The 288,358-nt window shown below is 44.8% G+C and overlaps 5 protein-coding genes, 1 long non-coding RNA gene and 2 pseudogenes across 10 annotated transcripts; 5 read left to right on the top strand and 3 right to left on the bottom strand.

Moving 5' to 3' along the window:
- The first annotated feature begins 12,490 nt into the window (after positions 1–12,490).
- On the top strand, positions 12,491–14,070 carry LOC122684896 (annotated as a pseudogene). The gene has a single exon (XR_006338188.1). The product of XR_006338188.1 is annotated as an elongation factor 1-alpha 1-like (transcript).
- A 12,853-nt stretch (positions 14,071–26,923) lies between these two features.
- On the top strand, positions 26,924–31,854 carry LOC122684897. The gene is made up of 3 exons (XR_006338189.1): positions 26,924–27,170; positions 27,432–27,606; positions 31,718–31,854. It is a non-coding gene; the product is annotated as an uncharacterized LOC122684897 (long non-coding RNA).
- An 8,608-nt stretch (positions 31,855–40,462) lies between these two features.
- MC2R (melanocortin 2 receptor) lies at positions 40,463–41,967 on the top strand. The gene has a single exon (XM_043889421.1). It carries the CDS (start codon positions 40,559–40,561, stop codon positions 41,450–41,452), a length of 894 nt encoding a protein of 297 aa, XP_043745356.1. The 5' UTR covers positions 40,463–40,558; the 3' UTR covers positions 41,453–41,967.
- Positions 41,968–61,772: 19,805 nt separating this feature from the next.
- On the bottom strand, positions 61,773–70,821 carry MC5R (melanocortin 5 receptor). The gene is made up of 2 exons (XM_043888915.1): positions 66,034–70,821; positions 61,773–65,084 (listed from the first exon to the last, which is right to left on the bottom strand). The coding sequence occupies exon 2, from the start codon at positions 65,057–65,059 to the stop codon at positions 64,082–64,084; it is 978 nt and encodes a 325-aa protein (XP_043744850.1). The 5' UTR covers positions 65,060–65,084; positions 66,034–70,821; the 3' UTR covers positions 61,773–64,081.
- Positions 70,822–79,159: 8,338 nt separating this feature from the next.
- RNMT (RNA guanine-7 methyltransferase) lies at positions 79,160–109,350 on the bottom strand. Of its 3 annotated transcripts, none has more exons than XM_043888913.1 (11): positions 109,220–109,350; positions 98,017–98,468; positions 95,733–95,868; positions 92,983–93,108; positions 90,324–90,439; positions 89,084–89,265; positions 88,440–88,604; positions 84,929–85,046; positions 83,609–83,710; positions 82,549–82,582; positions 79,160–79,484 (listed from the first exon to the last, which is right to left on the bottom strand). In XM_043888913.1, the coding sequence occupies exons 2-11, from the start codon at positions 98,425–98,427 to the stop codon at positions 79,447–79,449; spliced, it is 1,428 nt and encodes a 475-aa protein (XP_043744848.1). In that variant the 5' UTR covers positions 98,428–98,468; positions 109,220–109,350; the 3' UTR covers positions 79,160–79,446. The 3 variants fall into 3 exon arrangements, with proteins under 3 accessions (XP_043744848.1, XP_043744847.1, XP_043744849.1); XM_043888912.1 differs by lacking the exon at positions 109,220–109,350 and adding an exon at positions 103,156–103,320; XM_043888914.1 differs by lacking the exon at positions 109,220–109,350 and adding an exon at positions 102,401–102,456.
- FAM210A (family with sequence similarity 210 member A) lies at positions 103,323–117,314 on the top strand. Of its 2 annotated transcripts, XR_006338126.1 has the most exons (5): positions 103,323–103,472; positions 109,004–109,520; positions 113,083–113,194; positions 115,278–115,575; positions 117,136–117,314. XR_006338126.1 is itself a non-coding variant. In XM_043888918.1 (4 exons), exons 2-4 carry the CDS (start codon positions 109,045–109,047, stop codon positions 115,509–115,511), a joined length of 822 nt encoding a protein of 273 aa, XP_043744853.1. In that variant the 5' UTR covers positions 103,323–103,472; positions 109,004–109,044; the 3' UTR covers positions 115,512–117,314. The 2 variants fall into 2 exon arrangements, 1 of the variants encoding a protein (XP_043744853.1); XM_043888918.1 differs by having other exon boundaries at positions 115,278–117,314.
- A 2,669-nt stretch (positions 117,315–119,983) lies between these two features.
- On the bottom strand, positions 119,984–282,684 carry LDLRAD4 (low density lipoprotein receptor class A domain containing 4). The gene is given in 8 exon segments (XM_043888917.1): positions 119,984–125,731; positions 125,734–126,202; positions 127,519–127,569; positions 139,429–139,583; positions 173,960–174,100; positions 183,068–183,518; positions 248,656–248,753; positions 282,443–282,684. Coding segments are annotated over 6 exon segments (915 nt in total). The 5' UTR covers positions 183,108–183,518; positions 248,656–248,753; positions 282,443–282,684; the 3' UTR covers positions 119,984–125,672.
- LOC122684694 lies at positions 144,143–144,841 on the top strand (annotated as a pseudogene).
- Positions 282,685–288,358: the final 5,674 nt, after the last annotated feature.

Here is a 288,358-nt window from a genome sequence, read left to right as displayed (position 1 = left end):
CCAGACTCAGTCCACCCTGCCCGGAGCCCTGCTGGTGGCTATGGCAACCAGCCCTGCTCACCAGCAGCCTCAGAACCAGCCCCAAACCTACGCTTATCAGCAACCCCTTCCAGTCAGGATGCAATGAGCCCTGCGGATGTGTGGGTGGGGGAGGGGGAATCCCCGCTCCCAGCTCGGCACCTCAGGACATGACCTCTGCTCCTGTTCACACTGGCTCGTCTGCACTGCCTCCAAGGCTCAGCCAAGACAACACTGAAACCCTAAGCCAAGTACACTTCCAGGAAGGGAGAAGCCTGCTACCACACGCCACGGTTGGTTTTAAAGGTGACTGCTGTAAATATAGCTTGTCAGAGGAGACCCTGAACCCCAGGACATGGTCCTGAGAAGCCCAGTGAGGCTGGAACTGTCCTGGGGTGTGACCGCCCACCAAGAGGGCCACCCCATCCTCCTCAGATGGAGAGCGGCTGCAAGATCAAGTCCCAGATTTCACGTGGTTCCTCCAAAGGAGACACAATGAAGAGGGAAAAGCTTAGGTCAGGCTGGGAGACGGGTAAGGTGTTCCAGCTGAGCACATCCAAAGTGTCCCTGAGAAAGCAGAGGAAGCATCACTGGGGAGAAACCGTGGAGCTGTGGGCTGTGGGACAGCCCCACAGAGCAGTCCTGGAAGGCTCTTAGACATGGACAGTGGCCTCGGGGCTACCCCTCTAGGAGGTACAACCTAGACAGTCCTGAAAATAGGAAAACTGCCTTCCCCTCCATCTCAAGATACAAAAACTACTCATTTCTCAATCAATAAGTAAATTTTAAGTAGCTTCTGTGTGCATTACACTGAGTTTATTATTTAATAAATGTGTATTACATGTGATATTGAATATACATACGCATGCGTACTAAGTCACTCCAGTCGTGTCCAACTCTTTGCAACCCTATGAACCGTAGCCAGCCAGGCTCCTCTGTCCATGGGATTCTCCAGGCAAGAATACTGGAGTAGATAGACTATCCCTTCTCCAGAGGATCTTCCCAACCCAAGGATCAAACCCAGGTGTCCTGCATTGAAGGCGGATTCTGTACCAGTTGACCTACCAGGGAAGCCTAACTCTTTTTGAATTCTAATTCCCTAAAATTGCCACAGGCTTATAGTATATGGTACCTTTCTGTTACTTATTGTATCTAGATAATTATAATATTAATATATTGCATTCCCTTAAACCTCTAGACCTCTGAGACATGATTTTTAGGGCTGCTCACATTAGCACAGTATTTATCTATTACTAGAATGGAGGGTCTCCAGAAAATATAATCACCTATGGATGCAACTTACTCTGATCATGCTTCCTGAAAATCTGTCAACATTTTAGTTGCCTTCTAAGTAACATGTTACAGTTCTAGAGCTCACATTCCAGAGCTTTCTCCTTCTCCAGGCCAACCATCAGAAAGTAGCCAGGGTAAAGCAGAGACTAACAAACCACAGCACCCAGTGCTGGACAATGGAAACCCGTGTACAGCAGTGGAACCTCTCATCCCATGGTCCGGTATTGCATCCCTTCAGAAGCAGACACTACAGTCCGGGTGGGAGATGATGACAGTCATCTAGAACCTGGGCAGCACGTGAGTTCTAGCTCTGCCTTCACCAGCTCTGAGACTGAGGGCTTCTCACTCTAAGTTCTTTGAAGCTTATAAATGAAATGGTTGAACTTTTCTAGAGACTTCATGATTTAAGGTGCTATAGTTTCTAAATTGATATCTTTTATTCTAAATTGTCTTTTTAAAATATTTCAATTTTCCACCAAACTTCCCTATTTTACCAAAGTTTTCCTTGTTGCCTCCTATATTTTTCTTGCACATCTAAAAGGGTGAACATCTGTGCTCGCTTTGGCAGCACATATACTAAAAGGGTGAACATCCATGGGTTGCTTACAACAGACACCGTTGCAAAGCCTTCACACGACCTGTTTTCTTCAGTCCTCACAACATCCCTAGGAGATCTATTATTATCATTTAATAATAAGACTATTATTATTGTTTCCATGTTATAGGTGAGAAAACTGAGGCTTAGAGAAGGAAGTAATTTGTCCGAGTTCTCACAAACATTTAGTTGCACAAATATATTTTTAAACCAATTAGCATCACTCCAAACCCCAAAATTCACCATCATGTGTGCCCCCACACTCCATCACTCCATATTGCCTCCTTCAAGTCATCCCATAAACACACAAGGAGTACCTTGGGGAATTATTTGTCTGTTATTTTAATACACAAGAAGAGGAAACAAGAAAAATGGAAAATTTAAGTAGAAAGTCTCTTACATGGCTGGAGGGAGATAGAGTAAGAAAAGATGATTAATGACAATAGGATAATCAATCCTCAAGCTCTAAAAACAACATTCAGGTAGCAACCAGTATTTTTTGCTCATGGCCTTCATTTTATCAAATATTTATATACATTTAAACATCATTCTTACTACACGTGGAAAAAACTGATGTATTTATAACTCATCTGACAGTGAACACTTGAGGGCAGAGAACAATTGCGCGCTGGCACTGAGCACAGTCTCTGGTACACAGACCCCAGTGAGCGCTGGTTTGGTGAATGACTCTTTAACCACATCTGCACCTGAAAATAGGGAGACTGTGCATAACTACGCCTTCTGCCACACCCTTCTTATCCCCAGTCTCCAGGGTCTCCAGACCCGCAGCTAGCCTGGGAACTTTTCCATCTATGAAAGAATTTACCAAATGTTCATCACTGTCACTGTCACGAGCCTGTTGCCAAGGCCAGAGTTGCCCCACACTTTTGGTGAATGGTCCCTAAATTTGGTTGCAATTGACAATTAAGATTTATGTTAGTTCCCATATTCACTCCTCATTCTGTTTTTTACTATTAAAAAAAATAATTGAAAATTTCATAACTACAAGTCTTTAGGGTACATAATGAGAGGTTGTTGCTAAACCATGAAAGATGCCGGGATTCTTGGCCTCCAAAGGAGAGGAATTCAATCCGGGGCCAGTGACAAGGCTTGATCACTCAGAGTTTTTGTGTAATCAAGTTTTATTAAAGTATAAAAGAGACAGAGAAAGCTTCTGACATAGACATCAGAAGGGGGCAGAAAGAGTGCCCCCCTGCTAGTCTTTAGCCAGATGTTATATAGCTACTAGCAGTCTGCTAATTAGAGAAAGAAAATGTTTCAAAACTCAGAGACTGGCATCAGGCCCCTCACCAACAACATGCATTTAAAGATAACATTGGCACCAGGTGAGTTGTCCAAGGCCATAAAATGATAGATAGGAATCTTAAAGAAAGGCGGGTTTCCAAGCAAATACAGTCTCATTAACATAGCTTAAGAGAACATTTGCATGAGTAAACATACTGGTTTGTCAAGTTGGTTCTGAGTCTTAGGCGGAACCTACTTGAAGACAGAGATTAGGGTAAATAAATAGTTCATTAACATAGCTTAAGACAAACATTTCTATAAGAAAAATGCATTGATTAGCTCAAGGTTTGAGAAAAGTTAACTTCAGGTGGAACTAGGGGTCATCAAGGCAACACAGAATTTTTAAAGAAACCTCTTTTTAAATTTGTACCATAATGTCTTCCTTTTCAAGTTGCTTTAGGTGTAGAGTTAGGTTATTTATTTGACTTTTTTCTTGTTTCTTGAGGTAAGCCTGTATTGCTATGAACCTTCCCTTTAGCACTGCTTTTACAGTGTCCCATAGGTTTTGGGTTGTTCTGTTTCCATTTTCATTCATTTCTATGCATATTTTTATTTCTTTTTTTATTTCTTTGGTAATTTGTTGGTTATTCAGCACCATGTTGTTCAGCCTCCATATGTTGGAATTTTTAATAGTTTTTCTCCTGTAATTGACATCTAATCTTACTGCATTGTGGTCAGAAAAAATGCTTGGAATGATTTCAATTTTTTGAATTTACCAAGGCTAGATTTATGGCCCAGGATGTGATCTATCCTGGAGAAGGTTCCATGTGCGCTTGAGAAAAAGGTGAAATTCATTGTTTGGGGGTGAAATGTCCTATAGACATCAATTAGGTCTAACTGGTCTATTGTATCATATAAAGTTTGTGTTTCCTTGTTAATATTCTGTTGAGTTGATCTATCCATAGGTGTGAGTGGAGTATTAAAGTCTCCCACTATTACTGTGTTATAGTTAATTTCTCTTTTCATACTTGTTAGCATTTGTCTTACATATTGTGGTGCTCCTATGTTGGGTGCATATATATTTGTGATTGTTATATCTTCTTCTTGGATTGATCCTTTGATCATTATGTAGTGTCCAACTTTGTCTCTTTTCACAGCCTTTGTTTTAAAGTCTATTTTATCTGATATGAGTATTGCTACTCCTGTTTTCCTTTGGTCTCTATTTGCATGGAATATCTTTTTCCAACCCTTCACTTTCCAACAGTATTTTTCAGAGAACTAGAACAAATAATTTCACAATTTGTATGAAAATACAAAAGACCTCGAATAGCCAAAGCAATCTTGAGAAAGAAGAATGGAACTGGAGGAATCAACCTGCCTGACTTCAGGCTCTACTACAAAGCCACAGTCATCAAGACAGTGTGTTACTGGCACAAAGACAGAAATGTAGATCAATGGAACAAAATAGAAAGCCCAGAGATAAATCCACACACCTATGGACACCTTGTCTTTGACAAAGGAGGCAAGGATATACAATGGAGAGAAGACAATCTCTTTAACAAGTGGTGCTGGGAAAACTGGTCAACCACGTGTAAAAGAATGAAACTAGAACACTTTCTAACACCATACACAAAAATAAACTCAAAATGGATTAAAGATCTAAATGTAAGGCCAGAAACTATAAAACTCCTAGAGGAGAACATAGGCAAAACACTCTCTGACATAAACCACAGCAGGATCCTCTATGACCCACCTCCCAGAATATTGGAAATAAAAGCAAAAATAAACAAATGGGACCTAATTAAAATTAAAAGCTTCTGCACAACAAAGGAAACTATAAGCAAGGTGAAAAGACAGCCTTCAGAATGGGAGAAAATAATAGCAAATGAAGCAATGGACAAAGAATTAATCTCAAAAATATACAAGCAACTCCTGCAGCTCAATTCCAGAAAAATAAATGACCCAATCAAAAAGTAGGCCAAAGAACTAAACAGACATTTCTCCAAAGAAGACATACAGATGGCTAACAAACACATGAAAAGATGCTCAACATCACTCATTATCAGAGAAATGCAAATCAAAACCACAATGAGGTACCATTACACGCCAGTCAGGACGGCTGCTATCCAAAAGTCTACAAGCAATAAATGCTGGAGAGGGTGTGGAGAAAAGGGAACCCTCTTATGCTGTTGCTGAGAATGCAAACTCGTACAGCCACTATGGAGAACAGTGTGGAGATTCCTTAAAAAACTGGAAATAGAACTGCCATATGACCCAGCAATCCCACTGCTGGGCATACACACTGAGGAAACCAGAATTGAAAGAGACACGTGCACCCCAATGTTCATTGCAGCACTGTTTATAATAGCCAGGACATGGAAGCAACCTAGATGCCCATCAGCAGATGAATGAATAAGGAAGCTGTGGTACATATACACCATGGAATATTACTCAGCCATTAAAAAGAATTCATTTGAATCAGTTCTAATAAGGTGGATGAAACTGGAGCCCATTATACAGAGTGAAGTAAGCCAGAAAGAAAAACACCAATACAGTATACTAACGCATATGTATGGAATTTAGAAAGATGGTAATGATAACCCTATATGCAAAACAGAAAAAGAGACACAGATGTACAGAACAGACTTTTGGACTCTGTGGGAGAAGGCGAGGGTGGGATGCTTTGAGAGAACAGCATGTATATTATCTATAGTGAAACAGATCACCAGCCCAGGCTGGATGCATGAGACAAGTGCTCCGGCCTGGTGCACTGGGAAGACCCAGAGGAATCGGGTGGAGAGGGAGGTGGGAGGGGGGGATCGGGATGGAGAATACATGTAACTCCGTGGCTGATTCATGTCAATGTATGACAAAACCCACTGCAATGTTGTGAAGTAATTAGCCTCCAACTAATAAAAATAAATGAAAAAGAAATAAAAATAAAAAAAAGAAAGAAAGATGGTAACAATAACCCTGTATGCGAGACAGCAAGAGAGACACAGATGTATTGAACAGTCTTTTGGTCTGTGGGAGAGGGCAAGGGTGGGATGATATGGGAGAATGGCATTGAAACATGTAAATTATCATATGTGAAATGAATTGCCAGTCCAGGTTCGATGCATGATACAGGGTGCTTGGGGCTGATACACTGGGATCATTCAGAGGGATGGGATGGGGAGAGAGGTGGGAGGCGGGGTTCAGGATGGGGAACACATGTACACCCATGGCGGAGTCAAGTCAATGTATGGCAAAACCAATACAATGTTGTAAAGTAAAATTAATTAATTAATTAATTAATTAATTTAAAAAGAAAAGGGTCTAATCTGGCCATACTGCTACCCTGATCTTGTACCTCTAGCTTCCAGAACTGTGAGAAATAAATTTCTGTTGCTCACAAGCAAAAAATATATAAATAAATAAATAAATTTGTATCAGTTCAGTTGTGCAGTAGTGTTCGACTCTTTGCCACCCCATGGACTGTAGCACACCAGGCTTCCCTGTCTATCACCAACTCCTGGAGCTTGCTCAAACTCATGTCCATTGGGTCGGTGATGCCATCCAATCATCTCATCCTCTGTCATCCCCTTCTCCTCCTGCTTTCAACCTTTCCCAGCATCAGGGTCTTTACCAATGAGTCAGCTCTTTGCATCAGATGGCCAAAGTATTGGAGCTTCAGCTTCAACATCAGTCTTTGCAAGGGATATTCAGAACTGATTTCCTTTAGGATGGACTGGTTGGATCTCCTTGCAGTCCAAGGGACTCTCAAGAGTCTTCTCCAACACCACAGTTCAAAAGCATCAATTCTTAAGTGCTCAGCTTTCTTTATAGTCCAACCCTCACATCCATACATGACTACCGGAAAAACCATAGCCTTGACTAGATGGACCTTTGTTGGCAAAGTAATATCTCTGCTTTTTAATATGCTGTCTAGGTTGGTCAGAGTTTTTCTTCCAAGGAGCAAGTGTGTTGTAATTTCATGGCTGCAGTCACCTTGTGCAGTGATTCTGGAGCCCCCCCAAAATAAAGTCTGTCACTGTTTCCACTGTTTCCCCATCTGTTTGCCATGAAGTGATGGGGCCAGATGCCATGATCTTCGTTTTCCTAATCTTAAGTTTTAACCCAACTTTTTCACTCTCCTCTTTCAGTTTTATCAAGAGGCTCTTTAGTTCTTCTCTTTCTTCCATAAGGGTGGTGTCATCTACATATCTGAGGATATTGATATTTCTCCCAGCAATCTTGATTCCAGCTTGTGCTTCATCTAGCCCAGCACTTCTCATGATGTACTCTGTATAAGTTAAATAAGCAGGGTGACATTATACAGCCTTGACATATTCCTTTCTCTATTTGGAACCAGGAAATGGTTTGAGCAACCATTTGTAACTTAAAAGCCTTCATGCAACTAGAAACAAATCCAGCTACACAGTTACAGAGGCAGGAAACAAACAGCAAAAACAGAACAATAAGGAAAGTTGAAAGTCACATTATGTCCATAGTTAAAGTACAAATTGTTGTACCAGTCCATTTTAGGATTTTTAGATGCCATCAGATTAATAAGAGGCATCACATATGATTGTTGTTATTGAAGGTAGCCACAGACTTGAAGAAAGTCCTTTCTCTAAAGTGGAGATGCGCACCACAGGAAGTCTTCCACTGATGAAGAAGGGAGTGGTCCACAGACCCAACAGTTAGACCAATTGTGGAATGCAGCATAGGAGTGAGCCCAGGACAGGAAGGCATTGTCTTCAGGATCAAATGGCAGACTCAGGATTTTTGGAGTCAGCAGAAGCAGGCCCACATAGATTATCAGGCCCATCTGAAAAGTACAAAGTTAGAGCATAGAAAGTAAAGACATAAAATGACGTCACTGAGTCCCAGTAAGGGTACCACCTCTTCACTCGAGTGTGGTGCACCCACGAATCAATCCCTGGCACCTTGACAGTGGTGGGAGAAGAAAGATAACCTGTAAGGGCCTTCAGAGGGGCTCGAGGGATTGACCCCCAGATCCCAATGTTTTTATCAGGACCTTGGTTCCTGGCTCAACTAGAGGCTTGCTTGACTCAGAGGCTGGGTCAGGAGTCACCTCCTGGAGTTCCTTTAATGCCTGTTGAAGAGTTGAGAGCTGAGTTACATAATTAGTTAATTCCAAGGCTTTAGGAAGACTTTTTCATTGAGCATTTTCAGGAATTATTAATTGTCCATCCCCAGACTGTAACCATCCTTTATCAGTAATCTTTGTTCCTCTTTTCTCATATCTTTCTAATTCTTCCTCAGTATATTGTAGTTTTTCCTGTTCCACAGGACCTGTCCAAATCAAAGCCGTCTGCAGTAAAGAGGTTGGTAAAGTGCTGCTTTTCTGGCTTGACAGTCAGCCAGCTGATTACCTTCAGCTACTTTACTCCCATCCCTGCTGTGCCCTTTGCAATGCATAAAGCTACTTCTTTAGGACAATTTATAGCAGTTAAAAGTCTCTCAATCTCTCAGAAATGCTTAATAGGTTCTCCCGTTGCCATTTGAAGCTATCTTTCTTTCCATATTGAAGCATGAGCATGTAAAGTCAAATAAGCATACTTAGAATCAGTGTAGATATTTACTTGCTGCCCTTTGCTTAACTCTAGAGCTCGGGTCTGAGCTACGAGCTCTGCTAGCTGAGCACTTGTTCCCTGGGGGAGAGATTTTGCTTCTAAAGCCTGTTCAGCTATCACCACGGCATAACCTGCTTACTCTTCCCATCCCGAACAAAAGAACTGCCATCTGTAAATACTTCCATGTCAGGATTGTCTAATGGGGTATCCATCAGATCTTCTGGAGCTACATAGTTTGAAGTTAGAAATTGGGAACAACCACGATCTGATATTTCATTTTCCTTTTCAGGAAGGAAAGTGGCAGGACGTAAATTTCCACAAACTTTAAGCTTAGTTATTGGTCTTTCTAATAACAATGACTGATTTTTAAGAATCCTACTGTCTGTCATCCAAATATTAACCTTAGAGTTTAAGATTCCACTCCTATAGGCTTCTGGTGAGGCCCTCTGGCTTGTGTCAAAACTCTCACGGCCGTACCTTTTCTTTCAGTGACAAATTAAATTCTGACCCTGTGGGCAAGCTCAAAGTGGGAGCTTGCAGGAAAGCAGTCTGAAGAGCCTTAAAAGCCTTTTGACTATCTGGAGACCAAACCAGTTTGTTGGTTGGGCTTATTGAGTTTCAGATATAAGTTTATATAAAGGCTGGGCAAGTTCCCCATAACCCAGAATCCAAATGCTGCAGTAGCCTATGATACCCCAAAATCCTCTCAACTGTCTCAAAGTCATAGGTAGGGGATGATTTAATACAGGTTTAATTCTAGAAAGCATACTGAAAAGTATTTGGCTCATTTAGGAATTTCAGACAATGGATCTTGCTCAGTATATCCCTCCCCAAAAGGGTGAGGGAGACTCTGGCACAATCAGAAACTTGTGTGAAAATAGCACAGAGCCCCAGTTGAGGCTTAGAGGACGATTGAAATAATAACATTTGGCTAGTCAAAACAATCCCATTATAGAAGCGGATCAGGGAGAAAGTGGGCCAGGGACTTCAGTAAGCACAGAGTAAGTTGCCCCAGTGTCCAAAAAGAAATTGATGGATTGGCCCCCCACAGTTATTAATACCCAGGGTTCCTCAGGTGTAATTAGGATGGGAGCTTGTGTGGGGACCCCTGGGCTCCTTCAGTCCTGATTGTCTTGAGAGTCCAACCCCTGAAACCTACTCCTCTGGGGGCAGTCTTTCCTCCAGTGTGGTCCCTTGCAGACCAGACATGGAACCCAGGGTGGCTTAGATTGTCTGAGAGCAATCCCACTTGAGGTGCCCCTCCATTCCACAGTAATAGCAAGCCCATCCCTTTTCACCTGGGTCCCTCTGGGCATTTTTCTCAGGCTGTTTAACAACAGTCTGACAGCCATTACAAGGGCTTCCATCTGTTCTTTGTCTTTCTCTGCCTTTCTTTCTTTTCTTCATATTCCCTACCGTAGACTGTCTGAGCCAGTTGCAACAGATTATCTAAAGACTGATTTGGTCCATAGGCCTATTTTAATAGCTTACGGCGGATATCTGGAGCCAACTGAGTGAGAAGTATATCTTTTAAGATCACTCTTCCTTCTTCACTTTCAGGATCAATCTCAGTGAATCTGGAAGGGCTTCTCTCGGTCTATCTAGGAATTTACCAGGAGGTTCCTTCTCTTCCTGTTCTATGTTGGCCAATGTGGCATAGTTTAAACTCTTAGCACGCACTTGCCTGAGTCCTTCAAGTATACATCTGACAAAATGACTCTGATCCCATCTTCCTTTAGCCATGTTTTCATCCCAATCTTGTTCTATAGTTGGGACCATCTGATTCCCAGTGGGGAGGGTGGCTATCTCATCCTCCTTCTTCCCTACTGATTCATTACCAAGCCATTCATCTCCATAGGCAACCACTTTCCCCAAAACTTGAGCTCTTGAGTCAGGAGATAGCATCTGTCCCGGGACATACATCTTTGCAGGTAATGTCATAAAGTAAAGTTAGTCCCATAAAGACTTCTATCTAGATAGATAGATATAGTCTTGACCACAGTTGGGGCTGTTTGAAATCAATCCCTCCTAGAAGGGTTGATTCTCAGCCTATTCAGCTGGAAGTCCCAGATACAGGGGCAAGTAAGAGGACAGGAAGGGGCTGAAGGTTTCACACCCAAATCTGCACCCTTAGGACACAAGTCTGGCATGTCTCGCAGAGAGATAAAGGGAAACACATATGCTACTTCTACCCATTTCCCTTTTTTTCTACATAACCTGTTTAATTGTAAAACAGTATTATAATTAAGAGACCCTCCAACCAGCCACCATTCACCATCCTCCAATGGACACCGTAGCCATGCAGTATCACATAGGAAGATCAGGAGTTTCTTCTCTAAGTTCTGGGGATCAAATCTATCCCAGTTTTCTAGGATACAGTTCAAAGGAGTGAAGCTGGAATTGTTAGCTCCCTTCTGTAAGAGAGAAAAAAAGCGACCAGCACCATCTTTCTACCGGAGGCGTCCCTCCCTGCTCTAGATAGGGATGTAGACAGACTTTACACCAGAGCTTTCCTTCCCTGGTCGGACTTAGTCTGTCCCTTACCGATACAGGTGCCATATTCGTCCCTCCCAGTTCTACAACCAAGGTGGGGTGGAGATGCAGCAGGGGTAGACTTCATTTCATCCCAGACTAGTGTCCAGTTCCTCACCATTAAAATCTTGCTTGCCTCTGATGCCACCTGGGGTTCAATCAGAGTAATGTTCCAGAATGCCTCCCAAGCTAAGACTGCTGAGGGAAACATTTGTCTCCTGAGTGCCTGTGCACAACCCTGAGTATATTCCTGACCACAATAAGACCAGTATGAACATAAAACCAAGATGTTTGTTCCTTCCGAGCATCACCACACCAGTATAAGTGATAGAAAAAGAGATGGTGAAGGGCTGGCCAGTGAAGAATAAGTGATTTTTGTCCTCAAGTTATTAGGGCCAGTCCTTCCAGTTCATTCCCACAGATTCCACAGAAAGAATACCTGAGGAATTGGGACAAAAGCCACTGAAGAGCCTCCTCTGGTCCACTAAGAGATGTTACCAAAGGAAGGAGCCCATGTACTTCCTATCTGAGTAACCTTTAACCTGAGAGGTGCTCTTAGAGCTAGAGCTCCATCTAGCTTGTGACCTCTGACTCCTAGCAGGGCTGGGTGCTTCCTGACTACCAATCTAAGTTTGGGACCTAAGTAACAGTACACAGTAACAGTCCCTTGAAAAGTCTATGATTTGACAGATTAGGTTAGTAGTTCTAATCCCCAAGAAGTTATAGAAATGGTCAGAGAGACTGGAAAGTTTGACCAAGAAATGAGAGTTCGCTCCACATGCTCTGCCCATTTCTGGCTGCTCCCCTCTCAGGGAGGTTGGGTGTCTCTTGGCATTGGCAGGTCAGTATAACCCCCCAACAGGGTTTCTGCCATAAGCCATATGAGGTCACCACAGAACCGCAGAGCAGGGCTCCTTACTTGCTTTGAGAGGGGCGTGTCATTCATTCACACAAGCACACCATAGAGTTAGTAAAGTACAGCAGAAAATGTCTTTGCTAGGAGAACAAAGAACTAGAGCTCCAAGCATCCTTACCTTGTCCTAAAGCATCTCGGACAAGCCCCCAAGATGAAAGATTGTTGCTGAACCACCAAAGATGCTGGGATTCTTGGCCTTCGGAGGAGAGGAATTCATTCCGGGGCCAGTGACGAGGCTTGATCGCTCAGAGCTTTTGTGTAATAAAGTTTTATTAAAATATAAAAGAGAGCTTTTTCGCAACGGGTTTGCCACCAGGACACAGGTGTCGTGAAAACCACCATTAAACCTAAGCCAAAATGGGAAACAAGAAGACCCACATCAACATCATTGTCATTGGGCACATAGATTCAGGGAAGTCTACCACGACTGGCCATCTGATCTACAAATGTGGCGGGATCGACAAGAGAACAATTGAGAAGTTCGAGAAGGAGGCTGCCGAGATGGGAAAGGGCTCCTTCAAATATGCCTGGGTCTTGGACAAACTGAAAGCTGAACATGAGCATGGTATCACCATTGATATCTCCCTGTGGAAATTTGAGACCAGCAAGTACTATGTTACCATCATTGATGCGCCAGGACACAGAGACTTCATCAAAAACATGATTACAGGCACACCCCAGGCTGAGGTGTGTGCTGTCCTGATTGTTTCTGCTGGTGTTGGTGAATTTGAAGCAGGTATCTCCAAGAACAGGCAGACCTGTGAGCATGCCCTACTGGCTTACACTCTGGGTGTGAAACAACTAATTGTTGGCGTTAACAAAATGGATTCCACTGAGCCACCCTATAGCCAGAAGAGATATGAGGAAATTGTTAAGGAAGTCAGCACCTACATTAAGAAAATTGGCTAGAACCCTGACACAGTAGCATTTGTGCCAATTTCTGGCTGGAATGGTGACAACATGCTGGAGCCAAGTGCTAACATGCCATGGTTCAAGGGATGGAAAGTCACCCATAAGGACGGCAATGGCAGTGGAACCACCCTGCTTGAAGCTCTGGATTGCATCCTGCCACCAACTCACCCAACTGACAAACCCTTGCGTTTGCCTCTCAAGGATGTCTATAAAATTGGTGGTATTGGTACTGTCCCTGTGGGTCGTGTGGAGACTGGTTTTCTCAAACCTGGCATGGTGGCCACCTTTGCTCCAGTCAATGTAACAACTGAAGTGAAGTCTGTAGAAATGCACCATGAAGCATTGAGTGAAGCCCTTCCTGGGGACAATGTGGGCTTCAATGTCAAGAACGTGTCTGTCAAAGATGTCCGTCGTGGCAATGTGGCTGGTGACAGCAAAAATGATCCACCCATGGAAGCTGCTGGCTTCACAGCTCAGGTGATTATTTTGAACCATCCAGGCCAAATCAGTGCTGGATATGCACCTGTGCTGGATTGTCACACAGCTCACATCGCTTGCAAGTTTGCTGAGCTGAAGGAGAAGATTGATCGTCGTTCTGGGAAAAAGCTGGAAGATGGCCCTAAATTCTTGAAATCTGGTGATGCTGCCATTGTTGATATGGTTCCTGGCAAGCCCATGTGTGTTGAGAGCTTCTCTGATTATCCTCCCCTGGGCCGTTTTGCTGTGCATGACATGAGACAGACAGTCGCTGTGGGTATCATCAAGGCAGTTGACAAGAAGGCAGCTGGAGCTGGCAAGGTCACCAAGTCTGCCCAGAAAGCTCAGAAGGCTAAATGAATATTATCCCCAATACCTGCCACCCCAGCCTTAATCAGTGGTGGAAGAACGGTCTCAGAACTGTTTGTCTCAATTGGCCATTTAAGTTTAATAGTAAAAGACTGGTTAATGATAACAATGCATCGTAAAACCTTCAGAAAGAAAGGAGAATGTTTTTGTGGACCATATGTTTTGTGTGTGGCAGTTTAAGTTATTAGTTTTTAAAATCAGTACTTTTTAATGAAAACAACTTGACCAAAAATCTGTCACAGAATTTGAGACCCATTAAAAAAAGTTTAATGAGAAAAAAAAAAAAAAAAAAATATATATATATATATATATATATATATACAAAAGAGAGACAAAGCTTCTGACATAGACATCAGAAGGGGGCATAAAGAGTGCCCCCCTGCTAGTCTTCAGCTGTGTGTTATATAGCTACTAGCAGTCTGCTAATTAGAGAAAGGAAATGTCTCAAAACTCAGAGACTGGCACCAGGCCCTCACCCACAACATGCATTTTGAGTTAACATTGGCACAAGGTGAGTTGTCCATAAAATGGCCATAAAATGATAGACATGGATCTTAAAGAAAGGCAGGTTTCCAAGCAAATGCAGTCTCTTTAACATAGCTTTAGAGAATACTTGCATGAGTAAAACATACTGGTTCTGAGTCTTAGGTGGAACCTACTTGAAGACCAGTTCAGTTCAGTTCAGGTCGCTCAGTTGTGTCCGACTCTTTGCAATCCCATGGACTGCAGCACACCAGGCCTCCCTGTCCATCACCAACTCCTGGAGTCCACCCAAACCCTTGTCCATTGAGTCGGTGATGCCATCCAACCATCTCATCCTCTGTCGTCCCCTTCTCCTCTTGCCTTCAATCTTCCCCAGCATCAGGGTCTTTTCAAATGAGTCAGTTCTTCGCATCAGGTGTCCAAAGTATTGGAGTTTCAGCTTCAGCATCAGTTCTTCCAATAAACATTCTGGACTGATTTCCTTTAGGATGGACTGGTTGGATCTCTTTGTGGTCCAAGGGACTCTCAAGAGTCTTCTCCAGCACCACAGTTCAAAACCATCAATTGTTCAGTGCTCAGCTTTCTTTATAGTCCAACCCTCACATCCATACATGACTACTGGAAAAACCATAGCCTACTAGATGGACCTTTGTTGGCAAAGTAATGTCTCTGCTTTTTAATATGCTGTCTAGGTTGGTCATAACTTTCCTTCCAAGGAGTAATTATCTTTTAATTTCATGGCTGCAGTCACCATCTACAGTGATTTTGGAGCCCAAAAAAATAAAGTCTGTAGCTGTTTCCACATCTATTTGCCATGAAGTGATGGGACCAGATGCCGTGATCTTAGCTTTCTGACTGTTGAACTTTAAGCCAACTTTTTCACTCTCCTCTTTCACTTTCATCAATAGGCTCTTTAGTTCTTCTTCACTTTTTGCCATAAGGATGGTGTCATCTGCATATCTGAGGTTATTGATATTTTCCCTCGCAATCTTGATTCCAGCTTGTGATTCATCCAGCTCAGCGTTTCTCATGATATACTCTGCATATAAGTTAAATAAGTAGGGTGACAATATACAGCCTTGACGTACTCCTTTTCCTATTTGGAACCAGTCTATTGTTCCATGTCCAGATCTAACTGTTGCTTCATGACCTGCATACAGATTTCTCAAGAGGCAGGTCAGGTGGTCTGGTATTCCCATCTCTTTCAGAAATTTCCACAGTTTATTGTGATCCATATAGTCAAAGGCTTTGGCATAGTCAATAAAGCAGAAATAAATGTTTTTCTGGAACTCTCATGCTTTTTCGATGATCCAGCAGATGTTGGCAATTTGATCTCTGGTTCCTCTGCCTTTTCTAAATCCAGCTTGAACATCTGGAAGTTCACTGTTTACATACAGTTGAAGCCTGGTTTGGAGAATTTTGAGCATTACTTTGCTAGTATGTGAGATGAGTGCAATTGTGCAGTAGTTTGAACATTCTTTGGCATTGCCTTTCTTTGGGATTGGAATAAAAACTGACCTTTTCCAGCCCTGTGGCCACTGCTGAGTTTTCCAAATTTGCTGGCATATTGAGTGCAGCACTTTCACAGCATCAACTTTTAGGATTTGAAATAGCTCAACTGGAATTCCATCACCTCCACTAGCTTTGTTCGTAGTGATGCTTCCTAAGGCCTGCTTGACTTCACATTCCAGGATGTCCAGCTCTAGGTGAGTGATCACACTATTGTGATTATCTGGGTTGTGAAGATCTTTTTTGTATGGTTCTTCTGTGTATTCTTGCCACCTCTTCTTAATATCTTCTGCTTCTGTTAGGTCTATACCATTTCTATCCATTATTGAGCCCATCTTTGCATGAAATGTTCTCTTGAAGACAGAGTCTAGGGTAAATACATAGTTCATCAACATAGCTTAAGACAAACATTTCCATAAGAAAAACGTATTGGTTAGTTCAAGGTTTGAGAAAAGTTAACTACAGGTGGAACCAGGTGACATGGCAACACAGAATTTTAAAAGAAACCTCTTTTTAAATTTGTATAGAGAAGGGGAGAAAATATAACACCAGTAGTTTGTTTCCTCCTGCCACTTAAGAGAAAGAGAAAAAATGTCTGACACGTTCAGCCTGTTTCCTCAGTTTGGAGACCCCTGGCCTTCCTGCCTGTTCCCCTCTCACATGATATATAAATAGGCATAGTTCTTGCCAAAATTAATATTCTAAATCCTCAGTACAGAGTCCAGGAGAGAAGACAAGCTTTAATCAGAAACGTTTGAGGCAGGTGCCCAGGTGAGTAGGGTGGACAGTTCGCTGCTGTGTGAGAGTGCATGGCCTCCCACATACTGGCTGCCCCTACAGACGCTCCCCTCTCAGCTCTCAAATTGGCAGGCAGTGCCTGTTTGTGAAATCAGGGACAAAGATCATGTCTACATAAGACAATGATTCTCAGCAATTCTTAATTACACCAAATTATTGGTGAATTATTGGGCACTGTCTGAAGAAATTAGAAGGGGAGAATAAGACAAGAAGGAAATTGGTCATTCCAAGAGTTACTTTGCTGCCCTGGTAGTTCAGTTGGTAAAGAATCCGCCTGCAATGCAGGAGGCCCCCAGTTTGATTCCTGGGTCAGGAAGATCTGCTGGAGAAGGGATAGGCTACCCACTTCAGTATTCTTGGACTTCCCTGGAGGCTCAGCTGATAAAGAATCCTCTTGCAATGCGGGAGATCTGGGTTTGATCCCTTGGTTGGAAAGATCCCCTGGAGAAGGGAAAGGCTACCCACTCCAGGAAGTTGACCAGGAGAATTCCATAGACTGTAGTAGAGTCCATGGGGTCACAAAGAGTTGGACACAACTGAGCGACTTTATTAAAAAAAAAAAAAAAATTCCTAGAGTTTCATCTGGAGAATGTCACTCATACAAAACCAGAATAAATGTTTCACAATGAAGTCATGAAAGGCAGCACCTCCTCACCTCAATGATACGTGTGTGTCAGTTTCCTGCCAAAATGTTCACATTCTTCTGGGCCTGGCCTGGGTGCAGAAGTGTGAGATGAATCCTCACACATCTTAGTTTCTATGCAGCAGGGATGCTGCATTCACCTTCTACTTAATCCAAATGTATAAAATTAAAAGAGATCCCTGTACCCATAGTTCAACACTTGGTTGATTCAGCATCATTTCAGAATCAAGTACAAGCATAACCAAAATGAACAGATTTTGCTTTGATAAGATTCCAGTTTGAACTAGCACAGAACATGCACTAAAATAAAATAAATTCTCTCGGTTCTGGATCCAAGTCTCTTCCATCCTCTGGGTTTGTGTTTCATACTCAGTCAGGACATTATATTTTCAATGTGTTTTCTCTCAAATGATAGCATACTTTTCCATACTTTTCAAAGATTTTTCCTTTAAAATCAGTCACATCTCAAATTTATCAAATTTATATTTTATGATTTTTTTATATTCAACACCAGGGCTACCCTGGTGGCCCAGATGGTAAAGAATCTGTCTGCAATACTGGAGACCAGGTTCAATCCCTGGGTTGGGAAGACCTCCTGGAGAAGAGAATGGCAACCCACTCCAGTATTCTTGCCTGGAGAATCCCATGGACAGAGGAGCCTGGTGGGCTACAATCCATGGGGTCACAGAGTCGGACCCAACTGAGTGACTAAATACACAACACATATTTAACATTTAAGAGCTCCAAAACATATAATTATTCTGTCCTAGTAACATACTCAAATATGTCTCTACCAGCCTCCATTCTCTAGTTGTTTTTAAATCTAGGTTTTGTTTGCATTTCCCTCTTAGTCATCAATGCTTTCCATTTTTAAATCATTGTTGAGAATTTCTGACAGTAAGTGAAATTCTCAGAGAAGAAAATTACCTCTAGTGTAGGTTATCCATTGCTATGTCACAAACCATTGCCAAAATTCAGAGAAAACAAAAGGAGCCCTTTATTTACTCATTATTTTGCAACACAAGCAGGTGTAGTGGGGACTCACCCTAGCTATTTGCTCTTCTGGCATCACAGCCACTAAACAGGGGCTATGGCAACTTCAGACTTGGCGCATTCCTACAGCTGGAGGGTCAGGGCTGGCCATGGAGGAGTCAGCGAGGCCCAGCAAGCAGCCTCACTTTTCCTTCATGTTGGCCTCTTAGACTTGCTCATACTCTTTAAATATTAACTCCAAAGTTCTGAAACTCCATTCTTCCATAATTTTATTGGTCAAAGCAGTCACAGATCCACACCAGATTGCAGTACAGAGACATAAGCTCCTCATGAGAGAAGCACTGTGTACCCACAGGTTAGAAAGGACTTTTTAAGGTTATTTTTGGACACTAGCTCCCTGTAGTCACAACAATCCAAGTCCTTTCCATACAAAAAACACAATAACCTGTCTACTAGAAAAAGACGCACAACGTGAGAGCTGCAAGTCAGGTGTTACTTGGGGCAACATGAGGACTGCAACTGGGAGACAGCATCTCAGATCGCTCTGAGAGACTGTTCCACAGAGACAGTCGAGGAAGGTCAATAAATAAGGTTTCCATAAAGGTGAAGTTCAATGCAATCAATCAAAACCTCTTTACAAGAGGTTTTCTGCTAGTCATGAGGGTCTGATATCATCATGAAGGGAATTAGTGCTTTTCTAGATATGAGGAGATGCAAGAACTGGGATCATAGAATCTGTTCCAGAAAATACCCACCTGTCTTAAGACCTGCCTCGCAGAGCACAGAGTGCCCTGGAGCACAGAGCGCCTCACTGCAGCCTCAACTCCCTCAGAGGGTGTCGAAGGTCAACAGCTGCAGCAGCACAGGTTTCAATCTCCACAGAGGCGGACAGCAAATGCCCTTGTTGTTCAGTCATTGGCAATGCTCTTGGCAAGTGCCAACTTAGAGATGGCAAACCCCTCCCAAGACTCCAGGAGTCTTGCTCTCATGAAGCATGCATTCCAACTCCAGGGTCTTGTGATCCAAACCACAAGTCGCCATCATTGTGGTTCTTTGGATGCAAGTTCTTCGATAGTTTGTCTCAATTTGAAAACCTTCCAACTAAGGAGACAAACTGTCAACTTCCTGTCATGGAAAAGGTAGAGAGTGTCCCATTTGGGAGGGGGCAGGGTGATTTCAGATATGTATAGCAGTAGGTAGCAGCATGTAGCAAGCAGCAGGGAGTGGTAGCTGGAAGTAGGGTCTTAGTTTCCCAGACTGTGAGTCCCAACCACTGGATAACAGGAGCCAGCAATTAGGGCTAAGGTCCCTAGTACTGCCTGACTAGTCAAGAACAAATTCAGGCAAGGAGACAGTAGATAAGTCGCTCAGTGCTGTTTGACTCTTTGCAACCCCATGGACTGCAGCCTGCCAGGCTCCTCCGTCCATGGGATTCTCCAGGCAAGAATACTGGAGTGGGTTGCCATGCCCTTCTCCAGGGGATCTTCCCAACCCAGGGATCAAACCTGGGTCTCTTATGTCTTCTGCATTGACAAACAGGTTCTTTACCACTAGTGCCACCTGGGAAGCCTTATTGAAAAGAAAAGTACAAGCAGAAAGGCACAAGGGTGAGCTCAGAGAGAGTCATGCCTTTGGGAAGTTTAAATCCTTTATAAAGGAGCTTCATGAAGGATTTCCCATCACTTCACGACAAATAGATGGGAAAACAATGGAAACAATGACAGACTTTATTTGGGGGGGGCTCCAAAATCACTGCAGATGGTGACTGCAGCCATGAAATTAAAAGACTCTTGCTCCTTGGAAGAAATACTATGACCAATCTAGACAACATATTAAAAAGCAGAGACATTACTTTGCCAAGAAAAGTCCTTCTAGTCAAAGCTATGGTTTTTCCAATAGTTTTGGTTTTTCCAGTAGTATGGTTTTTCCATGGACTGCAGCACACCAGGCTTCCCTGTCCATCACCAACTCCCAGAGCTTGCTCAAACTCATGTCCATCGAGTCGGTGATGCCATCCAACCATTTCATCCTCTGTCATTCCTTTCTCCTCCTGCCTTCAATCTTTCCCAGCATCAGAGTCTTTTCAAATGAGTCAGTTCTTCACATCAGGTGGCCAAAATATTGGAGTTTCAGCTTCAGCATCAGCCCTTCCAATGCATATTCAGGACTGATTTCCTTCAGGATTGACTGTTTGGATCTCCTTGCAGTCCAAGAGTCTTCTCCAATACCACAGTTCAAAAACATCAATTCATTGGCACTCAGCTTTCTTTATGGCCCAATTCTCACATCCATACACGACTACTGGAAAAACCATAGTTTTGACTCAACTAGAGGACCTTTGCCAACAAAGGTCCTCTTCCAAGGAGGAAGAAAAGAGGAGGAGGCTGATTGTAAATGCCCAACCTGGAGCCTGGATAAGACTGTAAATGTCCAACCTGTCCAACCTGCTGTCTAGGTTGGTCATAGCTTTTCTTCCAAGGAGGAAGAAGAGAGGAGGCTGGCTGATGGTAAATGTCCAACCTGGAGCTGGTCTATCTCCTACCTCAAGGGGAGGGAGGAAGCACATGGTCCAAAGTAGCCCTGAAATCCAGCTGGACTCAGGGCCCAGAGCTGCTCATGGTGGACCTCGGTCATTCCTGGCTCCTCCTCTGAGTCAGTTCAGTTGAGTTCACTCACTCAGTTGTGTCCAACTCTTTGTGACCCCATGGACTGCAGCACACCAGGCCTCCCTGTCCATCACCAACTCCTGGAGCTTGCTCAAAGTCATGTCCATCGAGTCAGTGATGCCATCCAGCCATCTCATCCTCTGTTGTCCCTTTCTTCTCCCACCTTCAATCTTTCCCAGCATCAGGGTCTTTTCAAATGAGTCAGTTCTTTGCATCAGGTGTCCAAAGTATTCAGCTTTGGAGTTTCAGCTTCAGCATCAGTCCTTCCAATAAATATTCAGGACTCATTTCCTTTAGGATTGACTGGTTTGATCTCCTTGCAGTCCAAGCGACTCTCAAGGGTCTTCTCCAATACCACAGTTCAAAAGAATCAATTCTCATCCTTCTTTGGCCATGAGAAATGGCCCATGCTTGTAGCTGAGAAATTTTGCAGTCTGCCTCCTACTAATAGGGACTTAAGGGCCCAGAGTCCCCTTTTTATTATAACCTGTCTTTTCCCCTTTCAGTCGAAGATGATAAAATTTCTTCAAAACATTTGCACATTTCTTATGTATAAAATTAGAAATCACAAAAACACTTCATTAGACAGAGGCCATGCCACATTTTTTGCTGAGAAAGCTGTTTTTCTACCTTGAGCTCCATGTAAGACCAATATAGGAAAATAACCTTGAGATCTTAGAAGACCAATTGTCTAGCTGACGGCTGCACAAGCCATACCCTCAATATTCTTAGAACTTTTGTGTCGCTTAAAGGCACCACCTTCATTCAGTCTTCTGAGTCTGATCCAAGGCTACTTTACCCTAAAGATATGTTATGCTGGAGGTGCTCTGGATTTTATCTCTTCCTTTAGAAATGTATTACTTTCAGAATATCTTACTCTCTAGAGAGGCTGAGCATGAGAAACTGTTTTATTTCCAATACAGTAAACCCTGGCTCCTCTAAACTCTGCTTGAAAAATATATAGTTGCCTCTGCACATCCAGGTGTCCCCGTACTTTATTACAAACACCTGATGGGAGCCATCAGCATTTTCAAACTCCTCCTTAGTCACATCCATGAGTTCATTCACTATCTACTCTAACTTCCTTGTTGCTGAGGCCCACAGTTTTAGGTGGCGCTAGTGGTAAAAAATCTGCCGGCACTGCAGGAGACCCGGGCTGGATTGCTGGGTCAAGAAGATCCCCTGGAGAAGCAAATGGGAACCCACTCCAGTATTCTTGCCTGGAGAATCCCATGGACAGAGGAGCCTGAAGGGCTACAGTCAATAGGGTCACAAAGAATTGGGCACGACTGAAGTGACTTAGCACACATGCACAGTTTCAGCCAATGATCCACCACCATATAGCATGGGTCTTCTTTCCCATTTTTCTTATAAAAATTTCCTCCCTGTCCTTAATAGTCTCTTTGAAAACTTTCTCTGTCCACCACTCAGACCCAACAAAGTTACATTTTTTAGGCTTCTGTTACATGAGCACTCATTTTCAGCTACCAAATTCTTCAATCAGAGATGGAAAGCCATTATGAGTATTATGCAGTATTATGAAATAAGAGATGCATTGTAAAAAGAGACTATAGAATTGCAGAAAAAACTGCAGAAGTAGGCATCTGAAGGGCCGTCAAAGATCGGAACGAAGTCGCAAGTAGCCCTCCTGAGGGCTGCCAGGGCGGGTCACCAAAGGGGGCAGGCAGGGAGTCTAGCTGATGGCAAGCTTGGCTTCTACAGCTAGCCTGACCGTGCGCCTGGGTCACTGGAGGAGAGCCAGACCAGCAGCTAGGAAGAGGACCTGACCCCACATGGAAGAGACGAGCCAAAATGACCTTCAGAACATTACAGCCCTGCCTGCTTCTGCCCACTCAGTTCCATGCTGCTTTCTCTGTTAGAAAAAAAGCTCTGACCTGGAAACACACAGTAATTAGGGTTCTGTAGAACACAGTTCCAACTCAGCCAGCTCTATAATACAAAAGCACCACACTTCACTTTTAAAACCAAGAAGATCTGGGTCTATGTCAAGGTTTTAAAATGTTTTCTGAACTATTGCATATCAAAAGTGTTCACAGTAGTAACCAGCTTGCTTCTGTTTTTCACTTTCACAGTGTGGTGATCCTTGAGAAAAAAGCCATCTTGACCAGCAGATGAGAAACACAAAATGTCAGACGTGCTGAAATGTGTGTAGAAAGCTGCACTTCTTGAAATTTTGTCACTGCCATAAACTAAGGATGACTTAACATTTTCATATGATGATCTGTGAGGCCAACTTTTGTTTTTGTGGTCCAGTTTTTGTATTATACAGCACTGTTACCAAAGAAGACTACAGTGAAGTAGGGTGACAAGACAGGAATGGTGCTAGTTGTGTTTTTGTTTTAAAATGCAAGTAGAATCACAACACTCTCTCATCAAGTCTTTCAGTGACCACTTTTGCCATCCAAGCTCTGTCCAGCCTCAACCCTTCGCCCAGGTGTGCAGCTCAGAGACACTGGACCCTCCGTGTGATCCAGGCCTGTGTTCTGTCCCCACTCCTTCCTCTCCCTCGTGGCTCTTTCCATCCTCTGCAATACCCCCCATTTATTCAGTGCACCCCTCTTTCTGCCTGTGGCATCTCTCACACACCCCATGTGTGTACTATGCACATTCAGATGTGTGTCTTGAGCGCAAACATAAGCAAACCGCGTGTACTGCTACTGGCTGCTCCTTGCTGGTGGCCCTTCTTCCAGATCCTTCTCTCCACACCCGTTCAGCCTCCTTCCCAGTCACCTCCTGTGAAAACCATACTGTGTCCCCTGATGTTCACTTCTCTCAGGACACAAGTAATGACAGCAAACTGCAAACACTCCCATGGGGTGAGCCACACTCATCACGCCTTGGAAGAAATATGCCACTGATCTAAGACACCATCTCATTACCTCAGAGATCCGAGGTTGTCCAGTAACTGCATACATATGTAAGGAACATGTATGTGTGCATACTAAGTCACTTCAGTCATGTCCGATTCTTTGCAGTCCTATAAACTATAGCCCACCAGGCTCCTTTGTCATTCAAAAATGATTATATTACTTATGGGATTCTCTAGGCAAGAATACTAGAGTGGGTTGCCATGCCCTCCGCCATGGGATCTTCCCAGCCCAGGGACTGAACCTGTGTCTCTTGCATATCCTGCATTAGCAAGTGGATTCTTTACCACTAGTGCCACCTGGGAAGCCCCGTCACTTATATTCAGGAATGTCTAAATACTATGCAATTTGATATCTACCTTGATAGCCATTTTCAAAAATACACAAACGGCATGTTCCTAAAAGTAAGAAATTTTACAATTTCTTTCTTTTTTTCTCCCTTGCACTTACTGAGAGTAATTTTTCTTCTCTGGGAAGCACTTCAGTGGTTCCCTTGGTTACTTAATGAGAAGCCCAGGCCTGGGAGGGACACACGGAGGAGACAGGTGGGATTAAGCAGCTCTGCAGCTGAGGTTCTGGAAGCTTCAGGACCAGCTAGAGGGATTGGGAAACTCACGTGGCCAGATCCCTGCATCCTGGACATATTTCCAGGTCATGTTTGACAAAACCAAGCAAAGAGGGGTTTTCTTGGGCAGATTATTATTAGTTGTTCAAGGAGATTGTCTACTTTTCTCTGACTCACTGAGAATAAAAGAAATGTAGGAGGCCAAGGGTCCAGCTGCAGAGATTGTAACATAAAGGAGTATACCCTGAGGGCCACTCCCACCCCAAGTGGTGTCAGGCAGGAGGGAGAGACAGCATAGTCTTCCCTGTAAAGACAACCAGCCCTGGAGCAGAAACTCCACAAAGGGGGCCACTGTGTGCGTTCATCGCGAACTGCCAGCACTGGCAACATTGCCAAGCACATAGGAGGTGCTCAACAAATGAATGAGTAAACAGTGCACCTTGGCTGATGAATCGAGCTTTCCTGCTTCCATTCTGCTCTTCCCAAGCTTTGTTTCCTGCCACAGGAGCCTTGCGCTGGTTGGGTGAGGCCTCTCTGTGTGCCCTCTGCTCCCGGAGGAGCAGGAGAGTTTGGCTCAGGCCTGACAGACAGGCCGAGGCAAAGGTGAGATGCTGGGGGCAGCAGCTCAGAGCCCGCGGAGGCTGGCAGCAATCCTGGGAACACGGGTTACGAAACCCCAGCAGGAACTGGGTCTGGAAGGAGCCAGACCTCCAAACAGTATTGCAGAATGGTAGCTGTATAGTTTACTTTTAGTAGTTGATACTATTTAATATTTCACATTTGGGCCTCTGATCAAACACGTGTTAGGTATGAAAGACAGCCGGCCTAACAAAAGGACTCTAGAAGAGCATTTCACCTCCCCCGGGCCTTGGTTTCCTCATCCGCAAATCAACGTTTCTAAACTAAAGGGCCCCTGGGTCCCCTTCCAGCCCTGAGGTCTGGGATCTGCAAGAGGTTTTTTATTAAAAGCCGTAGCGACTAGCCCTAGGCACCTGGACTTGCTCTAAGCAAAGCCAAATACCTACATTTTCCTTTTTGGCTCTTGCCAAAACTGAAAGCAACTGACAGATGCCCACACCAGAGCCAGGCTTTCCCCAACAGTTCCCTGTGTCCTTAAGTTTGGGGAACCATATTGTTCTTCACTGTAAAGAATAGTACAGGTAGGCTGTGCTTTCTGGTACGAATGATTTCTCCCAGGCAAAAATACAGGTAGCGCTAAGAGAAGCATTTCAGACACGTGCAAAGGGAGCACCCAACACTCCCCAAATGTCCTTCAGGAGCAGAAAGCACCCTGGCCCCAGCTGCAGACCTCTCAGGTGACCTCTGTGATGTTAAGCTACAGGACTGCAGCACATTCTTGCTACAGAACCGCCGCCTGCTGTGTGATGAAAGCAAGAGAGGCAGACACACTGAGGGAAAGCGGCACCGAAAAGAGACAAGTGAGCCCCGGGCCGGGCTGAGATGCAGGGGCAGTGCTGGGAGGCCAGCCCGTCTGGCGAGGGCACACATCTGACCCCTCTGCAAACTGCCCTGCTCGGTCCCCACGGAGCAGATCAGGGAGGAATGGGGAGGACCGGCGTGCTCCCAGCTCCTCCCGCGGGGTCACCCTCTGGGGGTGGGGTCACCACGCCCTCTGCCCGGCCCTCAGACCTGGGGCTGAGGCAGGCATGCCTGTCGCTAGGTCCTGTGCTTCCCCACGGTTTCCTACACACGCTGTAAACAGTCCTTTCACTCAGCTCTTCTCACTCAGTCCGTTTGACAGAGACTCCATTCCAAGACCCTGGCTGTCTCCCTAAGGGAAGGAAGCTCTGGAATCTGGGAGGGATGTGGGAATGCCAGAAGAGTTCTGGAGAGGAGCATGAGGGGCAGGAGCGTGGAGGGCTCCTTGCAGAAGAGAAAGTGGGGAGACAGCCGGCAGGCCCCCAGCTTTCCCAACTAGTTCATCAGATCTTTGGCAAAGGTCTGAGGGTTGAGGACAGGTGTCTCTTCTTTCCTAGGTGGTTTTGGACGCGCTGCCCTGCTTTTACATACTGTTCAACTGTGTGGCTCTGGTGGGAAAGAGGCCCTCAGAACAGCCTCCTGTGGGCCCCAGGGTCTATCGTGGGGCCCACGACTGTCCACAAACATGCCTAGACTGGACTGGAGTGACCCTGGTGCTGGCAGCACTCAGGAGAACATGCTTCGCCTCAGGGACAGAAGAGGAAAGGCAGTTTATAAAAATGTTTCCCCAGTTGGGAAATCAAACTCCGTCCTCTGTCCTCAGTCTTCCCCAGACCACCCACATGGGGACACTGTTCAGCTTGAAGCTAGAGCTGATATTTTCAGAAACAGCCACTAATTTGGACTCAGCCCCAAAGCTCCAGGTCCACCCAGACTTGGCCCCACCCACACTGCATTTAAACACTTAGGTCCACAGGGCCTGGGAGCAACAGTAGTCCTCCCCTGCAGGGACTGGCAAATAGAAAGCCAACAACATTGTATCTAAAACTAAACAGTTTTGCTGAGAATAATGGGGCTCTGGACTGCGGCTTCTGTGAAGCTTAATGACAGAATTGGCAGCACAGGAGGTTTTCTTCTTGTGGCGGCCCATGCTCCTCGGGCCTTGGGCACACTGCCTGGCTCCCTGTTCGATCTTGTGAAACTCGGATGATGGGTTACTTCCCCTCTTCTTAATAAGATTAACGAGGTAAGTGCAAGACGTTTTGAGTAGTTTGCTGAAATTTTTAAAACAAATTCTTCCAAAACCATTTCCTCAAAATCCAACTTTACTGAATTCCTTGGTTGAAAACTAACCCAAAATGATGTTAAAAATGAGCAAGGTCACAGTTCTGCCATCTGCCATAAACCTTGTCGTGAACATTGGAAGCACCCTTATCCAGCTGAGCCCATGGAAATTGTGTCTTAGTCTAACCGTTTCTTTCCATTTCTCCCAACTTCACATTACCAGAAGTATGCAGTGCCTTTCGAATGACATTTATCCAAGGTTATGATAACAAACAACTGTCCCTCCAGTGATGCATTTGTTCCGCACCTCCCAGCCCAAGGCCCTGCTCTTGCTTTTCTTTCAAATCTCATTTAGTCTCAGTCATCTCGGCCAGAAAGTTCCTGCTTCAGAGCAGAAGGTGAGTACATTTTTTACTAATTTCTCAGGTTCTTGAGTGCTTTGGGCTCATAAATAGAGCAGTTAAGGAAAAACCTTGAGAAAAGATTATATTCAGAATTCGTAGTAGCTCATCTTTCAAATTATGGTCTTTCATCCTCATGTGGAGTACATTATTTTCTAATTAAACTGTAACAACAAAATCTTCTCTGTGTGTATCAAACTAAACCAAATATCCCTCCTGATGAATTTATTCTAAAGTTTTAGTTTTAAATCATCATCTAGCTCTAGTTAAGGACGATAGGCAGGTTTTTCTAATGGGATTATGAGTGGGAAAAGTCATGCTTCTTGTGGGAAAAGTCATGCTTCATGTGGGAAAAGTCATGCTTCTCTTACCCCCGGAGAGTCACCCTTTTACCTGATTAACCTTCTGTTTTCACTCTGGCACTAGTGCCTAAACATCTCTGCCATCGACATTAACATGTGGACTTTCTGTGATCTGGGGCAATTAACACTCTGCCTTTCTCATCTGTTGAATAGTCCTCTGCCTTCCTCGGCAAAGATATAGGGTGTAGGATAAATAAGCGGAGAAGGCAATGGCACCCCACTCCAGTACTCTTGCCTGGAAAATCCCATGGACAGAGGAGCCTGGTGGGCTGCAGTCCATGGGGTCACTAAGAGTCGGACACAACTGAGCGACTTCACTTTCACTTCTCACTTTGATGCATTGGAGAAGGAAATGGCAACCCACTCCAGTGTTCTTGCCTGGAGAATCCCAGGGACGGGGGAGCCTGGTGGGCTGCCGTCTATGGGGTCGCACAGAGTCAGACACGACTGAAGTGACTTAGCAGCAGCAGCAGCAGCAGAATAAACAAGAATTAAAAGCACATTCCTGGTCCCGTTCTCCTCCAAAGCCCTAATCACTTGGAGAGCCATGCACCCACTACAGACTTGAGACGTTTTGCTCAGTTGGCTCCGTCACGGGGGAAAAGCATTCTCCAGAAAGGATGGCCAAGTCTTTTTACAAAAACAGCAAGTCACCCTATTTTTATTTCTGTAAACTGCCTTGAGATAATCCTACTATTCATCCTCCTCCTAAACACACACACTTACACACACATGTACATGCAGGCATCTCATTCCTCACTGGTGGGAATGCAAAATGATACAATCGCTTTGGAAGACACTGTGGTGGTGGTTGATACAAAACTAAACAGACTCTTCCCATATCCAACAACTGGGGTCCTTGGTATTTACCCAAATGAGTTGAAAACTCATGTTCATCCCAAATACCTTGACATGGATATTTATAGCAGCTTCATTCATAATTGCCAAAATCTGGAAACAACCAAGAAGTCCTTAAACTATCTTTTAGCTATCAAGCCTAAAAAAGACAGGGGTGAAACTCAAATGCATACTAAGTGACATAGCCAGTCTGAAAAAGCCAGCTGCTGTATGATTCTGATTATATGATGTTCTAGGAAAAGGAAAACATCAAGACAGTAAATAGATAAGATGTTACCAGTGGTTTGGAGAGGGACTGAGGGCTGTGAATAGATGTAGTACAAGAGGATTTTTGTACCACAGAATAGTGAAACTATTCCGTAAGATACTATGATAGTGAATATATGACACCATGCATTTGTCAAAACCTATAGAAATTTATGGCATAAAGTGTGAATCTTATGTTTTCAAAATTTTTTTTTAAAAAGTCATTTTGGAGGTTAGACTGTCTCAGGATGCAATGTAAGCAAAGAATCTGATTGTACCATCATAAATACATGAAAAAATCTCAATGCACGGGGTGGGGGGGAGGTGCTGATGTAAGTGACCTTGAAAATGAGCGAAAACAGTAAGACACAGATAATCTGCTCTCTAGACGACACAGTTCACCACAGGGATGTGGGCTATTGATCCTGAAACCACTGCAACTATTTCTGTGGTACACCTGCAAGTGTGCACCTGGACCCAACAATTAAAAATGCCCTGCATGTGGCAGGAGCTGGTTCTTCGCTGCTGGAACAGGAGGTTACATATAAGTAAGGAGAGGAGGCTGGAAGGAGCCACATGGCAACAGACTGGAGGCTGGAAACTTCAGGATGAGCTCATGCTTGTCTTCATATAGATATGGATGGAGAGAGAAGTATTTGTAGGGTTGTCTGCACCCATGGCTAGTGTACACACATATGTCTCCTTGCTCTGTTAGTGAAAAGGGCTTAGGAGCAACAGCATGCAAGAAACAACATGCACTTTACCCCTCAGATCTTGGTTTTTAACACCATTTTCCAATAAAAGGAGTCAGTGATCCTCTCAGAACAATGGCTGATTTCATGATGATGGCACAAAATAACAAAAGTGAGCTGGGAACAATGTGCAGTGCAAAAGATAAACAACTGTCCCAAAAAAATTACAGTGGTAAGGGTTATGTTCAAAGGACATGTGCCAACTTCAAGAAGTTGGAATGATACAAGCAACAAAATAAGTAAAATAATACTAGATTATAACCTAAAATATAAAATAAATATCCATGTATCCATGGATGACCAGCCCATCTTGGGTGGCCCTGTGTGGCATGGCTCATAGCTTCACTGAGTTATACAAGGCTGGGATCCATGTGATCATTTTGGTTAGTTTTCCTCTGATTGTGATTTTTACTCTGGAGGCTGTGGGATGGTAGTTCTTGCTTGTTCTGTCTGCCCTCTGAAGGATGAGGATAAGAGGCTTGTGCAAGCTCCCTGATGGGAGGGACTGGCTGTGGAGAAAACTGGGTCTTTCTCTGGTGGGTAAATTTTTAATCCAATTGTCTGCTGATGGGTGGGGCTGTGCTCCTTCCCTATTAGTTGTTTGACCTGTGGCAACCCAGTCCTGGAGTCTAAGGGCTCTATGGTAGGGCTACTGGTGACCCCTCGGAGGACCTATGCCAACACATGGCTCCCAGGACCGCCCTGTCCTCACAGCAGGCCACTGCCGGCACACATTTCCACAGAAGACCCTCAAACACTCACAGGCAGGTCTGCCTCAGTGTCCTCTGAGGTCAGAGCTCCTTTCCCCTGGGCTGTGGTGCACACAAAGTTTTGTGTGTGTCCTCCAAGAGTCTCTGTTTCCCCCAATCCTGTGGAAGTTCCGTAATCAAATCCCACTGGCCTTCAGAGTCAGATTCCCTGGGGATTCCCAGTCCCTTTGTCAGGTCCCCAGGTTGGGAAGTCTGATGTGGGGCCTCACATGGGAAACTGGGTATGCTGTGTATGGGAACTCACTATACTATCTTTGTAACTTTTCCATGAATACAAAATTGTTCTAAAATAAAAGGCTTATTTTTTAAAGAATGTCCAAGTTCCATCACCCAGATAAAAATCTGAAACATTTTTTGGGGACTTTTCGATGCTTTTGCATCAGTATATATATTCTGTACCACTGAACCATGATTTTAACCACAGAAGAGGGCTCTACCTTATGGGACTGCCAGAATTTATTTAACCAATTATTCATATGGTTATAATTGGTTTATAATTATTTATAAGGTCACCAGTTATTTACATGGTTTTCAGTTTTCCACTGAAAAATATGTATATACTGTGAGCATCATTGTATGTACATCTTTGTTCTTATCATTGACAATATGTTCAGAGCCACTGAGTCAGATTGGTCAGGTTGGCAGATCCTAAAGGCAGAGCGTCATAGTGGAACTGTATCAGTCACCTTCTATTGGGTTAGGGTGTGTGACTAGGATCCTTAGAATTTTAGTGATAACACACTTTCTAATTAAGGGTCAGTACCTAAATTTTGAACAATTTATATTTATTGAAACAAATAAATCAGCTATGATCATGATCTTTCACAACACCTTCATTTCTTTTTTTATTAATTTATTTTAATTGGAGGCTAAATACAATATTGCAGTGGTTTTTGCCATACATTGACATGAATCAGCCATGGGTTTACATGTGTCCCCCATCCTGAACCTCCCCTCCCACCTCCCTCCCCAAACACCTTCATTTCTAACTATTTTTTTCATCTTTTCACTTGTCTCAAGTGTCATTAGTCAGTTAGGCTCCAATGTTAATAGAAAACTGTTTGCTTTAACCATGTATTTCTCTTTTCCCCCTCCAACTTTCACCCCAACCCAATATCAGTATCTTCTCCTATATGAAAAGGAGTACCAAGTACTCAAGTGAAGACGGACTGACCTGTTTCCAGGAGAAGCCTTTCTCAACTCACCAGACCACCTTTTGATTTGCACCAAATGGAAACCTGGGGATCTGAAATTACAATGATTACAATGGGCTTACACTTTTTTTTGTCTTTTTCTTTCTATTTTTATTTGTTTGTTCGTTTTCTGTGGGGAGGGGGGCTTACACTTTTTGATCAGGGTATATTTCCTAAGTTTTACTCATTAGAATGATCAGTGCTTTTATCCTGAATATCTCAAAGTCATGTCTTCATATGAACCTCATATAACCAGTATGGGTTGCGCCACAAAGTCATGGTAGAAATAGTCACATGTCTTAATATTCAGATTATATGTTCAAGCATCAACCTGCTATGTAGGAGAAAAAGGCCAGTGTCTTCCTCTGGGCTGTCTCCTACCCTGGATGTTCTGTAATCCCAGGGTTTATGGACTCGAGAACTGAGCCAGGAGTCTGGCATGCGTCCATCTAGTGCTGTCTGGACTCCTCACTGCCACCTGGTGCCGATATTGGGAACTGCTCCACTGTTTATGGGGGAGCTAGCCCAGATGGGCGTAGCTCTGAGCACAACCAGGGCACAGCCTGCCTCAAGGGACTGCCAGACCATGACCTGTAGTCCTGAGCACTTTTAACCCCATCACAGCCACCCCAGGGTACTAGCCACCTTGGAGTTCTGGGACAAAACTGGATTTGACGTTCACTTCTCTCTTCCAAAAGAAGGACTGTCCACGGTCTCTTTCCCTTACTGAGAGCAGACATTCTCAGAGGTTGGGCAATTCTTCCTTCCTGACATTCAAATAAGAGGTCTGATTTCAACTCCTTTCTACTGACAAAGGCTACTCACTTTCCCCTTCTAAGAAAAAGCCTCTTCCTTTCTGTCCTGCACCAAAGGTCTCATTATTTCCTGCTTTTACTGCCTAGGAGAACTCTAGCCCTTCACGTGCTCCTGCAGATAAAGCCATGTTCCTGGACTCCAGGGAACTGGGTCCCTTGCCCTTCCTAAGGGGAGAATGAGGCTGCTCATTTTACAGGCACTACTTCAAATAAAAATACATCAAGAAATTAATCTTTAGCAGAAGTGCTCATTTTCCCACAAATTCTAACTGAAATTTTGTCTGCCAGTGAAAAAATAAAACCACTAACCACTAACTCTTGTTTCTTGCACATTTTATATATCTCTCCCAAACATATCTTTCTAGAAATACAAACTGTTGATTATTCGATTGATGACATTCACATTCTAACACATCAAAAATAGTTCCTGGACATCTCAGTGAGTCACGAGAGTGGATCAGAGAGGAGGAAGGAGAATCTGCCAGCCCCCCAAAGAGCTACCTGCTGCTCAGGAGACATAACATAAACACCGGAAGCTGACCTTTCACATGGGCAGAGGGTACCACACGCCAAATGCAAGAATAAAACACACTTCAGGACATGAGAGCCGAGCGGTCACATGGGTCGGGGGCGAGAGACACTCAAGATGTTTGGTCTTGACTTAGGGCTAAAACAAAAGCAGGATTTAGACACAGGAGAGATTGGGGAATTCTAGCAGGAAAACAGTAGTAAAAATGTGGAAGGCAAAAATGTGCTAAACTTCCTGGAGACAATAAGAAACCTGGGCTGGCTGGAATGTGGATTCTACATAGAATACTGGGGAATATGACAAGAAAACATTAGCCTGGAGCAGAGTGTAGATAGCCTGAAATGCCAAGTACCTTAATAATGGGATTTTATCCTGTAGACAATGAGAGCTCCTTGATGGAGCCCACACTGCATGATGGCTCTGAGTTGGGTTATTTGCACATAATGTCATGTATGACCCAAACCTAATGCAAGAACTTTAAACTAAGTAGTCTTGTTCCCATGTGCTTGTGTAGGAACTGAACAGGATAAGGTTTAAGGACATCTATATCTTTGATGCTTTTTCTTGACTTTGATGATTATTTCTCTTAGACTAAAACAAAATTAACTTTCACAAAATGTTTATATTTTTAGGACAAACCAGATATAGTAGAACCAAGGAGGTCACTTGTCTCTAATTAAAATCAAAACTTAGTTTGATCTTAATATATCATTTCTACCCCCTGCCCACCCCCCCCACACACACACACCACTATTTCTCAGATTTCCCTTCCAAGAATATTGGAAATTTTCAAAGAACATTAAAAATTGTTTTAAAGAGAAAGATAAATTAGCAAAAACACAAAGATATATCATCACTGAAACCCTGAACTCCTCCAGAAGTCAAGCACCCAGTCACAATCAGATTTAACACTTTCCAGGCAATCCTTCTAGTGAGCATCCTCAACTGTACTCTTATGAACATATCCAGCTCTCTCGCCAGAAAAGTGTACCACTTCTGTGGAATATTGTTAAACAAGGTGGCAGACTTAAATGTCCTACAGGCTCAGCCTTTCCACTTCAGGGACTGTGTCTTTTAATCTTTATTTGCATTGTATTATATAATTTGAGAAAAAAATCAATACTCATTTAGTTATGTATATAAAACTCAAAATCTCCTACTTTGTTAGTAATTTAATTGAGTTTTCCTTGGCCAGTGAGACAGCATGTTTATATCAAACTCCAAAGTAAATAAAAATGGTAAGGACAGCCAAATGACAGTTGAGACTAGGTGAGATTATTGCTACCTCAAAGGAGGAAGGGGAAGCAAAAGCTATGAAATTAATATAAAGACCTTTCTTCCCAATTGATGGGGAAAACCACCAAAAAAAAAAAAAACTCGGTAAAAACATTCTCAGCAGCACACCTAACAAGTTTAGGTGTCTCCAAGGCCTTTCTGCCTCAGCAACTCAGTTCTGCTGCTCCCTGTAAATACTGATTGGGCTCCAGAGTTCAGTTCAGTTCAGTTCATGTCCGACTCTTTACAACCCCATGGACTGCAGTACACCAGGCTTCCCTGTCCATCACCAACTCCCAGAGCTTGCTCAGACTCATGTCCATTGAGTCGGTGATGCCATCCAACCATCTCATCCTCTGTTGTCCCCTTCTCCTGCCTTTAATCTTTCCCAGCATCAGGGTCTTTTCCAATGAGTCAGTTCTTCACACCAGGTGGCCAAAGTATTAGAGCTTCAGCTTCAGCATCAGTCCTTCCAATGAATATTCAGGACTGATTTCCTTTTAGGATTGACTACTTGGATCTCCTTGCAGTCCAAGGGACTCTCAAGAGTCTTCTCCAACACCACAGTTCAAAAGCATCAATTCTTCAGCACTCAGCTTTCTTTATGGTCCAACTCTCACATCCATACATGACTACTGGAAAAACCATAGCTTTGACTAGATGAACCTTTGTTGACAAAATAATGTCTCTGCTTTTTAATTTACTGTCTAGTTTGGTCATAGCTTTTCTTCCAAGGAGCAGGCCACTTGTCTTTTAATTTCATGGCTGCAGTCACCATCTGCAGTGATTTTAGAGCCCAAGTAAATAAAGTTTCACTGTTTCCATTGTTTCCTCATCTGTTTTCCATGAAGTGATGGGACCAGATGCCATGATCTTCATTTTTTGAATGTGAGTTTTAAGCCAGCTTTTTCACTCTCCTCTTTCACTTTCATCAACAGGCTCTTTGGTTAATCTTCGCTTTCTGCCATAAGAGTGGTATCATCTGCATATCTGAGGTTATGAATGTATCTCCCTGAAATCTTTATTCCAGCTTGTGCTTCATCTAGTCTGGCATTTCACATGATGTACTCTGCATAAGTTAAATAAGCAAGGTGACAACATACAGCCTTGATGTACTCCTTTCCCAATGTGGAACTAGTCTGTTGCTCTAGAGCTAGCAATTTCAAATTGAAAGTTCTCTGTGCTTCAGGTGATTCTACAAGAAGCAATGGCACAGTGGGAGAGAAAACTTCTCTGATTTTAGTATCAGTCTTAATTAATGAATTCCATTAATTCCAGAAGGTTGCAAATAAGAAAGCAGGCAAAGCCTTCACAAACCAGTCCACAGCAATTAACAGTCCTTGTGTCTTAAAAGCACCAGCTCAGGGCCCATGGTGGACAAAGGTATACAGTGGGAGACACCAGGGAGAGGGATCCCAGCCACACAGACTGCAGAGTTCCATCACTTACAATGTCCCTCACAACAAGCAGATCTTTTCAGTTCGTTCACTTGTTCAATTTTATAAGAAGTCCTCCAAAGTGCTCTACCCTATTCAAGTCAAATTTCTGGGATTGAAGGTATGAACTGGCAGGCACTCAGCTCCTCAAGGTGACTGGGGAACTGCCATGGCAAGATAGCTGACTGGTTACACATACTCCTTCTGACTGCCACATGGACTTCTGCCAGGAGTTGCCAGTGCTCAGTGGAGTTGGGTGCAGGCAGAAGGGAAGGTTGTTGAGCCTTCCCCTGGGGAGATGGAAGCTCCCAGACCAACCCGCATGCTCCACCCTGCCCCATTCCCACACCACACCCTCCTTTTGGCTACTTTTAATTTATGTAAAACCTAGCCTACATGTTGGTTTTTAAGATTTTACTGTTGTTTCCAATTTTTCATCTCTTCTTTTTTTACTGGGTCATCTTTAGCTTGCCTTACTACTGTTTTTCCACTCTTTTTCTTCTTATTGAATTTACGACCAAGAAATAGAAATACAAATAAGGATAGTTTGTACCCAAGAAGAATTGACTATTTTGAACTGCGGTGTTGGAGAAGACTCTTGAGAGTCCCTTGGACTGCAAGGAGATCCAAGCAGTCCATCCTAAAGGAAATCAGTCCTGAATATGCATTGGAAGGACCGATGTTGAAGCTGAAGCTCCAATACTTTGGCCACCTGATGGAAAGAACTGACTCATTGCGAAAGACCCTGAGGCTGGGAAAGATTGAAGGCAGGAGGAGAAGGGGACGACAGAGGATGAGATGGTTGGGTGGCATCACCAACTCAATGGATATGAGTTTGAGCAAGCTCTGGGAGTTGGTGATGGACAGGGAAGCCTGGCATGCTGCAGTCCATAGGGTCACAAAGAGTCAGACAGGACTGAGCGACTGAACTGAACTATACCCAAGGAGGAAATGGTGGGTGTCTCTCTCAGCAACATTATCAGGGGAAGGTAGGTCCGTGTGTTTGTGGGCCCCGGGGCAGAAGTAGGAAGCTAAGACCAGAAGGCCCAAGCATCCTGAGAGCACAGAAACAGTAGGGAACCTGCCCAAGCTGGGATGTCAGAGTAACACAGAGGGAGGAGATGCCACACGTGCAAGTATGTAGGCCAAAACCTACCAGCTGTTCCACTGGCAATAATCCTCCTTCATTAAGGAGGCTACATGGGGCAGCACACCGCTAGTGAGGATATAAACTGGTACAACCCTCCAGGAAGGCAGTTTGACATTATCTTTGCATGTATGGATGCATGTTCACTTTCACTCAACAATTCCTTTTCTGTGAACTTATCCAACTCACTAGGCACATGAAATCTTATACTTATATGATTATTCATTATAGCACTCTTTATACAGCAAAATGTTTGAAACCACCCAAGTGGCTATCAATACACAGATTAAATAACTCAGGACATATCCACCCAATGGAATACCTTGTAGTAAACTTTTTAAAAAATGGAAAAATGAAGAGCAGAAAGAATAGGAAAGTGATCCACCTACTTTGTGGAAAGTGTCCAAGATGAAACAAGGTACAAAACAGTACGTATAATACACCGACCACTGAACACACAGGGCAGCAGGTATCGTGCTGGCCACAGAAATGGGGTGACTGGTGTCCAGTGTTACTGAGACCAAGCTCAGTCTGCTCACCACACCATAGACCAATGAATCTGAGAGATGAGGGGTTGAGGCAAGGGAGAGATTTAATCAGGGAGCCGGCAGACTGAGAAGGTGGCAGGCTAGTGCCTCAAAATAGGCATCTTACTGGGGTCTGGATGTCAGGTTCTTTTATAGTTCAGAAGCAATGAGGAACTAAAGTCAAAAGGCAGAATAGAGAGGGAGATGCAATGGGGAAGTAAAGTGAAAGACTTAAATTCAGTCTGACAAAACATCTCCAAGGGAATGGCCAGTCTTTAGAAGGGGTGTGTTCATCTCTTCTATTCGCAGGTGGGCAGGGACAAACTATCTCTCCACAAACTGAACAAAGGCACTTTTGTTTACAGTCCGGCAGAGGGACAGGGTCCTCCAGGCAAGCCATTGAGTATGATTATAATAAAAGCGATGAAAAGCAAGTAAAAGAAAGAGTTTCTAACATGGAGCCAGAATTGGTTTTCTCCCTGCAACACAGTGCTCCGTGTCTGGGTCCCCAGCATGTTTCCTTCTGGCTGCCCCCAGTCCATGACTGGGCTCAGTCTACTTTTGCAGGAGCTAGGACTCCTCTAATTGGCAACTGACTCAACGACTTTCCACTGACCAGCTCAACACTTTCCAGAGCTGTGCTGTGGTCAGAGACTTTGCCTACTCAGCCCCTCTTTCTTCCTCTTCTTTGCCCCCAAGAGTCAGACCTGCCTTACAGCCTGAAGACTCCCTTGCTGCTCTTGCTGCCTCTCCCTTTCACCCTAACTACTGGGAGAAGACGTATACACTCCTATTGTTTTATGGGCATAAAGAGACTCCAGAAGACTGGCCACTTCTTTGAGGAGTAGTAATGGGAAACACAAGAGGAAGGGAAGGGAGAGAGACTATTATTTCCATGTATCTACACATACACACAAGTACACATATATAAATATATATGACAGTAATCCCTATTCAAAAATTAAATCAAAATGTTACATGCATCTAGTAAAAACAGGGAGAGAGGGCTTCACTGAGCTGGGATGTAGGCAGGAGCCCTGCGGCATTGTGGCACTGTGATTTATAAGAAGACACATATGTGGTCTGCCTCCTCTTGTCTGGCACAGAGTTCACAAGATCGCTGGAACTCTCTAAGTGGGGAGAACAACCAAGTTGTCTCTTGTTATGTTAACGAGGTGACTTTTGGAAAGCCACTGCTAAAATCTCAAGAGGAGGGGGCCATTTGGGAACCCAGACCTCAGTTCCTCACTGGCTCTTTCTGAAGCCTGGATTCTAAAACTCCATCAACTGGAAAAGCCATATGGTACAAACCACTCATTCACTCAGCAGAAAAATAAGCCTTGTTACCCTCCTCCCCAGCCGTTCTCCCCAGAAGCCATACAACAACCCCAAAGCAGAGAGAGCGCCATGCGGGCTGCTGACTGTCTCCAGGACGCCTGCAGCCCTTTTACTCAAGGCCTCGTGCCATCTCCCTCCCTCCTCAACTGAAGGAGGGGATTGTGGAGCCACACTCTCCTCTGAATTTCTTTAATATAATCTTCTAGAGAGAGTTGGGAAAACAACTTGGTCAGTTTTTTCTGACTTGGTCAGATACACAGGTTTTTAACTTAAAATTTCATTTTCATTTCTACTAAAGCCAATAAAATTTATTTATCAGATGAATATTTACAGAAGCACTAAGATAAGTGATTTATTTTAGCAGATATTCATCTTTGGAGCCAAAGAGACCTTGATTGAAATCCTACCTCCCAGTATCTTGGCCTTTCCACCCCAATTCCTTAGATGCAATTTGGGGACAATAGGACTACCTTATATTGTTGACAAGAGGATTAAAATGAGATGCCACACATAGCACATGGCATAGTACCGGATGGCACGTAAGGGGAATTTCACAAATAATAAAGCTTTTTCCTTTCTCTCAGAGCCCTGCAAAAATATGAAAATTAGACCTTTACATTTTCTGGCCAAAGACAATAATCAGTATAAAAAAACCTCATTTTACAGTTGCCCATGTTCCCTTTTCTTTTGCAAAAAGCATCTGCCAGTTACCCCACATAACTGTTGTTACAGCCACAATCACTTGCTACACTGTTGGTGGCAGCTGGGGGTTCCTTAAAAAACTAAAAATAGAGTTGCTATATGATCCAGCAGTCCCACTCCCAGGCATATGTCTGGAAAAGATGAAAACTCTCATTTAAAAAGAAATACACACCCTAATCCTCATAGCAGTACTATTTACAACAGCTAAGACATGGAAGCAACCTAAGTGTCCATCGACAGATAAATGGATACAAAAGATGTGTTATACACACACACACACACACACACATAGAAAGAAAGAATATTATGCAGCCATAAAAAAGAATGAAATAATGTCATTTGCAGCAACATGGATGGACATAGAGACTGTCATACTAAGTGAACTAAGTTAGAAAGAGCAATAAATATATCACTTATATGTGGAATCTAAAAAAAAAAATGAAACAAGTGAACTTATTTACAAAATGGAAACAGGCTCACAGACATAGAAAACAAAGTTATGGTGACCAAAGAGGAAAGAAAGGAAAGGATAAAAGGAGTTTGGGATTAACAGCTATATGTTAACTGTGCATAAAATAAACAATAAAGATATACTTCATAGCACAGGGAACTATATTCAAGAATCTGACAAAAATATATGTATACACACATATGTATAGCTGAATCATTTTCCTGTACACCTTAAACTGACACATTTTAAATCAACTATACTTCCATTTTAAAAATATATATTTAGGAAGGATTTTTTAAAAGATGAGGGTCCAATAAATTATTTTATTTAAATATTCCACCATTGTATTTTGCAGAGGCAACAGAGCTTCCTCAAAGGTATCATGGCTTGTTTTTATTTTGTGATCTATTTTGTAACTAATGTTCCTACATATACTTTTTAACCTCAGGTCTTCAGCAAGAACTACAAAGAAGAAAAGATTCTGGAGAATCAATCAAGTTTCCTGTCAAGTTCCAGTAACGTTTCTGTCTTACCTGCACACAGGAAAGATGAAACACATTCTCAGTCTGTATGAAAACATCAACAGTACAGCAAGAAATAACTCGGACTGTCCTGCTGTGATTTTGCCAGAAGAGATATTTTTCACAGTATCCATTGTCGGAGTTTTGGAGAACCTGATGGTCCTTCTGGCTGTGGCCAAGAATAAGAGTCTTCAGTCACCCATGTACTTTTTCATCTGCAGCTTGGCTATTTCTGATATGCTGGGCAGCCTGTACAAGATTTTGGAAAATGTTCTGATCACGTTCAGAAACATGGGTTACCTCGAGCCTCGAGGCAGTTTTGAAAGCACAGCAGATGATGTGGTGGACTCCCTGTTCATCCTCTCCCTCCTCGGCTCCATCTGCAGCCTGTCTGTGATCGCTGCTGACCGCTACATCACAATCTTCCACGCTCTGCAGTACCACCGCATCGTGACCCCGCATCGCGCCCTCATCGTCCTGACAGTCCTCTGGGCAGGCTGCACGGGCAGTGGCATCACCATCGTGACCTTCTCCCATCACGTCCCCACGGTGATCGTCTTCACAGCGCTGTTCCCGCTGATGCTGGCCTTCATCCTGTGCCTCTACGTGCACATGTTCCTGCTGGCCCGCTCCCACGCCAGGAGGACCTCCTCCCTTCCCAGAGCCAACATGAGAGGGGCCGTCACACTGACTGTCCTGCTCGGAGTCTTCATTTTCTGTTGGGCACCCTTTGTCCTTCACGTCCTCTTGATGACATTCTGCCCGGCTGACCCCTACTGTGCCTGCTATATGTCCCTCTTCCAGGTGAATGGTGTGTTGATCATGTGTAACGCCGTCATCGACCCCTTCATATATGCCTTTCGGAGCCCAGAGCTCAGGGTCGCATTCAAAAAGATGGTTATCTGCAACTGGTACCAGTAGAATGATTGGTCCCTGATTTTAGGAGCCACGGGGATATACTGTCAGGGACAGAGCAGCGTGACAGACCAACAGCACTAGGACTCCAACTGTCCTTCCCTTCCCTTCCCTAGCACACATGAGGATAATTCCACCAACTCTTGTCGTAATAGCCCAATTCCACGTGAACAGCCTTGCTATAGGTACAACTTCTATAGCTTAAAGAGGCAAAATAATTACCGAAAAGGCCAGAATACAAAGCACATACAGCAATACACATGTGAGAACTCTGAGCTAAGGAAAAGTTTGTTCTTCTATAGATAACTAGCTAGCCTATCACGGGGTGGCCTCTCCTAAGTGCTACGACAAGCACTCGAGGTATGGACTACAGGGTTTTTGTAAGCCAAAGGTGCCAATAAGTTGCTGCAGCTGCACTGCCACAGAGGGCCCCTGCCCGCCATCCGCTCTCCTTTCTGCCCACCTGCTTTGCTGCGCATCATCTCCAGTCTTTCTACAAGCAGGCAGGATGCATCTTATAGTCAAATAACCAGCTTTGAGTTTCCAATAATAAAGGAAGCTTCTCCGTTAGTCTTCTTGACTAACTCAGCATCCCACTGGCCTTAAGTATTTTCCTGGTTAAAACTCCTTATGCTTTAGGAGCATAAATTTCAAAGGAGGAAATAAATATTTAATCCATTTGGTTCCTATGTAGGAATAAATAAAGGCCAGAAGAAAACTGCAGCAAAATGAAGAAGGTATACCCAACCCTTGTGAACCTGTCCGGTGCGTGTGTGCTGGGTCACTCAGTGGTTTCCAACTCTTTGAGACCCCATGGACTGCAGACCACCAGGCTCCTCTGACTGTGGGAATTCCCAGGCAAGAATACTGGAGGGGGTTGCCATTTCCTCCCCCAGGGGATCTTCCCGACCCAGGGATAGAACCTGCATCTCTTGTGCCTCCTGTATTGGCAGGCAGATTCTTTACCACTGCACCACATAGGAAGCCCATACCTGTCCAAACATAGAAGTAAACAAAAAAAGTCGACATGTCCCAAAATGCATTTTATGGACTAAGTAGAGAATGTGTGTGTTCACCAGGTTTTTGGACTATGAGGGAAACCAAGACCAAAACAACATTTCAAGACAGAGCTGTTACTGAGATCCAAGCCAGAGACTGGTGAAAAACATTTAACATCATTCCACAGATGAGTCTGAGGCAGACAGCATCAGTGAAGAACTTCCTCCTACTAGAGCCACAAGAAAGATACCAGATACTGACAAGTGGCATCCACAGCAGGATAAAAGAAATACAAATTGTAGTAGGTTCATCTGTTTTTAAAGACAAAGCTTAAAGAAGAAGCAAATTCTGATCCTAAGTCTTTGCTGAGTCACAGATTAATTTCCAGGGATGAGCGATGGAAGAGACAAAGAGGCCAGATCTGCAGGTACACAGAGCTGAGCAGTTCAAGAGCCAGCAAGAGGGACAGTGTCTTGGGAAGAGGCACTTCTTGGCCCCCAGAGTTTCCCTGAGCTGCTGAGAGAAGCCAGCCACAAACACGACCGCTGGTCAGGTGATGGGTAGAGTATTCGGTGTGGAGAGGGCAGGAGCTTAAGAAGCAGAAGAGAAACACAGAGTTAAAGGGGAAGCTGCTGGGGTAGGTATCCAAAAGGTCAAGAATTCACTTGAAGGCGAAACCCAGTGTCTTCTGCACCTCCCTCCTCCAGAAATCCTTCCTCGGTCCTTCCCCCTCATCAGATAAATGACAATACCCCTTTCTCCTCTTATTTCTCTTGAGAGAACATCCAGGACAAAGGTGAAAAGAAGCAAAGACTGAGGAATTTCTTATACTTTTCTTCATTTTAACAGATAAAATTTCACTAATATGTTTACTTTTTGAAAATTAACTTTTATCAAATTAAAAATGTTCTTTTCCTGCCTACTTTCCTAATAGTATTTTTATCATTGATCAATATTGAATTTTATTTAATGCTTTTTCAGATGATCATTTTTTCCTCCTTTAATTTATTAATGTGGTACCTCAGATTAGTAAATTTTTAATAATTGGGCTATCTTTGCAAACTTCAAATGAAGATCAATATGTATTATAGCAACCATGGACATATTTACAAAACTAAAATATGTTGTTTTAGAACAGATTTATTTTGATTTATATTTTTACATACTTGAAATTACCTGTAAAGGTATAATTTAATTTATGTTTCATGAATAACTTTTAGTGAATTTTATGAGAAATGAGAACAGTACCAAAAAATAAAAACTCAAGGCACATGCTTTCCAGGGAATTCCCTGTCAGTCCAGGGGGTTAGGACTGGGTACTTTTACTGCTGGGGCCCAGGTTCAATCCCTGGTCTGAGATCATGCAAGCTGCATGGTGCAGCAACAACAAAAGGTATGTGCATTCTATAAATATTCTTTTTAAAATAAAGGAAAAGAAATTCTACGTGGGCTATTTAGTTAGCTACTCCTCTATGTATTTTAGTGATTTTTAAAACCTATTTTGTGCAGATCCATATTACTACACTTGCAACAGTTTGTAGCTAGCAATTCTCACAATCAGGGTGACAATATCCCACTGACATTACAACATGATTATTAAAGAAACAGCAAACAACTGTTATTTATTTTACTGACATGTATATTTAAGATTTATTATTTGCAAAATATTGCTGAGAAACTAATCCAGTTATTCCTCTTTGCAAGTCTACATGTATGTTTCTTTATCCATATAAGTGCAGTTTGTACTGTAATTAAAAGTTCTGATAGTATGTTAAGAGACTCTAAACACATGTATATTCTTGTTCAGTAAAAGTACATCTTTCTTCACATCCCCTAATATCTCAGGTTAGACTTTGATCAAGTTCCCCAGAACTCTGTGAAAATAAGGAGGGCAGAGGGCAGGAGGACCTACAAAGATTAAGTAGACTCCAGAACAGTGTCTCTTGCTTCCATTGGGATATTAATAAATGTACCTAATTTAATTCCTTAAGAAAGTTTTATGTTAGTAGAAGCTATATGATATCTGAGGTAACAAATCCCATGAGCTTTAAATCTGTTAAAAGTCTTCATTTTATCTGTCCCTATTTAATCCTTTACTGTTTTCTGCAGGTTTTAGCAGTCTGGAGTTTGTTGGATAAGACTATGATGTCACATAGACTTTAAGCAGGATGTCTTGCAGCACTTGCTGAAGAGTGCCAAAACTCCTCTTGGGGTCCCTTCCTCCTGCCTTTTTGATGATATCCAACCCAGGAGTGCTGGGATCACTGAAAATTGTCCCAATACTAACAAAGCTAAAACACTGATCAAATAAATTCATAGAATATGTCTAGAAGTGGCAAGAACTTCCTTTTACAGATAGAAAACCACTGTTACGAGAGGTGAGAGTGATTCAAAATCCACATCACTGAGTCCCAATCCCAGCTCCATGTGTACTATTTATATAACCTTGAATGAGATATTTAACTTCAGTAAGATTTCATCATTCCACCAGTTATATAGGGACCACAGTACTACCTGTCTCAGAGAATTTTGTGAGAAATAAATTAAAAAATACAAGTTTAGTACTATGCGTGGAGCATGCTAAATGCTTGATAAAAATTAGTGTCTACTGTCATTGTCATTGCTATTACTATTATTATCATGGGCCTTGGTAAAGAATCTGCCTGAAATGCAGGAGACACGAATTCGATCCCTGGGTCGGGAAGATCCCCTGGAGGAGGAAATGGCAATCCACTCCAGTATTCTTGCCATGGAAAACCCCATGGACAGAAGAACCTGAAGAGCTACAGTCCATGGGGTCACAAAGAGTCAGACACGACTAAGTGACTGAACATACACACATTGTTGTTATTACTCCAGTGTCAGACAAGTGGGCAGAGCCTTCTGACCACAGTGTAGAAATGCTGCTGCTTAACTTAGTGCTTGGGCTTCCCAGGTAGCTCTGCTGGTAAAGAATCCGCCTGTGATTCAGGAGACCCTGGTTCAATTCCTGGGTTGGGAAGTTTCCCCTGGCAAAGGGATAGGCTACCCACTCCAGTATTCTTGGGCTTCCCTGGTGGCTCAGATGGTAGAGCATCCACCCACAATGCAGAGACCTGGGTTCGATCCCTAGGTTGGGAAGATCCCCTGGAGGAGGGCATGGCAACCCACTCCAGTATTCTTTCCTGGAGAATCCCCAAGGACAGAGGAGCCTAGTAGGCTACACCATGGGGTTGCAAAGAGTCAGACACAACTGAGTGAGTAAGCACAGAACAACTTAATGCTTCCTCTTCTGATTCTCTCACTATAAAGGGCCTGCCCACATCCCCTATTCTCTTAGTCTCTAATTTCAAATACTTAAATATATTCATAATCAAAAAGGCCATCTCCAAACTTATCATAACAATTAGCAAGAATTGAGGTCTAAAAACCATGCTTTCAAGCATACACATAACCATGGCAAAGGAAAATGTCTAGTTCTAGGAATCCTGAGTGCTTTCCTGGTAACTATTTGCATCCTTCTAAGTATTTCCATGACACATTGTCACTACAGCTCTATATTTACAGGTTATTTTGTATGGCTTTCACTAGTTTCTACTCCTAAAAATTGTCCTAGCAGGCACATTGATTACTGCTTAAAAGTTAAGTTTCTGGAGTCGGAAAGAGCTGGATTCATGCCTGGGGAAAATACTGAAGGTCGTCAAAGCCCTTTCTCTCATCTATAAACTGGGCTATGACTTCACCTCTGTAAGGGTACACCAAGTCTATAGAGTGATCTAGTGAGGACTTGATGAGATAATGCATTTAAAGCACTTACCATACATGATAACACATTTGTTGAAGAGTAGACAGTTAAATGACAGCATGTTATTTTTTGTTATTATTTCTAACATTCAAATAATTAAACAGGGATCTGAGAGTTTAAGCTACCAATTCTTAATCTTAGGTTGTGACCAAACTCATTGCAGAGATAAATATTTCTATCTCTGCAATAAATGAATTTAAAATAGTTATTTTTATTAATTTTATTTATTTATAAAAATAAAAAATATTTCAAACATCCGAAGACATATTTTAAATAAAGCCTTGACTTCCACAGGTATGCTGGAGCAGGCTCATAGAAACCAACCCTTTAGCAGTATAAATTCTGGACACAATTTTAAATACTCAGTGCTCTAAAAAGTAAACAAAAGCAGGGAAGTTTTAGAGAAGAGTTACATCTTAAAGGAAGGGACAGACATAGATGAGTCTCTATTTTTTTAGTTTTGAGCTGAAAGGGGAGAGCCTCAGTGCAGTGCAAGGTGATTAAAATTCTCTGATAAAGTCCACCATCTTTCTTGCCTGAGGTACAAGGCCACCAAAGCTGCCAGAAAATGAAGGGAGGTGTCTTGGAAAGGATAAGCCAGAAAAAAGGAGGCATTAATCTTGTGGACAAACATTGCCCAAGTTTCTGGCTGACTCCGGAACCAAGCATGCAGACAGCAGACTCAACACAGCTTGCATTAAGGTTTAAAGAACTAAATTGGCATTTGAGCTCTCAGCATTATAGGTGATAAAGGGTTTGTAAGTCAATTGCATACTACACAAAACCATCAAAATTCTTAGAGGCATATAAAAAAAATCAGAGTTTCTACAACATAATACTTAAAATTTCTAGAATTGAATTCAAAATTAATCAATATATATACTAGGAAAGTTTATCCTCACTCAAGGAAAAATTCAACCAACAGAAGCAAACCCTGATGACTCAGATGTTGTCAATATCAACAAAAACATTATAACTGCTACTGAAACAATGTTCAATGAGGTAAGGGAAAATATATATGCACAATGAATGAATGAAAAGGTAGAAAATATCATTAGAGAAATAGCAATTTTAAAAATAAAAATGAAGTTTCAGAAATGAAACATACAAAATCTAAAGTGAAACATTCACTGGATGGGCTCAGCAGTAGAGTGGAGATGACAGCAGAAGAGCTTATAAACTTGAAACGATGTCAGGACTTCCCTGGTCGTCCAGCAGTTAAGAATCCACTCGCCAATGCAGGTGACATGGGTTTGATCCCTGATCTGGGAAGATTCCACATGCTTTGGGGCAACTAAACCCATGTGCTGCAACTACTGAGCCTACATTCTAGAGTCCATGAGTCACAACTACTGAGTCCACATGCTGCAACTACTGAAGCCTGCATGCTCACTCTAGAGCCTTGCTCCGAAACAAGAGAAGCCACCACAGTAAGAAGCCCATGCACCACAAGTGTGATAGAGTAGCCCCAACTCATATAGCAAATAGTGAAAACACATGCACAGCAACAAAGACCCAGCATAGTCACAAACAAATTAATTATTTCAGGAAAAAACAACTGTGTCAATAGAAATCATCCAATTTAGAAAGAGAAAGAAAAAAAATGTTTGTAAAACCATGAATAGAGCTTTAGGAACCTGTTATACAACATCCAAAGGTCTAGAATAGGTAATTCAAATACCACAAGAGGAGGAAAGAGAACTGGGTAGACAAAAAAAAAAAAAAAAACCTGAATAATAGCCAAAAACTTTTCAAAGTTGGAGAAAGGCATCAATTTAAATGTCCAAGAGGCTCAGCACACCCAAACAAGAGATATTAAGAAAACCATATCTAGTTGCATCCTAGTCACACTGTTGAAAAGTAAAGATGAAGAGACAACTCTCCAAAGGAGACAGAGTAAAAGAACACATTACACAGAGAGGAACAATGAGTCAAATAACAATACACTCACCATCAGAAACAACAAAAGCAGGAAGACAGCTGCACAACGTCCTATAACTGCCGAAAGAAAAACCTGCCAATGCAGTAGTGTATATCCAGTAAAAATATTCTTTAAGAATGAAGGGGACTTCCCTGGTGGTACAGTGGATAAGAATTGGCCTGCCAGGCTTGTGCACACAGCGGGGGAAGGAGAGGGTGGGACAAATTGAGGGAGTAGCATAGAGACATATACATTACCATATGTAAAGTTAGATAGCCAGTGGAAATTTACTGTGTGATGCGGGGAGCTCAACCCAGTGTTCTGTGACAACCTAGAGATGGGATGGGAGATGGGAGGGAGGTTCAAGAGGAAGGGAGCATATATATACCTGTGGCTGATTCGTGTTGATGAATGGCAGAAACCAACACAACATTGCAAAGCAATTATCCTCCAATTAAAGTTCAAAAATTAAAAAAAAAGAATCTATCTGTCAATGCAGGGAACATGGGTCCAGGGATTGGCCCGGGAAGATTCCAGATGCCAAGGAGCAACTAAACCCATGCTTCACAACAAGAGAAGCCACTGCAGTGAGAAGCCCGCACACCACATCCAAGAGTAGCTCCCTCTCACCGCAACCAGAGAAATCCTGCACGCAGCACCAAAGATTCAGCACAGCCAAAAATAAAATAAAAGTAAATAATTTCTTTTAAAAATGAAGGAAATGTAAAGTAATTAGCCTCCAACTAATAAAAATAAATGAAAAAATAAATAAATAAATGTGGGACTGCAAATTAAAAAAAATAAAAATAAAAAATAAAGTCTGACACAGTTTCAAAAAAAAAAAAATGAAGGAAAAACACAGACATTTTCAAGTAAAACAAACTTTAGAGAATTTTTCAACAACAGAAATGCACTATAAGAATTGCCAAAAGAAATTCTTCAGAGTACAGGGAAATTATATCAGAGAGAGTACATTGCTTCAAGAAGGAATGAAGAACATTTGCAATTGTAAATGTGTGAGTCAATATAAATAACAACTTTCTCTTAGTTTCCTTAATATATACATGACTGTTTAGAGGAAAACTTACATAACATTTTCTCTGCCAGACTTATATATGAATAGAATACATAGGATAGCTATGACATAAAGGATTGGGGTGGTAGATGGACTTCTACAGTTGCAAGGCTGCTACATTTCTCTAAAATGATACTACATTAGCTCTGCTGCTGCTGCTGCTAAGTCGCTTCAGTCGTGTCCGACTCTGTGCGACCCCATAGATGGCAGCCCACCAGGCTCCCCCGCCCCTGGGATTCTCCAGGCAAGAACACTGGAGTGGGTTGCCATTTCCTTCTCCAATGCAGGAAAGTGAAAAGTGAAAGTGAAGTCGCTCAGTCGTGTCCGACTCTTCACGACCCCATGGACTGCAGCCCACCAGGCTCCTCTGTCCATGGGATTTTCCAGGCAAGAGTACTGGAGTTGGTTGCCATTGCCTTCTCCGACATTAGCTCTAAATATATTGTTAGAAGCTAAAGACGTGTATTTAATTCCTAAGTCAACTACTGAAAAAATAATGCAAATAGAGCTAAAAAGTGAATAAAGAAATTAAAATGAAATTCATTTAAAAATACTCAATATTCCAAAAGAAGATGCAAAAGGAAGAGCAGTGGAAGAAAACAAAAAGAATGAATATAAAATCTTTAAATGGTAATATTGATTAAAAACATTTCAGTAATTATACTAAATATTAATGAACTAGCCATATCAATTAAAAGGCAGAGGTGATCAGAACATACAAAAAGTAAAACACAATTATAGTCTAATAAGAAGAGAATCTCTTTAATTTACAAATACATGTATGTTAAAAGAAGATGGATAGAAACATACCATGTAAAGAATAAGCATAGAAAGGAGCAATCAAACTATAAAAACAAACCATAAGAAAAAATATTACAAGATAAAAAGTGAGATGCCATAGAAATGAGCATGCTGTAGAGTTCTCATTCTGGGAAGATAGAGTAGATGTACTTTTCCTCATTCCTTCTGCTAACTACAACTAAAACCACTAGAAGTGAGGCATGATACAAACATACAATTCTGAAAGATGGTGAGAAAACAAATCAACTAGATATTGTTGGGACCCAATGAACAGCACAATGATGGGTTCCCAGGTCGTTCTCTCTGCCCTGAAATTCCCAGATGTGAGCTGAAGCTAGCAACTTGAAAGTTCCAGTGGTCACAGGACCAACATACACATACATATCCACAAAGGCCTGATCTCTCTAGTCAAAGGACAAGGAAGAGGACAGGTTAGCATGAAGGGAAATTTAGGTAATATCTGGTCTACTCAAGCAAAAAAACAGAAAAAAAAAAACGTATGAGTCAGAGATTTTATCCCTACCAGGCAATAAAGACCCTCCGTCCTCTCCCCTGTGATCACACAGGCATCCTGGACTACTCCTCATCAAGCATCAGGAAAGTGGCGTCAGAGTAGGCCTACTGTAGACATTCACCACTGCCCATCAGTAATGAGGCAACCTCCCCCATAACCTGGTATTCTCAGATACCACGTAAGGGGCACTAATGAGACACTCTACACATACATCCCAGGGTGGCATCATTTGAATCAAAACTCTTACCCACACCCAGAATAAATAGAAGGCTCTCCTTAGGTCAGGGGAAGCTAAGTGAAGAACCTGGAATTCTACCATCACCTGGAGGCAGGGCCTCTCCTCTTTCCTTGGTGGCAGCGTTAGAGAAAACCAGATATTCAAGCTCAATACTTATTTACGCCAGAAGGTTTACATAAAATTTTAAAAATCACATAAAATAATACCCAAAATATCCAGGTTTCAATTCCAATCACTCATCATCCCAAGAACCATGAAACCTCAATTTGAGTGAAAAAAGGTAATCAACAGATGTTAAGAGATGTTAGCATTATTTTTAAAATATATTAAAGCAGTCATAAAAATACTTCAATAATGAATTGCAAATACATTTGAAACAAATGAAAAAAAATTCCACACACACACAAAAAAATACGTAAAGAATCATATGAAATTTTTAGAACTGAAAAGTAAAATAACCAAATTTTTTAAAAGCGCAACATGATGAATCCAACAGTAGACTCTAAGAGATAGGAGAAACAACCTGATAACTTTAATATAGAAAAATAGAAATTACCCAATCTGAACAAGAGAGAAAAATAGACTGAAAATAAGTGAACAGAGCCTCAGAGACTTGTGGGACCATAGTTAAAGATCTAAAATTCATGTCAAAGAACTGGAAAAGGAGGAAAAAAGGGGGGGCTGAGAAGTGCTTGAAAAATAATGGATGAAAACTCCCTATGTAACAAAACACATAAGCCAACAGATTCAAGAAGTAGAGCAAATCCCAAACAAGATAAACCTAAAGAAACCCACACCAAGACAAATCACAGTCAATCTTCTATAAAACTAAAAGCGGAAGGAAGGGAGGGAAGGAGGAGGGAAGGAGACGGAAGGAAGGAAGAAGAAAAGAAAAAGAGGAAGGTCTTGAAAGCAGCAAGGGAGAAATATTTCACCTATTAGGAAAAAAACCAATTTGAGTGATAAGAATTACTAACCAGAAAAAGTTAGAGGTCAAAAGGAACAGCACAATAATTTTTAACTGTTGGGGTTGGGGGAGGGAGGGGAGAAACTCTCAGCCCAGAACCCTACATCCAGCAAAAATATCCTTTAGGAATGAAGGCAAAATCAACACAGTCTCCGTCTAAGGAAAACTAAGACAATTTGTAAATCTGGCATAATGGCTGAAGTGCTCTAAACAGAAGGAAATGATAAAATAGGGAATCCTGGAAATCTAGAAGGAAGAAAAATGGAAGGAGTAAAAATAGGGATATATACAATAGATTTTCCTTCTCCTCTAGAGTTTTCTGCCTCATGGATCCAGTATTTCACAGTTATATTTCACAATGCTCAGATGTCGAAATTATAATTTTATTTTTTTAACTAACTTTAATGTCTAATTGCATGATTACCATGCGTACTGTCTAATATACCCAGTGTAACCATTTAATCTGGTTCTTTGCAGACAAATTTGTTTCAATTCACTGCTTTATCCATCATTGCACCATCAGACCCTTTGGGTTCATGCCTGGGCCCTGCCTCCTCCCAGCAGGTTTCAGGGAATCATGGAGGAGGGCATCTGCCCACCGAGCTTAGCTAGAGCCAACTGACATCCTGGGCCCTCTGGTCTGTGTCCCTGTGGCTTGCCCACAACTTCAGTTGTCAGTCCCTGCAGGACACCTGCGTCTGATTCTGTTCCCTGCTCAGCCCCTGGCAACCTACTTCACTCTCACTGAGAATCAGCCATCATTTCCCAGAAGCCTCAGCAGAGTGACCCAAAGGGGCTTGGGATCCCGCCTCTGCCAGGAAGCCGTGATGGTGTTCCCCTCCCTTGCCACCTGTGAGGCCAGAGGACAGGCACCCAGGCCCACATCGAAGCCACAACACCCCTTCATCAACCTCTGGGTCTCAAGGCCTCCCATTCAAACAAGACAGGCAAGCCACTTCTGGCAATGCAATCCCTTCTCATTCCTTTCAAAAGCCATTATTACCACCACTATTGATCTGATAGAATTTTCTGGCTGACATTTACAGCAAAGGTCATCCAGTGAGCAGGCTGTCTTCCTTACCTCGTCTCTTCGGCTTTGCCCCTTGGATGACTCACCTAAACACCAGCTGCAATTATCCCTTATCCCTAGACCCTGTGTGAGGCCCACTGCAGACGCTCTTCCCTCCCCAGGCTGCTTGCTCTGCTCTCTGCAGGGAAAGCAGCCGGTCACAATCACCAATTCATCCCACCCACTCACTACACTGGACCCAGGAGGAGAAATGTCTGCTTAAAACCCACAGACTGCTCAGAACTGGGAAGAAAGCCACTGGCTTTCCCTGGGACACACATTGTCTGTCTGTCCCTGCCTTCCTGCTCCCTGAATGCCAAACCTTGGCTAACTGGACCTCACCAGATCATTTGCTGATGAACAGCTGTGTCTGGAATCCTTGCTATAATATCCATCACTTCAGAGTTTTCTATGTAACAAATTCTTTCAGGTTTTACTGTATTTACACACCTACACTGACAGAAGGAGAAGGCAATGGCACCCCACTCCAGTACTCTTGCCTGGAAAATCCCATGGATGGAGAAGCCTGGTGGGCTGCAGTCCATGGGGTAGCTAATAAGAGTCTGACATGACTGAGCAACTTCAGTTTCACTTTTCACTTTCATGCACTGGAGAAGGAAATGGCAACCCACTCCAGTGTTCTTGCCTGGAGAATCCCAGGGACGGGGGAGCCTGGTGGGCTGCCGTCTATGGGGTCACATAGAGTCGGACACGACTGAAGCGACTTAGCAGCAGCAGCAGCAGCACACTGACAGAGGAGAAACTATTTTACAGCGTAAGAAACTGCATTTACCTTACAGATGAGAATATTGAAGCTCAGGGAACCGTTGCTGAGCAAATGAGGGCTTAGGGTTGGTGGGCGACAGGTGTGGAGTCCTGTCGTCCAGCCCGGGTCTCCTCTCAGCGGCATTTGGACCCCAGGGAGACCAGCTTTCTCTGGATTGCTTTTTTGCTATTGTTTTTTTTTTCCTATAAATTCAAGGGAGTATATTCAATTTTTGACCTTCTTTGTCACATTTTAAAAAACTGTGTTCTCCTCACCCAGGAACTTGGCATAGGGGAGGGGGACAGGCAGGAATACTACTCTCCTGGTCTGGTGTATTGACTTCTCACTTATTTCCTGTGAAAGAAAGGTTTCTACCACTTTAAGGACGAGGTGGGGGTGGGGGGAAGGCAGGGATAGTCGGCGTGAAAGAAAACAGGTGATTCAGGATCTTCTTAATCAATGTTCTACCTTCAAAGTCTGAGGAGAAGGAGAAGGAGGAGTAGTTTAGTCTAAGTCGTTTCCGACTCTTGCGACCCCACAGACTGTAGCCCGCCAGGCTCCTCTGTCCATGGGATTCTCCAGGCAAGAATACGGGAGTGGCTTGTCATTTCCTCCGCCAGGGCATCTTGCCGACCCCGGAATCGAACCCGGTTCTCCTGCATTGCAGGCAGATTCTTTACCCACTATAAGCTAGAAGTCTGAGAGTGAACCAATAATAATAACAAAGAGTTGCCTAAAAATCAGTGCTTTGGCACCTCTCTCTCGTTCTCCATTTTCAGCTCTAGCAGAGAACATAGAAAGCAAGAAACAAGCGGAGCAGAGAAGCAAGCGCTCAGTACGTAGCTGGTGAGTCACAGCGATGAAAACAGCTTAGTTCATCCGCACTGGTAGAAAGTTCCCAGCCGCTTCATCTTACCTTCAGGTGTCCAAACATATCAAGCATGTTTCCGGATGAAACCAACCCAGAAGTCTTTAAGTAAACATAAAAAAACCAGAAAATAGTAGTTCTCTGAGTATCTCCGGGCTCTTCCGGGAACAACCGGCTGCTTGTCCGGCGAGTGGGAGGCCCCTCCGGGGGCCCGGCCACGCGCTGGCGCTTGATCACCTGGGTCCAGGCGCGCCGGTCCGCACCCGCAACCAGGGTGTCTGCGCTGGGCCCAGGTCCCAAGAACAGGGTGCGTGGCTTTGGTTGGCCGGCCGCTCTGCCGCCTCCTTTCCCTGCGGCACTGGCACCAGCTAGGGAGGTAGACTGGGAGGCCGCGGGAAGAGACACCAGCCGCGCTAGCAGCATCTCTGTCCCTTGACGCCTCCACCATCCTTCACGTCTGTGGAGCAACTCGGGGGCGGTTTTCTACACAGAGGAGCCTCAGAACTTCACGTCAGAGCCACGTGGGGAACAGACACGTGCACACCCCCCTCAACTCACCTGCCGCACCCAAGCAGGTCATTCTAGAACCCAGCCTTCCAATCCAGTGGCTCCATCACACCCTGGGACTTGGAGTCCTTCCCTGGTTCCTCAGCGTTTGGCATCTGAGAAGAGAAGAAAGAGGTTCTGAGAAGAGAAGAAAGAGGTTCTGAGAAGTAAGCTTGTAGGTAACCTGCCCACATGTCACTGGCTATACAGGACACATGGCTGCTTCCACATGCAGAGGAAGCTAGAAAAGTGTGTCCAACAGGGAATGGGGGCAGCTTGGGCAGCACCTACTAGTTCTACAAAGAGGTGTGGACAGCAGTGTGGGTGCTGATGTGAGTGTAGATGGGGGTGCGGGAAGGGATGTGGATGTAGGTGTGGTACAGGCCAGATGGCTGGGACATGCCTGTGTAGTGTGGGAACAATGTAGGTGCAGGCATGAATATGCTTACGGGGGTGTGTAAGGTAGATTCTTCCCATAAAAAATGATTCATAGCCTTCATTCCTTTTTATCTAAAATATCTTGAGAGTTTTTCTAAGTCATTAAATGCTTCAGAAAGCAAATACTGTAATAACATGTAGTGAAAACATGTACAGAGTCTCCCTCTTAAATAGGAAAGGGAAAAGTGCTAGTCTGTTAGTCCCCTCTGGCTCTTTGCGACCCTATGGACTATAGCCCACCAGGCTCCTCTGTCCATGGGATTCTCCAGGCGAGTGGAATGGGTAGCTGTTCCCTTCTTCAGGGGATCTTCCCAACCCAGAGATTGAACCTGGGTCTCCATCATTGCAGGCAGATTCTTTACCTCCTGAGCCACCAGGAAACAGGAGAAGATCCTACTTGTTCAAGGCCTAAGGTTCCCCCTACCTGGCCTGCCCAACCCAGGGATCACGATGGTGGCACTAATGTTGGTGAGGTCCTCCTGGGCCACAGATTTAATCGACCTGACTCAGAATTTATGAGGTCAGCAAGAAGATTGGGGCTTCCCAATCTTCAGTGGTAAAGAATCTGCCTGCCAATGCAGGAGATGCAGGAGAGGTAGGTTCGATCCCTGGGTCTGGAAAATCCCCTGGAGAAGGAAATGGCAACCCACTCCAGGATTTTTGCCTGGAAAATCCCATGGGCTACAGCCCATGGGGTCACGAAGAGTCGGACACAACTGAGCATTCAAGTACAAGATTAGTTTAACAGAAAATAATCCTAGGAAACACTGAGGATGTACAGGTCTCCACCAGGCAGAGAGGGTGGAACGTGGATCTCCCAAGGAATCAAAAGCCTGGAGGCCAGGGACAGAAAGCGCAATTCCAGCCCAGGACCAAGAGCCCAAAGTCCAGGGACAGAGGGACATGACCGAGGGGGGAGAGGTAGCACCATGAACTGCCACGGAATCCGGGTGAGGATTTCTGGGGTACATGGGAAGGTTTCTGGGACCTGCTGGTGTGCTCCTGTGGGGTGAGCCGTTTGGAGGCAGGAAAGCAAGAAATGTCAGAGCCAGTTTGTTACCAGTGGGGTGAACGAGGAGTGGAAGAATATCCTGGACCACTATCTCTGCAAAACATGAGGCCGCAGCCTGACTCCCCGCTGCAGCCAGCCAGTCCCCTGCGTCCAGTTGGTGGGTGGCTGTGAATTTCCCGAAGCGCCCCCCCCCAACCCCAAGTATCCCCAAGGGGGCCACCAGGACGCGCACCACGGACCCCCTCTCCCACACTCAGCCTCAAGCTCTAAGGAAGAAGGAGGAGAGACACAAGTGCAAGAGAAGAGGGCAAGCATTTGTCAGAGGAGACCAGGAGCTCCTTCGTCAGCTTCCAACCCAGGGTCCCAGGGCAGCCCTCCCCCTTCCTAGCGTACCTGCTGCCTGGCTCTGCCCTTGGCCGTCACCTATCCCACTCCTGCTTCAGCTTTTATATCTCTCTCTGGGCTTCTGCCTCCTTTTGGGTAAGAATGGTAATGTTTAACTCTTATTTAAGGTGATTGGGGATTTAAAAAAAGACAATCCTTTAAAATACAAACAGCACTGCCATTTGCACTCAAAGTATTTTTGAGCATCTTTGGAGCACTGAGGCCTCCAAAGAACTCCGCTGGGGTTTACTTTAGCTCCTTGACCGGCTGGTCAGAGGGTGGGATGGAAAGTGGAACTGTAATTCTGAGACATGTTCACTGCCACCTGCTGGCAGAAAGAAAAGTCTGACTTTCGAAGGGCCACTAACCGCTGAACCTATGTGAGGGGGGACACCTCAGGGACCCTGCCCTCTCCTCTGCCCTGGGCTATGGTCTTTGAACTGACCATGGTTTTGCTCACTCTAGTCAGGAGTAAAGACAAGAAAAAGACAGTAAAAACAGAACCATGATCAAGGTGCCAGGGTGAGGCAAGGTTCCTGCCCCCCTTCATGGTGGCAAAACTCTCATCCAGGGAATGGCCATGCGCTTGTGCTAGAATCACAGTTGGGCAATGTCATGCCTTTCTGCTTTGCACAGGAAGCTAGTCCTGCTAGCCCCAAATGCAGCTCGAATCAATTTCTCATTCAAGTATCTATCTCCATTTCTTCCTGAAAATCCATGGAAATGACCACCAAAAGTATAGAGGGGAAGGAATTCACAAAGGTACTGAGAACCGGTTGGGAGAGGATGTTTCTGTAAGGTCTGCTTTCTACCCTGTCATTTCCAGTGATTGTGTCCAGCTCTGCCCACGTGGTCAGGGCTGCTGTAGAGTGAAGCAAAGAAGCCCCTTGTGGACAAGGCTCCCTCCATGAATCACACCCTCCACTTCAATGCACACATGACTACCAAGGACAAAGCCCACATGTGGGAAACACAGTTGTCTTTTCCTTTTAACTAGAAAGTTCATTTGTTCTCCAAGTGAGCCCAGGATGCAAGGAAAAAAGGAAGGGAGGGTGAATAAGAAGGGAAGGGACAGATGCAGGACGCTGGAATCTGAAAGGTCTCCGGAAAAGGACAGTTAAGAGTTGCTCCCACTCAGAGGCCAGACAGTGAAAGTCGCTCAGTCGTGTCCAACTCTTTCTAAGCCCATGGGCTATACAGTCCATGGAATTCTCCAGGCCAGAATACTGGAGTGGGTAGCCGTTCCCTTCTCCAGGGGATCTTCCAAACTAGTGATCAAACCCAGGTCTCCTGCACTGCAGGTGGATTCTTTACTGTCTGAGCCCCCAGGGAAGCCCAGAAGCCATAAACCTTGCCAAAATCTCAAGGAACCTATGGTGGGCAATAGGAGCAATAATGGCAAACTGGAATTCGATGTATGTATTCGATGTATGGAACTCTATGTAAATCTTGGTAGTTAGTTGGTAGACAAAGAGCCCCCTCCTTCAGCCTGACTTCCTGCTCACACCTAGTTCAGGCCCTCGGGCCTGCACCCACCCAACTGTGACAGCCTCCTCCCCTCCGCCCCGCTGCCCCTGGCTGTCACTTGAATTTGCCGTCAAACTCATTGACAAGCCATGTGTTTTTAAAGAGAGAAAAGAAAGAACAACTTTCAGTGTCTCCCTAGGAAGACAAGTGTAAAACAGATTCTTCCTGGTCCTCAAGCCCCACATAATCCCCCCTCTATAATTTCCAGCACACTTGAGTGGCTTTCCACTTCTACCCCAACTTATTCCCTCGGCTCTTTTTTCTTCTTCTTAGTCGCTCAGTGGTGTCCGACTCTTTTCAACCCCATGGATTGTAAGCCATCAGGCTCCTCTGTCCATGGGATTTCCCAGGCAAGAATACTGGAGTGGGTTGCCATTTCCTTCTCCATAGGATCTTCCCAACAGGGATCGAACCTGGGTCTCCCGCATGGCAGGCAGACTCTTTATCACCTGAGCCACCAGGGAAGCCCCTCGGCTCTAGTCAGGCTGTTTCACCACAAACCCAAGTAGCTCCCGATCCCTTGTCCCCTCTCCTCCACAGCGGTGCAGACCCGCCCCATCCTGCAAGGCCTTACAGAACATGCCTGCGCACAGATCACCTCCCCTGACTTTACCAGCTCTCGTGTTTCCTCCCTCAATTGTTACACAACAGAAGGTGGAAGGACGCTAACCCTCGGGGGCTCTTCCAGCCTCGGCCCTCGCGTGCCCGGAGGCCCCACACCTACCTGTGGGAGTCAGTCCTGCCAAGAGGAGAGCACAGCCTGGCCCCACAGACGGATGTGTTTCCACACAGCACCCTGCGGATCCCGGGTGCCAGCCCACTTCTGACACAACAGGCCTGGGGGCAGCCTCTGAGCCGAGATGGCACCCCTCCCGTGTCACACACTAGCTGGAACTCCAGCTGTCCTTTCTAGAAAGTCACACAGAACTCAGACACATTTTACATACTAGAGTGTGCACTTACGACTCAGGAGCAGCAGCTGGAAGAGATGAGGAGGGCAAGGTGTGTGGGAGGCGGGTGGAGCTCCCATGCCCTCCAGGTGCCGCCAGGTCTCCAGGTGTTCTCCATCCCAGAAGCTCTCGGAACCCTGTCCGTTAGGGGGCTTATAGAGGCTCCCGACACAGGAGTGACTGATTTAAACCTTGGCCCTCAGCCGCTGATTTCCCCTCCCTGACGGTGGGAGAGGGGGTAGGGATGGGACTGAAAGTCCTAACTTCTAACCTGTGACTGATTCCTCTTAAGTGATTCCAGCTCCTTTAGAGGGCATTTCAAAGGTCCCCCATCAACATAACAAAAGACACCTTAATTGATCTCAAGGCTTAGTAAATTCCGAGAGTTCCAAGAGCCCTGTGCCTGGGATGGTGACAAAAAACCAGATACATATTTCCTGTTATACATCACAGTGTAACTTTGTGCTACACAAGTTCATTTGTAGTTACACAGAGTGCACTTGCCCTCGCAAGTGCCTGTTAGAGTGGTTCTTGCCCTGTCAGCTTCTGGAGGACAAGGCACTGATCAGCCACACTCCTGGCCTCATGAGAAGTACCGCTTACCTCCGTTCAGCTCACCCCTTCCAGGGCCATAGTAGGGTTGATTTCTCCAGCTCACTTTGATGTTGGGTCATGGTGAACATGTGATCGGAAATAGGAACTCACATGTGTGTATCAGGATGGGGCTTCTATCGGTCCTGTGTCCCAAGAAGCTAGGAGACTCCTTGCTAATTTGTGCTTAATACATGACATGATGAAAATTAAACCTTTGTTAAGATGCTGAGACTTGGGAGTTGTTTCTTCTACAGAATAACCTTGGTTCTCTAAGTGGGAATCTTTGACCAACAGCATCTAAGAGGTTATTCAAAAGGTGAAATCTCAGTTCCTGCTCCAGGCCCACCAGATAAGTATGGAAATTGTTACTTCAAAGTAGCTGAATGAAAACCAAAAATGGATGCTCAGAGAGCATGGAGGACAGTACCTGTGATGTAGAAGAAGAGAGCTTGGCTGATGGATAATCTACTACAGTTGGCTGCATTTGATGAGATCCTCCAAGGAAATGAGCTATGGAGACAGTGACCTGAATACCAGCAGGAGTGAAAGGGACTCAAGATGGGAGCACAACAATGTGATTGCACCTAACATCCCATAACTGCCGACCTAAAAATAGTTAAGATGATAGGTTTTATGTCATGTGTATTTTACCACAAGTGTATAAATAAACAAATATGACTCATCAATGATGCATCTAAAACCATCTTTAAAAAATTTTTTTTCATGAGAATCTGGAGTCAGGGGCTTGAGAATGGGGAGATAAAGCTCTTTGGAGATAAAAGTCTTTGGACTCAATAAGTAAAAGTAAGCAAGTTGAATAAGTAGATCAGTTAAATCTCAGATATGGCACAGGATTAAATCAAGGGGGTGGCTTTCACCACCATCACAAATCCTCTGAGTGGTTCCAAGGAAGCTGTCAGTGTAAAGTCCTCAGAGTTTGTCAGAAAGATCCAGTAAGTCTTTCAGCTGGGCAAAATGGTTCAGGAAAAAGAAATTAAAAGCATGACTCCCTCTGAGTCGGAGAGACTCAAGCATACATATTTAAGATGAGAGCAAGAACAAGTCTTGGGAGCAAAAAGGAGAGATGTACAGCAAGCCTGGGAAATAAACAGGCCAAGGTGGGTCCTGAACAACAGGGTTGCACTGGCCACAGGCTGCCGCTGAGCCCTGGGTGGGTGAGGCCAAGTCTCCTACTCACTGCTCCTGGAAGGGGTTCATGTCTGTGTGGCCCCTCTGCCACCATCATTACATTGGGAAAAATATCAGATAAGGTGGCCTTTCAGTTTATTGGTCTCCAGATCAAGAGGAGCCACATCTGAGCCTGATGTAGAGACTACCTACTGGAAATTCCAGGGAGATTCCCTCCCTGGAAGTCTCAACACACACCCGCTACCCACCTGTGAGAACTCAGCCACAGCCCTCGTTCCACAGCGCACACAATCCATGCCTCCTGAATTCACATTTAGTTGTAGGTAGCACCTTGGGCTTTGCACACTTCTTCCACACGTCTTGAGATAAGTCATGTCCCCCAAACTGTAATGGCAGAGATCCCTGAATGGCACTTTCTCTACCCCCCTACTGAGAACAGATAATAACACCAAAATACTTCCTGAAAGACAGAATTCTGGACAGCATATAATGTCACGTGTACAATTTTTTTTCTTTTTTTTTTTTACGTGTACAATTTTATTACCAGCAGTTAAATCATTTTGAACTGATAAATGACCATCCTATAGGTGATAAATACCATCAAGAAAATACCATCACACCTCATCAGTGAACGTCCCTCCTCATTTTGCAGCAGCTGCTGACAAACAGAAGACCCAAAACCCTCTGATTATCAGAAGTTAGAATGGCCAGTTAAAATGGGTGGTCTGGTCCTTCTGTTTTATTAACCTTTTTTTGAACACATGTTTTTACACCAAAAAAATTGCTACAAAGGCAGAAATAGTTAATATACAATAGCGTACAACAGTTCTGTGGATTTTTTTTTTGGTCTGGGGGCTGTGGGCTGGGATTCCAGGCTCATTTACAGATATTTACTGAGTCTCTGCATTCCGGTTACTTCTTCCAAGTGAAGACTCATCAGAACATTCGGCTATTTCTGCACTACTTATACAGAGATTATAAGACCTTTGAGCATTTCCTCAAGGACCTTTGTAGAGAAGATCAGACCTTGTCTGCAGCCAGTATCCACCCAGAGCAGTAAATCAGCCTGATGAGAGTGAGTCCCCAGAAGAGCCACAGGGTAAACCACGAGGGCTGAAGTGTGATCTGCCTATGGGATCGCGGCCCTGATGACCTCGGTTAGCACTCCGAGAGTGCTGGCGGGCAGCGGGCTAAGTACACATTTGGTTAGCAACGACGACAAACAACAGCTGAGCACCAGAAACTGCTGTGGCAACAGGGCCCCCGAGGCGAGTTGGGCAGCGAGAAGCCCATGCTCCTGGAGCCAGGGATCCTGACACGACCCACATAACTCGGACTGGTGGTTCCCAGCACAGTCATGTAGAACTCACTCATGCCCATGGGTACACATGGGAATGTCAGCTAAAAGGACAGGATGCATTTGAAGGGTTAGTTGCCTCCTCAAACCTCAACTGTCAATAACCTGCTAATTTGCCCTTTCCAGAAGATTTGTATGTTTTATGCACTTTCCTGCTTGAGCCAGCACCATTTTTCTCTGGACTCGGAGCTGCTGAGTGGGGGTCATGTCTATAGGTTTTGCTTGTGCCTGGCGCCCAGGGAGGTCTTCTGGTCAATAGACCCTCACACTCACCATCTAGTGACCCTAGTGGGCCACTGCTTGTTTACATATATTCCTTCATTAGGGGCAGTCTAGACATGAATATTCACAACAAAAGAGAAGCTATTAACATCAAAGACAAGAGAATGGAATTCAGAGCCATAAGAACCAAGCCCTTCAGATGAGAGCCCTGGGACACAGAGGTTAGAGCCATGCCCAAGGCCCATACCTGCTCCATGGCCAGGCAGGCCTCCTGGCTTCCACGCCACTGCTTTGACAGCCCTCTGCATCCTCTCCTAGCACCACCCATCTGCAACCTTCCTTTAAAATAAATAGACAATCTCTAGGGTGCTTTCCAAGTTTCAAGTGTTCTCATGCTTTCCCATGCCTTGCCCTGTGGGGTCAGCACAGACGCAACCTGAAATGAGATGATTAAGGAAACACTGCCCATTAGGGGAAGAGTTAGGACTGAACTCTACTTTCCCAGTCCATTCTGCACTGGAAAAGATTTGACTCAGGGGGCTAGCGCTGGGTACCTTGACTTCTGGAGTCAGACTGCAAACTGCAGACTGTACAGTGACAGAGCTTCAGACTCCAAGACAGACCCCGTCAGAGAAGGTCAAAGATAGCTTGCCTGCAGGTTGTGTTCATGGCAGGTACTTGGGGGGCCCCCCATGCCCCCAAAACGCTCACTTGGAAACTCTGGACCGAGTCAGAATAAGACAGTAAGAAACAGTCACAAAGATGTTCATGCCATGTAAGGGAAAGTTTGTGGCAAGAGGTTTTCTGTCCAGACAGAAATGTTTTGCATTAGTGCAAAAACATGACTGACAGAAATATAATTAAAGAAATGTCATCCCTGTACAATCATGGACACAAGCCATGAAACCAGGAGTTCAGGAAAGGAGAGCTGTGGAAAATTCCCATAGCAAATAGACAGGAGATTTCAAATGGAAAGAATCTAATCGCTCTACTCTGCCCCAAAAAGCATGCCAAACTCCCAGGGGCATCACAGAAAGTTAGGGAACTGCTTCTGGGGCAGAAAGTGATCACGCACTGTGGTGTGTTCACAGCTTTTCTCCCAGGTCCAGCCACGCTCATCATGCTTAGACTTGCTCACTGAGTGTCACCTCCCCTGAGCACACACTCAGAAGATGGAGGGTGCTGGGGACCCCAGAACTGGGTGGGAGCGGGAGAAAATGCAGGAGGAAAGCAGTCAGTAAGAAACTGTCATGGGCATTCTCAAGGCAGAGAAATGGCACGTGCACCTTTGACCCATCAACTGCCGGTCGGGGAAAAGCTGCCTCTTAGACACAGATTCGAGGTGGAGAAAAGATGAAGGGAATGCATGGCGTAATTTCCAGTTCTGACTCTTCCTAACCCACCTTGTCATAAGAGCGATGGAGAGAAGAGCTGCAGAGAGAAGGACTTTTAGTTTAGTACCTACTCGGGAACCTACAGGGGGTTCTGAAGCCCTGAAAACAAATAATCTCCTTAAAGGTCTTCCGCATCTCTTGGCTGCGGAAGGCATATATCAGAGGGTCAATCACAGAGTTGCACATGATGAGGATGAGGTACATGTTGAAGTGAGACATGAAGCAAGAGCAGTAGAGGTTCTGAGGACACGAAATCATCAGGATGAGGTGGAGGAAGAAGGGGGCCCAGCACACGATGAAGACGCCCAGCAGCATGGCCAGGGTGACGGCGCCCTTCACGCCAGTCCTCTGCCGCACGGAGCTGTGCCCTGGCAGGGCGGCGATGCGCCGGACGTGGGTTCGAGCCAGGAGGAACATGTGGGTGTACAGAGACGCCATGAGGAGCAGCATAGTGAGGAACATGGCGATGAGGCAGATGACCACATACGTGGACTCGTAGTACACGATGAAGATGGTGCCGCAGCTGGTGCAGAAGGCCCAGATGCCAGCGATGATGGCCCCCGAGCGCCGCCCCGTCATGATGCGCTGGTAGCGCAGGGCGTAGAAGATGGTGACATAGCGGTCCACAGCGATCGCCAGCAGGCTGCACATGGAGGCCACCACGGAGATGCAGATCATGGAGTCGAACACGTTGTCCAGGTGCCGCACAGAGGCATCGGCCATCACCAGATGCTTGTTGGTGAGCAGATAGATGGTGATGGTCTCCCAGGAGTTGGACAAACTCACCAGCATGTCGGCCACTGCCAAACTGCCCACGAAGAAGTACATGGGGGTATGCAGGTTCCGGTTCCTCACGATGGCCCCAATGACCAGGATGTTCTCCAGCAGGCTGATGAGGCCCAGGGCCAGGAACACCTCCACCGCGATGCCCATGTCCTCACATGGTGAGGATGCATTCCGGACACTCAGTCCTGAGAGGTTGCCTTCCGTGGCATTCAGCCCAAGATCCAAGAAGTGCAGGTGGAATGAGGAGTTCATCGCTCCTCTTCTGAGCAGCAGATCACTGTAAAACAGGTTTTAATTCATGATCCAGAGGGGTTAGCAGTCTATAGAAGTACATGCGTGTGGAGAGCAACCACACTGTGAGCAACGTGCCCTGTGTGCCTGGGTCCTGGATCCCGGAATAGAGTTCCTCTGATGTGAAGGCCCCTCTGCCCTTCTCCCCTCCTTCCACAGACCTCCTAGCACAGTCATCAGACACCTCAGCATGCACAAGACACTTTCAGTCTTATTCTTGTCATCTTGGTGTCCATGCTTACTCTCAAAAGTGCCCCAGCTCACAACCTGCAGAACCTCTCCAGTCTCCTGGTTCCATACACATGGTGACTGCCCCACTTTTCCTGAGTGGACTCTGAGTCCCGAAGGACCTGCAGGTCTCAAGAGAGGGAGACAGGTACCTTCTGTTCATCCTGAAGCCCCAAGGATTCATCCCTACAGTTGTCACTAAGATTGTAACCAAGGTGATCGACTAACTTGAGCATAATCACAAATAAAACTTATCGCCTTCAATTCATAAGTTTAGGTTTCACATACACACTAAAATTGAAGCCCTCAATTAAAATTTCCCTAAATTCTATGTTTGAAATTCCATGGAGTCAGATTAACAGACAGTTGTATAAGTTTCACAGAAATGAAGTACAAACAAATGAGGCATTTAGATTTACCAAGAACTAGAGCAAGATACTTTCCTCCTCTGTTGCCCAATTCCTCTCCCGTGATTTATGTTCAAAACTCTCTTTGCCCTCAAACTCAGAGCATATTTAGGGAGAGGGTCACAATTTCTGTCATCACCTCCATCGTCAAGAGTCACTGTGTGTGATTTGTCTAGTTCGGTTTCAGGGATAACGGCCACCACACTGACATCCCCAGCCAGCTCTTTTCCACACGCAGGTCAGGCACAGTTTGCATCCATTCAAGCCAACTTGAAGCGAATAGAAAGCGTGGCTATTTACCCGTCTCCCTTGTCGCCCTGGCGCGGCTCCTCTTGCACAGCAGCTGTCAGGCTGCACTCGGGACCGGAGCTTGGCCTGGGCACCTGGGGGAAGTGCCATCCCCGCAGGATGAGGACTGGGTGGCAGAGGCGCTGCAGCCTCCCTGCGGCTCGTCCTTTATGCAGCTTCGCAGGACCGCCTCCTGCCCGCCGCCACTCCTTCTGTCCCCGCTCTCCAGTCACGGCCTGAGGTACCACCTAGTGGTCAGAGCAGGGCCCTTCCTCTCCTGGCCGACACCTGCACCTTCTGTTTGTAGAAAATCCTTCCCCCAAAGTGTGTTCAAACGTATTCTCCAGCAGGTTGTTCTTTCTGACTCTGCTTCTTGTCTCTTCCTCTTTGAACTATGGAAATACTATGGGATCCTGTGACAGCCCAGGACACCAGTCACTGGTTCCCTGATGGCTGTTCTCTGGAACTGACGGTGGAGACCCTCAGCTGTGAGCCTGATCCACCCCTTGTGGGACCGATTAGCCCTTTGGCAAGGACTCTGCCAGGTCAGGTCCAAGACAACAAATGTAATTTTGTTGTTGTTCAGTCACCAAGTTGTGACCGACTCTTCACAACCCCATGGACTGTAGCACACCAGGCTTCCCTGTTCCTCACCATATCCTGAAGTTTGCCCAAGTTCATGTCCATTGCATTGGTGACACCATCCAACCATCTCATCCTCTTTGTTACTCAAGTAAAAAGGGAAAAGAGAGTTTCCTTTGGCTGAACACCCTGGCCTTGGGCAAGAACTTCTGGATCTCCCATTTCTCTGGGACTTAGAACACTGACCTGCAGCCCTGCTGGACCAGGCCTGATAGAAATACCCAGGGCTGCTTTGCTGTCAGAGATGTGACCAGATGGCCTTTCCAACCAAGTCATTGGAACCAACACACTGGTGTCCTAGGGCTGTGCCAAGGGTTGCAGGATGGAATGGTAAGAATGGTGCTATGTACACACAAAGGGACGGTTGACAGAAAACGGATGATTCAAACCTCCCTTACATGCTCCATCAGCTTGGGCTCTACAGGAGAATCTGGTTTCCCAGTAAAGTGGTAAAAGTGGAGACTTCTGTTAAAGATCATTAACCATCCAGATGACACAGCACAGCCGCCATGGGTGCAGCCCTCCCAGCTTGCAGGCTGGTGACTCTGTGTGTGCTGTACATGAATTGGCTTCCCCGATGTCTCAGGGGGTAAAGAGTCTGCCTGCAATGCAGGAAACACAGGAGATGTGGGTTTGATCCCTGGGTTGGGAAGATCCCCTGGAGAAGGAAATGGCAACCCATTTCAGTATTCTTGCCTGGAAAATCCCATGGACAGAGGATCCTGGCAGGCTACAGTCCATAGGTCACAATGGGTCAGACATGACTGAGCAAATAACACACATACATGAATTACCTTCATCATAACAGGAGCCTTAGGAAGTGGGTGCTCCCATCACCCCATTTCACAAAGCAGCAAACCCAAGGTCCCAGGGCTGGAAAGGAGCACAGTTGGGGCTCAAACTGACTGGGCATGAAACTGCCACCAGAGGGGCCCTTGTAGTCATGGGACTCACTCTGCACCAGCCCCAGTGGTCACTGGTTTCCTACTGTTTTAATGCTGCTAAATTTGGTATGTGGCATTCTTGTTTTGTTCCGTCTTTATCAGGTTTCGGTATTCAGGTTACCCTGGCTTGGTTAAGTAAACTGGGAACAGATTTCAATTATTTCCTATTCTGAGCCAGTTTGAATGAGGTGGGACTTATCATTTTCTTGCAGGAGAGAGATCCCATCGATGCCAACAGGGCTGAGGGTGGCTGTTGTTTACAACACTGTACTGTATACTTGAAAGTTGTTAAGAGGATAAGATCTTCAGTGTTATCAAAAGGCAATTAAATGACTTGATGGATGTGTTAATATTTCTATGGTCATCATTTTGCAATATCTACACGTATCAAATCATCACCTTGTATGCTTTAAGTCTACGTAAGTCATGTGACAATATTTCAGTAAAGCTGGGGAAGCAAAGACTGATGCTGAGAGCCATGAAGATGGATGCATGCTGCCTAGACCCCTTCAAGGGAGGCCATGCTGCCCAGCTGCAGGGGTGGTCAACAGCCTGTGCTGTGTCGTTCCCTCCATTGTGCCTGCCAGACCTCATACCTCCCTGGGGCGGGGGGAGGCTTCTGATGACCCCTCCAGGCAGAGCAGAAAGGCTGTCTCACTCACCTCTCAGAGCTCTGAGTAGGGTTGACTGAGCTGTGGGTCCGCTCTGTTGCCCACCTGCCCCAGTGCTCCCATTCCCCCAGGTTCTGAGCCCAGGTGCTTCCTGATGGACCCTGTGGAGTAAACCCCCTGAGTCAGCATCTGGTAACCAGCTGTGCAGCGGGGGGTCCAGCAGGTCCCACCCTTGGGCCTCACGGACCACCCAAGCGTCTCCCCTGTGCCTTTGAATTGACAGTTGTTGCGTCGTCCCTGCTTGGGCAACAAAACAGAAGGACACAGGATCCTTCACAGAGGAGCTCCCCCCACCCAGGTGGAGTTGGTGCTCTCGGGGTGCCCTGTCTGTGGTCTGTATGCTGTTATGAGGGAGGAGCCAGGAGGCAAGAGCTTAGTCTACATTCCTTCCAGTGAATATTCAGGTTTGATTTCCTTTAGAATTGACTGATTTGATATCCTTGCAGTCCAAGGGACTCTCAGGAGGCTTCAGCACCACAGTTCGCAAGCTGGATCAGATGGTAGTTCTGTTTTTCAATATTTTGAGGAATCTCCATTGTTTTCCCCAATGGCTACCTCAATTTATATTCCCACCAAGTGTGAACAAAGGGTTCCTTTTCTCCACACCCTTGCCAGCATTTATCTTCTTTTTGATGACAGTCACCCTAACAGGTGTGAAGGGATAGCTCACTGTGGGTTTGATTTTCAGCAAACTCTTCTTCGTGCCATCTCTGTGCTGAGGCTCCCTAGATGCCATTGTGGGTCCAGCCATAGAGGCAGCTTACCTGGGTGAGAAACAAGAGACAGCAGCATGTATTCACAGAAGTTTGGTTACAGATTTTTTTTTTTAACTCCAAGGTGTATAAAACATTTTCGTATATCAACTCACCTGATCCTCCCAGCAGCCCTGGGAAACAGTTTGTGTGTCACCCTCTCTGCAAGATGCAGACTTGGAGGCTCCGAGAAGCTGAGTGGATTTTCTGACACTGCTGGGCTGAGAAGTGATGCCACCAGTTGTTAAGCCCAGATCTTCTTATTCTGAAGTCCAGGTTTATAAATACATACAAGCCCTGTACACTAGGTCTGAGCACTAGACAGTGGAGTCCTAAACAAGCACCAAATCGCCTATGAACATTTGTTGAGAGCCTACAATGCCTGCGACTGGTCCACAGGTCTAGAATCTCAGCAAATCCTCCAGCAACATATAGAGTCAAAACCTTTAGCACAGGCTTCCATACAACAAAACCGAGGCTCAGAGGAGACTGTGACTTAGTTATTGATGAAAGCAGGACCCGAATTCAGGCTTTTCGCCGCATCTATGCTTCATACAGAGTCTGGTGTCTTCTCGTGACTCAGTCACATGCCATAGGTGGAAACTGGGGTGCGACAGAACTGCAGAGGCCATGGGAGAGGAGCAGGGAGAACATGAAGCCAAGGGGCAGAGGGGGCACTGAGGGCGGGGGGCAGGGCCCAGCCATGGGGCCATGGGGGAACCCTTGGCTGGGGTGCTAAGGTCTGCAGGCTGTTACTTGAGGGGTGATCCCCAGCCCCAGGGCCAGCATGGGCCAGTCACAACATGCCCTGTGGTTGGCTGGAAGGTTTGGGCCTGGTTCTAAGAGCAGTGGGAAGGCCTGCAGGGTTTAAGCAGAAGATGGAAGCAGCCGCAGTGAGGAAATAGGAGTCAGGAGGTGAGAGCGCTGCGAGTTGACAGCAGTGCCTCATGGTGAGGTGTTTAAATCCCTGGGCGGAATTTGTTTTATCACCCAGGATCCTGTGATCTGGTTGATTCATGCTCAAGCTCCCCTGAATATCAAGCCTGAAGACCAAGGCAGCCCTGAGCCAACAGCTTACAAAGCCCAGACACTTAAAATGCCACACCCACCCATGTGTGTCCACAGTTAAGAAAGGGATAGCTTGGGGCTCAGGGATTCAACATGGGGCTGGGGTTGGGGGGTAATTTTATTTGTTGTGTCTCAGGTTTGTTTGGGCTGCCAGGACAGGGTCTGTGAGTTCTCACATTCCGCGTGTGAGTCGAGGTTCTGTTAGTTCTTGGGAAGCTTATTTTTCAAATCCTATGCACTTTTCTTCTTTGAAAAGGACTCAATAATCATCCTTTGATTCAGTATAAAGCTAAGAATCTTAGCAGAAATCTGAATTGAGACAGTCCTTTCCTTCTAGAAGTGTATAAAGCCTCATAAGCAGGTTGAACTCACTGTGTTCCTATCAGAGGCATTAGTTACATCTCTCCAATATTCTCAGCCTGGCACTTGGATGATTGTTGGGACATTAGCCACAAGCTCTAGGAGGGGGTCTCTGCAGGTTTTAAATCTTGCCTTCCTGTTCATGTGGTTGCCCCACCAGCTTTGTTCAGGAAGGTCTTCTTCACTGCCTGCTACTTCAGGTTTCACAATAGGATTACTGTTTCATTAACACGAAATTTGGGGTTCCCTCTACTTTGCCAACAAAGGTCCATCTGGTTAAGGCTATGGTTTTTCCAGTGGTCATGTATGGATGTGAGAGTTGGACTGTGAAGAAAGCTGAGCACCGAAAAATTGATGCTTTTGAACTGTGGTGTTGGAGAACACTCTTGAGAGTCCCTTGGACTGCAAGGAGATCCAACCAGTCCATCCTAAAGGAGATCAGTCTTGGGTGTTCATTGGAAGGACTGATGCTGAAGCTGAAACTCCAGTACTTTGACCACCTCATGCGAAAAGTTGACTCATTCGCAAAGACCCTGATGCTGGGAGGGATTGGGGGCAAGAGGAGAAGGGGACGACAAAGGATGAGATGTCTGGATGGCATCACCGACTCAATGGACATGAGGTTGAGTAAACTCCGGGAGTTGGTGATGGACAGGAAGGCCTGGCATGCTGCGATTCATGGGGTCGCAGAGTCGGAACAGGACTGAGCGACTGAACTGAACTACCCCAAATTCCTCCCTTTTCTCCTCCTGTGGCCACTGAACTCTTATTCATCCGTTTAGATGCAGGCAACAGTATTGGAGTAGGAGGGCATGGCAACCCACTCTAGTACTGTTGCCTGGAGAATTCCATTGACAGAGGAGCCTGGCAGGCTACAGTCCATAGGGTCACACAGTCAGACACGACTGAAGCAACTAAGCAGCAGCTACCCCAAATTCCTCCCTTCTCTCCTCCATGGCCACTCAACGCCTATTCATCCTTTTAGATCCAGGCCAGCACCTCTTGCTGGGAACCTTTGGGACCAGGTGCTGTGCCCTCCAACCTATGTGATGTCTGCCTGACACTTTCCTGGTTGACTGTGAACTGCCTGGCGCAGGTATCCCCTGTGGGCCATGAGTACTTCAGAATCCTGCTCAATCACTAATAAGAAGCTAATTCTTTAAATGTTTCATAGTAATCTCTGCCATTGTGTAAGTTCCTTCTCAGAAAAGTCCAGTTTCAGAAAATGAGGTCTGAAATCAGCTGCCAAATAAAAGTAGTAAAATCCTCCTATTTATAACCTGGATGCTGAAGACACCATGCTGACATTTCTTCCTTATCCCCTTTCTAAACCTGAAGAAATTTAGTTAAGGATGTAGGGAGGGAAATGAAAATTTTTTATATATAAAGAAACAGTCCTTAGAAATAGGATATGATGAGGGCACAGGGTAGGGAGTCTAGCCAAGTGGAGAAGAGGAGTTGAAGACTTATTATTCAAGGAACTTAGGATCTACAACAGAATTTCTAAAGAGCAGTCTATGAACCATCGGCATCAGATTTACCATGGAGTTTCTTATGGACAGGTTGCAGGCACCTGAATCAGAACTTCTGGGAGAAGGATTTTGTAGTTTTAATTAGCTTCTAGCCTTAGGCTGTCAAATTTGGGAATAACTGTGCATTGAATGCATGTTATTTGCCATGTATGTGTTCTTATGTGTAATATCTGTAAGACAGGTGTTACCTCATTTTACAGGTGTGGAAGCTGAGGTTCAGTATGATCCACTCATAGGCCAAGGTCACACAACTAGCAAGTGGTGGCACTAGAATTCTCGAAGTCTAACTCCAAAGTCGCTTATGGAAGAAACTCGGTTCTAGTAACGAAAAGGTAAATGGGATGAACTGAGATCTTCCTTCTCTCCTTCAAATGTTTTATTTATGCTATTCTGAACAATCTGTTTTCAATGGAATTCCGTGTTTCTAAGAAGCAGAGGCAGCGACCTCTGTGTATAAATAGCTTCTAATTCATGTGAATGGGATTTAAAATGACAGCCCTTCTCCACTGAAATGAAGTGACTGAGCCTTTAGTGGAGTAAAATGACCTTGAGATAAAACAATTAAACAAGGAAGCATCTTGACATGAATTTCTATTTTCAGAAAATAGAGATGAAGTGGAGGAAAGAAGAAAAGCATAACATTTAGCAAACGTTCCCTCATGTTAAAACCTCTGCATCCCTGGAGTAGAGTATGTCTCATGGGCGATCCATAAAAGTACAGACATCTATGTCTTATCCTCTATTTCAAGATCTTCACTTTCTCAGCAAATGGGAGGTCCTGCCCAAAGCCTGGTGCTGGGCTGTAGGAGGGGCAGAGGGATGAGGAAGCCCCACCACGTCCCTGGGGAGTGTGAGTCAGGCTCGTGGGATTCTTCTGTGTTGCACACTGCAAACCCCGGGCCCCACAAGAGGCATCATTGCAGGGTGGAGGCTGCAGGAGTCTGGGCTGCAGGCTGGGGAGACTAGGGGTTAGGGCTAGGGCTTTCCTGGTAGCTCAGATGGTAAAGAATCTGCCTACAATGCAGATCTGGGTTTGGTCCCTAAAATGGCAACCTATTCCAGTATTCATGCCTGGAGAATCCCATGGACAGAGGAGCAGGTTGGGTACAGTTCATGGGGTTGCAAAGAGTTGGTTACAACTGAAGTGACTTGGTACAAGCATGCTAGGGGAGGTGCCCTTGAGGCAACTCAGGGCCTAGCCAACTCCTTGGAGCACCAGAGTCAGCCTCCTGGAAATGTGGCACCCACACTTAGTTGCAGCTCATGAGCTCAAGAGCTGTGGCTCATGGGCTAAGTTGCTCCATGGCATGTGGAATCTTCCTGGCCCATGTCCCCTGCATCAGCAGGCAGATTCTTATCCACTGTGCCACCAGCAAACTCCTATCCTGTTATTAAGACCATTATAAAGATATAAACTGACCAGTGAAACAGAAGAGAGTCCAAAAACAAACTCACACATATATGATCACCTATTACATAAAAAAGGTGGAAAACTGGTGTCATAAGGATGGTTTTTCTCAATCAATGATGCTGGGTCAGCCAGAAATCTGAGAGAAAACTTATACTCTAAATCCTAATTCACACTATTAGCAAAAATCAACTCAATAAGATTTCTGATTTAAAAGTGAAAGGTAAAACAAAAAAGACTAGGTGAAAACACAGAACATCATGGAGTAGACATCTTCACCATCTTGGAGGAGACAAAGATTTCTTAAAAGATGCCAACTATAAAGAACATCAGTAAATTGTATATTAAAACTCAGAGCTTTTCACTTGGAATATACAGGCTCTGCGGTGGGGTTAATGGCGACCTCCAGGGCTTACTTGCCAAGGGGTGTCTCCCAGGACTGCTTCTGCCAGTGGCACTGTCCCTGTGTTGAGCCACCGCCGATTCACACCCCCACATGAGACCTTCCAACACGAGCAGATCCACTCAGCCCCTGCTCCAGCTGCTCTATCAGGAGGTAGACACGTGTGAATCACACTGATGGGCTCTCATGCACTTGGACTGCTAGTTAGTTTGGTCAGTGGGAGGCACCAGCAGAAGTGGAAGTAGCATCCACAAGCGAGATCAAGGAATGTCATGGGGAGCGTGAAGCTGGCCTGAGTGTCCACTCCATGCAAGCAGTGATGGTCTACCTTAATCTGTGCTGCACCTCCAGCCCCTTGCCTGTAACCTGGATAGTGAAAGAATACACATAAAATAGACAAATGAACAATTATGAAATGGATGAATAAAATGAAATACTACATGAGCTCTGAAAGTGGTGTTCGATGTAAAGGTATATATCACAATTCAAAAACAAAAAATATTTTCGCCAAATATGTTCTCACAATACACTCAACAAATAACTTGTATCCAGAATATACAAAAAGACAGTCCACCCAAGAGAAAAACAGGCAAAACTTGAACAGACATTTCACAAGAGGACAAAGGCCAATAAGCATATGAAAAGTGCTCAGTCTCATTGAGTGTGTGGTGTGAGTGATAGTCGCTCAGCTGTGTCCAACTCTTTGTGACTCCATGGACTGTAGCCTGCCAGGCTCCTCTGTCCATGAAGTTTTCCAGCCAAGAATACTGGAGTCGGTTGCCATTTCCTTCACCAGGGGATCCTCCCAACACAGGGATCGAACACAGGTCTCCTGTATTGCAGGCAGATTCTTTACCATTTGAGCCACCAGGGAAGCTTATTAAAACAGACATTTCTAAGTATAAAGACAGGTCGACTTAAGAAAGTATCAGCAGATACATGCTTGACTTTATCTTAGCTGATCTATAGATCTACCTTTTGCTTGATCTATAGACAATACATTAGAATATGTAATGAATCCATACACAATCTCATTAAGAAGCATTAAAATGAAACCTAAAGCCAGTAACATACCACTATGTGCCTGCCAGAATAAAATGAAAAAGACTGACACTACTGAGTGTTGGTGAAAAAGTGGAACAACTGGAACTCAGAAAACCTGCTGGGGCAAGTCCAATAAAGCTGAGCACAATGTCTGTACAGTGACCCTGCAATTCCACTCCGAGGCAACGAAGAGTACCCATGCTCTAAAGTTCACAGACTAGAATACCTGAAGCAGTACTATTAACACATTAATGACCAGAACTTATTAATATGTCTTTTGTTACCCGAACATTATTGACCCAGAGCTTTTCACTTGGACGTATCAGTAAGTTTTTAAGACAATGATACAATTAACATCACCATGCAAAGTTTCAGAGCTCAAAATTGATCAAGGGTTCATCATACAACTTATGATTGTCATTATCATTCACATTTTGCTCCATCAGGTTTTTGTTTCAACCTTGTACTATAAATGTAAGTTTATTACCGGGAAAATTTTAAAAAATGACATGTGGCTAAATTTTGAGTGAAGAATTTTTTGGTGAAGTTTATGCAGATACTTTGCTTGATTATTCAAGAGACATATACACTGGTATCTCAGAAGATAACAGTTCTTCAGAATATAGTTCTGACTTACATGATGTGATTATTATACCAACATGATGTGATTATTATACCAACAAAAAGACAAAAAACCTTAGTGACTGACTCTGATACAGAAAGTGGAAAAAAAAAAACTCACCATACTGGAGAAGGCTTTACAGGTACGTCAGGCTTAACTATTGAATGTGATAACCCATAAAGTGTTAGTCAAATAACAGAATTAATTTTTGGCCAGCCATAGGCATTAGCTTCTGCAAAAATCCCCCAGTCAATAATGAGTTAATAGTATTTCCAAACTGGGAATGAACCAAATGAACCAAACATCCATTAGATAAATAACATGTGGTTTATTCACATGACGGAATACTACGCAGTCATGAAAACCAACCATGTACAAATACATGCAACAAATACATGTGAGAAATCTCACATACTGTTGAGCAAGTAAGCCAATACAAAGGAAAACATATTGTTTGATTCTATTCATAAAATGTCCCAAAACAGACAAAACTATCCCATGCTCTTGGAAGTCCAGACAGTGGTTACCCATGGGAGGCAGCAACTAAAAGGGAGAAAGAGGGACTTCTGGGGTGCTGGGAACATTGTTTGATATGGGTCCTGACTGTATGCATGTTTTCAATCTGGGGCTTGCCAGGCCAGCTTGGGAGAGTACTGCTGGGTGCCCCATACTTGTTCAGTAGTGCAGTGAGAAGCAGGCACACATGCCCCAGGCTAAACGGGAACAGAGATGGATTTGAGGTGAAGAGCTGGCTGTTACCCAGCTCCAGTCCCGTGTATATCTGCTGAAATAAGTCTATCACTAAATAAATGAGTGCAGCAGCCACTGTATCAGCTACCTTCAAAGAATCAGGAATAATGTTGTCAGAGGGCGGGAAACGAAGAAGCTTCCTATCAGATGTGCAGCATTTGATGTTGACCAGGGAGGTAGTGATATTATACACCCATGCTTCCTGTTTGATCAAAGGGCCAGTAGGTGTCACAAGCATTATGGTACTGTGATTACAGGGCCATGGTCCCTGGGTCTGGCCTCAGGTGGAGGTAGACAACAGAAAGTCAGTTCATAAAAGTCATGTTCAGTAGCTTGAATATTTACACTGGCAGTTCTTCCCCATGCAAAGATTTGCACAGGAAGCCAAATACTCATTAGAAGGATACTTGGAAGACTTACCAAACAACACAATGACAATGAGCTAAGACAGGCCGAATCAGTTCCCAGAAGAGCTAAAGGGACTGCAGAGCTGGTCAGCCAACAATGCTCCTGTGATCTCTCCTGTGCTGACCCGTTATCACACCCCTGCCTCCAGGCCCTTCTCACTTGTATCTCTTTGTTCGGATGCTCTAAAAACACCATTAACATGAACGTAGATGGCAATCGTACTTCTCAGAATTCCAAGTTTGGTGAGGGGTGAGTAGGAAACCCTGCACTGACAATCTACCTCTCAAGAGTCATCATAGCCTCTAATCAATTCTTCTCTCCCTGGATGCAGATTTCTCTGGGGAGTCACACTGGAGTGGAGGCCTGGTGGCCTCAGGGCATAGTTGCCACCTGTAGGCTGCTGCGGCCGGCAGGTCAGGACACTTTCCTTTCGGTGCAGTGGGAAATGGCCAGTTTCTCCCCCTAAACACCGGCCATGCAGTGCCCTTGCTTTACTAAGATTCCAGGCCCAAAGAATTCCATTTGATTGCTCTTAGTTACACACAAACAGCCAGGTTCCCAGCCCACTCCTCCCAACTTTTTCCCACAGAGGCTGTATCTGATCCTCATTTCTACTTCCATTCTCAGGGGACAAACTTAATGGCAGGTCTGAAAGTGCCCTTCAGTCACTCCCATGAGCGCCTGACATCACTGGCCTGATAATGAAAAGCCCACTCTCCTTAAGTCTCCCCAGGTCTTGGATGGAAAATCATCAAATATTTAGACTGCAGATGTGTGTGGGAGGTCCCATCAGCTTTTACCCTGGTGATGGGAGTTCTTGAGTCACTGCCCACCACTAGCTGCAGCAGGAGACGTCAGGGAGGAAGAGCAGGGAAGGCAACAACGTCATAAATGTGCAAAGTGCAACGTACAGGACGCCACACCTTCCGGGGAGGCTCTGAGCACCTCCGAGCACACATCAGCTCACTCAGATCCTAGAGCCCACCCAGCTCTCTCTGCTCCTTTTTATCCTCCTTTTCCACTTGGCTTTGCCACCACAAATTATTCCACCCAAATTTTCCATGGAGTGGAAAGAGCAGGAGGAGGCTAACAATATGTCTTATTACTTGCTTGGAATATATACACTAAGATCACTACATGAGAACAGTGATAACATAGAAGCTTTGCATTCTATACCAAACTATCACAGTACTTCCTAGCACTTTCCCCCAGAACTGATGTAATACTAAGAGCTCACAAGCCCACCTCCCAGCACCGTCACCAAACCTCAGCTGGCGAATGGCAGCCACCAGTCAGAAGTGCTATTATTTATTTCCTCTAACAACTTATGGTGGATCACCACATTTTTATAAACTGGTAACAGCTGGAGATGCACAGATTGTGGAAGGAACAGAAATTAGGTAATCTGTGTTACCTAATAGCTGAAATGTCTGCTATTCTAACACAATGAACAATCAACACATGTAAACAAACTAAGAGACAACAGTTTCTTAACAAGTACTCTGGATAATTACAGAAAGAAATGTCTTTTAAAACCATGCATGAAAGAAATGATTTTTAAGAGTATGTATAAATTCTCTGCTTTGCTCTTTAAATTTTTTTCTATATATCAAAACTGGTTAGTTTTGTAAATGGTGATAAATCAAGGACAACAGTTCACTTTGGTGTCAGTTTCAGAAGAGTCATGCAAGAAGCCAGGGCCGACAACTCTTAAGGGTTCTGAAATGGCAAATGAAAACTCCAAGTGGGGATGAGACACCAGATCCTACTGCGTCAAGCACAACGCTGTGATGAAGGAACATGTACTGGTTCTTTCTGGGCCAAAGAGGGGAACAGATCGACAGAATGGAGCACCGCAGCCCAGACCTCCATCAGGTGGATCCCTCAAGCCTCTCTGTCAGCTCCCTTCACAGCCACACACTGCCCACTGGCCCACCCCCATACCTCCACCCCTGCGGATCCTTGCCCCTGCCCCGCCATCCACTCCCCCCCAACCCGGTTCCTTATATAAATCTGAGGAAAATGTGCAAACAGGTTCACATGGGAGACATCCACTAAATCTTGAGAAAAATACCCACGGCATTTTGGTTCAGTAGAGAAATTAATTACATCCTTGATAACTAGAAACATTAACTGCTATCAACGGGAACTCCTATGAGAAAGCCCCCCAAATGCAAAACAATTTTATGCTGGAATCTGAAATGTTCTGTCCAGTTCTAGAACTCAGTCATGTTAGCAAATGAACTAGTTGCTATTTAAAATGAAATTTAATAACTGGCTATAATCCTAAGTTAAAGTTAATTAACTTTTATCACCATGTAAATTTTAGTTTTAAACTTATACTGAACACTGACATTCAGCTGTACAGACAGCAATTATTTTAATCCTGAAAAACACTAACAAAACTTTGGAAATGAGCACACATCCCTGTGAATTAGTACACTCCCACCAATTCTACAACTGCAAAAGTTTAATACTGTAAATAAACACTGGACGAAGCAGAGCACTGGTGAAAGAACTCAGGCTTTAACACGTCATTTTATAATTTTTATGAGCTACGGGAGTGGAAGCAAATGGAATTCTTAGAACGTTAAAAATAGATTTTTAAAGACAAAGGTCCCATCTCATTCTTATATACACACACAAAGTTCATCTGTCACAGACAGCAAAAGTTCCATTTATACACTGACGTTTCCAGCAGCATCCTGCCCACTGAGAATAGTTACATTTAATAAGGGTGTCAGATCTATGGAAGGTAGACCGTTCAAATCTGTATAAGACAGAACACAGTTGTTTTGGTGCCACTGCACGTGTGATGTGCTCATTGCTGCTTCTCAAATGCAAAAACCAAGTAAATACCTAAAAAGAAAACAAATAAAATTAGAGGTTGGTTTCTCATATCCTCAGGGCAACAGTCTTGGTCTCATTCATAATTTGGTGAAAATTCTCAAGCAGCTTTTGAAAGAAAGTTCCATTATTTATTTCTAAGAGTTCTTCAATAATTGTGAGTCATAGTTAGGTAGATACAAGATCATATCTATTTATGTGAAAACAAATATCCACCTACTGTAATACTCTGACATCAAAGCCATGGAGTAATCCAACTTAACAGCTCTAAAATCCCTACTGACAGTTTGAGGAGAAAAAAGTATAAAATGAAAACTGGAAACTTTATGATTTAATTATTTTTACCTGGAATAACTACACTACTGTGAGTGCAGGGGTACTCTTAAGTTTGCTACTTGGGGGTAGGTGAACCCTAAAAAAAACTGTAAAGGAATATAACGTGTACATTGAAGTTCATCCAATTACTCAGCTGCAGTGCTAAGGGCATGGTAAAAAAAAGTGGGCCAAGGCTACCTGATGACTCACGACCCGTGAAGAGACACACCCAGCCTCAAGAGCATGCTCCCTGAAACCAGGCCTCCTGCTCCACATGCGTTCACTCAGACATCCAAATGCACCTGTAGCTCCTCATCCTGAATCACTGAGGTTCAAACGTATCTTCTTCTAAGAGACTGACAGACGTTACAGTTATGAAAACAACAGAGATGACAAAGTCTCGATATCACAAGAATGTTCAGGATGTTCACTAGGACATTCAACCAGCAAGTCAAGATAAGAAGCCATGTGACAAGGAAGCCTTGCCCCTTGGGTCAACTGTGGAACAGGTGACAGATGAAGGATGGCAGACCAAGTAAGGGCCTCCCAATCCTCAAGCTCTCTGCCCCCCAATCCAGTCTGCACAGAAGCACCAATGCAGTCTCCCATAACAGTCTCTCTGACCCATGCTGCTCTTTACTCCTCATCTACTACCTCCCGAGCCTTTTAGGAGAAATGAAAGATGGCTGGCAGCAAAGCAGACAGACTGGCAGAAAACAGGCAGAGTGATCATCAACACTGTAAATTCCTCTAGAGGGTCAGATAGCGGAGCAACCTAAAGCTCTCACGAGCAAGTCCTGAGGCTCAGGACAGTTCAGCATCAGAGCCTGCCCTGCACTCCAAGTGTTCTCTCTACAACCAACCCTGCCAAACCCAGCCCAAACACTTCTGCACCTACTGCAGGTAATCTGGCAGTCCTGAGCTGCTCTGACGTAGGGTCACTGAAAACTAATGCCCGATTTCAGATCAGCAATGAGTAACTTTCTCTCTTTTCTAACTCAAAAATTCTGGAAGTCTCACTAATTATATATAAAATGCCTTCTGTGCCAGCATTTCAATTGGGATTTAAACAAACAAAACCTGAACCACTTCTGATTTGTCAGCAACACATTTAAAGCATCTTCTAGAGGAATAGCAAGCTCTGGAAATACGAGCTCAATGATTAGATCAGTAGGAGTTTAAAATACAGCTTCTCAGACTGTGGCACAACCCAAAGCCCTCTAGGTTGTAAGAGTGTAACTCGTTACAGACAGGACGGCCCTGACACGCTGATCCTGGCTGCCCTGTGGCCACTGCTCCTTTCTTATTGCTCTTCTCATCTCTAACCCCCATCTTCTTCAACTGTCTGGAGGCATCTAATTCATCTGCATAGTATCACTAAAGTCCACATTTAGTATAAAAAAACAGTCCTGATCTGCAGCCAGCACCACCACCACGACCTTTGCCCAAGGTTATCCTGCTGTACCGCCCTTTGGCAGTGACAGGCCAGCTAAGGCAGCTGCGAATCTGCACTCCAGGGAAGCCAAAGAAATGTGTCCGTTTCTGCACACATTCCCACATTCAACAGAGATGATGTCTCTAATGTCTTCCAATCCCATTTCTACTACAGGAAACAATATTCTGAGACAAACAAGCTCAAAGTGTTAGCCCTTGTCTTCCCTTTTCCTTTCTTTCCATTCAGCAAGTCTCAACACTCTTCCTTTCACGTGGGCTTCTGTGAGGCGAAGGCTGCGAGTGTGAAGCACCTGGATTAGCTCTCTGACCTTAGCCAAGCTATCTGCCTGATTATCTGTGAAAAGAAGACATGATTAACAGTAGTCTACTCATGAAGCTGTGAGGATGGAATGAGGCATAACACATGAAAGCTTCCAACAGCGACCAGGCCCAGGCTAAACATTCCATAACACCATCTGTTATTATTTTCCAATTTCTATAGTTTTCACTGAGCACTCCTTCATCTGTTTTCCTCATTATAGGAACTTCAGTGTGTGGAACAATTTGCCTAGAAGTCACTTATTTATGTTTCTTCCACTGTGCAGCAGAGAGGTAGTAATTTTTTTTGTATCCCCCAAAGCCCTTTCATAGATCTTTATGTAACTCAATATTCAAAGTATTCATCTCTGATTACCTCTGATTTTCTCTTCAATATAATCAACAAATACATAAGCGAAGAATGGGAACTACCTTCTAAGTCCTCAGGGTGACCATATGCAGCACCACCATCACTCCGGCAGGGAGGCTCTGGGACCTTGAGAACTGGCTGGGCTCTAACTGCTCATCCAGAGACGAGTGCCTCACTCCAGAATGCCTCCACATCATGGTTGTTCCCAACCGCACATCCTCCGAGACATCCTGCTCAGTGCTGCTTAACTGAACATCTTAGCATTTACTAAGCCTTCACTGTCAACATCAGAGAGGCCACAAAAAAGTGAAACACAAGGAAGTGGTCCATAAGCCAAAATTCCCAACAGAAATGTGAGGTAAAGATGTAAAATACAGATGGCTTTGCAGTAACGAGCAGACAATGGAAATATTTAAGAACGCTCAAAGTTTACGTTAAGGAACACCCTGCATATGCTTTCTTTTGGCACTGAACAGCCTTGCAAGACAAGGGGAACTAAACATTTATAGGAATTTTGTGTGAACACAATCATCCCCTCACAATCTGTGTCAGAAAAATTTCTAAAGTCTTCCAATTTTAACAATCACTTTGAAGCAATCTTTGCAAATGTCAGTAAATCTACACTGACGATATACTCACTTGTAGCTTCCCATTCTGATTTACTTAAGGTCCCCTAAAATTTAAAAAAATAAGGAAGAAAATTTCAGATTGAATATAGAAGTACACGTCTACTTATTTTTCAATAATGGTCAGAGGTGCCCCAAAACCCTAACTTCATTATAAATATACATACAATTTACTGTTAATATTTCTGTGATCTGAATATAAAATAAATCAATGAGATTAACTCTTAATGCCATCTTCTTATCACTTTTGTGCTCCTGCCAATTCTCTAAACCACTGATTCTCAATCAAAGGGTGAATCTGCATAAACAGGGTATTCATTTGTAACTGGAAAAAGTACTGAGCTTACATTTTTAACTTGGGAGATAAAAGGCCTATCTTGAAACATCAAATAATACTGCAGGAGGGAATAGGACTTTTGTGTTTTTACAAAGGAAATCACAAAGTATCTACCATACAAAGGAAATAAACTGCATTTAGTAACATACTTGCTATTTTGCAAAGACACTGAGTAACAAGATACAGTGACAAGTCTAATAACTAAGGAAATGAAGAAGTGATAAATATTGAAGAAGTGATAAATAAACATCAATACTATAAGATGTCAGCAAAAATGTGTTACACAAATATCTATAATTTCTATTGATAACAAAGTCACAGCTACAACTAGTAATACCACTATGGTTGTGGAGCATTCATAATTAAGGAAAATGTGAACTTCCACATAGAAGTCTGTGAAGATGTAATTTTTCCCCATCTAAGTTCAAGCCCCTGAATTATATCTATGGAACACTGCTAGTCAGAAGTGTCCAGGCTAAGATACAATGATACAGCAAGAGAACTCTCAAGCCAAGCCAAGAACATTCCTCCCATCCTTACTCTCTCAAATACTGCACCACATTTCTCAGCATTAAAGTACATTTTATTCAGTATTCTACAATTATAAAGTCATAACTTAGGAGAAACAGGCTAAAGTATATCTGATTTATAAGTCAGTGAACCCAAGTATTGTAAACCAGTGAAATAATTTAAGTTTCCATTTTTCTATAAGACTTGTTAAAGAATGAAACCTTACCAAAGGTAGCTTCACTTGACCGTTCTTCATGTACTTCACGGCATGTTCATAGTCACCCACCTTCTCAGAGGCAAGTCTGGAATTCTCGTTTGCAGGATATGGCTAAGGAATCAAGGGAAATTCCTAGTTGAGTCGTTACATTGAAATTTATAATTCAGAATGATACACCCTAAATCACTGAAATGAGATAATAATCTTTAAGTATTACTTCAGAAATAAAAACTACACATACTTTTGAAATATAAAAAAAAGGAATGGAGGGAATCCTCTCTGAACAAAGCAGCTGCTGTGGTCAACAACGAGCACGGCCGGAGCACCTACAATTACAGAGTGTCACAGAGGGACTGAATGTGTCCTGAACTGCCACCAAGACCACTTGGCAGCAAACACCTGTATCTCCGTGACTCCCGGGCAAAGGTTTTTCCTGCCACAACTCAACTCTGAAGGAAGTTATCAACAGAAGAGTTAAACATTCATCTGAATGTTACAGTGACTTAACTGCCACGGAAGTACGAACGGCAACTGGAAATAATACAAATAAAATGTTCAGTCAACAGAACCTTGGGAGTTTCAGAAGAGAAGGAAAACATCTAGCCTCCAATATAGATCGTCTCCACAATTACAAAGAATATGGAGAAGGGTCTCAAAAAAATGCTGTGTTTTTAAAGATATGGTGACCAAATTTCTGATATTCAAATTACTTCAAGCATTATTTTTAATCCATTTTAAGTATTAGGTTGGTGCAAACGTAATTGCAGTTTCAGACCGTGAATTTTAAATCATTATAACTAGGCTCAAACACATCTTTATTAATCAAAAAACCATTTTGGAACCATTACAATCAACACATTTTTGCCAATGAAAAATAAATTTGCTTATTCCTGTAGTGTAAAAATTCATGCTTCATGAGACAAGTGCTCGGGCCTGGTGCACTGGGAAGACCCAGAGGAATCGGGTGGAGAGGGAGGTGGGAGGGGGGATCGGGATGGGGAATACGTGTAAATCTATGGCTGATTCATATCAATGTATGACAAAACCCACTGAAATGTTGTGAAGTAATTAGCCTCCAACTAATAAAAAAAAAAATAAAAAATAAAAAAAAAAATTCATGCTTCAGATACAGAGCAGCCCCAAATGCCGACAGTCCTGACAGCCAGTGTTAAAGCTCTGTCCTAGGTGCTGAACAGTCTAGCACTGGCACCAGTTATCTGTGCAATTTATATAAATACTGAGTGTGTCCATGGCCTTGAAAGGAATCTCAGAAACAACCAAACAAGTCTGTGATAACCTGCGATTTTTATACAATTTCTAAATACTCACCTCCAGGGCCTGCATTCGTTTTAACAGCATTTTATTTTCATTGTTCTTAATCTTTTCCTCATAGAACTCCAGAAATGTTTTTTTGTAGACTAATTTCATATTGTACTTCTTTGCCATTCTGTCCAAAAAAGATTCTTTCATGAAAAGGCTTCCAAAATATTTGTAATTCTTTACGCAACAGTAACATCTTCTGGGCTTAACTAAAAACCTTACAAATTCACAAGAGGACCATGCAAAATAAGTGAAGGGCAACACCCTAGTGACCTGAAGGAAACATGCAGTTAGATCTCCCTGGGTCACAGGGAACTCCAGTAACCTAACAAACAGGCCAGGAAGTGAAATGAAAATATTCCCTTTCATCTACTGGATTCCCTGGCAAGACAAACTATTAATTTTTATCCTACATCTTGAACTGCGTCTCCACAGTATGTTTTCTACAGGTCTCTTCCCAAATTCTGGATGTCACGGTTCTGAAGACAGTGGCCCAGATCCCTGCTCAATGTCACTCCCTGATGTACACAGCTTGCCAGCAGCGGTGGCAGCTCAGTCCTGGCTTTTGTCACATTCACTCCATGTTCTCTAGAAATCTCCACCAGGATGATCCCAGGCGTGCAGGGCTGAATCCCACCAGCCTGTTCTCCTGCCAGTCTTTGCTATTTCAGTAAACCATCTAATGCTCCTTGCCAGCCCACCCTGTGCCCAGCGTTCAGCACGCCACTGCATCCTCTCCATTAACCTGCAAAACGTACTTGGAACAGGCCCACTTCCAGTCCCGACACTGGCCACCAGCCTGCTCTTTCACCACCACCATTCAATGTGGTACCACTTCGTTTGCTTGTTTCCCTGCTTTTATTCTTACTCTCCCTCAACCAATTTTCCAACTGCAGTCAGATGATGCTTCATAAGCGCACAGGTCATGTCCTTTTAAAACCCTCGATGGCTCCCCAGCACACTTAGGGCAAAACTGGCCAACTAGACACCCTTTAGATGTTGAGTTAGATATCACTTTCTCCCTTAGATGTCACTTTCTCCCAGTGGCTTCCTCAAGTCTAATTAGGTCTATCTTTCCCACCTCAATTGCCAAAGCAGATTACTACACATCTGTAGACAACAAAAGGGAACCTGAGGATGATTTCAAGCAGCAGATAAAAGAGGACAGGAGGAAGAGGAAAAACCCTGAAAGGGGACCCCTGAGGTGACGGATGAGGGGACAGAGTGAAGGGAACATCAGAGGGCTGTTCAGCTTTGCACGCAAGGGCCGCGTGTACAGCAGGAGTCCCTGCCACTTGCATCAGACCCCTTGAGAAGACAACACAAGTCAATATAAAGCCTCTTCTATTCCAGGCATTCATTTTCTATCAAAAAATATCCAAAATAAACCTTTACAAGGGAAACCGAGCTTTACATCTACAAATATAATTACAAAGAACAGAGACTCAATCTGACCGATTTGAATAGGTCTGCATATGAAAGCTAACAAGACAGCAAAGGCAGCTTGGATCCCTATGCATTTTCAGATCATCTCTCTGAACGAATACCTATCTCAATAAATAATTTATAAAAATTTGAAAATTAAAGTGACAATTTACTACTTGATATGTTTATCATCATTAACAATACAAACAGAAAAGATTGCTAATGTTTGCTTAGCCATTTAAAAAAAAAACAAACACTTTTGTTTCATTCTTTATCTTTTGGGGTATACTCAAATCACCAACTGTCAACCAAAAGCACCAAGCTAACATACCAAACATATAAAATAACATACTAAAAACGTTTTAATTTCCCCAAAGTTTGCTAATTATAAGGAAAATGTGATACAAATTTTTTAACTTTCATTTTATAAATTGTGCATACTATTTTCCATGTTTAATCACATGCTACTTCATTTTCTTATTTTCTTTCATTTTCTTCATTTTCATTTTCTTTAAAAGTTTTATACACTGTAGAACTCCTGAAACTCCTACACCCATAATTTTACAAGCTGACTGAGACACAATTCAAATAAATAATCACCATCTAAAAATAAGCAAAAGAATAAAGCTCATCCTTTTCCTCAGTTAATGAAGGCTTTGTTTTAAAAAGAAGAAAAAATAAAAAGAAGGAAATACACTTTGGTCAGCTGTGACATGGCCCACATATAACTTGACTCTTCCATACCTCCTCTCCGGGAAACCCCCAAGACCAAGGTGTCTCATTATGCCTTGGTGCCCTACCTGTATAGCCTGAAACCTCAGCTTTCCCTGGGCCTATGGTTTGCCAGGACTCCCAGGAATTCAGGTTCATGAATACATTCCTGAATCAGGATTTTACTATCACCACTGCCATGAGTCATAGTTTCATAAGCTATAGTGAAATATAAAACAACTTTTAATATACCTATTCGTGTCAAAAGGGGGATCCCTACTTTGAGACGACTAATTTCAGTTACCCAAGTACCAGTAGTTACTTAAAAACAAATCTTTGTGGAGAAGGAAATGGCAACCCACTCCAGTATTCTTGCCTGGAAAAGTCGATGGACAGAGGAGCCTGGCGGGCTGCAGTCCATGGGGTTACATGACTGAGCATGTGTACACAAGGGTGGAGGGAGATGGGTTGGTAGCAATAAAGTGGTAGAACTAAAAAAAAAAGGGAAAAAAAAATGCTATTTTAATCATGCTAGCTAAAACTACATAGTAATTAATAAGTGCCAGGCTCCATTCTAAACACTTTTCACACAGTAATTCGTTTAGTCCTCATAGAATGTAATGAGGTAGGTAGTATGATCATTTCACGGTCCAGATGAGGAGACTGAGGCACAAGCGGTTATGTAACCTGCCTAAGTCACATCACTTAGGAACATTTCAGAGTCTTGATTCTGACCCAGACGTCTGACTCCAAGTACATGCTCTTAAGCATTTTACTATTTCTTATCACAAAATACCAAAAACAAGTCTGCCCAGTTGAGGCCCTTGGGAAGAAGCTGAGTATAAAAACAAAAAAAAAACAAATCTTTGCTATTTCTAGTTGTCAGTTATTTCATGCCACAAGTTGTACGCAACAGGCCCCTTTTCTTGCCTACAGGATAAAACAGTTTCAGGAATAAAAGAAACTAAATGAATAAGCCTGTAAGTGACCTATGGCACCAACCGTTGAGTCTTAGTTTTGTCATTATTCAGGCTATACTTCTTAAGATCCCACTTAAAATAAGAGACAAATAGAAATACTGATTTTTCCCCCTTTACCTTCATTCTTACGCAAAAAGAGAATGTGCTATGTGCTAACTCACTTCAGTCGTGTCTGACTCTTTGTGACCCCATGGACTGTAGTCTGCCAGGCTCCTCTGTCCATGGGATTCTCCAGGCAAGAACACTGGAGTAGCTTACCATGCTCTCTTCCAGGGGAATCTTCCTGACCCAGAGATCAAACCCTCAACTTTAACATCTACTGCATTGGCAGGTGAGTTCTTTACCACTAGACCCACCTGGGAAGCCCCCAAATGAGAATAGTAACAGATGAATGACATTCTTACTCATTTAGCAATGGAAAATAGACCAAGAATTCAGGGACATCCACAACACCTTCCAAGTTGAAGTCATATTTGCAGCCAAATAAAGGATAATCTCCTTTCTTCTGAAATTTCACAGTATATATTTCATTTCCAAATGATTCTGTTTCTGAAGCTTCAAGGCGTCTTCTGTAAGTTATCCCCCCCCCCAAAAAAAGTCAAATCTATTATTAGGTCAAATTTATTTTGATCAGATTAAATATGGGGAGGAATACACATGATGCAATTTGTAGCTGTGAAGTGGGTCTGAGCTACTTTTAAGAAGCAATATGCTAAAATATCATTAACAATATCACTAACAAAATTATGCTAGAAGTAGGCTTCATTATCATGACAGCTGGTTAAGTCTCATCTGATCTGGAGTTTATCTAGCAATACCACCTCTGGCTTTTTGGCTCAATGCAACATCACTCCCCAACTAATACACAAAAATGTTTTAAAGGTTCATCTGTAAGTTTGAGTTTTTAACTTAAAACCAAATTAACTACACAAATACATCATCAAAGTGCTCAGCCCTTCTATGAACTCTATTTCTGATAAACATCTGCTGCTCTAAAATAAGCTTAATTTTTAATATTTTATAAACCACAATATATGAAAGTACTTACATCAATTCAAAGCTATTGGGAGTGGTACCAATAAAATAGCCTCCAGGGCTCAGTCTTTCACACGCATTTCTGAGCATGACGTCAGCCTGCTCATAGGACTCAAATGAGTAATGACAGACAAACTGACAACTGCAGATGTCAAAGCACATTTCTCGGTCACGAAACTTATCAGTCAGGAGTTCCTGAGACAAATTATAATGGGTCAAGATTTTGAAGTTGGCTGCAACATAATTAGTGAATTTCTAATATTAGGATCCCTAAAATAAAAGTTGACATGCCCTCCAACCAACCTGTCCTCTATCATTATGTATCTTAAGGATCATAATAAAAATGTTCTTTCTGGTTCAAGAGAATTTGATTCCCACTTTCAGAGTAATTTCAAAAACTAGAGATTCTGGAATCATACTAAAAATACATCAAACAAACATGACATTTAAAGGAATTGATTCTTTAATTGGCTTTACTGGAAAACTAAAGTAAAATGATGTTGACCTATATACTTGGGTTTATGAAAAACACAAAGCCAGCCTTTGAGACATTTTTTTATTTTTTAGGTTTTGCCATGCAGCTAACAGGCTCTTAATTCCCCAATCAGGGATTGAACCTGGGCTACAGCAGTGAAAGTGCCAAATCCTAATCACCGGACTGCCAGAGAACTCCCTGGGAAATTCTGAAAAATGCAAAATGTTTTTTAAAGGTTTCTAACTTTCTAGCAGTATACTATTACCTCTTTCCACCTTCACAACTGCCAACAAAATGTGTAGTTAAAGGTATCTATAATAATTTAAAGAGCTAACAAGTCAGAAAAGAGAGATAAAGTTCAAGGGGGAGATTTTCAGCATTTCAAGTGCCTCTGTAGTCTTGAACTTCAGCTGTCAAAGAGATCCAGAAATAGGTGTCACCAGACTGTGACATGCTGAGAAGCTGGCCAAACAAATTACAGGGTAAACAAAACCTAAGCGCAGATCTATTTCAAAATATGAGAAAACAGTGTCCAAACAGAAAAGCAACAAACTATTTCCAAAGTAAAAGTATTAAAAGCTAAAAATTACCAGAAGAATTTTCGGTGGGTCATTTAAGGAAATGTATCATTAATGGAATTTCTAGCTGAAATAAAAAATGCATGTCCTAAGAATTTTAATGTTTCAAAGCACATTTTTAAAAAATGAGCTGATTTTTAAAACAAATCACTTATTAAAACTAAAAATATAAAAAGACATACTTCTAAAAAAACACATACCTTTGAACAATCAGCAGTTATAAATTCTGCACTGAAAATATACTCATTATCACGACAACGATTTTTCATGTCCTCATACCGCTGCTGACACTGTCTGACAGAAACATCAGCGATATCTGGAAGGGGAAGGGGCATCAGTGACGTCAGCAGAGGTCCACAGAGTTACATAAGAAACACAAAACTGGCACAATTTAGATTTCATCTCAACTGTTAAACTCTGGCAAGAAATCTAGCCTTAGAAAAGCAAAAAGGTTCTATTTCCTTCAAAACAAGGGAGAAGAAAGTCTTCTGTACCAATGCAAATGACCACTATTTTTCAGAATGAATTAAACACTTTCTCAATAAGTACTGACAACAGAGAAGTTCTATCACGATTTTTAAATGCTTATTCAAAGTTTAAAGCAGAAAGTTTAGATTCCAATTTGAATTATAAAACCTAACTCTGTACACTCAGCTCTTTATATTTTCCTAATTCAATGCTATTTCTTTTTTTCCGTGTTGAGACTTGCACTGCAGGTACAGAAGCACCAGTGGATGCTGCTGTTCAGTCGCTCAGTCCTGTCTGTTTGCGACCCCATGGACTGCAACACACCAGGCTTCCCTGTCCTTCACCATCTCCTGGAGTTTGCTCAAATTCATATCCACTGAGTCAGTGATGCTATCCAACCATCTCATCCTCTGTCGCCCCCTTCCCCTCTTGCCCTCAATCTTTCCCAGCATCAGAGTCTTTTCCAATGAGTCAGCTCTTTGCATCAGGTGGCCAAAATGTTGGAGCTTCAGCTTCAGCATCAGTCCTTCCAATGAATATTCAGGGTTGACTTCCTTTAGAATTCACTGGTTTGATCTCCTTGCAGTCTAAGTACTAGTCTGGTGGTTCAGTGGTAAAGAATCTGGCTACAGTGCAGGAGACCCAGATTCAAACCCTGGGTCAGGAAGATCCCCTGGAGAAGAGAATAGTTACCCACTCCCATATTCTTGTCTGGAGAATTCCATGGAAAGAGGGGTCTGGTGGGGTGCAATCCATGGAGTTGCAGAGTCGGACATGACTGAGTGACTAACACAAAGAAATAACAGTTGATACCGTGTCATGAATATAAGGTAGGAGCACCAATGATACTGGTAATTCTTGATATATTTTTCACTGCTATAAACCAGCTCAGAAAGAAAAAAAGGGGAAAGGGGGAAGCCAATTTCATTTAGGAATGTTCGTGATAAAGCAGTAAAAATTAATCTTATAAAATCTTCAAAACATTTCTGCTACATAACGAAGTCTATCTGAACAGGACTGGTGTGACTGTTTGCGAGCTGTACTGGCCAATTGTTTCATACAAAAATTGTTTTCACTTGAAGAACCACAGAGAGACAAACTGGTTATTCAGACCTGGTAATCTGGCAGACCTTTTCTTCAAAATGAAAAAAGTGAAAACCACAGATGGTATTTCTTACCAATGATAAACCTGAGCTTTCAACTGAAAACTACAGCTCTGAAAAGACTGCTTCTATCACGATGGGCTGGGTATTGTCCCAATATTAAAAACTTTTCTGATTGATGGTGATATTAAACCAATGTGATTTCTTGATGCCAACTTTTAGAAGATTTGCATAATTTTAGTGAACAAAACCTCACAGGGCAAAGTGCAAGATAGATTTAATGGAGCTTCCCATCAAATAATTCCATTTCACTGCTCATCAAATAACACATCACAACATACTGATGCAGAAACAGGGGTGCAAATTCAGCTGTCTTTTATTATTACAGACTTTAAAAGAAATTGCAAAAATATTTTTAAAATGCTAGTTTTCTCACTAAATTTTATTTGTAATAAATTAAAGCTATTTTTTAAATTGTTGGTTTTAATTTCCATAATCAATAGCTTTAACTACATGCACAAAAGCTTTCTGAGGTCCTTAATCATTTTTAAGAGTGTACTGAGGTCATAAACCAGAAACTGTGAGAAGTGCCGATTTAGGCAACATGACTCCACAGGCAGTGCCATGCGTGTCCATGACTCCAGACGGGAAGGAACATGTCGTCTGCCTGCCCCTCATCCGGGTTAAGACTGACTGGGAGGTTCAGATGCTTGATTAATCCAGTTAAGTTCCTTTCATCTTTTCTCCTAATAGCTTCAGCTATTAATGACTGCAGCTTAGAGCCATTATTTCATCAAGGGTGGAAAAATTTATTCATCATGATTTTTCAATAAACAGGAATTGGTCTTTTCAACCATTTGGTTATGCATGGTTCATATAGGGTTAGAAAAGATAAATACCCTCTGCCTTTGTTTATACATTTCAGAATAACTGAGTAAGTTTCCTTGCTCCCTCCAAGTCTGAACAATGAGATTTTTCCCTTTTATTTCATGTGTTTCAATCCACTATAATTACTGTTTTTTTAATTTAAGAAACTGTCCTATCTGTGACCAGTGAAGCCTTTCCAAGTTTGTGCTTCAAACATGGAGTCCAACATGACTTCAATCATCTGTGGTCTTAACACCATCAGTGAATTCGCATTCCTCGTTTAAAAAACACCTGTCTCATGTGCAGCCCCCAGACATCTCGTGGCACGGTATTTCAGTGTTATGCCCATAATAGATCTTTCTCATTTCCATTTACCTGGATGACCACAAAGCATTCTTTCCCATGTCATTATCTCTCTTACCAGTACAAACTAGCTTGTCAATTCTTCCTTTTTTCCACTTGAGCAAATCTCCACCTTTACCACATCCTAGGTCCAAAACAGTGATGTCACGTTTCTTTTTCTGTCTCACCTTTTCTAAAAATTCCCCTAAAAGAGAGAAATAAGTTATAATTAATGCTCTTCTCCATTTTCACTAAAGCATAAACTGTTACCCTTAATAATCTACTAACTTCTGCATGATGTGTAATATAAACACATTCATTTACGTAATTAATTCATAACCTTTGGGAAATATTTCAAATTTGACTAAGAATTAACTTGACTCTTCTTCAGCATTAAAGAAGAAAGAATATGTCTCTGTTATGTTAGAAACTAAGACAGGTTTTTGAAGGTTATTTTCAGAATTTGATTCAACATTATATAGCAAACATTTTGTCTCTCTCATTTGATTAAACAGAAGTTTAACAGTATAGAAAAGCTGCATGATCTTGGCAGGTCGATAGCAAACATTTTAAATTCTAATTAATACAAGAATACCCAACACTTGTTCCCGGTAAGAGAAAAATTAATTCATAATTTGTTGTAGTTCTCTTTCCAAAGCTAAGTGTTTGGCTTCTTATACACTTAATAAGATGAAAATAATTATGGGATCATGAGAGCGTGACTTTGATAAAAGATGCCAAGCTTACCTCCAAAAGAAACACAAGAACTAGTCAAAAAACTATATAAACCTCTTTACTGTCATCAGAATTCTTAAAACTCTGAAGTAAAAATGGAATCTTTTATCTCAATCTACCAAATCACATTAATAATCAATGGATGATATTAGTAGGTCCCCTACATCAATAGCCAAATGGTTCAAATATCAGTTAAAGGCATATTAATATTCTTAAGACAATGAAATATTCAGCAATTCTAACACTGGATAAAATACTGAATCCTAGATCTACTCTATCTTTAACATTCTGAGCTTAATGCTTTTTACTTCCTATGTAATATTTTGCCTGCTAGAATATTCTATATAAATACTTCTGCTTTCACCGTCCATGGGATTTTTAAGTGATTTCAACAGATGTACAAGTGTTCAATATTTACCTATCTGCTCTGAATCTTAAAAAAAAAAGCATAATATGTAATATGCAAACAGTAGAAAACAGCAAGAATGATAAAACCTCTTTATTTCCACAAAATAAGATTAATGAGGGGAAATCTTCATGAAACATTATTTAAGTTACCTTTATCACATTCAAGCATCACACTCAACTATCACTAGCTATAAACAGCAAGGAAGAGAAAATGAATGGCAAAAAATGGGTGCTGAGAAGACCAAAAAAAAAAGACAGCAAAGGAATCTGGCATAGAGCACATCGATTACAGCAAGACCAGAAAGACAGGTACAGACAGCAAAGCGCCCATTGAGAAAGCTGCTGGAATAGCTGAAGAAGAAACCACCATCAGGAATATGCTGAGAGATACATTTTTGCCTGACATAGTGTTTTTATAATAAAAACTACCTATTTCCCTGTTTATAAAAATAATACAACTAATGATGTGAAAAATACGACTGAATGTTAAAATATTTATTCAATGAATAAATAATGAGTAAGTGACACCTAAGGAAAAATACTCAATAAGTCATCTACATTACTAAGGATGATGAAGAAAGGAAGAAAAAAATTGAGAAATTAGGAATAGGGTCCAAAGATTACTTAATGAGTACAGATTTTAAAATGCCATAATAGTAACCCTAAAAAAAATCTTTTTTTAAAGAGTTTATTCATTTACCCTAGATGACAAGTAACACAGTCAAATAAGCCTTATTTCTGTAATAAAACACGAACATTAAAAACAAAAGTGAGAAAGAAGAATATTAAAATGTATCTGAAATGAGTCTAGTTCCCATTCCTAACACTTTTCAGGATGGAGAATTTATTTTTTAAAATTACTAAAATATTGTCAAAACGAGTAGAAAGTAGTCATAAACGGCACTTTACTCTTTTCAGTTTAACTATGAAAGCATTCTCACTTTTTCTGAGGCTGGCTTTTAAAAAAACAAAACAGAAACCAAAACTGAAAAAGCTTTTTGGGAAAAACTTCAACATTTACTGGCTTTTATAAATCCTCTAATCTCAGGTAAGTGGCTCACTAATATATTTGATACAGAAAGCAATAAATATTTTCAGAATTAAATTTCCTCTACTGACTTCCATTTTAAATTCAAAAATGAGTTTTCATAGACAAAAATGATGTCCAAAAAGCTGAATGTCTTCATCAATCCTCAAAATAAACTTTATTTCTCCCCAGAAGAAAAGAACAAGTTCAATGGACAATCAATACAAATGATGACCTTTACCAACTCATTAAAGGCCCAGAGATAAAATATCATGCCACTGCCCATCTTCTTAACTTAATGGAACCCAAATGTTTCATTCAATAATATAGGATTGCTCCAAAACTACTACAGTAAAACAGATTATTTAATAGCACTAGGTAACCTTAATTCTAAATATAAAAGCACACTGCCTTCTGAAAACCTAAATAACTCAAAATTAATATCTTATATAGTCAACCATTAGTAAATATGAAAACAATTTATCTCAAAGGCCTAATTTCAGTTTTGGCTCCAGTTTTATAAAGCCAAGGTTTGATGATTAAATGAACAGTAACTAAAGACTTTGTCACTTTGTGTATGATTAATCACTTAGGGAGAAAAAAATGAAACATAAGCTGAAATTAAAAATTCAAAACTGTAAATCAAAAAACAAACACACCAATCAGGACACTTTTCATCCAATTATTAAAATTTCTTAGGTAAAAAATTCTACTTTGGCTACGCTTCTCCAAACCAACTTCCTGGAGTTCATTGTAGTGAGCAGCCACTGCTGAGCTGTGTCCTTCTTCCAAGTTCTGAAAATATAAGAATGGCACAAAATTAAGAAGCTGAACATGAAACAAATAAATCTAAAAGAGCATCTGACCTATATATGGATAAAATACTACTGAGATTGGTATATTTCATTAAGCTGGAGTAGAATCACAGAAATTCCACTAATTATAATCACATGAAAGATTTTCCCCTGCTCCCTATTTTAAAAAACATCTCTTAAGAAATTTTCATCTATAGAATTTTGGTGTTAATGTGTTAATAAAACCAGTATATTTCCAGAGTTCTGATTTATTCAGTTCAGTAAATGTCAGTAGTGAATGAAGTTCCTACAAGAAAATAGAATGGAAATAATGTACTTACTATATTATTATAAAATTATTGTGGGCATTACATGAACTAATATTCACAGAGAGATGGGAACGCAACAGTCTACGTTTGGTGTCAGTGATTTCTATTATCTGCTATTAACCTAACTCAAATTTCAACTTGTACTCTCTAAGACCTTAAGCATTCTGCAAAAATGCCAGATAAGTAAAGGGCCTCAGATCCCCCCACTTGCTGTTCAACCAAAGTGTTTCATCTGGTATGTAAAATAGGTAAAAGGTTGAAGATTTTCCTTTGAAAAAAGGTTTCCACTGCTAGTAAAAGTTTGAAAACTATGTTTGTAAGTTTCCATTACAAAGGTTTGCAATCCACCAATGACAAACACCTGGCTTATCTGCCACTTTCTTCCTGAGGAGTGATAACAGAATTTTACTCATTCATTGTGTAGTGCAGACTCCATCTCAGGTCCCATCACAAAATAGTATTCCCAGATGAAAATGATTTGCTATCCCTTGCTTTATAATACTCTTGTTAAATACCAGGCTTTACGTAACTACCCTAATAAGAAGCGGAAAAAACACAGTTTAAGGAATTACATTAAGAAAGAAATGTAAAACTGGGTATCATCTAGAAATTTATCATTTTAAGTGATAATCTCAAATACTTCAGACACAAAAAAGAGATAAACACCTAGTTAAAAAGGAAAAAGGTAAATCATCTGAAACTTACACTGGTCTTTTTGAAAACACCAAGAAAAAAGCAAACTATAAAAACTCTCTTTCTAGTGTTTAGTCAAGATTTCCAAAATAAGAAAATTATCTCATTAGCAGAAGTTTTATCTAAATAAAAGAGAAATGAAAATCAAAAGTACAATGAGGTATCACCTCACACAGGTCAAAATGGCCATTATCAAAAAGTCTACAAATATAAATGCTGGAGAGGGTGTGGCGAAAAGGGAACCCTGTACATTGTTGGTGGGAGTGTGAACTGGTACAACCACTGTGGAGAACAGTATGGAGGTTCCTTAAAAAACTAAAAATAGAGCTCCTATATGATCCAGCAATCCCACTCCTGGGCATGTATCAGAAGAAAACCAGAATTCGAAAAGATACATGATCCCCAATGTTCACTGCAGCACTCTTTACAATAGTAAAGATGGGGAAGCAACCTAAATGTCTACTGACACAAGAATGGGTCAAGAAGATGTACACAATGGAATATTATGCAGCCACAAAAAGACTGAATAATGCCATCTACAGTAATGTGGATGGAGCTAGAGATTATTATACTAAGAGAAATCAGTCAGAGAAAGACAAACATATGATATCACTTAAAGGTGGAATCTAAAAAAAATGATACAACTGAACTCATTTACAACACAGACACAAACTCATAGACTTTGAAAACAAACTTATGGTTACCAAAGGGGAAAGGTAGGGGAAAGGCGGGGGAAGTGGTAAATTAGGACTCTGGGATTAACATATACACACTACTGTATATAAAATAGTCAATCAACAAGGACCTTGCAAGTTCCCTGCTATACAGGGGACTCTACTCAACATTCTGCAATAACCTATACGGGAAAAGAATAGATATATGTATAACTGAATCACGCTGCTGTACACCTGAAACACAATATTGCAAATCAACAATACCCCAATATAAAATAAAAATTAAAAATTTTTTATTTTAAATTAAAAATAAAAAATTTTATTTTTTAAATAAAAATTTAAAAAACAGAACCCTTATTAAAATTATGTTTTTAAAAAAAGGTATTTCATAACTGCTCCACATTTCAATCTGACATATTCTATTATGAATCTTAAAAAATGCATTCAAAATACCTTTTGCTTTTCAGGAACATCTTCAAGTTCTATTTTTCTCCTTTTCTGAGTGCCATCTCCAGTAGGTTCATCTTTTGGAAAACCATCAGTTTCTATTCTTCTTCTCCTTGAAATGCCTTCATCATCACCAGAACCTTTTTCCTCTGGGGCAATTTCAACATCAAGTTTTCTTTTCTTGGGTGGAGTGTCTTCCCCACAACTAGAACTTTCCTTTACAAGATCATCCTCAAACTCCATTTTTCTCTTTTTTGGTGTGTTTACTTGCCCACAAGTAGAAGCCTTTGCAGAAAGATCAGTCCCAGGAGAGGTTGTATTTTCATCAATAATGAATGACTCTGTTTCTGAATCTAATGTTTGTACGTCTTTATGAAAGATTTTTTCATGTTCTTCTGCTTTTGCAGAATTTTCCATTTTTGATTACTTAAATGATGGTCAAACTTCATGAACTGACACTGGAATGGTAAAAATTTGATATTACTTGTAAACATAATGTTGAGACTTTAAAAGCAATTTAAATCAGAAGTTGGCCATTTAATTTCAGTGATCAACTAAGAATTTTAAAAAACTCATTAGAGAATACTGAAAGCAATACTGATATATATTGCATATGAATTTCTAAAAATGCTAATGAAGTACTAATTATAATCCCCAACACTTCCACAATCTAATCCATAAAAGTCACCACTGACATTAAAGCTGACGTAAGTCGTCACAGTAAATGAAGTCAGTTCCATTTCTATCCTGACCCTTACTCTACAGCCTTGGGTCCCAAAATGTGTGCTGGACACGATAACAAATTCATATGGGCACAGCAGGGTATTTTAAAGTTTAATGAAAACCTAGTGATACCTGACACCTGGAAGATAAACCTAGTGATACCTGACACCTGGAAGATATCACAGATACACCATCAAGTAGAGCACAGTTTTAACTGAGTAGCTTGCACTATATTTTTCTTTAAATGACAACAGAACCTTGTGAAGCTAAGACTTTGGTGGTACCACAGAAAATCAATGTAAAACAAGAAATGCAGTTGGTGTCAAATCTAATCTCAAGGCTTGAGAAGTCCAGTACTCAACAGATGTACACATTGCACTACTATGCATTTGTGGTAACTAAGAACTAAACCCTATTTCTTTCAATCTGTGTATTATTTTTTAAAATAAAGTTGTTAGGACACACTTAAATTGTTTGGACTAAACCACTTAGGGAAACTGTTAGGTATTTCTTTTGGCCTAGGGACACTGAAAACCAAGAGCAGGAAAAGTCTGGGACTAGTAAAATCCTTAGTTTGCAATGGATGTTAGAATCAGGCAGAAAGTGAAGAGAGTAGAAAGAAGTTTCAAGACCCAGCCTGCTACCTAAAGACCATTTTTGCTGTTCAGTCGCTAAGTCGTGTCCAACTCTGCAACCCCATGGACAGGCTTCCCTGTCCTTCACCATCTTCCAGAGTTCAAACTCATGTTCATTGAGTAGATGATGCCATCCAACCATCTCATTCTCTGTCATCTCCTTCTCCTCCTGCATCTTTCCCAGCATCAGGGTCTTTTCCAATGAGTGGGCTCTTCACATTAGGTGGTCAAAGTATCGGAGCTTCAGCATCAGTCCTTTCAATGAATATTCAGGGTTGATTTCCTTTAGAAATGACTGGTTTGATTTCCTTGCTGTCCAAGGAACTCTCCAGAGTCTTCTGCAGCACCACAGTTTGAAAGCATCAATTCTTCGCCACTCAGCCTTCTTTATGGTCCAACTTTCACATCTATACACGACTACTGGAAAAATCATAGCTTTGACCAGACGAACCTTTGTCAGCAGAGTGATGTGTCTGCTTTTTAATATGCTGTCTAGGTTTGTTATAGCTTTTCTTCCAAGGAGCAAGTGTCTTTTATTTTTTATTTCCATTTATTTTTATTAGTTGGAGGCTAATTACAATATTGTAGTGGTTTTTGTCAAACATTGACATGAATCAGCCATGGATTTACATGTATTCCCCATCCCGATCCCCCCTCCCACCTCCCTCTCCACCGATTCCTCTGGGTCTTCCCAGTGCACCAGGCCCGAGCACTTGTCTCATGCATCCAGCCTGGGCTGATGATCTGTTTCACCCTAGATAATATACATGTTTCGATGCTGTTCTCTCAAAACATCCCACTCTCGCTTTCTCCCACAGAGTCCAAAATTCTGTTCTGTACATCTGTGTCTCTTTTTCTGTTTTGCATATAGGGTTATCGTTACCATCTTTCTAAATTCCATATATATGCGTTAGTATACTGTATTGGTCTTTATCTTTCTGGTGTGTCTTTTAATTTCATGGCTGCAGTCACCATCTGCAATGATTTTGGAGCCTAAGAAAATAAAGTCTGTCACTGTTTCCATTTTTTCCCCACTTGCCATGAAGTGATGGGACCAGATGTCATGATCTTGGTTTTTTTAATGTTTAGTTTTAAGCCAGCTTTTTCATTCCCCTCTTTCACCTTCATCAAAAGGCTTTTTAGCTTCTCTTTGCTTTCTGCCATTATCAGGGTATCATCTGCATATCTGAGGTTGTTGATATTTCTCCTGGCAATCTTGATTCCAGCTTGTGAGTCACCTAGTCTGGCATTTTGCTTGAGGTACACTGCATAGCAGTTAAATTAGGGTGACAATACAGCCTTGACGTACTCATGTTCCAATTTTGACCCAGTCCATTGTTCATGTCCAGTTTTAACTGTTGCTTCTTGACCTGCACACAGGTTTCTTGAAAGGCAGGTAAGGTAGCCTGGTATTCCCATCTCTTTAAGAATTTTCCAGTTTGTTTCGATCCACACAGTCAAAGGCTTTAACCTAGTCAATAAAGCAGAAGTAGGTATTTTTCCAGAATTCTCTTGCTTTTTTCTATGATCCAATGGATGTTGGCAATTTGATCTCTGGCTCCTTTGCCTTTTCAATTCAGCTTGTACATCTGGAAGTTCTCGGTTCACAAACTGTTGAAGCCTAGCCTGAAGGACTTTGAGTACTACTTTGCTAGCATGTGAGTAGCAACTGAGCAGTAGTTTGAACATTCTTTCACATTGCCATTCTTTGGGACTGGAATGAAAACTGACCTTTTTCAGTCCTGTGGCCACTGCTGAGTTTTCCAAATTTGCTGGCATATTGAGGGCAACACTTTAACAGCATCATCTTTTAAAGAGCTCAGCTGGAATTCCATCACCTCCACTAGCTTTGTCCCTAGTAATGCTTCCCTAAGGCCTATCTGACTTCATGCTCCAGGATGTCTGGCTTTAGGTTAGTAACCACATCACTGTGGTTATCTGAGTCATTAACATCTTTTTTATACAGTTCTGTGTATTCTTGCCACTTCTTTTTAATTAGGTGCCTCTGCTACGTCCTTACCGTTTCTGTCCTTTACTGTGCCCATCTTTCCATGAAGTGTTCCCTTGGAATCTCTAATTTTCTTGAAGAGATCTCTAGTCTTTCCCATTCTATTGTCTTCCTCTATTTCTTTGTTCACTTCCGAAGGTTTTCTTATCTCTCCTTACTATTGTTTGGGACACTGTATTCAGTTAGGTACATCTTTCCCTTTCTCCTTTGCTTTTCGCTTCTCTTCTTTTTTCAGCTATTTGTAAGGCCTCTGTTTAGTCTCTTTCAAACGTTCTCACGCTTGTGTATGAAACAGGAGGGGAAAAAATAAATGAGCTATTTACTGGACAAGAATTTATTAAGCCACTCAACAAGTTCAGTGAAGTACTACAGAGAAGCTCAATAAGGCACTGTGTGAATTAGTCCTCAAGAAGTTGTTTCCCCCAGGACCCCTGGCTTTTTTTTTTTTTTTTGCAGGGAGTAGGGGCTACTCTCTAGTTGTGGTTGACCGGCTTCTCATTGCAGTGGCTTCTCTTGTTGTGGAGCATGGGCTTCTGGGTGCCCAGGCTTCAGTAGCTGAGGCATATGGGCTCATCAGTTTTGGTTCCCTGGCTCCAGAGTACAGGCTCAATAGTTGTGGCACAGGGGCTTAGCCACTTTATGGTATGACAGATATTCCCAGATCAGGGATGGAACTCATGTCTCCTGCATTGGCAAGCGAATTCTTTACCACTGAGCCACCAGGGAAGGCCAGTCTTCAAGAAGTTTACAATTGACACAACACTTAACATGTTAGGCTGAATTAGTCAAACCAGAAAAGAAAAAGTCGGAAAATTAGTGAGATTCCGCAAATTCAGAACCTGAAAGTTACGAAGTGTTCCATATAAAGAAACAGAATAAGAAATAAATTTGTTTAATGGAATGGGTAAAAACAAGACACTCTAAATCAGGAAGGGTTTCAAAGGCTATTAACTTTCACTATCCAAAGTAACAAAATATCAGTAACTGTCAAAATAAGAATTGAATCAAAGAGGAAAAAACTTACCCAGAAATGCAGTTTTCTAAATAACTGTTTAAAATGATTATCGAGTAATCATTTTCCTAATAAGGAAATAAAATTGGCTTTAATTTCAAATAAAACGATGTAACTTTTCCCTAGCTAATGTAATATCTAAATTCACCATTGAGAATAAAAGTTAATTTATATTTATCTGAGACATTTCCACCAATGAAACGTCCCACAGACAATTCGGTCAGAATAAATGACAGATTTCCAAACGACCCCACAGATGGATAAGACTGAGCGTGAGAGTCCAAGCTGAGTAATGAGTTAGGTCCCGACACAAGAGGGTTGCCTCTCGGAACCCTCAGGGAAGGACTGGGCCGACAGGTACAAGAAGGCGCATAAACGACCAAACCTGCATCTTGGTGATCTGCGAAGCAGTCACACCCGAGGTTTCTCAGGAATCACCCGGCCGAGGGCTGGAACTCAAGCAGGTGAGCTCCACGCCGGACCCACCGGTGGGGCGGTGGTGTCCTCGGGCCCGAGGACGCACTGAGCCGCCCCGGCGCGGCCCGGCTGAGGTTCCGGTCCACCACGCAAAGCAGGCGGCCGGCCGCTCTGACAGACGGCCGGGCCTGAAGCGGCTCTCGGACCTCTAGAACCCGGGCTGGCTCCGAGCAGAGGCGCGTCAGCACCCGCCGAAGCGGCACAGCCAGTGGTTGGAATGCCCATTCCACCCCAGCAGCCACGGCTACACACAAAGAAGACGGAGCCCAGCGCTGCGACCCCACACTTACCTTCCAGCCATCCGCGACTCTGTTTGCGGAAGCGGCGCCACGCCACGCGCGCGCTATGACGCCACTTCCGGAGAGCGCGGGTCGCTTGGCCCGGAATCCCGAGTCCCGGCGTGCCGCGCGCGGCGTGCGGAGGGCGACGGCTCGAAGGGACGCAAGAACCTGGTTGGAGGGACGGCGTGGCGGGCGGGTGGGAGGCTGGTCGCCTGAGCCCACGGCTTCCGGCGGCCAGACCCACGTTCTGCTGGTCGCTCTGAGGAGTGACGCGGAGGGGTCTCCGAGCGGCTCCTCCGGGCTGCACGGCGGCCTCAGGTCCTGAGGTAACAGGGGTCGAGGCCTCTGGGGGCGGGGCGGTCGGCGGGGCCTCTTCAGCGTGATGCGCGGCGCGAGCGCCCCTGGGCGGACAGAGGTCACCCCGCCCTTCGCAGTGGCCCGGTGTCCTGCTAACCCTGTCCGTGGGGCGGTTTTCCAGCCTTTGGTCTGCCCTTCCTTGGATGCCGGCTGGGAGGGGCCGGGAGCCCCCGAGCTCGGACTTGCCTCGGAAGCGCGCGGCGTCCTGCTTCTCGCTACCTCGCGGGTCGCTCCGTTCCGCCGCACTTGGAAGTTCTGGCCAGACCTCCCTCGAGAGGGCCGTGCTCGGTCAGCCTCTGGAGGAGCGGGACAGCCCATACAATTTTTTGAGAAACGCTTCAGTGACAGTATCTGTTGGCTGGACTTTGGTATGGGGTGGCTGGGGAGTCAGCTCTTTTGGTTCATCCTCTCCCCCCAAATTTCCACCGGAGTGTCGCACGTTCCTGCTTTCCAACCCCTACGCTAGGGTCAAAACTGTGCCTGTGAACTAAGATGGTTGACGCGTTGCGCCTCAGCACCTTCCACCGAGATGGTGTAAAGACGTGATCAGAAATATGTCTTCTATTCTTCGTTACCAAACTTGAACCCTTTAAAAGCAGCTGTGGAAATAGGTGTGCTAGCCTGCATACCTGTCAGTAGGCGCAGTTACAGCAGCCGGTAGACTTCGCTTGGGGGAAAGCAAGCAGTGTCTGCAGCATGTACTTTAGAATCCAGTCACTTCTAAATTGTGGGCTTTAACCTTTCTGAGGTTGTTGACTTTATAAACTTTGGCCCAAGAACGAAGCCTGTTTTTAACAAATGAGGATGAGCCATCAATTTCCGATGACTGTACTTGTATTTTTTTTATTATTATATGCAGTGAGCGAAGTTGAAAATTAACTTCAGTTCATTTTTTTTTCGAAGTTGTTTTTATTACTGTAGTGATGCATGCACCTTTTAGATCATTACTGTCCTTATATCACAAGGTTACTTTGAGTATGTTTTTTAATACTCCATGCATAAAAAATACAGTGATCCTTCCAAGAGTTTAAGCATCAAACCTAAAAATTCAACTAAACATCTTGCTTATTTTTCTAAACATAAATTAATGGCCTGCCACCGCTGACATCTGTAAAAAATCACTATGACAAACAAAATGTGTCTTTTGTTGCCTGGAGAACTCCGTGGACAGAGGAGTCTGGCCTACACTCAAAGGAGTCACAAAGAATCCGACATGACTGAGCAAATAACACTTTCACTTTTTCACTTAAACTGTGATTTAAAAAGTACTTGTTACTTTGCACAACACATTGGGGAAATAGGTTTTTCCACATGGCGTATTCTTACTTTGATCCTTATTTTTTTGATCCTTATTTTTATAGTAGATTTTTTGCTCTCCACCTAAAGTTCATTTGCTCTCCACCTAAAGCAAAGGTATAGTGCTGGAGATTGTGCTATCTACATATTCATGCATTTAGAACTGTGTAATTACATATCCATATTTGCGGGTTCTGATGCTAAAGTTTCTTAAGAGAATTGCTACTGTAATTTTACAGAAAATGAGTCTAATTTTGACTTAAGAAATTTTCTCATTAGATTAAAAGCCTCCTAACTATATTATCTAGACTTTACAACACAATCTAGAATTGTTGTGCATAAGATATATAGGGGCCTACCTGGTGGCTCAGACAATAAAGAATCTGCCTGCAGTGCAGGAGACCTGGGTTCAATTCCTGGGTTGGGAAGATCCCCCTGGAGAAGGCAATGGCTCCCACTCCAGTATTCCTGCCTGGAGAATTCCATGGACAGAGGAGCCTGGCAGGCTACAGTTAATGGGGTCGAAGAGTTGGACACAACTGAGCGACTTTAACTTTTCACCGTGAGGTGAAGGGCTCCGGGTGTTTATAGGATAAAGAATAAAGAAGTAGGGCACTCTGAGATGGCAGGGGGAGTGTAGAGAAAGGTGACTGGAAAGTGGTGTAAGGCAGGTTATAGGTGAAATGAATTTAACGATTACCCATTGGTTTCAAGAACAGGAAGAACTCTTGAGGATAGTAGAGATGGAGGGAGTAAATTATTGTTTAGTCACTTAGTCATGTCTGACTCTTTTGTGACCCCATGGATTGCAGCCCACCAGGCTTCTCTATCCATGGGATTTCCCAGGCAAGAATACTGGAATGAGCTGGCATTTCCTACTCCAGGGAAGGAGTAAATGAGCTAGATTAAAAAAAAGTTACCATTGATGTTATTTTTCCCTACTATTGCCTGAGTAATAACTGCTTTTCTGGAAATTGAATTAAAATAGTAATAGCTGATAGTCTAGTAGTACCTTTTAGTACTTTTATATATTTGCATTCATTTTTAACTTGTACATGATCCAGTGGGATAGTTGTTATGATTATTTTGTTTTATATATGAGTGGTAAGTAACTTGCCCAAGGTCATGCAGCTGGGAAGTAGTAGTGGGCTAGGTTTTGGATCCAAGCAGCCTGACTCCAGAGACCATGGTCTGTGCATGCTCAGTCATGTTCCACTCTTTGCGACACTTGGACTGAAACCCACCAGGCTCCTCTGTTCATGGGATTCTCCAGGCAAGAATACTGGAGTGGATTGGATTGCCCTTTCCTTTTCCAGGGGATCTTCCAGACCCAGGGGTGGAACCAGGGTCTCTTGCAACTCCTACCTTGGCAGGCAGATTCTTTTATCACTGAGCCACGTGGAAAGCCCAGAGACTGTACTGTGCTAATAATGAAACAGTGCCTATTTAAGGCCAGACTCAGAACTGGAAGTTACCTGGCACATAGTAGATTTTCAGAAAATGTTTTGATACTTCTTACTGCTTGGGTTATTATGTTCAGAGAGAAAATAGCTGGATAGATGTTGTCTTGCTAGCATGTGAACTCTAGCAAAACAGGGATCATCATTTTGTTCAGTGATTTAACCCAGGTGCCTTGAACAGTGCCTGGCACATAGTGGGATGGCTATGGATGTATGAATCACCTAGAAAGATTTTTCAAAATCTCATTTTTTTTTTGAAAGGACATACAGGATTTATTTCAACCCATTTATAACATTTCTTTATGTGCTGTTTTGATTATTTGGTCCATTCACCCAGACTGGTTTGGAGTTCTCCTGTTTTGTATTAGACTTTTGTCCGCTGACTCTTTGTGAACCCATGGACTGAATTCTCTAGGCCAGAATACTGGAGTGGGTAGCTTTTCCCTTCTCCAGGGGATCTTCCCAACCCGGGGATCGAACCCAGGTCTCCCACATTGCAGGGGGATTCTTTACCACCTGAACCACAAGGGATGCCCACGGGAAGATCCTCTGGAGAAGGAAATGGAAGCCCACTCCAGTACTCTTGCCTGGAAAATCCCATGGACAGAGGAGCTTGGTAGGCTACAGTCCATGGGGTCGCAAAGAGTCAGACACGACTGAGTGGCTTCACTTTCACTTTTTCTGATGAGAGAAAAATGTAGTGGTAACTTGTAAGTTTTCTGGTCAAAGGCAAGCAACAAATTCCGTAGATACCATCCCTTAAAGTGAGAGCACTCAGAGGTGTGTAATTTTAAGGTGTCATTTCTATTGTAGGGTTGAAGATCACATTTTTTTAAACATAAAAATTGTTTTTAAAATGTAGATACAATGTTACAGTTTCCCAGGAATGATACTATTCTTGGGGTAGGAAAAAGAGGTGGTTGTGGAAGGTGTGTTTCTCTAAACAGTTTTGGAAGAACTGTTCATTCCTCCAGTTCACTCAACCAAAGTGTCCCTACTGAAATTTTATTGCCTTTTTTTGAGCACATAAGATATCATTGTTTAAAAGGTTTTTACTATAGTAGAAAGTAAAGATTTGGTTGAGAAATCTATAAGCTTGTATGTGTGATGAGTAGCTTTGTCAACTAGACCTGGCTATGGATGGCTTCCCTGGTGGTTCATTAGTAAAGAATCTGCCTGCCAAGGCAGGTAGACGTGGCTTTGATCCCTGGAGTTTCAGCTTCAGCATCAGTCCTTCTAATGAATATTCAGGACTGATTTCCTTTAGGATTGACTGGTTGGATCTCCTTGCAGTCCAAGGGATTCTAAGAATCTTCTCTAAGACCACAGTTCAAAAGCATAGTTATTTAATCAAACACTAATATAGGTGTTATTTTGATGGTATTTTGAAAATCTGTTAACAACTAATCAACTGTCTTTAAGTAAAGGAGATTACCCTCCATAATGTGGGTGGGCCTCATTCAGTCTAAATTTCAAACTGAGGCATCTCAAGAAGAAAAAATGTCTCAAGACTGTGGCATCAGTTCCTGTCCGAGTTTCCAGCCTGCAAATCTACCTGACACACATCAAATGTGTAGCCCCACAATTGTGTGAGCCAGTTCCTTAACATAAACATGTATCTATTTAAACAACCTTATAATAGATACCCAATAGATAGAAATATCTATCTAGATAGAGATAAGCCAAGAGATAGGTGCATGCCTGTTAAGTCGCTTCAGTCATGTCTCTGTGTGACCCTATGGACTGAAGCCTACCAGGTTTCTCTGTCCGTGGGATTCTCCAGGCAAGAATACTGGACTGGGTTGCCATTTCCTCCTTCAGGGGACCTTCCCAACCCAGGGATCGAACCTACATCTCTATGTCTCCTGCATTGGCAGGCAGGTTCTTTACCACTAGCGCCACCTGGGAAGCCCTATAGAGATAGGTAGATAAACATCTGTGTTTTTTTCCTGTTGCTTCAATATCTCTGGAGAACCCTTCTGATTCAAATTTTGGTACTAAGAGTGGTTCTAAAGGAACAGAATTGTAAGGATGAATTTTCTGAATTGGTAATGGTGTTCATGGAATTGGTGCTCTAATCTGATTAGACTTAAAAGCACTCTTCACTGTTTTCAGTGGTAAAGAGGGCACTGTAGCTTATGATGTGATGTGACAATAGAGATATGCAAGATATCACCACTGGATACCACTACTCAGATATTTAACAAAAGACCAGGTTCTGGATGACCATGTATTTGAAGATTTAAAGCATTTTTGCCAAATAAACAAGTATAATGAGACTGATTGGTTCTTCTGTTTTCAGAGAAGGGGGATGTGGAGAGTGATGAATTCAGGTCTTGAAATTCCCATCTCAAGTCCAGTCTAAGAGATAATTGCACAGAATTATGACCCCAAAACATTACAGCCCAGCTCTTTTACTTCCAGATATTATTGTCCCGTTATATTACACTACTTCTTTGTAGAATGAGAGAAGCCCTACAGATACCCCTTTTGTAGCAATAAAACAGCCCTGAAACCTTACTCTTCATGATGTCTGCTGCAGTGGTTTACTGTATCATATTTAAATGATGTGTTTTAATGAAATTTAAAAATTGTGATATATTAGAACTATATACGTTAAAATTAATTTCTATGGATTTGGTAATAGTGTCTGTCTTTTAACTTCCTAAGAGTTAACAATTTATGTTTAAGTGGATTGGTTTACAATGGAAATCTATGTATAATCTATTTTTTTTTTAATCTAGTGTCTATAGAAGCTGAGGTCCATCAATCTCCATTCTTCAAAATGCAATGGAATGTACCAAAGACTGTATTCCGACTGGCACATAGGACGTGCATGGAACCACATAAAGCCGGTCTTTTGGGACACTGTCAAAACATAAAGGGACCATTACTTTTGTATACCCCGGAATCCAGAGTGGTTGTGGTACAGGGCCCTCAGAAACGGTGGCTGCACTTACCCACTGCCCAGTGTGTTGCAAAAGAAAGGAAGCCATTCATTACTGTTCCATCCCAACCAGGGGTCTTTCACCATAAACAGTGGGAGCAGGATATCTTATCCAAGAGAGTTCTGTCATCCAGTGCCACATCCTCAGGACATCCCTCTGAAAAAAAGGAAGAACCTGATCCGTTACAAGACAGATCTATTAGTCTTTATCAACGATTTAAGAAAACATTTAGACAGTATGGAAAAGTTTTGATTCCAGTGCATCTAGTAACTTCTGCTGTTTGGTTTGGAACATTTTACTATGCAGCCATAAAGTAAGTTTTTGCTTGATTGAGCATGTTTTGTCAGAATGTTAATTATACTAATGAAAACCTTTAAATAGGTTTTTAAATGCTTTAATATCTTCAACTGATAAGGGGATGCTTGTTTTTCATAGCTGTTTTCCACATTTTAATAACAATAGCTAACATTTGCTTACTATGTACAGCAGATATTATACAAAAATTTTTGTAACTGTATCATCTTAATTCTCATAGCAACCATATGAAGTAGGTAATGTAATTATTCCTCTTATTAAGGAGAGAGCAGATTAAACAAGAATAAGTCAAAATACCGTAGTTTTTCCCCAAAGTAATTCAGTCTGATTTCAAATCTTAATCACTGTGCTTGTGACACATCAGCATCTAGGATAGCACAGAAATAAAATAACCGATTCCAGAAATTTGACAGCACCATAAGTTAGCTTTGTACTTAAATAAGATATTGCTAAAAGTGCTAATCACTGTGAAAAGAACTTATTTTGCCACGTGTATGATTTTGGTTGGAAATTAGTAAGATTTTTACGAAGCTTGACTTGTATCTGTCATAGACACAAAAAATGAACAAGTTATAGACTTATACCTTAATGTTACATCTGATGAATGTCAAGGTAAGGTCTTTTGTTCTGATCAGAAGTTGATTTGTTGTGCACTTAAAATATAGAATTTCTAAATATACCTTTCTTGATAAATACCTTTCCTTTCTTTTAAAGTGAGTTGTGATATTCACACTGTTTTAGGAGCAGGAGTTTCACGTACAACCAGATTCCCTATGATTTCCAGTTTGTATCTGCCACCAGCAGAACTGGGTGTGCCAATGTATGCCTGTTCCCTGAGTGCTGTGTGGCTTTTCTTGCTGTGGCCTGGGTGTGACCAAGCGGGCAGGATGCTCATCATCCTGCAGGTGACGAGATGCACAGTGAAGACCATTTTGATGTTTTCGTGAACTCCCCTAGTGGGTTTAGAATTATTCTATACTTTCCAAAAGACTGCTGATTTTTCAGTTTTGGGTTATAGTTAATGTTTGATAGGTATTAAGTATTATAATATAAAGCTCACTTGTTGGAAAGAGCTTATACTTTACTAAATTAAAAGATGATGGAATGGAGACTATTCTTAGGAAACACAAGTCTAGAAATGTTTCTTTGCCAGTGTTCTAAAAAGGATTATTTTTAACCTGTGTGATTGATGCTGTTTTGTTTCTTTTCCTATCTTTCTCTGCATTCTGTTCTTGTTACTCAGTTACTTCCTTCATTATGTATCATTTTCTTTAAGAATTGTTCCTTTCTTTGCAGAGGTTTTGTATGTGCATTTTATGGAGTTACGTTTTTTGTTTATTAATGACATTTTCTGGACATGTGTAATATAGAAATCTTAAGAACTGCTGTTAGTTTTTTAATGGAGCCTAAAATTGTGTACCATTTTACATAAAAATTTCATAGACATTCATTTCTTCTATTTAATGAATGGCTTTCTACATACCAAATTTTCTTTTTGGAGCCATTGAGGATTTTTCTGATTTGGTTTTGTGACTGATAATGAGTTTCTTCCTTGTTTCTTTTGCCTTCCCTAGGTTGTTTTCAGTAAGCATGCAGCCTCCTGACCTGAGGGGGAGAAAGTTCAATTTTTAATTAATTGAATATGAGATTCTTATTTGGACTATTAAGAGTACTTTTTTTCCATTTATTTTTCCTTGCCTTCTGTAACGGAGTTCTGTAACCAAAAAATTAGACCCTCAAATAATCTAGTGTTGTTAATTAATTAGGCTTTAAAGTCCTATGCCTTATCCACCACCACCTACCTTTGGCTTTCTGTCAGCATGGAAATTTGGTTGCCAGACCCAGCTCTATTGCCCAGCCATGACTGCTGGTCCAGTTCTGTTACAGCATCACATAGCTCAGTTATATTAGGTAGGATATGTTGCTTTCCAGAACAGTCCCTAATGTTTTTGTTAGATCCTTAACACTTGAGAAATTAAAAGTCAGTTTGTTCTAAGGGAAGTCATACTTAGAAAATATTAGTGTATGTTGGAATGGCAGTAAATCTTACTATGTAATCTTTGACTGTGAGATGATTTTATTGTAATGTTGGAGTTGTGTTAAATATAAGTTTTCAATTCAATCAACTAGATGCTGGGTTTATCTGATTTGATTATAGCTGGGAAAAGTTCTCTGATCTCCTAGTATTATATAGTGAGATCAGAGAGGGACAACTTCCCAGTTAATCAAATTAATGTTTAATGTTAAAAATAAACTAGGAGATTATAACCACTATAACAATAATGAATCCAGGCTATTCCCTTTCTTTACTATAAAGAGCAAGAGTACTTGTACAGAGGAGTAACCTGTGGACCAGACCTTAACCACAAGTCAGACTCACATCAGTGATGGGACTGACTGATCCTAGGGCTCCTGCTGTGATGCTCTGATGGCACAGAATCAGCTCTGCAGCTTTCTTGTCAGGAAACATTTACTCCAAATCTAATCATGAGGAAACAATCAGGAAAATTCAAGTGGAAGGGGCTGTTGTACCACACAACTGGCCCAGGAGCTTCAAAAGTCTCAGCGTCAAAAAAAGACATCCTGCCTTCCTCCTCAACAGAATATGCTGGGTAGCACTTCTGGTGAAAAACTGGAAAACATGGAGAAGATAGTGACAAGGGACATGGGACAATACAGGGAATTTTAACATTAAATAACGTACTGTTGTATTAACTATATACTATCCTATATGTTAAGTTTCTTGTGATGATTGTGCTTATGAAGGAGAAGCACAGAATGAGAATCTTGTGATTTAGGGGTGAAAGCGAAACTGTTGGGTTGACCGGAAAGTTCATTTGGGTTTTTCTGCAATGTTTTGGAAACATTTGGCCAACCCAGTATGGATAGTGAGGGAGAGAGCAGGAGAGCACAAATATGTCAGCGTGGCAGACTCCACACTCAGGGAAACTAAAAAGCAGTTAGGGTTTACCAGCTAGATGAGAGACTGTATCTGCCTTCTCTGCCTCCCTTCAAAAATTTCTTGCAGTTCATGGCAATTGCTTCTTCAGGTGTCTTTTGAGCCTGATAGCAGAAGCATCTTTTTAGAATCATTGAAGTTTTATCAAATCCATAGAATCATTTATTCTTTGCCTAATAACACAGTAAGTGATGTTATAATATCCCTTGCTTTTATGGTAATAGTATCATCTGACATGTAATTTTAGAGATAAAAATATTAGGTCTTAAAAGTTGGATCATTCTAAGGAACTAAAGATTCCAAAATCAGGTGAATTATTCTGATCCTTTTTCCTCATGTTACCTAGTGCTATTAATGTTGCTCTGATAAATGATTCTACTTTTCTCAGTGTGCTAATGAGGGATGTCCCTGAGCAGAAGCTGTGGGCAGTGGGATGCTGGTCTTCATGCACGTTGTTCCTTAGAGTGAAGTTAGTGTGTGCTTGGTGATGCAGAACTGACTTTTAAACAAAATTTGGTTTTGGTGTTTTCAGGTAATCTTTTGAAAATAATTACCCCCAAAAGTTTATATACATATAAATCACTTTCTGTTTCTTTCTTAGAGGAGTGAATGTCGTTCCTTTTCTAGAACTTATTGGGTTACCTGACAGTATAGTGAACATTCTGAAAAATTCCCAGAGTGGAAATGCACTAACAGCATATGCCCTGTTTAAGGTAGGTACTGCTGTGGGTGGATGGCTCCTCACACTGAACCTCCGTAACACTCCCTGCCTGTTCCCAGGCTTACCTTTATAACCTAGTGTATTTCATCTCTTACATGTCTAATGACTAAAAGTAAAGTATACATTTTTTAAGGGTAAATAAAATGGCTTAAGAAGAAGTGCCCTAAGAATAGGTAGGTTGTTCATAGCCTGCTCTGCTGAGACACATGTGAGACTTCTGAGTTTCTAGCAAGCAGGTCATCTCTGACATTTCTCCTATTGACAGTACATTAATTTTCCTTATTCAGAGATCCATATGCCACCTGACATATTAGTGAAATTTAGCATTTATTTTACTGTTTATAATAGTTCATCTTCCTAAAAAGTAAAATAGTAAAGTTTAAATCAAACTGATTTATGTGATAAACCTTAGACTTAGTTGTTGATGTTACATATATTTCATTTGTTCATTATCTTTACAACTGTTGTCTAGATTCAGACAATGACATCTTTGTAAATAGATAGTTTTTATACTTGTGGTTATTTTGGAAGACTCATTGTAAATTGTGGAGTTTAGCTATATTAATCTAATTTTTCTCAATTGACAAAAAATTATGAGGTTTTTTCAGAGCTTTATTCTAGGAAACCAGGTAGAAAACATTGGGAAACTAGATGTTAATTTATCTTTGTTATAAAAAATACCTAGAATTATGGGTTTATAGTAGTACTTTAATCCTCATTAAAGTCCTCTGAAATACTAGATTTCTTATATGATAATTTTGACTAGAGGCCTAAAGCGTAATTGCTGAGTTTTTCAACATTAAAACTTACTAAATTCGTATGAATTTGCAGTTTGTGTAGTTTAACCTTAATAAATGCAGCTGTCCTGATGGTTTAAACCATTTCCCTAATTACAACTCTTTCTTATCCCATACTCTAGTATCACAGTCTGTTTATTTCTTCTTTTCTGAATGTCTGTTGTTTTTGCTCATGAGTGCCTAGGAATTCAGAGTTCTGTCTTCTTCCTCTGCATTTCCACTGTGCTAGTGCTGTGCTCTGAAGGAACATCAGTGCTCAGTGCCTGTTGGTCTGCTTAGAATTGAAACACGAGGCTGGCACGCAGGTGGGCTGATGTCAGCAATGGCTCTACTCACGTTCCTCTGGGAGGAGGGAGGTGTCAATTGTCTACTTGGGTGTTTCCTGTAACCTGACTTCTCAGGTAGAACATCAGATAGGGAGGTTCCTTGCCTCAGAATGTGATGCAGCCTCTGCTGTTACAGTTCTCCCTTTGAGCCAATTAGTCTACTAGTTAGTTCGGGACTAACTAACCTCTGGTCAGTTGACCTGTACCTGTCTCCTACATGTGTGCCATTTTACCATTTGTTCGCCTCACGAAGTTCCTGGTTGGGATTCCAGACTCAGTGTGGACTGTAATGATAAAGTATCATAAAGCCTGGAAAAGTTAAAGAAAAGAGATTTACAAGTGAAACTAAACCCCGTGAAGAACAAACATTTGGCTCGTGATTGCCCCTCAGTTTGGTATAGTGTGTGCAGGTTGACAGGGTTCCTGAGACTGGAAGTGCATATGCCTTTGTTGTCGGAGGGTCCTGAGCCCTCACTGATTTTCAGGGCTCCTGTCCCCCAGGTTCATTAACATGTGAGTACAAACTTCGGTGCTGCTACTATGTACGTTCTCTGATCCTGGGTCAGTGTCTAGGTGACAAATACTTATGGAATGTTAGGGAAAACCGTATAGCATGTAACTAACTATGTTAGCCTTGTGAAGCAATAAAGTAATTGATAGTTACTACCAAGAGTTTTAATTTCACACTGTTTTTTGCTTATGTGTGCTCAATAGTGTCCAACTCTTTGCGACCCCATGGACTCTGTGGCCCGCCAGGCACCTCTGTCCGTGGGATTGTCTCAGCAAGAATACTGGAGTGGGTTGCCATTTCCTCCTCCAGGGGATCTTCCTGACACAGAGATGTGGAACCTGCGTCACCTGCACTGCAGGCGGAGTCTTTACCACTGAGCCAGCCAGTTTTTGCTTAAGATGGTAGTTATAATCAGTACTAAACTGTCTTGTTTTCCTGCAGATTGCAACGCCTGCGCGGTACACTGTAACCCTGGGGGGGACCTCCTTCACTGTGAAGTATCTGCGTAGCCGGGGCTACATGTCGACGCCACCCCCCGTGAAGGAGTACCTGCAAGACAAGATGGAGGAAACAAAGGAGCTCCTCACAGAGAAGATGGAGGAGACAAAGGACAGACTCACGGAAAAACTGCAAGAAACCAAAGGAAAGGTTTCTCTTAAGAAAAAAGTGGAATAGGGTGCCTTATATACCAGGTTTTAGACAGCTCTTGCACTTGAACCTTTGGAGACTATGGACAAAGGTACATGCTCTTGATTTTTTTTTTTTTTTTTTGTTAGCGGCCTAAATATAGCAGTTCTCTTGAGTTAAAGAACTGAGATAACTTTAAACATTACTAGAAAAATCAGTTTTTTGAAAAGAAAAAATGAACCCAGTATAAGAAGCACTATAAGAATTCATGGCAGTAGCAGCATTAAGCAGTGGTCCGTGTCTTCAGTCATCCTTGCTTTGGACTTAGTTGCAGCTGCTGACTCCTTGAATAGCTGGTGTGGCTGTAAGCAGATTTAACACTGGATCTTCATCTTTATTATTCACTGAGGCTTTAACTGTGTTCAGTTCTCAATATGGAGACAAAGGATTATATCATCAGAACTGCCTGTGACTAAGAGGATATGTAGTCCTTCTGTGAAGACTATATAATGGTTACATACCAGTTAAAATGTAGACTTCAAATGAAGAAAGCTGAATGAAAGTTGAGTCATATATATATATATATATATATATATATATATATATATGTAAATAAGATGTATGGTTACATGTAAATGAAAAATTGACCCTTTAAAAATGACTTTTACCTGAAGCTTGTCATAATCAAATTTTTAAGCAAATCTATGTGGCCATAGCACTTTGTCACCCAGCACATAAAATTCTTGTTATTCCTACATCATGTCCTCTCCAGCTGATCTCTCAGAGGAAAAGAGAAATCATTATACCTGAAGTTTATAGTGGGAATCAAATGCCCACAGCAGTGCCTGGAGCTTGTGTTCTCAGCAGTGCAGTTCTGGGAGTGTGGGACCTTCCTGTCCCTGCCATCTGGTCTCCACCTGCCAGAGTCGGGCTTGATTCCATTATGGAGTATCATTTAAGATTGTAAACGCTGTTTGCTCCTTGCATTGAAACATTCTTACTTGAACATTTTACTTAATTTTTTTTAAATAGCAAAGCTATCATTAAAACCAGCTTCAAATGAAATTCAGTCATGGTCAGATGAGAAAGTTGTCACATCTAAGTGAGTGTGATTCCTTTTGCCCTGACTGCCTTTACTCCAGTTCTAACCTTAGAATTGAAAGTGGGAACGGCCTCTTTTGTAGCTTGTCTGTTGTGAGTGATCTGATTCAGTAAGAGGATGCCAGAGGGACTGCCAGAAATAGTCCCACAGGCATCACCGTCACTTTGTGTGCCAAAGTGGCCAAATTTAGAGAATATTTTGAAGGGAAAAAAAATGTTTACATTTGATATGTCTCACATTTGATATGTCTCTTGTGTTGGATATGCTGTGGTGACTCTCTTCTCGGTCGGGGAGGGCAGAGTATGAAGGGGCAGAACTCACTCTGCCACACGCAGGGTTCATCAGGCAGGATGATTTATCTGCTAATGCAGATCAAACGTGTGATTCAAAATTCATAGCCTTTTTTCAAATCCAGAAACAGTGAACCTGTTTTAACTTACTAAATAATTCATATCTTAAATGCTGAGATAGATATTAACAAATTTCTTGTTTATTTTTAGTCACTGAGACTCCCTGGTTTAAAAATCATGTGTTAAATGAAACTTTCTTTTTACTTTTCACGCTGCATAGGGCATGTTTTCCAATGAGGATAAATCGTGGGTCTAAGAAGCTGCGTTTCCACCTTTGGTTCAGTCCATTGGAGATCTGCTGCCATCCAGTTTCATAACTCTGTTGTGTTTGTTCAATTACAGAAAGTGAGATGCTGGGGAGTGCTTTGAAATTCTCTAGTAAAATGTTCTCTGAAGGTATAAGAAGTTCTTTTATCATATTTGGTATCAGGATTACTTGATCTTTTCAAACACTTCTGCTCTTATCTTGCCAACCTAGTCCTTAAGGGAAGCTACAGAGAGCCGAAAGGGGGACCCCTGGAGTGTCTATATGGAGTGTTTGTAGCAGGCCAGTAGCACATAGTGGGCACTGAGTTAAATTATCCAGAATGTGTATGTGGGGTAAGTATCACGACCCATTTCATTTACAGTAAGCCTTAAACTTGCTGTGTCTGGTGTGTGCATCTGTTTTTAAGTAGGATTGCTGACAAGGTAAAGAAGGAGTCATGGCTGAGACTTAACATCTACAAAATGGAAAAAAGTGCTCAACAAATTAACAATTGAAACAAAAAACAGATTAGGTTAAAAAAAAGAGACCATTCAAGAAAAATAGTGAAACCAACCTTTTAAAGTATCAAAACAATTTTATTTTTTTTAACTGAATCAACATTTTGCATATAGTGGGGTGCTGTTTGCAGCTTCCAACAAAGGGAAGAGTACATGTATTAAGGTCACCTTCCTGCCACTAGTGAAAATAATAAGACTATGCCTTCAAATATAGTCTTTAGTTTGTTTTAGAATCTACCTTCTGTTTATTTACGGACGGAAGATGTTACTCTAGTCCTTTATGCTCCAGTAAGATATGAAGCTATTAGCTGTCTTATTTCAGTAATGTTAGGAGGTAATTCCAGGAATTTTACAAAGATCTTAACAGTTTGGGTAGAAGAGGTATATAAAGAAAAGAGACAAGTTGTATATTAGATACATCTAGCTCTTTCAAAGCAAAATGTCAAAACACTATAATGAAAGATCTTTAATGATGATGTTTTAAGTAACAGGTTTGTTATAAACTGTTATGTGCAAGTGTCATTATGGAGAGTCAGAGAGTGCCTGTTCCAAGGCCACCGTGAGTGGATCGCTGAAGGTTCTGGAGGTTTCTCAAGCACACCTTTTTTTTTTTTTTTTTTTTTAAAGATGTCTCCCGAAGGTGCAGTGAGAGGGCTGCCTGAGTTGCCAGTCCATTTGCTTAGCAGTTGGCAGCTCTGCTGTTTCACAAACGATCCAATGAACAGAAGTCGGTCCAAGAAAGCCAGGGACTGGGGGGTGGGGGTGGGTCTGGGGTCCAGTACAGCCCCCAAAGTGCAGTGGGAGCTCCCCATGTGTGGGGGGGGAAGGGGGGAAGGAGCCCATTGCCCACCAAGGAGGGAGGTGTTGGGCTTGTCACATCTTATGCTAAGTGTAGCCCAAGCGGAAGATGGCATGTCCAGACCTTGGCATTTCCTTCCCTGGCCAGGCAGCAGGCAGTACCTGGGCTTTGGAGAACCCATGTGGGGTTCCTTGGCCCCCAGTGCTTCAGCTCCAGCCCGACAGACAGCTCCTGGGCCCCTAGCAGTTTCCCATCCTCTTGTCTGCTTTCGGCCTGGGGCTTCTGTAATCTTCAGTCTTCCAATGCATAGCCAGCCAGGGCTGCAGGAAGGGGTACCACAGGCCCCTGACGATGGAGATCAACGTCCCGCCTGCTATCCTCCAGCACAGCCCCTCATTCCTCAGGGCTATGCAGAGCCCTGCTGCCTAGATGGACACCAGTGGGCCCACTCTGACCGTCTCCTGCCACCTCTGGAGCAGCTCGAGGTAACCTCCCTGCACCTTAGACCCAGGCAACCTCACATAGAAATGGGTTTACTGAACCCAACCCAGTAGGAATCAAGCCCAACTGTGAGGAAAGTTTATATACTGGTCTTACTTCACTGAGGGATATAAGTTTGGGGAAGAGTCTTTAAATTTTCTTAAATAACTGCTGAGTAAGAGATTATAAAATGTATTCAATAGCACGAAGATCCTGCAACCCACATGGTGTGACCAAAACAAAAATGGGTTTATAACTAGAGATTTGTGCCCAGGCAGTTATTTAAGTGGTATTTTAAGATTTCATTTTCCAAAGTTCATTTACTAATGTATAGAAATGCAAAAATAGTTTTTTATATTAATTTGTTTCCCTGCAATCAAACTAAACTCAGTTATATGCACTTAAATATTCTTGCTCGAATAAGTCTATAGACAGAGGAGTCTGGTGGGCCACAGTCCATGTGTCGCAAAAAGTTGGACACAGCTGAACGACTAACATTTACACTTCACTTTTGATGGATTGTATGAGGTTTTGTACATTCTCAATCATGTGATCTGTGAATCTGTGTACTTACTTGGAGCTTAGAGTTATCATTCTCATCTCTCAATGAAGGAATCTTGAATTCCTTTTGCTCCATCATCACGAACTGAAAACTTCTGATACAAACAACCTCAGCCTCTAAGGGCATCTGCTGGACAGTTCCTATTAGTTTCATTCACGTGTTCTGCTGAATTAACTCGTTTATGAGAGCGTCCAGAAGCCTGAAGTGACACCTGTCAGGTGACAATCCCTGAATGTTCTGTGTAGAAACCAGAACTGTATGATGTGATCTGCCAGTGTTGTTTATAGCAGAATGTAATGGTTTCTGAAAAGTCAGAATAAGAACCGAATAAGATGGTTACGTGGGAAGCATAAGAAACATATCTGAGACGATTTTTTAAGTGCTTACAGTCCCCACCACCCCCGGCCAATATATATTGTGAAAGATTTTTTGTAAAAAAAAAAAAAAAACAGGAGACACATGTATTACTGATTATTTTTAATGATTTTAAGCTGCAATTTAACCACAGCATTAAAAACAGAAAGGGCTGATTTTGTAACACACAGCACTAGAGCATCATTGTCCTTTAAGGATTGTGATTACAGACCCTGGGTCTAGGAACTGTATCATTGCTCAGTTAGAAAGGCAGGTACAAAACAGCTGGAAATCTTTCTCTGTATAACTGGAAATTATGTTGAACAGTAAGCACAAACGGCTGTTTAAAAAAGACTTCATGATGTTGGATTATCACAGGTCATGTGAACTATGATATTGAACCTATGACTACTGAAAAGGTCAAATACAGCTGTACTTGTCATTATAAAGCAGCCTAGTGAAAGTGAACTAAATGCTATTAATAGTATTACACATATTTTGTGATTTTTGAAAGCCATGAAGAATATCAATACAGGAGCAAGCACATTAAAATGAACCAGCATCATTAAACAGTAAAGTTTAAGCCTCAATTAGTCTTGTAGAAAGGAAGCCATGCTGTGTACCAGGTTTAGTGCTTCGCACAACATCCTGCTCAGCATCCTCCCAAAGGCGGAGCCTTGGGGGGGTGGGTTCTGACAAGGAGGAGCCTCCACCCTTGACTTGCACTACCAGGACCCTGCCACTAGCAGTGAGCAGACACAGCGGCTGTGGGTGCAGAAAACACAGACCCTCATCATCTTGTGGCCCCTGAAAAGGAGAGCTGAAGGACTGACCTCTGGTCTGTTAGCATCAAGAGCTGCAGAGGCACTTTCAGTTTAAGGAGAGTCAGTACTTATTTTGTGGACAAGAGTATGATTCCATCGTGATTTTCAAATCAGAACACATACCGCAGAACAAATAACAACTAGAATTGACATCCTTTGATAACAGACTAAACTGGAAGTATGGATCAGATGGGCAGAATTTCACCAATGACCTCCATGGACAGAACTCGGAAGGAGGCCCATAGCCACAGTTTCATCAGTGGTTTTAGTAAATGTTGTCACTTCTTTCTTTTTTGACTATTAGAATATCTGAAGATAAACACAAAGGTCAGTGTCAGAATCGCCAGAGCTGGAAGTCTACTTCCAGCATTTGTCAGGGGAAATGACGTGGTCCCTGGTCAATGGCAAAGCCTAGTTTGGTTCTGGGGTAGTTATCACCAGGAGACAGCAAAGGGAAGGGATATAAGACTTTACTCAGATGACTAACTGCCAGTCTGCTCACTATAACCCGTAACAGACATTTTTCTGAGAATAGGGTCTTCTCAAGTGGACTAGTTTGTCCAGAGTTACTTTTCTGCAAACACTACTGCTCATTGAATGATTCACAGCTTCCATTTGTCAAAAAGGCACAGAGAGACAGATGGTCACAAATGCATCTAGACTGCACAATCCTTGCTGCAGGCCACTATTCTTACTCTGATCTAAGTTTTGCAATTTTAATGAAAAGTGCATTCTTCACTGGGTCTGCCCTCTTCATTCTATAACGTACGATAGAATATGTTTTCATAAAGCAAGTTGAAAAATCAGCATTTTTTCTGACTATAATATTGGTCCAACTGAACTTGAAGGGATTAAAAATAAGCATCTGGTGGCCCCAGAAGGCTACAGAATTTTAAAAACTTATTTCTTAAAAAGTGTTTTCACAACAAAGATGCAACTCTGATTGCTGTACATAGGCTGCGCTAGCTTGTTCACACTTATTTCCCTTGTTATAATATCAATATTTAATAAGAAAATAAATGACATAGACTTTTATCTGTATGCATCCACTCGCAGATTTCCTTACAAAAGACGACAAAGCACATAGGCATTCACAAATTCTCTGCCATTTCTGTTAAATCTGGTACCTGTACATTGTATTGCAGTGCCAATGTTTTTGTTCCACCCATCGGGTAGGACATGTGCATAATATAGTCAAGTTACATATACAGCACCTTACAAAATGAATACATGACAGACACTGAAAGCACCGTTATGAGTGAGGCATGACGACGCATCAGCTGAAGTTAGAACATGTACTTCAGTCACTCTAGAACTGCTGTACTCTGAGCTCTGTGGAAGGATGAGGATCTTCATCACCTGCATCTCTGGACAGTTCTCACCCAGCACCTTGCACGCTGAGGACAGCACTGCTCACAAGGCCTCCCTCCCTGAGCCAACCCGAAGGCAGTAGCAGCACATGACCGTCTAACCCTGACCATGAATACAGACCCAAGATGCAGCACTTGGGGAGTAAAATAACCTAAGCTGAGATCCTGATTTCTAAGGAATCTGTGTAAGGCAGGTGAGCCGCTGGGACCCTTTCATGGTTGGGGTGAGAGTAGGTGTTTCATCTGCCTTTGTTGGGCCCCTTTAGACACAGTGTCCTCACACTGGGGGGACTTGCCAATGCATTTCCACTTCACCAAAGCCATGGTAACCAAGGCGACCATGCAGAAGGGAAACAGGTGTCTGCCAACACAAGGCCACACACCCAGCACCAGTATCCTTCCCAAGTTTTTCCTCATAGACACTGCTGAGGTTTGGAAATTTTAAGAAAAATGCAGGGTAGCAGGGTACACCAACGTGTTGTCATTCTAAGCAGCAGCCTCAGCACCACAAACACAAGGCTTGGGGAGCAGCCCCCAGCTGCCATGTCTCAGCCAGGCTGACCCACACATAAGTCATGTGGCCAGCAGCAGACGGAAGCTGCTTTGGAGCCCCCGCCAGTGTCTGCAGGGACACCCCTGCCGGAGAGCAGGCGGAGGTAAGGCCCCGGCCTGCCTGTCAGGATGCAGCCTCTGGCTCTGAGGAAGGCAGAGACTGGAATGGATTCTGCCAGGTCTGAGCATTTCTGAAAAGTGCTGGCCTTTGAGCCCTTCTTAAGACGTTAAAATAAGGTAAAGAGCAGTAACTCGAAGTTGGAGACATGCTTATCTGAGCACAGATCCCTGTGCTGGGGTGAAAGGCCCGCAGTTTCCTGCTGGCCCCTTCCTACTAGCCCCTGTCCTCTCCCAGCTGCAGTTAGTGGATTTAAGTGTCCTTCTCAGAACAAACCTGCCTGTGTTTTGCATGTTTTCCTCTGCTGTTTGGGCTGTGTATCCAAGTGTATTTGTGGTGTGGAGGACAGAGAGGAGGCCTGTCAAGCTTTTTAAACACTGAATTTTGGTCACAAGAACTTTGTAAACGCGTGGCTTGTTTAGCAAAATCTCTTTTGTAGGAAAGGACAACCTCAGTGTCTGAGGAACACCAGGCTTGCTGAAAAAGTCAACAGATGTGGGAATCTTCCTGTAGGTGGGCCTGCTCAAGGCTCACACCCAGGGTGTTGCTGAGATGGTGGAGCCCAGCCTCCACCCACTGCTCCCTGGTCACCTGACTCTGGCATCTAACCTGGACCCTCAGGCCCCACTGACTAGGCTGCAACTTCAGAGCCACGTCTCCTATCCATGCCAGGCCACACAACCTCCCAGAGAGTCGAGACCTAAATCACCTCCCTGTATGGAAGGGAGACTGACCTAATTCAGTTTAGGACCTCAGCTTTTAAACTAATTCATTACAGAGGCCCAGCCTCAGAGACCATTTAAGTCATGCTTTGAATAGTTACAGATGCAGACATCTTTAACTATTTACATTAGAGGCAGTTATCTAATAGGGTGGCTGAAAGAGAGCAACATTTGTTTTAAAGGACAATTAAAGTCATTTGAATTAAACAATTGTTTTGCCAGTACCGTGGACAGGTGCTAGATGTTCAGGTACTTGCAGAATTACTAATTTCTGAGCGTAACTCACCATTTTGAGCTAGAACTGTAGACTGGGCTCACCCACTCTCCCAAAAGTGCTGGCGAAGTTTGGAATGACGACACCATCAGGCAACCTCCTCGTTCTGCACCTGGGAGGATGCCTGACTGACAATCTGCCGCAGACGAGGAGGACAGACACTTCCCCAAATTCACTGCCAACTCTAGGTGAAGCCTCCATCAACCAAGCGCAGGCTCGTGGTCAAGGTCGTCTGACCTCATGGGGGGATGAAGAGTTCCTCTGGTCAGGGCCCCCAGAGCTCTGCCTGTCCTAGAGCTCCCACTGTGGCCCTCAGCAGACACACTGCCCAAAAGGATCTGAAGCATGAGTGACAACCACTGACCATTTTCTCCTTCTGAGAGAGACAACTACTTGTGTGGATGTCACTGGATGAGGATTCCAATCCTCCAGACAAAACCCAGGACTTACCGGCCAAGAGGGGCCTCAGAAAGGGTAGCAGACAGGATCTGAGGTTGACAGTGCTCTGCCAGTGGCACAAGGGCACCTCGCCAGACAACCACACCCAAGATGACAACACTTGGAACTGAGTGGACACTCGGACCTACAGGTCAGAGACCAGGCGGGGGCTGCACAGAAGCCCCCACTCGGGTGCAGAAAAGGCAGATGCCCTGCAGAAGGAAGTTACTGTGTTAGGTGAGAACGAACGTTACAAGATTTAAGTCTTCTAGCTGAGTTTAGCAGCAGGTTGTGCTTTTCATTTTCACCCAAGGCTCTGAGTCACTCCCTTCCCAGCTCTGGTCTCCAGGAGAGGCTGAGTGACCCAGGAGCGTGGCTGGTTCTGAGCCCTGCGTCTCTCCCAGGCGCTGGTTCCCATATGGGGCTGGTTCTCTTCCTCAACCCAGGAGTTTCTACACACAGAGAACCTGCAGCCAGCGTCGGGCAACACTGGGGCAGCAGGCACATGGGAGCCACTGCCGAGTCTCACTCATCAGCCATCCAGGCCTGAACTCAACTATCCAGGGGAAGACAAGCCACAGGAAATCACATGTTTCAACAGTATAAAAATAACCACCTTGCATTTTAAACAATTTATTGCATAAAATAGTGTATTATCTGAGTATATTTCATGCTACAGTGAAAAAAAAATCAATTACTGCAGAAACTGCACTGCTGGAGGACTAGGGCAGCACTGCATGATGTGTGAATGCAGGCGTAAAACACAGCTGGAGGGACTCGACCCACCACGGATGCGGGAGTTTCCTCTGCTCCATCCAGTCTGCAGGTGCCTTGGTGATGCATGCCCTGTGATGACTCTCTTCACAAGTGTAAGTTAGCAGTATGTTAGGCTACCTCCCCAAACACCCTTTCCTGCATAATTACGGGGAGAACATTATTATGGGGCCTAATAATGATGCACAGGTGAGAAAACAACATACAGGACTTCACATAAAGCTTCCTCATGTTAAAACAATGAAGATAGTGCAATTTTTAAAAACACAGCATCACAACACAGATTTAACTCCTTGCATTCATCTGACTTCACTTTATACCTTGGCACACAAACCAGGAACTTAGAATCATATTTTTAAAACAAAAGTTCCACAATTCAGGGGGAAAGCAAACTAGTGAGTCTTCCCCATAATGTATAACTTTCCTCTGTATTCAGTTAATTGTAAAACAGGCATTCTGGCCTCTGCTTTCACAGTTAAGTCAAACACCTCGTGGGTTTTATTTCATGGTGTCTTCAAAGCACCCTTTTGTGTTCTCATGCCCACACTTTGCCAAAACCAGCCCTGTCCCATCTCTGCCGCAGGTGAATACTGTTGTGGCCAGACTGGAGGTTTGCACTATTCCCTTCTGCGTGTGGCTCCCCTGAAAAAAATTGTTCTGTTTTACTGAATTCTGCTGTGCTGCGACTCCCCCATTTCTTTTCTCACATCAGGTGTGCTCGCAGGTCAGACGCACTCCCTGGGCTTCCTGTCCGTGCCCTGGATGGGCAGCTCCGTGCTCCGGGGCCTTCCCGCTGGAGCAGCAGTCTGCTCCCCCTGTGCGCACTGCTGTGCTGGGGGTGGGAGGGAGTGGCGCCCGGGCAGTGACCCATCGCCTCGCTGTAGGCCGGGGGCGGCCCCGCCATCCTCCCAGTACTACTGCAGGTGCTGGCACTGATGCCTGAATTGCTGCTGGGTGGGCAAGGGCCCCCACTGTACACGGACACGCCTATCAAGTCGCTGTCAAATACAGTTCGGTTGGGCGGTGCCCGCACCGACTCTCGGTTGAGTTCCATCTGCTGCTCAGGGTCCCGGAGCTGCAGGGTGCAGGGCCCCTGGTAAGGAGGCGGCTCCTCCCCGTCCGACAGGGAGATGGTGGGGGGAAGGTCAATCTCGTGCTGCACGTAGGGGTAGGTGGGCTGGAAGCGGCTGAACCGATCCCTCTGGAGAAAAGGCGGGGCAGTCACCCCATCCCTGGACCGCGGGGCATACATGGTCTGCAGGGAAGAGAGGAACGGCTGCGAGATGTTCTCAGCACAGTGATGACCACGGACGTGACGGCCGCAGGGAAATTCACGCCTGGTCTGTTCTCACCCGTCTGAAAACTTCCCCCACCAAAAAAACAAGTAAAGACTATTCCAGAAAAAAAGTTTTCTCATTCCTAATGACTTACATCACTCACCTTGCCAAACCCAGGATGGTTCAGCAACGGATAATTGCAGTTACCTGAAAATGTAGGTTTAATGGAGTTATTGTATGTGCTATGTGTACATTTCCCACTGGGTTAAGAAGAATACAGGAGCCCCCACCCCCAGGCCAGCCCCCCACATGACCTGCTCCAGGTCCCACTCTTTTTTATAGAAAGGACAGCCCCCTTGCTTTCTCAAGCCCCTTCTAGCTTCTAGTCCTGTGATTCAGAGGAGTGGAGAAGGGTACAGAATTTCCTTTGTAATTGACAACTCCACAGGCCTGTACTTGGAGCAGATACAAGGCTGGGACAACTTATGACTTATTTATAGGAACTTGTTGCCCTATCAGTTACTTTAAAATATGAAACAAGTGACTTTTTCTTTCTGGCTTCTAGAGTTTTCCAGTTATTTTGGATAAAATTTCCTGTAATTTTTAGCAACCAACATGAAAAATGTTTTATATTCCAAAGTAAAGATGATTATAGATTTTTTTCCCCAAAAGAATCGACATTTCTTAACTTATTCACCATTCGACTTTCTTCTAGAGGAAAGACATACGTATAAAGATATATATATTCATCCATCAACTTCTCTCATACCATATTTTCAACTTAAAGGCAAAAACCTTATTTTCCCAATTGTATGTGTGTGCGTGCACAATCGTGTCCAACTCTTTGCAGCCCCATGGACTGTGGTCCACCAGACTCCTCTGTCCATGGAATTTTTCAAGGAGGAATACTGGAGTGGGTTGGCATTACCTACTCAAGGGGATCTTCCCCATCCAGGGATCGAACCTGCATTAGCAGGCAGATTCTTAACCACTGCACCAACTAGAAGGCCCCTTCCCAATCATACCAAGTCTTTATTGAATCTGTTACAACACTTTGATGTTTGGGTTATACTGGCCTCCAGGCATGTGGGATCCTAGCTCCCTGGCTGGGGATCAAACCCCTTGCATTGGAAGGTGAAGTCTTAAAACCACTGGGCCACCAGGGAAGTCCCTCCTCCACCTCTTAAACCAGGTTATTGGCACACATCTTAGTCTTTGTGCCGACACATTCAACCCTTCCACCAATCTTGTTCATCTCCTGCCACCCACACCTCGCCAGTGTCCAATCACTTACCTCTGAGGTGGGCCGAGGTTCAGAGCCGTCTGAAGGCCACAGGCGCCGTTCCTGGGTGGGGAGCAGGGAGTGGACATCACAGGAAGATAATTAGTTTCACGCAGCAGCACCCGAAGCCAAAGGATCACACACACTCCGCTGAACAGAGGCTGTTTAACACCCAGGACTACAAAGCCCCAGCCCTTAATCTGTACCTAGAGGAAAGCTGTGGCCACAAGTACAACAGATCTCCCCACTGTAGCCTTGAGACAGGTCTGTAGTCTCAATCTACACATGTATGTGTGCAACTCTGGTATCAAGCCTTCTTCTGAGCTGGGGCTGCCCTGTGTTAACAGCGGCAGAAGGAAAGCACTGCCCATCCACACCAGTGGGCTTTCAAACTGAAAATTGAGTTTCCCAAACCTAAGAGCCCTCTGGGCATCTTCCAATGAACTGATTCTTCAGTACAAATATTCACAAGGTACGCAGAACCTGAGATTGAGTTGTAGTATCTTTTTTCACAAATGTTTGGCCAGACTGACAAGGTGACAAGCAAACAAGAGGCATGACTAAGGATCATTTCTAAGACCATGAACTTGTCAACAGAGTGTTTCCATATGGTATCCCTTCTGAACTCATTGTTGGCTACAGCAGGGTCTGCTGGGCTGTTGTGACTGATAAGAACTGAATCAGAGCGAGGGTAGTGCCCACATTTTTGGATTCCAAAAGAATACGCACACACATGATCTGCCATCATAGCCTCCTGTGACCTGAAAGTGACCACAGGCAGACCTAGGAGGCGAAGGTGACCTTCCAAGGCAAAGGTAACCTTCCCTGCTCCCTGCAGGCCAGCGTCCAGCACAGCCCCCCTCACTGCAAGCAGGTGGCATCCTTAGGTCTGACTATACAACCATATAATGGCGACAGGCCACAGAGTGACTAACCAGGTGTCCAGGCCCCAGGCATTGAGAACAGCACAGAACACCTTCCACTGTTTCCAGGAGTCAGAATTCCACTCTTGGTGACAACAGCAGTAGATTAAAGCACAGGGAACAGCCTGATGGCCAGAACTCACAGTGCCAAATGAAGCAGGTGAGGAAGGACCCAGGAAAAGGGTAGCACATTTTCTGAAAATGGCAGTAACCATTCTCAATGGTTTTATTTCCCTAGAAATTAGCAAAACTGGAAAAATGCCTGAAAAACATCCACACCAAACCCTGTACACACTCAGTCCTGTATTTCACCAAATTCACATCAACCTCTGTTTCTAAACCCACTTGCTTCCCAGCCCCCCTCTCACAGTCCCTCCTGTCAACCCCACCCCTCCAGACCTCCCCTCCCCCTGCTTCTCTGGCCACTCAGCCTGCTACCCCTGGGGACGCGTCTGCATCACCACTGCCACAGCAGACCGCGGCAAACGCCCTGGGGAGCCAGGTCCTCTGGCCACGGCGGAGTAAGCTGAGAAATGTTAGCAGTTTACAGAATTTACAGCAACAGGAATGGAATCAAGCCAGCACCACCACCCAGGCCCATGTGCACTGCGTCTCTCCTAGCTGTGTGCCTGTGAGAACTGTTCACTCAAGCTGTATCCACAGAGCACCTCTTGGTGACCTAAAGATGCCCCCGTGGGTGCCGCAGGGAGCAGGGCCACCAGGACCCAGGCCCACAATGGCCTTGGTCCACCACGAGGGGCTCCAGGGAATCTGCATGTTGTGGAGAAGGGACAGGACAGCTCTGGATCTCACAGGCTGAAGATGTGTGTTTTCAGATACCCTTTACCCTGAGGAATCTGCTTTGTGTTTTACTCCTCCAGCCACATTGACAGAAAACTTTCCCATAAGTTGAACCTGACACTAAAACACCTGTATTAAAGATTAAAAAATCACGTGCTCTTCCAAGTGATTGTCTTTACCATCCCAATGATCCAGATATGCTGGCTGCAGACCTGGTGGAACACAATCACTGCATTTCTTCCTTTTAAATCTCACACCTTTTTTGGGCTGGATGGTGAGTGGAAAATCAAAACTGTCTTTTTTAAAGTTGTGGTAAGTTACATGTAACATTTACTATTTTAATCATTTGAAAGCATACGGTTCTGTGGCATTAAGTCCATCCATTTGCCGTGCACTGACTGCCCCATCCATCTCCAGAATTTGTCTTCTTCCCAAACTGAGACACCACACTCACTAAACACCAACTCTGTATTCTTTCCACCGAAGCCCTGGTGACCAGCAGTCTACCCCCCGTCTCTATGAAATCTGACTGTTCTAAGGACCTCATCCAAGTGGAATCATACAATACTGTCCTTATTTCACTGAGCATAATGACTTTATGACTTATCCATGGTACAGCTAATGTCAGCATTTCCTTCCTTTTTAAGGATGAGTAATAATCCATTGCAGGGACATACTGTATTTTGTTATTCATAGGTACCTTGGTTGTGTCCACCTTTTGACCATCATGAATAATGCTACTGTAAATGGGGGTGTACAAATCTCTCTCTGAATCTCTGCTTTTCATGGAGGAGAACTTTTGGGTCATGTGGTAACTCCATGTTTAATGTGGAGGGGCAGAGGGAACCACTACTGTTTCCCATAGCGGTGGTACCATTTCACATTCTCACCAACGAGCACAGGGTTCCAATTTCTTGCCAATCCTGATCTTCTAGTTTCTTGATAACCAGTCCAAGTGGGTGTGATGTGGCATCTCACTCTGGTTTGGGCCTGTGTATGGTTAGTGTGTTAAGTCAGGGTTCTCCAGAGAAACAGGAGACAGACTGATTATAGGCATTGGCCACATGTTCATGGAGGCAGAGAGGTCCCACATTTGCAATGTGTAAGATGGAAAACCAGAAAAGCCAGTGGTATAATTCAGTCCAAATAATGAAGGACTGAGAACCGAGGGGGCCACTGGTATATGTCTTGGATTTCCAAGGCCCCCAAACGAGGAGCTCTGATGTCCAAGGGCAGGAGAAAATCAACATCCCAGCTCAAGAAGAGAGAGGAAGAAAGAACTTGCCTGTCCTCCACCTTCTTGTTTTACCCAGGCCCTCAGGGATTGGATGATGCTCACCCACACTGGTGAGGGCAGATTTTCTTCATTCCGTCCACTGAGTCAAATGGTTATCTCTTCTGGAATGACTCCGACAGACACACCCAAAAGTAATGTTTTATCCAGGCATTGCTTAGCTCAGTCAGTTCAGTTCAGTTCAGTAGCTCAATCATGTCCAACTCTTCACGACCCCACGAACCGCAGCACACCAGGCCTCCCTGTCTATCTCCAACTGCTGGAGTCCAACCAAACCCATGTCCACTGAGTCAGTGATGCCATCCAACCATCTCATCCTCTTGTTGTCCCCTTCTCCTCCTGCCCTCAATCTTTCCCAGCATCAGGGTCTTTTTAAATGAGTCAGCTTTTAGCATCAGGTGGCCAAAGTATTGGAATTTCAGCTTCAACATCAGTCCTTCTAATGAACACCCAGGACTGATCTCCTTTAGGATGGACTGGTTGGATCTCCTTGCAGTCCAAGGGACTCTCAAGAGTCTTCTCCAACACCACAGGTCAAAAGCATCAATTCTTCGGTGCTCAGCTTTCTTTATAGTTCAACTCGCACATCCATACATGACTACTAGAAAAACCATAGCCTTGACTAGATGGATCTTTGTTGGCAAAGTAATGCCTCTGCTTTTTAATATGCTGTCTAGGTTAATCATAACTTTCCTTCCAAGGAGTAAGTGTCTTTTAATTTCATGGCTGCAATCACCATCTGCAGTGATTCTGGAGCCCAGAAAAATAAAGTCAGCCACTGTTTCCACTGTTTACCCATCTCTTTGCCATGAAGTGATGGGACCAGATGCCATGATCTTAGTTTTCTGAACGTTGAGCTTTAAGCCAACTTTTTCACTCTCCTCTTTCACTTTCATCAAGAGGCTCTTTAGTTTTCTTCACTTTCTGCCATAAGGATGGTGTCATCTGCATATCTGAGGTTATTGATATTTCTCCTGGCAATCATAATTCCAGCTTGTGCTTCATCCAGCCCAGCGTTTCTCATGATGTACTCTACATATAAGTTAAATAAACACGGTGACAGTATACAGCCTTGACATACTCCTTTTCCTATTTGGAACCAGTCTGTTGTTCCATGTCCAGTTCTAACTGTTGCTTCCTGACCTGCATACAGATTTCTCAAGAGGCAGGTCAGGTGGTCTGATATTCCTATCTCTTGAAGAATTTTCCAGTTTATTGTGATCCACACAGTCAAAGGCTTTGGCATAGCCAATAAAGCAGAAATAGATGTTTTTCTGGAACTCTCTTGCTTTTTTGATGATCCAGCAGATGTTGGCAATTTGATCTCTGGTTCTTCTGCCTTTTCTAAAACCAGCTTGAACATCTGGAAGTTCATGGTTCACATATTGCTGAAGCCTGGCTTCGAGAGTTTTGAGCATTACTTTACTAGCATGTGAGATGAGTGCAATTGTGTGGTAGTCTGAGCATTCTTTGGCATTGCCTTTCTTTGGGACTGGAATGAAGACTAACCTTTTCCAGTCCTGTGGCCACTGATGAGTTTTCCAAATTTGCTGATATATTGAGTGCAGCACTTCCACAGCAACATCTTTCAGGATTTGAAATAGCTCAACTGGAATTCCATCACCTCCACTAGCTTTGTTCGTAGTGATGCTTCCTAAGGCCCACTTGACTTCACATTTCAGGATGTCTGGCTCTAGGTGAGTGATCACACCATCGTGATTATCTGGGTCGTGAAGATCTTTTTTGTATAGTTCTGTGTATTCTTGCCACCCCTTCTTGATATCTTCTGCTTCTGTTAGGTCCATACCATTTTCTGTCCTTTATTGAGCCCATCTTTGCATGAAATGTTCCCATGGTATCTCTAATATTCTTTTTGTTGTTTTCCTCTATTTCTTTGCATTGATTGCTGAGGAAGGCTTTCTTATCTCTCCTTGCTATTCTTTGGAACTCTGCATTCAAATGGGTATATCTTTCCTTTTCTCCTTAGCTCCATCAGGCTGACACATAAAATTAACCATCACATTTAGTGATCCTGAGTTCTTCTCATGTGCTTGTTGGCTATCTGTATTATCTTTCTTGGAGAAGTATCTATTCAGGTTCTTTGCCTATTTTAAATTTGCCTAAATTAAAATTATGTTGACTTACTTTGTTGTTATAAAAGCTCTTTAGACTTTTTGAATATCGATACGTGATTTGCAAATATTTTCTCCCATTCTGTGAGTTGCCTTTCAATCTCTTGATAGTGTCCTGTGATAAGTTTAAGATTTTAATTTTTGAAGTCCAATTTACCAATTTTTTTCCTTCAGTTGCCTGTGCTTTTGGTGTCAGATCCAAGATACCATTGCCAAATACAATGTCATGAAGCTTTTTCCCTATTGTTTTAAGAGTTTAATAGTTTTAACTTATACATTTAAGTTTTGATACATTTTAAATTATTTGTATATGGTAGCAGATAAGGGTTCAATGTCATTATTTTGCAATGAACATCCAGTTTTCCCAACACCATTTTTTAAGAGTGTCCGTTCTCCTTGAATGGTCTTTGGAACCCTTGTTGGAAATCATCTGACCATACATGGTAGTTGCTAAGTCATGTCCGACGAATTTGCGACCCTATGGACTGTAGCCCACCAGGCTCCTCTGTCCATGGAATTTTGCAGGCAAGAATACTGGAGTGGGTTGCAATTTCCTTCTCCAGGGAATCTTCCAGATCCAGGAATCAAACCAGGGTCTCCTACACTGCAGGCGGATTCCTGCATTGCCAGCGGAACCTTTTACCGACTGAGCTACAAGGGAAGCCCCTCTGACCATACATGGGGGAGTTTATTTCCGGGCTCTTTATTCTATCCTGTTGGTCTAAATGTCTGTCTTTATTGCTTTCTGGTAATTTTTGAAATCAAGAAGTATGCAATTTCCAACTTCGTTACTCTTTTTCAATAATATTTTGGCTATAGGCAGGGGTGGGAGTCCCTTGTGACAGCACATGAATTTCAGGATGGGCTTTTCTATTTCTGCAGAAAAACACCGCTGTGATTTTGACAAGGATCATACTGACTCTGTGGTTTGCTCTCAGTAGTAATGACGTCTTAACAGTATCAAGTCTTTCGGTCCATGAACCCAAGATACCTTTCCATTTACTTGAGAGTAATTTTCTTTCAGCAACACTATATAGTTCTCAGTACAAACCCTTCATATTCTTGGTTAAGTTTACTCCTAAGTATTGTATTCTGTTTGATGCTATTATAAACTGAACTGTTTTCTTAATTTCTTTTTGAATTGTTCGTTGTTAGTGTAAACAAACACAACTGATTTTAGGGGGCTGATTTTGTGTCCTGCAACTTTGCTGAACTTATTAGTTCTAGTGTTTATTATTAATTGGAATGCTCAGGGATTTCTTAAACATTTTCTTAAGCATTTCTTAAGCATGTAGATATCATGTCATCTACAAAGAGAGGTATGTTTACTTTTTCCTTTCTTACTGAGATACCTTTTATTTCTTTTCTTGCCTTGTTGCTCCAGCTAAAACTTAAATACTATGTTGGATAGAAGTGGTAAAAGCACACATGCATCCTTTCCTTGTTCCAGATCTGAGAGGGAAGCTATCAGTCATTCACTGTTGTGTATTATGTTCACTGTGGGCTTTACACAGATGACTTTATTATGCTGAGGTAGTTTCCTTGGATCTTAGTTTGCTGAATGTTTTTATTATGAAAGAGTGTTGAATTATGTTAGATGTTTTTTTTTTGTATCAATGAGACAATCATGTAGTTTTTTTCCTTTCACTCTGTTAATGAGGTGAATTACATAGATTGATTTCATAATGTGGAACCCTCCATGCATTCCAGAAATAAACCCCACTCGGTCATGGTGATATAATCCTTTTATTATGCTGCTGAATTCTTGTTTGTTAGTGCCATTGAAGATTTTTGCATCAATGTTTATTTGGGATGTTGGCCATTGGTTTCTTTTCCTGTTGTGTCTTTGTCTGGTTTTGGTACTGGGGCAATGCTGGCCTATAAAATGAGTTCAAAAGTGTTCCATCCTTTTCAATTTTGGGGGAGGAATCTGAGGACTGGTGTCAATTCTTTGAATGTTTTGTAAAATTCACCAGCTAAGCCATTTAGTCTAGGAAATTTCTTTGTTGGGAGGTCTTTGATTATTGATTCAATCTCCTTACTAGTTATAGATCAATTCATATTATCTCTTTCTTCAGGACTCAGTCTTAGGAGGGAGTTTCTAGGAATCTGTCCATTTCATATGGGTTATTATTTTTATTCAATATGTTGATATACAAGTGCTTAGAGTACTAATACTCTTTTTTTGTCTGTATCTCTTAGATTTTTTTGCACCCAAAGGATACCATCCTTATAGCACTGAAAGAGAGCCATCTGTGCCCATGGCTCACTGGCTCGTGCTATGAGCTGTGGCTGAAGCCCACTTGCTGCCTTGGGGCCATGGGCACTGTGACCACATGAGACCACCCCATGCACTGAACGTTCTTGGTGTAGCTCTCAGCTAAACTCTCCTTCCAATACACAGAGGATCACAGGGATTATCAGATTTGGGCACTGGATACACCCAGTACAGTGTTTTCCATACTGTGAGTTGCAGCCTCTTGAAGTGTTAAGTGGTATCAATTTACGTGGCATGTCTTTCCTACACATTTGGTTAAAGTGGTCAGACAATCTAAAGGTCTCTGATCTGAGCCAATTCTCACTCATTTTGGATGGGAGGAAACTGAGGCCCAAGGAGGGTACATGACTTGCTGGAGGTGACACAGCCAGTTTGTATAAAGCAAGATCACTGCTGGATATTTCAGTTTCTACCCAAGGGTTCCTCACAGCGAATGAACATTATCATATGGCCTCAAATATTTGAAATTTTATTCTACTCCCTGTTCCAGGATGAAAAGCACAGCTAAAGCTGATGTTTGGGTATTTAGCAACACCTTTGCCATCTGATAAAGAAGGCTGAGTGCCAAAGAATTGATGCTTTCGAGCTGTGGTGCTGGAGGACTCTTGAGAGGCCCTTGGACAGCAAGGAGATCAAACCAGTCAAACCTAAAGCAAATCAACCCTGAATATTCATTGGAAGGACTGATGCTGAAGCTGAAGCTCCAATACTTTGGCCATCTGATGCCAAGAGCTGACTCACTGAAAAAGACCCTGATGCTGGGAAAGACTGAGGGCAGGAGAAGAAGGACAACAGAGGATGAGATGGTTGGATGGCATCACCGACTCAATGGACATGAGTTTGAGCAAACTCAGGGAGATACTGATGGACAGAGAAGCATGGCGTGGCATTCATGGGGTCGCAAAGAGTCGGACACAACTTAGCGACCGAACAACAACAAAAGTCCATTTTCTCTTGTTTCTTCCCTTTTCCCAGACAGATTCCTCAGTCGTACTGACTTTTCCACCCAGGCGACACTAACAGCTTAGGCGCTGGTGACTGTCCTTTCCAGCACTTCCTCTTATCCACCTTGGGCATCCTATCCATCATCAGACTTCTCAAAGACTACTTTCCTCCCAACTTGATTCAATGTAGAGCATATCCCTTAAGAGAAAGACAAACAATGAAGGAAGTTCTCCTGGGAGGAAAACAAAGGGACTCCTTTATTGTTCAGAACAATCAACAGCTAGAGGAAGCCTACAGGCCCAGAATCAAACCCAAGAGGAGGACTGTGAGGCCTCCTGGGCTGGAGGCAAGGCTGGTGAGCAGTCGGGCTTCTAGAAGAAGCAGCCTGGGAACCAGAGAGCTCAGGACCAAACACTGTGAGCCTCCTTTCAGGGCACGTGCCTTCCCATGGTGGAGCTGGTGGGGGAGGAGCAGAGCCATCCTAGCCACCTCCCTTAGATGCCCAGGTCAGCCACCCCAACAAGGGCCACTTAGAATCAAGATAATTCAGAGAATACTTTTCTTCCCCAGAACAAACCACATCAATTTTTAAGGACTAAGTAAAAGCAAACTTTACCAGCAGATGAGCAGAACACATGAACATAGCCTTATCACAAGAGCCTTAACAACAGGGACCAGGCTTCTGTCCACCACCCCCTCCTGGGTCCTTCCTGGCCTTTCTCTGCAGCACCAGCCTGTAGCCTGAACAACATCAGGCTTACTAATAGTCACATCTGACTTTGCAGCAAAATCGTACCAGTAACCTGATCAACTGCATCTTGAGATTTAACTCTAAATGGATTTTGGCTGGTACCAAAAATCAAGTCCATCCTCAGAGAACAAATAAGAAAATTCCAAACTCACATAAACCAGGCTCTATAGGGATTCCCTGATGGAGCAGTGGATAATAATCTGCCTGCCAAAGCAGGGGACATGGGTTCGATCCCTGGTTCAGGAAGATTCCACATGCCATGAAGCAACTAAGCCCATGTGCCACAACTACTCAGCTCCTCTAGAGCCCACAAGCTGCAACCACTGAAGCTGGAGCAACTAAAGCCAGTGTTTCACAACAGGAGAAGCCACTGCAATGAGAAACCCATGCATCACAACTAGAGAAAGCCCACTGCACAGCAACAAAGATCCAGTGTTGCAGCCAAAAATAACTAAATTAAAAAAAAAAAAAAAGGTTCTAAATACTAAGAGCAGACTCCCTCAGAAAGAACACATGGCTTTTTATCACAAACCCACTTACTGCTGCTACCACTACTGAAGCATTTCCTTTTCTTGTAACTTAACTGCAGCCAATTGATTGATAGCTCTTTTTCATTTTCATCCAGAAATGGCTGCTTCCACCAAATTTAGTGCTGGTCCCTCCTACTGCTCTGGCCCCCTGAAATGGCGTTTCAGGGACACTGTGGTGATGCAGGCTCACTAGCCTTGCCAAAACAGCCTCCATCTGTCCCTCTCTTGGCAAAGAAGTATGTCGACACTTCCACAGGTTGTGGGGGCAGCAAGGGGCCACATGAGGAAAGGGCTATGACTGCACAAAGCAAAGCCTCCAAAACTGAGTAAGCTGGGCCCAAAGGGGCCACTGATCCAACCCACCTTTTCCCAGAGGGCTGTCACAGCTACTGAGGGCCCAGCTTGCCTTTCCCTTCTGGATGAAGGGAAAGTCTATTAGTGCAGAAAAGGAGTCAAGTTTCCTCAACCACATCAGAACATCTACATGTTCAGCCTCTCCTCAAAAACAAAACCTGACTATTGGGCTTCATTGTTCCACCTTGACTATCAACTCTTCCCCCAAGAAATATGTAAAAATAACATTAACCAACAGTGTTAAACCAAACTTCCTAGAAGCTGATAAATTACATGCCCAGCCCTTCTCACACCACTTTAAAATAAACACACTCTTTACTAACATGGTTGTGGAGACCTCACACGGTTCCAGAACAAATGGGCCAAAAGGCCCACAGAAGTGCAGGAGTCCAGGCAACGCGCTGGCTCAGAGCCCTGGATGCTCACGTACAGGGAGGCCAGCAGGGGGCGCACCACACCCACCAGCTGCCAACAGCAGGCATGGGGGCTTCTGGGATGCAGACAGCAGACACTGCACCTCCGAACCCTGGCCACCTCCAAAGCAGCACAAACCACACCAGGCCACGGGGAGCCCGGCCCCTCTAGGCCCCTTGTGGGGAGCCTGGATGGATGTTGGGGCATTCAGAAGGGCACCTTGAAGCTGCCTCACCCCACACCCTCCTACAGTTCTCAGCCTCCTGCTGTGCACCCCTCCCCACACACAAATGGCCTCTGGAGAGCCCCAGCCTCCCCCAAGACAGAAAATACCACCAAGAATAGCCACAGCACTGCTGATGAGGGGATTCTGGGGTTCGCCGTGACGTTTCTTCGACTGGTGGGTACCAGGCCCACGTCCACTCAATGACCTAGGGATCGAAGGCAGGCAGAGCCCACACCAAGACCCTCTGATGAGGCAAGCTCCCTGTGGACACTCCTAGCTTGGGGAACTGCAGGCAACGGCTCTGGTCACTGCTGTCGTCCCCGAAGCAGTCATGAGACCCACGTGTATTAGCAGCATCAGTGGGACTACCAAAGGGCCCCTAGGCAGGATGGGGCGGGGTGGAGGGGGTGCGCTCAGGCCTAGAGCATCACTACAGCAGCGTCCCCACACCGTGACAGCCACAGATCATCCCCGGTGGGACCCTGACTGTGAGCGGGTCACACTGTTCTCCCAGAGCCACGTGAAGGGAGGTGGCACCTCTCAGGAGCCCTAAGGGAAGAGGCGGTAAATTAGGGGAAAGAAGTGCTGCCAGGAGGGGGACACGTTCCTGGGCAGCGACCCCTAGCACTCCAGAATCCCATCTGTGTCCATGTCCTGACTAGACATGAAATGGAGCTCTGGCCTGAGCTGAACAGTTTCTGGTCACTGTATAAATGTGCATCATGAGTTTGTGAAACCTCTGGGAGCGGTATTCACACCTCCCTGGTTTTATCAAAGAAAAATCCAAGCCCTGGGACGCTCCTGCCCGGCACGGGGATTCAGGGAGGAAATACAGCAGGAAGGGGAGGCGGAGGACAAGGGAAAGCGGGGGAGAAGCCTCCCTCAGGGCTGACCTGCAGGCCCCTGTCCCTGTGGGTCTGGAGGCACCCACACTGTCCCTGTGGGTCTGGGGGCAACACCCAGCAGTCCCACTCTTTCCCAGGCTCTGGCTGCCAGGGACACAGGACACTGGAGAAACCTCAGTTCCACTCACAGGGACAACAGACCTGAGGCCCACACAACCCGCCGGCCCTCATGCCCTGGCGGCTGGTACCCTCACAGCCCTGCCCTGCTGAGGCGCCGGCTCACAGTGCAGGCAGGGATGCAGGATGCATCGCTGACCATCGCGCCCTGAACTGGGCATTCCTTGCGGTGGATTTATGAGCTGAGCCCAGTGCCAGTGCTCCCAGCCCCAGTCTCACCCCCGGGGAGACCCAGCCCCAGCCCATACTTACCAGCTGCGGCCTGTCCTCCTGCCTCTGGCCCTGCCCCGGGCGGTGGATGAAAGACCGGGTGGATGCTCTGTAGTGGTTCAGCAGGCAGAAGACAACCACGACCATCACTGTGACCACCACCACCACCACGACCACCTGGGCGAACTCCAGCTCCGCTGTGACGAAGAGGAGAGCCGTCAGCCGGGCATGGTGCCACCCCCTCCCAGACCCTCCAGGGACAGAAACTTCCCTGGGCCTGCTGCCTGAGGGTATCGCCATGTGGCTAACAGGTGAGGGAAGAAAGCCCCAGCTGCTTGGACAGGTTCTATCCTGAGACGGACCCATGTCACATGGGACAGGCAGCCACCACTCGGGGAACTTCCAGGGCAGGCGGCTCCTGGGTTCCATCTCCAGGGACATGAGAGGCTCAGGGCCCGGTCCCTGCCAGACCCCCCTGCCCCTAGAGGTTGAAACTATGATTCCCAAAGCATTTCCCCAAGGCCGCACAGCACCCTGGAGGGAAGAGGCACCACCCAGGGAAAGGACGGGACATGTCTCCACTGGGTTCCCACTGCGCTGTTACAGAAACCACACACTCCCCACACATGCATTCACCAGCAGTGTGTGTGGGGGTGTGGGTGCCAGTGCTTCTGTGGGAAGCAGAGCCCAGGACCAGCCCTACGTCATCCTGTGGAGTTAGAAGGAGGGTCTTCTTGAACCCACGAGTCCCATCCTGTGGCACCATCCTCCACCCCACCCTTGGCCCCCACTTCACACCTGAGGGACAGAGACTGACAAATGGGCCTGCTAGGCCAGGCAAGGGATGGGGCAGCGGCAGGGCCCAGGCGGGTGGGCTGGACGCACCCCTGGCCCATGACTGGGCTCCCTACGGTAGCTGTCCACTCAGCTCTGCTGTGCTCTGGACACCCAAGGCCTCATGGCTGGTGGGCGGGGGCTTGTCTGCACTTGTACGTCCTTGGGGAGGAAGCCCCCAGAAGCTACAAAGCACTATCAGAATCATCATGGCAGCAACTCCAGGAAACTGAAATCACTGCCTGTCCGAGGGCAAGGGCTGGGACTCTGCAGCTCGGCTGCAGACACCCGCGTGACCTTGTCTATCCTCACACGCTGTGGGCGTGACACACTTGTGAGGCAGAAAACACTTCTTTACAACGCTCTGCCTGCACACAACTGTCTGTGTCTAGGACACAGTGTTGCCCATGTGACTGGACCCCAAACCCCATCCCCGAGGACACAGATGAGGCTGCGTGAGCAATGAGGAGCCCACCTCCATCATTTTGTGTTCCTGACGGCAGGCAAAGTGGTGGACTGAGGACAGACTCTAGAGCCCAAGCTGGGTTCTGGGGCACCCACGGCACAGGTGCCCACCTGGAGGATCGCTCCTGCAGGAGGGGGTGAGGCCCACCCTGGCCACCAAGCCCAAGGTGGGCATCTTAGGAGGGGACCACAGTTCCAGGGACAGGCAGACAGGAAGCACGGAATCAAGGGCAGCCAATGCGGCACAGAGACTGAACCTAAGAAAATGCCTTGTTTTACCGACTTTTATTTCTATTTTGTGAATGAACAGCAGAGTATTCAAAACTTGCCTTTCAGGTTGCCCTGTGCCCTGGAATTGACAAATGTTTTCTCTTCTCAAGAAAACTGTACTGCTTTTTGGATTACTTCAGTGAGGGGCCTTACACGCCTCTACACGCGTTAAGGCTTCACTTGGAAGCTGTCAGCCCATGTCATCTTGTTCTGAATATGGAAGGCTATGCAGATGACCATTTGCAGCAAATCAATCAAATTACATTGTCATACTTCTATGGACATTTGGGGATATGCATTGGTTTCATCTGAAACGTATTTTTATTATAAAAAAATAATGAAGACTCCTTTAAAATTTAAAGAACATATATGGAAATAGTGTATAATATACAAGTTCCCCTACACAAGCTGGCAGCTCTCACTGTGATGCCCACGTCATCCAGGGCACAATTCAGCCATTGTGTGTATCTGTCTTTCACCTCTTGAATAAGGGCTTTCTACTTTTCAATGAATGGAATCGCTGTACAAATATATTGTTCTTTTTTTCCACTCAATACATCACAAACATCTTTAAACAAGACCTCATTCCCCAGTTCCTAACACGAAACACTGGACCTTGCATTCTCTAGGCAACTGCTCTTTACTTGGTTGGATTTCTTTTTTCTACCATGATCAAAAAGATTTTGTGTGACCCACACTTGTGAGCACCCCTAAGCAGAGATTCCAAACGCTGACACGACCTGTACACTTGCTCTTCTCAGGGAGAGGGAAGGGAATCTCCTGCCTCGTGGCCCCAGATGCTGGGCCCTTTCCATTTGTACTAATTTGGGGAGGGGGGCAAAAACATGTATCTTCTTGTCATTTGCATTTCCCTAGTTACTAGTGATTGTGATCTTTCCCTATGATTAGTGGTAATTTGTATTTTTCTTCATATTAGTCCATATGTTCAAGTAGGTTCATATGTACATATGTTCATAAGTACAAGTAAAGTTCACTTTACTTGTAGCTTTCTCATGTGTAAGCAGTCTTTACATATTATGGCTACACATCTTATCTGCTACACCTGTTACAAATATTTTCTCCTGGTCTGTCACTTCTTGAAACTTTTCCGTGGATTTATAGATAATATAAATTTTTATGCCATCAAATATTGTTATAATCTTTTTCCTTTATGACTTCAAAGCTTCTCATTGATTAGAAAGGTCTTCTCTCCAATACTCTAAAAATATTTTTCTTCTAAGATTTTTATGGCTTGTTTTTTTACTTGCTCTGGATCTTTATTTCTTTTGGTCTGAACAGGACAACAGCACCTAGAACCTTATGTATTATCTGACTCTTCTGACCTAATATCACACTAAAAAGTTCAGTACAAGCAAGGGGAGACAGTCTTCAGCTATGGGGGCTGCACAGAAGCCTTCGCCTTTCATTCAGAAGGGAAGAACCATCTTCAAACAACACCTGCTCTCAGGCCGTCCTGAGCCAGCTCTCTGGCCAGTGTGCTCCCTCCCGGGCCCTCCCTCCTGCACTGCTGAGGCCGGCGGCCCTCCAGGGCCCTGGTCCCGCTGTACCCTTAAACATGACTCATTACCCCAAAGAGCTCTATGTGGATGACATCTACCAGCATTTACCATATTTGAGATTAAAACCAAAGATGTTAAATATTTATTCATTAAAAATAAACTCACCACATGTTAACACAAGTAACAGAATAACTTCCCGGTGCCATCTCACTTAACACCATGCGCATCGCTACTCCCTACGCCCGCCCCCAACACGCCCCCCCAGCGGCTTCACCTGCACCCACAGGATGTGTGGCTAACCATGACAGGTGAGTGATTCTTGTCTGTTCTTCCTTTCACAGGGGCTGTGGTGGCCACCAGGGCTGAGCCCCCACCTCCGGCCCCAAGGTTCCCTCAGTGAAGGCCCTCTGTTCACTGACCTGTGTGACACACATAGTCCTGGAGAAAATGCACAGACCTTGAGCATGACTGACCTACAGGCATTCACAGTTGGGCGGGACTCATCCTGGGTTCTGTCTGCAAACAAAGGGCCCTGAAACTAACCAAAGCAAGTAAGTCAGTGGGTCCCGTGGGAACTATGAGCATTCCACTGAGACACTAACTCTCAAAATCTGTAGACTCTGTGGCTCTACATGAGCCAGAGGCCTCTGGAGACATTTATGTGTCTTGTGTGCCTAATAGGGTGACTCTGGTCAGAGGTGATGGCTCTGTCCATTACAGATTCCCATTCTTTGAGGTTTATGACTATGCTATAAAATTCTGCCCTGAGATGAAATTTTCCACATAAAACTTATACCCTAGAATTTGGCCTTTAAAAAATAAAATAGTACATTTTAGTAAGTTTGCTACACTTAAAGTCATGAACAAGGATTTTAAAAGAACATGAACTTTACATTCCTACAGACTCAAAACATAGTAGTAGTTTATTTGATATTTGTGGACATCAGCCTATAGCAAGGAATAATTCACTAATGTATTCTTAGTGTTTAAAAAACTGCAACACAGAGAGCTATTTATCTAGAAATGTTCAATGCCCTGTATGTGTTCCAACACACAGTGCCTCACGCCCCATCATTTTGTAAAAATGTTAACATGATTTTTGACTCAGCTACCAAGCTGACAGCAGATTAAAGATTTCTTAATAAATCAGTCTAAGTTAAATAACCCTAAAACAGCTGCATAACAGCAATGAAGTCCCTGTGTTAACGCACTATGGGATTTACCTGAACACTACTGATACCATGACAGTACTTTCTCCTTCTATTGAAAAAAAGAATTATTATTATTCTGTGTTTGTCTCAATATTTATTTTCACAACAGTTAAGCTTCTCCCTACTAAGTGGCTTTTACAGCTTTGAGAACCACAGTTGCTCTTGCAAACCCAGGAGAAAATGGAAAGCAGTATGAAGTTTATACTTCATGTGGATAAATTCAGGGCCAGTTAGACCCCAGTCTGGTTCCAGTTCTGCCATCTGACTCCATCAGCTGCAAAAGCTGTTTCCTCATGTGTAAAACAAAGTCAAGTCCTCCACTGTATGGCCAGTGGGAGCATGAAATAAAATAACCCCTCGAAACTGTCTACTCAAAAGTGTGGTCCAGAGAGATGGTTAGAAACACAGGAAATTGGGTGCCACCCTCTCTTTTCCGGTTTCGCCGTGTAGGGACCCATGAGCAGCAAAGTCTCCCGTGACACCCTCTACAAGGCAGTGTGGGAAGTCCTGCATGGGAACCAGCGCAAGCGCAGGAAGGTTTTTGGAAACTGGAGCTTCAGATCAGCCTGAAGAACTATGACCCTCAAAAAGACAAACGCTTCTCGGGCACCGTCAGGCTTAAGTCCACTCCCCGCCCCAAGTTCTCCGTGTGTGTCTTGGGGGACCAGCAGCATTGTGATGAGGCCAAGGCTGTGGATAACCCCCACATGGACATTGAGGCGCTGAAGAAACTCAACAAGAATAAGAAACTGGTCAAGAAGCTGGCCAAGAAATACGATGCCTTTTTGGCTTCAGAGTCTCTGATCAAGCAAATCCCCCAAATCCTGGGCCCAGGCCTGAACAAGGCTGGCAAGTTCCCTTCCTTGCTGACCCATAATGAGAACATCGTGGCCAAAGTTGATGAAGTGAAGTCCATGATCAAGTTCCAGATGAAGAAGGTGTTTTGTCTGGCAGTGGCTGCTGGCCATGTGAAGATGACAGATGATGAGCTTGTGTACAACATCCACTTAGCTGTCAACTTCCTGGTGTCATTGCTCAAGAAAAATTGGCAGAATGTCACGGCCTTGTACATTAAGAGCACCATGGGCAAGCCCCAGCGTCTGTACTAAGGCACAGCTTAATAAACCATATTAAACCATCAAAAAAAAAAAAAAAGAAAGAAAGAAAGAAATTGGGTGCCACCCTACACTGGCTCAACCAGAGCCTGCATTTTAACAAAACCCCTAGGTGGCTTCTGAAACTTTGGACTAATCCAGAGTCCTCATCTGGATTAAACAAGCAAACTGGAGTTCAGAAAACCTGTGACCTGTGCATCATATAGAAGAAACAAGGTGGAACCAGGGCCCACGATTGCTACTCAACACGACTTTCAAGAGTAGAGCTCTCTTAAAGAAAACTAGAGGTATCAAGGGAACATTTCATGAAAGAATGGGCACAATAAAGGACAGAACCGATAAGGACCTAACAGAAGCATAAGAGATAAAAAAGAGGTGGCAAGAACACACAGGAGAACCATACAAAAAAAAAAGGTCTTAATGGCTTGGACAACCATGATAGTGTGATCACGTACCTAGAGCTTGATACCCTGGAGTATGAGATCAAGTGGGCCTTAGGAAGCATTACTATGAACAAAAGCTAGCGGAGGTGATGGAATTCTAGCTGAGCTATTTCAAATCCTAAAAGGTGATGCTGCACTCAATATGTCAGCAAATTTGGAAAACTCAGCAGTGGGTTCAGGACTGGAAAAGGTCAGTTTTCATTCCGATCCTAAAGAAGAGCAATGCCAAAGAATGTTCAAACTTCTGTAAAATTATGCTCATTTCACATGCTAGCAAGTTATGTTCAAAATCCTTCAAGCTAGGCTTCAGCAGTATTTGAACCGAGAATTTTCAAATGTACAAGCTGGATTTAGAAAAAGCAGAGGAACCAGAGATCAAATTGCCAGCATCCACTGGTTCATAGAAAAAGCAAGGGAATTCCAGAAAAATATCTACTTCGGCTTCATTTACTACACTAAAGCTTTTGACTGTGTGGATCACAACACACTGTGGAAAATTCTTAAAGAGATGGGAATACCAGACTACCTTACCTTCTCCTAAGAAACCTGCATGTGGGTCAAGAAGCAACAGTTAGAATCGGACATGGAACCACTGACTGGTTCAAAATTGGGAAAGTGAAAGTGAAAGTCGCTCAGTCGTGTCCAACTCTTTGCGATCCCATGGACTGTAATCCCATGGCCTGGAGTTCTCCAGGCCAGAATACTGGAGTGGGTAGACTTTCCCTTCTCCAGGGGATCTTCCCAACCCAAAGATTGAACCCAGGTCTCCCGCACTGTAGGCGGATTCTTTATCAGCTGAGCCACAATGGAAGCCCAAGATGCTGGAGTGGGTAGGCTATCCCTTCTCAAGCAGATCTTCCCAAACCAGGAATCAAACCAGGATCTCCTGCATTGCAGGCGGAATTTTTTTTACCAACTGAGCTATGAGGGAAGCCCCGAAATTGGGAAAGGAGTACATCAAAGCTGTATACTGTCACCCTGCTTATTTAACTTATATGCAGAGTACATCATGCAAAATGCCAGGCTAGATCAATCATAAGCGGGAATCAAGATTGTCAGGAGAAAAATCAACTACCTAAGGTATGCAGATGACACCACTCTAATGGCAGAAACTGAAGAGGAACTAAAGAGTCTCTTGATGAGGGTGAAAGAGGAGGATGAAAAAGCTGGCTAAAACCCAGCATTCAAAAAACTAAGATCAAGGCAGCTGGTCCCATCACTTCATGGCAAATAGAAAGGGGAAAAGTGGAAGCAGTGACAGATTTTATTTTCGTGGGCTCCAAAATCACTGTGGATGGTGACTGCAGCCATGAAATTATACTTACTCCTTGGAAGGAAAGCTATGACAAACCTAGACAGCATATTAAAAAGGAGAAACATGACTTTGCTGACAAAGGCCCATATAGTCAAAGCTATGGTTTTTCCAGTACTCATGTATGAACTAAGAGTTGGACCATTAAGAAGGCTGAGCACTGAAGAACTGATGCTTTCAAATTGTGGTGCTGGAAAAGACTCTTGAGAATCCCATGGAAAGCACGGAAATCAAACCAGTCAATCGTAAGGTAATCAACCCTGAATATTCACTGGGAGGACTGTTGCTGAAGCTCCAATAACTTTGGTCAACTGATGTGAAGAGCCGACTCATCACAAAAGGCCCTGAGGCTGGGAAAGATTGGGGGCAGGAGGAGAAGGGGGAGGCAGAGAATGAGATGGCTGGATAGCATCACTAACTCAATGGACATATTGTTTTTTCAGTCATTCAGTCTTGTCTGACTCTTTGAGACCCCATGGACTGCAGCACACCAGGCTTCCCTGTCCTTCACCATCTCCTAAAGCTTGCTCAAACTCACGTCCATTGAGTCGGTGATGCCATCCAACCATCTTATCCTCTGTCATCCTCTTCTCCTCCTGACTTCAATCTTTCCCAGCATTAGGGTCTTTTCTAATGAACTGGCTCTTCATATTAGGTGGCCAAAGTATTGAAGCTTCTGTTTCAGCATCAGTCCTTCCAATGAATATTCAGGGTTGATTTCCCTTAGGATTGACTGGTTTGATCTCCTTGCTGTCCCAGGGACTCTCAAGAGTCTTCTCCAACACCACAGTTCAAAAGCATCAATTCTTTGGCACTCAGCTTTCTTTATAGTCCAACTCTCACATCCATACATGACTACTGGAAAAACCATAGCTTTGACTAGATGGACCTTTGTCAGTAATGTCTCTGCTTTTTAATATGCTGTCTAGGTTGGTCAGAGCTTTTCTTCCAAGGAGCAAGTGTCTTTTAATTTCATGGCTGCATTCACCATCTGCAGTGATTTTGGAGCCCAAGAAAATAAAATCTGTCACTGTTTCCACTATTTCCCCTTCTATTTGCCATGAAGTGATGGGACCGGATGCCATCTCAGTTTTTTGAATGTTGAGTTTTAGGCCAGCTTTTTCACTCTCCTCTTTTACCTTCATCAAGAGGCTCTTTAGTTCCTCTTCACTTTCTGCCAGATGAGTGGTGTCATCTGCATATCTGAGGCTATTGATATCTCAATGGACATGAGTCTGAACAAACTCCAGGAGATAATGAAGGACAGGAAAGCCTGGCAAGCTGCAGTCCATGGGGTCACAAAGGGTCAGACATGACTTAGCAACTGAACAACAATAATGTATCATGACCAATTGGGATTTATTCCAGGACTGCAAGGTTGGCTTAACATCCAAAAATCATTTAAAGTGATACACTATTATAAGTAGACAAATGAAAAAAAGCTGGCTTAAAACTTAGGGGAAAAAAAAGAAAAATGGAGAAAGTATTTGGCAAAAACCCAACACTTTTTTATTATAAAAACACTCAACAAACCGGGAACAGAAAGGCATCTACCAAAGCTCACAGCTAATATCATACTTGTGGTGAAAAGCTGGCTTTCAAACTAGCTCAAAATGAAGCACTAATACATGCTACCACATAAGAGAACCTTGAAGATACCATGCTATGTGAAAGAAAGATATTTTACAAAAGACAATGATGTGAAATATCCCAAGTAGGCAGATTCAGAGACTAGTAGGAGATGAGTGGTGGGCTAAAGCTGGGAGCTTGGGAGAAAAGGTGGATGGCTAGTAATGGGCTTTAAGTTTCTGTTTAGACTGACAGAAATGTTCTAAATTTAGATCATGGTGATGGTGTTGCAATTCTGTGAATATACTAAAAACTACTTAATTACATACTTTAAATAGGGGAATTGTACTGCATATGTGAAATATCTCAATAATGCCGATATAATAAAAAGAACTATGAAATGAAAGTATTCTGCAAATAGCACTTTGTAAGTTTAAAAACACCTCTACATGTAAATGCTGACTCATAAAACCAGTTTCACCTATGCAACTCAGATAATAAACTCCTAAGAAACACCTAGAACTTGGATTACTTCACCAAGTTCTGGTTTCCTTCTATACTCCAACTTGGAACCACGACTTCCTGTTAAACTACTTGTAGATGATAAATTTTCTTTTTCATGGCCTTGTTTCTCATCTCAGAATTCCAAGAGTGAAATACAACATTAAAAACTGAAGGGATCACACCACTAATCACCCCACCATGGAAAAATCATACCTACGCTCTTTACTGTGTAAGAATTTTCCTTAAAAGGGTTAAAAGCCAGGCTGACTACCCAGTGACAAGTCCATCAAGCATACAAGTGACAATATGTCTTATACACTCTACCAAACACTACTCATGCTTCAGCCCACAGCACATCTCCATGTGGCTGTGACAGCTCATTCCCTTCCCTAACCATGGGTTTACCCTTCTGGCCTTCAGAGAGAAAGGAAACTAAACATTGATTTTAAGCCCAGACTCACAATCCACAAGGCAGTGAGTGCAATAGTGAAGGTGTGCTTGGGCTCTGCATGTATGGGTCCGTGTTTGTACTGGGTTGGGATAACAGATGTATTTCTCACTCTAGGTCAGGGTTTAAAAAGTCAGAAATCTCCACACTGTTCTCCATAGTGGCTGTACTAGTTTGCATTCCCACCAACAGCGTAAGAGGGTTCCCTTTTCTCCACACCCTCTCCAGCATTTATTGCTTGTAGACTTTTGGATAGCAGCCATCCCGACTGGCGTGTAATGGTATCTCATTGTGGTTTTGATTTGCATTTCTCTGATAATGAGTGATGTTGAGCATCTTTTCATGTGTTTGTTAGCCATCTGCATGTCTTCTTTGGAGAAATGTCTGTTTAGTTCTTCGGCCCATTTTTTGATTGGGTCATTTATTTTTCTGGAATTGAGCTGCAGGAGTTGCTTGTATATTTTTGAGATTAATCCTTTGTCTGTTGCTTCATTTGCTATTATTTTCTCCCAATCTGAGGGCTGTCTTTTCACCTTACTTATAGTTTCCTTTGTTGTGCAAAAGCTTTTAAGTTTCATTAGGTCCCATTTGTTTATTTTTGCTTTTATTTCCAATATTCTGGGAGGTGGGTCATAGAGGATCCTGCTGTGATTTATGTCGGAGAGTGTTTTGCCTATGTTCTCCTCTAGGAGTTTTATAGTTTCTGGTCTTACATTTAGATCTTTAATCCATTTTGAGTTTATTTTTGTGTATGGTGTTAGAAAGTTTCATTCTTTTACAAGTGGTTGACCAGTTTTCCTAGCACCACTTGTTAAAGAGGTTGTCTTTTTTCCATTGTATATCCTTGCCTCCTTCTGCCATATGACCCAGCAATACCACTTCTGGGCATACACACTGAGGAAACCAGATCTGAAAGAGACACATGCACCCCAATGTTCATCACAGCACTGTTTATAATAGCCAGGACATGGAAGCAATCTAGATGCCCATCAGCAGATGAATGGATAAGAAAGCTGTGGTACATATACACCATGGAATATTACTCAGCCGTTAAAAAGAATTCATTTGAATCAGTTCTAATGAGGTGGATGAAACTGGAGCCCATTATACAGAGTGAAGTAAGCCAGAAAGATGAAGAACATTACAGCATACTAACACATATATATGGAATTTAGAAAGATGGTAATGATAACCCTATATGCAAAACAGAAAAAGAGACACAGATGTACAGAACAGACTTTTGGACTCTGTGGGAGAAGGCGAGGGTGGGATGTTTCGAGAGAAGAGCATGTATATTATCTATAGTGAAACAGATCACCAGCCCAGGTGGGACACACGAGACAAGTGCTCGGGCCTGGTGCACTGGGAAGACCCCAGAGGAATTGGGTGGAGAGGGAGGTGGGAGGGGGGATCGGGATGGGGAATACATGTAACTCCATGGCTGATTCATGTCAATGTATGACAAAACCCACTGCAATGTTGTGAAGTAATTAGCCTCAAAAAAAAAAAAAAGAAAGTGAAAGATGGTTGTAGGGACTGGGGGAGGAGAGAACTGAGAGGTGTTCAACGGGTTTCAGTTTTGCAAGATGAAAAGAATCCTGGATGCTTATTGTTCAACAGTGTGAATGTACTTAATTCTACTGAATTGTGCATGTAAAAATGGTTAAGATAGTGAATTTGATGTTCTGTTCATTTTACCACAATTAAAAGTTAAATGTTGAGTTAAAAAAAAAAAAAGTCAGAAAGACACCCACTGAAAAAGTAACTGACTATTCAAGTATTTCATTTCTCCCAATTAAACAAGGTAAGTCATCTTCTTCCCCAAAGCTCCATCGTCATGGGAACATACTAGAAACACACTGATGAAGGTCTGACCTGCATCAGTCACACCACCTTCTTCCTCATCACCCCTTGATGCCCTAAGAGTGTCAAAGGTCCAACAAAGCCACGCGTGCATAGTAAGCGGCAGACAATACAGAGTGCTGTTGAGTCTCACTGGCCTCACCCACAGGTGACCACTGAGCTCTGCAGTGTTGTTTTCATGCCTGCTAACACAATATACATTCTGCAGCCCATGGGTCAAGGAATAAGTTTTGATTTCAAGTCTCAACATTTAAGAAATACATTTCATAAGATGATAACTACCATGGTGATTCCTCTAATGGATCTGGGCACAGCAAACTGAAAGCCTTCTTGAAGAGATTCACACTCCAGATGCCATTAAGAATACTCATGAACCATGAAAAGAGCTCAAAAGACCAACATTAATAGGAGTTTGAAAGAAGTTGCTTCCAACCTTCATGGATGACTTTGACAGGTTCAAGATTTCAATGGAGAAAGTTAACTGCAGATGTGGTAAGGTTCAGTGCATGAGCTCTGAATGAGTGTCACCATGCTACGTGCCTCTGGACAGATTTCCTGCACTAGAGTCAGGATAGTCCTCGGGATGATGAAGAGCACTCCCACAAACACCTCCTCCACTCATCAGGTTCCTCAGCTGTGGTGTTTAATCGCTGGCAGAAATGGTTTATCCTCTCATGTATTTCTTGAAAAATCTTAATTATCTCATTTACTCAGAAATAGTGCTCAACAATTTAACTACAAGCACACGATCTTAAGGAGCTGTAAAGTGTGCATCTATTTCTTTGAAATTTTCAAAATTCCAAATTTTATGACCTGAGGAAACGTAAGTGGGTGGTGCCCTAAGGAAAGGATAAAACTGCAACAGCTACACTGACTGAGGCCCATTTCAAAAGGACCAACAAGACTCATTATTTGGGTGATGTCACCCAAATAACTGTATCAATTCATGTCCAGTTAAAAGCCCCCAAATCTTTCAGCTTTTCAAACACAGAACCTGAAGAACAGCTACAAGATATGGCCTCTAATACCAACTTGGGTTGTCCCCTGAGATGTAAGATCTGCAAACTGGGAGGTTTTACACACCCCTGACACGGGACACAATCAAGGCCGGTTTACAAGTGCAAAAACAGAAGCACAGACACTCTCCTAAGGTCACAGTGGTCATGTGGAAACACAGGACTAGAATCATGGTTTTCCTTTATTCCACACATACTTGAAGGATGTGACAAAAGAGCCGGTTACAGCACCAAACAGCTCATGGATCACCTGCGGACTCTTCGTGGTAATTTCGACTCCAGCTCTGCATTCCAGGTCCTATGTTTCATCAACCACATCAATAGGAGCTGCTGCATCCTGAACATTGATACTGATACTGGAGTCTTTAAAAATTATTCTCACGATAAAAGTCAAGAATGAAAACAGAGGCTTGATCGCATGAAGACCCTTTCACAGACAAGCTAAGATAAACTGTCTGATTTCTCGTCTTGTGGAAAAAAGATTAAATTCAAAACTCATGGACGAGGAGAAAATTTTTCTGTTTTAAAAATCCTATCACTTCAGTGACCTACTCAGACTGCTGGGTCATGTGAAATGCACCTGCTCAGGGGTCCCTGGAAGAGGAGTGAGCCCCACTTCTTCCTGCCAGCCTGGAGATACTAAAAGATGCCAGCTCTCTGGGGGCTAGCGAAGCAGAGTCCTGGCCCAGGAAGCAAGAGCCCAACTCCTTTGGGTTCTGAGATGGTGCTGTGTTACCTATCACTCCAAACACCTGCCCAAAAGCCACAGAGGGAAAACCAGTGATCTGAGTTCTTCCTGCAGTTGCCTTGCCTACAAAGCAAAGGGGCACTCTTGCCATTACCTCACCCACTGCGGGTTTCAAATCCTTGAAAATCTTCCCTGACTCCTCTATTTGAACAACATAATTTTGGAAAGAAAAAATAAAAGCAAACCAGGAACTGAGGAGTTCTACTCTTTCTGCTTCCCTGGTAGCTCAGATGGTAAAGAGTCTGTCTGCAATGTGGGAGACTAGGATTCGATCCCTGGGTCAGGAAGATCACCTGGAAAAGGAAATGCCAACCCACTCCAGTATTCTTGTCTGCAGAATCCCATGGATGAAGGAGCCTGGTGGGCTCACAAAGAGTTGGACATGACTGAGCAACTAACACAACACTTTCACTCTTTCTGCTAACACTTAAGCTAAAATCTAGAAAGTGCCAAGCAGACAGAGAGACCAATCAAGGGGATCCTTGGTTTTAACACCCAACCCAGTCTATTCTGAATGGCAGACTGGGCATTTCACAGGCAGAAGCTGATGCACTGCCCTGGTCTGAGGGTGCTAGGGCTCTGTCCAGATGCAGCAGTAATCTCGAAAACCACGTGAATATCTTGGAGCTTGAAGAGGCCTAACTAACCAGCTCCTGAGACAAGGAATTTGAAGCCAGGAAAAGGAATGATTTGGCCAAGGTCACTGAAGAAGTAAATTGTGTAGCTTCTACGAGAATTCAGTTTCCCCACTCTCAAGTAGTGTGACCTTGGTATCCAGACTTTGAAGAAATAATCCAGACTCTGAAGAAATCCAGACTTTGTACATATATACATATATGCATATATATATATATAGATGTGTTTATACATATGTGTATATTCACACACAAACATGATATGCACACACATATATTTATAAATTCTCAAGAGACTAACATGCTCATTGCAGTTTTAGTGGACTGGGTCGCAGTACACTATGTAATTAACAGTTCATAAAAACTACTCGGCTGGAGCATCCAGACATTCTCCATGAATGCTGTTTCAAGGCAGGTGCCATTCCCAGGTCCCTGCTGTTCCTTCATTCCTTCACAGGTCAGGGGGTGAGTCCCAGAAGCAAGCGGCAATGCTTCAGAGTCCTGTTACGAAGCAGATGTTGTTCTAATTGGGCTGGAAAAACAGTTTGTGATTAGTCAACAATTATTTATTGAGGAAAAATCATAGTAGGGATTCTCTCTTTCTTTCAAGAGACCTTTAGAGTCACTAATGACAGGGGATCACCGTCAAGACTCAAGTGTTCCTTTCATCCACAGTAATAACCCTCAGTGGCCTTGGCAACCATGGAGGCGATCACATTCTCCAGCAGCAGCACCTCTGACCTGCTTCAACAGCCCGCCCTGCTGGCCAGAGCAGCCAGGGAGGATGGAGAAGCAGGGCCACAGATAGGCCCCATCCTGGGCTGGTCTTCCAGGAGTCTTCCTCCTCGTGAGGACTCACTGCTTCTTGTTTTCTCCTGCCAGAGAGATGCCTCTGGAAGGGATGCTTGAGTGCAGCCCATTGACACGGTACAGTCCTGCTCCATCCTCCCTGGTCTATTTTGGTACAAGGGTAAGAATTCCAAACATCTTGGATAACAAACAAGTGTGTGTGACGTGCAGACAAATTTGGCAGTGGTTGCTTAGGAACTGCAACAGTGCAGTCAAGAGGCGATCTCCCAGAGTAGCCCACGCCACCTCTTAAAGAGACAATCAAAGTTCGCAAAAACCATTCATTATATTTCAATAATGAAATTTGTTATACCTTGAAAAATGATTAAATTTTTTGTCTTAAAACTTTTTTAGAAATTCAAATAAATGTGGAAATGATGAGACCGGTTGTTAAGAATCTGGATGCACTGGTGTCCAGTGTACAGGCTCTTCAGTGATTCAAGGACAAGGAAGATGATGATGATGGAAGTGCTGCCTGACATTTACAGAGTGAGGACTTCACACCAGACACTAAGACAAGTGTTACCTCTAAACTCACTTCTTAACTACTTCTTGCCTCCCTATTAAAACCTTATCTAAAGGAAACCACCATTAGGTACCAGTTTTGGAGAAGGTCAACTTTAGATGAGGATCTTTTTCAAAACGCAGGTAAAGTCTAGCATTTGCCATTTTCTTAGGCCTGATAACTGGTCTGGAATACCCATCATTTTCATGGATTGGTTTTCATCACAATATGTTGATAATACCTATATTTTATACAGCATCAGTCACCCCTTAAAGGTTGGCTCTCTTTGAATAACGGGAAGAGAGTAACTTTACAGTGAAGAGAGCTGACTGACACACGTGACCTCAGTCAGGGTGAGGGTCCCATAAACAGGCATAAATCACATCAACAGTATCACCCTTCATCTATTACAAAGGCTAGGATTCAGCAACAGTCAATCCCCCATCATGGAATTTTCCAAATATATTTCAACTTTTCCCCCTGGCATGTCTTTCTTTAACAGCTGAAATTCCTTTCTCCCCAAAGGCATCTCACACCTCTGGAAACCTCCTGACACTGAAGACCAAGCCTCCAGGAAACTGGCTCCATGGAGCCATCCTTGCTCTCAGTTACAAGTCCCTACATGGCCATCTGATCTGGGCCTGTAACTCCTCTTATGAAAAGCTCATCTGTTCAGGCAAAGCCAAGCACCATGCCCACCTCTCCCAGAGCCTCCTCGTTACCCCTGTCCTCTGTATTTCACACGACTCAAGAGATGTACAGCACAAGTAACCACAAGCTTATCTGGACAGCAAAGTTCTTGAGAGCAGAGTTTATACCTATCTCATTTCTGCCAGTTCAGACACACTCACTTCAGCGAGGCCCACATGTGAAAAGAATGAGGACCCACCATAAGAAGGAAAATGCTGCTCACTAAAAATGTTCCCTGACTGCCCAGAAATGATAGCCAGTAGTCTCAGAAATTCAGAGTGACAATAAATAACTCATACTTAAATCCAGCTTCCGGACATGATGAATGATAAAAAAAAACAACGTCCATTAATGCTAAAGAAAAACAGGTGTTTTTACCCTATTTGTGGTAATTTATGCAAATTGTCACTCTCAGAAACTGGCCAGGTAGGGCAGGAATGCTTTCCAAAATGACCATCAGCCTCAAGCCAGATGAGTAATAAATCTAATGCTCAACACAGACTTATGTTCTCTCTAAAATTACGAAGTCACAAGGAAGACACTGATGAACCTACCAAAATGGAAGAGACTAATCCACACAGAAAAAACTACTTACCCACCTTCTTAGTAAACAATACAACTGTCAAACAAGCTCTGAGTCATCATCTAAGTCTTGATTCACTCCATCTATAAAGTAAGATAATATATATACCCTATAAGCTCCTCTCTCAACTTGTAATTCTGTGTCTTTGTATGAAGACAGTTAGTTTCTCTGAGGCATGCCTGGCTTGCTTATTAGGACAGACCAAGTAATTTTTCAACTCAAATACGACTTATTTACATTTCTTTGTGTCCTAAGGTAACAACTGCTATTCACCTTACTGAGACATACAACAAAATTTAGATACTTAAGGCTGCTATCTTCCAATCCACTTCAAATGCAAATAGCAACCCCAAAATCAGCTATTTATCTAATATTTCATCTCTCAGGTAAGAAAAGACCAAGACATTTCATCACAAGTAATCTAGCAGAACAATTTAAAAACACAGAAGAGGAGCAGAGGAGATGAGGAGGAGATGAAGATGATATGGAGGAGAAGGAGAAGAGGAGGTGAGGAGGAGAAGGAGATGAGGCTGCGGTGGCGGGTCACAGCAGATCCCATCATAGCTGCTCTGGATGCTATGCTGAGCTCAGAAAGGCAGCAAGACTCAACTGAGGTCAACCTTCCTCTTATGGATTGTAATTCAAAGAAAAATACCCTGCAGTCCACAGTGTATTTGTATTTGCTTTCTTACATAATGTCCCCTTTCTGTTCTAGTACCTCACCCAGGACACCACATTACATGCAGTCACGCATCTCCTTAGGTTCCCTGCTGTGAGAGTTTCTCAGACTTCCTTGTTTTTCATGACCTTGGCGGTCTTGAGGAGGGATGGTCAGGCATTTTGTTGAATTCCCCTTGACTGGGATTTGTCTGCTTTTTCCCCATGTGATGAGATTGCAGGTCTGGGTCTGGGGGAGGAAGACCACAAAGGCCCAGCATCATGTCGGTCACATATCAGGAGTGTTCTCTGCAGGGCTCCCCGTTGCCGGAGGAGCATGTCTTGTCTCACAACTTCAAAGACTTTAAAGAATGATACTCTTCAACTATGTCTGCAAACTGCCCTCTTAACACAGAAATAAACTACTGATTTAAATCTTAAAAGGAGTCCTTTCTTGGAAAGTAATTATTTGCATGATTTGAAGTTTAAATTCTTGTCTCACATCTTCAGGGCTTCCCTGATAGCTCAGCTGGTGAAGAAACCACCTGCAATGCAGCAGACCCCAGTTTGATTCCTGGGTTAGGCTACCCACTCCAGTATTCTGGCCTGGGTATAGTCCATGGGGTCGCAGAGTTGGACACAACTGAGAGACTTTCACTTTTTCTCACATCTTCAGATGCTTTTCTGTCACTAGACACCCAAATTAAGTACCGTGAACCCAGCAATGATCAAAATGTCCTAGTGCCTTTGTGTGTACACAAGGTCATAAACACTTCAGTGGACAAATATTTTCAATGTGCACAAAACAGGAAACCTTAATTTGTGGACAAAAATACTGATGCTGCTAAATGATACTGAACAAATCACCAACTATGAATCTTTACTTCCATCTATTTCCCATTCATAAACAATTTTAACACTGTTTCAGGTCTACAAATATTTAGACTCAACTAGAACAGCACATTTACTAAAAATATGTAATAACAAAATACTAACCTTTTATCATTTTTCAATCCTTTCCTAAGAATATTTTTAAAATGGGGGAAGTCCTAACTGACCCACATGATAAAGTAAATAAAAGAGACTTTTACGATGGTTCAGTGGTTAAAAATCTGCCTTGCAATGCACGGGACATGAGCTCAATGCCTGAACAGGGAACTAAGATCCCACAGGCCATGGACCCATTAACAATTCTGTTTCCTTTGCTCAGACACATAAAAACACAATTAGGTATCAATGTTTGCTATTCAACGCAAATGCCTCTGTGAGTAAAATAAATTTAACAGAAATATTGATCTTTCTGAATCTTACTCACAAAACCTCCTGCCCTTCAGTGCCCCAAACTCCAACTTCTTACTATAAACATTTAACAAAATCAGCAGGTCATTAAAAACTGCCAGCAGGAAACTTAGTCTTTAAATGCTTGCATGGTGCCTCCCTCTACACCTCAAGGCAAACGTTTCCCCTCTCAACTCAGCTTTTCTGAGGCACCACTGTGCTGTCCCAACCAGGCATTTCCCAAAGGTGACGGCCTCAGGAGCCCATTACAATGACAGTCAAATTCGATTAGGTAGCTGCCTACTCTGGGGAAATGCAGGAAGTTGCTCTAGCCTGGGGCGTGGGACCCGGCGGGGGGCGGGGGGGGGATGGCTACAGCAGAGGCAGCGCTCAGTACTCTGTCCAGGATGCCACCCAGGACTTAGCATGGACCCACTGCTGGACAGTGATGGATTTTCCAAGAAGCCTAAGTAAGACCCTGCTCTTGCACTCAAGCAGCTTATGCAGGAAGTTAATTTTTCAAATAGTTCTAGCTTTCAAATAAGACCAGAATCTGCAATTCCAACTTTAAGGTATAAAGCACACTGCGTTTTAAATGGATGCCAGTCAAGTAAATAACAAAATCCTACATACTTCCTTCCTTTTTACCTCAGAGGATGATTTAACTGAAGCTAAGTCAGTACAGAAAGGAGATTAATCAAGGGAGACATGGTAGCTGAGAGATGTCTATGTGTGCTGTCATCATCTTGCAATCTTACCAGCACCAGCACATTTCAAGATAACAAAAACAGTCACAAAAGTGCACAGCTATACTCACCAACCAGAATTTCAAATGAAACCATTCAAAGTGGCATAAATTCAAGAGAAGGGGATGCCCGCATCAAGAGAAATGGAGTCCCAGCTCCTTCCATGCTCCTTTCCTGGGGTTTCTAATCCTGGGACCCACCAGCACGCAGCCCTGCACTCCCTCTGCCCCTCTGCAGGTCAGGTGAGCAGTGGGGTGGGCCAGCCCTCAACAGCCCCAGACCAGGCCCCTACAGGTGGCATAGAGGGTTAGCATTTTTGCTCCAGATGCCAATTTGTTGTTTAGTCACTTCAGAATTCCCTTATAGATTAGCTGGTAAGGGATCCACCTGCAATGCAGGAGACCTGGGTTTGATTCCTGGGTTGGGAAGATCCCCTCAGGAAGGGAAAGGCTACCCACTCCAGTATTCTAGCCTGGAGAATTCCTTGGACTACAGCATGCCAGGCTCCTCTGTCCATGGAAATCTCCAGGCAAGAATTCTGGAGTGGACTGACATTTCATTCTCCAGGGGATTTTCCCAACCGAAGGATTGAACCTATGTCTCCTGCATTATGAGGCAGATTCTTTACCAGCTGAGATACCAGGGAAGCCTGAGTTTACTTAACATCGACTCAATTTTATATACAGATTCACTTGGCTTCCCAGGTGCTGCAAGTGGCAAAGAATCCTCCTGCCAATGCAGGATACACAGGAGACTAGGGTTTGGTCCCTAGATTGGAAAGAACCCCTGAAGAAGGAAATGGCAACCCACTCCAGTATTTCTTGCCTGGAAAATCCCATGGACAGAGGAGCCTGGCAGAGTCCATGGGGTCACAAACTAAACAAAGAATTACAGAATCCTCAGTTTCTTGGCCCCAGTCTCTTACCAGTTTTTCTTGAACTTACATCTTTTCCCAAAAAACAAAAACAAAAACAAATACAGATAAATCAAAAAGATCTGGTGCAAAAACTTAAAAAATCAAACCAAAGCAAAAACCAACCCTGTTTTACATAACCTCCACTGGCAGCTGGTCATTTCATTTCCTTGTTCCTGGGCCAGGTTTAGGGTTAAAACTCATCTGCTCAGTGACAGTCTCTGTGGTCAAGGGCAAAGGCAGTAATCTTCTGGGGAAGTTTCCAGAGTGTTCAGTGGACAGGGTGGCTTCTCAACCCTCATCAGAGAGACTTCTATGTTTGTCTCTCTGCCTACCTTTCCTCCCTTTAAAGGAGCCAACTGACATGTAACTAAAAAGGATAAGGACCCAGATGCCCGACCCCTCCATGGAGAGTGTGAGCAGTGTGGCTCGAAAGACCCGTGAGAAGGGATCTGACTCCAGCCTCCACCACTGGAGGTGCTGCTAGAGCATTTCTGCTCTTCTTCAAGAAAGATTATAAAACTTCTAGGCCTCTTTCTTCAAGTCCTCCCTATTTCAAGGTATTTTTCCCTCCAAACTACAAGGGAAAATAAGCAAACCTTCTCATTTATTTAGATTAAACAAGTAAATAACATTCTTCTTTATTAAAAAAAAAAAAAAAGGTAAAATTTCTGTTTACAGGAGGATTTAACTATGAGCTGCATTAAAAATTTAACCAGCTTTCTGAAAATAAGTTTGACACATGTGGAGCATCATCAGGAAACCCAATTACCAAACATCCCCAGACCTGCAGTGAGGCAATCACCCTATGATTTTAAAAAGCACTGATATATTCATGCGGACACTACATTAGGAAGAAAAGAGAGTTATAGGAAAGCGCAGGTAAGAACTGCCTTGAAATAAGCACCCGTAAAATGTGAAGAAGGCAGCAAAGTGTAAAACCACAAGGCGTTTCAGTGGCAGAAACCAGAAGGAAATGACTGGTTCTGACAACCCACAGGAAGCAAGGAAGGCGGGCCACACGAGAGTCAGGAGATGCACCGGAAGCTCTTACAGGGAACTATACACAAACAGGAATGCAGCAACCCCATGCACCATTCAAATCAAATGAATTTTAAATAATCTTGCATTTTAAAGAACTGTTGCATAGTTTTCACAACATCATTGTGCTTTGCCTCTTAAGAGTCAAGAGAGATGAGCACATTTCCTCAGGCCTCCCTCAGTTCAGGGAAAGACACAAGATGTTCAAGAGAAAAATGGAGAAGTCCTTTTAATTCCCAACATGGAACATCACTCACCTACTGAGGTGAGTCATTAAACTGAATTTTTAAAAAAAGCCCACTTCTTTCTCCCTCCTTCCAGCTATAGACATAGACACTTTCAAACCTTTATCACATAAATTCAGACATACTGAATGCTACTCCATGGTAAGGATTATAGCACAATAACAAATCATCAACAGTCCCGGGTAACTGGGGTACCACTCATAAATAAAGTCAATATTCGAACTAAACCCAGATTCGTAAAACCTTGCTAGGCATAGAGGGGAAATGCTCTGATTTTGTTGCAGGAAGGGAAACTCCTTCCAGGGCCTGAAAGTGGGCTCTTGTCTAACATTGGAAATGAACTGCCCAAGGAGACACACGCTGACAAAGCAAGAGATTTTATTGGGAAGGGGCATCCGGGCAGAGAGCAGTAGGGTAAGGAAATCCAGGAGGACTGCTCTGCCACATGGCTTGCACTCTCAGATTTTGTGGTGATAGGATTAGTTTCCGGGTTGTCTTTGGCCAATCATTCTGACTCAGGGTCCTTCCTGGTGGCACACGCACCACTCAGCCAAGATGGATGCCGGTGAGAAGGATTCTGAGAGGTGGTCAGACACGTGGTGTCTCCTTTTGACATTTCCCAAACTCTTCTGGTTGGTGGTGGCTTATTAGTTTCAAGTTCCTTACCAGGACCTCCTGTCAGAAAGTAACTCCTGCAAATGGTTACTATGGTGCCTGGCCAGGGTGGGTGGTTTCAGTCAATGTGCGCCCCGCGCCCCCCCCCCCAAAAACGTGAAAAATTAAGATCAAAAGCTATATGTAAATCCTTAATTCCTTCTACTTTCTTTCCCATTAAGCCTTTTTCCTTGAGATGTTCTACAATCCCCAAATCTACTAGTCTCAATGTTGTTTTATCCTCCCTTCTTACTTTTTCAAAGAAATCATGGAAAGTTAAGCAATGACATGTTTGACAATAGTTGGAGACCAAAAATATATCCAAGTGGACTGATGGATTATCAGTCTGAAATAACAACTTTGGTAAGAAAAATATCCCCTCTCTGCAGATTAATGTACATAATTCAGTCAGAGGATCTTCAGGCTGACACTACACTTGAGCCCGTAACTACAACAAAGAATGTCAGAGAGGACCTGTTCACCAGCTTATCCCTGAACCCCCAACACATAGCAGGTGCTCAGAAAATATGGATGAATTAATAGCTGTTATTAACCAAAACCAAGAAAAGCATGATGCACACTAATTTGGCCAAGTGAAGCTCATTTCTATTTCACTGTTTTGTTTTGCTTTCCAGCCAACAGACTTGACAGGGGGTCTCAGAGCTCCTGATCAAGGACTCCTTCTGCTGTCCCCACACTGGATGGGTTCCACTGGCCCTCGCCTAGGGCCAAGCGTGCCCTGCCTGGTAAGAACCCAGGAACAAAGAGGGCTTCGCTGAGTCACTAAGAAGCCAGGATGTTCACAAGTACTCCTGCTATTAAAGTTGTTACACCAATGAACATGCCTCTGCCCTGCTTCTGCCAAGCCTGCCGGCAGCCAAGTCTTCTCCATGAACATAAAACCACTCTCCAAGTGATAAGCATCAAAATCTGGGGTGAGATCAGCCCAGTTTACCAAGGTCATCTGGTTGCTTGACCACTGCATTCCTTGGACAAATGTCCTTATTCCACTCCCATCCACCTGCCTCCTTCACAATTCTTCAGCCCTGAACATTAACATTCAGTGGCATTGGTAACATTTCTCTATGACCAGTGAAGTTTACGGGAATATGTTTTCCTGGGGACCCTGAAATTACTGAAACTCCAAAACTAAAACCAAAAGCACCCTGGGATTCAATGCTGGGTTTTTATGAAACTGGGCTCATTCAAAGAAGTAAAGCTATCTGCCCCCAATAAAGAAGTTGGCTATGGCTTTGGGCTGACATCACATCACCACCCCATTCCACTGTGGGTAAGCCTCCCCTGAATGATGTAGACAAGGACCGGCAAGGACTTCCAGCCAGTACCCAGCCCCCAGCACCACAGGACACACACACAGTGATTTCTTAGGTGGAATTCAGTCTTCAGGGCCATCAAGTGCAGACACGCTGTTAAGCACAGTATCATCTACACGGTATGAAACTGGTCTGGTGTTGAGACTTTCTACCTTTTGTGGATAATGTTCCATCTTGAGGGGCTGCCTGGTGGTGGCACCAGAGGCCCATTTGTTCTGCATCACAGCAAGGCTACCAAATAAGCTGATCCTGGGAGCAAGGATTAGCCTGGTACAGCCAGTGCTCAAGAACAGATTAGACAGGAAAACGGAAGCACTTCTTACTTTAAACCAACTGATAACTAAGTCACTCAGTAGTAACAGCACAAAACCTAAACAACATGAAACTGAGAGTCAAGATCTAAGGAAAATAAAGGGTGACTTGGTCTGAGCAGTAGACAGACAGCATGGTTCTCCACAACCTGTATGGAAACTTATGGAAGAATATTTGGTACTTTAAGTGACAACTCAAAGCCTTCCCAGTACTTTCAACTCAAAGACTTTACTTTCCAGCCCAGGTTTGTCTCCTGTGCTGACCCAGAACTTCTACCCTCTATGTAGTACTAATTTCAAAGAGATCTGAGGCCAGTGGAATAGATGGTTTCAAGTATGTTTTCTTAGGTTAGAAGCATCAAAAACCACATTTTTAGTATAATTTCAAATGTTTCAAAATATTATTTTAGTTGCTATTAATCTTGAACTAAAACATCCTTTACTGTGGAACATCCCCTTGTACTTATCATGAATTAAAACAAACCACAACAAAACAAGAAACCTGTTTCATTCACCAGTTCCTGACTCTTAACAAGAGGGGCATGTGTGCCTGTGTGTGGGGACATTTGCACACACACATGCACAGAGGTACCTCACTTTTCCTCCTGATAATTCTGACCTTTCAGGTTTCTGTGTGTATTAATACTTGCCCACCTGGCTGGCAAACCTTTTCACAATGTGCCCTTCAAGATTAAAAAAAACAAACACAAAAACCCAGCAATTTGAAAATAGACAATGACAACCCTATGGAGAGCTAAAGAAACAAAGAAAGGAACTAAGGGCAAGACCCAGACAGACAGACAGACAGACACACTCAAAGAAATCACTTCCCACCAGGGTCTGGGCTATGCAGCCAATCAGGCAGGTACACGAGCTCTTCACTCTGCAGACTTGCTTAGCACTGAAGTCGGCTGTCTGCCCAGGAGAGTGAGGTAATGTCTAGGTTTAATGCCAAAATCTCTCTCACTGGCAGGACATATCGGGTAAATATTTCTACTGCAGGAGACCACATTCATTCGCGCTGCTGCCAGTTTTATTGTTGTTATGCTCATTAATATTTACACTTAGTCCATCGTACCTGGTTAAGGCTGAAGATGGGAAAGTCAGGGTTTCGCTGAAACCATGTTACCAGGTTTGGGAGAAAGAGAGTCCATCTCTCGCCCCGCTCCCCACCCCTCCTCCCTGAACCATGAGGGCAGCAGCACTGGCCTCCTGCGCCCCTTCACATATCCCGGGTCACACACAGACCGCCGCCATCAGCCTGTCCTGGTGGCTGTAAATCTGTAAACTGCTGGGGTTTCCTCCATGCCATCCTCTCACCAAGAACAGGAAGGGGCCGTGAAGCCCACTTCAAGCTGCCTTGGCAGCTGTAGTATGTGGAAGCCTCGTAGACTGCCAGGGGCAGGCAGAGGGCTCGCCCCAGCTGGGGCAGCTCTCACTACCCATCTACGCATCTGCTGATGTGCTTTCACACATTCCTTTCAAAAATTTTTTAAACATATTTGTGATAATCATCACAGCAATAAGACTCTTTTCAAAATCTGTTGAAAAGCCAATCCCTCCCCACCACTGCTATGTCTCCTTAGGCAGCTGCAAGTTCACCTAAAGCCCACCTGCTCCATGGACAAGGCTGGTCCTTCCAGGGGCTACCCCTCCATAATGTTCCCCTGCCTGTAAAACAGGCTCAGGGCTGGTGCTCGCTAGCACTTGCTCACATTAATTGCCTCGTCTCACAGCCTCACTTGCCTCCTCAAAAATCTTCAATAGGGCTTCCTGGTGGTCCAGTGGTTAAGAGTCTGCCTGCCAGTGCAGGGGACACCAGTTCGATCCCTGGTCTGGGAAGATTCCACATGTCTTTGGGCAACTAAGACCATGTGCCTCAATTACTGAACCTGCACTCGAGAGCCTGGGAGCCACAACTACTGAGCCCATGCTCCATAACAAGAGAAGCCACTGCAGTGAGAAGCCCGCACATCACAACTAGAGAAAGACCTTGCTGCAAAGAAGACCTGGTGAAGCCAAAAATCAAATAAATAAATAAATCTTTTTAAAAAGTCTTCAATGAGTTCCTTCAGAAAAGAGAATAAAAACTGTTTGGCCTTACATCCTGATTTTCTAGAATCTGACCCCAATTTACCTCTCCAGTAATGTTCCTTAAAATTAGCCTTTATCTCCAAGTAAGCTGGCTTTTTGTGACCAATTCCCAATTCCCCCACCTGTCAGGCTGCTTGGGAAAAACAGTTCTCCAAGACATCCCCATCCCAACAACAGGGTCTGCCCTGGGCACCACCCACCGGTGCTGTCCCACACCCAGCCCTGGAGAAACTGCCATACCTTGAGGATCTTCTCAAGGCCAGTGGGTTAGCATTAGATGGAGACCATACTGCACCCCCACACCCACACCACCTTCCCTGCATACGCTGCATCCTATACTCCTCACAAACCCAACACTCACAGAAATACTCTCCACAAAATAGCCCCAAAGGGTGTGCTATTACTCAGGACACCATTTTCTACAGGTAACCACCCAAACACATTTTCTCTACAGCACTCTCCAGCTCCCTGTCCTGTTCTTTTCAACAGTCTGAACATGAATCATTTCTGGCACCTGGTTTTTCTGGGAGAAGCTAGCTGCACTGTCCACTGTCCCTGTCACTCAAGCTTAAAGGTCCTGACATGAGAGCAAACACCAAACCACAAGGGCCTAAAGAGGCAGCCACCATGGCTTCTGCAGCCTCATGGGGCTGAAGGTGCCCCAGGACGTCTTCTAAGGTCAGACTGGCCTTTGAGAACTTAGATTCAGGCCAGTCCCCTCCCCAAGGAGCAGACTTGGCATTTCTATCTCCCAAGCACATGTAACAGGAAAGGGTTGCATTTTCTTGGTTGTCCTGTGGAAACTATGTCAAATTCAAGAAGGGACATCACTGTCTCGGCCTCGCTCAGCCACACCCACCTCCAGCCACATGGAGAGCCGCTTGCTTCCAGTCCAGATGGCAGGAGAGCCTGCCAGTCTGAGCGCCTTCCCAGGAACAGTACCTGTGTCTCCCCCACCTCCCTGCAACGTGTGCTTCCCCCCTTCTTGGGGATCTAAGGAGAAAAGGCTCAGAGGTTTAGATCAAGTTCCTTTTTCTCCCATTTTTTAGAATAAGTGAGTAAAGGAAGCACAGAAACTACAGTGAAGATGGAGAGATGAAGAAAGGAAGCAACACGCCCTGGCACCCCTTCAGAACAGGTGTTGCCTACCTGAGGCAGGGCCTCTCCCCAGGGAGGGGGCCACACCCCCATCCCAGCCCATCCCCCCAGGAAATCCCAGGGGGGCTGACTCAGGTACCCCACATCTGCTGATGTGGACAGAACCACTGTGTTGGGGTTCACCCTCCAGACGTCCAGGCTGTGGTCAGCTGGCATCGCTCCCTTCAGCTTGCCCAAAGTGGGGAGATTCACACTCTCCATGGAGCTGACAGGACATAGGCAAGAGGTTCAGGGAAAGACAAGACTTTCTGAGAGACAGCTGTGCCTTGGGGACGCCTGGGAAGATCTTCTGAGAGCAGCTCTGGGAGGCCAGCCCACTCACTGCCTGGAGCTCCGATTCCTCCTTCTCCAGGGATCCTGTGCTAAAAGATGTTTTCATTTCTGATCTTTTCCTTTCCAGGCAGGAAGATGCACAAACCATCTAGTTTCCCCTCTATTGTTCACTCTCAGGACATAAGAAGAACAGATGAAGGAGCGAAAAAACAATTATTGCTAAATTTAGGTTGCTGGAAGATTGTTTCCAAATTAAAAGCCTTCCCGGGTGTCTGCACTGAGATGTAACTATTAATGAAAGAGCCCAGGTGACTGACTCTGGGGTCAGGCCCACAGGGTCACTGCATCTCTGCAGGACAGGACACACGCTGTGATGACTGAATTTCAGATTTCTGCAATTCCTCAAAGAGGGCCCCTTCCAAGGTTTACGGCAGACCCTTCTGGGTAATTTTTTTGAGGCAAATATTGATGCATGGCTATAGACTTAAAGTCCAGCACCCGGGCCTCTCTCTCCCAGTGGAGCAGAGTGGGCTCCTGCTGTGATGCCCCATCCCACTCAACCACACTCAGACCACGTGTTTTCTGGGTAGAAACGCACTACTTCCATCCTGTAAGCCCCACACATGGCCCTAAGTGAAGTGACCCTCGGAAGGTGCCCGTGTCCCTGCGAGGCCAAGCGCACTCTCCTGAAGGCTCAACCTCCCTGCCTTTATCAGAGCTGCCATGACAAGATCTAGCTCTGCAAAGTGCTCAGAGATTCACAAAAAGAAAGCCAGCCAGTTGAGTCTCTAAAACCTTCTATAATTAAGAGACTAAACTCTAGAAACCAACAGTCAGGGCAGACAGTGTCAACCGGAGCAGCATGGGGCTCAGCAACATACACGACCCACAGGTCCCGCACCTGCGGCCTGCTGTCCAGGGCCGGGTCTGTCTTGGGGCGGTTACACCGCATCCGGCGACAGAGGACAGCCCAAGTCCACAAGTGCCATCCTCTGCACCTCTCCCAGCTCAAACCCCTAACACCCATACTAGCCGAGTTTGCACAAAACTGACCTGGAAAAGAGAGCATCTTCTCTCCCCCACGGCACGCCCGCATCCCCCTCCCCCAGGAAGCCGGCGCGCATTGATTTCTGTCTGATTACACAGAGCCTGCCCTGACTTTCCCGTTACTCGAGCCGCCGTCTCGGTGCGTGTCCTCAGAGACCGGGCTCCGCAGGCAGGGCGTCTAGACAGTATTCATGACCCATCTGTCTGGCAGGCCCGCGGACGGCCGGCAACTCCATTAGGACTGCAGCCGCGTCTCCGCCTCCGCCCCTCCCCCGCCCGCTCTCCCCTTGCAAAGCAGGAATCTGACACTGAAAATTACTATCATTGTTGCAGTTCTCAAAATAGCACTGCCAGACTGTCATTAACATCCACGCTAGACTACTAAATATTTAAAGAAGTGGATAAATCTCATCTGAAGTGGGACAGCCCGCACACAGGAAAGCAGTAACAGAATCAAAACGTGAATCTTAAAAGGTTGTTTTCATCCAGTAAATTTAGTGTCACAGCAGGAAGAAAGGGTGCCTGGGTTTACTGAAACCCCTTCCTTTGCTCTCTGCCTTTGTTTACTTGTAAACGCAGAGTTGCCTTTCAAGACCTTACAAGATTTTAATTGATCAGAAATCCATCTGGAGAAACAGAGGCACAAACCAAAGGGGCAGGTGAAGGGGCCCTCTTGGCTGGGGAGTGGGGTAAGCCTGCCCTTCCCGACCCAATTTTCTTTAAATGCCATCTTGGGTCATTTACACAATCCAGCTAAGGGTTTTGCCATGGATTCTTTTTCCTTTAACTTGACACTGGGGTGGGCAGCCCTGTGAAAAGAACACACAGTGCTGCAAGGACAGCATGGCTCAAGGCCAGCGGCTTCTCCTACTGGCCTTGACTGAGGCAGGACCACCCCCAGCTTCCCTGCCTGGGGCAACAGGGCACTTTGGGAGACCTCCCACCCTCCCTGTGGAGGCCGCATCAATCTGACCACAGGGCGTCTGAAGGGGCATCAGGGGACCAGAGCTAACGGCCAGCGTCTGGCTAAGGGGCCCTGTGCACACAGCCAAGAGGGGTGAACAGTGGCAGAAATGCACACGTTCTGCTCACTGGATCCCACCAGATCGGTGTTCACATTCTCACCTCCTGACAAGAAAGGAGAGCGGAAAGGGGAATGGACTTCCTGCAGGACATGTAAACAGGACATAGCCGGGCAGAACTGAAGGACGGATTCAGCACTCCATCTCAACAAAACCATTGACCCTTGATATCTGAGGGCTCCTGGGTTCAGTTTTCAGAATCTATTTGAAAATCCAGGAGGAATCCAAGAATACTATTGTCTATGTATCAATCAAAAACTGCCACATAAACAACAGTCTTCCCTGGTGACTCCGACAGTTAAGAATCCACCTGCAATGTGGGAGATAGGGTTTATTCCCTGGGTGGAGAAGATCCCCTGGAGAAGGAAATGGTAATCCACTCTAGTACTCTTGCCTAGAGAATCCCATGGACAGAGGTGCCTGGAGGGCTACTGTCCATCAGTCCGCAAAGAGTCGGACACAACTGAGCAAGTAACACACACACATACACACACAAACTAACAATTGATCGTGGGGCACTCACTTATATAGTCTTTCATAATAATGCATTGTTTGATCTTCACCCTACAAACCTTTAAAAACTGAAGTATAAATTCTTATTTTAAAAAATCATGAAAAAAAACAAATACCTAGAAGCTAAAACCAAAAAACCCACAGCCTCAGTTCAGTTTCTTGTTCCAATACGCAAGAGCTATGTGACCCTGAAAAAATTATTTAACCTATCTGGGCAATGTTTCCTAGGAAACCTTTGTAGATTTGCAGGTTTTGACATAAATGACAAGATGCATGTAAACAGCCAGCACTCAGCAAATGGCAATTCTCTGCCCACCTCATCCCTAGCCTAAGAAGCCTGGATACAGGCCTTCAGGTAAACTCGCAAGACTAATTGCCAAAGAAACGGGGCTGCGTCTCCTCTAGTAAGTGAGAATGAGACTCAGGGAAAGCAGCAGTGAGGGAAGGCCCCACACCTGGCCATCAACATTTAAGACAAGGAGAGAGTAGAAGGAGGGCTCTCCCAACACCATGCCCTCCACAGCCCTGTTCCGCTACTCATCCTAGGCCCTCTGCTGAAAAGACAACAACTACTTAGAAAGACAAGACTGGGGCCACCAGCAAGAGTTTAAGGGGGCCGCCTGTCAGAAAGCAGGACTGTGTCCACATTACGTTTTCTGGCCCCTGGTAACTATACTATGGTTATGGATCAGAATGTCTTTTTCTTAGGAAATACACATTGAGGTACTGTCAGGTAAAGAGTGGGTGCAACTTCCTATGTGCCAGGCATTATTCTAACTGCTTTACCTGAACTATTTTAGTAAATCCTCAGAGCAATCCTCTGAGGGAGATACCAAAACTAGCATTGTCTTCATTTCAGAGAGGAGAAAATCAAGACATGAGGAGGGTGAGCAACTTGCCAAAACCCACAACCAGTGAGGGGAGACTGAAGACTGCCAACTCAGGGCCTCACCCTGGACTCTATAGTTAAAACAAACTGCGGGGTTGTCCCCAGAAGCTAGTAACAGTATGAAGGCGGTGCCAGGGACATTCTGGTAGGAGGTGGAACCTGTGCTGGGAGACTGACCAGGTCACTGATGCGACAGGCAGCGTGTCTGCCTCATTTGGTCATGTTTCCTCTGGGGCCCATAGGAGTCAACCCTTCCTGAGCACCACAAGACTTGTCTCCCAGACTGGGGCACAGGGGGGAACAGCCTGGTGACAGGGAGGGAGCTAGTCCCTTTGAAAAAAACTGAGAAAGGTGGAAAGAAGGACATCTAGCTCAGAATTTAATGTGCTGAATTTACCTTATTTGTTTGTTATTACCCTAAATGACCCTGGGCAAAAAAAACAAAGTTTCCTTCTGAAAAGTCCTGAAATTAACATCCTGGCTGAATCCAGGAACCTGATCAACCTCGGCTCATTTCACTTTGAGACTTCCAAGGCCACCAATCAAGACCCCAGTATGGGCTGAAGTGCCACCGCCCTTGACCAGGACCCCATCATTCACTGGAGGCAAGGCTGTCGCAGGGACCCTCAGTCCCCTACTCTGAGGTCTGCGGGGGACTGAGGAAAGCCTACCCTCACCAATGCCATCAAAGCACACAGCACTTTCCACACTCCTCAAATCCTGTTTCTCAGAAGCCCGGCTGTGGAGCATGCCCAGCTCCACAAGCTGTGGAACACAGGGGCTTCAAAGTGCAGGTTCACAGAGCCAGAGCCCAGTGCGCAGGGCCAGCATCGAGGGCAACAGGCAGGCCGTGCAGCTGGGGACCCGCAGGCCGTCTCTTCAGTGACAAGGGCAGAGGGATGGCGTGACCAGTTTGCCCTCCCCCTCCAGCCACCCTGCCATCCTTGGCCCTGACACCCGACTCGCCTCCGCCATGAAGCAACCATGACCAAGTCCTGGCAAAATGGTTCTCTGTGGACTCCTGGACCACAGTCACTGGGACCGCTCAGCCCAGTACCCTGTGTCCATGCTGAGTCATCTTTGCACAAGTCTTTCAGTTCCCCAATCTGTCTGTCGGCACCTTGCTAATGAAATCTGTTGTCCTTCATTCCCTAGAATGCTGGGTACAATGACCAAAGAAGGCACTTAATACATATACCTGTAAATATAATCATTTGTATTGTAAAATTTTATTTTTATAAATAATAATTTTATTTGTTTGATTTGTATTTGCAGTGCTCAGGAATACAATGTTTTGATAGAGGAAGACACGGAAAAGCTAACACTGAGACAGTATAGCCCTCTTCCTTGAAAAGATACACCAACCACTCTCCCTGCAAGATACTCAAAACAGTCCCACACCCACATGTGCAGAGCATGGGGCTCAGACCCAGGGACGTGCCTCGGTCCACTGGTCAACGAGGCAGAGGAGCAGGTGAGACACACAGTCTAGGTTCCAAAATCGTTTTCAGAAGGAAAAGTTTCTTAGAGCTGTTACTGTAAGGGCTTCTACTATCATTAGCACTGTTGCCTCACAAATGACAGTGACATTTTCTTTCTAACCTTGCTAAATTTTAGCAAATACAAAATGAGAGAGATAATCAAGACACCTGAGTCAGGGCGCATGCCCACAGCCAACAACACAGGCAGAAAACCGATTCCACCGTGCTTGACCCTAAGTGCAATCCAAGAGTAGAACACGGCGAGTTTCCTCTATGCAGACACAAAGCAGATTGAGTAAGTTGACTCTTATGCTGGAGTAAGGAGAAAGCATGCTTTGTTCCCCTGGACTACACTGACTTAGAGACAAGAAGTCCTGTGATATTCCAAGTTCTGAAGGCGGAGAGGAAGTGGCACCCCCACAAGCAATCCCCCTAGGGACACTGCCCACCTGCTGCAGACACAGGCTGGTGGGGCCTACAGACTCCCTCCCCCAAGCCTCACTGTGCAGCTGAGGGTGGAAGCAGACACTCTCTGCTCTTGGCTACAGACCAAGGGGAGAATAGTGCACTGATCTGATACCAGATCACCCTTAGTACCACAAAGAACAGACCAGCCATGGCAAACCCAAATGTAACAAGCAGCCCAGCTGCCTGTGAGCGAAACCCTTCAGCAGGCAGCCCCCAGCAGGTCTTCCCCAAGGGGCAGAGGAGGTGGGAAATACCCAGCACCTCTGAGGATGAACTCGCCTTTGGACACCTGAGCCCATGCTTCAAGTGAAGGAAGCCCCGCCGTGCAGACAGAGAGCAGCAGGCACAAAGCAGGCAGCAAGATGATGATGCAGACCGCACTCTTCACGTGAACCCCCAGAGCAGCTGTACACGGCAGGAATCATTCCCATTTCATGGACAGAGACACTAAGCCTTAGGGGGTTCAGCTGCCTTCCTTAAGCAAGAGCTTGAACCCAGGTTCACATGAAGCCAGAGGCCTCATCCTGCCCTTTGTCGTTCTGTCTCCCGACTCTCCCATCTTCTTGAAAGACAGCATGTTGTCAACAACCTCCCATTTTGGCTACAAGGGAACAAGCCTAGTTACACCTGAACAGTAGGGACCAACAGTTTGCCAACAGGATCTTAAGATTCCTCTGTTGGGATACAAACTAATACAGCATATGTAAGACAGACAACAAGGTCCTCCTGTAGAGCACAGAGACCTGTATTCAATATCCTGTGATAAACCAACATGGAGAAGAGGAGGAAAAAGAAAATATATATATATAACTGAACCACTATCGTACAGCAGAAATTAAGACAACATTGTAACTCAACTATATTTCAAGTTAAAAAAGAGATTCTTCTCTTTGGACATACTCTCGGAGGTCTTAGGGCAATGCTGAGCAATTTACAGATGGAGGAAGCTTCACTTGGCTTCTAAACAAAACTAAAGAGTTCATATTTTTAAAATGAAAAGATATTTGGAAATCCTGCTTTAAACAGCAGGAAATATTGATGAGAAAGGGGGAGAGGCAGGGAGGAAGGGACCTGAAGCAGGGAGAAAAACCCCTGGCGAGGGTCAGTGCTATGAAGCATCCTTGACCTCGACACACTTCCTGAGGCTCAGGAAACAGGACACAATGAAACATATGACACAACAAGCCACTCTAAGAGTCGCCCAGCCATATTTCCAGGTGCCTTCTCTCTCCTTCCTCTTCACAAAAGCCACAAGATCAGTCAATGAACTTCATACTTCGACTTCACCTTCTTCCAGCTCAAGAAATGCTCACAGCCTCAACCTGGGGCTTTACCCGAGAAACAACCCACTCCACTACCAAACAGAAAAACACACAATTACAACCTTTTTAAACTCCCAACAAACTGTTTTTTCTATTTTCTTGTTTTAATTACATGCCTGAACACAGACTCTATATATCCTTCTTTATTTAAAATTATTTTAAAATAGTGACTTAAAATTACTTCAAAAAATTCTCTAAAACCAGTATGAAGAATACTAGGTCAATAATTATTTCTTGGGATCAGTCAGTGCTTCTCAGATACACAGCAGAAAGCCTCTCCCAAAACACAGGTCACTCAAAGTGGAAGGAACTTCTGACTCTCAGACACACCCTCTTTCTATCCTAAAAGAAAACATTGCCTTTGTGACAACACAAACCTCTTCTTTTAACCAGAAACAACATATTTTGCACATCCCAGGGTCAGGGCCGCCTACCATTTGCAAACACACCACAGCAGAATGACGCAAGGTGGGCAGGAAGGACTTACAGCTGAAGATGCCAGGAGGTGGGTGCTCGGTCACCAGGAGACAGTTTTCTTCGTCACTGTTGTCCCCACAGTCGTTCTGCTGGTTACAGACCAGGGAACCCAGATACAAGCACTGCCCACTGGTGCAGGTGAATTTGCACTCTGAAAAATCACAAAACAAAGCATGTGGTTATCAATGCCAGCCTGAGGCTCCCCAGCTGCCACTTCTGCTCCCCCATCTGTATGCTGTGATGGTCTGGAACCCATCTACCTAGAGAACCCAGGGAACCGAGCTCAGACAGGGCCCAGGAGCACCCAGGCCTGCTGGACCTCACTCACCCCCTACCTCTGACCCACAAAATAATAGCACAGGTGCTTTCTTTACACAACATGCCCAGCAAAAGTCACAGTTATGGAGCTCTTTGCTTGAAAAAAAATCCTTGTCAGTCTTTACCGCCACCAAGGAAGGAGGAGTCAGTGCAGCAGCAGTGAAAAATGTGCTCTGAACAGTCCAAGGCACTCTGCCTCAGACTTCCAGTCCAAGTAACCTTCAGAGCAGCCTGAAAAAATTACCCAACTGTCATCAGAACACCATCAGGTATTTTAAAAGTCCTTCAGAACTGGAACTGGCAAATAGCACTATTTCTCTTCTACGTTCAAAAGCACTGAATGAATGAATGAATGCTTTTCTGTGTTTTCCTGTGTACAGAATGTGCAGAGGTGTTCTCATTAGCTTCTTAGAACAGTAATAGAAGCACCCATGGAAGCAGATAAGAATGCCTTAACATTCTCTGCAAACAAAAGGTGCAACAGTACATGCAAGGTATCAAATACATGGGAAATAGTCTGAAAGGATGCTCGCCAAAACACAAACAGTGACACTTCTGGGTGCTGGGATCATTGGTAATCTGTAGTTCCTTGTGACTTTTATGTACCATTTTATAATCAGGAAAATATAAAGCCTATTTTAAAGTGAGAAAAATCTCTGAAATCACATGTTCATAGAATTCTAAACCCACCATAATGAAGTACCTATAACATCATACAAACAGAAGTCTACACACACAGTTCCAGCCCCACCGTCCCAATCACACTGTAAGGCACAGACCTCACGGGGGCACCCCCAGAAAGAGCAGCAGTAAAAGCACAGACACCAGCTGGCAGTTCCCTCCTGAGGACTCGCTGCAGAGCGCTTGGAGGGGGGTGGGGGGGAGAAAATCCTGCAGAGCCACAGCCCGCAGTGCGGGAGTAATGTTGAGGGCCGGCTGGCGTGCTGACGACCAGGCTGGTACTGTATCTATAGGCTTTAATAAGGGCCTCTAAAAAGGATCTAACCGCACAGCCCTGAGCATTTAATGCACATCCATGAAGACTAACCCTGCACACCCCACTCACAACAGCTCCACGGAGGAGCAACAAGAGTTCTGAACTGCCCACTGACATGTGCACACGTCCCTGAGGACAATACCCAACCTGCAGGACCCACTAGATGGCTGCACAGGCATTCACAGAACAAACCTAGGCCCCAACGGGGGAAACAGGGTTGAAAGTGCAGCAGTGACCCTCAGGTATTGTGACCACTGAGCCTCAGGACTCTTTCCCTCAAGTCACTCATTCATTCTTTCAAGAGTCCTCACTACTCTGGCAAGAAGCGTGGCCACAGGTGCCAAGGACCGAACAAACAGGTCCATCTAAGAGTTTCTCCTTCAGCTCTAAAACTAAATACTGTTTTCCTCAGGCAAGAACAAGACTCTTAGCCTCTCAACCGCTTCCTGGTCAACGTGGTGCTGGGATTAAAGCAGTTACTCTGCATCCTCCTCTGACAACCCAGGGCCCGGAGGATATGAGGTTTGGGGTCAGTGAGTGTCCCCACAGGATTGCTAAATCTGTGAGCAGGTAGATTCCCTCGAGATTGCTCTGCAAGACAGCATCACCCAGCTGAAAAATCTGACAGCTACCTACTGCCTTACATTCTAAAAGTCCTTCCAGTTCTTAAAAACCACAATTCCACAGTTTTAAGAAAGAAATGTTAAAGAATGACACTCTACTTGAGCCCTTCAGTACCTTGAGTACCAAAGGTACTTCTGGTGCTCACTCTTCATTATTCTAATGATTATCCTAATGACAGGTGCTGAACTCTGGACAGGGATCACACTGATCACCAGTGGACACAGTGATCAATACAGTGACTGGACACATTGATCAGAACTGGACACAGTGATCAATACAGTGACTGGACACATTGATCAGAACTGGACACAGTGATCATCAATACCACCTCCACGGGATCCTTCGCAGCAGCATCACAAAAGCGCTGTAACCTCCCCATCTTTAAAATACAATGTTCTGGGCCGCACTCACATGTTTCCACTCCCAGGGCTCGGGCCTCTGTTTCTTCCCAGCAAATCTGGTCAGGCTTTGGCCCCGGCACTGCACACCAGGCCATGGACACCCTCCACATCAACTCCAGTGCAGCACCTAGGCCGCATCTCATCCACAGGGTCAGAGTCAGATGCGACACAGTGACTGAACAAGACTGCATGTATGTTTCTGATAAACGTGGAAGTGGAGCAGCCATGGCAGCACACTCAGGTCGCCTGCATGGTAAGCAGGTGCTGTCCAGCAGTGAGGCACAGTAACACGTGCATCTGAAACAAGTCCGGGTGCTGACCACAGAGCTCTGTCCCAAACACTCTTCAGAGGAAAAGCTGAAGGAAAACTCCTAGAGAAAAATCTTAAAATCCGCAGCACCATGTGTTTTATTATCCTCCATAGTGCATCAGACCACATTAAATTTATGGGCCACATGCAAGAGAAGAGGCCAACAGTCCTGGCCTAAAACTGCCATTAACAAACAGTCATTTGCTTTTATTGCTGAATCAGTGTCTGGGCTCCAAAGGTCAAGGACTCAAATCCACCTTCAATCATCACACACTGATCTGAGCATTGTCATGATCCTAACTCACCTCATGGACCTTCCGCCTGGAGTACACGCACTGCACCCTGTGACCCACCCTGCATGTCCCCTACCAGTGCACCAGGGAGCCACACCCCGAGCTCCCACAGTGAGCAGGGGTGGGTCTGAGCGCTGGGGAGAGTTAGGGTTACGCTCTACCCCGGCCCACACCAGGCTCCCAGTCAAGGGCAGGCAGGATGGCTGAATACGCTGGGACTCCAGAGTGGGCGGGTCCAGCACTACAGAGAGCAGGCTCCCTGGCATGGCTGGGATGAACAACAGACTAGTCCCTCAACATCCTGTCCTGTCTGGGTCCTGAGGATGCCAGAGCCTCTGTCATCTCCGAGACAAAGAAAATGTCTCGCTGGCATTGGTCACATCACTCATGTCACCACTTAATCAAGATGGTTTATAGATGGCTTTGTCATCTCAGGAAGCCACAAGACCTCAGCAACACTTCCCAGTCGAGACACCTGATCCTCACCAGCTGGGGGTCGAGGTCACCTGAGGGCTGGGGACTCAACAGGTGTCAGCAGTTAGGTGGGCGGTCTGAGTCCCAATGACACCACAGCAAGAAACGTGCCGCACAACCAGACACAACTTTACCAGCTGCCATAAAGAAATAGGAAATTGGTGTTTTGAAAGCTATATAAGGATCATCACAAAACTTCACTCCGGCCAGGGGAAAGGATTAATAAGGGAGGAGCCGTCTCTCACACTAAGCGACCTGTCCACTGCAGAGGGCAGAGGTGTCAGCGGGACAGGGTCCAGGAGCACAGGGTCCTCACACCCACCCTGCCAGGGGGCCCAAGGCCAACAGGTCTCCAGTGAGACACCCACACACCTGCATACCGACACCCTCTCATTCGACATAACCTCCATGCCTGTGGTACTGACGTCTGAGATAGAGAACAAGACTTGTGGCTGAGATTGAGTTATCATGCCAGCACTGTCTTCAGAGAGGTGGTGATACACTCTTGTGAGCTCACCGCCTCCATTCTCAGATCACACATTCTCGTCAAGGCTACCAGTCTAGTCACAAACTCCAGCTCTGCCATCAACCAGGTGCACTGCAAGGTCTCCTTCAGCCTCAGTTTTTTCACATATAAAATACCTGCTGTGAGACTGAACAGATGCCGTACATGCAGTGCTCAATATAGTGTCTGACTCATGGCACATATACAACCAAACGGAAGCTAACAACACATCTGATATTATAATCATTATCAGCACCTCAAAAAACAGACCTGGGGTCATGGAAGTACTTCTGGATTTGACCAGTGCAGATGTGAACTTTAAAACTTTTCCAAAGCTAAATAGGTAACAATCATAAAAAAAACAGATTGGGAGCCACAGTTATGACGTCCACGTGATCTCCGCAGGGGCCCCCTTGCATCAGGGTTGGCATGTCTGACCCTCATGAATGAGGCTGCCACGTCACAGCTACTTTTATATCAAACCAAAGTATGTCTTCACCAGGTTTCTCTCAAAACTATATTTTTCTTTTATTACTTTTATAACCCACATATTAATGATTTCCATTCTTTGCATGCATTTCTAAAATATTACAATTGAAGTGAACATTAAAATAGTTCCTGAATATGTATGCATGCAGGCTCAGTCGATACAGTCAAGTCCAACTCTTTGCAACCCAATGGACTGTAGCCTGCCAGGCTCCTCTGTCCATGGGATTCCCAAGCAAGAATACTGGAGTGGGTTGTCATGCCCTTCTCCAGACCTGAATTTGTATAATTACTTTTTAAAAATCTAAATGCAAATTTAAAATAACAACTAAACATAGTTTGGGGGACGAAAGTTTTATAGAGCAATAGTTCCTGTGGACCATGCTCTGACAGCTGACTCACACTGTGAACAGCTCCACACCTGGCACAGTGGACGCTCGAGGTGAGCAGTCCAGGCCAGAGAGGGTTCCAAGGTTGAGCCCAGATCCGAGGTCACAGGTCACTGCACCCCATGCCCTCAGACTTCTGGACACAGCATCAGGAGCACAGCAAATGGCACAGATGCAAAGTGACAGCAAAGCTGCTTGAGACACAGCATGTACCTCTGACAAGAAGGGTTCACAGTGCAAAATCACACATTTGCAATGTTCAAGAAAGGATTCCAGTTTTCAAAGCATGTCTTGGCCCTATAGCATACTGATCAAGAAATAACAGAATTTTAAATCTCTGGCTTTTTAGTAAAATATACTTAAAAGAGGAAGTAAAAGTCATTTTCCAGGCCACACTAACCATGGGGGTGGGAGTTGGGACCATGACATTGAGATTTATCATAAGAAATATATATTTGGTCTCAGTCACAGTTTCTGACCCAGGGCTCCTAAAACCCTTGGAATTTCCTAAATGGTAAGAGCCATGAAGGTGTCTTCTGTTATTCATGCCAAGGCCCTGGTTAATGAGGTGACTTTGGGAAGCCCCAAAGGATAGGACTGGTTGCCAAGGGAACCGCCCATGGGATCAGAAGGCTGGCACTTTCAGCCCCACCCTCAGGCCTCTGTTGGGGGAGAAAGGCTGGAGACTGAGCCAGTCCCAATGGCCAGTAAGCTCACCACTCCTGCCAGGATGATGAGACATCCATAACACCCCAGAGGACAGGGTCAGAGGGCTTCCAGGCTGGTGACCATGGGAGGTCCGGGGGAGGTGGTACCTGAGAGGATGTCAGGCTCCACACCCTTTCCTTACGCCATTGTGCCCTGGCCTTTCTTGACCAGTAACATTATACCTCAACTGCTTCCCTGAGTTCTGTGAGCCACTCCAGCAAGTCTACCAAATCTCAGGAGGGACCACAAGAACCTCCAATTGATCAGCCAGCTAGTCAGAAGCACAGGTGACCACCTGGACTTGGGACTCGTGTCTGAAGAGGGCAGTGCCTCGGGGTCTGGGCCATTTCAGGCAGAAAGGGTCAAAACTAACAAAGCTGCAGGACATCAAGCTGTGTCACAGTTGCCTGGTGTGGGAAACACCCACGTGTCTGGTGGCCAGCACTGTGTGTGCTGTGTGTAGACACAGAAAACAGAAGAATTTTTTCCTTTACCAACAAAAACCCTGGCCCATAGCCTGCACGTGGCTCTGAAGCTGGCCAGTCTCTTTCACCAAGATGGTCCCTGTCCTCCTCCCAGGCCCTGCCACTCTCCCTTCCTCCTGGGACCTATACGCAACAGGAAACACCCACCTTAAGGCCACAGACTTCCCATGCCTTTCTTGTAGAGATGAAACCTATGAGGACCAGTCTGAAGTCTGTTGTTTACACTCCAGGTCTTTCAAAGACACAACCGTGAGGTTTCTACAAAGACACCCTCCAACCAAAGACAACTACAGAAGGTTGGAACCCAGTGGTACAGAGTCATCAAATCACACAGGTGACCATCATATTAATTCCTGACTTCACAGAGAAACTGAAGCCCAGAGAAGTTAGGTAACTCACCCAAGGTCACACAACTAAGTAAGGAAAGAAATAGTAACATACCCCCTCATCAACCTCTGGTAACAAAGCGAATGGCCAGGGATTTAGTGTCTGTTCTCAGATGCACTCTTTTAATATTATAAAGCAGTAATATTAAAATATACTGGACACATACAAATAATTGTTCCTTTTTATCACAAAGGAACAGTAATTTTGAGTTCATTATCTTTATATTTTCAATTTTACTTAAAAAAAGAAAAATTGTAAGATATGGATAAATAAATCTAAGAAAGGAAACTTCATTATGTATTGCTATCACTTGGAGGTAGCCACTAGTAATATTTTGGTGCACATCTACCTATACTGTCTTTGTTCTTTGAGTATCAAAATAAAAGGATAGCCTTCTTCCTATTGCTTTATGACCTACTTTTTTCACTTAAAAATATAAGCATTTCTCCAGAACATGAAACACTAAAATATCCTTTGTAGTAGCTGCAGGGAATTTCATCACAATGATATACCATTGTTACTTAGCCATGTGTTATTCTGGGACTTGGAGAAGAAAATGGCAACTCACTCCAGTTCTCTTGCCTAGAAAATTCCACCGACAGAGGAGCCTTGTAAGCTACAGTTCATGGAGTTGCAAAGAGTCGGACACGACTGAGAGACTTCACTTCACTTCACTTCATTCTGGGACCAGTTCACTCTATTTATCTTTTTTTTTTTTTTTTTTACCATGCCACAAGGCTTGTGAGATATTAGTTCCCCAACCAGTGATTGAACCCAGGCCCTCGGCAGTGACAGCGTGGAGTCCTAACCACTGAACTACCAGAGACTTTCCCATTATATTTTAATATTGCTGTATTTCTAAATTTCAATTCTACCACCAGGGTCAGCAATTCCCTTTAGTCTCCTATCATCTGCAAATCTGATAAGCATGATTTTTTAATCACCTTCGCCCAAGTGCTTGACAAGAAAGCCTGGAGACACAGCCATTAGAGTCCCTACCTGGCTGATGCTACTCATTCATCGACATGCTTTGAGATCACCAAATGGAAACTCTAGTTATTCACGAGTCTCCCAGTCATGACAAATATTCAGTGTTTCCTCAATTCACTATATGTATTAAATGTATTATAAGCAGCACTGACAAAGGAGCTATAAAAATGTCTGCAAAGAGTTAGGAATACTTACATAAATGAGAACTTTTATGACTCCTGTTCACAAAAAAGTACCTAGATATGGCATTCCAAAAATTGTTTTTCACTTAAAAATCAAAAAAACTTTAAAATATTTCATAAACTTCTTTTTAATTAGAAAAAAAAAATCCCTGCAATGCCAGAAACTGTTTGGGAAACACATTGAGATGGTTAAAATTGTTTAAGTCACTAGAGATAAAAATCTTTTAATTCAAGAATTAGCTACTGGGCAACTTCCACTGCCAAGCCATGAGCTTTTAGAAACAGATGTTCATATGAAAGCATGATTCAGGCCACAGCAGCAAGTCCTGGAACCAGAGCAGTAGCTTGTCAGTTCTGACCTTGTCTGCCTGGACCCACGGCACTGCCCCTTCAGACACGAGTCCCAGGACCAGGCGGTCACCTGTGCTTCTGACTACCCAGCGATCAATTGGAGAACGGGTTTCCAGGCCAGGCTGGGCGGCTGAGGAGGGTTCTGGAGAGCTGAGCTCCACATGCTCCTCTGAAGCAGCCACCACACTCGACTTCCTGGGCCCTGACCACCCACGGGCCCTCCCCCAGCTGGGCCCCCAGGAGGGGGCTCCCATGTTTCACATGCTTGGCTGCTACAGTCGTGGTTCTCCTGTGAGAGCTGCACGTGGCCTTGTTGGCTGTCAAACCAGCAAAGGGAGCAGGGCTGACCCTGGTGAGCGTCCACGAGCAGGGCAGGCAGGGGGGCCGAGCCTCAAGCTCTCTCCAGGCATCTGACATCCCAACCTGTCTGCTATACACAACGGGGAAACCTGCAAACTTGTGGGGCTCTCAGAGTGAGAAACACAGTCACTTCTTGTAATTTCCCCACCATCCCTACCTTAATAGGGAAAAACCTATTTTATGTAAAACTGTTTTCCCTGGATTCCATGACTTTCTTCAGCTTCAAGATCCCCATTTTATAAACGAGGAGTCAAAGGCCCACAAGAATTGGTGGCTTCCTGGGATGTTAAGTGATTCAGACAAAGAACCAAGACCCAACTCAAAAGCCCTTGATCATGCCCTGGCTCTGTGCACCATCCAGACAGAGTGGTTCCCTTCAAGGGGTGCAGACCAGATGGTGCAGAGAGGGGCATGTCCACAAGTCCTTACAGGAGCAGCTCAGCGCTCAGAGTTGCCACCCACTACTGCCTGCATGCGGGTGAGGCTCAGAGGGAGAACGTACTCATCAGCCATGACTGTTCCCTCCGAGTCCCCCAGCTCTGGGCAGACAGATCCCCTGACATATGCACTGCAAGGGATGGATTTTTTTCAGGGGCAGTGGCTCGTGGGACACTGTGCCCTACGACTCAACAAAGCAGAATCATAAAATGTCTGATGCTGTTTCAAATTCCTCGCTACAAAAAAGGATAAAACACCATAGTTTTGCCAAAATCATTCCCCGTGGCAGCCTGAGGCCCCAGACACTGTGCGGCTTCAGCTCCTAAACACAGACATACATTCAACTCCTACAACTGCTCAGTGTCTCGTTACCTACTAAAAGTGAAATAACATGCTCAGTTCAGCATGGAGGATTCTCACCTGTGAAAGCATTCGTGGCCTGAAAGCCAGCTTCCTGCATACTGCTCCCCAGCAGGCCTGGCTCCAGCTCCTCAGCTGTCCTGTCCCCAGGAACGTCCAGGAGGCCTCAGGTCACCTCCATCTCAGCTTGCTTGAGGCCATCTGCTGCTGCCTGGCTTCTGGGAGCATCTGACGCTGACCAGCCTGGCTCCCAGCCCGAGCGCAGGTGGTACCTGGCACAGCACCCAGTCCAGCAGCACGCACGCTGGGGGCGCTGGTCACGCCAGCTGTCCAGTCAAAGAGTGGAGGCCATGGTGGACCCACGAGCAAGGAAGCTGTCCCATGGACACTGGCCTTCCCACCTCAGAGGGAGGGCCTGGCAGCCAGCATTCTCCAGAGGTCTTAGCTGCTCCAAGCAGGGGGGCTCAGGAAGGTCTGATCTGCAGTTCTCTGTGCTTTGCCTCTCCCCTTGCTGAAATTAAAAAGAAAGAGATCACTTTCCTGATGATCTGTAAAGCCTGAATTCAGTAGACCACAGAGGCCAAGAAAGAAAACGAAGACACCCCCAGAGCCATGCCTGAAACCACACTGCGGGGACAGTGGGGCAACCTCTCCTGCTACTGTGAGGGGCCGGATGAGGGTGTCCTGTCCCCGGAACAAGACGAAACTGGAGGCTCCGAGCAGCTCTAAGAACAGTGACAAAGGTCACACGCATCCAACACAGACACCTGGAGGAGAAACCCATTTCCTCAGCAGGTTCCTGAAGTCTTGGAAATGGATCTGAGGTCCACACCCACTGCTACCGGAACATCAGAAGAGACGGGGGTAAAGCTGCTTCAAAAAGTGACCCTCAGGGGGAAAACAAAGGCCAGTGATAAATTTATTGAAAGAATATGAAGGAAAAGCAAATTTTTTTTTTTTTTGAAAAGCAAATTTAACCTATAAACTGTTTAATATATATTACATAGAACATGATAATAAAAGTACTTTATAAGTACTTATCAGCTATTTTAATGCTGTTAGACTATATAAGAAGCAACATCAACAACAAGAATGTTAGAAGCCCAAAGGACCAGACTTTTAAAACAGAATCCCAAATATGAATCTCTGGTATTGGAGAAAAGGAACCTTTTTTCCCATTATTATCACTTCATGCTAATCAATTTATAAAAAATATAACTTTATTCCTCTTTTTCAAACTAGAGAAAAGAAAAAAATTTAGGAAACCAGCACATAACAGAAAGAAGCCCTCTGTTAAAACCCTCCTGCTATAAATATAAGGTAATAAAGTAAAATATCACTCATACAGATGCACCGGAAGGAAGGCCTTATATATTAATGAAGCACCTTAATTATATTACAAAAGAAATTTAACTGCATTGCCCTCATGTACTTGCAGTAATAATCTCGGTTAATGAAGTGCAGCCCAGTAGGAGTCCTCAAATTTAATGAATAGGTTAAAAATTAATTCAAAATCATTTATGTAACTGGTGGGTCTCAAGTGCTTGAAAAATGTGAGAAAATGTTCCTTCTCTGAATTTAAACATTCCATACTGAATGACCAATACCCATAGCTATCAGCATCCCGCACGCCGACACCAGCGTCTGAAGTGCCACGTGCACTGGAGCCGTCCGCCTCAGGGAACAGAGCTGCCAGATAAACAGGAAAGTCCACCTGCCCTGCAACCCTGATAACCTTCACTCTAGTCTAGGATGTTTTCAATGCACAGGAATACCAGACTGTATTTGCTCTCTTTCTCTGATCTCAAAGAGAAACACAAGTGTGGTGAGGCTTTTGCTGCTTTACTGAGGAGTTTTGTTTAACTATCCTGTTTTGTTGCAAAAGGCATGCTACCTCAATTTAAAAAAAAAAAAAAAGGTTTTTTTTTTGGCTGTGGGAAAGACTGAGGCCGATATGGACTGAAACAGAAGAAACAACACACTCTTCCTTTCTTTTCTCTTCCAGTCTGTCACAGTCACTAATGCTTAACTTTGCTTCTTCAAAAAAGAGAGATGGAGACAGGTGTGTGGCAACTCCCTGAGGTCTTTGGGCATAGATGGTCTTGGCCGGGATGTTTAGGGAATGACATGTGTGATTCCCAACACAGGCTGAAGGGACAGCATTTATTTCGATTATCTTGACTGACTGATGACGGGCATATTCCTACATGCATTTGAAGTCTCCTTATAAGCATTTTCAAGTGAAAATGAAACTGTAAGTGCCATAAAATGTTTTCTTCCTAACCACTAACAACACAGATAAGATGCCCTTTCTAAAAACACACAGAAAGAGGGGTGGGTCTCCACTGGGCTGGGAAACAAGGCAGGGGTGACTGGGACCCAGGGTCAGCAGAGGCACCACATGTCCATTTTCACAACCAGTGCAGCAACCAGTCAAAAATCAGGAAAAAGGTGCAGAAGTCGAACACGTCTCAGTCCTGCGTGCCTCCCACCATTACAGGCCCTGCTTACCTTCCGGTCTCAGAGATGGCCCCTCGCCCACCCCTGGGGCTAAAGGCAGACAGAGCCAGGTGATCTGGCTCAGGGCCCTAGAAGAGCTGTGGCTGCCTGCAAGGTGCTGACGGCTCAGCCATCTCTCCGTGGGGCAACAAGCCCCACAGGGATGTTTCCCTTGAGCACCTAAGGGGTTGCCTGGCGGGCATCAGTAGGATGAGCCCATTGAACGACAGAGGAGTGGACCAAGGCCACTGGTCTACTGAACAACAGGTGACTGGACCAAGGCTGCTGGTGCTGGGAGGTCTACTGAACGACGGGTGAGTGGACCAAGGCCACTAGTGCTGGGAGGAAGAGTAGAGAGGCTCAGCTGACCCTACAAACCAGCCTGCCGCCATGAGCGGAGCTGAGAGATGGCATCCGGGCTGATAGGCTGTTCTCCTCTGGTTCTGATCTCTGAAGGGGCAGGGCCTCTGTGACCACCCCACGGTCACCACACAGCAGAGTGCCCACACAGGCCCACTGGAGCTCACTGCTCTGAACCTTCTCGAACCACAGGGACGACTCTAACCCTACAGAGGTCACAGACTCTGCCCTGAAACGAGTGCTCAGGAGTCGGGACCAGCGTCTGGTCTCTGACCCTTCCAACCACTGTTCTTCCCATGCTACTTCTGAGTCTCAGGTTATCTCCAACACCCTGGTAACACTCAAATTAGGAAAACCTGGAGGGAAGAGGAAGAATAAAGAGAGAAAGAGGCAACTTACCCAGGATGCAAGGTCACAGAGTAACCTGGACTCATTCAAGAGCCCCCTCTACACAAGCACACTATCATTGCCCTGTCATGGACACACTCACACACATATGTGCTGTTTACACCAAGAAGAAGGGCAGGACTAACCAGGAAATAAATAACTTCAACACTGCACTTGAAATATATGGTTAAGTCCCTCCCATAACAGAGCAACAGTTACTAAGGAAATAGAGCACGCAAGATGGAAAAACACTCCCACAGGAAGAGACTTTTTTTAAAAACGTGAACACCCACAAAACCTAACTAAGTAAGCTGCAGAATATGTTTACCACTTGTTCACAAAAATTCATATAAAACGCAGTGTCCCTAGAATCACTGGGGAGAGAAAAGAGCTGCATTCCACAGACGAACCCTATCATGAAAGCTCAACTGCGGAGACACAAGGTTCAGGCAACACAAGGTCACACACTGGGCATAGAGGCCAAAGTCAACAAAGAAGTCAAACCTCCTTTTCTAAAAACCTAGCAACATGAGTACAAGTGCAGTGCATCAAGGATCAGCACCTCAGTTTCGTTTCTGATTTCCGCACACCATGGACTGCTGGCCTCTTTGGCGTGCCGGTTACCTGGGTGACAGCCAAACAGCAGCCGCAGGCTCTGGGTCAAAGCAGCCCCGCCTGAGGCCCCACACTGCCTGACCCTCAGAGTAAGCAGCACCGAGGGGTGAAGGGATGGTCCCACCCTCAACAAATCAAAGCACTGTAGCTGCGTACCACACTGCTTACCAGAGGGAAAAAAAACTCAACTACTGACTGGTTGGGCTGCCCTTGTGGCTGAGCTGATAAAAAAATCCACCTGCAATGCGGGAGACCTGGGTTCGATCCCTGGATTTGATCCCTGGGTTGGGAAGATCCCCTGGAGAAAGGAAAGGCTACCCACTCCAGGATTCTGGCCTGGAGAATTCCATGGGCTGTACAGCCCATGGGGCTGCCAAGAGTCACACGCAACTTTCACTTCACTGGCTGGGTCATCAAAGGTCAGAGTGGCAACGGACCCTGAGCGAGACAGAGCTGAGAAAAAGAAGGACAAGAAACCTGAGGGTCTGCTTCTGGCCCAAGCCTGAAGCCTCCACCCCATGGACAAACACACAGACCTGGGCAGTGCCGGTCCATCTAGGACTTGCTCACAGGAGCCACCATCCTGCCCTGGGTCAGGCTCAGCCAGGCTACAGCATCCTTGCACACCCTGAAGCGGCAGAGCTAAAGGTCCCTTCTGATCCAAGGAGGCCCCAGTGGCCATGTCTCTGGTCAAGGGAGATAGGACAGATGTGCACAAAAAGGACACAGCAAACGGGCCCAGAAAATCTGCACAGAACCAAGTCTGAGACAAAGGGCTGTCTGCATGACAGTATAGGTCTTTCTCACTGTTCTTCATCTCTGGGATTTGAGTATACGATAATCTGAGCTGATGCTGAAGCTGAAACTCCAATACTTTGGCCACTTCATGCGAAGAGTTGACTCATTGGAAAAGACCCTGATGCTGGGAGGGATTGGGGGCAGGAGGAGAAGGGGACGACAGAGGATGAGATGGCTGGATGGCATCACCGACTTGATGGGCATGAGTTTGAGTAAACTCCGGCAGTTTGTGATGGATGGGGAGGCCTGCGTGCTGCGATTCATGGGGTCACAAAGAGTCGGACACGCCTGAGCGACTGAACTGAACTGAATCTGCAGCTGTTAAAACACAACCTCAAAGCCATCGAGCTCTGGGCAGCTCGATGGGCTCCAGGCACTCAAGAGGTAAAACACTCTTCAAATATGCACACAAGATGCAAACAGGGAAGGCAGCAATTCCATTAGACCATCCTTTAAAATGTCACCTCAGCTAATCCAAACACTTGATAAAACCTAAAGGACCTACAGTCTGAGCTCTACCCAAACTAAGCTGGAGAACACTTCCCAGATACTTAAGCAGGAAAATTGCCCCTAATAAGTCAGCATAGATACCACCACCTGCTCATGCCATCTAAGAGCTGGGGGCGGGGGGGGGGGGGGGTTGCTGCCCATGGTGTCACCATCTTCCCTTCATTCCAGGGAGAAGGACAAGGAGGCCCAGGAGGAGAGCACACACTCAGGGGATGCGGGACGAGGACAAAGCCGGACCAGAACGGGGTGTCAGTCTGGACCTGAGCTGCAGGTTCTCCCACAGACACAAACCGGCCGCAGCAAGAGGCTGAGGAGGGGCAGAGTGCACACACGGACCCCCCGCCTGTGGGGCTGAGGGACCCTGAGACAATCCCACTGTCCCGGGCCCAGCTCAGGCCAGGCCCACAACAGCCACTCGCCCAAGGGGAAGGTGCAGAAGGGCCAGGGCCTTGATGCACAGCCAGAGTCCTTGGGCGCACATACTCTGATCAAAGGGCCCCTGATCTAGGCTGAGCATGTCAGGTCACCTCAAGAGTAGACGCCAGCCAAGGTCACCTCTCCCAGCCTGGAGTGAGGGGGCAGGCCAGCTCCTCACCTAGCACTCTCCCTCATCCCACTTTTCCACAGATAAAATCAGCTTACAATGGGCACGACAGGCCAAGAAAAGGGGGCCCCACAGGAGTAACAAGTGTGAGAAGCAAGGGAAGGCGGCTGGGAGCAGAAGAGAACATGGGCCACAGAGTCCACCCCCCACACACACTCCCACACCCCTGCCACCCGTCACGGCCACTGGGCCAACGCTTGCACCCCTGTGTCTCCCCCATGACCTCCTCACACTCTGGCCTACAGAACACCTCATAGGCTGCATCTTCTCGTTCAGTAACTTGTAGGGTCCCGACTCTTGCATGGCACTGTTTTAAGGTGCAGGGGAGACAGCAGTGAGCAAAGGAAACCCAGTTCCTATCCCCATGGCACCTGCCCCTATCTCTGTGGAGGTGTTTCTAATGGAAACTTTTCTTGCTTATCTTTGCAGTCACAGCACTGACTACACGGACTAGCATACAGCAGGTACCAAATAAATGCTAGTTCTACTGCACTGATCGCATTGGGGCTTCGGTCAGTCACCCATTTGTCACTCTACTCCCTCTGCCCTGCCTCAGCTGCACAAAGCGCCAAGGGTCTAGGACCCAAGGAGGCTCTGGCCACAAGGTACGCACACCAAGAGGGTGCTCCCCGTGGGAGGGTCAGTCTGGGCATCTGGAGCACAGGTAGGGCCAACTCTCCTCCACTCAAAACACACTGGAAGGAGAGCTGTCCATACTGACAGGCCAGAGGGCAAAAGGCCAGGCTCTGAGGCAGACAGCCCGGGATTTACCCCGGTGTAGCCCTCCTGCAGCTCTGCCGTTACTTAACCCTGAACCTCAGCTTCCTCATCTGTCAAGTAGATGGCACCACCCTCAGAGGACTGCTGCTCATTTAATAAGAAGCCACGTATAAAACACACTGCCAGTCAATGCTAAAGAAACAGTACAGAACTTCCCTGGTGGCCTAGTGCCTTAGACTCCATGCTCCCAATGCAGGGGGCCCCGGTTCGATCCCTCGTCAGGGAACCAGATCCCACAGGCTGCAACTAAAAGATCTCACATGCCACAACAAAGAACGAAGATCCCACATGCCACAACTAAGACCCAGGCAGCCGAAGAAATATATATATATATATATATATATATATATATATATATATTTTTTTTTTTTTTTTTTAATGACAAAAAGCAGAGTCAGCCATTACGGAAACACAGAGAGTTTCCTGGCTCCCTGGAAGGCTGGATGGGACAATGCACCTGTCCTGAAGAGCAGCTGCTGAAGGGGCAGAGAATTCAGGGGAAAGGCTGCGTGGTATCTGACTAATGGGGCTACACAACCCATTGCCGTGCGCCTAGAGGCCTCTGGCCAAGCAAACAGGGCTCATCAGATCCAGTTTCCCCTACCTTGGTAACAAAGGCCAGCATGTGTGCTCATCACACCAGAAGCAAACGAGTGTTATCCACAAGGGAAGCACCACTGTGGGTACCGTGAGTCCCATCAAGCGTCCCCAGCAGGGGAGACAGACCTCCTGTAACACAGGACGGGCGTTCCCACCACCCAGGGGTGGGCGGCGCTGTCCTGCAGCAGCTGGGCCAGTGTGCCTACCGTTGCTGAGCTTCCACGGCTTCAGAGCACACACCACACTACAGAAACCACTGCGTCCTCAACAGTGCACTCAGCCTGCTTTGGTGCTCACGGCACTGAGTGAAGCTGCCTGTCTTATGCAGCCACCGTCAGATCTGGACAAGAGAATTCTAGGAATCCAACCAAGAAAACCACAGGGCTCTGGCAGCAGGAGGAGACTGTAAGCACCGAGTCTGGAGCCTGACATCACTGCCCCTGCTCCCACCACTCGCCACAGTGGGCCATGGTCTGGCAGCCCCAGGACTGAGGGCCCCTCCCCCACCACTGCACTGACAGCCTGACGGGCGACCTTCTCCACACTGAGAAAGGTGTCGTCTTTCCCTCTAAAACCAGCCCTTTTCTATTCCCTTCTTCTCCAGAGCCTCTTCCTCCAGATGGGAGCCCTCCTGAGGGGACAGGAGGGTCACAGCAGCATCGTCATCCCCCACCCACTCCACAGCGAGGCAGCGGCGGCTTGATCGCATTCCTCACAGGAGGGCAAGCTCTACTGCTTTTTACCCAAACAGCTTCTAGGCTGGTGTTCCCCCAAATATCCCAAGAGAAAGCATGAAATCATTAAAACTAAATTTTGTCTGTTTTGACTGAAAAATTGGATATACTGATAAATACATTGGAAATACAAAAATAACTGTAAGTAAATATGCAAGGCTAATGTCAAAGAGCAAGGAGCTGCCTGTTCATTTGGGTCGGGGTCAGAGGCCACGACAGAGGATGAAGGTGGGGATCAAACCCAGCTTTGGCTTTGACACAGCCACTCACGCATGGAGGTGCTGTGCTCAGAGGAGCAAGCATGCTCTGGGGTCAAACAGACAGGGCTCAGAATAACCATTCTGCCGAACATCCACCACTCCACCCGGGCAGGCCACACAGCCTCTCTGAGCCTCAGTTTCCTCATCTATTAAGGGTGGTGTTAATGGAACCATAAGGCAGCAATGCTGAGAAAATATATGATGGCATGCATGTAGCCTCAGAACACCTAAGAGGCCCCCCAAAACACAGCCAAGACAGGAATGGGGAGTAGGGAAGAAGGGCACAGACAACACTGCCTGGTTGTCAGATCCTTGGGTGCAATGAGGATGGTGTGGTAAGTCGACTGGGCTGTGAGTGGGTGGGGTCCACTGAACATCACTCTGTGGATGAACAAATACTCAGTTCCAATCCAGGGCCTCCTAGACTGGAATTTAATATTCTCATCTTCAATTACTTAAATGGGTCACCATCAGGTACACTTCTTTTTCCTTACCACGGGCCAAATGTCCATCTGACTTGGCAACCCCCCTCAGCCCTGCTGTTCACCCCACAAGGCCCTTGTCCTGCCCAACACATGAGCCAGGCTCACCACTCACCCACCAGCCGTAGGTAATCCCTACATCAGAGAAAACACTTCTATTAAAGTGATTCATATCTTCACCTCCTTTGAATAAAAACATGTTATTACATTCAACAAAATCATAAAAGAAATAATAACAAAGGGTGACATCTCAATAACTTAATCCAACACCCAGAAACGGCGGCCGGGGGAAAAGGCGGTGATTGGCACCTTCAAGGGTGCTCTAGCAGCCCCGCCTTTCTCCCCTCCCATACACACCGTCTCCAGGGCGAGTCCCAGCCACACTCAGCGGCTTGCATCCTGAGCTCAGAGGTACACTGGGCAGAAGAGGGTTGTGTGTGAGGACGGGGGTGCCACTGAGACTGGAAAGCAGTCTAGCTGCTCCACTACCATCGTTTCCTTCCCAGTTCCCATGGTAACACAGAGGCCTCAGATCCCTAGAACAGAGTAAAGACAGCACCGTGCCCAGTTTCCCTGCAATCTGTTTCCATGGGAACTGGAAGAGAGGGGATGGAGGCTGGGCAGCGGGACTGTCTGAGACATGCATCTCCATCAGCTGGAGCCGCAGACAGGCTGGCACCCTGGGCTGGGGGTCTGCAGGCCTCTTCAGGAGTGCCACGTCCACTCAGGGACGGAGGCCAAAAGACAAGGATACTCACAGCAGGCTAGACGTAGGCCCTCTTGACATATTCAGCAGGTGACATCCCCTCTCTCTAAAAGGCCCCCACAAGCCAGGGGTGACCCACCTCAGACCAGCAGTCACACGGCTGGCCAGGTAACCCCAGAACTAGTCATCAGTCTGTCAGGAAACTGGGTCAGGATCCTACGGTTTTAACCAGCTCCACAGATGACTGTGATGCTCAGCCATCTGGGAAACCAATGACCTGGACCTGAGCTCCCTGAAGTTGAAGGTGCTTGTGCACCCTGACGAGCCTGGTGGGACACAGGTTTTAGACCAGCAGGTCTGGGAGGCCTGAGACCCTGCATTTCTAACCAGCTCCCAGATCGTGCTGTTGCTGCTGGTCCCTGGACATGTGAGTAGTAAGATCTAGAATCCAATGAGTTTGGCCCTTGAACCTTCTCAGAGACCCAGACAGAGACTCTAACCATTCCCACGGGGCAGCCTATTCCATCTTCAGCCAGCAGTCCATTCCATGCTGGGTCACAAAGGCTCTGGGGTCAGCGCCTGCAGAGGAGTTGAGTCATGGTTCACATTACCCTCCCTCTGCCTGTTTTCTGTTTTCTCAGCCTCTGGAGACAATCCTTTCTGGATAAGGTTAACAGATAGTTGGATTCTTCATATAATCATCAGGGAAAACATGACTGCCTCTTCCAATTCTGATTACTCTAAGAAAAATAAAAGTAAATTCTGCATAGTTGAGCATTAAACTAGTGGTGGAAAATGTTTAGATGGTTAGGATATTTATTAATATAGATGTATTGTCAAAGAAGAATGGAACTGTTCATGTATCACTGTAAAAGATGTAAAAATTTTGGAAAAACTCTCTAATTATTATAAGGAAGTAGCTCAGCTAGCCTTAAAATCCCTGCTCTTAAAAAAAAAAAAAAAAACTCACAGAGTAAATAAGACAGCCTTCACATTTCAGCTAAAAGTAACATTTACTTCAATACTGAACCCGCAAAATAGTTTAAAACACGTAAAATGCCAGTGTGTTACTCAAAAGCAAGTTACTGATTTTCTATCTTAAGAAACCTCCATTTTGCTTATGTATAAAAAGGGAGCTATTTCAGTCTTTCATTACATATACTTTACATCTCTCTTCAAAAAGCCTAACATATATCAATCTTTGAAAATTAAAATATGAGCAAAGAATCCAACTATAAATCACTGAATTATGCTGTAGCTTATTTGAAAGATAATCTTCTAATTCTAAACACAAAAAAGGGAAAGAAACCCATTCTGTGATTAGTCGGCACACAAGCAGCAACGAGAGCCCAGAGTCTGCGGTCCTGTCTGGAGGGTCAGCAGTGGGGTGTCCACTGTGTCCATGAGTCCACTCCGGGTTGACATGAAGAAGCAATTCTTCCTGTGAAAGGCTGGATGGCAGGTGGCTCCGCAGGGCCTGAACTTCTGTCCCCATGCCCCACGCTGTCCTCACAGCACAGACCACATGGCCAAGCATGACATGTAACAAGGACTTCACTTCACACAGACGACAGAAGCCTCCGAGCCCTGACTTACCACCACGGGCCTAGAATAGTGTCTCACTCAGCTTCTCTCCACAGCTTCAGGGATGGGGAGGGTGGGTGGGCCGCTGGATCTACCCCAGATCTGGTTCCATAGTCCCAGGAGCCCTGGGCTCTCAGGAACCCAGTGGCCCAGTGCTTCCCGGCACCTGGACCCCAGCCCTGAGCAGCCACTACTGACAAACTTTCGACGGTCTGCTGTGTCCTGTGCTTCTTCATTCATCACGTCTCCTTCACAGATTCTAATGGTCCCAAGGACAAAACCATTTTATTTGCCTTTTCCCTCTGAATTTAACATAGTGTTCAGCAAAAGATACAGCAAAAGCAAAATCCTCCCTCCTTCTCAAGAGGCAGGTAAAAATGCGGCTAAACAGAAAAACCACCGCCTTCGACGGTGACCCCACACACCTGCAGCAGAGAGGACAACGGCAAAGATCCTGCTCATGGAAACACCTTGAGCTCAACAACACACCCATGGATGAGGAACTGCCTGGTGAACTAACCTGGGGTTTGGGAACAGGAAATGCTCCAAGCTATCATCCATTTCAACTCATCCTCCCCAATAAGTAGAAATTACGGCTCAGTTATCACAAGTCATACAGAGCTAGGCCGAGAAAGGAGTATAAAACGGGCTAAATCCAACACCCTTTTAGACATAACACAAGCATATCTCGTTTTATGGTATGCTGCTGTACTGAGCTTTTGCAGATATTGTATTTTTTTTTTAAATAAATCAAAGGTTTGTGGCAATTCTGCTTCAAGTAAGTCTATCAGCACCATTTTTCCAACAGCATCTGCTCACTTCGTGTCTCTGCGTTACATTTTCATAATTCTTGAAACATTTCAATCTTCTCATTACTATTATGCTTGTTTCCATGACCTTTGATATTATTATTACAATTATTTTGGGGTGCCATGAACCATAGCCATGTAAGATGCCGAGCTTAACTGGCAAATGCTGTATGTGTTCTGACTGCTCCCACATCCCCCTCCGCAGTCAGGTCTAATTCCTGAGACACAACAGGATTAGAATTAGGTTGGTGAGAAACCCTGAAATGGCCATGAAGCATTCAAGTAAAAGGAAGAGTCACACATATCTCACTTTAAATCAAAAGCTCGACATGATTAAGCTCAGTGAGAAAGCCGAGAGAGCCCAAAAGCTAGGCCTCCTGCTCCAAACAGCCAGCCACGTTGTGAATGCAAAAGTAAAGCTCTTGAAGGAAATTGAAAGTACTGCTCCAGAGAACACAGGAATGATAAGAAAGCAAAACAGCCTTACTGCTGATACAGAGAAAGTGTTAGAGGTCTGGATAAAAGACCAAACCGGCCATATTATTCCCTTCAGCCAAACATAATCCAGAGTAAGATCCTAACTCTGTTCAATTCTGTGAAGGCTGATAGGTGAGCATGCTGTAGAAGATAAACGTGAAGTTAGCAGAGGCTGGCCCATGACTTGGAAGGAAAGAAGCTGTCTGCATGACATACAAGTGCAAGGAGAAGCTGCAAGTGCTGATGGAGAAGCCATCACAAGCTATTCAGAAGATCTAGCTCAGATCATTAATGAAGATGCTACACTAAACAGTAGATTTTCAGTGCAGATGAAACAGGCCTCTACTGGAAGAGGTTAGGGTTTTCACAGCTAGAGAGGAAAAGTCACTGGCTTCAAAGGGCAGGCTGACTCTCTCATTAGCACGTAGTGCAGCTGGTGACTAAGGTGAAGCTAGTGTTTATTCACCATCTGAAAATCCTAGGCCCCTAAGAAGGATGCTAAGTCTGCCAGCCAGGATGACAGCTGATCTGTTTACAACATGATTTACCTACCTAATGTTTTAAGCCCTCTGTTGAAAAAAAGGTTCCTTTCAAAAATATGACTGCTCATCAACAATGAACCTGGTCACCTGAGAGCTCTGGGGGAGATGGACAATGGGATTCATGTCTCCAAGCCTGCTGACACAACATGCAATCTGCAGCCTATGGGTCAAGCAATCATTTCCACTTTCAAGTCTCATTATTTAAGAAATACATTTCATAAGCCAACACTGCACTGACAGTAACTCCTCTGATGAATCTCATCACAGTCAACTGAAAGCCTTCTGGAAAGGATCCATCCTTCGAGAAGCCACTAAGAACACACATGACGCGTGGGAAGAGGTCCAAATACCAACAGTAACAGGAGTTTGGAAGAAGTGGATTCCAGCCCTTGTAGACTATTTTGAGGGGTTCAAAACTTTGGTGGAGGAAGTAAATACAGATGTGGTAGAAACAGCAAAATAGTAGAAGGGTAGCCTGATAAATGTGACTGAATTGCTTCAATCTCATGATAAAACTTGAACAGATGAGGAGTTCCTTCTTATGGATAAGCAAAGAAAGTGGTTTCTTAAAATAGACTCTACTCCTGGTGAAGATGCTGTGAAGACTGTTGACATGACAACAAAGCATTTAGAATATTCCGTAAGCTCAGTTGATACAGGAGCAGCAGGGTTTGAGAGAACTGACTCCAATTTTGAAAGAAATTTGACTGTGGGTAAAACACTGTCAAACAGCACTGCATGCTACAGAAAAGTAATTCCTGAAAGGAAGAGTCAATCAACGCAACACACTTTACTGTCTTGTTTTAAGAATCTGCCGGAGTCACCCAACTCTCCAACCACCACTGCCCTGATCAGTTGGCAGCCAGCAACACTGAGATAAGACCCTCCAACAGCAAAAAAATTGGGACTCACTGAAGGCTCAGATAATGGTTAGCATTTTTTTAGAAATAAAGTATTTTTAAATTAAGTTTATAACTTTTTTCTTTAGACATAATGCTACTGCATTCTTAATAGACTACAGTCTAGTATAAACATAACTCTTATATGTGAAACCAAAATATTCATGCAACTTGCTTTATTATGATATTTGCTTTATTGTGGTGGCCTAGAACCAAATTTGCAATATCTCCCAGGTATGCCTGTACAGAAATTCCTGCTGTCTTAAGGAATCCTATAACAAATCTTCCCTCATAAATAAAAATATACTCTTCATTCAACACGGCTGCAATGAGATACTATCACTCATAGCTTCTATCATGCCAAAGAGAGCAAATTCTGATCAAGCTTCTGGACACTGCTACAACTTACAGGAATTACAGGAAGGACAAACATGTGCAGGGGCACAACTCTGAGTGAAGGAAACTATGGGTGAACAGGCCCCAGATTTTTAACAAATAATCTTCAAGGAAAACAAAAGGACAGAGGACCTGTATACTAAAAGAAATTTAAAAGACATAGGAGGCTTTTTTTTAATCAGGAAAGATTAAACTTATTAAAGTCACTAGCGGCTGCTTTTGGAAGGAAAAAGGGAGGAATGGGATGTGATGGGAACTCTTGGGCAGAGGGCAAAGCTCCTCTACCATTGACTTCAGACGTGGTCACAGGCATTTTCACCAGAGAACATTTTACTTAACTATTTGCCTGTTTTACATGTTTACCTGTTTATTTCACAATAAAAACACAATTTTTTTCATCAGAAGAGAACTCATTTTTAATTTTAAACAATCATTCTCTAACCACATGATGATTCCCTATCTCTCAACACTGACGAGATGCACACTGAGGAAGACTTTAGCAAAACCTCCACAAAATGACTACACAATCTATTTTACAAGAAAGTCTGCTTTAGATCCATTAACAGATTCTGGGTTCAGAACACCAGCTGAATAATCTCTGAATCACACAACCAGAGGCTTCAATGGTTATTTCCACATTCCCCCTCCTCCCAGACAGTACGAAGTCAGCACCCAGTTCTGTCTGCACCTTGATTTACTGGAGCCACAAATTAGTTTGGACTGCCCTAAGTTCTCATCTTCCATCACACAACTAAATATAAGTCCTAAATCATAGCATCCAACAGCAGTGAAAGAATAGTCCTGACTTATGTCCATTCCATGCTGTTTGTCCCCCAAATCAGACAGAAATTCATACCATTTCTAAGAACAATTGCCTTTTCTTGAATAAAAAGAAATGTTGCAGCTAAATCAGCAGAATGAAGATTTCAGTATGAGAAATTTTAGTGTAAAAAACTGACAACTTCATACTGCATTTCCCAAAGTATTGATAGTTGAGTAAATTTAACTTTAAATGCTTTCAGTCCTTTGAGTTAAATCACTGATGTATTAGTTTAGCAAAAACGAATATTATCTGGAGAAGTGATGTCAGCAGTACAGCAGACCAAGAGGCTCCAGGCCCTCGTTCAGCCACAGAAACATTTAAAAAGCAAGTTCATATTGGCTACACGAACTTCACAGGCACTATGGAAACAAGGGTCTACAAAAACCAAGCAAATGTCCAATCAAGAAACCACATTCAGAACAGCAGGAACTTCTGGTTTTTTAAATTCACCCTTACCAAGCCATTCCCAGCCAAGTACAGCCCTGACCTGGAAGAAATGGGAGCCCAGTTCCCAGTTCCTTCCCTTGAACCAGAGGGAGTAGAGCAATCTGCAGGGCTGCCTGAGGGACTGGTCTCAGTGTCACCCTAACTGAGAGCTCACACAGCAAAAGAGCAACACAGCTCAAAGCTAATGTGAGGACAAGCCTGAGGAAACAAGAAGAACAGTAAAAGCTGCAGGGAAACTACAAGACCCACAGATGCCTGTGGCAAGAGATTACAAAAGAGAGGAATACAACAGAATACGTAAGGCCCAGAGGAAAAATCCAAGGTAAGATTCTTGGGAATTAAGACATGTATAAGCAGCCATGCATAAGGGGACATCAAGAGAGCACATACACATGGCCAGCAAGACACACATCCAGAAAAGGCCTAAGAAGACATTAAGCCCTCACAAATGGTTGATCCCACAACACATGAGGGTCTTCCCTAGGAAGTAGCAACTCTGAAAAGAAAGGGAGAGTGACTGTGTTTTTTCCAAATGCATCGTTTTCAACAAAAAAAAATAAGGCATGCAAAAAAACAGGGCCTACAGTATGTATGTCAATAATAACACAATAAAACTACAAGCAAACAACAAAAAACCCCAGGAAAACATGGCTTATTCAAGGAAAGAAAAAAAAATGGCAAACTTTCCAAAGAAACAAAGGTATAAGACATACTAGACAAAGAATTTAACATAATTGTCTTAAGTATGCTCAAACAGCTAAAGAAAAACACTAAAAAAAGACCTAAAGGTAATCCTCATAGTTCAGTTGGTAAAGAATCTGCCTGCGATGCAGGAGACCCCAAATCAATTCCTGGGTCAGGAAGATCAGCTGGAGAAGGGATAGGCTACCCACTCAAATATTCTTGGGCTTCCCCTGTGGCTCAGCTGGTAAAGAATCTGCCTGCAATGCAGGAGACCTGGGTTCGATCCCTGGGTTGGGAAGATCCCCTGGAGAAGGGAAAGGCTACCCACTCCAGTGTTCTGGCCTGGAGAATTCCAGGTACTATATAGTCCTTGGGGTTGCAAAGAGTCGGACAGGACTGAGCAACTTTCACTCACAAAGGTAATCAGAAAAATTATACAGCAACAAAATGAGAATATCAAACAGAGAGATAGACATTGTAAAATGGCAACTATAAAAAGATATTTTAAAACCAAATTCTAGGGCAGAAAAACACATTAACTGAAATGAAAAGCTCACTAGAGTGGCTTAACAGTAGACTCCAAAAGGTAGAAAAATGAATCAGAGAACCTGAAGATAGGTTATCTGAAATTATGGAATCTGAAAAGAACTTATGGTGTACCATCAAATGGACTAATGTATACACACAGAAGTCCCAGGAGACGAAGACAGAAAAGACAGATACTACTTGAAGAAATAAAAGCCAAAAAATCCCCAAATCTGAGGAAAGACATAGATCTACAACTCCAAGTAGTTCAACAAACTACAAGCAGGATAAACACAGAGACCCACACCAAGACACATTATAATCAAACTGCTGAAAGACAAAGAGAACTGTGAAAGTAGCAAGGGAGAAGCATCCTAACACATGCAACAGATACTCAATCAGCGTGTCAGTGAATTTGTCAACAGAAACCTAGAAGGCTAAAAGAGTACAAAGATGAATTGAAAATGCTGAAAGGGGAGAAAACTGTGAACTAAGAAACTGTACCAGGCAAAACAGCCTTGTTAAGGGAGGGAAAATTAAGACATTCCTTGATAAACAGAGCTAAGGGAGTTTATTATCACTAGACCCACCATACAAGAAATGCTAAAGGGAGTACTTAAAGTAGAAATGAAAGAAAGGACACTAGACAACACAAAGCTGCTGAAAAACAGGAAGTCTTCCAGGAAAGGCAAACAGGCAAATACATGAACAAATATAAAAATCATTAACACCCTAATTTTGGTTTTTAATTCCACTTTTAGTATTTCTACAGGATTTAAAAGGGCCCCTGGTGGCTCAGACAGTAAATAATCTGTCTGCAACACAGGAGACCCAGGTAAAAAATAAATGCATAAAAAATACTTCTAATTCTATGTGAATGGATACAACATACAAAGGTGTGGTCCAGTAGCTAAGACTCCATGCTCTCAATGAAGGGGGCCCAGGTTCAATCTCTGGTGGGGGAACTACATTCCACATGCCACAACTAAGACCCAGTGCAGCCAACTAAATAAATAAATAAATATAAAAAATAAACACAACTAAGTGGGGAACAGTAGTATTTATATGAAATTGATGTTAAATTAGTATCAATTTAAAAGGAATCACTATAACTGCAGGATATCTTCTATAATCTCCATACTGACAAAAAAATTCATAGAATATTTATACAAAGGGAAATAATGGACAAAAATGCTATAAGACATACAGAAATTTAAAAAACAAAAATAGTCCTTCCTTACTGCAAATGGATTAAAATCCCCTGTAAAAAGACATAGATTGGCAGAGTTTGGAATGTAAAAAAAATAATAAAAAAATCCAACTATATTCTTTCTATAGGAGACTTACTTCAAATATAATGACACACACAGGTTGAAAATGAAACAATAGAAAAAGATATTCCACGCAAATACAGACGAAAAGAGAACAGAAGTGGCTATATCACACAAAATAGACATTAAGTCAAAAACAATTACAAGAGACAAAGAACATTACATATGATAAAAGGGTTGATAAGTTAAGAAGATATAACAATTACAAACATAAGTGGACCAAAGATTAAAAATATATATCTATATTGACAGAATTAAAGAACTAGCTCTATCAATAATAGAAGACTTCAATACCCCACTTTCAATAATGGATGCAAGGAAGTCAATAAGGAAATACAGATTTAAACAACCCTACACACCAGCTGTACCCTAGCAAACACATACAGAACAAACACGCCACCCAACAACAGCAAAATACACATCTTTCCAAATGCACAAGGAATATTCTTCAGGACAGAGTATTTGTTGGGCCACAAAACAAGGTAATGAATTTTAAAAGATTGAAATCATGCAAGGTATTTTTCTGATCACAATGGGAAAACACTAGAAATCAATAGCAGAAGTGGAAAATTCACAAACCTAAGGAATCTAAATAGCATGCTATTAGACAACCAATGGGTCAGAGAAGAAATCATAGGGGAATTAGAAAATAACTTGAGACAAATGACAATAAAAAAGCAACATATCAAAAAAAAAAGCAACATATCAAAACTTGTGAAATGCAGCAAAGCAGTGCTAAAAGAGAAATCTACAGATATATATATATATATACATATATATATTTTAAATCTCAAGTCAACAACCTGGCTTTACACCTTAAGAACTAGAAATAAAGGACAAAATAAACCAAAAGCTATAATGATAGAAACAGATTAAAGTAGAGATAAATGAAATAGAGAATAGAAAAACGGGGGGAAAAAAGTCAATGAAACTGGGTTATTTAAAAAGATCAAGAAGATTGTCGAACTTTTAGCTAGACTACCCAAGAAAAAAAAGATTCAAAATAATAAACTAAAAAATGAAAATGGAGACATTACTACCAATTTTAGAAAAATAAGGATCATAAGAGAGTGCGTGTGTGCGTGCTAAGTCCCTTCAGTTATGTTCAACTCTTTGCGACCCAATGGACTATAGCCCTCCAGGCTCCTCTGTCCATGAGATTCTTCAGCCAAGAATACTGGAGTGGGATGCCATGCTCTCCTCCAGGGGATCTTCCCAACCCAGGAATTGAACCAGTGTCTCCTATGTCTCCTTCATTGGCAGACAAGTTCTTTACCACTAGCACCACCTACGAACAATTAAATGCCACATATTGGATACAAAGAAGAAATGCACAAACTCCTCAAAACATATAACCTACCAAGACTGAATCATGGAAGAAATGAACAATCTAAACAGACATTTAACCAGTAAGCCAACTGAATCAGCAATCCAAAAAAACTTCCATTAATAAAAGCCCCAAATTAGATGGCTACACTGGTGAGTTCTACCAAACATTTAAAGAATTAATACCAGTCTCTCCCAAATCCTTCTAAAATATTGAAGATGAAGGAATACTTTCTTAACTCATTCTGCGAGACCAAAATTACTGACACCAAAGCCAGATAAAAACACTATAAAGGGAGGGGAAAAGGAAACTACAGACTAATATCCATTATGAACACTGATGCAAAAATCCTCAACAAAATACTAGCAAACACAAATTCAACAGCATATTAAAAAATTATACAACATGACAAAGTAGGATTATGCCCTGAATGTAACGATTATTCACATAATTGATTTAAAAAATTAATGTGATACAACAGATTAACAAAATGAAGGGGAAAAAAAACACATGATCATTTCAACTAAATGCAGGAAAAATAATTTAACAAAATTCAATACTCATCTATGATTAAAAAAAAACAATCAACAAACCTAGGAATAGAAGGAAAATATCACATTATAAAGGCCATTTATGAAAAACTCACAGATACTATCACATTCAATGACAAAAGAGTGCATCAAAATACACTATCAAACAAATGAAAAGGTAACCCACAGAACTGGCAAAAACACTGCAAATAACCTATCTGATAAGAGATTTATAGTAAGAACAAAATTCAACAGAGTAAATTTTAAAATGTCTTATGGGCTCTATTCAAGAACTCATGAATTGGGAAATACCCCATCTAACAGACAGAAAGGAGCTCAGACAAGCTACACACTAAGAAAGACATTTACATGCAGAATGGGATGGAGCAAGGAAGCTACAGCAGAGTGGACTGTCTGCGACAAGGCCACCTTCCTTTAGGGGTTCAGGGGTCTATTGGTCAGATTACCTCAAATAATTCCAAACTGACTAGATTCCACAGGTGGGACAGGATGAAACTATAATAAAGTTAGGTATTAGGTCTTGGTTTTGGTTTGGTGATGTGAACTTAGCACAAGTGACTCCACTTTAGAAAAGTTGTTTCTTTTTTAACAATATTCAAAATATATATTTTAAAAGAATACCTACAACTCAAAAATTTAAAAAGCAAACAACCTGATTAAAATATGAACAATGCACTTGAAGAGACATTTCTTCAAAAGAGAGAGCAAATAAGCACATAAAAAGATGTTCAATGTCACAAATCATTCAGAAAATGCAAATCAAAACCATGATGAGACACTAATGCACCATCCATGGACTGATTATTATCAAAAAGAAACAATGAAATAGAAAGTAACAAGTGTTAGCAAGGACATGTAGAAATAGGCTGGTAGGAATAAATAATGGCATAGCTGCTTTGGAAAACAGATTGTTTTCCTTCAAAGAATTAAACAAAATTACCATATCCTCCAGCAATTTGACTTCTGGGTATAAGCAGTAACTTGAACAAATATATTTACAGCAATGTTCACAGCAGCACTATTCACAGTAACCAAAAGGTAGAAACAACTCAAGTGTCCCTCAAAGGATGAATGGATAAACAAAACAGGATATACACACAGCAGAGTATATTCAGCCTTAAAAAAGAAGGAAATTCTAACATTTAGTACAACACGGATAAACCTTGAAGACATTATACTAAATAAAACAAACCAAACACACGACAAATACTAAGATTCCACTCAGATGAGTAGTCAAATTCAAAAAACAAAAGCACAATGGTGGTTGCCAAGAGGTTAGTGGAGGAGGGAAGGAGGACTTAATGTTGAATGGAAACTGTGTCTCATGGGAAGAAGAAAAGTTCTGCAGAGGGACAGTTGCACAACTCTGTGGATGTACTTAATGTCATGAAATTATATAATCAAAATTAGTTAAAATGGTAAATTCTATTATGCATATGTAATCACAATGTTAAAAATTAACAATTTAAAACACATTAAGATTGAGTGATCTTTATTTCCTTTTTAAAACTTTATTTTCAAAGTATTTTCATAAACTTTTATTATCACCTTAGTGATAAAGAAAAAACCTTCTTGTTTCATTACTTTTCAAAAAAGAATATCAGCATTACACTTTGGCACTCCATTCTAGCTATATATAGTTTTATTTGTGTTTTTAATGCTAACTTTTTACCTTTACATGTGAAAAGGACACAAGACTTAAGAAACAGACATATAAAAGGAAAACAGATTTAAAGAGATGGAATGTTCATTATATAATGCCATTAATTTTTTAAAAGCCATCATTTTAATCAGTGAATGTTATTCTCAGCTGCAATAGAAAATAGTCCCTGAAATATGGAAAATAAAATTTCAAATGACTCCCTCTTGCCTACAGATATACGGAGCTATGTCACAGCCTTGCCACAGGTATTATAAATTAAACATAAACAAAACTTTAAATTATCTTATGAATTCTTTAAAAAAATGTGTCTTCTCCCTCATCCAATCCCAAACACATATTCACAAAAATAATATTAATAATAATCCCTTAGACTCACCGTTGTCCTCTTCAGAGGAAATAGTCAATGGGATACATCATTCTGAAGCACCATCATTTTCCCTGTCTACTCTCCACCCTGAGTCTCTCACAAATCTTCCCAGGCAAAACCAGAAAAACACACAAGTCAGAATTTATATACAAGACCTGTATGTATAAGTGACTAAATCTGACCCACAATGACCTTAACTGTTAGCAATCAAGCCTTTCTTTTTTTTTTTTTTTAAGTAGAGTAACAACTACCAATAATCTCTGAAAACTAGACTGTTCTTCACAGAAATACTAAGATGGAGAACATGGCACAGTTCAATTCTATTTTCACCAGAATCTTATCTTCACAGAGTAAACATATGTGTGAGAGTAACCTTTACACTCTCAGAAACATTCACAAACAAATCCACCAACACTGTATTCAAGAAGGGCACAGCAATGTTCAGGGCTGAGGAGGCTGTCAGAGTCAACAGCAGCAGTTACTGGTTTTAGATCTCTCTGTTTCAGGAAACTCAACCGCTCTAAACTTGTGAAAACAGGTAAGAAAAGAAACTTGATTTTACCCACTTATCCATCAGCTTCACAGGAAATCTGACTAGAGGTCCCCTTTAACAAAACAAAGGGAGAACACATATTACATTAATGAGTCCAGTTCTAAACAGGAAAAATCAAAAGAAAAAATGAGAATAGAAACTTTACCTACCTATAGTCTCCTTTTTGGGTCACACAGAAGAAAGGAAAAAATGAAAGAAAAGGGTGGGAGGCAGTAAGAAGCAAGGAAACTTGGAAGCTGTAAAAGATCATGAAGTTCTAGTGGTCCATAACGCGAAATTTGAAAAATGTTTCTGGACATCACTTGCTGCTTAAGATGTACCCACCTCTATGATAAATATCAGTGAGACCAAGGTTCCTTTGATCATACAACTACAATCTTCTGTGACTCTATTCCCAGCCCTGAAGAAACACCATGGTATGTATAAGTAACAGAACATAAGCTTTTAAACTTGGTTTTGAATCCTCACTCTGCATTTTGCTGGCTGACAAGGATCAAGTTACTTAACCTTTGGGAAACTACTTTCCTTACCCAGAATCAAATAAACAACAGAATGACTTCCTATCTCGTCTGGATATCAAAAAGACAATGAAAACAAGTTGTATGGAATTTCAAACTCCATTTTCAATGGAACTATGAGACTTAAATCTCTGTAATGAAAGGCTACACAGGGCACCCCATGTGACAAGGAAACTGACCCAGAATGATCAGCATGCAGTAAAATCTAGTAAAATTGGACTTACTAAGTTTGGACTTTCAAAATAATAAACAACTCCTTGAGCTGGGCAAAAAGAAAGAAATCAAGTCACATATCAGAGGTAAAAAGCATTAATCTGGCCTCATATTTTTTCACAGTAATATGCAATGCCATGTATCAGTGGAATAAAACTTCAAAATTCTTACAATATTTAAGCAAAGTGTGAGTAAAGGATTTCATATCCAGTCTGGCATTCCTTCAAGAATAATGACCACAGACTAATATTTCTGAACACACTGGAACTCAGAAACTATGGTCCCTTTAAATCCAAAAGACAACTGGGCAAGTAAAGCCAAAAGAACTGGCAACTGAATTCATTTCACTGTAGAACTAAGATTACAATAAATATAAAGATGAAAGTGATAAGCCAAATGTAAATTTTATAATAAAGTGTGTGATAATATAAAAATGATACAACTGTCAAAAATGACAACTATGTAAGAGAGCGGAAAAAGATGGCAGGGGACAGGGTAATGCCACTGCCCAGTGGCTGAGAATCAAAAGATATCGATTGTACCAAAAAAGGTACAATCTGAAGTATCAAAAAAAAAAAAATCAAATTTTTAAAAAGACCCCATAGTAAGAGACTTGAAATTTTTTAACATAAAACATAAAACAGCATGACAGAACTTAAGCCAAACATATAAGCATAAATAAACATGTCACATAACGAAAAAGACTTAAAGAAAACATAAAATATGTAATGGAACAGATTTAGACAAAATATATCTATCAAATCAATAATGAACTTAAATATAAAGTTCAGTAAACTTAATTCATCAATTTAAAATATTTTCAGATGAGGCCATGAGGCAAAATTCAACTCATTCTCACCACACTAGGAATAGAGGGGAACTTCCTCAATTTAATACAGAACATCTACAGGAGATTTACAGCTAACATCATACTTAATGGTGATAAACTGCCCTTCCTGCTAATATCAGGAACAAGGCAAGGGTGTCTTCTCTCAACACTCCCTTCCAAAACTGTACTGGAAGTTCTAGCTAATTTAGCAAGACCCGAAAAAAGGGGGCCGGGGAAGGTAAACAGACTGGGACAGAAGAAATAAAACTGTCTTTGCAGAGGACATTGTCTATGTAGAAAATTTTAAGAAAGATGAAAAACTCTTGAAACAAATAAGCGATTATAGCAAGGTGGAAGGACATAAGGTTAATATAAAAGAGTCAGTTACTTTCCCAGTACCAGCAATAAGCAAGTAGAATTTGAAATTAAAAACAATATTATTTAGATTAGCAATATCATTATCAATATCTTCAGAGTACATCAAGGCTGTACATTGTCACCCTGCTTATTTAACTTATATGCAGAGTACATCATGAGAAACGCTGGGCTGGATAAAGCACAAGCTGGAATCAAGACTGCCGGGAGAAATATCAATAACCTCAGATATGCAGATGACACCACCCTTACCGCAGAAAGCGAAGAGGAATTAAAGAGCCTCTTAAAGAAGGTAAAAGAGGAGAGTGAAAAAGCTAGTTTAAAACTCAAAGTTCAAAAAACTGAGATCACGGCATTCAATCCCATCACTTCCTGGCAAACAGATGGGGAAACAATGGCAACAGTGACAGACTTTATTTTCTCGGGCTCCACAATCTCTAAAAATGGTGACTGCAGCCATGAAATTAAAAGGCGCTTGCTCCTTGGAAGAAAAGCTATGACCAACCTAGACAGCGTATTAAAAAGCAGAGACATTACTTTGCTGACAAAGTAATGGTCCATCTAGTCAAAGCTATGGTTTTTTTCAGTAGTCATGTATGGATGTGAGAGTTGGACCATAAGGAAAGCTGAGCTCCGAATCATGCTTTTGAACTGTGGTGTTGGAGAAGACTCTTCAGAGTCCCTTGGACTGCAAGGAGATCCAACCAGTCCATCCTAAGGGAAATCAACTCTGAATATTCACTGGAAGGACTAACGCTGAAGCTGAAGTTCCGACACTTAGGCCACCTGATGCAAAGAACTGACCCACTGGAAAAGACCCTGATGCTGGGAAAGATTGAAGACAGGAGAGAAGTCCATATTCCTGGAAAGAAAGACTTAATGTTGTCAAGATGTCATTTCTTTCCAACTCAATTTATGGATTCAATTAAATCTTAATGTCTCAGGGAACTCAAACAGGGCTCTGTATCAAACCTAGAGGGGTGGGATGGGGAAGGAGATGGAAGGGAGGTTCAAGAGGGAAGGGACATATGGACACCTATGGATGATTCATGTTGATGTTTGACAGAAAACAACAAAATTCTGCAAAGCAATTATCCTTCAATTAAAAAATAATTGTTTTAAAAAACCCAAAGTACAAAAATAAAAGTTCCTAACCAACACAATACTAAAGGAGAAAAACAAAGAGAATTAGACACTACCTGACTTGAAGATTTATTATAAAGCTACAGTATTCAAGACAGTATGATACTGATGGAAGAACAGACAGATATACAGGACAGACTAAAGAGCCCAGACAGACCCACATAAATACAGTTAGCCGATCTTTGACAAAGGAGCAAATGCAATACAATAAAGGGGAAAAAATACTCTTTTCAACAAATAGTGCTGTAACAACTAAACATCCATATTGTATGATTCTAATTTTATGACTTTCTGGAAAAGACAAAACTATGGCGACAATGAAAGAAAGAGTGAAAAAAAGAGTGGCTACCAAGGGTTAGGGGAGGAATGAACGAACAGGCAGAGCACAGAGCATTTTTAGGGAAGTAAAACTATTCTGTGAGGTACTATAATGGTGGATATATTTATCAAAACCCATAGAATGCAAAAAAAACCAAGAGTGGGCCACACTGTAAACTAAGGACTTTAGTTAGGAATTACGGGTCACTGACAGGAAATCCCAGAACAGCATAAGAAGTAACTCTGATTCTGAACAATGAGAACAACACTGTTCTGAGTCAAACCAAAAATATTTCAAGACTTAGCTAATGGTCCAATAGTTAGGACTCTGCACTTTTACTGCTGAGGGTGTGAGTTCAATCCTTGGTCAGGGAACTAAGATCCTGCAAACGACACAGCACAGCCTAATTATGGCCTGTGAACTAACCACGGTTGTTTTGGTCTTACTTTCTTCTTCATCCCTTCTTTCATTTGGAAATAAAAGTCAAGAATTCTTTTATTTGTAAAAGCATCATTAAAAACAATTCAACAAAGTGATCCTAACGTCTCCTGATCTGAGCATTAAACCAGTCAGTTTTAGAGCCAGAAGCCAACCATGTCTTGAAATACACATATTTAGAGATCATTTCATTCAGAGTTCCGAATATTTCAGTCACTTGGGTGCCCTTTTTTCTAACAATAGTTACAGACCAACTGTACTAGTTACTATCAACCTGATTGCTTTGGGGCTGAAAATAAGATTATGCAAAAGGAGAGTTCTTGGTCCCAGAGCTAGAGGTGCCCTAGCTGTTTGGTTCCAGGATCAAGCCCTGTGTGAATTACTGCCCCAGTAAGCACAGATGCAACCATGAAGGCTGAACATCCTTCAAAAGCAGCTGCATCTGCTCTGAGAAGGACATCAAGTAGAGGACTTCTGATGCTGAGCTCCTGAAGAAGTACAGCTTTGAGCCCACACAGGAAGGAAAGCTCTTCCAGCCAAAACCCAAGAGCTTTCCATGCCAGAAGCAGAGAAGCAGTGACCTCTGGGTTTGCACGTGACGTGATGATTGCTCAGAACAAACCTCACCAACCACTAAACCCAGGGAGGGCAGGGAACGAATGGGGAGACATTTCCCTCATTTAGTTTCTGTTAAAGATCTTGACTGCAGTACCAAAAAAAAGATGTTTATCTGTACATAAACAGAATTCTAGTATACCAATCAAACTAAAAGCAAACCTAAAAAGAGATAACAATGAAAAAAAAAATAATCCAGAAATAACTTTAAGGAAAAAACATTTAAACTATTAACAAGTGTCTCAAATGAATAATGCACTTAGCTTCTCTGCAGGGAGAGCATTCAATTCTTGCTGCCCTCAGCCTCTAAAACTTCAGCTCCCTCAATCCACCAGAGGTCCAGAGGCGTAGCCACAAAGTACCACCAGATCAAAGCAAGAAAACTCAGCACTACCCCTACTCCCGCTCAGAAGCTGCAGGGCCCTGCGCAGGCCACTCTACCTCCACACACCTGATTCTTGCCAGTGAACTGGGACTAACACCACCTCCTGTGGCTATTTTACAGGACTGTTGTTCACTATGAGGATCAATTCATGCTTTTATAAACTGTTAAGTAAGCCCACACCAAAAAAGTGGTACTACAGAGAGGAAGTGAAGTGAAAGTCACTCAGTCATGTCCGACTCTTTGCAACCCCATGGACTAGACAGTTCTTGGAATTCTCCAGGTCAGAATACTGGAGTGGGTAGCCGTTTCCTTCTCCAGGTGACCTTCCCAACCCAGGGTTCAAACCCTGGTCTCCCGCATTGCAGGCGGATTCTTTACCAGCTGAGCCACCATGGAAGCCCGAGAAGAACAGCAGTAAATTAATCGATACAAGTAAAGTATTAAACCAATACAAAGGACTTTATGAAGAATAAGAGCATTTCTAAAAATTCAGTGAATGACCTCACATACTAACCAGCTTGATGTGTTACAGATGCAATGGGACCTGAGTTCACCAACAATTCCTGCTAGCACTGATTTCTCCCTTTTAGCTCTGGGCTTTCCTCATTTAAACCCTGAGTTGTTTATGCAATAGTCAAGTCCTCCTCCACTTCCAAGCCAAAATGAGTGCATATTAGGGCCAGAGCCAGGGCCAGGCTAGGGAATCAAAGAAGTTGTCAATTTGCAAATGAAGTGATGTGCCTGCAAGCTATCCTATCTCCATGCAAAGTAAGTTTCACAGAAGACAGGAGGAACTGCCCCAGGAGAGGTAACTGCAGGAGAGCTGTGCCCCCAGCCAGTAACCAGAACCAGGAAAAACAAGATTCTGAGGCCCCTCAGAAAAAAAAGGGGTCACTGAGTCAAGAGAAAAGAGGAGCCAGCTATCCTTGATGGGAAGGAAACATGAAGTAGTCTAAAGCAAGAGGGCTTTTCTAACCTGGTGCATATGCACTGCACACCTTCACCCACAAGCCCAAGGGACACAACTCCATCAACAGCTCCAGCGTCCTCCGTGGGTCTGTGGCCTTTGTGGCACCACACCAACACACTGGTTTGTAACTGTTGCAACACCTAATATCATATTAAAAGTTGCATGAAGCTTCCCATTGTCATCCAGGCCCATTTAACAGACAGATGAAGGAAAAACAAGAACTTTTAGTCTTATTGATGGACACTTATGCTAATTTTTGAGGACACACTTAAGATCCACCATGAATCAAAGCTCCATGCCTGAAAATGCAGATGGCCACAGGCAGAAGAGAATGTACCCCTCACTCACAATCTGCATCTTAGCCTGACATACAAAGGTTCCTTCTGTGTGCACAAAAATCCCTTGCAGTAAGGTGCATATACTCAAAGGTACTCATTGTATAACATGAACAAGGCGATCCTATTATAAGATGAGTGATTTGTTTGTGGTTGACTTAGCTCTGCAATCAGTGTAAACACCTTTAAAAATGGAATCACAGTATATCATTATTTTACCAGGTCCTGTGGATTGAGGTTTGGGTAAAATAAAACACTTTCCTATTTCTCCAAAGACCACAATTCAAATTTAACAAGAAAGGCTCCTGACAGACAATGCACTAAGACACATCCTACTTCACCCCCCAACACAATGGCACTGGCTGGTCAGCTAAGGGCTGAAAAAATTTAGTCAGAGATAAGAACCTCCGCTGAATTCTGACTCCAGTACAGGTCTTTCTGATCACCAAGGTGTGCTCGGCAGTTATCACTGTTCTTATCACTTTAAGCACCTCGCTGTCTATTTATCTATGAAATATTCCTGAGGACACTCTCCTTAAGGCTTTGACAGTGTTTACTTTCTATAAATCAGTACACACAACTGCTACCCTGACACCTACGGTACTCAAGTCACCATTTATGTGGTAGGTGAATCAATACCCTCCACTTAAAAGATGTATGTACCAAGATAACTCCAAAGGGAAACGAATATTACCCATTGAGAGGGTAAAAATGCAAGGGATCTGGAAGATGAAAGCCACTGGATTATTTGAAGGCCCAGATGGCTGAAGGCCAAGCTGGCTGGACAAACAGCAAAACGCCATCTGAACATCATTTAGAACCTCCTGACAGCCATACCATTAAAGCTACATCAATCCCAAATCAAAGTTTAACCATCAGCTCCAGATATGCCTAGTTCTGAAGTTGCTCAAAAAGCGAAAGAGACAGAATTCCAAAGAAAGATGTGGGGGAGTCGTGAGACACAAGACAATGGTGAGAATTATTTAATGCATTTCCCGGTCCACATTCACATTTGGAACAAGACAGGGACTAACGAAAACTGAATACAAATCCAAGTTCATTCTGTCTAGGTAACAAAGCTTCCAGGAAGAGAAATATCTCAGAGTTTGGGGGCTCCAGGGTCCACAGCCGCTCCAAGGGCCTCCTCGCCACTCCAGACTCTGGCTACCCACCTCTGAAGCCTCAGGAATGGGTTCAGTGAATTTATTCTTGCGGGGGGAGAGGGCAGCTACCTACTTACATCCCTTAAGCAGGTCTCTTCCTCTCCACAGACTCTACAGCACACAAGCCCATGGTTCACTGCTCCAATCACCATGTCTTCTGCTAGTGAACCCACTGTACTATATACGCTAGCACACACCGCTGGCTGCAAAGCCTGCCTTACACATCAAAAAAAAGGGGGAGTTCCAAGGGACCTGGGGAGTCAGCAATCTGGTGTTCTGAAGGCTTGTTGACTCATTACTATCTCTTATGGCCTGATGGAAATACACAGGGAAAAGTCAGTGGAGCATGCTTTCTCAAGCCAGTGACCCAAGACGCCATGAAGCACACCTAGGAAAGGGATCAGCTCTGCGGGTCACACAGAGCCAACCTGTGCGCGACCTGGCAGAGGTCTGCTGACTGGATGCACAGTCACAGGCTTCTGACGGGAAGTCAAACAGCTGGTTTCACGGTCATCCCCGTAACATGCAGCCAACATGCTGAGCTACGGCCCAAGCAGTTCTGAGGTGTGCTGAGCCTATAGGACTACTAGAGAACTCTAGCTGATGACACCTTCCCAACAAATGTGTGAGTTTTCATGTTAATTTTTTAAAAACAGTTAAGTCATTTTTATTTCTCATACACACATGCTTATTATTCTAAGGTTAACAGCCATATATCACGAAACTGTTGAAATTAAGAGAGCACTTTTAAACTAAATTATTTGGCATGGTATAACTAACTGGAAGGACTGATGCTGAAGCTGAAACTCCAATACTTTGGCCACCTCATGCGAAGAGTTGACTCATTGGAAAAGACCCTGATGCTGGGAGGGATTGGGGGCAGGAGGAGAAGGGGACGGCAGAGGATGAGATGGCTGGATAGCATCACCAATTCGATGGACATGAGTTTGAGTAATCTCCGGGAGTTGGTGATGGACAGGGAGGTCTGGCGTGCTGCGGTTCATGGGTTGGCAAAGAGTCGGACACGACTGAGCGACTGAACTGAACTGAACTATAAAAACAACTACTTAAAACTCTTGCAAAAACACAACTCACAGCCCCTTGCTACCTCTAATACATAGACCATTTCATTGACTCGGGTCAAAACAGTCTCCTTTAAAATGTCCCTTTAGACAAATCACTTGGCAATGGAGAAATCCCAAGCCATTGGAAAATGCAACAAAACCACCATAAATCATACCAAGGTTTTTTCCCTCCAGCCCCACCTCTCAAACTCATTACCAAGAAGATAAGAAGGTATTGCTTCTTCACCTGAAAACAGATGTCTAAACACTGACTTTGGGCTGAATCTCTTCTGGCCACATTACTAAGGTATAGGTGGAGATCAATGGAAAGACATTTTTTGTTGCATTTAGTTCATAATAAAACAAGGATTTCTCCTGCTTTCTGATTTCTACAATATAAAAACTGGGAGAAAAAAAGAACTCTCCTGAACCAACACACTGAAATATGGAGGAAGGAGAGGAGCAAGCCACCCCAGCATGCAGCTGGGTTGAGAACATGGCCGTGCAGACTGGCATGAAACCGTCACAAACTGTCACTGTCCTCAACATCCTTGTGGTTTACAAGAGGAAACATTTCAAAGAAAACAACGGTGAACAATTAAAAAGCAGCACATCAACAGGTGCAAAATGTTCCTGTTCAAATGAAATGCACACAGGAGTGCCAAGGAGACTAACCTCATGCTCCCCAATGGGAGGAAGGCAGTCCTTTAAACAACTATTTACCTCAGGGAAATCGGTGTCACTCAGCTATGCAAACACCCCAAACTTGCACTCTTGACACAGGAAAAAAACAGCTCAAGGTCAAGTCTGAGTAGTCCTGGCAGCCCACGTCCATCCCCTTTTCACTGCTCAGCTGAGGCCCAGGGAAATCAGCATGCTGTCTGCTAACTGGCTCTTTGTGGCACAGTCAGAATCAGGAATAACTGACTCCAGCGTCTGCTGCCAGGCTAGCAGAGCATCCTAACCCCAACAGGCTGGCCAGACCTCTCTCGCTGACTCACATGGGCCTCTGTGCAAATAAGGACACAAAAAGTTTTGCAAGCTTGTCCTTCCAAAGACCAGAGGTAGTGTGAAATGAACCAAATAACAGATCCTTTCCAGTAGCTCCAAAATTCTATGAAGCACATGGCCCTCTTTAGCCCTTGGTCCTCAAAACTCCTTCCATACGTAGATCAAGTCCCATAGCTGAATGCAAAGCAGATCACCTCCCTCCTATTCTTAACCAAGTTAGTAAAAAGATGACAAAGAACTAAAAACACACAAACAGAACATTTTGTTATATTATTACCATGTTTTTCAAGCTCCAGGCTTAAATAGTCCAAAATATGTCTTTTAAGACACACACAATGCAATGGAGGCTTAAGAGTTTCGCCGGTGGTTTTATGATTATGATTATCTGAGATTTCTCATTCGTATAAACATAAGAGGAAAATTATCCAGTGTTATTTTAACCTTGAAATCACTTTCTTAACGATGCTGTCCTATAGCTCCTCTAGGTACACAGCTACTCCTATGGACTTTTATCGTCAGGTTGGCCAGGGCACCCTGAAAGACCCCCTCTGGGCAGGCCTGGAGAGCTTCCTCCACCACCAGGTTAACCCGCCACCTTCCCTAAGAGGGTGACAAGGAAGCCAGAGGCACTGCCAAGTTGTCACTGTGCCAACACCGTCAGCGTTTGAAGACCTCCAGAAAGGTGATTTTGAAATCCTCCCTGAGAAAACTGTAATTACCAACTGAAAACAGCATTCCCTTCAGTATAGTTAGCATTTTTGAGGACGACACTGGAGTCAAAGTCGACTCTGCTGGCAAAGCGAGGGGTGCCCCTATAACCAGGAGAGCGACAAGATCTGATGGACATCAGATGGTCCTGCCACCACTACCACTCTGCCCAGCGCTGCCACCAGGACACACTGGCACCTCTCCCACAAAGGATGCCTCTGCAGGTCAAGTTATCACCCACTGCCCCACACTGACAAGACTGGAGTGGGCCCCTGGGCAGCTTCTTGTCAGGGGGACAGAATCTTATCTGTGTCTGAATCCCACCCATCCCAGATCCTGGCATAGAGGAAGCACCTCATAAACTGACTAAACAGTAAACTGAACAGATGAATGAACGATTCTGAAATGTAAATAGAAAAGGTCATGTGGACCCCCAGCCTACCCCAATAATATAGTCCTAGCTTTTCATCTGTTCTCATCTTTACAAAAGCCCTCCAGTAGGCACTGCTCTCCACATTGTGCGGAGGAGGGACCCAGGTTTAGTGAGTTAAATCAATTATCTAAGACCTCAGTAATACTACGAGTAGAGCACAAATGTGAATTTATGTATCTCTAGTTCCAAAACCTTTCCAACATACCAAATCATCTTCTTAATAAAAGTTTGCCTCTCTAAAGCTTCCCAAGTAAATCAAAAGAATAAGCAAAAGTAAATATGCTAATTTCAGAATTAAAAAATATTTCTCATACTGTCCACTATAAATAATACAAACCAAAAAACATCAAAACACAAAACTAAATGGACCCAAACAGCAACTGAAGCCCCGAAACCTCTGGCCCCGTGAGGAAGAGCTCAGGTCCAGGTGAATGAAGAGGAGGCGTCCGGGGGGGGTGAGAAGGAAAAGCACACAACCCTCCCCCCAAGGAAGGGTCTACCACTGTTCCATGCCATGCCAGGGCCTCTCTGAAGGAACTGTGTCTTCTACTTACATATTTTTTCTGACCAGATCTATCACCACACTGTATATACCATAAAGGTTCAAAAACAGCTGGATTAGAATTAGCAAGTGAATAAACAAATAGTGAACTCTGTAAGCAAAGTGAATAAAGTAAAAGCAAGAAAAAACTGAGGTGCTCCCTGGTAACAGAAAAGGTTATGCTTCTCTGGGGTTATTGGGAGCAAACACAGTCCTGTGCCTCCCTCTTCCCTGCCTGCAAGCCCAAGCAGACATGCCAGCAACTCCTCTTGGTTCTGATAGGAAAGAAATAGGTAAGGCCAGCAATGCAAACCACAAGGCCAGGCATCTTGGCCATTCATCCAGTGACGAGTGCTGATGCATCATTTGGTGATCCTGTCGTCCCTCCAATGATTGTCTGAAGTTTGGTGATGGGATGCTTTGAAGTAGGTGTACCCTTGGAGTGGAGGCCACGACAAAGGGCAACGATCCCCCCAAATTCACGCCTGGGTGTCCTCATAAATCTCAAGTAGAAACTATTTTTTTTTAACTTGATGTTTGGCAGTCGGTTGGAGGTGGGTCACATGGGAATTGTACATCTCACCAGGAGGTCCAAGGACAGCTCTGTGAGCATTTATAGAATAGTTCAAAGCACGGGCACTTGTCCAACAACAGCCTCCACAGGTCAGCCTTTCCTTCCAACAGTGTCTGTGAGGCAGGAACTCTGCCTGCATCCCACAGCCAGGCTGCTGGAAGTGCTCTGGCAAAGCTCTCAGCGCCCTCCTAAGTTCCAAACCCGACAAGTCTCATCAGGTCCCCACCATGTGCCCTCTCAGAAAGTATGTCATGCGCTAACACCACTGCCCGGCCCTCCATGTCCCGTCTTCCTCTGACCATACACGGCTCTGACACCCTCACCAGCACCTCTTCCTCCACTGGAGAAATGCTACCTGGACAGCTGGAAAAAGGGAGTGTGAGGAGGAGGAACCAGAAGAAGATGGACCATGGGTTTGCTCACTACACCCCGATAACTGCACCACACATTCAACCATGTACAGATTTCCTTTTGACTGTCCTATGGCAGAATTCGGGGCTCAACACTGAGAAACAACCTTCAGTTGCTTTATCGTTGTATCTGTTTAAATGATACACAGTTAAAATGGCTACAGGCTAACAGACAGCTACAACATGAGCCTCACTATGACTGACATGACAGCACCCAGGACAGGCCGGCAGGAGGCCAGGAGAACAGGCTGAGTCCTCAACAGATCATTCTTCAGAAAGGCAGGCACCAGACCAACCAGTGTTTATCAGTCTTAAAATATAATCATCTCAAAGTCCACCTCTCCCACATCACTCCCTGAATCTCTCAGATCCATTCTCATCCCATCTTCCAGTCCCAGAAAATGCTTACTCCACAAAGATGGATCCCACATAAGACCGTATAACTGGTCAAGGTCTAAACAGTTTTCTGATTATAGCTGAGGAAAGAAGAGAAGCGAAAGACGAGGAAGATAGGAAAAGATATACCCAACTGAATGCAGGGTTCCAGAGAATCACAAGGAGAGATAAAAAGGCCTTCCCAAAAAGTACAGTGCAAAGAAACAGAGGAAAACAAGAGAGTGGGAAAGACTAGAGATCTCTTCAAGAAAATTGAAGATATCGAGGGAACATTTCATGCAAGGATGGACACAGTAAAGAAGAGAAGTGGTAAAGACCTAACAGAAGCAGAAGAGATTAAGAAAACGTGTCAAGAATACACAGAACTAGATTAAAAAAAATGTCTTAATGATGCGGATAACCACCATAGAGTAGTCACTCAACGAGAGCCAGACATCCTGGAGTATGAAGTCAGGTGGGCCTTGCGAGGCATTACTACAAACAAAGCTAGCAGAGGTGACAGAATTCCAGCCGAGCTATTTCAAATCCAAAAAGATGATGCTGTTAAAGTGCTGCTCTCAATATGCCAGCAAATTTGGAAAACTCAGCAGTGGCCACAGGACTGGAAAAGGTCAGTTTTCATTCCAATCCCCAACAAAAGCAGTGTCAAAAAATGTTCAAACTACAGTACAATTGGCCTCATTTCACATGCTTACAAGGTTATGCGCAAAATCCTTCAAGCTAGGCTTCAGTTGTATGTGAACTGAGAACTTCTAGATATACAAGTTCGATTTAGAAAAGGCAGAGGAACCAGAGATCAAAACTACCAATATTTGTTGCATCATGGAGAAAGCAAGGGAATTCCAGAAAAGTATCTACTTCTGATTCATTGCCTAAGCTAAAGCTTTTGACTGTGTGTTGGTCGCTCAGTCATGTCCGACTCTTCGCAATCCCCTGGACTGTATCCCACCAAGGATTCTTCAGGCAAGAATACTGGAGTGGGTTGCCATTTCCTTCTCCAGGTGATCTTCCCAACCCAGGGATCAAACCCGGGTATCACACACTGCAGGCAGATTCTTTACCATCTGAGCCACCAAGGAAGCCCCTGGATCATAACAAATTGTGGAGAATTCTTAAAGAGATGGGAGTACCAGACCACCTTACCTGTCTCTTGAGAAACCTGTACATGGGTTCAAGAAGCAATAGTTAGAACTGGACATTAAACAATGGACTGGTTCAAAATTAGGAAAGGAGTACGTCAAGGCTGTATACTCTCACCCTGCTTATTTAACTTACATGCGGAGTACATTATGTGAAATGCCGGGCTGAATTACTCACAAGCTGGAATCAAGATTGCAGGGAGAAATACCAAATACCACAAATATGCAGATGAGACCACTAATGACAGAAAGTGAAGAGGAACTAAAGAGCCTCTTGATGAAGGTAAACAGGAGAGTGAAAAAGCTCGCTTAAAACTCCACATTCAAAAACTAAGATCAACATTCAAAAATGAAGCATCCGGTCCCATCACTTCAGGGCAAACAGATGGGGAAAAAATGGAAACAGAGACAGACTTTATTTCCTTGGGCTCCAAAATCACTGAGAATGGTGATGGCAGCCAGGAAATTAAAAGACGCTTGGTCCGCGGAAGAAAAGCTCTGACAAACCTAGACAATGTATTAAAAAGCAGAGACATCACTTTGCCAACAAAGGTCCATATAGTCAAAGCCATAGTTTTTTTCAGCACTCATGTATGGATGTGAGAGTTGGACCATAAATAAGTCTGAGTGCTGAAGAATTGATGGTTTTGAATTGTGCTGCTGGAGAAGACTCTTGAGAGTCCCTTGGATTGCAAAGAGATCCAACCAGTCAATCCTAAAGGAAATAGGTCCTAAATATTCATTGGAAGGACTGTTGCTGAAGCTGAAGCTGCAATACTTTGGTCACCTGATGAGAAGAGCTGACTCACTGGAAAAGACCCTGATGCTAGGAAAGATTGAGGGCAAAAGGAGAAGGGGATGACAGAGGATGAGATGGTTAGACAGCATCACCCACTCAATGGACATGAGTTTGAGCAAACTCCGGGAGACAGTGGAGGACATAGGAGGCTGGCATGCTACAGTCCATGGGGTCACAAAGAGTCAGACACAACTTAGCAACTGAACAATAACAACAACATCTTCAAAGTAAGAGTGCAGAGAGCCTGCTGGAGATGGGGGGGGGCTATGTCCTATGCGCTTCATGTCCACAAACCAGCTTCCAAATCCTCAGTAAACTCACACAGAGAAAAATAAAATTATAAGTAATAAACATAAAAGATTTGGCACATCTAAAAATTAAGGGCAAGAAAATTGAAACCAGAATGCACAGAGAATAACCTACTAGGAATTGGATTTTCATGGACAAGGCAGCCTCTCCCAGCATTCTGAGGCCCTGGAGCCACATTCAGAGCCGGCTTCCCAGCAGAGCTCGGTATCTGCTCATTGACACGGCCCGTGCACACCAGGGCACAAGGCAGGGCAAGGCCAGTCACTCAGAGACCTCCAGGTCAGTACACCAACAAGCTGGACCCACCAGACTGAGAGCATATCTGCTCCAGGTGGCAACTACAGTATCTTTCCAATTATGGGAGCTGGAAAAATGCAGTAAGGATCTCTTATTATATTAAATAAAGTGGAGCAGAGAGGATAAAAGCAAAGTATACAGGGAACAAAAGGCAAATACAACTCGAATAACCTGTGTTACTTGGGGGAAACCAACAGAATCTCTAAAACCAGTTAATCCTAAACAATAGAGTGGTTCTACAGCCGTGGTGTCAATTCCTTCCAAACGAGAACACAAAATCCAGAAGCCACAAAAGAAAAGATTGATAATATAACCACATAAACATCAAAAACTTCAGCCTGGTAAAAATCAAAGTTTAACGGCAAATGACAAAAATTTGGAAACAGTAGGTGCAAGTTTTATCACAAAATCTACTTCTCAAACATATAAAATGCTCGTAGAAATCCAAGAGAAAAAAAAAAGTGCAACAGCCTACATACACAGAGGGCACCAAAACTCATATGAAAGATACACAATCTGACTCATAATAGAAATATAAATTAAAACTACATTTAGATACCATTTTCCACCTACCAGGTTGGTAAGCTCCAAAACCGTGTGGCGACACGGTCTATTTCTGAGGACGTGGCAAACAGGCGCCCTCACCCATGACTGGTGCCACCCCCACGGAGAGCGACAGGCAGTGTCAGCCAAAACCACACATGCACGTGCTCTTTGACTTGACAACTCCAGTTCCGTAAACTTATCCTGAAGGCACACTTCACACGCAATTCAATACAATGAAATTAAGCCACAGGTCCATCAATGGAAAAATGGTTCAATAAATGATAGAGCATCTATTAAATGGGACACAAGACGCTGTAAACACGAGGGGAGGGGAGAGAAGGAAGCTCTCTGTGTGCTCACGTGAAGGATCTCCAAACCACGTCAAATATAAAAAGCGGTTCAGGAAAACGGGGGTGACACCTTCTAGACACACAGAGGTGGTGGTGGTTAACACATTTTCAAGTCTGTCATGAGTGAATGAAATGATTCTAGAAAGACACACAAGAAACTAATGGCCATGATTTCAAGACGGGACAGGCACAGAGTGGACAGAGTAGGCTTTTGAGCCAATACTTTTTGACAACTCATTTGATTTTTGAACCATGTGATGATACTGTCTAATCAAAGCGATAATAATAATAGTTTTTAAACTCCATATCAGCTGCAGCTTAGACGATCCTGTCTCCCACATCGTTTACACCCTCATCATCGTTTACACCTCATCTTCAGGGGACCCTTAATATCCCCTCACAGTACTTGGTTTGCCAGTCCTCTATCCTCAAGTCTGTTTCCATGACAAGAAGTTTCAGAAAACATAAATTATTCTTGAATATCATACTTCGAAACTAAGAAGGAATACTTCTTCCTAAGTGTGCACCAGGCAAACCTAAAAGGGCTGAACCCTCTTGGGTTAATCAGAGAAGCTGGCTGACCTCCCTACACCAAGCAACTTTGGGAGACACCCACTTCCCAACCGCTTCCCATCACTCCAGCCCACAACCTGCACTGTGCCAGACCTCTGCAACACCTCAGATCAGTTGCCGTCGATAACCAAGACTGGGGCTGAACACGGAAACCTGGAAGCCGCCCAGAGCCCTGGTGGGAGAACCTCTGCACTGGAGTCCACAATGACCACCTGGATACAGGTGCCTACATTTCCACTCCCATAGTACAGAACTGCACCCAAACCCTTTCAACTGTTCACCTTCACCTAAAACCTCAGAAACAACTCTCACTGCTGACTACACGTTCAGGCCATAGTTTTTGCAAAACTACTTGGCCTCTGTACAATCTAAGTTAGTTCTTATCACCGTATCTTACAGAACAACTACAACCATTTAATTCTTTTACTATTAGAGCCTAGCACTCATATAACTAAACCCTTTTCTCAAGAGATGCACAGAACAATACACGTGCATTCCTTTCATAAGAGAATATCTGCAACAAGTTCAATGATTAAGCCTCTTAAACCTGCCCCCAATTACCTGTTCTCCTCCTGGAAAATCAGGTAGCATCAAACCATCCTGAAGCAGTTGCTTCTAGCGCTTTTCTTGGAAAGTCAACACCACCCAAGCAAGTCGTCACTCCCCTCCACAGGGCTGCTGGAAATGAGTCCCCAGGTTTGGCAAACTACAGCTCCAGAAAACCATTAATCTCGCGATGCCATTCTGGAGATCGCCACAAAATCATATTTCCAAATGAAATAAACCCAGTCTCCCAAACTGGGCTGCTTTGGAACAAGGAAACAAACAGCCGGAGACGGCAATGAATTACAAATGGCATGCTAATTACCAGTTACTTCCAGAAATAGCTGAAGACTGCAGGATTTTTGCTGTTGTTGTTAAAATAACTACAGCCTTTATTCTAGGGCTGGGCAAAAGCATCTGATTTATTCAAATGCTTCAGCTTCTCAACATAATCACATTTATATGTTCTTCTCTGGAAGGGGGAGTAGGTGGAGACAAACCTTGGGATCTGGGGGCATGGATCCCCAGAAACAGCAGTGGGGGATCACCAAGCCCACTCAGTGTAGCTGACGGAGGGGGACCCTCCCACTTGCCCTCTAGTGGAGAAAGGAGGGGCCAGGGAGGCCAAGTCTCCACACAGCATCTCAGCACCTTCACCATTTACTCCATGACAGGTGGATAAGCAGCAACTGTGCCTGGCAAGTTTTAGAGTTTAAAATCCTCCCTTCAAGAAACTCACAATCTGTTGAAAACAGGAGAAAGGACACGAGTACAGCAGAAACGTGGTCACTCTGTCCACCACCCTTTGGTTCACTAAGGACAAGATACACACCTCCCCGACATGAGTTCAGCTCCAGGGATACACACCTTGCCCCAGATCCCCGTTTGTGCTGTGGATGCAGAGCCTACCAGATTTAACTGTGGATTTGAGGTCTGAGCCCTGTGTAGAGACTAACCCACCACCCCCCACGCATGCCCCAAACCTTCTGCCACCTCATTACCCCTCTAAATACATCCCATCCGCCCACCCCTGCTCTCAAATTCCAGAATGTTCCAGAAGGTAGTCTCCCTCAAGGTCACATGGTCTAGCAAAAGCTCCCCCAGGCTTAGCAGAGTCAAATGGAGACAGTTCTTGGGTCAAACACGTTTAAGGAGATTCTGGGTTAAACAACACTACAGTTTTCTCTGCTGCCAAACTTCTCAGAGCCTCTAGTATGCTAAAGGTACATTAAGAATCTCCAAGAAGGTGGTCTGACAGGGAACACTTACAAATCTGATCGACTAGAAATCTTTTCTCCTGCCCCCTCCTGAGACCAGACACCTCTGAGTGCCACACTCTGGGCTCTGGCCACCTTCCCCACTGCCTGGCAGAGGTCTGGCTGAGTACCCACTCCAGTCAGGCACACACTGGCTGCTGAGGACGCAAAAATAGAGAAGATACAGAGGCCTCCAGGTGCTCACTGCGAGACTCTGGGGAGTGAGCTGCTCAAAGCCATGCGGCTTATTACTGGATGGTCTCCGAGCTCCAACTAGCGGCCAGCTCCCAGTTCACCACACCCGTGTACACCCAGCTCTGACTGGAAGAGGTGTTCAGCTGTGGTGTGATCAGATGGAGTTCTCCAGAGAGACTCAGCAGCAGCCAAGATCCCCCGTTAAAACAGGACACACCGCATCTGCTTCACTTATTTGAACAACCCTGCTTAGCGTTACTATGACAAGAGAATCCTAGGGTATAGTGGTCGATAATATAAAGATTAAATCATGATACCAAATTCACACCTGCTATCACCTGAGCTTTCACCTCATGGCCAGTTCTCAAATATGTCCACCAAAAATAAGCAGAGATGGTCCTAAGCACCTTCACTGGGACAGGTCTGGAGGGAGCTGCCCACAGCATGCAGCAGCCACCCAGGACAGGGCCCGGCCCCTATGTCACGGCCCTGTCTCTAGATGGGGCTAGTGGGTGACTCCAGAGACACGTCCTCAGGACAAAAAGTCATCAGAGCAGAGCCGCCCCTCTGGCTCTCAGGTAGGTCCCCACCAAAACCACGAGTCCCCCTCGAGAAGCTTGGCAGGCAAGGAAGGCGGATGGCATGGCAAGAGAAGCACCAGTCTGCGTTCTACCCCAACAAGCCCCACCCGGAAGAAGGCACCTGCTGGCTCTCCTGAGACAAGCCAGGGCCTGAAGCCAGGCCTTGGGAGGGCAGAATTCCTCCAGAGCAGCCAGACAGGCTGCCACCAGCTGTTCCTATTTCCATGCACTCCGGCAAGGCGGGCTCCTCTCTCCAGACATAGCCAGCTATTTGAACATGGAGGCACCAGGTGAACACAGACAGGCAGTCCTTCAACCCACCCCTCCCAGGGGAACACCACCCCCCAGGTCCCAGAGGCACTGGACTTTCCTTTGTTTCTACACCATTCACTGGGACCCTAAAACATACAGACATCACCGACAGCATCCACTGGAGTCCCTAAGTTGTAATGTCTCATTGGAATTCACTTGTAATTATCACATCAGCCTGGCCTCCCCACTAAAAACTGAAAGTGGTATCACAGAGGGCTTTAGTCTCAAATCCAGGTCTGCTTCAAGAGTGCTCCAGTCCCTGTCCTACACACCTTGGCCCAAGAAGTCAGTTACGGGGCCTTTCTCTTCCTCTGAAGCATGGAGGTTTTGAGGGGCAGCTGCCACTTAACTTGATGATGAAAGGAAGAAACAGGTGTTCTTTTTTTTTTTTCCATTTATTTTTATTAGTTGGAGGCTAATTACAATATTGTAGTGGGTTTTGTGATTCATGTCAATGTATGAAACAGGTGTTCTAAAACCAAAATTCTGAAGAAAAAAATTTTAATGTTTTTGCCTTAAGATATCAAACAGGCACACCCTAAATGTGAAAGCTCCACAACTTCTACTGAAATCTGATTAACTTCCAGCAAGAGGATCTGACCCAACATTCCTCTCCCACAGCCACACACCCACCTCCACACCCACGGCAGGAGTACAGCAGGTGATGAGGGCAACTCGGATGTTCTCACACTCACTGGAGTGGGTTTGGAAAACTGATCTTCACTTTTCTGAAGAAATCAAGCTCCACCTTCTTTTAAACTACAAACCACTTAAAATGCCAACATGCTATATAAAATCATCACTCTGAGCATTCCATCCTAGAATTTGAGAAGGAAATTCCCCCCAGAATTTCAATAACAGCGTAATTTCGGACAACACATGTTCATATCACATGTGACTTGCCAGCCTGTGCCCCAGCTGTGCCCAGCCAGGCCTCAACACAGTGTTTGGCAGCAGCAAGAGGGACCCACAGCTCAGCAGCGAGTCCCCGGGAGAGAACTGACACTGCTCTGAACACAGCACGGTTTTGTCTAAGCTCCCCAGAACTTCTCCCAGAGTTTACATGATGCCAGCTTCCTGTTAACAAATGCTGCAAGTCTTGTCTGTAAAAGCTAAGCCACTCCTGCACCACCTCACCTGGGGACCAGAGGCCTCCCTCACGAACAGGAGCAGGAGGTTCCCCTCCACAGCACCTGGGCTTCCCCATGGCTATGCCAGGGCTCTGGCACCACAGTGCCCTGTGCGGCCCACTGCATGCCTGCTCCAGGGCGCCCTCCTGGTCAGCACCTATAAATAGGACATGTCGCACTCTACTTCCAGGTTCCAAATCCTGACCCCACACCATATATCTTCTTGTCTGAGTAATCAAGGAAAGGCTTGTCCATCACCTTGGACACAGCAGACAGGCCTGGTAAAGACCTGACACCAGACTTGAAGTTCAAGCACCAACACGTGGCTCGGGAGCTCAGGAAACTATGTGCCGGTAACTAGAACACGTATTTCCTTTCAATCTGGCCCCTGTGTTTACCAGGGCTGACTCATCTCAGTCCTCCACAGGATGCTAGAGAAAAGGCTGGATGACTTCCATGGGCTAGAAAACACCAAAGGATATAGCACCCCCTGCTCCCCCACAAAGGTCAGCAAAGCAAAGGCCCCTCCAAAATGCACAGACCCTCAGGGCCCTAAGTCACTCAGTCCCAACCCCCTGTGTGAACATTCTCTATGGCCAGCCACAGGAAGTTGGGACTCATCTCATAAAGAAGGTGGTCATTTCCTTTCAGACCAGGCAGCAAAAAACACATGCAAAAGGAGGACATTAAGTAGTGAAAGGCACACCATGACAGGCCACAAATGCCAGGCACTTCCTCTATAACCCCTCTCGACTTTACAAGAATCCTGTGAGTTCAAGGTTTGCCTCATTCTACAGATGGAGAAACTGAAATGGAAAAATGAAGGGACCTGCCCAAGGTCGCTGAACCAGGAAGTGACTGGCTGCATAATCCAACCCATGTATTTCTGCCTCCAAAGACCATTAACTCTTCTGAAGGCCATGACTATGACCTTGTAGAAAGCATGTATTATAAGACTCTGAAATATTAAAAAACTGAAAAGCATGAAAATAGTGGTTATGTGACAATAATGAAATAATGGCCCTTATATGAATAATGGCCCAATAATGAAATCTGCCCTTTCCTTTGTATCTAAATTTTCTTGCTTTTATTATTCTAAATGTTAAAAAGATAAAATGCTATTTACAAATAAAAACTATGTGTTTATGAGTGAAAGGGTATTTTCCATTAGTTATATCACGATTTCTTAAATCAAAACAGAGGAGGACCTGTCACTAGTCAGTGCCACTCCCAGATAGGCGCATGGAGGCAAAGACTCTAGCCTCTATGCTTATACATCACTTCTGGACCAGAGCCTGGACTTGCTGGGACAAGACTTTCCAGAGCTCCCGCTCCCTGTTTCATGCAAGCTGATCTTTAAGAATTTCAAAGTTTCATTTTGAGACCACCCTGCTAAGTGAAAGTAACTGACTGCATCCTATTCCTGCCATAACGCACTGGGGCAGGCCACCTTCACCTCAGCACAATGCCCCTCCTCCCACTCCCCCCACTGTGAGCTGAATCACAGGGATGGCAAGATGCGGTGTGGGGGGACAGCCCCTCAGGGACACCAGGAGCCCTGGACTGGGAGGAGAGAGCTGTGTCTGCTCCTCCCTCAAGACTGGTGGCTACAAGACCCTGCAGTCACTCAGCCTCTCTAGGCCTCAGGTTTTCCTCTTTATACAATGCAAAAAGTGAAATCAGTGGCCTTCACAGTTACTTGAAGTTCTAAAACTGACTTTATTACTTCTGCCTTTGTCAGCGTGTGTAGTGCTCAGTCTTTCACACAAACATAAATTAAACTCTTTCTGTACAATCATGAGAAGGACACATACCAAACTATATATTAGAGTTCACTCCTATTGGGGAAGTCTTTCAGCCTCACCGAAATTCACATATTAGAAAACAAAAACAAAAATACAACAGTGGCTATGCCCTTTGTTTCAGATACTGAAGAACAGGTATCACCTGAAACACAATGCAAAGATTCTTAACACACCTGGAAGTCAGCGCACCCCACTCCCAATGCACTAAGTAGACAGGGCCAACCCCTTCCAGGTGCCACCTGATCCTTTAAATTCATTCTACATCTACAGGTATAAGCTCACCCACAGGCCATCTGGACAGAGGAAGCTGTGTTTCAGGTTAAGTAAAATTCAGTTACAGGCGGCCCTATACCCAAACCCAGGATTCACAGGAGGGGCTGGTTTTTCCTGGGTCGGGCTCAGGCACATTGGTGGGGATGAGTCTACAAAAGGATCAAACTCTAGGTCTCCCCAGCCACCAGGTCCACCACAGCTTCCCAGGATATTGGGCATACCATGCAAGGTCATGGGTGTTGAGGGCAGGAGAGTAAACGTGTTGCACTTCTACAGAGTCCAGATGCCAGGGGGCTTCACTACTCCTGATGTGTCTGCTGGAGCCACTTCCTTTGGAAAGCACTGGTGTTGGATTCCTCAGCTGCAGACCAAGATGGCACAGCTCATTTCTTTAAGAGAAGAAGGGTTCACCTACAAGTCAAATGCTTCATTGTCACTGTGCCTGATTACTACAATATATAGTGTTTTTATGCATATCCCTAAAATCTGACCCTCCAGTTACCAAAATGTTCTTTGTTCTTAAGCATTTTCTACTAACGAATCAACAAATCTGACAGAATTCACTTTTTTTAAAAAATTAATTTATTTGGCTGTGCTGGGTCTTCGTTGCTCCGTAGGCTTTTCTCTAGTTGTGGTGAGTGGGGGCTACTCTCCAGTTGCGGTAAGTGGGTTTCTCACCATGGTGGCGTCTCTTGTTTCTGAGCATGGGCTCTAGTGTGCACGGGCTACAGTAATTGCAGCTCCCAGGCTCTAGAAAGCAGGCTCAACAGTTGTGACACACAAGCTTAGCTGCTCCGAGGCATGTGGGATCTTCCCAGATCAGAGATCAAACCATGTCTCCTGCATTGGAAAGCGGATTCTTTACCACTGAGCAACCAGGAAAACCCCAGGATTCACTTCTATATCGTGTTGAGAGTACTGACAATTTAATGGCTATTCCACATAAGAGCAAACTAAAAAGATACACATTTTTTTACTAAACAAAGGGCTGGCAGGCAAATAAGTAGGCAGGCTGTTCTTACACCAATATGATGTAAAAAGTGTGCAACCAGAATTTTCCCAGCAATCATTAAAAATATCATTTTCACCTGGCCCGGTAACATCCTTCATCCACATCTTCCAGTGTCAGACAAGGTCTGCAAGGGCACAGGCTGCAGTGAAGGCTCTCACTTCCAGGTTCACTCCACCACTTAATAAGGGTCTGACCTTAGGCAAATCACTAAGGTCTGACTTCCATTTCCTTACTTGTAATGGAAGTTTCTGAGTATATGCAATAGCTGTGGTCTCTCAGTTCTAAAGAAAAAAACATAACTTCCTCTCGAGTTAATAACACTACCACAGATATCCTTCTGATGACAAAAATCTCTTGCTAAGTATTCAGATTGAGTGATTAACTTTTTAAGAGGAGACCATTTGTCATAATTATTTCCTATTTAAGCCACTTCTGGTCCAGTCCTGATGTGCTCCCAGCTGACAGCCTCAAATTGACAGTCACCTTGACCAACATCAGCCCTTTCAGGATGGGCAGAAACTAGCATTTAATATGTATATTCCTCAGCTTACTATACAGAATTAAATAGCCAGAGGTTAAAAGGAGAGCCACTAGGACAAATCTGTCACTAAAACCTCAGAAATAATTCAGCATGAACTGAGGAAGAGCTAGCACTGAACTTGTACTAAAGGACTCTGCCAGCCCCCAGCCTGTGGGCCTGACTCCTCCAAGATCCCTAGGGAGGATGGGACAACCTTCAAACAGTGCCATTTACATATCATTTTCCGGGACTGAAAGCAAGGTAAAATGCAATGCTTTTTAAAAGTTTAAAAGCAGTTTATAGATTCAATGCAATCCCTATCAAGTTACCAATGGTATTTTTCACAGAACTAGACCAAAGAATTTCACAATTTGTATGGAAATACAAAAAACCTCGAATAGCCAAAGTAATCTTGAGAAAGAAGAATGGAACTGGAGGAATCAACCTGCCTGACTTCAGACTCTACTACAAAGCCACAGTCATCAAGACAGTATGGTATTGGCACAAAGACAGAAATATAGATCAATGGAACAGAATAGAAAGCCCAGAGATAAATCCACGAACCTATGGACACCTTATCTTTGACAAAGGAGGCAAGGATATACAATGGAAAAAAGACAACCTCTTCAACAAGTGGTGCTGGGAAAACTGGTCAACCACTTGTAAAAGAATGAAACTAGAACACTTTCTAACACCATACACAAAAATAAACTCAAAATGGATTAAAGATCTAAATGTAAGACCAGAAACTATAAAACTCCTAGAGGAGAACATAGGCAAAACACTCTCCGACATAAATCACAGCAAGATCCTCTATGACCCACCTCCCAGAATATTGGAAATAAAAGCAAAACTAAACAAATGGGACCTAATGAAACTTAAAAGCTTTTGCACTACAAAGGAAACTATAAGTAAGGTGAAAAGACAGCCCTCAGATTGGGAGAAAATAATAGCAAATGAAGAAACAGACAAAGGATTAATCTCAAAAATATACAAGCAACTCCTGCAGCTCAATTCCAGAAAAATAAATGACCCAATCAAAAAATGGGCCAAAGAACTAAACAGACATTTCTCCAAAGAAGACATACAGATGGCTAACAAACACATGAAAAGATGCTCAACATCACTCATTATTAGAGAAATGCAAATCAAAACCACACTGAGGTACCATTACACGCCAGTCAGGATGGCTGCTATCCAAAAGTCTACAAGCAATAAATGCTGGAGAGGGTGTGGAGAAAAGGGAACCCTCTTACACTGTTGGTGGGAATGCAAACTAGTACAGCCGCTATGGAAAACAGTGTGGAGATTTCTTAAAAAACTGGAAATAGAACTGCCATATGACCCAGCAATCCCACTTCTGGGCATACACACTGAGGAAACCAGATCTGAAAGAGACACATGCACCCCAATGTTCATCGCAGCACTGTTTATAATAGCCAGGACATGGAAGCAACCTAGATGCCCATCAGCAGATGAATGGATAAGGAAGCTGTGGTACATATACACCATGGAATATTACTCAGCCATTAAAAAGAATTCATTTGAACCAGTTCTAATGAGATGGATGAAACTGGAGCCCATTATACAGAGTGAAGTAAGCCAGAAAGATAAAGAACATTACAGCATAATAACACATATATATGGAATTTAGAAAGGTGATAACGATAACCCTATATGCAAAACAGAAAAAGAGACACAGAAATACAGAACAGACTTTTGAACTCTGTGGGAGAAGGTGAGGGTGGGATATTTCAAAAGAACAGCATGTATACTATCTATGGTGAAACAGATCACCAGCCCAGGTGGGATGCATGAGACAAGTGCTCCGGCCTGGTGCACTGGGAAGACCCAGAGGAATCGGGTGGAGAGGGAGGTGGGAGGGGGGATCGGGATTGGGAATACATGTAAATCCATGGCTGATTCATATCAATGTATGACAAACCCACTGGAAAAAATAATAATAATAAAAAAAAAAAAAACTAAAAAAAAAAAAAAAAGTTTAAGAGTAAATTTTTAAAAAGGCTTCAAAGGGTGATCAGGAGAAATGACAATGACTAATAAAATATCTACTTCTGCTTTATTGAGTATGCCAAAGCCTTTGACTGTGTGGACCACAACAGACTCTGGAAAATCCTTAAGAGAGGGGAATACCAGACCACCTGACCTGCCTCCTGAGAAATCTGTATGCAGGTCAGGAAGCAACAGTCAGAACTGGACATGGAACAACAGACTGGTTCCAAATAGGAAAAGGAGTTCATCAAGGCTGTATATTGTCACCTTGCTTACTTAACTTATATGCAGAGTACATCATGAGAAACACTGGGCTGGATGAAGCACAAGCTGGAATCAAGACTGCCAAGAGAAATATCAATAACCTCAGATAAGCAGATGGCACCACCCTTATGGCAGAAAGCGAAGAGGAACTAAAGAGCCTCTTGATGAAGGTAAAAGAGGAGAGTAAAAAAGCTGGCTTAAAACTCAACATTCAAAAAACTGAGATCATGGCATTCAATCCCATTACTTCATGGCAAACAGATGGGGAAACAATGGAAACAGTGACAGACTTTATTTTCTTGGGCTCCAAAATCTCTAAAAATGGTGACTGCAGACATGAAATTAAAAGATGCTTGCTCCTTGGAAGAAAAGCTATGACCAAGCTAGACAGCATATTAAAAAGCAAAGACATTAATTTGCTGACAAAGAAATGGTCCATCTAGTCAAAGCTATGGTTTTTTTCAGCAGTCATGTATGGATGTGAGAGTTGGACCATAAAGAAAGCTGAGCACCGAATTATGCTTTTGAACTGTGGTGTTGGAGAAGACTCTTGAGAGTCCCTTGGACTGCAAGGAGATCCAACCAGTCCGTCCTAAAGGAAATCAGTCCTGAATATTCATTGGAAGGACTGATGTTGAAGCTGACACTCCAATACTTTGGCCACCTGATGTGAAGAACTGCCTCATTTGAAAAGACCCTGATGCTGGGAAAGGTTAAAGGCAGGAGGAGAAGGAGATGACAGAGGATGAGATGGTTGGATGGCATCACTGACTCAATGGACATGAGTCTGAGTAAACTCTGGGAGTTGGCAATGGACAGGGAGGCCTGGCGTGCTGCAGTTCATGGGGTCGAAAAGAGTTGGATACAACTGAGCGACTGAACTGAACTGAACTGAGTGAGGTAATACTGACACCTGAAAATTCACTTGCAACGTGAAAAAATAAAGAAGGAAGGTGACATTCATCTAAAACTTCTTAGTGAAGCAGTCACTTTTTAAAAGAAAAAATTATCCTAAAGTTATGACTTAATCCGAAAGTGAACCATAAGATAACTGTATTCCCATTTCTTCTTCTGTGACACAATGAGGGACTGGTGTGAAACAGTATTCCAATCATACTGAGCATTTGCACAACTTCTGCATGAGTAGTTCTCGTCACACGTCTAAATGTATTTAATTTCTATATCTCTTCGGAGATGGAGGAGAGGAAACACAAGCCATAGAATACCACATTCAAACTACTGCTGACTGAGACACAATACGCACACACACCAACACACAGGATCAGCTACGGTTTGTCCACATGGCAAGAGCCTCCCAGCAGCAACCTAGACATTTCTAGATGCTAAAAATGTTTTATAACTCAAGTTTCCATCATCTATACTCATCTCAAGCCATATGATCCCCCGAGGGGACTGGCAAAAGCAACAGGAAGAGAGCATGGGTCATAGAATCTCAAACACACACAGAACACATCCAGGGATAATGTCACCAGTCAACCCCCAGGTCACTTGTATTCACACCCAACACTGCTGTTACCGTTTGCCATATTTTGTGAAACGCCTAAGACGCAAGCCAAGCAAAACATCAGACTTCAGAAACGCCTTATTATTCTCTCCATCCACTCCACCATCCAGTCCCCTGAGGCCAAGAAACTTCTGAACCCCACCGCACTTCCTTGTCTCTAGTTGAGCCCTTAATGGCACACAACAAATACATGAGGACTGTCTGAACTAAAACACTCAACGTCGAGCACTTCTTTTTTGGTAGCCTATAAGGGAAAATTTTGTTTTACTGAACATTTTCCAAAATTTTATCTCACTGGCTAAAAAGTACCCTAATCAGTTAGGCCAACAGACTTTGGGGCAATATATCCCTGGTAAACAGGAAACACCCTAAGATGCAGCCTCTCCTTGGGACACCGTGTCTCCACCTCAAGCGTAACAAACACAGTGTTCAAAAATAAAACTGTAAGCTTAAGGATGCAAGAAAGGGACTTCCCTGGTGGTACAAGGGCTAAGAGTGTCCTCCCAATGCACTGGGCCAGGTTCCATCCCTGGTCAGGGAACTAGATCCCACATGCCACAACTGAAGATTCTGTGCACTGCAATGAAGATCAAAGATCCCACATGCCACCATTAAGACCTGGCATGAAAAAAAAAAAAAAAAAGACCTGGCATGGCCAGATAAATAATTAAAATAAACATTTTTAAAAAAAGAATGGAAGAGAAAATTAAATTGGTCATGAGATGACACATTTGTATTCCTCAGAAACACTGCTTTGCTAAAATCCAGGATTCTTAAAGATAAACCACATTTACACTTAATGTGATGCTCACTGCTCAGGAATCCTAAGATATGAGCTGCTGCGGTCTGGAACAGAGCAGCTGTGACTGAGACTAGGCCAGTCTGCCAGGGCTGCCCTGGGAGAAAGAAGGGCTGGACCTAAGGTGAGGCAACAGGTGCCAAGGCCCCACAGATATGAGCCGGGTCCCTATAGCTCCCGCCACTTGCGTGCCCAAGCAAGCCTGCAGCTGCCCAAGTCACGGCCTATCCAACCACTTCGCTCCATCTGTAAAGGCCTTTGCCATGACTAATCAAGTTCTCAGTAATATTTGTTGAGTGAATGAACAAAAAGAACGAAAAAAACCAACAACTGATTTTGCTTTTGAATGCCCCTCCTGGTGGACGAGGTGCTTTGCTGCTGACAGTACTGTTTATCGTTCTGTTTCCTGGAGCACATGAGACTGAGCCTGAGTCAAGAGGTGTGAGGACATCTGTGAACACAAACTGGCTGACGGAGAAGGAGGAACAAGAGTGTTCACGCCACTGCTCACACGTACTCTCCAGAGGGATCCAAACTCCATCCAGGCTTGATACACAGTCCACTGCCTAGAAACTGAGAAAATATCTCAGAGTTTAGTTAGCCTCAGGAAATTAAAATCCCTGTGTGGGTGGACTCTCAGGGGCCGAGATGCAGAGCAAGGCCTCTGATGTGCCCACTGGTGCTGGCACTTGACAGTCCTTATGCAGACTGTTTCCTTTTTGTGGCCTACTGTAACTTCTTCAAATAGATACAGCATTTGACTTCAAATTAGTTTTATATCTCACTGTTTTGCTGCTGCCCACAAATAAGTAGATGCTGAGATAGGAGAACACAGACTATAAACACAATCAGGTTAATGAAAAGCTTGCTGCTACAAATTCTCCAGGGAAATGGGACCAATAGGACACACACACACAGAGAGGAGAAAGATTTATTATGAGGAACTGGTTCCACAATTATGAAGAAGTTCCTCCCTCTGCCATCTGCAAGCTGCAGACCCAGGGAAACCAAGATTGTCAGAGGCTTGAGAACAGGTAGAGTCAAAGACCTGAGAGCCATTAATGTCAACGCCAGCCCAGAGCAGGATATCACACCTGAAGCAGGCAGGCAGGAAGCAGAGGGGCGAAATTCCCCCTTCCTCTGCCTTCTGCTCTCTGCAGGCCTTCAATGGACTGGACAACGTCCACCCACAGCAGGGAGGCCATCTACTGAGTCTGACTCATCTGGAAACACTCTCACAGACACATCCAGAAATATTTAATGTGAGCACCCCTTGGCCCAGTCACACTGACTACAAGCTAAACACGTTAAGCACTCCAAGTATTAACACTTTTCTATGGAGAACCATGGACAGGAAGGAAGCCCAGCTCCTCTAACTCTGTGAGGATCATGGGACTAAGGCTGCTGAGAATCATGAGGAAACAAACTCCCGCGGTCTGATGATCGGTGGAAGAAATGGACTCCTCCATCACAACTGTCAGGACCTCACTCACTCCTACAGCCACACACAGTGACGAGGATTCCCCTGGGGCACAGTCCCACCCAGTTCATGAGCCCATCACATCTACCAGTGCATAAGAACCGCACGACTGGACACACACAGGGCCAAGAGCCAATCTTGTGGTCCTAAACTGAACACAGAGAATGTCACTGTGGTTCACCCAGAGGAGGCTGCACCTCCACCAAGACCCCCAACACTCTCATAAAAGGCTAGACAGAGTGTGTTTCTTCCTGAGGTGACAGGAAGCCTGTTCTTGAGCATGATTCTTCACCCCGAGTAGCTCAAGCACCAAACTTCCTAAGGAAGAGTTTTCATCTTGTGGTCAAGCCAAAAGACCCGTTCTTTCTGTAACTCTATCTCTGCAGCCATTCCCGCAGCTCAGGACTGGGTAGGTCTGCAGGTAAGCAGCACTCTCCAGGACAGAGACAGATGGACCCCAAATGGTTTCACCTCATCTGTCTTTCCCTTTGCAAAGTGTTACAGTGGACGACTAACTCTCAATCCCGGTCTTATTTATGCTTTCTCCACTGACAACTCAAGTTCCCAAAAGATGGAGTCAATGTTTTTCATTCAACTGTAAATCAAAGATAACATTCCTGAAGAGGGTTTGAAGTTAAGTGATTAGAGAACTAGACAAATAACAGTACTAAGTCTTACATATATTTACACATTTATGAATCCTTGAACAGTTCAATGTGCTGCAACCTATGATCCTTTTTACACTGTAAGAATCATCACAGACAGCAGGACACGCCTCATGTCCTCTCCCATCGTCTCAGTTTACCCAGCCATATGACATCGACAAAGGAGAAAATGAACAGAATGTGATTGTTTGTGGCTATGCTGGGCCTGCATTATGGTAAATGGGCTCTCCTCAGTATGGGGACCTTAGTTCCCCAACCAGGAATCCAACTTGTCCTCTGCTTTGGAAGGTGGATTCTCAACCACTGGACCACCAGGGAAGTCCCAACAGGATATAATTTAAGTCCCTATGAGAAGTTATCAATATGCCTCTGGAATGGAGTTCCTGTATATATACAATATATAATATAGTGCAAGCTCAGAGTGTACTTAAAACAACTACTAAACAGTTCAGGTGTTAGGACCCTCACTACAATGTAGAAAACACCAGGCAGCACAGCATCCTGAGTTGCCGCAAAGCAGAACAGAGCCCAAGTTCCTCATGAGGTCTGACTGTGTTTTTAGCAGCCCCCACCTGCCAAAATGCCAAAGTGGTGGCTGCTGTCTCCAGCGCTTCAGTTCTCCTGCCAAAGTGCCATACTTGTTCACTTTTTCCTAGCTGGTGTCTTAACTGCTTCTATGCAGGACAGTTATGTCAGCGAGTCTTAGTGCTTTGTTACTGTCACCATGGTTGCCAGAAGTGTTATTATGACCTTCAATTCACCTTGTAGCAATGGTTTCTAAAGCACTTTTCATGGGTAGTCACAGTACTGACTGATTCCTTTATAGATCCTTTTTTTAGATTATTAAAACTGTTACTATTTCTGCAATATTTTAGTGTGAAATAGACAAAGTTGTATAACTGATCCTACTAGCATCAATTAAACTTTCCTCTGCTAGAAACTCAAGACAGTTTTAGTGTAAACAAATGCTAATATGGATGGCCACATAAATCTTTCCATTTCAATAATCTCTTGTCCTTTAAAGAGAAATGGAGTAGACCTTTATTGATGTGATTTCGGCTAATGACAGGAGATGGTTTAAAAAAAATCTTTTTCGTCATCGGAAATTGAGATCAGGGCACTTGCCCATTTTATTCTGGGGTATATTCTACTTACATACAATTGAGGAATTGTAAAACTCAATATGATTCATCTATAAAAAATTCAAATTGCTACAGAAGCAAATCTTCACTTCAAAATGTGAGAGAAATATAAACTGATCATCATTCCCTTTCCACCCCCTTCACAGAACAGAGTAAACATTTTGGAGATAACAGTGATAGTAACTAGTTATTTATCTGATATAAATATAAATCTGATATTTATCTGATATAACTGGTTTCTTGGTCTATATCAGATTTTCTAGAAACTCAACCGATTAAACTGATATTAGCTATACAGGTACATTTTTTCTTAAACTCTGCCTCCTTTGATACAGGTTTTTACCATATTCTCTGCACTGAACCAATGACAACAGTATTACTTAACTGATCTCCTTTGAATTTTTCTTAATTGCAAGAGGTTTATATTAATTACTAGCATTTCCTCTGAAATAAATATTCAATCATCTGATTTTAACCTGGAGTTATGTCCACTCCTCATAATACACATTTCTCAGTTTCACACGAGATCAAAATAAAAACAGTAGTAAGAATTTGGGTGCCCCTTCCACAATGTGAGGGCAGATGGTGTAGAAAATGTAAGAGCTCACTCAATAAAGTCAAGTCTTCACAGTCGGGACTTGAGACAAGCAAGTAATAAGCATGCTTCTTTATCCAAAAGATGTCCCCACTCCCTCACCCACCTTCCTAAGATAAGCAAGGGCTCCTTTCTCACATCTTTATTTATGAGACCCAACCCAGGAGATACAGAACACAAGCCCCATTTTATCCTTACCTTTGGTAGCACATTAATAAAGTATGTTCATTAAAATGGAAGCAACCTATATGTCCATCAGCAGACATATGGAAAAGGAAGCTGTGGTACATATACACCATAGAATATTATTCAGCCATTAAAAAGAATTCATTTGAATCAGTTCTAATGAGATGGATGAAACTGGAGCCCATTATACAGAGTGAAGTAAGCCAGAAAGATAAACACCAATACAGTATACTAACGCATATATATGGAATTTAGAAAGATGGTAATGATAACCCTATATGCAAAACAGAAAAAGAGACATAGATATACAGAACAGACTTTTGGACCCTGTGGGAGAAGGCGAGGGTGGGATGTTTCGAGAGAACAGCATCGAAACATGTATATTATCAAGGGTGAAACACATCACCAGCCCAGGTTGGATGCATGAGACAAGTGCTCAGGCCTGGTGCACTGGGAAGACCCAGAGGGATCGGGTGGAGAGGGAAGTGGGAGTAGGGATCAGGATGGGGAATACATGTAAATCCATGGCTGATTCATGTCAATGTATGGCAAAAACCACTACAATATTGTAAAGTAATTAGCCTCCAACTAATAAAAATAAATGGGGAAAAAAAAAAACGCATTTGTGAAAGAAGAGTTATTGCAAAGTTCCTGAGTATTCTCAATTTCCAATGTTAGAACATCAACAGTGAAGTCTTTCCAATTACATTTAGAGATGAGGTGCGTTTCTTTTTCTTCCAGTTTTACTGAGCTCTCATTGATAAACGGGGTGAAATTCTTAAAAGTACTTCTGAGTAGTTTTAGAGAGAAAGCAAGATACTAAGGGAATTTTGAAACTCGGAGTTCATTGGCCAAAATCATCCAAATTGAAGGCTGATGATACTGTGCACTGTCTCAGGTGATTTCTGAGATGATCTATACAAGGGTGACTGTGAGTTGCAACAGGCCTAAGGTGTCCAGGTATAGACAGGAAATACTAGGGATAATGGGCATGCCAAGGGGACAGTTTCTAAGGCTGTGCTGACTATGACTAGTTAAAATGATACACAGCACTAAATGTTAAAGCTTGATGTCTGTTTTCTGATAGCTCATGAGAAACAGACAAAAACCTGACAACAGAATCGACCTTCATCACCGTAACAATACAAAGCAAGTTATGTATCTGTTGCCTTTACACCTGTTCCAGGAGGCCAACCCTTGGATTTGTCCGGTGTCTCTGGGGTGATTGCGCCTCATGCTGACAACCCCAGATCCCTCTTCCAACCCAGCCTCAGCCTGTGGTCTGACTGACCTCCAGCCTCTCACACCAGGTCCTCCAGGCCTGTCAGCGGAGTTTCATGCTGCGATCCCCACCTCCTAGCCCACCTGTCTCTGCTCACTTGTCTCCCACTTACCCAAGCCTCGAAGTCATCCTGTGTCTCTCACTGGACACTCACGGCCTCTTGCCACAGGGCCCTCTCCTGTCACCACAGCCTGCTCAGCGTCTCTGCCTTGAGAAGCCTCCTCGCTCTTCTCCGGGCTGCTCTTCTCAGCCTCTGTCTCTTCCTCCACTCACCCCTCCCACGGCTCCCAGACCCAACTTCCTCAACTAATGACACCTTCTTCCCCAAAAGGTCTCCCCTACCACATAACAACCTACACACAACATTTAGATACTTGGGGTCTGGCCCTCACTTTCTTATTCAGCCTTCTGTTTCTCACCTTCCTTCCCAAGCCACCTCAGCCCCAAGCATATTCACCCTCTCATGGCTGTGCCTCTCGCTGAGCCTCCGCCTGTGCCCAGACGGCTCTCTCCTTCCACGTGTCCACCTGCAGACACACAGCGTGCTGTAGGCCCCACTTCACGTGTCACCATCTCCGTGAGGGGTGTGCACAGGCTTCTGTGCCTGGGCCCCTTGGGTAGCACATGCTGAGCACACAGCAACGTGGACTGCAACCAGGGACATGACTGCAGGTCTCTTCCATCAGACCCCCTGTGCTGCAGGGCCTGTTTCCCAGCCATCTCTGAGCCCAAGCCCCCCAGAGGGCCCAACACACAGCTGGAGCTCTGAAGTGGGCTCAAGATGAACTTTATCACCAACACTGCTCGTCATCCTGCTCACGTCCCACTGCTCCTCTTCCAACGGCAGCTTTCTGTCTTGGTGACAGAGCATCTTCGCACCCTTGTGAAGCCCAGGTCTGCCGAGACGGAGACAACTCCCTGTACTTCACCATGAGCATCACCCTTGATCTGCCCGGGTGTCCCCTGCCCTGAAGACAGGCTCCTGAGGGCGGGCACTGCTACTGCCACACGAAAGCCTTCCTATTGCACAAGATCGCTGTAAATCATTACAGTAAAGAGCTCATGGAATTCTTAATGCACTATTATCCATAAAAGACCACAATTTTACATGCTTCCAATCTTCAGGAAAAACAAAGAGTCTGACCAGAAAATTCTGCAATTTTTCCATTTTTTTCACATTTTTTGTCAGTTTCCCTTATCAGCAGCCCTGACAACACAAGAGCAACTTGTAGGCCAGGTGGGTTTTTCCTGGAAGTTGGCCCTACCTGGAGTCTTGTCTAAAGAATAATGCTTCACTCAGAACATGTATGAGAGGCCTGCTGATATTATCATTATTAAATGATATTACCTCTAAAATATTATAGGATAATAAAGGACCACTCCCAACTCTTGTTTATTTGTGGGTGTTAAGTCACTTCAGTCATGTTCGACTCTGTGCAACACTATGGACTGCAGCCTGCCAGGCTGCTCTGGCCACAGGATTCTCCAGGCGAGAATACTGGCATGGGGGGCTGTGCCCTCCTCCAAGGGATCTTTCTAACCCAGGGATCAAACCTGAGTCTATTATGTCTCCTGCACTGGCAGATGAGTTCTTTACCACTAGTGCCACCTGGGAAGCTAATTTTAAGAAGATCACCTCCATACTTAAGTATATCTTTCTTTTGGATTCCTAATGGTGTCTTTTTGCCTTTTCATACTGTTCATGGGCTTCTTGAAGCAAGAATACTAGAGTGGTTTGCCATTCCCTTCGAACTGTGTGCTGGAGAAGACACTTGAGAGTTCCTTGGACAGCAAGGAGATCAAATCAGTCAATCCTAAAGGAAATCAACCCCAAATATTCAATGGAAGGACTGATGCTGAAACCAAAGCTCTAATACTTTGGCTACCTGATGCAAAGAGCCGATTCTTTGGAAAAGACCCTGATGCTGGTAAAGATTCAGGGCAGGAAGAGAAGGAGGTGACAGAGAATGAGACGGTTGGATGGATTTACCAACTCAATGGACATGAGTTTGAGCAAACTCCAGGAGACAGCAAAGGACAGGGAAGCCTAGAGTGCTGCAGTCCATAGGATGGCAAAGTCGGACACAACTTAGCAATTTCATAACAATAGCATCTAATTGAGAGTGTGCTTTTAAAAATAAATTTTGGAAAAAATAATTTGGGGACTTTATTTTTAAATGAGGATACCCAAAGAACTGAAAGCAAGGACTTGAAGAGGTGTTTATGGTCACAGAAGCACTATTTCCAACAGTCAAAAGACGGAAGCTACCCAAGCGTCCATCGACAAACAGATGAACAAAATGTGCTCTATACATACCATAGAATGTTATTCAGTCTTTAAAAGGAATGAAATTCTGACACTTGCAGTAACATGAGCCTTGAGAACACTATGCTAAGTGAAGTGAACCAGTCACAAAATGACAAATACTCCATGATCCCACCAGTACCAGATCTACAGCAGTCAAGTTCCTAGAGCCAAAGAGCAGAACACTGGACGCTAGGGGCTGGGGTCGGGGATAGCAGTCAGTGGTTGATGGAAACAGAGCTCGAGGTTTTCAAGATGAAGACAATTCTGAGGATGGAACTGCACAACTATGTGAATGTGTGAACGCCACTCAACTATACACTTTAAAGTGGTTAAAACATACTGTTTTCCCCAGTAGCACGACCATTTCTCATTACCACTAGCAGTGCACAGTGTTTCAAACTGTTATATATTTTCTACCATATTTTTTGAAAAAAGGGAGCAGAAGAATGTTTGAAAACCAGCTAAAGATCAAAAATTCGGTAACTGACTTAAATACCACAATACTAAGTGGTAACAAGTTCTTAATGACAACTCGAAAGCACTCTCATATCTTGCAAAGCACTAAAAAATACTTCCCATACCCACCCAGACCCTTAAAACAACTTTTCTCAAATGACTTAAGAACCTGAGCAGATTCCCTTATCTTTACAAAGTCCACAGGGGTACAAAGAGATGAGGAGTGAGGTGACAGGGCATGGCAGCTGCCCGACTGGCACCAGGGAAGCAGAACTGCCTGCCCAGTCACTGCCCTGGGCATTCGGGAATCAACTCACGCAGAGAACTCAAGAGAGCCTACATCATTATTATTCTCAGAATGTAACTGCTCAGGTAAACTATGACAACAGAATAGAACTTCCATCTCAAGTAGCAGCTGTGGAACTTTTAAAAAGCAAGCACAGAAGCAGGTCATGTTTGGGACAAGTCCTGCCTGCTCTAATTTGCCCTGGCTCCAGGGCACCCCGACATTCTGCTCTGGAAGAGAGGTGCCCAAGTAACATTCCTGGCTCCTCCAGCTCCACTCACAGACTCCACACAAACACTTCTGCTCCCAGTGGACAGTGCGGCCCAGGCAGCATGGGTACCACTCCCATCCTGGCTGGGGCACTCTCACCCACCTTGTCCTAGGGCAGCTGTAACACTTTGTGTTTGCAAGTCATCGGCATGATTCCCAGTGATCCTGTCCCCTCAAGGTGACTGGCCACTCAGAAAAAACATGCAGAAGCGGGCACCTCTGAGCAGTGCCAAAGCTACGGCGAGCAGTGGAAGTGCAGGTGAAGTACCTGTCGCCTAAGGTTTCCTCCATGCCCTCTGACAGCTGCTGGCCTATCATAATCACCCCTGAGAGTCTCCAGAAAAACTGTAGAGAACATGGTACAACAGACCCAGCGAAAGAGGGGAAAACTGCTGATTAAATGTCAGACTGAGGGGCTTCCCTGGTAGTACAGTGGTTAAGAATCCACCTTGCAACACAGGGAACACAGGTTCAATCCCTGGTTCGGAAAGATCCCAGATGCCAAGGGGCAACTAAGCCTGTGTGCCACAACTACTGAGCCCATGCTCCAGAGCCGGGAGGCACACCTACTGAAGCCTGCATGTGCTCCACAAGAGAAGCCAGCACAATGAAAAGCCCACACACTGCAACTAGAGAGTTGTCCCTGCCCACTGCAACTAGAGAAAGCCCACGTGCAGCAGCAAAGACCCAGCACAGCCAAGAAAGGAAAAAAAAAAAATCAGTAAAAGTTTTTTGTGGTTTTTTTTTTAATGTCAGGATGAAGTCACAGACCCCCAAAAATGTGCAAGCAGCCAGGCCCCCTCCCAAGTGCCAACCTTGCAAAGGTAATCAAGCACTGGCAACTGGCCTTTGGCAGGAACCACTCCCAATACAATGTTACAGAAAATTCAAGAAAAAAGCCCACAAAGAAAAACCCCAGCAGATGCAGGTCCCCTCTTGTGTTGCCACATAACTTATAAGCGGACATCCTGCCAACACCTCCTCTCCCCACACTCACCACATTTCCAAAATGACTTTTCCAAGTTAACTGAACTTTACCTCACCTTTACGGAGATCAAAATCTTACTGAGAATCCCATCAAAGCCCTGGCCTTCTCTACAGTAACAGGCACAATTTCAAAGAACTCAAATTCCTGGGTCCCCTGGGGTTAAAAATCTCTGTCCCAGTGGCTACCTCTTTCCATTTCCTTCCAGCATTGACCCTGAGAAACACTGGGAGACCCACCTCCATCTGTAAGAATTACATAACTAACAAATTTCAAAAATCCCTGAGGGCCCCTTCTGAAGGAGTGGCCTCCCCACCCCGCTGAGATTAAGACTCAAAGGAAAGCCTGGGACCTAAAAAAAGAAAAAAAAAAAAGACTCAAAGGAGAGGCCAGCTCACAGGGACCAGGAGGTCCAGCCAGCAGACACACAGCAACCCCAGAGGATGTCTCCCAGATCACAGCACCCACGCCTGGCACCTACCCTCGCACAAGCACCCGTGTGACTCTGTGGAACCGCTGAGGCTCCATCTGCTCCAGCGGCATCTGCTGCCACAGGCAGGTCCCCACAATAGCCTAACCTTGGAGATCACATTCACACATGAGCACTGTTCACCCGGGTGATAGCTGCGGGGGGAGGTGGGAGGGGGGGCAGGCAGGCGGGTTGGTGGGGGGTGCAGACAGACAGGCACTGCCTCTACCCTGCAAGGCTGCTGGAGCCGCCTCAGCCACACACACAGACCAAGCCCACAAAGCCAAATCTTTGAGCTGCTGCTGAGAAACCCATAAAAAGTAATGCTATTTCTAACCTCCTCCACCATGGAAAAATACACATGCCACCAAGCAACCCAGATTCTCTAAAAGATTTATTTTTATACTCTCCTCCACACCCCCCCCCACCTTTACCTCCCCCACAAAAAATTTAGGTGTAACATTTGCTAGCTTTTTAGCAGTTTGACACTGTGCTAGGCATCGACTGACGAGGTTGTTGTGTGTTTTGATTTAACAAGAAACATAAAGGTGTTTTTCTAAGTGTCTCTGAATGTCTACTTGATGAGAAAACAGTCTAGTTTAACAACACAAGAACAGCACCCAATGCCCAGGCAGAGTAAATGCTCAATCTCCCAGGCCACAGGCAGAGATGGCTGAAGCAACAGGACTCTCCTCCCAGTTTCTAGAAGTGGTGTCTGCCTGCTGGCCTTCCCCTTTGCCTTGCTGGGTCTTCCTCCTTACCATAAAGCATCCCTGATGCCCTTGATGAACTCTAGTAGCTTTTCTCCATGCCACTCTTCACCTTAAAGTGGAAGAATGAGGGGAAAGCAGTGAGATGGGACTCAAATCTGAGTCCCCTGATGCTGCACACATGGCTTGGCGGGGGGAGGGCGGGTAGGGAGGAAGGAAGAACACAGAAGGTGGGAGAGCCTGAATGAGACCTGGAGAACCAGGAAACTCTCACAAGCCAAGAGGGACCCTGGACCAAGTCTACCTGGGATCTGTCCCAGGACACGCACCCCCGACTGCGAATCTTGGTGTCACCTCCCCTGATGACAACCTCGAAGGCCAGAGAGGCACCGAATGACCCCAACCTGACGGCCAACACTGCCTGGCTTCTCACAGTGCCAGGACATCTTGGTGCAGCTTCTGAATGACCTCAACCTAACTGTGAGGCAGAGTTTAAATCCTCCTTCAAGTTAGGGAACCCCCAGCATAAACCTTCCACAGTTTAATCTGTTTTACTGGACACTGGCAAAAACACATCTGGAGAAAGTAAGCATTCCTTCAGACAGTGTGAACAGCAGAGACCTGTACTCGGAGGTGATGCTTCTCCCAACACTACTGATCTTCTCTGATGTAGCCTGAAAGTTTAAATGTAACACAAAAACAGAAGCTCAGGTAAGGCTGCATCACCTGTATCTACAGTCATGTTCTGACTGCTGGAGCACCTCCCCACTGGGACCACACATCTCACACTGGAACTTCCACTTGGCTCCCTGGTCCTCATCATCCACTTCACATTCCACTCAGCACAATCCACTCAGTGCTGAAAGCTGACCATGTCTACGTCTCATGAAGAGGACAGGAGAAGGTACAAGAAGCTGCAATTCATGACCTGTTCACCCCCATCCCAGCAGCTCTGTCCTCAGCCAGGGCTTCAGCACTTCACCCTCCTGACTCCAGCAAGACACCTCATGGAACTCTTCAGCACACCTCTTACTCCTGAAATTGAATGGGAAGATCCACCTCCACTCTCTTTCTCTGACCCAAACAGCCATGGTCCTTGGGTAAGAGCTAGCATTTGGATGAAAAACAAGAGCTGACGTTTCATCGAGCTCTGACTATGCACTGAATGCTGAATTAAGCATCTTCACAGTAATTCCACAAAACAATTAATATCCTACATAAAGATGAGAAGACCTTAGACCCAGAGGAGGTTAGGGTTTCCCAGAGTAACAAAGTGAGTGAAAGCAGCAAGCACAGAATTTGGGCCAAAGGTCGTGTTTCCAACTATACCTTATAGACGTGATATGGCAAAGAGGCACCTGTGTTCAGATTTATCAAGGAGGTCTAAATTTTAAAACACGTTTAATAACAACCCAGACATGGGAGCTCAACCTGATTCTAAAACCAAGTCCAAAAAATTGCACTGTACAGTAAAACAAGCACATTTTGTAGTTAATGAAAAGCCCAGACCTCCCTGGGCCTTCCCAGCCCAGCAGACAGAGCACTGTGGTAATGCCACCAGTCCATTCCATCAGTATGCAGGAATGTGTCCCAGTCCAGCTGTGAGCTTCAAGGGACAGAATTTTACAAGTGACAGAGCAAGAATAAACTCCAGAACAGTCAGCTGTGAGAACCTATCTTAGGGATAAAAGCTCTTACACCACCTCAGAATCCAAGTATGTGCCTAAAAATGACCTGCACTGCACCAACCTGCTGCCACTCTGCACCAGGCAACATGCAGCTCTGCAGATGGGAATCTGCTCTTAACTCCTGTCGTAGTCAGAAGGAGCAATACAGCTTAACTTTTAATTAAAATCCATATACAGTAATGTAGTCAAGAAAAACTTTTCCATTACCAATTCTGAAAGTTGCTTAAAATAGCTGACAGAATGAGGTAACTCCATATATGGGAGAGAACTGGGTACTTATGTAGTTTGCAAGAATTATTTCTACTTCTGTCAAAATTCTGTAAATCAATCACAGAATCACACTCCTTAGGGAATCAGTCCAGTGGTGTGCTCAGTTACCCAGCAAAATTCTACTTAAAAACAGTTCCAGGTTTTGGTGGGTGAAGTCAAAGAGGCCTACATCTGAGATGACAACAAGAAACTACACTGTGCCCACACCCTCTACGGCTCTGCTGGAAACGAGCTGCGATGTTCCACCTCAGGCTGGTGGTCAGTGTGCCACATTGTAGAAGAAAAACAGTGCACCTCAGCAACACTCCCCATGTCAGGGAAGGTAAGGGATTTGCCAACATCACACTGCCCTGGCAGGTAATGAGAACTTCAGGAACAAGAAGTGCTCCATCGGTGACTGACCACCCACAAGGCCCTTGGCCTGAGTGCCCCTATGGAAGCGTACCCTGCCCTGGGAGAGACTACCAAATGGGCTCCATGTTTGCAGATCCCTGATGGTGAAATCCACTCAGCAAAGAACTACATAGGAACTGCAAGCCACACTGACTCAGAGTGTCTGTTAAGTACAGCATGCTTCTGAGCACCTTCAATTTCAGGAAGCTTCCAACTTGTGAAAAGTCCATGTAAATCGAAGGGTCTGTGTGCCTCAGTAAGGAAGCACACTAAATCCTTCCCGATTCTCCAATTGCCTCATCTACTTCCAACAACCACCATGAATAAGAAGGCTTGCATGAGCTCTGAGAGCCTCTCCATCAATCATTCCATCTGACAAAAGGCTCACTGAACTACTCCAAGCTAGCAGGCACCACTTCCAGTCCTGGAGGAAAAAACAAGTGGAAGGGAGGGAAATTCTTGCCCTTCGAAAGCTTACATTCTAGTAAGGAATACGGCATAAACAATGAGTCATGCCTGGCACATAAAAATTTAGGGGGAAGAAAATCTTATGTTTTATAGAATTTTTTTACTTTCCTAAAGAGTCTCATATTTCTTCATTTGAAGTTCTCCACAGCTTGGGAACTAGGGAGAAGATGAATCATTAAAATACTTAAGAGTTGATGAAACAGAGGCACACAAAGGTGAAGAGGCAGACTAAGGCAGGTAGGCTGCTCCTGGCACCACAGTCCCCTCTCCCCAGTGCCTTCACTGACTGTCCCCCATGAGGGCTGGCTCTGAGGAGGCATCTAAGCCCCTACTTCCAGATGCACCAAGGTCAGGCCACTCATACCCCGCCCTTAAGAAGTAACACTGGAACAAACACAGCAGATTAGGAGGCCAACATCCCATTATGGTACAGATCACATCAACACAGAGAAAGGAAAACCTGCCCACTGGCTGCTACAGTAGCCGTTTTGAGTGCACTACACGCCAGGTGCCATAGGAAGCACGGTGGCTCCTCACGTCCCACAGCAATCCCAGTATTACTTCCATTTTACAAAGTTGGAAACCAAGCAAAACAAAGAATTCAGAATGAGAAAGAAAAAATCCCACTTCTCACCAATCTTAAATGTTTTTAAACATCTGGGTATTAAATGCTCAGGCGGAGCAATAAAGACAAATTGAATAGCAAGATTATTATTTTTCTTCAGATATTCTAGTAAATCTAGAAACATTCTATATACATTCACAGCCCACTGTGAATAATACTTGGTAATACTTGGGTATTGAAAAAGAAAAAGTCCCATTTAATCTGATACCATGCAACTTTCCTTCAATCCCAGTTACACTGGGAAGATATTAATAGTTTTTGTACCTCGGAGTTGGGACCACATTCTTGAGAGGGACACCATCTCATAACAGTCAGTAGTGTAGCAAGCTCTGCTTCACAAACAGTATCAAAGAGAAGAGTCTCAAGCTCTACTCACCTTTTTAAGCATAAGCTATATGAAAACTGATGTCAGTTCCTGAAAACAGTCCAATGAGGAGAGAGCACTTTGATGTTACCGACATGGAGCTTGAACTGCTGAAAGGAAAAATAAAGAATTCCAGTGAAACATTTCTTGGCTTCCCTTAGTGAACCATCCCCTTCCCCAAATTCCAAAAAATATTAGAGAGGACTTCCCTGGTGGTCCAGTGGTTAAGAAGCTGCCGTTCAATGCAGGGGACACGGGCTTAATCTCTGGTCAGGGAACTAAGGTCCCACATGCTGCAGAGCAACTAAGCCTGCACAATGCAACTACTGAGCTCCCATACTCTGGAGCCTGCCTGCCACAACTAGAGAGTCTACGCACTGCAACCAAGATCCCACGTGCCACAACTGAGACTCAAGGCAGCCAAATAAATTTTTTTTAAAAGATGCCCATTTAGAGGCTTCCCTGGGACTAACTGGTAAAGAATCCGCCTGCCAATGCAGGAGACATGGGTTCAATCCCTGACCCAGGAAGATCCCACGTGCCACGGACCAACTAAGGCCATGCACCCGCCACAACTATTGAGCCCGAGCTCTAAAGCCTGGGAGCCACAACTACTGGCCCACATGCCACAACTACTGAAGCCCGTGCACCCTAGAACACATGCTCCACAACAAGAGAAACTCCCCTCAATGAGAAGCCCATGCAATGCAACTCGAGAACAGGCCCTGCTCGCTGAAACTAGAGAAAAGCCTGCGTAGCAACAAAGACCCAGCACAGCCAGAAGTAAATAAAATTATTTTTTAAATATATTTTAAAAAATACTAGAGGACTGTCATAATAAAAGGCACAAACACCAAAATGAATAAAACTAGCATCAAATAATAGAGAGAAGGAAGAGAGAAGCCCCCAGCACACAATCTGGGGTACACGGCATGAACTGGGGATAAACTCCCCCAAACAGCTCTTCAGCAGCCACAGGGCGACCAGGCTCTCAGTCTCCAATCAAAGGACACAGACTTGTTTCGTCAAAGTCACAGGCCTTTTCTTCAATGATGGGTGGCAAACATATATAATAGACAACATCTCTATTGGACTAGGTTTTAACTGCAGAGATCCTAAATATGGCTGTAGCTTATGAACCCAAAGTATCTGTCATCCACACTGATCACTAATCCTTAATTGTGAAGGAAACAGATTGCACGTTTTTCCTCCCCTGAAACACGTTTAATTTTGTGGAAGCAACAATGACCCATGCTTAGACCTAGCTAAAGTGCTTACTTCCAAGATCTGGGTCTGCAAGGCTGTCTTCACCTCTGCCCTCCACCCTGCTGGTAGGACAGACTCCTGACTGTCTAGTTTCAGTTCACACGATCTGTCACCAGCATCCTCCTCCCAGTTTGATGAGCACACTGTCCTTCACACCATTCCAGGTCACATCAGGTGACTACCTAATGCCTGACAAAGCAGTTCCAGGTCAACTCAGTCAGCTCTGTCTCAAATGGCACAGGCACCTCTCAGCACCCAGCCTGCCAACGTGTGGGATTACATTCCTGTCCAAGGGTGAATAAGCCACCATCTGTCTAGCTTGTGTGCTGCAGCAGGAGACCTGCCCCCTGAAGCATGTTCCTGCCATATGTCACTCCTGAGTGATCAGTCAAGACTAAGACATTCAAATAAAAAATGACTGTATCCAGCCAAAGGACCCTGTGAGATTCCTGTGGACATTCACCCTGAACACACAAGCCAAATACCCCTCTATTTTTATGTAACTCCTTCCTACCAATACTGTGAACCTACAGACACTCCCTCCTGCCTTCTACTCACTGAGAGAAGAAAACAACCAACTTCTGACTTTCCTGAAGATGGTTTTATTCCTCAACTGAGACTGCTCCTGTCAGTCTTCCTGGGATTCAAATGCTGATTTCCTGGGAACACAAGTCAGTGGAATAACCAGAAATGTATACGGTGGATACAATTCTAAGGTGACTGCCAGTGAGGTCACACCTTTGCATAATTCCCTCCTCTTAAGTGTTGGAAGAATCTGTGACTTGCTTCTAACCAACAGAACATGACAAAAGCAATGAGATGTCATTCCCTTGAACTGGTTTCACTATTTAAGACTCCATGTCAGCCTACTATTAATAGAAAGTGAGGGACTCCCTTTGCAGCTCTCAAGAAGTGCACAATCATCTCTGAAGGGCCTGTGAAGGGGCCACACAGCAAGGAACCACAGGGGCCTCTAGGCACTGAGGACAGTCGCCAGCTGACAACCAGCAAAGAAACAGGAACATCAGACCTACAGCTACAAGGGATCAAATCCTGTTCACTTAAATGAGTTTAGAAGTGGATTCTTGCCCCACTCACACCTCCAGAAGAGAACACAGCTAGGCTGAAGCTTGTTTGCAACCTCTGAGATCCTTAGTATAAAACCAGCTAAGCAGCCATTCCCAGACTCCCAACCAATGGAAATCATGAAATTATATGCGGGTGTCAATTTAAGCTATTAAGTTTACAGTCATTTGTTTTGCAGCAACAGTAAATATATTTAATTTGCTAATTAAACACAGGAGTCTATAATACATGCATATGTTAAATGCACACACTACCACATCAAAACAGCTCTCCATACCTGCCTCATCCGTCCATAAACAAAAACTCATTTCTCCTATTTGAGTATGAGCTTTCTGTGGGCAAGAATGCAAATCACCATCACCCTGGTATCATCATGCTTGTGAAGAATATGTAGTACATGGGAGGCCCTTAACATTTTTTTTAAAATAGAGTTAAGTCCCCTACATAAAAACCTTCAAGTGTGCGTTCCAGCAACATCAGGTGTGAAACTGCAGCTTGCCCTCCATCTCCCATTGCCAATGATCCTTCAGCTCTACCATCTCCCTCCAGCCAGTAACTCTTGTTGCCCTTTCACTCGATGCCAGCCTCTGTATGCTAGCTGTTGTAATGTACTACTGTACTCTTCAAGGTACCGTACTGTAAGATTTAAAATGTTTTGTTTTTGTGCTTGTTTTTTGTATATTACTTGTGCAAAAAGTATTGTAAACCTATTACAGTACAGTTCTATATAGCTAATTGGTGGGGACCTAGGCTAACTTCATTGGACTTACAAACAAATGAGATTTAGAGAGTATGCTCTCAGAATGAAACTCATTTTTATATAGGGGACTAACTGTAAGCCAAATTAAAAGGGCTATGATTTGTCAATCTCCGGTTACTACAATAAGGCCAAAGCAATAGAATTTGTGCAATCCTTCAAAGCAGAACTGAGCCTCAAAATTAATTTCAAAATAGGTGGAAGACACTGAGCATCTTGTCTTATCTCCAAATGATGAACGGACAATTTCTTTGGGACTGGTTATGTCATTTTACCTGTGAACCTGAGTCACTGCTTAGTAGTTCTTCTCCACAGTTACCACTTTTGCCAAATATCCTTGCCAATTCTTGGGCATGTAGCTATTAGCTGAATGTTAAACAACAACAACACAAAATCCCTAAGAAAATTTCCAAAGTCAGAATCATTCTTAACTTTCCATTTGTATACATATTCATTCCCAACCAAAATGGAAAAACCTGTGTAGGTCAAATGCCCTGACTCTAAATCTGAAACAAAATGCTACTGTCAACTTCCTGACAACCTACTTCAAAGGTTCTTTAAGATCATTTTTTAACTGATTTTAAGATCATCATTTTAACAATGATTTGTAATTTTTAAGCAAGACATTAAGCTGTTTAAAAGTTGAATGCATAAATCATCCAGTTTCTGCTATCCTTAAGATTAAAATTAGTTTATTACAAAGAATATTGTTACTCAAGTTGTATCTATTTTACATTTTGAAAGGACTAGTATAAAAACGAGAGATTTTAAAACATTCAAGTCAGTTAAATTACTAAAGAAAGTACAAAATTAAAACTTCTTTCATCACAGAAACACACCATACTCTTCCAAAATCTATATTCAGGATCTTATTATATATTCTTACTCCCTCATAAACCACTCAATAAATCTGAAAATTATTTCCAAGATTTATCCCTGGTGCTCAACCTCTTAGGCAGCAGACTGCGCACACTAAAGCCAAGAAAAACTCAAAACACCAGTTCCATGACAAACAAGGCAGAGAATTTCAATAAACTCATCACTTCTCAGCATAACTAGCTCTCTTGGGCTTATTTCTACATGTGAAAATAGCCAGTGACCCACAGCAGGGAACTCGAGGGGTTACCAAACCATCCTCCCCACTCAGGCAGAGGAAGTACCAGGCCCAGAAGACAGAACACACCCAGCTCCCTCCACCCTGAGCTCTATAAGTGCAGGTCTTTTCCTTCTTCCCACAAAGCACAGCTCCACACCAAGCTCAATGCTTCGGAGAAAGAAGGCTGAGAATGAATAACATGCCCCAACCCAGGAAACTAAGCCTCGGGAGGGGCGGTTCACTCAAGAGAATTAATAAGCACAGGTGCTCACACAAGGTCTGGCAGCGGTCCTCCTGAACCACCCCCGATGCTGAGCACCTGAGGATGGGTCCACCTCCTGACCTCTGATTTTTAGCAATCAGAGGCTGCGGCTGGAGGCGCGAGGAGCCGGTGCAAAACAGGGCTTAGGCAGCCCTGCAGAGGAGCAGGCCGCCGGGGGCCCCTCGTACATGAAGGGCGCACAGAAGGGCACAAGGTTCAGGTCATGGGAGAAATCGAGGAACGGGCCATGTCCTTTTTAATATCTGTTTGGCTGGGTCAGGCGTTAGTTGCAGCATGTGGGATCTTCACTGCTGTGTGCGGGTACCATTCATTGCGGCACACGGAATTAGCTGCCCTCGCACATATGGGATCTTCGTACCCCCTCACTAGGGATTGAACAGGCATCCTCTGCGTTGGAAGATGAATTCTTAACCACTGGGCAACCGGTGAATGCAGAGCCACAGCCATTCTTAACTTGCACAACCTCGGTGAATTCTCTTTAACGTAATGGAAGGCTGAGGCTGGTATGAGGCCTGGCAGCGGGTCCTCTGGAACAGAGGCCCCTGAGAACAGGACGACTCCCGTGCGTGGGCAGTGTTTCGCCATCAGCAGTAGCTGCGGGCTCGTTACGGAGGGACTAGGGAAGCAGAAGACTACTCCTTTCCCAGCTGCTCGGGCCGCAGAGGAGCCCACGGGCAGCTGGACGAACTGACGCAGGACCAGGTTTCCGGTGCCAGGACCCAGCGATGGTCGCCTTCTCCCCGGGGCTGAGCTGTTCCAGCGCAAATGGCCCAGGGTGGTGCAGCTCATCGCCCACTGCCACCACCGACAAGTCCAGCCCAGGTGGCCCCTGCACAGGCCGGGCCCACGGCCAACACCAACTCCTGAGGAAGGTCGGGCCTCGCCAAGTGAACGGCCTCTGGCCTGACAGGAAACCGGACAGTTTTCCACTCTGCTCTGGCCTGACTGTCTGGGGCCGCAACATTCAGAAGCTCCTTCGTTCAACTTTACACAGGCCAGAACCACCTGTGAGGAAACCAGGCCAAAGAGCCGCGGGGCACCGCTGTACTGCGAGGTCGCGCAACAGCCAACATGGCGGCCGGGCTGAGCTTCTGAGACGTGCACACAGGCACGCACACAGTACGTACGCAGGCACTCAGGAAAGCACGCACGCACACAAGGGCGCGCGCATGCATATGACGCACACGTAGGTGCGCACGTATTTGCTGACGTGCAGCCAAGGCTTAAAGGCCATTAAGATGGAAGCTTCTGGGGCCTAGACAGAGATGTAATGTTTCAAATCTAGCAGCAACACACAAACCTAGACAGTCTATTAAAAAGCAGAGGTATTATCGACAAAGGTTCGTATAGTGAAAGCTATGGTTTTTCCAGCAGTCATGTATGGATGTAAGAGTTGGATTATAAAGAAAGCTAAGCGTAGAAGAATGGGTGCTTTTGAACTGTGGAGCTGGAGAAGACTCTGAGAGTCCCTTGGATTGCAAGATCAAACCAGTCAATTCTAAAGGAAATTAGTCCTGAATATTCATTGGAAGGACTGATGCTGAAGCTGAAACTCCAATCCTTTGGCCTCCTGATGCAAAGACCCGACTCATTAGAAAAGACCCTGATGCTGGGGAAAACTGAAGGCAGGAGGAGAAGGGGACAGAGGATGAGATGGTTGGATGGCATCACCAACTTGATGGACTTGAGTTTGAGCAAACTCCAGGAATTGGTGATGGACAGGGAAGCCTGGCATATTACAGTCCATTGGGTGGCAAAGAGTCGACCCAAACTGACGACTGAACTGAGGAGAACATGAGTTTTTGGCAAAACTAGTAAAAGCACCTTAAGGAAACATCAAAAAAGATACTGGCTTCCTTTAAGTGGTGTTCTGGTCCAAGGTGGGGAGTTTACTGCTACAACTGACCTGACCCTTGAACAATGACTTTGAGCAGCGGACCCCCTCAAATGCAGACTTTTTCCAATTTTCACTTTACAGATCTTTAAGATCACAAAGTGTGCTGGAGTAGAGGTCACAGCATAAGAAATTGAAAGGAGAAGGGTCTGAGTCCTGTTTCCACCCAAACCGTTCATCTTCCTGCCTTTGGCCCTTCATCCCCTTGTTCCTGGGGGCAGTTCGTAGGTTGGCACCCCAGCCTCAGCAGCTTGATTTCCAAACTCAAGGGAGGGAAAAAAGGCAAAGCCCGACGCCTCCAGAAAAGATCCCCAAGTGTGATGAGGACTGCAGGACATCAAGGCCCTTCTCTGCCTCAGAGCCTCCCTGTCGGTGGATGAGGCCTCCTGGAAGGGCCTCTCATCCAGTGACCTCCATGCAGCAGCCTCACTCACATTCAAATGCAGATGCTATGGGCCGTGTGGGTGCCAAAGTCCTGACCCTCAAAGGCTGGGGGAGGGCGGGCAAGCGCACAGGTTCAACGCAGGCTGGAGAAGCAGCGGCATTTTGAAGACCCGTTATAACATCCCAAACTTCCTGCCATGTACTTTCAGAAAATAAGGAGGACCTAGGTTGTTAGTTCCCTGAAAACCCAAAATGTAACAGGGGAAGCAGGACAGACACGAGCAAGCCCATCAATGTCAAGACCAGTTTTCAGAAGCCAAAGATGAAAACTGTCCTCAGTTTTTTACCAACCTATATTAATAGTTAACATCCAATAGAGACCCAGTTCTTGGTAGAGAGCTGTTCCTACTAGCCAAGTGCCTGGTCCTGGGAGGAAGTGAACACTCAACACTGGGAAGAGACTGGAGGCAGGAGGCAGCAACCCAAGAGCATCCAAGCCCACCCGAACCCCTGACCCCTGGACCAGCATCCAGCCCGCAGGTGCCATGGAGGCACCTGTGCCAGCAGACAGGGTGAGCCGGCACATCCCCCTGAGTCTGGAAGGAGGCCAGGATTTGACAGGAGTTTCTTGGGGTAGGTTCCAGAATAAGGACAGGTGCTGGACACAGTGAACATGGGCAAAGGTCCCAGAAACAAGGTCAGAGAGGTGGTGGGCCCAGGGCTTCTGCACATTCGCAGTGACTGGCTTTGACTCAAGCGGAAGGAGGAGCTTTCATTCCACATGGGCTTCCAGACTCCAACACCTGGGCCCTGTGCCAGATGCTGAAGCCATGGGAAGAGGCAAAACCAGACTCTTTCACCCTCAGTGGTGGCCACAGTCTCCATCAGTGGACTAAGTAGTGGGGGCCTGGGAGCCATCGTCCTGTGGGCTTCTCCCCACCTTTATTCACACAGATGCTGAGCCTCTGCCATAGCAACCAGAGATACAGGAAATCCTAAAGGTATCCAAACCAGCATGAAGAAGCAAACTAAATTCAAGATCATTTTAGTCTTGACTATGCCTCATGGAATTCTCAACATTTAAGTCTATCAGCAGACCCCTCAGCAGAGAGCACTTTCTTGACAGCAGGTATTCAGGTAACACTGCAGCATGTTCACGTTGGCTTCAGGTGACAGGAGCCACCATTGGGGTAATGGAAGGGCCACCTGGGCAAAGGGGAGATCAGCACCCAAGTGAGGGAGTGAAAGAACACAGGGAGATCAACTCAAAGGCAGGACCAGGCCCGGTGTAGAAACCTATAAACTGTCCAAGGATGAAGAGAGACATGTTATTTAAAAGTCAATAAAACATGTTGTTTATCTGACACTGCAACTCGGATATACTATACGCAAGCCATGTTCCATCAGATGCGCTCACGAGAGCTGCAGCAGGCTGGAAAACGTATATTGATGAGGAAACCATTGTTCAAAGAAACATCCATCTGCCCCACTTCATGTGAAAGAAATACAGATGCTGTCAACAATCCCATGTTAATTAGTCATTTTAACTGAAAATACATCCATGGTTCCACCACCTCATTAGAGGTCAAGTTCATTAGAGGTCAACATCTTGGTTGGACATCAGCCAACTGCTTATATGCCATTAGGTCACAGTTTTTTCTTAAATTACCACATTCCTCTTCATTTTAGACTATTCTTAGAAAATATATTTCCCAACATCTCCATGAAATCAGCAAAAAATAACTACTGAAGTTGAAATTCTACACACTGGGAGGCAACTACTAGCCAACTAGAGTCTGGACATATTGTTCTACATGCTACTGAATAATTAAGGGTAAAAATAAAATTTCAGAAAACATACACAATTTAGTCTTCTCTTGTTTGATGCCATGGAGTCTTTCCTCATTCTTTCAGGTTTCATTAAAGAAAGCAGAGAACACTGTAAACTGATTTGCTAGTTTCCATACTTGCTGCCAAATTTCCACTTCTGCAAAACCAATTTCAACCAGAAAAAAAAGTAAAGCTAATCTTCTAGTTCTTCACATGGTTTAATTTATTCAGAATGTGGGGTAAAACGTTGGAAGAAAGGAAATCGATCATTGGCAAACAATGAAAATGTTAATTTATTAGTTTTATTTTTCAATCACTACATTGTCTGAGAATAATTTCCTCCTCCAAGTTCTGGAAAGCTTTAAAAACATGAATGCTGCCAAACAATGACCTTGTTATAAGCTGAAGTTCAGTTATTTTAAGGAATTTACTACCTTTTAGATGGAGTTCTCCCGAAAATCCTTCCAAACCACTAACTTTGTTAAGAATTTATACAGGTTTACAATACTGCATAGCTTCCAAACATTTTAGAGTTACACTCTGTGCATTACTTTTGCCTTTAACAAAGCAGTAAAAGCTAAGATGAATGATACAGATAAAGAGAGGGGAGACAGATCAGGAAGTGACTTCAGCCCACAAGGCTAGTCACAGAGAATGAAGCCCAGGGCAGAATGCGATGTGGGCAGGATGCTTCAGCCTCGAAGGACCAGAAGGAAGAGTCATTTTGAAAGCATAATATTTTGCATCCACTGACTTATCAAAATATCTCCCTTCCTCAGCATCTTCAACAGTATAGTCGATAAGCACCAAGTTTTCAGATCCTCAGATGAAATTAAGCCCCACTTAGCCAGAGCCCGAACAGTTGGAAAATTCAAATAACTGGAATTTTTGTGAGAAGGGAAATTATTACAACCAAAAGACCTAATACAATAAACAATCAGCCACCTTCCCGGTTACAGTGGTGCCAGGACCAGGAGGGGGAGGGGAGAGGAAGGGAGAAAAGCCGAGGCAGGAGCAGAAAGCCAGAGGAAGGGACCAGATGCCCCCACCTGGAGGAGACTGGGGCACAAGGAGAGGAACAGACTGAGTGGAAGGGTGGGGAGCCATCCCGGCCTGCAGTCTGTTCACAGAGCCACAGAACACCCTGCCACTGACAAAGAAGATGACAGAAATCACCGTGGCAGTGGGCTCAGCTTGAAAAGTATAAGAATACAAAGTCTGAGGAAAGAATGCCCTGATCTGCACCTGACCTAAACCCAAGCTCAGAAAGGACAGTTAGTTTGTATCTCGTACTCCTCATCTGTCCCTTCCACAGTTCCCCTTTCCCTTTGATAACCATAAATTTGTTACATACTATACAAAAAGTAGGTAGACAACAAGGATTTACTATATAGCAAGGGGAATTAAAGCCACAGTCTTGTAAGAACCTCTATGGAAAATAATCTGCAAAGACAAACAAACAAAAAACCAAAAGACTATGCTGTACATCTGAAACTAACACAATATTGTAAATCAACTACACTTTAATGCTTAATAAGGGAGAGTGACTCACAGTCCAAGGCAAGCCGTTCCTGGGGCCCCAGCACAGCTGCAGGACACTGCCACTCGCAAGGGGTAGGGGGGACCTGACCCCAACCTCCCCAGAGCCGACCCCAAGGAAGAAGGGGCCGAGGCTGAGGGGCACCGAGTGTCAAGGGAGGGTGCTCGTCTCGAGCTGCAGACAGCAGGAGCCAGGTCTAAGCACAGAAGCAGCGTCAGAGGCACGCGAGCTGCACAGGTTGTTTTTAGAAAGTGAATTATCATGCGTAGGCCAGCCTTGGAAACTCTTACGATCCTCAGAAAACTGTCCTTGTTCCTCTCAAATCCCATCCTGTGTGATGGGGGAGACCCAGTGCTGCTGCCTCCAAATAAGAGAGACAGAGCACCTTTTGGTGACAGCCGTGTGGCAAGGCCGCGTGTGCGCGCGCGTAGACGCGCGCGCGCACACACACACACACATGCTTCCAGGGACTGCAAGTACAGTTTTCAAAAGTAACAAGCATTCCTTGATAATTTAAAAGTCCATGGACTTTCCTGGTGGTTCATTGTATAAAAATCCACCTGCCAATACAGGGGACACGGGTTCAATCCCTGGTTTGGGAAGATCCCACATGCCATGGGACAAGTAAGCCCATGTACTACAACTACTGAAGCTCGTGCTCTGCAACAAGAGAAGCCACTGCGATGAGAAGCCCAACCACAGCAGCTAGAGAGTAGCCACTACTCACCAACTAGAAAAAGCCAGTGGGGGGAAAAAAAAAAGAAAAAGCCAATGAGCAGCAACAAAGACACACCACAGCAAAAAAAAAAAAAAAATCAAATAAATGAAAGTGCATGACTCTACATAATCACATGCAGAAAATGTTTCGAATACATTTAATTGTTGGGGCTCTTTGCAAGTACAGGTATAACTGAAGACTGCTATTCCAGAAGCCATGACTTCCATGACTGGGAACTGCAGCTTGAGGAGCTGCTATTTGCCTCCCCCTTGCCATGGACACCCTGCAGATTCTCACCAAGACCTCAGCGGGACATGGAAGATGAGGTGACTCCACCTCACCTCTCTCGGCCACTGGACACAACAAAGGCGAAAACTAGAGTCTCTTTTCCGTTTGCGGCAGGCACTTGTCCCCAAGGCTATCTGAGCAGAAGAACAGAGCAAACGTCCTGCCTTCAGAGAGCCTCTCCAGTCTCTTTGTAGCAAAGCAGGCTTTTGTGCTTCTGGGTTCTAAGGAAGAAAGGGGCGGGTCTGCGCAAGGGCCACTCGCTGGGGCCTAGATCAGGCCTCCTGGGCACCCGGCAGGTCTCAGCTCCCCAGGTCAGACTATCTGGGGGTGGGATCTAGGAATCTGCATTTGAACAAGCCCCCTAAGTAATTCTTGAACATTACTGACATTTGGAAACCAAGATTTAAACCCAAATGAAACAGACCTATGTGAGGGAGGGAGGGAGGCAGGCAGCTTGGCGGTCAGAAGCTGGAGGAGATGGGGGCCCTGGGCAGCTGAGCAAGGCTGACACCAGGCCACCCTGCCCAGGGGGGCCGCCGCAGAACCCACAACTGAGCAGGTACACAAGCCGTCCCCCAAACGACTGACGGAGGCCCTCTTACCTTTCCCAATGATGCAACTGCTCTGGAGAAGCAGAGCAAAGGCCTGCCCTGCCCCAAGTGTGTCATTTCCCAAGAAGCTCATTCCTGCTACACCTTCCAGCAGCTGAAGATGTGCCCAGAGGAGTACTCTCCTCTCCGGGAGATACCCAGCCATGTAGCAGACGACAAGGGCAGCCTCCAGGCAGAGGGGCCAGGAAGGGCGAGGTCTGTTGGGTGATGCCAGAGAAACAGGGTACCATGGGGAGCAGTGGGAGGGGGCCAGGAGACAGAGTCTCAGGTCAGGTCACTGGGATCACGTGGCCAGCTGCGAGTCGTTCTGGAGTCCCAGACCAGGGAACATATGAGAACACCTGACAGCTCATAAACTGCATTTTAAGGAGCCCTCCCAATGACTCTTACACACACTGAAGTCTGAGACCCTCTCTCTAAAGCACATAAAAGACACAAGGGGAGGGGAGGAAAAACCAAAGGTCAAAGGCACAGCAGTCTGTCCCCACGCTGCTGCAGAATCCAAGCAAGAAACACCGGGAATCAAACGCAGTAACTACGAGTAAGAACGGAAATGGCCAGTGAGAGAATACTCTGAAGTACAACCACAGGACTCAACGGCCCCGAGATGGATCAGAGGATCAGGGAGGAGGAGGCAGAGCCAGGAGAAGTCTGAGTTTCTGGCTTCGGGACCCAGTTTTAGGTCAGGAAAAGAGGGCTTTTACATCACTGTACAGACAACTCTGCCAATGTCTGCCTCAAATTCTGTTACAAGCTACCTTGGGATGCTCCCGATTCAGGAAGATTTTACTTTAAATGCTTTTCTACAACAGCACAGGTGTGAAAGGCACTCCTGTGCCTTCTCCAGCTACAGTCTCCAGCAAGGATCTTGAGAAGCTTTATAAACAGCAATCAATCCAGATTCATTGGACGAAGAGAAAGGCTTAAGAGAAATTACTTCACACAATCCAAATGTAGCCATCTGCAGAGAAAAGTATGAAACGATGCTTAATGCTCACCCCAATTTTTAATAGAAAGGAAACAGCACAAGGTCTAATACAAAACAAGTGTTAAAGGCTTCTCTGCCTAAGAGTGTCATTTACCCAAGTTATTGGACTCAGGATATGCACAGAAAGGTCCATTCTTAATTCAGTTCAGTTCAGTCACTCAGTCGTGTCCGACTCTTTGCAACCCCATGAACCGCAGCACGCCAGGCCTCCCCGTCCATCACCAACTCCCGGAGTTTACCCAAACTCATGTCCATTGAGTCGGTGATGCCATTCAACCATCTCATCCTCTGTCGTCCCCTTCTCCTCCTGCCCTCAATCTTTCCCAGCACCAAGGTCTTTTCAAATGAGTCAGGTCTTCGCATCAGGTGGCCAAAGTATTGGAGTTTCAGCTTCAACAGCAGTCCTTCCAATGAACACCCAGGATTGATCTCCTTTAGGATGGACTGGTTGGATCTCCATTCTTAATTAGCTACACTCATGAAGGACACTGTGTAATTGAACAATGATAAATACATATTCATTTCTATCTTTACAGAATGTTTTTATACTCATTAAATTCAGGTGTGTCTCATGTTCTGAATATTCTCTCTTTAAAGAGCAGCAAGGCCCACTCTGAGGATGTGGCTCCAGGGAGTGAGGAAGCTGTCCAGTCTTCAACCTGGGTCCTTCCCTCACAGCTCAGGGGAGGATCAGCTGTCTGGCCTGGAAGAGGAGGCCCATTGTGGCCTCAGAGGTGCCTACAAATGGCCCACGTGGAAGGAAGGCCAGCCTACTCGGAAGCACGGGTACATTTCACCCTGTCCACACGGGCCTCGAAGGGGCTGTGTTCAAGGTGATGAGCTCCTGGTCCCCAGGGAGATTCCATCCACAGATGAAGGGCTCTCCTCAGTCAAGTGACAAGACAGAGGGACTTCACGCCAGTGGGCAGGTGACCACTCCTGTGCACTGAGAAAGAAGGTCAAAAAAAAAAAAAAAAAAAACAGAGCAAGTCCTGGAGAGAAAGACATCTTTGCAGAGGGAAAGAAATCGTTGGAGAAAGAACAGCAGCAGCAAATATTCAGCTGAAGTCCAAGATGCTATACGGAGAACCTCGCATCTGCCTTGCATCATGCACCCCTACACCCCAGCTGTGAACAAATGTGGTCAAGTTGATGTAAAACTTTATCACCCAGCCAGGGTCCTGGGCAAAGAAGAACTGAGGACATGCCCATACACAGGTATCAAGGGCCGCCAGCTAGGAGGACCTGTCTGCTGTTGGGCTTGAAAGAAGCTGAGGCAGCAGGGGCCACTCAACAGCCAACCAGTGACCTTTGATCAAAATCAGCATGTGCTCTTAGGAGGTATCTGAAAATAAAGTATAGCCTTTTCTCTTAGAAGGGAAGACAGAATGAACACCCCTTGAGTTGTGTGAGCGGCACACAGACAGGATAAGTGGACAGAAATAAATGACAGATAAAGATGACAGAGATGATTGATAGAAAGAAGGTTGATATAAATAGATAATAAAGATAATGTAGATATAAAGTCAGAAAACAATAAAGAAACACTGGGGAAAAAATGAATGAAAAGCATGTAACGACATAGGATACACAGAACATACTAAGGCTTGCAACTCCTTTTACCAAGGCCCTTACTCAGAGCTACAACTGTGGGACATTCACAACTAAACTTCATTTTACCCAATAGTCAGAAAGTAGGAAGTTGCCATAGACTATGCAAACTCTTTCGTTGAAGGAGATGTTACAGGATTGTGTAACACAAGCACTCCAGGAAAACAGCAGCGAGTTTCAGGAACACGCGGTCATCCTGATCTGAGGATAAAATGAGGAACTGCTACCCTTCCAGGGTCCTGGGTCTGTCTGGAGGTGAACACCACAGACCTGCCCTTTCTGCACAAATTATGAGTCTCCTTCAGAGGGCATTTTCCGGGACCTTGTGTTACAGTGTAAAGGTCAAAAGGCCACTGTTCTGGCCCAGTCCTTTCTCTGCCCGCCTTGGAACACCACTGTGCCCAGCCAGCTAAGGAAAGAGGAACACTTCTCTCGAGAGACCAAACCACAGCCTCAGAAAAAGGCCAGAAGGAAAGACGATTGGCCTAAACACTGAATTAATGAACAACAAATGTATCAACTGCAGACTTCTATAAGGTGTAATTAGATCACAAATGCTTTTGAGAGACCTATTAAAAGAAAGGAAAGGCAACTGTGAGAAAGAATTTAACCTTCAGGGCACAACGGACAAGTCCATATCCTGAATGTCCCTCTTCATGTTTAAACATCTGTTTGAAGTCAGACAGAGGAAGACAAACACTATATGACCTCACATGTGAAATCTAAAAAATACAACAAACGAGTGAATATAACAAAAAAAAAAGCAGGATCACCGATACAGAAAACAAACTAGTGGTCTGTTATCAGGGGCAACATAGGGGTGGGGGTGGGAGGTAAAAACTACTGGCTACAAGGATGTATTTATAGCACAAGGAACACAGCCAGTATTTTATAATAACTATAAATGGAGTGTACCCTTTAAAAATTATATAAGAAATTTTAAAATAAAAGCAAAAGATGGTTTGGGACAATGGAGTTTCTTTTCTGGATATTAAGTGAACAACAAGGAATAGCAGCAGACACCGGAGCTTTCACGTCTTGCCAGCAGCTGCCCACCTGGCATATGTGCTAACTGTGACCCACTGTCGTCACTTGTCATCTGCGGCAAGGCTCCTGGCCTCAGCAGTGCTGACACCTAGGGCTGGGTGACTATCCCTGCCCTGGAGGACAGCTGTAGGCTCCCTGGTCTCTACCCACCCAACACCAGCCCCACCCCTGCCTCCCATTTACGACAACCAAAGATGTCTTCCCCACACTGTCAGGTGTGGCCTGTGGGGAAAATCACCTCCATGGAGAACCTGTGCTAGAAAACACCCCATGCAGTGGCTGATTTCTCACAAATCGAGGGCCCAGGCTGCACTCTGGACCCCAGAACACCATCCTGCAGTTGCCTGCCATGGACAGACAGGTGGTGTGGGTTGGAGCAAGTCCACCACCAGGAGGCCAAGCTGACGAACGGGGCCATAAAGGAGCAAAGGCCGCCGAGGGACCCTCTCTGGCCGTCAAAAGAAGGGCTACATCAGCTAGCACCTTCACACCAGGCTTCTGGGGGTTGCTAAAAGGGAGAAGACTTCCAAACAGCTTTTCCACAGGAACCCGGCCACCTCACCCTTTACCATTTAATTCACCGGCTGAAGACCCTTAGCGGCCTGTGCTCACTGGGCCTCCGGGCCTGCTCGGCAGGTCCCCCCACCACCCCCCCCTTGGAGGCAGCACTTTTAACGGGAAGTGACTTGTGACAGTTCATAAACTGCTCTGAACACAAACCGTCGTCAAAGGAGGTATTAACAAATTTGCACTTCTGAGTTCCCACACAGGCAATTTTCTCATCATTCTGACAAGAGAAATGTTTAAGGAAAACACAACAAACAGCTCTGAGATCTATGGGCGATGTTTCCAAGTAAGTACACATGGCAAACAGCTGTGTGTCTCAGCAACTTTCTCACCCCAGCAGGTGCACTGCAGCACAGGTGTGATACCCAGGCTCCCCACCCAGGCAGCCCCTCTCGTGACTTTCCATTGAGAAGAGAGGCTCCCTGCTGTGTGCCAGGGCACACCCCAGCTCATCCAGCTCCCTAGAGAAGTGCCTGCAGGTGCCAGGCCACTGGAGATGATTGAGGCGGGTGGGACCCTGCTCACAGCCACCCCACAGACTTGCTGCTGTCCAAGGGTTCAAGCCCAGGGCCCCTGGGGAGATGCCGGCTGGTCCCTCCGTCCCCAGGACCCCATTAAGAGGCAAGTGCTGACAGCCCAGGCAGCAGTTTAGAAAGTGAGCAAAATGCCAAGATACAAAATCAACAGAAGAGCCTGATGCAACTGCACAGAGAGGGTGCCAGGAGCAAGGACGGCCCCCCGCAGACCCTTCCTTCCAGAGCGCCCCCAGGCTGACTCACACACCAGCCCCCGCATCGCAGCTTCTGTCTCCACATGACTCAGTGGTTGCCACACGCCTCACCATCACCCCAGGCTCTGCCCTGCAGGGTGTGGACTGAGTCCCGAGGACAGTGTGACAGGAGCACACACAGGCGTCAGCATCCACCCGCGATGCTGCATCCAGTCCTGATGCTTCAGATGATTGAGGGAAAAGGCCGGGCCTCATCGCCGGGACCCACCAGGCCGAGTTTCCGCCCACAGCTGCAACACCGCCAGGGTCTGCAGAAGTGCAAGGTGGGCGCCACAGGCCTCCCGAGGCCAGTCCTCCGGCCGGCACAGGGCTGGGGTGCTGCCGGGGTCCCCAGCACAGTAAACAGCCACAGGGGGACGAACGCACATCTGCAGCTGAGCTTCAGCAATCACATCAGGTTTCATCAAGCTTCATTCACGGGGAGTAGACTTACTCCATCCACACACACGGTTCCCGCTGGAAGACCCATGTCCCCTCAGACGGTCCCATTTCCAGGGAAGCCCAGAGGAAGCATTCTTTTCAATTTCCCTTATTTGATCACCAGGGTTAAGTTTTCATACAAACACTAACTTAACTTGAAGACCAGTAAGAAAAGCACCCCACCTCCTCCACAGCCTGAAGCTCCACAACTCAGTGAAGCAACTGTAACATCTTAAAATGTAATAACCCCAAGGGACCAACACTGAAACCTATCTAGCTATCCCCACCTTGGGGCAAAGCAGCTTACTAGCATATGCTGGTGGTTCATTCACTCACTCAACTAACAAGTGCCAGAGAACACCCTGGGGGGATGTCTGTGTTAGGTACCAGCCATGACTGGGGAAAAGCACCCACAGACAGCTCTTGGAGGGAGAGGGGCATGTTGGATCAGGGACATCTAAGCACCTGGAGAAGGTGGACACAGAAGTCAGGCTCTGTTCAGAGGTTAGGCAGAGCTGGAGGGGCTCAGGCTGAATAAGAAACATGAACTGAGTGTGGCGAGGGTCCTGGAGTGAGGGCACCTGCCCGCAAACCCTTCTGCTCGACTTCCCACTCAGGGCACTTTTCCTGGAAACTGTGGAAGGCGGCAAGAAAAGACCCAACCCGGTTCTCGCTTCAGGGTGTTACAGGAGCAACTGCAGAGCATCAGATCCTTAGGGACCTCACAGGGCCCCCAGGCACACGTGGGAAGGGCACCGCTGAGGCCGCAGGCACTGCTCAAGGTCGGCTCATCAGCAGGAGGTGAGTTCCAGTGGGGACAGGAGCAAGCGAGCCACAGGCTGGTCACAGTCGAGAAAGGGAACCACCTCAGATGCTCTGCTCTTCTCTACGTTCATCATTTGAAATTTTACCATAATAAGAGGATGAAGATAAGCAGGAGAATAAACATAGCAGTGGCTGAATGCAACACAAATACAGGACTGGCTCTAGGCTTCCCTGGTGACTCAGACAGTAAAGAATCTGCCTGCAATGCAGGAGACCCTGGTTAGACCCCTGGGTTGGGAAGATCCTCTGGAGTAGGAAATGGCAACCCACTCCAGTATTCTTGCCTGGAGAAATCCCATGGATAGAGGACCCTGGCGGGCTAGAGCCCATGGCGTCAAAAAGAGTGGGACACGACTGAATGACTAAGCACTGGAAACAGAGAGGGTTTAGTAGGAGCAGTGGTGAGACCCAGCAAGTCTGTGTGCATTGCACCTGGGATGCAGTCACCGTGAGCTGATGCGGTGTTTCTTTTGATGCGGCACCAAAGTCAGGGAAGCTGGGTGAAGGGCAGGAGGACTCTGTGTAAACACAGTCACTGCAATGGCACTAATAGAAAGTTTGTTTTAAAAAGCTGAAGCATAATCGTACAAAGGAGCGGGGATGTGGATTTTAAAACCCTGCAGCCACCCTGAAAACACAACCCATAATTCTCACTACCTCCTGGCAACTAAAAAGCTGCCCAGGTTGGAACCTGAAAGCCTGTGTGGTAGGAATGGATGTGTTTGGAGACCTGGGTTTGCCTGGGTCTTTCTCCTCCTTGGTCTACCATCAATGAATAAGCAGTTGCTGTTAGGAAAAATCATTAAGAACCTGTAGATAAAAAGACATTATAAACTTTCAGGAACAAAGGTAACCTAACTTTTATTTTTTTTTTATTAGTTGGAGGCTAATTACTTCACAACATTTCAGTGGGTTTTGTCATACATTGACATGAATCAGCCATGGAGTTACACGTATTCCCCATCCCGATCCCTCCTCCCACCTCCCTCTCCACCCGATTTCTTTGGGTCTTCCCAGTGCCCCAGGCCCGAGCACTTGTCTCATGCATCCCACCTGGGCTGGTGATCTGTTTCACCATAGATAATATACATGTTGTTCTTTCGAAACATCCCACCCTCACCTTCTCCCACAGAGTTCAAAAGTCTGTTCTGTACTTCTGTGTCTCTTTTTCTGTTTTGCATATAGGGTTATCATTACCATCTTTCTAAATTCCATATATATGTGTTAGTATGCTGTAATGTTCTTTATCTTTCTGGCTTACTTCACTCTGTATAATGGGCTCCAGTTTCATCTATCTCATTAGAACAAATTCAAATGAATTGTTTTTAACGGCTGAGTAATATTCCATGGTGTATATGTACCACAGCTTCCTTATCCATTCATCTGCTGACGGGCATCTAGGTTGCTTCCATGTCCTGGCTATTATAAACAGTGCTGCGATGAACACTGGGGTGCACGTGTCTCTTTCAGATCTGGTTTCCTCAGTAGGTAACCTAACTTTTAAAATCTTGACATCATTTGTGACCTACCTGCAGGAATGTTCAATCCTAAGGCTAAGCACATGCGTGCTAAGTCGCTTCGGTCATGTCCGACTCTTTTCGACCCCATGGACTGTAGCCCACCAGGTTCCTCTGTCCATAGGATTCTCCAGGCAAGAATATGGGAGTGGGTTGCCACTTTCTCCCCCAGGGGATCTTCCCGACCCGGGGACTGAACCCACATCTCTTATATCTCCTGCATTGGCAGGCGGGTTCTTTACCACTAATGCTACCTGGGAAGCCCCAAGGTTAAGTCCAAATGTTCTCATTTCCAAGTGTGACTAACAGGATGTCAGAGGTGCAGAGTACCGGGGCCTCCGAACAAGCTGGCCTAACGCCACACTGGGAGAAGACAGCCCCTAGCACAGTGGCTCTCCAGCCCAGCTCGAGACGCCAACAGAAATGGGGATTCCATCTCCATGGGCCACGTTTCTTCACAGAACTGCGCCCACTCCTATACCTACGCCAGCAGGTCAACAGTGGCCAGTCACACAGAGGGGCTGCAGCATCTGTGTTCTGCACCATGGACAGACTGAAGGGAACACCTTACGGACACGTGACCATGGATTTCTGCAAGTGGTTCAGACGAGGGCATCAGAGAACCCGCACACATTCCAACACAAGGCTGCAGAAACACATGGATGTGGAAATTGAAGGTCCCTGGGCCAGCTTTCTGAACAGTCTGCTCTCAGTGGGCAAGGGTGGAGCCTTAGACAACATGCAAGGTGGGCTCACAGGCAACCCCAGGTGACCTCAGACTGAGAGGCAGAGGCTGCAGAGAGCATGCAGGATTGTTCATGCTTTTAGCTCAAAGTCAAATGGCAATTTGAGGGAAAAAGACGGAATCGTGATCCTGCGTGTGACTGGTTCCACATCTGAGGAGAAAGTCTGTGTACATGGGACGCTCGGGGCACAGCTCTCCGTGCAGGGTAAACCTCACCATAGCAACTCCTTCCTGCTTCCATGATGCTTAAAAACAGACACATATCACGTTGTCTTCCACAGTTTTTCAGAAACTGACTTTTTGTTCCATGGCCTGAAGAAATCAAGTTCACTGGTGATTTTCTTGTTATAAAAGTGATCACTGTAGCACACAAGGCAAGGGTAAAAAGACAGGATTTCAAAAATCATCCTTGGGCCATGCTGGAGACGTCCATACTTAAGGTCCTGGCCCATCCCCTGCAGGTATTCTCCAGGGAAGTGCAGTGCCTGCCTCGTTCCAACAGACTTCTGATGGAGGCAGAGTGGAACTCAGCCCTGAGACAGCCCGCCACCGCTGGAGGGGGCAGGACCACACATGTGTCCCCCGGACATAGGGAGACTCCCACCTCACCCGCAAACACCCCTAGTGTCTGTGACACAACACACAGGCTGAAATCCATCACTGGAAATGAATCACTGTGTTACTTGCCACTAACTGGAATTTGTCTTATTCAAGTTTTTTCCTTGTCCCACTCAGTAATTTTCATATCCTCATGCATTTGAAACTAAGGTTTGCTGTGTGTGCTAAGTCACTTCAGTTGTGTCTGACTCTTTATGACCCTATGGACTACAGCCCACCACACTCCTCTGTCCATGGGATTCTCCAGGCAAGTACACTGGAGTGGGATGCCATGCCCTCCCCCAGGGGAGCTTCCCAACTCAGGGATCAAACCGGGGTCTCTTGTGTCTCCTGTGTTGACAAGTGGGTTCTTTACTGCTAGTGCCGCCTGGGAGGCCACACAACTCAAGAAGACGAATCTAACACCAGAACAAAAGCACAGTGAGGTGTCTGGAGGATGAGTCAAGCTCCCAGGGATCTGTTCAGGGCTTAGTCTTCTTTAACAAGATGGGAAAATGACTCACAGGTCGTAACTTTCTCTACTTTGAACTTTTCCTGATCCCAAGGACAGAAGAAAACAGCTGAGAACCAAGGTTATAACAGACACTTGGTCTAAAGGGAAAAATCTCTACCTATGATGATTTTAAGAACACTAACAAATCTGATGATCTTCCACAGTTGGATTTGCCTGAAACAGATAATTTTTCATTCACCAGCAGTTTATTTGGCAAGTGGGTTAAACTGGGAGAGGGGGAGAAAGGGCAAGAGCAGGTCATTGGAGGGAAAACAGTCAAATGAAAGTTAATGTAGATGAGGAAACACCTGGGGGTGAGGCGGGGTGGTGTAGAGTTGAGCTGTGCCAGCCCCCCCTCGGGCCCTAGCCTGGGCTGTGTGCTTCAGCCTTTCTGATAGGTAGTACCGTCTGTTCATGCAGAGGCCTGGCCTGACCCCTGGGAACTGTGGTGGGACCCCCAGCACCCCACCCCTCCCCCACCCCAGGAGTGGCTGTCCTGCTGCATCCTGGCTCCGGCCTATGCCCCCTGGGTCCTGTGCTCCCCAGGTCCTATGCTCGCTGTCCCGGGCAGCGGAGGAAACGGGGACAGGCTCTGGGCAGGACACCCAACCGAGGCCTGAGTGAAGTGAGTGACGGACGCACAGCCCTGGGGAGAGGTCTCAGTAGCAACCACAAAGCCCCGGGGGTGGAGCTGGACAGTGGGGAGCCCCAGAGGACAGCAGTCATGCCCCCAGGCTGGGCACAGCAGCCCAATCACCAGGCCTGGTTCACTCAGCCACTGGGCTGAAACCAGACTATGGGGAAGGGAGGTGAGTGGCTGGTCAGAGACCCCTGCATGAGCCCAGGGGAGGGACACACACAAGCTACTGGTGACGGAGACAAGTGACCAGATGTAGGGCAGATTCTGAAGGCAGAACAAGCCCCTCAGGGGGGAGGGGGAGCCCCAGGGAGCTCCTGGCTGTGTGTCTGAATCACTGGGCGGAGAGAGGGGATCAGGACACGGCTCTAGTCACAGGCTTGGGGAGGACCACTGGCCAGTCAGGCCTGAGTGTGGAGTCAGGGGCGAAGGCCTCCATGTAAATACAGAGCCCATTTCAATCCACGCAACGGAATTCTATGCTTTCCAGGCGTGGGTGGGAGGCTCAGTAGTCAGAAACCTTCCCCACTGACAGAGGGCCAGGCCTCTCAGACACAGCCAGACCCCCAGGCCATGTCACCGAGTACCCAACCACGTCTCATCATGAGGAGGCTGTCAATAAAACCTTGCCAGTGACAAAGAACCACAGGAAGGAAGCTCAGGTAAGGGGTGCTCGGTCCCCCCACCAGCTCACCGATCACCTGCCCCTCCTTGCCATAGTCCCCACTCCAACAACAGCAGGGAACATCCCAGCAACACAGAAGACAAGCACTCTGCTCAGCAAGGAGGGACCATTTCCCCACACTGCCCTTCAGGGTCGGGCCACCCCCAAATGCCACTGACCCTCCAAGATAGGTACTGATCCACAGCCCAAGAGGGCAGAAAGCACTTCCTTTGCACCAAAACCTCCAAGGGACACCTAGCCCACACTGGCGGTTTAGTGGATGCCCAAGCAGGGGACACAAGGGACCCTTTGGCCTCTGCCTCCATCACCAGCTCAGGACACACCTGGACTTGGGGAGAAACAGCACCTCTGGGGCCTGCAAAGGAGACAGCAGAATGCCGCAGAGCAAGCCTGACTCTGCTCGTGGCCCAAGAAGGCGAAGGGACACATGGTGGCCACAGAAGAGGAGAACCCAAGGAGGAGGAGCTGCCAAGGTCGAGGTGCAGGGGTGGCCAGGCACCGTGAGAGCTGGGGCAGCCTGATGTCACCAGACAGGGCCCCCCCACCCCCAGTGGCTCAAACACTCCTTTGTTAAAAGGGGAGGCAGACCGGCAGTAACCCACACCCACAGCTGAACAGACAGACACCAAGACAGCATCCAAGCCACAAGGGGAAAACCAGCCGGTCTGAAGGACACAGGACAAACAGGGGGACGTCAGCTCCATCGTGACCACCAGGTGATACTCCAGGTGTGCCAGGACCTGCTGTGATTTAAGTGCCACAGAGGGCTGCCGGCACAGCGTCCTCTAACAAGGGTGGTGAGAGCACTGTCCCACGGACCCTGCCGCACCCCACGTCTCTTTCTGCACAACCACAGGGAAATGACCATTCAGATCAGCCCTCAAGTTGCCTTGTGCTTCTGAATTTGACTAGCATTTGCCCTAACCCCCCAAAATTATGCCTGTCCAGACAGCAAGCTGCAAAGCCTGGGTTCCTTCAGAAAACCACCCACCGTGAGGCCTAGATGACTGCAGGGCGCCTCTTCCCATCAGGTTTTGCACATTAAAATAAACTGTGATCTGAATCCCATATTCAGCTAACAGCTGCATTAGAAATTAATTACATTTCCACGTACATCTCGTTATTTGTTCCTTAAAGCCAGGGATCATGAGATTAAATACTGTTTTCGAAGAGCTTGAAAAAGTTACAAGTGTTTTGCAAACAGAAGCCACTACTGTCACCACGTGAAAGTGACAAGCCTAACTCCCTGGTATGAGCTGTTTGGAGTACGAACATTTAAGCATTTTGTGAAACGTGAACAAGTTCCAAGTCTTGGAGCCCTGAGTTGGGGACAGAGCCTCCAGGGCAAACAACCAGGTGTGAAAACAAGTGGAAGGCAGGTGTCCCCGCAGCCCCATTTTACCATCACTGCTGGTTGATTTGGTTTTCAGCAAAGATGGGCAGAAGCTCCGCAAGAGACTCAGTCTGCAGACCTCCACCCAGCGCCATGAAGTTAGAACCACCAAACTCTCCACCTCCAACAAGGACCGTGCCTCCCGCCTCCGAGTCCCACCTCCACTCATACTCGTCCCCTGAGCCCCCCTCCTCCCTCTACCATGCAGGTCACGTCACGGATCAACTGCCACTTCCTCCCAGCACCTGTGTCCCCTCCCCAGCAACGCCGTCCACCATCCAGGCAGACTGGATCTGACCCTTGAAGCTCGACCACCACACACATTCTGCGCTGGCAGGATCCGACCCAGGCTTGCTCCGCTAGTGTTTCCCTGTGCTCTCCCCCTCCACCAGGTGCGGCAGAGCCGGAAATGCAGGAGCCACGCAGTCACTGTGGACCTGCCCTCCTGCCACAGCTGCCTGGACATGCGGTCCCACGGCCAACAGTGTTCACACACATCCCGCTGTGAGCAAGAGTGGGCAGCACACACTGCACAAGCGAACTGACCTATAACCCACACACGTGACCGTGAGAGCGGAGCCCGTGCTCACAGCGCACGGAGGTCACGCTCCGGTCTGCGCCGTCCGGACTCAGAGCACAGGGTTCCGGAGGCCTGGGACAGAGGCCCCTCTCCCTTCCATTCGCCCTGCAAACCACTGTCCGGCCACCTCCCAGCCTAAAGCCAGCCTCTCCCTGAAGTCTCCCCCCGTTGTCCGGTGCAGACCAAGCGCTCAGACATCGCGGGGCCCCACGGAGCAGAGGAGAGGGAGGGCGCGTGCGGCGGCCAGCGGTCAGAGCTGCAAGCCAGCAGCCTCGCCCCTGCCCCCGGTACACGCTCCTCCCAGACTAACGGCTCAGACCCGGAGCGTGGTCACAGCGGCCGCTTCCGGTGCCCAGACTCAGGCTCCTGGGTCTCTGGTCCGGGGGCAGGAGCGGGATCCCCACCGCACAGGCTGCGTGCGTGCTCCAGATATTCGGTTCACTGGAAGCAGCCGCGCTTCATCGAGGCTCACCGAGGCTGGACTCTCCCAGCTGGTCTGCGTGAGCTTTATACCTCGTTTGATCCCCTTCGAACCTAAGAAGCAGGCAGACGGCTGTTTCAGGGAAGGGCAAGGGCATGGCCGGCAGCAGAGGAAAGCAACCTCCTCACCACCAAACTTCCTTCCATACTATGCGGTGATGCGTCCCTCGAGCGGCTCCGGCCCACACTGGAGCCCGGGGGCCTCCGCGGAAGCCGCTCGCTCAGGCACATAAGTGAGTCCCGATTCCTAAACTCCAGAAAGTGAGCCACGTCAGAACAGGAAAAGGGTGAACATTCACGCTCCATGCTCAGCACAAGGGAGTCCATCAAATAACATATGCTCCAAGCCACAGAGGGGCCAGCTTCACTTATCGGAAACAAAGGCTATCATTTCTCTGGACTAAATTTACTACCTAACTGACACTGTGTGTATATACTTACTATTTTTACATTACTCTTCAGATGAAAATAAATAAATCCCAGGACCTCTGGTTTGGAAGTAAAAGACTGGTGCTCATATTTAAATGCCAGTACGATGGAAGCTCAGTTCTGAAGGCTTCAGTGTTTATCTTAAGATCCCAAGTCACAGAAATACAATCACCCAGCCAAGCCGCCCAACTTAGCCACCCTTGAAATCACGCTGAATTCTGTCCAAAAGGCCTTCCTTTCCAACTGAGGAGCAGCCAGCCCCACACACAGGGACCATCAGCCTGGTCAGCGAACTGCTGGTACTAACTGCTGGTCCTCAAGACCCCACAGGGCTGCTCCCCCAGCCACCCCCACCCCCAACAGTCAGAGAGCAGGGTGGCCACCAGCTAGCCCTCTCACTTCCTGGGGTCCTCTGGCTCGCTACATCTCCAAGGCCTCATCTGCCCCCCTCCCCAGGCCTTGTCCAGGGTACGTTTCCACCTGGAAAGTGGGGTGTGGCTGCCCACGTGGCCAGCAGGGTGGGGGTGCCAAGCAGGCAAGACAACAGCCAAGGGGGCTCCCACAGGCTGCGCCCAGAGGGCCGCAGTCACTCACTAGAGCATCAGCGCCCCGTGGGCCTGTGGCCTTTGCTCTCCGCTCACTGGGCTCACCTGCCAGCACTCCCAAGCACCCACACCTGCCCCCACACCACTGCACAAAGGTGCCTGAGACCAGAACAAGCTCGCTGGGGCCCAATTACCCCAAGACGCAGGTGTCATGACTTGCTCCCTCCAGCTGGTCCCAACCTTTCAACCAAACAGGCTGCCTTTGGAGGAAAACAAAACGGGCTTCAGTTAACTGCGACGTACTGAGATGGTTTCCCTTGTCTGGGGCTTCCAGAGCACTGACACCCTCTGGAGTCTGCACTCAGGACGGGCTCCAGCCTTGGCTAGAAGCAGAAATCTACAGAAGTGTAGCAAGAGGGGCCACGGCGAGGCCCCCAACCCCACAGAGGACACCCAGGCCAGAGGTCTAGCATCAGCCATGAAGTGAAACAGTAAGAAGATGAGTTTCATGCTGGCATCCTTGGGGGAAAGACCAAGGAAGAGTCTGATCTCGGAAGGCAAGGGCTGAGAGCGAATGGGATGACTGAGGGGGATGTCACTCAGGTCCTCAGGCACCTGCTAACGGAGCCACCCCGGCCCTGGCCTCCTCCCTCCACCCCCAAGTCCACACTGCCCCCCCCCCGCCCCGGTTAGGGTGAGGGGGGGCAGGGAAAGATCAGACATGGTCTTTGGCCATAAAATTCCTAATTTTCTCTTTAAAATGTATTATTAGATTGTTTACTGCCCTTAACCTGTCTGCCTAAGTTTAATTCGAATTTAAAATAGTACAAAGGTTTTATCCCCCTGTGTGGAGCACCCACTAACATCACCGCATCTGCCCACAGCAAAGCCCTGATGACAGCAAACTCTCTTCACCTGTGGGTCACCGGATGTTACACTGATTTTTCACAACAGGATGATAGGATGGAGAATTTAAACATACCATTTCATTGCCAAACTTGCAAAGATCTTTTTTTAAAACTATATTCAGCACTGGCAAGGCTGCAGTCACCCCCATGTCCGTGTGCAGTGTCCCATCCTTTCTGGGGGCCCCTCTGAAAGTTCTCACACTCACCAGCTCCTCCTTGAGGCATCTGTCCAGAGGATGTAACCGGTATGTAACCGGAATGTCTGGTGCAGAATTATTTATAATACGGAAAACTGCCAGCAGACTCAGTGTCCCAAAACAGGCTTAAGAAAATAACAATATAACCACAGGGTGGAATTTAATACTCACCAGCAGTGGTATTTTTGGAGAATATTTAAATTACATGAAAATATGTTCAGGACAGAATGTTAAAGTTTATAAAAAGTATGTAAGTTCGAGCATGATTTTATAATCAATAAATAAGCCTGGAAAGAATCTACAAAACTGTTAATAGAGGTCATCTTTACAGGTAGTGGAGTTATAGGTAATTTTAGTCATTTTTATTTTCTTCTTGTTTTTTAATCAGGGAAAAAAACGGATTTCAGAGACTAGGTCTGTGACACTGATTTCAGGCAGGCCTGAAAGAATCTCTGGAATAAAAAGTCAGGTTCAAACAAAGTGTGGAGTCTGGTCTAGGGCCCTTGGGCCCCCCACCACCTGACAGGAGGAACAGACAGGAACTCCTCCAGACAGGCGTGGCCTCCACCACAAACGGATACCCATCCACCCCCAGCCCAGGGACCACACTAGACTGAGGCCCAACAGCGCCCACAGCTTGTGGGCACCACAGTACCTTCGTGGGGAACAGTACCACCCAGCCACTCAGGGGTATGAAAGGTCTAGTCCTGCCTTCGGCCTCGGAAAAGTCTACCAAGGGCTGGGGGTCATCCTGCAGGCTCCAGACACCCGCACCTCCTGGGGTCTCACTTCAGGCCCCATAAGCTCAAACACTTGGGTCTATCCAGGATGGACACAAGAACTGCATGCAGACACGTGTGGTTGATTAACCCAACCCCCCACAAGGCACGACAGAGAATCTGAGAGCTGTGATTATCTTTTTGCTTCACCCCACGTTTGGGGACTGGCTGAGTTCTGCTGCACAGGGAGGGCCTGGGCCACCTCAGCCCAGCCCGAAGGCTTTGGGGGCCAGGAAAATAGGACCAGCCCCCAACAAACCCAGCCAGAGAACATCAGAGAGGCAGTCCCATGGGAGCCCCACCCAACCCCAACTCTCAAAGCTGAGGCTGTGACCACAGGAGGACAGGCATAGGAGCTGGGATTACAGATGAGGGGTGGGGAGGGACATCCCGGTTGGTCCAGTGGCTAGGACTCCACGCTCCAATGCAATCAATCAGGGAACCAGATCCCACCTGCCACAACTAAGACCTGGTGCAGCCAAATAAATAAATAAGAAATATTTTTTTAAAAAAGAAAGAAGAGTGAGGCTAGGAGGAGAGGCGTGAGTTGGATCCATGGAGGAAGGCAGGCAGGAAGGAGGAGCACTGGGCCCTGCTCCACTCCGACTGCCAAGACTGGTCCCCAAAGAAGGCACAGCGTTTCTTCACTCCAGCATCTCAGGCCTTCTTGCTGCCTGTGTGCCTGTGGGGGGTTGAGGGATGGCAGTGCCCATATCCTAGGGCTGCTAGGGGATGAAATCAGCTAACAGGAGCTCTCAGGACGCTAAGGACGGCTTGGCACCGAGGCGCTGCTGCCTCCCCCACCACTTTGACCCCTGGCCGCGGGAGCCCTTCCAAGCACAGCCTGGCCTCCCGCCTTCAGAACAGGGGATTTCACTCTGGAAATTCCCTCTCAACTCTGTGCAGAGGCTGCTGGCCCCAGGGCCACTGACCAGCCACCAGGGGTCCAGCCATTCCTGGGGAACCAAGGAGGCAGCACTGGGAGCCTGCACTCTGCAATCCCAGGAGCAGGGCCACACCCCACCATATGGATAGAAGGATAGGGGTGGGGAGATTAGACAGAGCAGCCTTCCTTTGAAGAGAAAGTCTGGGTGCATTTAGGGACCGTGTGGCTCACACGCACCCAGTTCTCAGCCAGGCCAGGCCTTGGATCCCGTCTGCACAGAGAAGGTCCTGCGAGTCCTTTGGCAGAGTCCCGACTTAGGAGCTGGCTTTGTAATACGAGCAGTGTCCCCACCAACAACTAGAGCAAGTCCATTAAGTTCATTACACCTGTCACGCTGCCAGCTGACTCTCCACATGCCAGGGATGAAAGTACACTGTGCCTAAGGAGTGCCACCAGCCCCCTCCCCGCGGCAGCTCCCGACCTTATCTCAGGCAACCGATTCTCAACGTCTGCAGCTGCAGAAACAATGCAGCCGTAAACCTGGCTTCGAGACACCTGAGGACCTGAGCGGCTAAGAACGCAGTTCAGTGTCATCGGAAGCTGGACCCCGGGAGGAAGATGAGGAATCATGTCCCCTGATGCGAAGGAGGAAAGTCGTGCGGCCCGGAGGTGCCCGCGAGGCAAAGCGTCACCGGGTCAGAAAAAATACAGAGCTGCTCCCTGGCTCCTGCCGCCCTGCAGCCCTGCCGAAAATAAAAGCAAGAGGCACACCCTTCTTCCTTCCAAAGAGAGTCGAAGAATTCCAGGCAGCGGGCGGAGGCTGTTCACGCACCCCCACGCACCCCACGCACCCCACGCACTGCAGAGCCTGCAGGCTCCCGGTGCCCGGACCCGCCCACCGCTCGCAGACAGCGGTAATTTCTTTTCCCCTGTCATGTAACATTAGCAATCTGTCTGGAGCTTGGCAAGCACCAACTTGCACTGTCATATAAACTGTCTGACAAACTTAAAGTTTTATAAACGCTTCGCTTTTCCAGGAGACAATAAAGCATTATTAAAAAAAAAAGTTGTCATCTCCTTTTCTGTTCCTTTTCTCTCTTCCTCTTCCAAAATAAAGACCGGGTTTGGGGGGTGGGAGGAAGAATGAGAAAACAGAAAGCCAACCACAAAAGAACTCCCGCAAACAGAAAGGATCCCTCACCAGGATCCTTAACCTTGAAAGTCTCCACACTTTTCCAATGCCAAGTGAACGAGCGGATAAATTAATGGGGGAGGGGCGGCACCACGGCTGTGGGTCTTGAGGGGTGCAGAACAAAATCTGCAAAACAAAAGGACGGTCATTAAAAATGAATAAAGGGTGTGGACAGCAGCCCCCACCCGCTTCTGCTCTTGGGGATTTGAGCCAGACACTCTGCGTCCTCATTAAGTGGTGTCTGGCAGGCTGCCGGGTTTTAGTGGGTTCTGGGAATGCCAATATATTAACCAGGACTCTCTGCAAACCCTTTAGAGTTTTTATTCTAGAAAAGTCAACCATTTGGCACAGAGCAGCCTTATTTTTGTCCGGGAAAGCTCTCCGCTGCCAATCAAGGGAGAAATTATAGCTATGTTCTTCGTAATTTCCAAGACTTATCTGGAAAACAAGCTTGGGGGAAAGAAAAGTTCTTACAAAAACAGCTTAAAAGGCCAAAGTACCATTTTTAGTGGAAATTCAAAGAAAAGCAATGCATACTCAAATCACATGGATAGGACACAACACAAGCATTATTTTCACATCCTCCTATGGTAGCGAGAAAAACAGTATTACTTTGAATTACAAACCCAATTATTTCTACAGCAATTAATACAGGTGCTCACTTGTGTCCCCTACTTGACTTGCCTAAAAATGAAACTAATAATGTCACCAAAATTTCCCTAAGATGTGGCAAGTCTCATGGTCTAAAGTTTCAGATGGAGGCAGAAGCTATACATTGCTATTAAAAACTGAAGCTTTACTTTCTTTCACACCCAGGGTACAAGGTCACAGTATAACTCCAGACTAACACATACCATGAAGGCAGAAAGTCACTCTGACATCAGAAGACTGGCTTTTGGGAGAATGTCCTGAAATCTCTAAAAGTAGGGGGTGGAAGCAGGGACAGAGGGCCACTGGGGGGCACTCCACACCATTCTGCACTGCTCACATTTAACAGCCATAATCCATATGAAGTGCATCAATTGTTTCTAAAAATTGTCCAGCTTAACATGGAAAGATCATTTCATTTCTTTCTTCTGTATTAACTCTCACCTCAAAGAACAGACACCTCACAGAAACCATAAGCCCAGACACAGAAGAAAGATGAAAAGAAACTTGCAAGGGCCACCAGGAAGACCCAGCAGTCACGGGTGCCACTGACCATGCCCCACGCCCTGAGTACCTCCTGCCCAGACCATGAGGGTGACTGCACAGGAATCTAGACAAGTTCAGGGGTCTCTGCTGGACCACAGGCCAGGAACCACAGAGCCCAGGATGCTAAGTCACTGTCACTTCCCTAGGCTCCCCTGTCCGGCTGGGAGGTGCCCCTCCAGCAGCCCCAAGGAACAGCTGATCGCATCCCATGAGCCACTGGCCACTCTGCCAGGCCGCTAAGTCAACCGTGACTGCAGCCCAGGACTGTAAACACCTCTGCTGGCGGGTGGATACTGCTCTCAGGGCCAGGCAAGAAAACTATTCTTAGAGCACTGTCAGCAATCTGGGGGGTGGGGGGCGGGGGAGTTGGGGGGTAATGAAATTTGTCTGTGTATGTATATACTCTGGCAAGTGGGGGCGGGAGACTCTGACTCTCAAATGATAGGCCACCAAATTGGCACGAAATCCTTTAGTAAACAGGGGCCACAGGCCAGGTTCCTCTGCAAGACTGTAGTCATGCAAACAGCCCCAGAGAGGATTCGAGAGACAGCCCTAAAAGCCTGCTGGGGACAGTTTTCTCCATCGTAAATACAAGCCTCCACCAACTAGAAGACTCCACCAACAGCCAAGACTCTTCCAGGGTAACAGCAAAATATGAAGAAATTGGGGGCGGGGGCAAGGGGTGGGCGGCTTTTAAAACAAGGGAGGAAGGCAGCTCCAAGTCTGCAGCGGCAAATCCCTCACTGGCATTTACAGTCTCAGCCGAACTTCCTAACAGTGTGTTCAATGTCAATAGCAAAGGGAAGCTCTTAAAATAATTAAGCTCTAAAAGATCATGAGGAATATACCCCATGTTTCAAAAAGCACTTCTTTGCTAACAGTGTGTTCAATGTCAATAGCAAAGGGAAGCTCTTAAAAGAATTAAGCTCTAAAAGATCATGAGGAATATACCCCATGTTCCAAAAAGCACTTCTTTGCAAGGACCATTAAAGGGCGCCCATCCAAGGGTTGACAGGAAACCAAATATTATAATTCAATACATGTACATGGATAAGATCCACTCCTTCGCCCATGGAGTGACTCAAATTTGACATTACGACCCTTTACTGAACATAAAGAACATGTTCCAATATTACTGTGCAGAGTCCAAGGGCAGCTGTGCAGAGGAGACAGCACACACAGCATAAGCCCTAGAAAGAATAAACTCTCCTATGAAAACGTAGACCTAACTGGACACCCCTGGCAGTTTCTCCGTGCAGGGTCACCAGGACCATTGTGCCACTCCAGGGGACACGGACTGGAGATCACCCTTAGGGTCAGCCCAACAGGCAGAAGAGCCATTTTCAAAGGAATCTTCCTTTTAAAGGAAGAGATGCACCAATCTTCAGGCCAGCCACCTCCACTGCAAGAAGCCTATTAACAGCAGCTCCAGGGACCACCTCCGTGCAGCTCACTTCCCTCGTCCCAAAATGCCCACACACAGTAGGGCATCCAAAAATACTCATCACAGTCATAACCCACATTTAGAACACAGCACCGAACTACAGCCAGGGGTCCAGAGATGTGAAGCTGCCAAAGTAATAAGAGAGAAAGAGAAGAAAATAGATGGGACACAGAGGAAGAGAAATAAGCAAATCAAAAATATCCAATTTCAACTAAGTAAAAGAGTCTACGGGGAAAACAAAACTTAATCTATTGAATCCACCGCACTCACGGACACTCCTCGCCTGGTGAGTTTCCGGCTGTGCCAACCCGCCCAGGTTCACTCGGCAAGCGGCCCCGAACCCCTACCTTCTCCAGGTGCCCCCCACCTGTCGCGGTCCTCGTTGTCTTCCTAAACCCCCTCGCCCCCCGCCTCATCGGAAGCCTCCTCCTTTTCCAATTAGGAAAAAAGTTTAAACCCAAGCTGATGCCCTGGGGGCCGGCACGGCGAGCGGCCCAGCACCCAGCTTACCCGGCGCGCCCAGCCCCCAGGCAGCCGGCGAGGTCCCGGGAGGCATCCCGCGCACGGCGCCCCGCAGACCGCACGACAAAGCGGGGCGGCCGGGCTGGGTGCTCGTCGCTTCCTGTTTATTCCTCCGCGAGGGTCACAGAAATCCTGCCCACGCCCGCTTTTTTTTCGGGCTCGGGGCGCAGTCTAAGGGCCAGCGGCGCCCGGACCAGCGGGAGCCCCTGCAGCCCCTGCCCAGCGCAGCGCGCGCAACACCCTGAAGCGCGGGGTCCAGGGTCCTCCCACCCCGCAAACTCGGGCAGGTCCCGCACAACCTGCCCGCGGACCCCGCCTCCCGCACCGCGCCGCGGCGGCGCACAACCGCGTGGGGCACCAGGAAGCCGACGGCTCGGTGGGGGCCGCCGTCCCGCGCCCGCCCCCGGGAGCGCCGGGCGCCGCAGTGCCCAGCGCGACCCTGGAGAGGGCGCCGACGGCGGGGATCGAGGACATCCCGTTCCAGCGTCCCGTCCTCCCGCCCGCGCCCCCGCCCCGAACTTCGCCGGACGCCGCAGCACCCGGTCAGCCTTTACCTGCGGCCGCGGCTTTGGAGTGAGGCGGCGAGCGCCCGGGGTCGACGGGGGAGGGCGGGATGCTTTAAGGGCCCGGATCGGCCCGGGCTCCCCGCGTTCCCCGCCCCCTTCAACGCTCCCGGGACGCGCAGTCGGCCTGGCGGCGGCGGCTCCTCCCCGATCCGCAGAGGATCCCCGGCCTCGCTGGCCGGTCCGCAACGCCGGGCGGGGAAGCGGGAGACAGTGCCGTCTCCGCCTCCGCGCCGTCTGTCTCCCGCCGGCCCGCTCGCCGCGGCCGCGTCTGCCTCGCGGTCCGCCGGCCTCTCCACCCTCCCCATCCCCCTCCAAGCGGGACCGGCGGCGGCCAGGCGGGGCGGGGGCGGGGTGGGCCGTCCGGACCCCGAGCGGGCAGTGCGGACCTCCGCGGACCGCGGCCACAGGGCAGGGAGAGCTGGCGGCCAGGCCGCGGGACCCCCGGCTGCGCACGAGGCTCGCCTCGGCCTGCCGGGGCGCGCGCCCACCGCCGGCCGGACGGGGAACTCCATCCCGGAGCCGGAGACGGCGGCGGGGGCCGCGCACGCCCCTGGTAACCTGTTACCCCACACAGGCCCAGACGCACAGCAGGGCTGCAGGACCCTTCTAGGGCTGATAAATCCTCCTGTTCCCCCGGTCGACCCGTTCGCAGACAGGAAGGTCAGATGGATTCTTCCCACGGCAACCCTTTCTCCTTGGAGGGCCTACATTTCTCCTCCTCTGAAGGCCTTTGGGACTTGAACTCCACCTGAGTGCGGACAGCATAGGTGCTGTCTTTCAGAAGTACCAGCTTTCACACCCACTAACCTGACCCATGTTTGACCGAGATTTGGTTATTGCCACAGCACCGGGGCATTTTAACCCAGCTTTATTACAGCCACCAAAATTAGCCACTCACCTAGAGTCAGACATCCTGGACTGTGAAGTCAAGTGGGCCTTAGGAAACATTATTAGGAACTAAGCTAGTGGAGGTGATGGAATTCCAGCTGAGCTGTTTCAAATCCTAAAAGATGATGCTGTGAAAGAGCTGCAATCAATATACTGGCAAATTTAGAAAACTCAGCAGTGGCCACAGGACTGGGAAAGGTCCGTTTTCATTCCAATCCCAAAGATGGGCAATGCCAAAGAATGTACAAACTACTGCACAATTGCATTCATTTCACACGCTAGCAAAGTAATGCTCAAAATTCTCCAAGCTAGGCTTCAACAGTACATGAACTGAGAACTTCCAGATGTTCAAGCTGGATTTAGAAAAGGCAGAGGAACCAGAGATCAAATTGCCAACATCTGCTGGATCATAGAAAAAGCAAGGGAATTCCAGAAAAACATCTACTTCTGCTTCATTGACCTACATGAAAGCCTTTGACTTTGTAGATCACAACAAACTGTGGAGAATTCTTAAAGGGATAGGAATACCGGACCACCTTACCTGCCTCCTCAGAAACCTGTGTGCAGGTCAAGAAGCAACAGTTAGAACTAGACATGGAACAACAGACTGGTTCCAAATTGGGATAGGAGTACGTCAAGGCTGTATATTGTCACTCTGCTTATTTAACTTCTATGCAGAGTACATCATGCGAAATGCCAGACTGGATGAAGCACAAGCTGGAATCAAGATTGCCAGGAGAATTATCAATAACCTCAGATGCACAGATGATATCACCCTTATGGCAGAAAGCAAAGAGGAACTAAAGAGCCTCTTGATGAAGGTGAAAGAGGAGAGTGAAAAAGCTGGCTTAAAACTCAACATTCAGAAAACTAAGATCATGGCATCTGGTTCCATCACTTTATGGCAAATAGATGGAGAAACAATGGAGACTGTGGCAGAATTTATTTTCTTGGATTCCAAAATCACTGTATATGGTGACTGCAACCATAAAATTAAAAGATGCTTGCTCCTTGGAAGAAAAGCTATGATGAACCTAGACAGCATATTAAAAAGCAGAGACATCACTTTACCAACAAAGGTCCATATAGTCAAAGCCATGGTTTTTCTGGTAGTCATGTACAGATGTGAAAGTTGGACCATAAAGAAGGCTGAGCCCTGAAGAATTGAGACTTTCGAGCTGTAGTTGCTGCAGAAATCTCTTGAGAATCCCTTGGACAGCAAGGAGATCAAACTAGTCAATCCTTAAAGAAATCAACCCTTAATATTCATTGGAAGGACTGATGCTGAAGCTGAAGCTCCAGTCTTTTGGCCACCTGATACAAAGAACTGACTCATTGGAAAAGACCTAATGCTGGAAAAGACTGAGGGCAGAAGGAGAAGGGGACCAACAGAGGATGAGATGGTTGGATGGCATCACCAACTCAAGGGACATGAGTTTGAGCAAACTCCGTGAAGTGAAGACAGTGAAGGATAAGGAATCCTGGCATGCTGCAATCCATGGTATCACAAAGAGTTAGACATGACTTAGTGACTGAACAACAACTGCCAAAGTTAAACCCTGTGGACATATCAAAATATACCAACCTGGGATTTCAGGCAGGGTCTAACAGAGGGGTAGCTAATTAGAACAGCTCATTTTCAATGTCTCCACCCCCTGCCAAAAGTTGACCAGCTCATACTTCATAATATCAGAGAAAGGAATCTTTTGAAATCTACAATAATTGACCAGTGACTTTATAGTTAGTGAAATGTTAGCTTAATTCAACTTCCTTTAAAAAGTCCTCAGCAGTCCTCAACCAAGATGGTAACTTCCGGGTAGAAGCTGATCAGTGCTCATAGGTGATACTGTTTAACATTCAGTTCAGTTCAGTTCAGTTCAGCCGTTTAACATTAACTGCCAGTTATTGGAAGCCATGTGCCAAGCCCTGTACTAGGAACTTCACATAGATTATCTAATTTAATCTTCAGGGGAACTGTGGCAGCTAGAACATCCCCATTTTACAGTTAAGAAAGTTGAGGCTATGAAAGATTAACTTGTCTCTAGACCACAAAGTTGTTCAAAGTTGTTGCTAAGTCGTGTCCAACACTTTGCGACCTCATGGACTGCAGCATGCCAGCTTCCCTGTCCCTCACCATCCCCTGGAGTTCACCCGAGTTCATGTCCATTGAATCAGTGATGCTATCCAACCATCACATCCTCTGCCAGCAGAGGATGAGACCGCAAAGAGGTGAGTGAAAATCTTGGTAGGCACAGTTCAGGAGCTGAACCACACTGCCACCTGCTGGCGAGCTGACATCCCTTGGCTCAGCTCAGCCCAGCTCCTAGCAAGTCCCGATGGAGGACCTCCGTCTACACCTGTGGGACAGTTTAGACTCTGATTGCCGGGGGAAACCTCTTTAAATGCCATTGAGCTGAGACGTGTTTAATAGAGGTAATCTGAATCTGACAAGCATCTACTTGCTAGCTTGTTAAATGTTCCATGTTAACAACAGCTGTGGGGTTGTAGAAACTGGTCTTGCCCTTCTGAGGTCAACAGAGGAATGGCATTTTCCTTCTAAACCTGACACTGTCCATGGGCAGTGAGGAAAATGTTTTTTCCAAGAACAGGAAACAGTTTGTTCTCCTATTGTGCAATATTTCACTTGTGGATCATTTCCGTGTATATGATTTCATCCTCTTGAGACCTGAATTTTAAATCTTGCCCTTAGCTTTACCTTTTATGAGAATCTTAGTTCATCTTGCTTTCCCTTTTCTTGCAGTCTTCCCTCAGTTATCACTAGAAACTGCAGATCTCTATTTCTAAAGAGTAGCTAGGGGAGGAACTCTGTCCTTGTACATGTTCTGCATTTTAACTGCTTCCTCCCACAGCCCTGCACACACACACTCGTCACAGCAAGGACAGAACCAGAGGCATCAGACATGTTTGTCCTCTGTAAATCTAGCATGACCCGACCATCCGTCAGCTCACCTGGTGGTCAGTGACCTCTCACCTTCACTTTGAGGGCCCAGGCAGAGGCCAAGAGAGCAGGACTTCATTCTGTTCCAAACAGCGGAGCATGTAAGTCTACTTGACATTCACAAAGGGCTCCAGAGAGATCAAAGGAATGAATGGAGTCTCGTATTGTGATGGACGAGTAAATAATACAGAGGTAAAACCTCACTAAACTGGGTGGAAATCAACTGAAAATGATTTCGAGGAATGAGATGTAGGAAACAATCTTTTTCAGTATAAATCCACTGCAGTTTATCTGGTGTCCATTAAATCTCAGCCATATTTAGTCCACAGAAGAAGGTCAGTCATCTGAGGAGACAAAGACAGAAGTGTAAACATGATTTTAAAAATGATTTAAAAAAAAAAGATTCTGAGGGCCCGAACGAACCACAAGATGAGTGTGAAACAATTCAGTTATTTAACTGTCACGTATAACATTTGAATGAAACTTAAACCATCCAAAAAGATCCACCCCAAATGGAAAAGGATCAAGAGAAGTTTGATAGAGGGCAACTCTGCTCGGAAGTAAGCACCCCCATTCGGACAGGTATACAGGGAAAGGACAGGATGAACTCAGTGCCAGGAGGGAGGCCTCTGTCCCGTGTGTCTTGGCGGCATCATAGGCATGCTTCCTCATGCCATCTGCACCATCAAACCGTCTCAGTGTCTGGTCTGTAAAATGGAGACAATTCCCACCTCATGTGATCTGTGGTGGGTTGGCGACACAACACCACCTCCATGCAAACACCTACTCTGGGATTTGGCTGCCCCCCACTGTTCCAGGACCTTCAAACTTCACTCCTTGCTCTAGGGGTACAGATTCAAAATCACCAAAGACAAGAAGGAAAATATTCTGCAGGCAACCTCTGCTTCTAGCCTTGTGCAATACTTTCCTTGGGCCAAATGAAAAACATCTGCTCTCTCTCCTTGAAGGGAAGCAGGGAGAAGAAAAGGAAAAATATAGCAGAAAAAGATGTAAACGGTCACCTCAAAGACTGTCCATCCACACTTAGATGTATGGTTTCTGTACATCAGTTATCAAAAGGATGCAACTCCTGCCAGTGGTAAAGTCCAGTCTCCTCTGTCTGTTGAGACCACAGCTCTTCACATCTCTGCCTCCTTTGGTGCCCAAGTGGCCCCCACCCACTTCCCCACATTCAGCAGAGCCCCTCAGGGCGGGCTGACTCCTCCTGGTTTGGTGCCTGTTCTCTGCTGCAGTGACCAGCAGCTGGGTGAAAAGTGGCCACTGCAGCCCCACCCTCGCCCACTGCTTTCCGACACATGGTCAGTCAGCTGTGTACAAACAGTTAGTGAGTTGCATTCAACACAGAACCTGGCCCAAAATATCCTCAGTAAATATCAGCTTCCTTCACCCTTTCTCATCCTTGCCAGCAGGGACAGGCTCTCTGACTTTGGACTGGGTCAGCTTAGCCACAGGCGGTGGGGTCTGTGCTCCCTGGAATTCCCTTCCTCGAGTTCCAGGTGTTGAAATAACTTTCTGGCCCCAAGATGGAGCTACTCGTGGGGTTCCCATCAGCACACCGAAACGTAGATGACTTTCATGTCAGTGCTTGTTTGACCAGAAACGCAGGGCATCCAGCCAGCAGTCCTCGGACCACAGCCAGCTCTGGGCCTTCTCGCCCTACAAGCAGGCTACATGGGCCCAGGCCCTCGCAGGCTTCCTCTCTGTCTCGTCTTCGTTCTCTACTCCTGAGAAAGCTTCTTGCCGTCTGCCCCACTTTGCAGGTTGAAAGGTCTGCTTCATGAAACGTTAATATATTTATCACCTGAATTGTTTTCTTTAGTCTTTCTCAGACACGTTAGAAATGCCAGAGAGAGAGTTGTGGGTGACGTGGAAGGAGGCGTTAAGCAGTGGCGGAAACTCCTGAGGATGTGGCGTCCAGGTACACAGTAGCTTCATACCCCTGACCTGCTCTCTTCTCATCCTGTCCCCTTGTCTTGGGTCGGGGGTGCATGCACAGCCCCGTGCAGAAGGATGCCAGCATCTTCTGCTGGTCACCT

The sequence above is a fragment of the Cervus elaphus genome, chromosome 27 (genome assembly GCF_910594005.1).
Source record: "Cervus elaphus chromosome 27, mCerEla1.1, whole genome shotgun sequence".
In the NCBI taxonomy this organism is placed as follows: Eukaryota; Metazoa; Chordata; class Mammalia; order Artiodactyla; family Cervidae; genus Cervus; species Cervus elaphus.
The sequence above is the reverse complement of the archived record's forward strand: the minus strand, read 5'-3'. Positions and strand labels throughout refer to the sequence as shown.

Coding starts and splice junctions, on each gene's coding strand:
- MC2R (XM_043889421.1), top strand. CDS start 40,559: ATGAAACACATTCTCAGTCTGTATGAAAACATCAACAGTACAGCAAGA.
- MC5R (XM_043888915.1), bottom strand. CDS start 65,059: ATGAACTCCTCATTCCACCTGCACTTCTTGGATCTTGGGCTGAATGCC.
- RNMT (XM_043888913.1), bottom strand. CDS start 98,427: ATGGAAAATTCTGCAAAAGCAGAAGAACATGAAAAAATCTTTCATAAA. Junction 95,869..98,016: donor ATGTTCCTGAAAAGCAAAAG/GTATTTTGAATG, acceptor TTATATTTTCAG/AACTTGGAAGAAGGACACAG. Junction 88,605..89,083: donor CCCAATAGCTTTGAATTGAT/GTAAGTACTTTC, acceptor GATAACTTACAG/AAGACGCCTTGAAGCTTCAG.
- FAM210A (XM_043888918.1), top strand. CDS start 109,045: ATGCAATGGAATGTACCAAAGACTGTATTCCGACTGGCACATAGGACG. Junction 109,521..113,082: donor TTTTACTATGCAGCCATAAA/GTAAGTTTTTGC, acceptor TTTCTTTCTTAG/AGGAGTGAATGTCGTTCCTT. Junction 113,195..115,277: donor CAGCATATGCCCTGTTTAAG/GTAGGTACTGCT, acceptor GTTTTCCTGCAG/ATTGCAACGCCTGCGCGGTA.